Here is a 286,237-nt window from a genome sequence, read left to right as displayed (position 1 = left end):
CCTTTCAAAAGAGTGAAATAAGAGGTTTTAAGAGAAAAATTTATGGAAATAAAGTATTATTTTCCTAGTACGCTATGCCATTCACTAAGATTTCTTTATCTCATGTTTTATTTGTTTTAAATTCGTTCCCCTAGGTCCAGGCAGTTAGTAGCAGTCTACCTCGCTCAGTGTTTCTCACTTTGTCCTTTCCACAGCAGCGGAAATATCTATCTTTCTTTATCCATTCTTATCTTTCTAGACTTATTTATTATTTGTTCTACTTCTAAACTTTACAAATACTCTTAGAATACTTTGATCTAATTATTGGACTAAATAGAAACCATATTATATACATATTTAGTTATGGTTTGTGGTACGATAAGCTGTTGTGAACTTTAATTGTGGACTTTTATGCTGTTGTGGTTTTGTATATACATATTGAGTCATTATTTCTAATGCATGTTGTTTGTGGTCCACATTTTAAGTGGGTTTCATTGGATATTCTTTAGGGATTGTCTAGTGAGACTTCACTAGACGGGATCATCCTGGAGGTCGTAGGAGGGTTCATTTGTGAACACCAAATGTCTTAAATTAACTTGTTTAGTTATAAAATTAAGTAAATTGGATGCTGACCGGTCCAATTATACTCTTAAGACCTGATATTCAAAATTGGAACTTTTCACCCAAATGCTAATCTTTCAAAATTGAACCATCTAATGGGTCCTAATACTATATAATTTCACTAATCCAACTTTAATTTTGTCCAAACACAGTCCGAATTTATGCGATATTTAACTAATTGACCCAGAAATGGAAAAATTATCAAACAACCTCCCAAATTCACAAAATTTATGTCAATGAAAAGCCCAAGAGACAAGGAATGTAATACTATACTCACCTCCGTCGAAAAATGTCACCGGTGGTCAGAGAAGCTGTCGCAATTCTTGGCCAAATTCCACGTTGATGTATTTGTCAAATGATGAGGAATCTTGGCAAATGAACCACAAAAATGTGTTCAAAGGGTTCAAAAATGGGGGGGAGGGTGTATGTGTTGGCTTAAAATGCTTAAAAATGGCTAAACAGCTGGAATATACAAAACGACACTCGCTAACTTCAAACGGCCGATCCTGGCACGTCGACTGGTGGTTTGGCCTGAAATTTGGCCAGAGCGGTCGTCTCAAGGTGGGTAACAAGGGTGGCTGGTGTGTGCATCAAGGTGGTGGCCAGATTTGGACAAAAGGGTGTTGACCAAGTTGGGCGTAAAACGGGTTCAAAATGACCTAGTTCGGATCTATGGGTCTGAAGAGAAATTTCTTGGGTTTGGGGGACAAAATGGATATTTTGGAACTTGTTTCCTATTGGGCGCACTTTCCAACATTTATATAGAGCTTTGGATCACTAACAGACAAAAACTTGATATTGGTTTGGACATTGATATGAAATTAATATTTGAAACTTTACAGTCCCCTTGGTCAAACTTATTCAATAGGAGTATTTTTGTATGGATTGTTACAAAAATTATTTCAATGCATAATAAATTTAAATAAATATTTTCCTTCAAATTTGTAAAATCAATCCTTACCAAAATAATATTAGAACCTCATGAAATTCATATATTTTTAAAATCATGTAAACACATTTATTATGCATCATAATTTCAACATTTATTCAACAATAATTTAATGAAAATTAAATTAATAGTTTCTCAAAAATCAAAATATGATTTACATGCACATATATTTTATTTCACCCCAAAATATATATGATTGAACACCCAAAAATAAATTTGAAGGTGGATCACTCACCTCAAGCACGCGTATCAATCGAGACCCTCAACAGGATCAATTCCACAATTCACACATGCACCTAAAATATCAATATTACACAAAACCGATTGAAATAATATTTTAATCAGATATATTACACACGGCTACTTGGAGGAGCTAACACAAATATTAACCAAAATTTACGAATGATATACTGAAACAAAGCTTACGATGTGAGGATTACAAATCAGGTCTTATCTTCTGAAGATCAAATCTAAGGTGGCTGGAATCTCGCCAGAAAGGTTTCGGACTTTATGTCCACAAATCTCATTATCCATCATGAATTGAAGGAAAAAGACCTTAGATGTCAGAACCCATTCAAAATTCCTCATCGGAACCCTAGACAAGCCTTGATCCCAGAGAAACCCTACCGGACCCTCCAATGGAAAATCCGGCAGAACCTCCCCTAAGGGTTGGACTTACCACAAATTTCCTGCACTGAAAACACACTTCTATATTCATCCCCTTATTCCTCCCACATACTACAAATTGATTCTACAATTTTACAGCACTTCACAGGAATAATAGTAATCCAGTGCATAAATAATACATAAGTATCCAGAACAGTATACAGAGCTTCATGAAGTACTATTAAACAGAGAATACAACAAGGATGAAAGGAATATTACAATTGAAATAAACGAATAGAAAGGTACTTCTCGAACTATGATAGTGGTGGAGATTTGGTTCGTTCTGGAAGACCGTCTACCACCCCTTGCACCTAAAGGAACGGAATTTAAAAACGTGAGATGCTAATCATCTCAGTGAGTGACCCTATCTATTGAACACTTTTAATATTAATAATATAACAAATAAGGAAATTTAATTTAATACCGACAATTAAATAGGTAAATAAATAATAAACAATTGAAAGTAATAATTTCTCTCAAAACCCTCACTATTAACTCCGTTGGAAATGTTCCCTTTTTAAAACATTTTCACAAAACCCGATATTCGCATTTCCTGAAAACCAAGGGATCAAACAATTTAATAAACAATAAATAAATACCCCAAATATAATTAAAATGTAATAAAATATGATAAATAATTTTTGAACACTTTGGGGTTTGAAATTTCCATCCAAAAATTTATACTTAACGCACCACACTATATACCAGTGATGCCCTCCGATACCCAGCGTCTCGAGCACCGACTGGTGGGGGGTTAAAGAGAGAAACTTGCAAAAGGCACTTCGGCGTCCTAATAGTACCGCTGCTGAAGCCGTCATCCCGGCCAAGGAGGGGGGCAACTGTGGCCAATATCAAAGTTGCCTGCCCACGATCCAATGGCAACTCACGGGAGACATAATAACTTGCGCACTAACCACATATACACCAGAACACCAATACTGTATGAGTGTGTCTAAAATAATTATTAAATTAATTATAACCGTACCGATTTTCCAAAATCACCGTGAAAAATATACCAATTTTCAAGTTTACCATCCCCCATATTTTCCTTTAACATATCCAGTACGAAACCATCGATAACAATAAAAATTTAATTTTTCTCGTAACACGAGGTCCAACTATTAGTATTCCACGGGCATAATTATCACATTTGAAACCACCAATTTAAACAAATATTTTTTTAAAAATATTTAAACCAATTATGCCCAAAAAATAATATTAAAATCACATACGATTTATTACTGAAAATACCTTGCTCATGTGTAATAAATAAAATTAAGTCACAATAAAATAATAAGTTTCCACAATTATAATTAAATTGCACCACATGAGCATAATTTCAAATATAATTAAACACTAATTAAATATAATTAATTGCCCCAAAATATTTTTAAAGGTGGGTCACTCACCTTAAGCACGTATATCAGCTAAGATCCTCCGCAGGATCAACTCCACTACCCACACGTGCACCTAAAACATCCACAGTACACCAACCAAATATATTAATATTTTAATCGGATAACTCCCAAATGGGTACCCGGGGAGCAAACACAAACGACAACTAAAAATTACGAGTAATATACCGAATCGAAGCTTGAGTGACGAGGATCACGGATCCGGTCTTACTTCCCGGAGATCAGACCCGAGGTGGCCGGAATCTCGCCAAAAAGCTTTTGGGATTCAACTCTTCGATTCTCCCAAACCATCATGAATTGGAGGAAAAGGACACCGGATTTTGATTCAGGAGGTCGGAATTAGTGGAGAGGGACCGGCAGTGCGACTAGGTACCGCCGGAACAGTGATTTCCGGCGAGCCGCTGTGGTCACCGGCAACCGTCACCGGAGGCGACGCGTCCAGTGGCCGATGGCTGAAATTTTTGGGGTTTTGTAGATCGAGGGGAGAGGGTTCGAATGGGACCGGCGATGAGGAAAACGGAGGCCGGACGGCGAAGAGATCGGGGTTTGAAGGTTTTCAGCGCCTCGCCGGAAAATACTCCAATCCCGGCGCGTCGGATGTCCGGTGGCCATGAAATTTGGTGGGTAGGCCGAAATTCCCACAAGTGAGAGACTGTTTAGGCACGTGTGGCTTGGGGTGGCAGGAAACTGGACAAATCGGCAGTGGCCGGTGGTGGAGGGGAAAAATCGCCGTTGAGCTTCGCCGGCTCGATCTGGGTGCGTCCGGCGACCGGTGGTCGTGAAATTTTGAGGGTTGGCTGGGAATGGAGAGGCGCTCCCGTCTGGCCAGCGCTTGTAGCAAGAATCGGCTAGAAAATTTGACAATTTCGGTGGCCGGTCGTTTCTCTCTCTTCTTCTCTCTCTCCTCTCTCTTTTTCTCTCTCCTCCCCGTCGTTTTTACCAAATAAAAGCCAACGTGGGTGACACTGTTCACCCACGTGGACCAATCAGGTGTCGACATGTGGCGTTACTGTGCACTTAAGCCAGATATAATAAAATATTACGGTATCCGGCGAACTTGACATGTCTATAACTTTTTAACCAGATGTCCAATTTAAGCGTGCCGCTAGTCTATGAACTCGTATTGACGAGTACTTTACAAACATATAAAAGTCAAAACAAAATTATACAATCATAAAAAGTCAACTCCCGGTACCTTTTGGACAGTTTGCACCTCGACTTGGGCAAAACTTTCAAACCGTAGCTTTGTTTTTGACGTGCTACTAGTCTATGAACTCGAGGCATCATGCACTTCGCCATGGTACCATGGTCAATTAGAAATTTCAACTAGAACAAAAAGTCAACTTTTGACCCACTCGGTCAACGATCAACCTCGATCAACATGCACGAATTCCGATGTGGTTTGGATCGAAGTGTTACATTAGATTTAGACCCAAAGAGTCAAATTAGTGGGAAAAGGTGGAAGGTGTCGTCAAAAACTCTTCGGAACCAAGTTTTCAATGACCCACCGTGGTCACTTGAAACCGTCACTGTCGGCGGTGTGTCAGGTGGCCGTTGGCAGTTATTTTTGGTGGAAAGGTAGATCGGAAAATGAGTAACATAATGGGACTGGCAGTGTAAAAAATGGGTGGCTGGTTTAGGTGAAATCAACAAAAGGAAACGGCACCATCGACGGAAAATGCCTCGACCTAGGCACATCAATGATCGATTGGTCATGATTTTTGGGTGGCTGGCTAAAAATGAAGGGAGGGTCATGGTGGTCTAGCAAGTGCATACCAGTGGTGGTCCAAGCACGGCCAACTACATGGGGCCAGTTCCCTCTTTCTCTCTTTTCTCTCTCCCTCTCTTTCTCCTCCTTCTCCCCCGTCTTGCCCAATGAAAAATTCCCATGGATGCCATTGTGCACTCACAGGTTGGCCCAAAATGTGACACATGGGTCAATGTCATTGGGCACTGTGTGTTGAAGTGTGGCAATTTTGCCACTTGATGGTGCATGTCATCGGCTAGCATGCACACCTTGGTTGCAAATGGAGTTTTGGGCTGAAATTTTGAGGGATGTCTACAGACATATATAGAAGACTATGGTTCAAATTTCAGGTCAAAATGACATGGGAAAGTCCATTTTCTATTCCAAACAGATTGCTGTATCTGATGGGCCCAGTATGCAGAGTATGGGCCAGTTTTGGAGCTGTTTGGCCCATGATCCGGTTCCAGAACTTTCCTAGCTCTTGGAACAATATTTATTGATGACCAAGGATGTTTCAAACCAAGTTTCATAGGCAGATACAAAGGGAAACTAAGTAGGTGAAGCTAGTTTGGTTGTTTACCCAAACTAGTTAAACAATAGGAACTTAGTTCAAACCATGTGCCACTTTTTACTATATTTGAAATAGACATGTTGCAGCTGGTTTTTGACTTTTTTGTGTATGAAAAGTTAGGTGTTGACCATTTTACTTTTTAAATTTCAAATACTTTACTTATTTTGTAAGCTCACATGCTTGGCATGTGTGAACTAGTTGTAATTTCAAGCTTATATTGTAAAATGAATGAAATGGCTACACATCCAAGCCTTATTTTCAAAAGCCAACTTGTTCCTCTTCTTCTCATCTCTTCTTCAACACCTTAGAACACTCTAGGAACCCTAAAAACCAGAAAACACCATAACCAAAACCTAAAAACACAACTCACACACAACCATTCCCAAGAGCATCACCAAAAGCTTGCTTGTTGCTAACACTTCAAGCTAGCTTGCTCTTGGTCATAACCTTCTCACCCCAACAAAGTGGTATCAGAGAAAGGCACATTTTTGTGAGATTTGTGAGGTTTTTGGGCTGGTTCGTTCCTTGAGAGTGAAGAGATACTTGAAAGCACAAATATATTTTCATATTCCTTCATACTAGAAAGCAACATTCACATGGCTTCTTCAAGTTTTTCAACTCCTTCTCCTCCTATCTTCAATGGGGAGAACTACAACATTTGGAGTATCAAGATGCAAGCCTACTTGAAGGCTTATGGTCTTTGGGAGGTCACCATAAATCCCCAAGAACCCGAGCCTTTGAGACAAGGGGCAACGGTCAACCAAATCAAGCACCATGAGGAGGAATCGGCTAAAGGTTTCAAGGCTCTCACCGCCATTCATTCTTGTATTAGTGATACCATTTTCACAAGGATAATGGCATGTGAGAGTGCCAAAGAAGCTTGGGACAAACTTCAAGATGAGTTCCAAGGGAGTGCAAGGACAAGGCAAATGCAAATCCTTAACCTAAGGAAGGAGTTTGAGACTATCAAGATGAAAGACAAAGAAACGGTTAAGGAGTTCACCACAAGGCTTCTTAATGTGGTGAATCAAATTAGAGTGCTAGGTGAAAGATTAAGTAACCAAAGGATTGTGGAGAAGGTGTTGGTCTCCTTGCCCGAGAGGTTTGAAGCTAAGATATCTTCATTGGAGGAGTCAAGGAACCTAAATGAAATTTCCTTGACCGAGTTGGTGAATGCCTTGCAAGCTACGGAGCAAAGGAGGAGGATTAGACATGAAGAATCAATGGAGGCTGCATTTGTGTCTAAACAACATCAAAAGACACAAAATCCAAAGAAGAACAAGCTTAAGGTCATAAAGGAGAAAAGTGAAACTAGCAAACCCGAGAGGAAGTCCTATGAACCTTGTCACCATTGCAAGAAGAAAGGTCATCATCCAAGAAGGTGTTGGTGGAGGCCGGATGCATTTTGCCATAAATGCCAACAAAAGGGTCATGTGGAGAGAGTATGCAAGGCAAACAAGAAAGATAAGCAACAAGCAAATGTTGCTAAAGATAATGCAAGTGATAGTGAATCCGAAGAGTTGTTTGTTGCTACTTGTTTTAGTAGCATCAAGAATGATGAAGGATGGATCATTGATAGTGGAGCAACACACCATATGTCTCATAAGCATGAGTGGTTCAAAAACTTGGATAGGAGCAGCCACAACAAAGTCAAAATTGGAAATGGAGCCTTGATGGAAGTGAAAGGCAAAGGAGATGTGGTGATACACACCACCAAAGGTATCAAAACTATCCTTGATGTTCTCTATGTACCTTCTTTATGTGAGAACTTACTTAGTGTAGGTCAAATGCTTGAGAACAAATATGCATTACACTTCTCAAACATGACATGCACTAATAGTTGATCCACATGGAAATGAATTAATGTGTGTTGGAATGAAGAACAAGAATTTTAGGTTGAATATGGATGAAAATGGTGCATCGGTTGCATTGAACACCAAAGTTGAGAACACCTCTCAACTTTGGCATAAAAGACTAGGCCATGCTAGCTTTAAGTCATTGGTAGGCACACATGAACTTGTTAGAGACATGCCATTGGTGGAGAAGCAAGAACATGTGTGTGAAGTGTGTCAAAAAGGAAAGCATACTAGGCTAGCATTTCAATCTTGTTCTTGGAGATCAAAGGAGAAGCTAGGACTTATACATTCGGATATTTGTGGTCCTATGAGTGTTCCATCCTTAAATGGCAGCAAGTATTTCATAACTTTCATTGATGATTACTCAAGAATGTGTTGGGTGTATTTCCTTGAAAGAAAATCACAAGCTTTGGAGAAGTTTGTAGAATTTATGAAGTTGGTGCAAAATCAATCCGGTTGCACTATAAAGGTGTTAAGGACGGACAATGGTGGGGAATACACAAGTGAGGCTTTCAAACAACTTTGTAAGGATCATGGTATAGTTTATCAATTCACTACACCATACACACCACAACAAAATGGTGTATGTGAAAGGAAAAACCGTACCATCATGGAGATGGCTAGATGTTTGTTGTTTGAAAGTGGCTTGCCAAAGAAGTTTTGGGCCGAAGGAGTTAACACATCCATCTACATCCAAAATAGGCTTTACTCCAAGTCTTTGAGGAGTAAAACCCCATTTGAGCTTTGGTTTGGATATAAGCCTTCTCTTGATCATCTAAGGGTATTTGGAAGCATTTGTTACATCCTAGTACCACAAGAGAAGAGAGGAAAGCTTGATGAAAGGTCACAAGTTGGTGTTTTGGTTGCTATAGTGATGTGACCAAGGGATATAGAGTGTATAACTTGGAAACCAAGAAACTTGTGATAAGTAGAGATGTGAAAGTTGATGAGGAAGCTAAATGGGTTTGTGGTAAGGAGGAGTTGGCTAGTATGGATGAAGACAATCGGCTTGAAGCTCATGATAACGACGAGGAACAAGGAAATGATGAAGGTGCTACCCATGATGATGAATATAATGAGAATGAGCTAGAAATCTCCATAGGGGCTGATTTGGAGATTGGTGATGGTGTGAGAGGCACAAGACCTCTTAATGAGATTTATGAAAGGTGTAATGTGGCATTGAGTGATCCAATCAATGTCCATGAGGCTATGGCAAGAAAAGAGTGGAGACAAGCCATGCAAGATGAAATCGATGTGATAAACAAGAATGACACTTGAAGCTTGGTAACAAAACCGAAGGGAAAGAATGCTATTGGGGTGAAGTGGATCTTTAGGACCAAGTACAATCCGGATGGGTCCATAAATAAGCACAAGGCAAGACTTGTTGTCAAAGGATATGCACAACAAGCCGGTGTGGATTATGGAGAGACTTTTGCACCGGTTGCAAGGATGGAAACCATAAGACTTCTTCTTGCAATTTCGGCACAAAAGTCTTGGAAACTATATCACCTTGATGTGAAGTCAGCGTTCTTGAATGGAATATTGAAGGAGGAGGTCTATGTGAAGAGAAGGTATACAAGCTACACAAGGCCTTGTATGCCTTAAACAAACTCCTAGGGCATGGTATGCCAAGATAGATGGTTTTTTGACAAAGCATGGATTTAGGAGGAGTCCTAATGAGCCTACATTGTCTATTAGGACTCATGGTTGCATGGTGTTGGTTTCTCTTTATGTTGATGACCTCCTAGTGACCGGTGGTAATGAGAAAGAAGTGAGCAATTTCAAAAGTGAGCTAGAATTGAACTTTGAGATGTCTAGCCTTGGAGAGATGAAATACTTTCTTGGAATTGAAGTTGTCCAATCATCCAAGGGCATCTTCATATCTCAAGAAAGCTATGTGAAGGAGCTGCTCAAGAAGTTTGACATGGAAGATTGTAATAGCGTTGCCACACCTATGAATGAAGGCACCAAGTTGGTGAAGGATGATGATTCTCCAAAGGTAAATCCTTCCATCTATAGAAGTTTAATTGGTAGCCTTTTATATGTATGCTCTACTAGACCGGATATCATGTTTAGTGTGGCTGTTTTGTCAAGATTTATGCATAGTCCATCACAAAATCATCTTAGTTGTGCAAAAAGAATCCTAAGGTATTTGAAAGGTACTAGTGATTTTGGTATATGGTACAAGGATGGCATGAATGAAGCTTTGCTTGGTTATAGTGATAGTGATTGGGCTGGTTCTTTGGATGATAGCAAGAGCACATCGGGCTACATTTACACTCTTGGAAATGGTCATTTCTCATGAAATTCCAAGAAGCAACAAACCGTTGCACAAAGCACCGCGGAAGCCGAGTATATTGCTTGCTCAAGTTGTGCTAATCAAGGTGTTTGGCTTAGGAAATTATTGGAGGACTTGAGCTTGAAGCAAGAGGAAGCCACGGTAATATTGTGTGATAATACTTCAGCAATAGCAATTGCACAAAATCCAGTCCAACATGGGAGGACCAAGCATATACCGGTCAAGTATCATTCCTTAAGGGAATTTGAAGCAAGTGGTGAAGTGAAGTTGGAGTATGTGACTTCCGAGGAGAACTTGGTGGATATCTTCACCAAGCCATTGGGAAAGAAGAGATTTGAGATATTGAGAGGACTTCTCAATGTCTCATACAAAATTGCCAAGGAGGAGTGTTGAAGTGTGGCAATTTTGCCACTTGATGGTGCATGTCATCGGCTAGCATGCACACCTTGGTTGCAAATGGAGTTTTGGGCTGAAATTTTGAGGGATGTCTACAGACATATATAGAAGACTATGTTTCAAATTTCAGGTCAAAATGACATGGGAAAGTCTATTTTCTATTCCAAACAGATTGCTGTATCTGATGGGCCCAGTATGCAGAGTATGGGCCAGTTTTGGAGCTGTTTGGCCCATGATCCGGTTCCAGAACTTTCCTAGCTCTTGGAACAATATTTATTGATGACCAAGGATGTTTCAAACCAAGTTTCATAGGCAGATACAAAGGGAAACTAAGTAGGTGAAGCTAGTTTGTTTGTTTACCCAAACTAGTTAAACAATAGGAACTTAGTTCAAACCATGTGCCACTTTTTACTATATTTGAAATAGACATGTTGCAGCTGGTTTTTGACTCTTTTGTGTATGAAAAGTTAGGTGTTGACCATTTTACTTTTTAAATTTCAAATACTTTACTTATTTTGTAAGCTCACATGCTTGGCATGTGTGAACTAGTTGTAATTTCAAGCTTATATTGTAAAATGAATGAAATGGCTACACATCCAAGCCTTATTTTCAAAAGCCAACGTGTTCCTCTTCTTCTCATCTCTTCTTCAACACTTTAGAACACTCTAGGAACCCTAAAAACCAGAAAACACCATAACCAAAACCTAAAAACACAACTCACACACAACCATTCCCAAGAGCATCACCAAAAGCTTGCTTGTTGCTAACACTTCAAGCTAGCTTGCTCTTGGTCATAACCTTCTCACCCCAACACTGTGCACATACACAAAGATCAATGCTTTACAAATGCTGTCTCGAAAAAACGTTTTGCAGGTCTATAACTTTCTAACCAAATGTCCAAATTATATGTGCTGCTCGTTTATAAACTCCTATCGACGAGTACTTTACAATCATCCATGAGTCAAAGCTAAATTTTACAAAAATGAAAAGTCTAATCTGACACCCTCAGACAATTCAAACCGCATTTTGTTTTACTCATAACTTTCAAATTGCAGCTCCATTTTCGATTTGCTATTAGTCTATGAACTTGGGTCAATGCGTACTCTGCAATGGTGCCTCAGTCACCATAGAATTCCATCTTGATTAGTAAGTCAAAATGGGACCAACTTGGTCAACAGCGGTCAAACCCGATTAGCGGAAAAAAATTTTCGATGTACTAAAGGATGGGGTGTTACAACCTTGGCCTTACCTAATTAATCTGGACCTCACTTTGATTTGATCATAACTTTTTGATTTGAACTTTAATTTTTACATACTACTTGTCTATAAACTCATAATGATGTGTATTTTGCAATGATGCCCTGGTTAAAACGAAACTTTATCAATGCCAAAAAGTCAATGATGGAATCTATTTAATCAACTTGGGTCAAACTTGATCAAAAATTTTAATTCGTAATGTTTTTCTCAAATCCGTATGTTACCCAAACTTTGTCAAAGTTTTAAAATGTTGGGCATTCACTAGAATAGGGAATTGCACAATCAATAAATTACGTCGTGAAAATCTAAATTTTAAATATGTCTAACAATCTTTATCAGTAGTTGATATTTGTCACTAAAAGAAAAATTTTTCTATTTGACCACAAAACTTTTGAAGATTCGCAGTTCAATTCTCCAATTTTTATACTTTTTATTTTTGGAAATAAAACCAACTTATTAATCTGTCCCAAATGAATCATATGTTTCACATGGCAGTAATCTATAAAGTTGATATTGAATTATGATATCAGTGCATATGCATTTCCAGGGTGGGGTAGATCAAAATAATTCTAAAAGTACGATAAGACAATTTGTCTGAAGCAGTGCCTAGAATTCAAGTTGAAAACCTATTTTACTTTGTTTCTTTTAACTCGTTTATGGCTAACCTACTTCCTTCTACGAGACACATGGAGTTGGGCGATTGGTTTCCAATTCAAGTCTTCCAGTACAAACATATAAAGTCTACTTGCAGCCGAAACAAAAGAGGAAAAGAAAAAGAAAATGATTATAGTCTTCTTCAATTCATACGCCCGGTTTGGAGTCTTTGACATGCTTTGCATAGTTTATGAAAAAATGATGTTTTTGATTTTAAGCCTAAATAAACCAAATTTTTTTAAGGTACTTAGATAGCTTTCTATTATGAAGTATTGGATGTTCAAAGAGGTTTCAACTAACCAAAGTGAATTGGCTGTCTTGGGATCTTAAAGGTTTAAAAATAGTTTTTGATAGTGGTTGGATGGTTTTCTCTCAAGTTTGACCCATACAAAATGATAAACTGTTTTATTAGTTTTCATTTAAGAAGGAGTTTAATTTTGGTTTTTAGGTTAAATGGTTTAGTCATTGGAGGAAGCAAATCTGAAGTTAGTAATTATTTTTTTCAATGAGATGTAACTCTTTAAGTGTTTAACTTTACTAAGGGTCTCTTCACCATGAAAGAAATAAACTTCTAGGATGATTTTTCTAATGAGGCTCTAATTGGAATTCATTGTCCAAAAAAATATATATATATATATTAATCTTTGCTACTAATTCATCTTTACAATGACGAATTTATTGAATAAACATGTATATATACAATTTAACGGAGCCTATAAAAGGCAAAAGGATAAAGAATAATAATCTGAATATTCTGTATACGAATAATGAAACTATATGAATAAGTAGGATATGTTTTAATAAGTACAATTGTAAGGATGACTAAAACAGTAGTAGTGCTAGATTGTGCATCAAGATAAGGTAGTTGCGAAAACCATACCTTAAATTAATTCTAGTGGTTAAGTAAAGTCTAGAAATTGAATGGTGATAAGAAGAACCTAGTAAGGACAGATAGAAATAGGAGATTAGCCAATTAATTGGAGAAAAAAGCGTGGTCTGTGGCGTATAAAAGACACAAAGGTGAATAAATGATAATTGGAAAAACAAAATGTTAACAACTAGCACATACAAATATTTACTTCTTAAAAAGCTCTTATCTAAAAACAAAAAGCAAAAGCAGAATGACCTCTAACATATTTATCATCATTAATCATCCTATCCAGCCATTAAAAGATAAAAAGAAAAAAAAAGAAAAAAGAAAAAAATGTCTCAACTCCACATATAAATTGAAGGGTTGCTCTCCATATTATAATATATATATATATGTAACACCCCGTCTCGAAGTACACCGAAAATTTCTCAAATTTGATCGAGGTTGATCGGGTTTGACCATTGTTGACCGAGAAGGGGTCAAATGTTGACTTTTTGCTCCTGGTGGAATTTCATGTTGCCCGAAGTAGTGCTGTGAAGTACGCATTGTCACGAGTTCATAGACTAGTAGCGCGTCGAAAGCAAAACTACGGTTTGAAAGTTATGATCAAAACAAGTTGAGGTCCAAATTGTCCAAGGATGTCAGAGTGGACTTTTCATTTTTGAGGATATAAGCTTTGACTCATGTACAGATGTGAAGTACTCGTCGATATGAGTCCATACACTAGTGGCACGCCTGGTTTGGACATTTCGTTAAAAAGTTATGGACCAATAAAGTTTTTCAAATAAAGTATTATTTTAATATTATTTTTAAAAATGTGAATAATTATGCCACGTGTCACCAAGTGGGATGCACCATGTGTAATATTTTAGAAGTGACACGTGTCAGCAATAAGAAAATACTATATTATATTATTTTGTCTTTATTTTATATATTATTCTTTTATTCTTTTAATATTTATTTATTTATTCTTTTTCTTTTTGTCTTTTTGTCTTTTTCCTTCCCTTCCTTCCCTTTTCCCACATGGGAAACACACTTTTCTTTTCTTTTCTTTTTCTTTCTTTCCCTTCTCCTTCTTCTTCCCCGAGCCCGACAAACACCAGCGAAACACACACAGTGACTTCTCTCTCTCTCTCTCTCTCTCTCTCCCTTGACTCTCTCCCCTTCTCTCTTTGACTGGTCATTTTGGCCGGGTTTCAATGGCTGGAAGGCAACATGCACTGGTGGGCTTGAGAGCCCATGGTCAACCGACATCAGCGGCCAATTTTGAGGCCATTTGACTGGTGGACGCGCCGGGATCGGCTGTCCAAAATCGGTGACTGACAGTCCTCCGGCTGACCCCGTTTTCTTCTATTTTCGACCGTGAGATCGGTCCTTTCCCCTAGATTTCAACCCCCCGATTCCGAGCCGTTTATGGGATAGAAGAAGGGGAAATTCGGCCAAAACCTTCCGTCCACTTTCCAGCCACCTCCGATCGAGGTGAGCCCAGCGGAGGTCAGTAATGTGATCCTCGTCCCCTTAGCTTTTCGTTGATACCTTATTTGTGAATTTAGGATACCATTTGTGTTAGCCCCTCCGGGTAACGGGTATTATTTACTCCGAATAAAATATTAATTTATTTGACCCTGTGTAATATTGTTGCTTTAGGAGCATGTGTGAGCCGTATAATTGATCCTATGGAGGATCTTGGTTGGATTGTGTGCTCGAGGTGAGTGATCCACCCTCAAAATTATTTTCGGGTGTTAAATTAATTATATTTTGGAATATTCTAATATTTGAATAATTTGAACTATATGATTTTTTTGACAAATTATGAAAACTTAGATTTTATGGAAATTTGATATTTAAGGAAATTATGATTTTAATATTTTTGATTTATTGTTGTTAATTTCATTGATGGATTTATTATGTGTTTGAAAATGTATATTTATGAGAATTTTGATTATTGTGGATTTTATGAGGTTTAAATGACATATTTGATTCAAATTGGTCTTTGAATATTTGAGAAAGAAATATTGATTTAATTTATTATGTGTCAAAAATATTTATGCCATTGGAAAATTTGGATATTTAAATTGATGAAACTGAGAGTTGATGGATTTGAAATTGATGTAATTTATTATGACGACGATCTATAAAGGAATTGTGGAAAATTTATGGGTTTAATTGGATGGAATAAACCCTGTAGTATTTATAAGATTTTCAGATTTGAAAATAAATATATTGATTTCATGATTTTTCGATGCACCATACATGTACTGGTGTTCTTTATACATGGATATGATTAGCGCATAGGTGGATGTGGTGGATGCGCAGGTGGGTGTAAGTAGCGCAAAGGTGACTATGGGGTTGTCCTATGGTTGCCATCGGATGAGGGTAGGCTGCCCTTCCATAGCCAGGACGCCTGTTTGCAGCGATGCGGTGGGACGCCACATGACCATATACCGGTTTCTCTTTTTAACCTCCTGTCTGGCAGTGCTTAGGATGCTGGACACTGTTGGCGCCACTGGTATATAGTAGGTGCATCAAATTATTTTGATGACATGATTTTAAATTAAATGTATTTAATAATATTTTTATTATTTATTTAAATTTAAAGCTTTACACAAATAGAAACAGGAGATTTGCCAATTAATTGGAGAAAAAAGCATGGTCTGTGGGATACAAAAGACACAAAGGTGAATTAATGATATTTGAAAAAAATAATGTTAACAACTGGCACATACATGTATTTACTTCTTGAAAAGCTCTTATCTGAAAGCAAAAAGCAAAAGCAGAATGACCTCAAACATATTTATCATCATTAATTATCCTATCCAGCCATTAAAAGATAAAAATAAAAAACAACAAAAAAGTCTCAACTCCACGTACAAACTGACGGGTTGCGGCAAATTATTATATATATCCGTCAACACAATTTACATAAATAAAAAAACCAACAAAAAAAAAAAGAAAAAACCAAACAAAAGAAAAACGAACATCATAGATATAATAGTGGACTTTTCCGACAAAATCATTCACCACCTTGCAAGCAAGAACCTCCATATCCGCCTCAAACATATCTCAGCTGATTCAGATATCATATGTTTAACATTGTGATCATGATCATCTGTTAAAAAAAAAGAGAAAATTGACATTGAAATATTACATAACATGCATTATTTAGGTGTGGCAGATGATATTAATTGTAAATTAATGTATTTTAATATACATGCACTCTGAAAACCTTGTTGGTGGCCCTACTCTACTTTATTTTATTCAATTCATTTTGTTTTCTCGTCGTCCTACTTTTCTCCATGGGAAACATGGAATATGGCCAATGGCCATTCAAGTCTTCCCTAAGTGGTCCGAGATAAATAAAATAAAATAAAAATTTACTAACAACATACAAATTCTTCTTCAAGTCTTAGGCCCTGCTAGGAGTCTTATGCATGTTCTGACATAGTTATAGATAACTATGACTTTTTGAAGAGATAAATATAAATTTATCAAATATTCACATTGAGATTTAGTATATATCTAAATACATTATTGTAATCTAGTTATGCATAAATAAATTTTTATAATTCTTTAAGGGTTTAATTTTACTACGTGCTTAGTTATGCATAAGGGTCTTTTCTCCACGAAAGAAATAAGCATCTAGGATGATTTCTCAAATGAGGTTCCAATTGGATTTCGTTGTCCAAAAAAATAAATAAATAAATAAAATTTGCTCCTAATTAGTCCTTGCAATGACCAATTTATTGAATAAACATGTATATATACAATTTAATGAAGCCTATACACGGCAAAAGGATAAAGAATAACAATTAGAATATTCTGTAAATGAATAATGAAACTACATGAATAAGTAGGACATGTTTTAATAAGTACAATTGTAAGGATGACTAGAACAGTAATAGTGCAAGATTGTGCATCAAGATTAGGAAGTTGGGAAAACCACACCTTACCTTAATTGTGGGGTTTAAGTAAAGCTAGAAATTAAATGGTGAAAAGAAGAACCTAGTAAGGACAGATAGAAATAGGAGATTAGCCAATTAATTGGAGAAAAAAGCATGGTCTGTGGGGTATGAAAGATACAAAGGTGAATTAATGATACTTGAAAAAAATAATGTTAACAATTGGCACATACATATATTTACTTCTTGAAAAGCTCCTATCTGAAAACAAAAAGCAAAAGCAGAAAGACCTCAAACATATTTATCATCCTTAATTATCCTATCCAGCCGTTAAAAGATAAAAAATAAAAAACAAAAAAAAAGTCTCACCTCCACATATAAACTGACTGGTTGCTGCAAATTATTACATATATCCGTCAACACAATTTACATAAATTAAAAAACCAAAAAAAAAAAAAAACAAAACCAAAAACCAAACAAAAGAAAAACAAACATCATACATATAATAGTGGACTTTTCGGAGAGAATCATTCACCACCTTGCAAGTAAGAACCTCTATATCCGTCTCAAACATATCTCAGCTGATTCAGATATCATATGTTTAACATTGTGATCATGATTATCTGTTCCAAAAGAAAAAGAAAATTAATATTGAAATATTACACAGCATGCATTATTTAGGTGGGGCAGATGATATCAATTGTAAATTAATGTATTTTAATATACATGCACGCTGAAAACATTGTTGTGGCCTTACGCTACTTTATTTTAGTCAATTCATTTTGTTTTCTAGTCGTCCTACTTTTCTCCATGGGACACATGGAATATGGCCAATGGCCATTCAATTCTTCCCTAAGTGGTCCGATATAAATAAAATAAAATAAAAATTTAATAACAACATACAAATTCTTCTTCAAGTCTTGGGCCCTGCTAGGAGTCTTATGCATGTTCTGACATAGTTATGGATAAATATACCTTTTTGAAGAGATAAATATAAATTTATCAATTATTCACACAGAGATTTAGTATATATCTAAATACATTATTGTAGTCTAGTTATGGATAAATAAATTTTTACAATTCTTTAAGGGTTTAATTTTACTACGTGCTTAACTATGCATAAGGGTCTCTTCTCCACGAAAGAAATAAACATGTAGGATGATTTCTCGAATGAGGTTCCAATTGGAATTCGTTGTCCCAAAAAACAAAATAAATAAAGAAAATTTGCTCCTAATCAGTCTTTGTAATGACCAGTTTATTGAATAAACATGTATATAAACAATTTAACGAAGCCTATACATGGCAAAAGGATAAAGAATAACAATTAGAATATTCTGTAAATGAATAATGAAACAACATGAATAAGTAGGACATGTTTTAATAAGTACAATTGTAAGGATGACCAGAACAGTAATAGTGCAAGATTGTGCTTCAAGATTAGGTAGTTGGGAAAACGACACCTTACATTAATTGTGGGGTTTAAGTAAAGCTAGAAATTAAATGGTGAAAAGAAGAATCTGGTAAGGACAGATAGAAACAGGAGATTAGCCAATTAATTGGAGAAAAAAGCTTGGTCTGTGGGGTACAAAAGATACAAAGGTGAATTAATGATACTTGAAAAAAATAATGTTAACAACTGGCACATACATATATTTTCTTCTTGAAAAGCTCTTATCTGAAAAGAAAAAGAAAAAGGAGAATGACATCAAACATATTTATCATCATTAATTATCCTATCCAGCCATTAAAAGATAAAAAATAAAAAACAAAAAAAAGGTCTCAACTCCACATATAAACTGACGGTTGTCTGCAAATTATTACGTATATGCGTCAACACCATTTACATAAATAAAAAAACCAAAAAAAAAAAAAAAAAACAAAATCAAAAACCAAACAAAAGAAAAACAAACATCATACATATAATAATGGACTTTTCCGACAGAATCATTCACCACCTTGCAAGTAAGAACCTCCATATCCGTCTCAAACATATCTCAGCTGATTCAGATATCATATGTTTAACATTGTGATCATGATCATCTGTTCTAAAAAAAAGAGAAATTGGTATTGAAATATCACATTGCATCCATTATTTAGGTGGGGCAGATGACATTAATCGAAAATTAATGTATTTTAATATACATGCACACCGAAAACCTTGTTAGGGCCCTACTTTACTTTATTTTATTCAATTCATTTTGTTTTCTAGTCAACCTGCTTTTCTTCATCGGACAAATGGAATATGGCCAATGGCCATTCAAGTCTTCTCGAAGTGGTCTGATGTAAATAAAATAAAATAAAAATTTAACAACAACATACAAATTCTTCTTCAAGTCTTGGGCCCTGCGAGGAGTCTTATGCATGTTCTGACAGAGTTATGGATAACTATGACTTTTTGAAGAGATAAATCTAAATTTATCAAATATTCACACTGAGATTTAGTATATATCTAAATACATTATTGTAATCTAGTTATGGATAAATTAATTTTTATAATTCCTTATGGGTTTAATTTTACGATGTGCTTAGTTATGCATAAGGGTCTTTTCTCCATGAAAGAAATAAACATCTAGGATGATTTCTCAAATGAGGTTCCAATTGGAATTCGATGTCCCAAAAAAAAATTTTAAAAAAAAATTGTTACTAATTAGTCTTTGCAATGGCCAATTTATTGAATAAACATGTATATATACAATTTAACGAAGCCTATACACGGCAAAAGGATAAAGAATAATAATTAGAATATTCTGTAAATGAATAATGAAACTACATGAATAAGTAGGACATGTTTTAATAAGTACAATTGTAAGGATGACTAGAACAATAATTGTGATAGATTGTGCATCAAGATTAGGTTGTTGGGAAATCCACACCTTACATTAATTGTGGGGTTTACGTAAAGCTGGAAATTAAATGGTGAAAAGAAGAACCTAGTAAGGACAGATAGAAAAAGGAGATTAGCCAATTAATTGGAGAAAAAAGCACGGTATATGGGGTATAAAAGATACAAAGGTGAATTAATGATACTTGAAAAAACATAATGTTAACAACTGGCACATACATATATTTACTTCTTGACAAGCACTTATTTGAAATAAAAAGCAAAAGCAAAATGACCTCAAACATATTTATCATCATTAATTATCCTATCCAGCCATTAAATGATAAAATATAAAAAACAAAAAAAAAGTCTCACCTCCACATATAAACTGATGGGTTGCTGCAAATTATTATATATATCCGTCAAAACTATTTACATAAATAAAAAACCAAAAAAAAATAAAAAATAAAAATAAAAATCCGAACAAAAGAAAAATAAACATCATACGTATAATAGTGGACTTTTCCGACAGAATCATTCACCACCTTGCAGGTAAGAACGCCCATATCCGTCTCAAACATATCTCAGCTGATTCAGATATGATATGTTTAACATTGTGATCATGATCATCTGTTCCAAAAAAAAGGAAAATTGGTATTGAAATATCAAATTGCATCCATTATTTAGGTGGGGCCGATGACATTAATCGAAAATTAATGTATTTTAATATACATGCATGCCGAAAACCTTGTTGGGGCCTTACTCCACTTTATTTTATTCAATTCATTTTGTTTTCTTGTCGTCGTACTTTTGTCCATGGGACAATTGGAATATGGCCAATGGCCATTCAAGTCTTCCCTAAGTGGTCTGATGTAAATAAAATGAAATAAAATTTTAACAACAACATACAAATTCTTCTTCAAGTCTTGGGCCCTGCTAGGAGTCTTATGCGTGTTCTGACATAGTTATGGATAACTATGACCTTTCGAAGATATAAATATAAATTTATCAAATATTCACACTGTGATTTAGTATATATCTAAATACATTATTGTAATCGAGTTATGGATAAATAATTTTTTATAATTCTTTAAGGGCTTAATTTTACTACGTGCTTAGTTATGCATAAGGGTCTTTTCTCCATGAAAGAAATAAAAATCTAGGATGATTTCTCAAATGAGGTTCCAATTGGATTTCGTTGTCCAAAAAAAAACAATAAATAAATAAAATTTGCTACTAATTAGGCTTTGCAATGACCAATTTATTGAATAAACATGTATATATACAATTTAACGGAGCCTATACACAGGAAAAGGATAAAGAATAATAATTAGAATATTCTATAAATGCATAATGAAACTACATGAATAAGTAGGACATGTTTTAATAAATACAATTGTAAGGATGACTAGAACAGTAATAGTGCTAGATTGTGCATCAAGATTAGGTAGTTGGGAAAACCACACCTTACATTAATTGTGGGGTTTAAGTAAAGCTAGAAATTAAATGGTGAAAAGAAGAACCTTGAAAGGACAGATAGAAACAGGAGATTAGCCAATTAATTGGAGAAAAAAGCATGGTCTGTGTGGTATGAAGGATACAAACGTGAATTAATGATACTTGAAAAAAATAATGTTAACAACTAGCACATACATATATTTAATTCTAGAAAAGCTCTTATCTGAAAACAAAAACCAGAAGCAGAATGACCTCAAACATATTTATCATCATTAATTACCCTATCCAGCAGTTAAAAGATAAAAAATAAAAAGCAAAATAAAAAGTCTCAACTCCACATATATACTGTCGGGTTGCTGCAAATTATTACATATATCTGTCAGCACAATTTACATAAATAAAAAAACCAAAAAAAAAAAAAACAAAAAAAAAATCAAACAAAAGAAAAACAAACGTCATACATATAATAGTGGACTTTTCCGACAGAATCATTCACCACCTGGTAGATAAGAACCCCCATATCCGTCTCAAACATATCTCAGCTGATTCAGATATCATATGTTTAACATTGTGATCATGATCATCTGTTCCAAAAAAAAGGAAAATTCGTACTGAAATATTACATTGCATGCATTATTTAGGTGGGGCAGATGACATTAATCGGAAATTAATGTATTTTAATATACATGCACGCTGAAAACCTTGTTGGGGCCCTACTCTACTTTATTTTATTCAATTCATTTTGTTTTCTAGTCGTCCTACTTTTCTCCATGGGACACATGGAATATGGCCAACGGCCATTCAAGTCTTCCCTAAGTGGTCCGATATAAATAAAACAAAATAAAAATTTAATAACAACATACAAATTCTTCTTCAAGTCTTGGGCCCTACTAGGAGTCTTATGCATGTTCTAACATAGTTATGGATAACTATGACCTTTCGAAGATATAAATCTAAATTTATCAAATATTCACACTGTGATTTAGTATATATCTAAATACATTATTGTAATCGAGTTATGGATAAATAAATTTTTATAATTCTTTAAGGGCTTAATTTTACTATGTGCTTAGTTATGCATAAGGGTCTTTTCTCCATGAAAGAAATAAATATCTAGGATGATTTCTCAAATGAGGTTCCAATTGGATTTCGTTGTCCCAAAAAAAATAAATAAATAAAATTTGCTACTAATTAGGCTTTGCAATGACCAATTTATTGAATAAACATGTATATATACAATTAAACGAAGCCTATACACAGGAAAATGATAAAGAATAATAATTAGAATATTCTATAAATGCATAATGAAACTACATGAATAAGTAGGACATGTTTTAATAAATACAATTGTAAGGATGACTAGAACAGTAATAGTGCTAGTTTGTGCATCAAGATTAGGTAGTTGGGAAAACCACACCTTACATTAATTGTGGGGTTTAAGTAAAGCTAGAAATTAAATGGTGAAAAGAAGAACCTAGTAAGGACAGATAGAAACAGGAGATTAGCCAATTAATTGGAGAAAAAAGCATGGTGTGTGGGGTATAAAGGATACAAAGGTGAATTAATGATACTTGAAAAAAATAATGTGAACAACTGGCACATACATATATTTAATTCTAGAAAAGCTCTTATCTGAAAACAAAAACCAAAAGCAGAATTACCTCAAACATATTTATCATCATTAATTATCCTATCCAGCAGTTAAAAGATAAAAAATAAAAAACAAAATAAAATGTCTCAACTATACATATATACTATCAGGTTGCTGCAAATTATTACATATATCCGTCAAAACAATTTACATAAATAAAAAAAACCAAAAAAAAAAAACAAAATCAAAAACCAAACAAAAGAAAAACAAACATCATACATATAATAGTGGAATTTTCCGAAGAATCATTCACCACCTTGCAGGTAACGACCCCCATATCCGTCTCAAACATAGCTCAGCTGATTAAGACATCATATGTTTAACATTGTGATCATGATCATCTGTTCCAAAAAAAAGGAAAATTCGTACTGAAATATTACACTGCATGCGTTATTTAGGTGGGGCAGATGACATTAATCGGAAATTAATGTATTTTAATATACATGCACGCTGAAAAACCTTGTTGGGGCCCTACTCTACTTTATTTTATTCAATTCATTTTGTTTTCTAGTCGTCCTACTTTTCTCCATGGGACACATGGAATATGGCCAACGGCCATTCAAGTCTTCCCTTAGTGGTCCGATATAAATAAAATAAAATAAAAATTTAATAACAACATACAAATTCTTCTTCAAGTCTTGGGCCCTGCTAGAAGTCTTATGCATTTTCTGACATAGTTATGGATAACTTTGACTTTTTGAAGAGATAAATATAAATTTCTCAAATATTCACACTGTGATTTAGTATATATCTAAATACATTATTGTAATCGAGTTATGGATAAATAAATTTTTATAATTCTTTAAGGGCTTAATTTTACTACGTGCTTAGTTATGCATAAGGGTCTTTTCTCCATGAAAGAAATAAATATCTAGGATGATTTCTCAAATGAGGTTCCAATTGGATTTGGTTGTCCCAAAAAAAAATAAATAAATAAAATTTGCTATTAATTAGGCTTTGCAATGACCAATTTATTGAATAAACATGTATATATACAATTAAACGAAGCCTACACACAGGAAAAGGATAAAGAATAATAATTAGAATATTCTATAAATGCATAATGAAACTACATGAATAAGTAGGACATGTTTTAATAAATACAATTGTAAGGATGACTAGAATAGTAATAGTGCTAGATTGTGCATCAAGATTAGGTAGTTGGGAAAAACACACCTTACATTAATTGTGGGGTTTAAGTAAAGCTAGAAATTAAATGGTGAAAAGAAGAACCTAGCAAGGACAGACAGCAATAGGAGATTAGCCAATTAATTGGAGAAAAAAGCATGGTGTGTGGGGTATAAAGGATACAAAGGTGAATTAATGATACTTGAAAAAAATAATGTGAACAACTGGCACATACATATATTTAATTCTAGAAAAGCTCTTATCTGAAAACAAAAACCAAAAGCAGAATTACCTCAAACATATTTATCATCATTAATTATCCTATCCAGCAGTTAAAAGATAAAAAATAAAAAACAAAATAAAATGTCTCAACTATACATATATACTATCAGGTTGCTGCAAATTATTACATATATCCGTCAAAACAATTTACATAAATAAAAAAAACCAAAAAAAAAAAAAACAAAATCAAAAACCAAACAAAAGAAAAACAAACATCATACATATAATAGTGGAATTTTCCGACAGAATCATTCACCACCTTGCAGGTAACGACCCCCATATCCGTCTCAAACATAGCTCAGCTGATTAAGACATCATATGTTTAACATTGTGATCATGATCATCTGTTCCAAAAAAAAGGAAAATTCGTACTGAAATATTACACTGCATGCGTTATTTAGGTGGGGCAGATGACATTAATCGGAAATTAATGTATTTTAATATACATGCACGCTGAAAAACCTTGTTGGGGCCCTACTCTACTTTATTTTATTCAATTCATTTTGTTTTCTAGTCGTCCTACTTTTCTCCATGGGACACATGGAATATGGCTAACGGCCATTCAAGTCTTCCCTTAGTGGTCCGATATAAATAAAATAAAATAAAAATTTAATAACAACATACAAATTCTTCTTCAAGTCTTGGGCCCTGCTAGAAGTCTTATGCATTTTCTGACATAGTTATGGATAACTTTGACTTTTTGAAGAGATAAATATAAATTTCTCAAATATTCACACTGTGATTTAGTATATATCTAAATACATTATTGTAATCGAGTTATGGATAAATAAATTTTTATAATTCTTTAAGGGCTTAATTTTACTACGTGCTTAGTTATGCATAAGGGTCTTTTCTCCATGAAAGAAATAAATATCTAGGATGATTTCTCAAATGAGGTTCCAATTGGATTTGGTTGTCCCAAAAAAAAAATAAATAAATAAAATTTGCTATTAATTAGGCTTTGCAATGACCAATTTATTGAATAAACATGTATATATACAATTAAACGAAGCCTACACACAGGAAAAGGATAAAGAATAATAATTAGAATATTCTATAAATGCATAATGAAACTACATGAATAAGTAGGACATGTTTTAATAAATACAATTGTAAGGATGACTAGAATAGTAATAGTGCTAGATTGTGCATCAAGATTAGGTAGTTGGGAAAAACACACCTTACATTAATTGTGGGGTTTAAGTAAAGCTAGAAATTAAATGGTGAAAAGAAGAACCTAGCAAGGACAGACAGCAATAGGAGATTAGCCAATTAATTGGAGAAAAAAGCATGGTGTGTGGGGTATAAAGGATACAAAGGTGAATTAATGATACTTGAAAAAAATAATGTGAACAACTGGCACATACATATATTTAATTCTAGAAAAGCTCTTATCTGAAAACAAAAACCAAAAGCAGAATTACCTCAAACATATCTATCATCATTAATTATCCTATCCAGCAGTTAAAAGATAAAAAATAAAAACAAAATAAAATGTCTCAACTATACATATATACTGTCGGGTTGCTGCAAATTATTACATATATCCGTCAAAACAATTTACATAAATAAAAAAACCAAAAAAAAAACAAAAACCAAAATCAAAAACCAAACAAAAGAAAAACAAACATCATACATATAATATTGGAATTTTCCGACAGAATCATTCACCACCTTGCAGGTAACGACCCCCATATCCGTCTCAAACATAGCTCAGGTGATTAAGACATCATATGTTTAACATTGTGATCATGATCATCTGTTCCAAAAAAAAGGAAAATTCATACTGAAATATTACATTACATGCATTATTTAGGTGGGGCAGATGACATTAATCGGAAATTAATGTATTTTAATATACATGCACGCTGAAAACCTTGTTGGGGCCCTACTCTACTTTATTTTATTCAATTCATTTTGTTTTCTAGTCGTCCTACTTTTCTCCAAGGGACATTTGGAATATGGCCAATGGCCATTCAAGTCTTCCCTAAGTGGTTTGATGTAAATAAAATGAAATAAAATTTTAACAACAAAATACAAATTCTTCTTCAAGTCTTGGGCCCTGCTAGGAGTCTTATGCGTGCTCTGACATAGTTATGGATAACTATGACTTTTTGAAGAGATAAATATAAATTTATCAAATATTCACATTGAGATTTAGTATATATCGAAATACATTATTGTAATCATGTTATGGATAAATAAATTTTTATAATTCTTTAAGGGCTTAATTTTACTACGTGCTTAGTTATGCGTAAGGGTCATTTCTCAATGAAAGAAATAAATATCTAGGATGATTTCTTAAATGAGGTTCCAATTGGATTTCGTTGTCCAAAAAAATAAATAAATAAATAAAATTTGCTACTAATTAGGCTTTGCAATGACCAATTTATTGAATAAACATGTATATATACAATTTAACGGAGCCTATACACAGGAAAAGGATAAAGAATAATAATTAGAATATTCTATAAATGCATAATGAAACTACATGAATAAGTAGGACATGTTTTAATAAATACAATTGTAAGGATGACTAGAGCGATAATAGTGCTAGATTGTGCGTCAAGATTAGGTAGTTGGGAAAACCACACCTTACATTAATTGTGGGGTTGAAGTAAAGCTAGAAATTAGATGGTGAAAAGAAGAACCTTCAAAAGACAGATAGAATCAGGAGATTAGCCAATTAATTGGAGAAAAAAGCATGGTTTGTGGGGTATGAAAGATACAAACGTGAATTAATGATACTTGAAAAAAATAATGTTAACAACTGGCACATAGATATATTTAATTCTAGAAAAGCTCTTATCTGAAAACAAAAACCAGAAGCAGAATGACCTCAAACATATTTATCATCATTAATTACCCTATCCAGCAGTTAAAAGATAAAAAATAAAAAACAAAATAAAAAGTCTCAACTCTACATATCAACTGATGGGTTGCTTCAAATTATTACATATATACGTCAACCTAATTTACATAAATAAAAAAACCAAAAAAAAAAAAAAACAAAATAAAAAACCGAGCAAAAGAAAAAAAAAACATCATACATATAATAGTGGACTTTTCCGACAGAATCATTCGCGACCTTGCAAGTAAGAACGTCCATATCCATCTCAAACATATCTCAGTTGATCCAGATATCATATGTTTAACATTGTGATCGTGATAATCTGTTCAAAAGAAGAAAGAAAATTGATATTGAAATATTCCGTAACATGCATTATTTAGGTGGGGCAGATGATATTAATTGTAAATTAATTTATTTTAATATACATGCACGCTGAAAATCTTGTTGAGGCCCAACTCCACTTTATTTTATTCAATTCATTTTGTTTTCTAGTCGTCGTACTTTTCTCCAAGGGACATTTGGAATATGGCCAATGGCCATTCAAGTCTTCCCTAAGTGGTTTGATGTAAATAAAATGAAATAAAATTTTAACAACAAAATACAAATTCTTCTTCAAGTCTTGGGCCCTGCTAGGAGTCTTATGCGTGCTCTGACATAGTTATGGATAACTATGACTTTTTGAAGAGATAAATATAAATTTATCAAATATTCACATTGAGATTTAGTATATATCTAAATACATTATTGTAATCTAGTTATGGATAAATAAATTTTTATAATTCTTTAAGGGCTTAATTTTACAACGTGCTTAGTTATGCATAAGGGTCTTTTCTCCATGAACGAAATAAATATCTAGGATGATTTCTCAAATGAGGTTCCAATTGGATTTCGTTGTCCCAAAAAAAATAATAAATAAATAAAATTTGCTACTAATTAGGCTTTGCAATGACCAATTTATTGAATAAACATGTATATATACAATTAAACGAAGCCTATACACAGGAAAAGGATAAAGAATAATAATTAGAATATTCTATAAATGCATAATGAAACTAAATGAATAAGTAGGACATGTTTTAATAAATACAATTGTAAGGATGACAAGAACAGTAATAGTGCTAGATTGTGCGTCAAGATTAGATAGTTGGGAAAACCACACCTTACATTAATTGTGGGGTTTAAGTAAAGCTAGAAATTAAATGGTGAAAAGAAGAACCTTGAAAGGACAGATAGAAACAGGAGATTAGCCAATTAATTGGAGAAAAAAGCATGGTCTGTGGGGTATAAAGGATACATAGGTGAATTAATTATTCTTGAAAAAAATAATGTTAACAACTGGCACATACATATATTTAATTCTAGAAAAGCTCTTATCTGAAAACAAAAACCAAAAGCAGAATGACCTCAAATATATTTATCATCATTAATTACCCTATCCAACCATTAAAAGATAAAATATAAAAAACAAAAAAAAAGTCTTACCTCCACATATAAACTGATGGGTTGCTGCAAATTATTACCTATATCCGTCAAAACTATTTACAAAAATAAAAAAACCAAAAAAAACAAAAAAAACAAAATAAAATTCCGAACAAAAGAAAAACAAACATCATACGTATAATAGTGGACTTTTCCGACAGAATCATTCACCACCTTGCAGGTAAGAACCCCCATATCCGTCTCAAACATATCGCAGCTGATTCAGATATCATATGTTTAACATTGTGATCATGATCATCTGTTCCCAAAAAAAGGAAAATTGGTATTGAAATATCAAATTGCATCCATTATTTAGGTGGCGCCGATGACATTAATCAAAAATTAATGTATTTTAATATACATGCACGCCGAAAACCTTGTTGGGGCCCTACTCTACTTTATTGTATTCAATTCATTTTGTTTTCTAGTCGTCCTGCTTTTCTTCATGGGACAAATGGAATATGGCCAATGGCCATTCAAGTCTTCCCGAAGTGGTATGATGCAAATAAAATAAAATAAAATTTTAACAACAACATACAAATTCTTCTTCAAGTCTTGGGCCCTGCGAGGAGTCTTATGCATGTTCTGACATAGTTATGGATAACAATGACTTTTTGAAGAGATAAATCTAAATTTATCAAATATTCACACTGAGATTTAGTATATATCTAAATACATTATTGTAATCTAGTTATGGATAAATAAATTTTTATAATTCCTTATGGGTTTAATTTTAGGATGTGCTTAGTTATGCATAGGGGTCTTTTCTCCATGAAAGAAATAAACATCTAGGATGATTTCTCAAATGAGGTTCCGATTGGAATTCGATGTCCCAAAAAAAAAAATAAAAAAAAAATTTGTTACTAATTAGTCTTTGCAATGGCCAATTTATTGAATAAACATGTATATATACAATTAAACGAAGCCTATACACGGCAAAAGGATAAAGAATAATAATTAGAATATTCTGTAAATGAATAATGAAACTACATGAATAAGTAGGACATGTTTTAATAAGTTCAATTGTAAGGATGACTAGAACAATAATTGTGATAGATTGTGCATCAAGATTAGGTAGTTGGGAAATCCACACCTTACATTAATTGTGGGGTTTACGTAAAGCTACAAATTAAATGGTGAAAAGAAGAACCTAGTAAGGACAGATAGAAAAAGGAGATTAGCCAATTAATTGGAGAAAAAAGCACGGTATATGCGGTATAAAAGATACAAAGGTGAATTAATGATACTTGAAAAAACATAATGTGAACAACTGGCACATACATATATTTACTTCTTGACAAGCACTTATTTGAAAACAAAAAGCAAAAGCAAAATGACCTCAAACATTTATCATCATTAATTATCCTATCCAGCCATTAAAAGATAAAATATAAAAAACAAAAAAAAAGTCTCACCTCCACATATAAACTGATGGGTTGCTGCAAATTATTATATATATCCGTCAAAACTATTTACATAAATAAAAAAACCAAAAAAAACAAAAAAACAAAATAAAAATCCGAACAAAAAGAAAAACAAACATCATACGTATAATAGTGGACTTTTCCGATAGAATCATTCACCACCTTGCAGGTAAGAACCCCCATATCCGTCTCAAACATATCTCAGCTGATTCAGATATGATATGTTTAACATTGTGATCATGATCATCTGTTCCAAAAAAAAGGAAAATTGGTATTGAAATATCAAATTGCTTCCATTATTTAGGTGGGGCCGATGAAATTAATCGAAAATTAATGTATTTTAATATACATGCACGCCGAAAACCTTGTTGGGGCCCTACTCCACTTTATTTTATTCAATTCATTTTGTTTTCTAGTCGTCGTACTTTTCTCCATGGGACATTTGGAATATGGCCAACGGCCATTCAAGTCTTCCCTAAGTGGTCTGATGTAAATAAAATGAAATAAAATTGTAACAACAACATACAAATTCTTCTTCAAGTCTTGGGCCCTGCTAGGAGTCTTATGCGTGTTCTGACATAGTTATGGATAACTATGACTTTTTGAAGAGATAAATATAAATTTATCAAATATTCACATTGAGATTTAGTATATATCTAAATACATTATTGTAATCGAGTTATGGATAAATAAATTTTTATAATTCCCTATGGCTTTAATTTTACGACGTGCTTAGTTATGCACAAGGGTCTTTTCTCCATGAAAGAAATAAACATCTAGGATGATTTCTCAAATGAGGTTCCAATTGGATTTCGTTGTCCCAAAAAAAAAATTAAAGAAATAAAATTTGCTACTAATTAGTCTTTGCAATGACCAATTTATTGAATAAACATGTTTATATACAAGTTAACGAAGCCTATACACAGGAAAAGGAAAAAGAATAATAATTAGAATATTCTGTAGATGCATAATGAAACTACATGAATAAGTAGGACAAGTTTTAATAAATACAACTGTAAGGATGAGTAGAACAGTAATAGTGCTAGATTGTGCGTCAAGATTAGGTAGTTGGGAAAACCACACCTTACATTAATTGTGGGGTTTAAGTAAAGCTAGAAATTAAATGGTGAAAAGAAGAACCTAGTATGGACAGATAGAAACAGGAGATTAGCCAATTAATTGGAGAAAAAAGCAAGGTCTGTGGGGTATAAGGGATACAAAGGTGAATTAATGATACTTGAACAAAATAATGTTAACAATTGGCACATACATATATTTAATTCTAGAAAAGCTCTTATCTGAAAACAAAAACCAAAAGCAGAATGACCTCAAACATATTTATCATCATTAATTACCCTATCCAGCAGTTAAAAGATAAAAAATAAAAAACAAAATAAAAAGTCTCAACTCCACATATAAACTGACGGTTGTCTGCAAATTATTACGTATATGCGTCAACACCATTTACATAAATAAAAAAACCAAAAAAAAAAAAAAAACAAAATCAAAAACCAAACAAAAGAAAAACAAACATCATACATATAATAGTGGACTTTTCCGACAGAATCATTCACGACCTTGCAAGTAAGAACCTCCATATCCGTCTCAAACATATCTCAGCTGATTCAGATATCATATATTTAACATTGTGATCATGATCATCTGTTCTAAAAAAAAGAGAAATTGGTATTGAAATATCACATTGCATCCATTATTTAGGCGGGGCAGATGACATTAATCGAAAATTAATGTATTTTAATATACATGCACGCCGAAAACCTTGTTGGGGCCCTACTTTACTTTATTTTATTCAATTCATTTTGTTTTCTAGTCAACCTGCTTTTCTTCATTGGACAAATGGAATATGGCCAACGGCCATTCAAGTCTTCCCGAAGTGGTAGGATGTAAATAAAATAAAATAAAATTTTAACAACAACATACAAATTCTTCTTCAAGTCTTGGGCCCTGCAAGGAGTCTTATGCATGTTCTGACATAGTTATGGATAACTATGACTTTTTGAACAGATAAATCTAAATTTATCACATATTCACACTTAGATTTAGTATATATCTAAATACATTATTGTAATCTAGTTATGGATAAATTAATTTTTATAATTCCTTATGGGTTTAATTTTACGATGTGCTTAGTTATGCATAAGGGTCTTTTCTCCATGAAAGAAATAAACATCTAGGATGATTTCTCAAATGAGGTTCCAATTGGAATTCGATGTCCCAAAAAAAAAAATTAAAAAAAAAATTTGTTACTAATTCGTCTTTGCAACGGCCAATTTATTGAATAAACATGTATATATACAATTTAACGAAGCCTATACACGGCAAAAGGATAAAGAATAATAATTAGAATATTCTGTAAATGAATAATGAAACTACATGAATAAGTAGGACATGTTTTAATAAGTACAATTGTAAGGATGACTAGAACAATAATTGTGATAGATTGTGCATAAAGATTAGGTAGTTGGGAAATCCACACCTTACATTAATTGTGGGGTTTACGTAAAGCTAGAAATTAAATGGTGAAAAGAAGAACCTAGTAAGGACAGATAGAAAAAGGAGATTAGCCAATTAATTGGAGAAAAAAGCACGGTATATGGGGTATAAAAGATACAAAGGTGAATTAATGATACTTGAAAAAACATAATGTTAACAACTGGCATATACATATATTTACTTCTTGAAAAGCACTTATTTGAAAACAAAAAGCAAAAGCAAAATGACCTCAAACATATTTATCATCATTCATTACCCTATCCAGCCATTAAAAGATAAAATATAAAAAAAAAAAAAATGTCTCACGTCCACAAATAAACTGACGGGTTGCTGCAAATTATTACATATATCCGTCAAAACTATTTACATATATAAAAAAACCAAAAAAACAAAAAAACAAAATAAAAATGCGAACAAAAGAAAAACAAACATCATACGTATAATAGTGGACTTTTCCGACAGAATCATTCACCACCTTGTAGGTAAGAACCACCATATCCGTCTCAAACATATCTCAGCTCATTCAGATATCATATGTTTAACATTGTGATCATGATCATCTGTTCCAAAGAAAAGTAAAATTGGTATTGAAATATTACATTGCATGCATTACTTAGGTGGGGCAGATGACATTAATCGGAAATTAATGTATTTTAATATACATGGACGCTCAAAACCTTGTTTGGGCCGTACTCTACTTTATTTTATTCAATTCATTTCGTTTTGTAGTCGTCCTACTTTTCTCCATGGGACACATGGAATATGGCGAACGGTCATTCAAGTCCTCTGTAAGTGGTCCTATATAAATAAAGTAAAATAAAAATTTAATAACAACATACAAATTCTTCTTCAACTCTTGGGCCCTGCTAGGAGTCTTATGCATGTTCTGACATAGTTATGGATAACTATGACCTTTCGAAGATATAAATATAAATTTATCAAATATTCACACTGTGATTTAGTATATATCTAAATACATTATTGTAATCGAGTTATGGATAAATAAATTTTTATAATTCTTTAATTGCTTAATTATACTACGTGCTTAGTTATGCATAAGGGTCTTTTCTCCATGAAAGAAATAAAAATCTAGGATGATTTTCTCAAATGAGGTTCCAATTGGATTTCGTTGTCCCAAAAAATAAATAAATAAATAAAATTTGCTACTAATTAGGCTTTGCAATGACCAATTTATTGAATAAACATGTATATATACAATTTCACGAAGCCTATACACAGGAAAAGGATAAAGAATAATAATTAGAATATTCTATAAATGCATAATGAAACTACATGAATAAGTAGGACATGCTTTAATAAATACAATTGTAAGGATGACTAGAACAGTAATAGTGCTAGATTGTGCGCCAAGATTAGATAGTTGGGAAAACCACACCTTACATTAATTGTGGGGTTTAAGTAAAGCTAGAAATTAAATGGTGAAAAGAAGAACCTTGAAAGGACAGATAGAAACAGGAGATTAGCCAATTAATTGGAGAAAAAAGCATGGTCTGTGGGGTATAAAGGATACAAAGGTGAATTAATGATACTTGAAAAAAATAATGTGAACAACTGGCACATACATATATTTAATTCTAGAAAAGCTCTTATCTGAAAACAAAAACCAGAAGCAGAATGACCTCAAACATATTTATCATCATTAATTACACTATCCACCAGTTAAAAGATAAAAAATCAAAATCAAAATAAAAAGTCTCAACTCCACATATATACTGTCAGGTTGCTGCAAATTATTACATATATCCGTCAACACAATTTACATAAATAAAAAAACCAAAAAAAAAAAAAACAAAATCAAAAACCAAACAAAAGAAAAACAAACATCATACATATAATAGTGGACTTTTCCGACAGAATCATTCACCACCTTGCAGGTAAGAACCCCCATATCCGTCTCAAACATATGTCAGCGGATTCAGATATCATATGTTTAACATTGTGATCATGATCATCTGTTCCAAAAGAAAAGGAAAATTGGTACCGTAATATTACATTGCATGCATTATTTAGGTGGGGCAGATGACATTAATCGGAAATTAATGTATTTTAATATATATGTACGCTGAAAACCATGTTGGGGCCCTACTCTACTTTATTTTATTCAATTCATTTTGTTTTGTAGTCGTCCTACTTTTCTCCATGGGACACATGGAATATGGCCAACGGCCATTCAAGTCCTCCGTAAGTGGTCCGATATAAATAAAGTAAAATAAAAATTTAATGACAACATACAAATTCTTCGTCAAGTCTTGGCCCTGCTAGGAGTCTTCGGCATGTTCTGACATAGTTATGGATGACTATGACCATTCGAAGATATAAATATAAATTTATCAAATATTCACACTGTGATTTAGTATATATCTAAATACATTATTGTAATCGAGTTATGGATAAATAAATTTTTATAATTCTTTAAGGGCTTAATTTTACTACGTGCTTAGTTATGCATAAGGGTCTTTTGTCCATGAAAGAAATAAATATCTAGGATGATTTCTCAAATGAGGTTCCAATTGGATTTCGTTGTCCCAAAAAAAATAATAAATAAATAAAATTTGCTACTAATTAGGCTTTGCAGTGACCAATTTATTGAATAAACTTGTATATATACAATTAAACGAAGCCTATACACAGGAAAAGGATAAAGAATAATAATTAGAATATTCTATAAATGCATAATGAAACTAAATGAATAAGTAGGACATGTTTTCATAAATACAATTGTAAGGACGACTAGAACAGTAATCGTGCTAGATTGTGCGTCAAGATTAGATAGTTGGGAAAACCACACCTTACATTAATTGTGGGGTTTAAGTAAAGCTAGAAATTAAATGGTGAAAAGAAGAACCTTGAAAGGACAGATAGAAATAGGAGATTAGCCAATTAATTGGAGAAAAAAGCATGGTCTGTGGGGTATAAAGGATACATAGGTGAATTAATGATACTTGAAAAAAATAATGTTAACAACTGGCACATACATACATTTAATTCTAGAAAAGCTCTTATCTGAAAACAAAAACTAAAAGCAGAATGACCTCAAACATATTTATCATCATTAATTACCCTATCCAGCAGTTAAAAGATAAAAAATAAAAAACAAAATAAAAAGTCTCAACTCCACATATATACTGTCGGGTTGCTGCAAATTATTACATATATCCGTCAACACAATTTACATAAATAAAAAAACCAAATAACAAAAAAACAAGATGAAAAACCAAACAAAAGAAATAGAAACATCATACATATAATAGTGGACTTTTCCGATAGAATCATTCACCACCTTGCAGGTAACAACCCCCATATCCGTCTCAAATATATCTCAGCTGATTCAGATATCATATGTTTAACATTGTGATCATGATCATCTGTTCCAAAAAAAAGGAAAACTGGTATTGAAATATTACATTGCATGCATTACTTAGGTGGGGCAGATGACATTAATCGGAAATTAATGTATTTTAATATACATGGACGCTGAAAACCTTGTTTGGGCCGTACTCTACTTTATTTTATTCAATTCATTTTGTTTTGTAGCCGTCCTACTTTTCTCCATGGGACACATGGAATATGGCCAATGGCCATTCAAGTCTTCCGTAAGTGGTCCGATATAAATAAAGTAAAATAAAAATTTAATAACAACAAACAAATTCTTCTTCAAGTCTTGGGCCCTGCTAGGAGTCTTATGCATGTTCTGACATAGTTATGGATAACGATGAGCTTTTGAAGATATAAATATAAATTTATCAAATATTCACACTGTGATTTAGTATATATCTAAATACATTATTGTGATCGATTTATGGATAAATAACTTTTTATAATTCTTTAAGGGCTTAATTATACTACGCGCTTAGTTATGCATAAGGGTCTTTTCTCCATGAAAGAAATAAATATCTAGGATGATTTCTCAAGTGAGGTTCCAATTGGATTTGGTTGTCCCAAAAAAAATAATAAATAAATAAAATTTGCTACTAATTAGGCTTTGCAATGACCAATTTATTGAATAAACATGTATATATACAATTAAACGAAGCCTATACATAGGAAAAGGATAAAGAATAATAATTAGAATATTCTATAAATGTATAATGAAACTAAATGAATAAGTAGGACATGTTTTAATAAATACAATTGTAAGGATGACTAGAACAGTAATAGTGCTAGATTGTGCGTCAAGATTAGATAGTTGGGAAAACCACACCTTACATTAATTGTGGGGTTTAAGTAAAGCTAGAAATTAAATGGTGAAAAGAAGAACCTTGAAAGGACAGATAGAAACAGGAGATTAGCCAATTAATTGGAGAAAAAAGCATGGTCTGTGGGGTATAAAGGATACAAAGGTGAATTAATGATACTTGAAAAAAATAATGTGAACAACTGGCACATACATATATTTAATTCTAGAAAAGCTCTTATTTGAAAACAAAAACCAGAAGCAGAATGACCTCAAACATATTTATCATCATTAATTACACTATCCAGCAGTTAAAAGATAAAAAATCAAAATCAAAATAAAAAGTCTCAACTCCACATATATACTGTCGAATTGCTGCAAATTATTACATATATCCGTCAACACAATTTACATAAATAAAAAAACCAAAAAACAAAAAAACAAAATCAAAAACCAAACAAAAGAAAAAGAAACATCATACATATACTAGTGGACTTTTCTGACAGAATCATTCACCACCTTGCAGGTAACAACCCCCATATCCGTCTCAAACATATCTCAGCTGGTTCAGATATCATATGTTTAGCATTGTAATCATGATCATCTGTTCCAAAAAAAAGTTAAATTGATATTGAAATCTTACATTGCATGCATTACTTAGGTGGGGCAGATGACATTAATCGGAAATTAATGTATTTTAATATACATGGACGCTGAAAACCTTGTTTGGGCCGTAGTCTGTTTTATTTTATTCAATTCATTTTGTTTTGTAGTCATCCTACTTTTCTCCATTGGACACATGGAATATGGCCAACGGCCATTCAAGTATTCCGTAAGTGGTCCGATATAAATAAAGTAAAATAAAAATTTAATAACAACATACAAATTCTTCTTCAAGTCTTGGGCCCTGCTAGGAGTCTTATGCATGTTCTGACATAGTTATGAATAACTATGACCTTTTGAAGATATAAATATAAATTTATCAAATATTCACACTGTGATTTAGTATATATCTAAATACATTATTGTAATCGAGTTATGGATAAATAAATTTTTATAATTCTTTAAGGGCTTAATTTTACTACGTGCTTAGTCATGCATAATGGTCTTTTCTCCATGAAAGAAATAAAAATCTAGGATGATTTTCTCAAATGATGTTCCAATTGGATTTCGTTGTCCTAAAAAATAAATAAATAAATAAAATTTGCTGCTAATTAGGCTTTGTAATGACCAATTTATTGAATAAACATGTATATATACAATTTAACGAAGCCTATACACAGGAAAAGGATAAAGAATAATAATTAGAATATTCTATAAATGCATAATGAAACTACATGAACAAGTAGGACATGTTTTAATAAATACAATTGTAAGGATGAGTAGAACAGTAATAGTGCTAGATTGTGCGTCAAGATTAGGTAGTTCGGAAAACCACACCTTACATTAATTGTGGGGTTTAAGTAAAGCTAGAAATTAAATGGTGAAAAGAAGAACCTTGAACGGACAGATAGAAACAGGAGATTAGCCAATTAATTGGAGAAAAAAGCATGGTCTGTGGGGTATAAAGGATACAAAGGTGAATTAATGATACTTGAAAAAAATAATGTGAACAACTGGCACATACATATATTTAATTCTAGAAAAGCTCTTATCTGAAAACAAAAACCAGAAGCAGAATGACCTCAAACATATTTATCATCATTAATTACACTATCCAGCAGTTAAATGATAAAAAATCAAAATCAAAATAAAAAGTCTCAACTCCACATATATACTGTTGGGTTGCTGCAAATTATTACATATATCCGTCAACACAATTTACATAAATAAAAAAACCAAAAAAAAAAACAAAATAAAAAACCAAAGAAAAGAAAAACAAACATCATACATATAATAGTGGACTTTTCCGGCAGAATCATTCACCACCTTGCAGGTAAGAACCCCCATATCTGTCTCAAACATATCTCATCTAATTTAGATATCATATGTTTAACATTGTGATCATGATCATCTGTTCCAAAAAAAGGAAAATTGGTACTGAAATATTACATTGCATGCATTATTTAGGTGGGGCAGATGACATTAATCGGAAATTAATGTATTTTAATATACATCCACGCTGAAAACCTTGTTGGGGCCCTACTCTACTTTATTTTATTGAATTCATTTTGTTTTCTAGTCGTCCTAATTTTCTCCATGGGACACATGGAATATGGCTAACGGCCATTCAAGTCTTCCCTAAGTGGTCCCATATAAATAAAATAAAATAAAACTTTAATAACAACATACAAATTCTTCTTCAACTCTTGGGCCCTGCTAGGAGTCTTATGCATGTTCTGACATAGTTATGGATAACTATGACCTTTCGAAGATATAAATGTAAAATTTATCAAATATTCACACTATGATTTAGTATATATCTAAATACATTACTGTAATCGAGTTATGGATAAATAAATTTTTATAATTCTTTAAGGGCTTAATTTTACTATGTGCTTAGTTATGCATAAGGGTCTTTTCTCCATGAAAGAAATAAATATCTAGGATGATTTGCCAAATGAGGTTCCAATTGGATTTAGTTGTCCCAAAAAAAATAATAAATAAATAAACTTTGCTACTAATTAGGCTTTGCAATGACCAATTTATTGAATAAACATGTATATATACAATTTAACGAAGCCTATACACAAGAAAAGGATAAAGAATAATAATTAGAATATTCTATAAATGCATAATGAAACTACATGAATAAGTAGGACATGTTTTAATAAATACAATTGTAAGGATGACTAGAACAGTAGTAGTGCTAGATTGTGCGTCAAGATTAGGTAGTTGGGAAAACCACACCTTACATTAATTGTGGGGTTTAAGTAAAGCTAGAAATTAAATGGTGAAAAGAAGAACCTTGAAAGGGCAGATAGAAACAGGAGATTAGCCAATTAATTGGAGAAAAAAGCATGGTCTGTGGGGTATAAAGGATACATAGGTGAATTAATGATACTTGAAAAAAATAATGTTAACAACTGGCACATACATATATTTAATTCTAGAAAAGCTCTTATCTGAAAACAAAAACGAAAAGAAGAATGACCTCAAAGATATTTATCATCATTAATTACCCTATCCAGCAGTTAAAAGACAAAAAATAAAAAACAAAATAAAAAGTCTTAACTCCACATATATACTGTCGGGTTGTTGCAAATTATTACATATATCCGTCAACACAATTTACATAAATAAAAAAACCAAAAAACAAAAAAACAAAATCAAAAACCAAACAAAAGAAAAAGAAACATCATACATATAATAGTGGACTTTTCCGACAGAATCATTCACCACCTTGCAGGTAAGAACCCCCATATCCGCCTCAAACATATCTCAGCTGATTCAGATATCATATGTTTAACATTGTGATCATGATCATCTGTTCCAAAAAAAAAGGAGAATTGGTATTGAAATATTACATTGCGTGCTTTACTTAGGTGGGGCAGATGAGATTAATCGGAAATTAATGTATTTTAATATACATGCACGCTGAAAACCTTGTTGGGGCCCTACTCTACTTTATTTTATTCAATTCATTTTGTTTTATAGTCGTCCTACTTCTCTCCATGGGACACATGGAATATGGCCAATGGCCATTCAAGTCTTCCCTAAGTGGTCCAATATAAATAAAATAAAATAAAATTTTAATAACAACATACAAATTCTTCTTCAAGTCTTGGCCCTGCTAGGAGTGTTATGCCTGTTCTGGCATAGTTATGGATAACTATGACCTTTCGAAGCTATAAATATAAATTTATCAAATATTCACACTGTGATTTAGTATATATCTAAATACATTATTGTAATCGAGTTATGGATAAATAAATTTTTATAATTCTTTAAGGGCTTAATTTTACTATGTGCTTAGTTATGCATAAGGGTCTTTTCTCCATGAAAGATATAAAAATCTTGGATGATTTTCTCAAATGAGGTTCCAATTGGATTTCGTTGTCCCAAAAAATAAATAAATAAATAAAATTTACTACTAATTAGGCTTTGCAATGACTAATTTATTGAATAAACATGTATATATACAATTTAACGAAGCCTATACACAGGAAAAGGATAAAGAATAATAATTAGAATATTCTATAAATGCATAATGAAACTACATGAATAAGTAGGACATGTTTTAATAAATACAACTGTAAGGATGAGTAGAACAGTAATAGTGCTAGATTGTGCGTCAAGATTAGGTAGTTGGGAAAACCACACCTTACATTAATTGTGGGGTTTAAGTAAAGCTAGAAGTTAAATGGTGAAAAGAAGAACCTTGAAAGGACAGATAGAAACAGGAGATTAGCCTATTAATTGGAGAAAAAAGCATGGTCTGTTGGGAATGAAGGATACAAAGGTGAATTAATGATACTTGAGAAAAATAATGTGTCATAACTAGAGATAAATTGAAAGTTTAGGTCTCTATATAATGCCCATCAACACAATTTTCAGCAACCATAAAAAAACACTTTAAATCCAGTGGGTTCTTTTTCTGGCAGCATCATTCCTTTCTACCACCTCGTAGGCAAGAACTTCCATATCATTTTCCTTCATTCACTACTTTTTGTTTCCATTTTTGGGGTTATTTATTTATTTATTTTATGTTTTTCTGTGAAACTTAATTATTTGTCTTCATTAAACGTTTATAATTACTTTTATATATTGACCTGTCAGATCTATGAGTAACAACATGGGTGTCATCCCAATTCCAAGTAGTGGAATTGTTCCTGAAGGTCTTATGAACAAATTAGAGAACTATGAGCAATGGAGCATTCGGCTTCGAACCTACTTGAAGGCACAAGATGTTTGGGATGTTATAGAGTCCACACCGAGTGGAGCCGTGGACTATCAGGATTGGAATAAAAAGAACGCCACAGCTCTCCTTGCAATCCACATTTCCTGCGGTCCTCGTGCTTTTGAGGATATCAAAGACATCCACAACGCCAAACAAGCTTGGGATACATTGGCATCAAAGGCTAAATTTCCTATCGCGCAAGGTCAATATATATAATACTCTCTCTCAATTTACCAAAAATTAAAAATTAAAAATTAAAAAAACGAGAAACAAAAAAATAATTATATTTTAAAACCTATATATATATATATATATATTTATGTTTTACTTTAAGCTACCTCTTAAATTGTTCATTTATATTTAAGTTATACGCTAAAATATAACTAATAGACAAAACTTATATAGATAAATAATATATGTTTAAATAGAAACAAATGAAAAATACATATATATATATATATATTATTTTTTCATAATTTTTTTTCTTTGTAGTATAACATTTAGGTTTTCTGTTATTTAATATATATCTAACGTAAGGTTAGCTATTTAAGTGTTAGTGGACCAATTTTAGCAAACTTTAATTTTTATATCGGAGGTAGACCAATTTAAAATCATGTTATAAATAGTACGTCAGTGAAATTGCTTAACAAAAGGGAAAAAAGAAGGGGGGGGGGGGGGGGGGGGGGGGGAATGAGGAACCAATTAAGTTAATTACATGGTGATTATAAAATCCAAACAAAAGAATTGAATCATATTTCCTTTCCTTTCTTTCTTATTTGAATAAAAAGCTAGATTGGCTAAAACTATGTTTGGATTGAAGGGAGAAAAAGAAAATAAACGATGAGTTTAACGAGTAAAGGAAAGTAAATGAAAGTTGTTATTAATAATTGTTGTTTAAATGACGAGTGAATAAAATAAAAGAAAATGATATAAAAAGTAATAAATATTTTCATATAATAATAAGGGTAATTTTGGGAAATTAAAAAAATTCTTTTCCATCTGTTTCTATCAATTTTGATAAATAAATAAAAAATGATTATTAAAAAAAAAAAAAAAACTAATTCCTTTCGGTTTCCTTCCTTGTCCTTTCCTTTCTATATCATTTTAACTATTTAATTAACAAATGGTTTTAAATCTTTTCCTTCTCATTCCCTCCTATTTGATCAATCCAAACATAGGGAAATGAAAGAAAATGATTTAATTCCTTTATTTGGATTGTGAAAATGAGAGAAAAAGAAAAGATGAAGAAGGAAATGGAAGAAAAAAAAAGGAAAGGAATAGATTATGCCTGTTTTAACTAATCCAGCATTTCACTCAAATTTGATAGGAAACAAAAGGAAAAGAAAAAAGTTAAATGAAACTTTTAAATATTCCAATACTATCCTTATTAACCAAAAGTCATTAATATATTTTATATTTAAGATATTTTATAAAAATATAAAAATAAATTATTTATTTTTTACATTCCTTTCCTTTCCATTAGTAATTATTCAAATAAACAATTATTATAAATATTTTATTTTCCTCTCTTTTTCTTTTCCTTTCCTCATTACCTTATCATTTTTTTCCTTTTTCACTCTCCAATCCAAACATATTGTAAGTCTTAATGAGCAAGGAAAGGAAAATAATAATGATAATAAGTAATTACTAGTAGATTGGGCATGTTCTTAGGCGCATATTTTCTTTATAATAGCCATATAAAAACTAATAGCTTTATGAAAAGTTTTGGCTTTAAAGTATTTTTGTTTTATAAGATTGTGACAAAAAATGGTGGTTTTATATACACTACAAAGATTATCAGACACCTATATTTTTAATGATTTTTTTTATATTTCAAAAATATCTATTGGAAAAAAGTCAAAAATATCTGTAAATAGTTGAACAAATAACATGTAGGTAGCTTATATATACATGTCAAGTGATGTTAGCTCAGTTAATAAACCATTCACATTTACAATTGGAAGATTGTGAGTTCAAAACATCAGAATAACAGGAGGACATTATTGTAATGATAAAAAAAATTGAAACATCAGGATAATGGGGGGACATTATTGTAATGATAAAAAAAAAATTAATTTTGTTGTAGTGTTACATCATCCAGTTTACATATATTGCAATCATAAAAATAAAATTGATATATTTTATTAGTGTAGAAGCAAAAATAAAATTTAATACTGGTGTGTGTAAACTCTAGCATGTCTAACAAGTTTTATAGCTTAAATAAAACAGCCCAAAAACATTAAAGGTAGTTGATTTAAGGACAAATTTAGGAGTAATTACATTTCACTTTTTTGAACCATAATACATCTAACACATTTCTTTCCGGATATAAAATGTCTTACATTGCCCTTGAATTATTATTATTATTATTATCATTTACCAGTTTATAGTTTATTATGCATTTAAATAGACGAATTTGACGAAGTCAATTGCTACGTACACAATTTAGAAACCATTTTATTTATTTTATTTCTATATAATGTATAGATATAGATAGCTTTTTAAAATTTATAATAGAAAGTTTGTACGATTGAACAACTAAATTAACAAGAATATAATAGTTTAGCTCGGGGAGGCAATGTATGTGAGGGTTTTTTATTCTAGGTATTAAGGCAAAATGTAGATATTATTAATTAAAATGTAGGCATTTGGCCTTCCATTAGAAAGCATCAAAGCAATGATAGCTTGTGGTAAAAACTAATTATTATTATTATTATTATTTTGTAGAGATTTCAAATGATCGATTCAATCGAACCGAGTCCTTCTACAATGCTGTAAGGAATGGTGATAAGGATGCAACAAATGAGTTCATTGCCAAAAACCCAGGTGCGGTTAATGAAAAAATTACATATTCAGGGATGACAGCTCTTCACGTTGCAGCCATTAATGGGCGTATAGGAATAGTGGAGACATTGCTGGATAAAATGTCAAATGACAGCTTGAAAATGAGAGACGCACAGCACTTTACAGCTCTTGAAATATCTATTGTATATAACGCAAGCATTGAAATAGCTGAATGCATGGTTAAAAAGGATAACGAAATACTTGGCATTGCTCGTAATGGCATGGTTCCTGCTGCACTGGCTTTCCGTTATAGTAATGTGAAAATGGGGCGGTATCTTTATACTGTTACGCCGCTTGATAAGCTTAAAAATAGCCAAGAAGGCGCTACACTCGTTAGCATTGCTATATCTATGGAAATTTTCGGTGAGAGTTTATATCAATTTACATTTTACTAAATTTTGGATACCATCTACTAGAATGTCTGTGTGACGCTGTTTTATCGACATGACTAATCCAAAATTCGATTAGCAGATTTGATCTGTACGTAGCTACTTTACTTGTTCATTGCTCTCATTGTTGATAACTTAAGTGTGTAATATATATATTTATAAATAGAGGTTGCCTTGGATCTGCTCAACCATTGTCCAGAGTTGGCTATTATTCAAAACTGCAGTGGGAACCTCCCCATCTTTACATTGGCAAAACTACCTTCTACAGTTCTCAGTAGGCGCAGGTTCAGGTTTTGGGAACAATGGATATATGACTGTTAGTATCTTACACCTTCTTTTAGAAATTGCATGAAACCAATACTCCTTTGTTATTATTATTTTTTTGGTTTTCTCTAACATTGTCTAGGATGGTTGAAGTCTAGTATATTACAATCTTAGTTATAATAAATATACTGTAATGTTAAATATTGAGTTTCTTTTTCCTTCTTCATAGATATTCATATAAAACCCGACAAGACACGCCAGCTCACCAATAACATGAGTAATATCAGATCTCCAGGTATGTTTACACTTTAGGCTGCACTATTTCGGATTATGTTTAGAGATATTCAAACTATAGAACTTCAAAGTTAAAATCATAAATGAAAGAACAGTGATTTTGCCACTAGGAGTTGTTCCTTAAGGGACAGTTAATTTGCAATTAAGTTGCTTTACTACAACATTATTTATTTAAGTTTAGGGGCTAAAATATGAAGCGATTTACTTAGATGAAAACTCATGTACAGTTGTAAGGTGCTAATATCTTTATTATTTCTAATGACGAAAGAAACATATATAAGTCTGGTAATAGTACTATATAAAATAACCCATTTTCCTTATGATATATAACAGCCTTTTTTTTTTTAATAATAGAAGCATTTGAAGAATTGCTTTATATTACTCCTGCTTATAATTAGCATCTCCTACACTTACTACTCTCTTTACAGTGTATTAAGTTGTACATAGAGAAAATAAACATAAGATATAAACAAAATTATTTCTATTTAATTCTGTAGCCATATCCCTACAAATTTTGACTAATATGTTCCCCTCTCTGTGTCATATATACTGGAGATTTTAGACATATTTATATTTAATTTTGTAGCTACATCCCTTAAAATTTTGTTTAGTATGTTCCCCCTCTCTATATCATACATATTGGAGATTTCAAACATATTATTGAAATGTGATATTTTAATCTAAGTTAATCAGTTAGTTCTAACAATACATCTATTTAAAATTTTTTACTTATTAAACAGAGAAGGATTTGCATCACAAATTTTGGTCATTGCAAGGCTTGGCACTGAAATCTGTTAACATGTTAGGTATGTTATATTCAAATTTGTGTAATACCTATTTTCCTACTGATATGTTATTCTCTTTTAGAAACCAATAGCTGAAGTTGTTTTGCTGCCAACACAGGGCTTAAGGATATATATAAAAAGAAATTGGCCCATGTTCAAATCTTAGAACTTCTAGACCAAATGTGTGCAATGACAAGAATTTTGAATGAAAGCCAAATGGAAGATCTATATTATGCACTCTGTCGAGCTATTGATCACGGAAATGTTGAATTTATAACACGTTTGTTAGAAAAAAAACCAGAGCTGGTGGAGAAAAGTGATGCTTCAGGGAGGAACATATTTATGCTTGCAATCCTACATCGTCAAGCAAACATTTTTGAGCTTATACGTGGATTTAACTCGTTATCAGCAGCTGCAACTGCCGTAGACAGGGATGGAAACACCGCGTTGCATATGGCAGGAATATTGTCGTCACCTTGTCCACAACTTGATCGAATTTCTGGAGCAGCTTTGAAAATGCAGAGAGAATTACAATGGTTTGAGGTAATCTCTGATCAATTATTATTCTTCTTATTAGTTTACTTTAGTAATGCAATACCATCTAGAAAAAGATAGATACAAAAGTTACGTTCATTAAGTGACTATCAAAAATTATATACAGTTATAGGTTTGGCACATCTTAGGCATTTTAAGTAGTTACTTAGAACTTGAAATTCATAATGCGCAAAGTCGATCCTTAGGCTTCTTTTTTCTTGCATGTTTTTTGTGTAAAGAGCTTTTTTCAAGTTTTTTATTGCTCCAATTGGTCTTCTACATCTTTCTGTGCGTACTTTAGAAAAAAATAAATAAGGTCATGCGTGGACATTTTTTTTACGAAAAAATTGCCTTGATCAAGAATTGTGAGAAAACACATTAACTATGACCAGTCGGCTACGAATTAGAAGGTCCTGCGAGTCTTCATTAATGAACTTTCCAAATAGTTAAATCTCCTAATTGTCCAGACAATTAATTTCTTAATTTTTTCTTTTCTTTTTTGGGTAGAGAGACACTTCTTTCAATATGTGTCAAGTTTTTTAATAAACCTTGAAAAGGACCATATTCTGACATGAATATATATATATATATATACACACAACTCATAAAAAGCTAGTTAATCTTTTTGCCTATTAACATGTAACATCGCCCCTGACCCTTCATAGAAACAAAAACGAAGTTTTTAAGTTTAATCTTGTGATCATCACATTAATTTATTTCTCTTTTTTTCTTTTTTCTCTTTTTTTCTTTTTTGTTAGGAGGTGAAAAAAACTGTGCCTGTGTGGGCTACAGGGAAAAGAAACTCAGATTCAATGACACCAGACCAAATGTTTAGTAAATACCACGAGAAATTGATGACTGAGGGAGAAAAATGGATGAAAGATACGGCAACTTCATGTACAGTAGTAGGTGCTCTAATTATTACTATCATGTTTGCTGCAGCTTTTACAGTTCCTGGAGGAAACAATGAAGATACTGGCCTACCCATATTTTTGAATAAAAAGCTGTTCATGGTTTTCATAATCTCAGATGCAATTTCACTCTTTCTCTCCACAACTTCAGTTTTGATGTTCCTAGGCATCCTTACCTCAAGATATGAAAAGAAGGATTTCTTAAAATCTTTACCTGACAAGATGATGATAGGTCTTTCCACCCTCTTTGTCTCCATTGCAGCCATGATGGTAGCCTTTTGTGCTACACTTCTCATTGTGCTTAGAGAATATTCATGGATTTTCATCCCTGTCGTTTCTCTTGCTATTTTTCCAATCGTTTTGTTTGCATTGATGCAATTTCCTCTTCTGTTTAAGATTTTCGATTCCACATATGGAGGCTGGAAAAGGCATCTTTCACATGAATGAATTGATTAGGAATTAGGAATGTGTGTATGTTATTATTAATGTTTGTATCAAAGATTTCCTATTTTGTAATTGTTGGGCTGTGAGAAAAAAATATTAATAAAATAAAAGTTTACCTTTCATAAAAAAGTTGGCATCAAAATCAAACATCTAAGAGATTTTAGGTTCAAAAGTCAACAACTTCATCTAAAATAATATATACTAGCATCATACTCGTGCAATGCATGATATCTATAACCATAATAGATAATATTTAATATAATTTATAATAATTAATTATATTTAAAATTTTATTTAAATTTTTTATTGCTAATAAGTATATTTGGATTTTTTTTTAAAATATAAAAATTTATTAAAAACTATAAATTTGACTTCTATATATAATATTATTAAATTATGAAATTCAAATTCAAAAATTATCTGTATATTTTTTTCATCTATGAAATTTTCATATTTAATTTTACATCTATAGAATTTAAATTCAAATTCAAATGGATTTATATAATATAATTTAAATTCAAATGTATTTAAATAATATTTTATACCTATGGAATTCAAATTCCAATTCAAATGTTTTTTTTTTTTTGGTTTATTGCAAATAATTAATTCTCATAATGTAATTTAATTATTTATTATTATTATTATTTATCCTATAGATATATTTTTACCTTATGAGGTAAATTATTTATGAAATTCAATTCAAAAATGTTTATCTATTTAATTTTTTTCATCTACAAAATTCAAATCTAGATGTATTTATATGATTTAATTCAAATTCAAATGTATTTATATAATATTTTTCATCTATGAAATTAACATTAAAATTCAAATATATTTTTGATTCTTTGTAAATAATTAATTTTTGTATGTCAAATCCTTATAGATAAAAGATTATATTTAAATGAAATAATAGTATCCTCTATATCTCTTCCATCATCTACTATGGCAATGATTTTAAGATTATAGAATTTTTAAAATAATTTTATTTTTGAATTTTAAATTTTGTTTTTTAATGATTTAGAAGGAAACAAAATGAACATGAGAATGACACATGGTAAAAACTTTTTACTGATTCTTTTAATTTTATATATTATATAGATATAGATATATATATATATATATAAATGAAAGGACTAAAACCGAATCCAAAAAAGGTGGGTTTATGTGTGAGGGGAAATGTAAGAGGTGGATCTACATATGAGGGAAAGTGTAAACTTACATGTGAAGAATAATGTTAGAGAAAAATATAAATGAAATCAAAATCCACATTTCATCAACTTAAACTTTTAAAATCAGTGGTAATTCAATTTTGACATATGTATCACATATAAGTGTAACCATATGTACATAAATAATAAACCCATAAAAAATAACTAAAAAATACTCTAACATATGCATCGCATGTGTAGCCATATGTACATAAATAATTAAGCCCTAAAAAAATAACTAATAAAAACACTCCGTAAGGGAGATGTGATTTATTTATTTTGTGAGACATGTGAAATAATAATTTAGTAATGAAAGTTACTTTGACAATTGAGACTCATTAATGGACTTCGTTAAGCAGCATAAAACGAATCTTCAGACACCATAAAAAAGATTTCATTTTCAATGCCAAAGATTTTCTAGTACAATATTTAAATTGTTATCAATTGAAAAATGGTCAATCATCTACCTCGCTCCTTACATAAAATTTATTTGGTGGCTTCTAAAAGGCTCCACATTCCAAACCCGAAACTTTACTCTTTTATTTATTTATTTATTTATTTTGAAAAAAAAAAAACACACTTTCAATAATAATGAAGATGTTTAACCGATAATAATAATAATAATAATAATAATAATCGAGATGTAACTTTTATTTTTTATTTTTATTTTTATGTTAGACATGTGAAATAATTTTAGCAAATTAAAATTACTTTGACAATTAAGACTCACAAATGCATGTTGTTAATGTAACACCCCGTCCCGAAGTACGCCAGAATTATCTCATGTTGACCAAGGCTGACCGGGTTTGATCGTCGTTGACCGAGAATGATCAAACTTTGACTTTTTGACTTGGCAAAAATTCTAGGTTGATCGAGACACCATTATAAAGTACACATCGACACGAGTCCGTAGACTAGTACCACATTGAAAACGGAGCTACGATTTGAAAGTTATGAGCAAAACAAGTTGATGTCCGAACTGTTCGAGGGTGTCCGAGTTGACTTTTTATTTTTGTGAAATTGAGCTTTGACTCATACATGGTTGCAAAGTTCTCATCGATACAAGTTTGTAGACTAGTGGCACATTCGATTCGGACATATGATTTTAAAGTTATGGACTTGTAAAATTTTTCAAATATCGTATTATTTTAATATTATTTTTTTAACGTGTGAACAGTATATACTATATGTAACTTAGTACATGGTTGTGTCACGATGAGAAAATGCCAATGTCAGACACAAGTAAATGATATATTATATTATTTTTGTTCTTATTTTATATATTAAACTATTATAATATTATTTTAATATTTTAATATTATTTATTTATTTATTTATTTATATTTTTTAATTTTCTTTTTCTTTTTCTTTAGTTTTCGTTCTTTCCCCACGTGGGGCCTCGTTTCTTCGTCTTCTTCCTTCTTCCTTCTTCCTCTCCATGAGTGAACAGTGTCACCCACGGGTAGCTTTTATTTTGGCCAAAACACGTGAGCCGGGGAAGGAGAGAGAAAGAGGGGACGGGAGAGAGAGAGAGAGAAAGAGAGAGCTAGAGAGAGAAACCCAATCGGCCAACCGCCGTTCACCCGTTTCTGGCTACTAGAATAGTACACACGCCACCCTAGATTGAAGCCCACATGAAAACCAGCCGGTTAGCCAAAAATCACAGCCAACTGACCGTCAACACGCCCGGATCGAGACTTTTTCCGGCGGCGGTGCCGATTACTTTAAACACAGATTTCTCTCCATTCCGACCTCCGTTTGCCTCACCGCTGGTCCCGTTGAGTCACCCATTCCCCAATCTATCACGGCTGCTCATCGGGAAATCGACTTTCTAGCGAGTTTCCAGTTGCACCGCCCATCCTTTCCCACTAATTCCAATCCTCTGAACCCAAATCCGGTGTCCACTTTCCTCAATTCTTAACGGATTGTGAGAATCAAAGGCCTAAAATCCGAAAGCTTTCCGGCGAGATTCCGGCCACCATGGGTCCGATCTCCGGGAAGTAAGACCAGATTCGTAATCCTCGTTTCACAAGCTTCGATTCGGTATATTACTCACAAATTTTGGTTAACGTTTGTGTTAAACCCCCCGGATACCAGGTATTATTTACCCGAATAAAATATTAATTTATTTGAGTTGTGTAATATTCTTGTTGTAGGAGCACATGTGCGTCATGGAATTGATCCCATGGAGGATCTTGGATTAATTGCGTGCTCAAGGTGAGTGACCCACCTTTAAAACTATTTTGGGGTGATTAATTATATTTATTTTGTGTTAATTTAATATTTAGAAATATGCTCATGTGGTGGAATTTAAATATAATTGTGGTAAAAATTTTATTTTATATATATATATATATATGTTTATTGATGCTAAATGAAAGTTTGGTTTATTAAGGAATTCTTCATTATTATTATTGTGATTTAATTATATTTATTACGCATGAGCAATGTGTTTTCATTTAATTAATTGTATTTGGATTTTAATATTATTTTTGGGCATGATTTGATTTTAAATATTTCAAGAAAAATGTTGGTTTGAGTTTTATGGTTTCAAATTATATAATTATGCCCTTGAAATATTATTTGATTGATTTTATGATTTGGGGAAAAATTATTTGTATATTATTATTGGTGGATTTATGCTAGAGATATTAAAGAAAAATGTGGGAATGTGAGTTTGAAAAATGGTGTAACTCCCACGGTGAGTTTTGAAAAAAATTTGCATATTTTAATAATAAATTTGGTTATTTGTTTTAGACGCATTCATACAGTACTGGTGTTCTGTACTGTATATGTGGATGAACGCGCAAGTTATAATGTCTCTCGTGAGTTGCTATTGGACCGAGAGCAGGCAAGTTCTATATAGTGCACACAAGTCGTCCCCCTTCATGGCCAAGTTGACAATTTAAGCAGCGACGTTGTCGGGACACGGAAGCGACCGTATGCAAGTTTCTCTCTTTAACTTCCCACCGGACAGGACTCGGGATGCTAGGTATTGTTGGACATCACTAGTATATAGTATGGTGTGTCAAGTATTATTTTTCAAATGTAAATTTCAAATCCTAAAGTTTTAAAGCAGCATTTAAATTAAATGTATTTAATTTGTTTTATCATCTATTTCCAATTAGTATTTTCTAAAATGTATTTATTCATATTTTATGTCATTTATCTTAAATTAATGTTCTTAAAATACATCTTGCCATAAAAATATTATATAGATTGGTTGATATTTCAAAATGAATATTATAATATTTTTCTATCACTTATTTTACATGATTGTTTATAATTATTTAAATTATATTTTTGATACTGTTTATTTTGATTTATTAAATCAAATTTTATAAATTATATATTGAATTTTTCCTTTATGTTATATTTCTTTCATGCAAGTATTCTAAATTTATTTTATTATATTTCATTACATTTTATTAGTATTTGGATTATTTAATTATTTATTAGATTAATTATTCCTTGATTTTTGGGGCATAAAAGATTGGGTTTTGCGAAAATGTTTTAAAAGGGGAACCTTTCCAACGGAGTGAATGGTGAGGGTTTTGAGAGAAAATATTATTTTCAATTAATTATTATTTATTCACTTATTTATTCTTAATTAATCAAATGTGCTATAATTATCGTTACTATTATAATTGTACAGTAGATAGGGTCACTCACTGAGATGATTAGCATCTCACATTTTAAATTCTGTTCCCCTAGGTACAATGATTGGTAGACGTTCTTCCAGAGCGAGCTTAATCTTCGTCGCTGTCGTATTTCGAGAAGTTCTCTTTATTTTCATTTATTTCTATTGTAATATTTCTTTCATCCTTGTTGTATAATTTCTATACTTAATGGTACTTTATAAAGCTCTGTATACTGTCTTGGATATTTATTTATTAATTATGCATTGATTTCCTATTATTTATTTGAAGTGCTGCAAATTTGTGGAATTAAATTATAGTAATGTGGGAGGAATAAGGTGGTGTATATAGAAGTGTGTTTTCAGTGCAGGAAAATTGTGGTAAGTCCAACCCTTAGGGGAGGTTCTGTCGGATTTTCCATTGGAGGATCCAGTAGGGTTTTCCTGGGATCAGGGCTTATCTAGGGTTCCGGTGAAGAATTTTAGACGGGTCCTGACATATACGATATACCTCAAAAGTATGAAAATGTATCGAACGCTTACTAAGTACTATTGGTGGTTTGGCACGATAGAGGAAGTTGCAGAATTCGAATCAAGGTACTTAAGTTGCCGACAAGTGAAACTAGGAAGTAGAAACGTTCAAGACAGCTTCAACCCCTTGCCTACTCCCATGTTGAAGTGGGAAGATCTCAACATGGATTTAGTGTTCAAACTACTGCCCACAATGAGAAGGTACAACGACATTTGGATAATCATCAACCAAGTTAGAGTACTTCTTATCTATGCGAGAGTGGTTCTCATTGGGACAAGTTGGCCGAGCTGCTCGTAAAGCATATTATCAGTCTACACGAAGTGTTGATCACCATTACGTCTAATTGAGATTTACACTTTTACTTCACAACTGTGGCGGAAGTTAGCAGGTGCACTTGGAGCGAGGCTCTATACGAAAGGCAGTGTCGGACCCCACTATGTTGGAGTGAAGTGGGTAAAGAGAAGCACCATACAGCGACCAATGCGATTGCATCCGAATGCTTACGGATGGCTATAAATAAGGTGAGGGTCATTCGAGAAAGTTTAAAGGCTGCTCAGGATCAACAATAGGGTTACGTCGATGTGTGTAGAAATAATCTTGCATCCGAAAATGGAGATTAGATTTTCTTAAACTTGTCTTCATGGATGAGAGTAGTATGCTTTGGCCGATGAGAGAAGCTAAGTTCTCGTTGTATTGGTCACTACAAGGTTACCGAGAAAATTGGTTTTATGGTGTACAAGTTAGCATTTTCGGTAGAGTTAACATGGGTATGTAACGTATTTCACACATCGCCACAACAAAAAGACATTGGAGATCTATTGCACGTGTTCAAGACTCCCGACATTGGATTAAGAGAATATCCATTATACGTGGAGCAACCAATACAGATCTTAGATAACGAGGAATGTGTATTGGTTGATAAGATTATTTATCAAGTCAAAGGCTTATGACGGATCCACCTACTTAACGAAGCAACGTGGGAGCCCGAGGCGTAGATCCGTGACCAATATTCCTATACGTTTCAGTGACGTAGGAAATTTTGAGAACGAAATTTTTATAAGGGGGAAAGGTTGTAACACCCCGTCTCAAAGTACGTCAGAATTTTCTCATGATGATCAAGGTTGACCGGGTTTAACCGTCATTGATCGAAAAGGGTCAAACTTTGATTTTTTGACTCGGTAAGAATTCTAGGTTGATCAAGACACCATTATGAAGTACGCATCGACACGAATTCGCAGACTAGTAGCATGTTGAAAACAGAGCTACGGTTTGAAAGTTATGAGCAAAACAAGTTGATGTCCGAATTGTCCGAAGGTGCCGGAGTTGATTTTTTATTTTTGTGAAATTGAGTTTTGATTCATACATGATTGTAAAGTACTCGTCGATACAAGTTTGTAGACCAATGGCACATCCGATTCAGACATGTGGTTTCAAAGTTATGGACCTGCAAAGTTTTTCTAATAACGTATTATTTTAATATTATTTTTTTAACGTGTAAACAGTGTATGCCACGTGTAACTTAGTACATGGTTGTGTCATGATGAGAAAATGGCACATGCTGGACACAAGTAAATGATATATTATATTATTTTTGTTATTATTTTATATATTATACTATTATAATATTATTTTAATATTTTAATATTATTTATTTATTTATTTATATATATTTTTTAATTTTCTTTTTCTTTTTCTTTATTTTTCTATATTTTTTAATTTTCTTTTTCTTTTTCTTTATTTTTCTTTCTTTCCCCACGTGGGGCCTCGTTTCTTCGTCTTCTTCCTTCTTCCTCTCCTTTCCTTCTTCCTTTCTCTGCTCCTCTCGGCTCCCTCCTGATTTTGTGGGTTCCAGCCGCCAGAAGTCCACATGCACTGGACAGGTGGAAAGCCAGTGGAAAACCCAGCTAGTAGCCGGAAGAACAAGGCCGACCATTGCCGAACGCGCCCAGATCTGGCCTCCGTCGTTAGTGACGCAAATTTAGTTTTCCAACGATCCGGTCATCACAGGGCAAAATTGATACTCATTTACAATTTTTTAGGGCCCTTTGAGCTCAATTTTAAGGTCCATTCGGCTCAATTCCTTGTTGTTTGAGAGATATGAGATGTTGAACTTTGGCCAAAATTTTCCATCCATTTTTTCGGTCATCGCTGGTCGAATTGAGCCCAACAGAAGTCGGTAATGTATTCCTGGTTTCTTTAGCTTCTTATAGGTACCTTATTTGTAAATTATGATAGAGTATTTTGAAAGATGCCATTTTTGCATAAAATATTATTATTTTAATGTGGTAGTCTGAAAAATGTATATGTGTAGCATTTAAATAATGATTTATATTGGAGATGCCAGATGCATGTTGAATTGAATAAGTATGGCTTTGAAAATAATATTTTGGAAAGTTTAGGAAGTTGTAGTTTTAAGCTACTATTAAATTATTATTATTAAATTATTGTTAATTTTACTGTGACGTTATAGTATTTATTAGAATATATTTTTGTATACTTATTTATATGTGAAATTGTGAAATTATATGTGGATTAAATGATATATGTTGTGAATTGATCTGAAGGTTGAGGAATTAATTGTGTTAAATTACCGTGATAACAAAAATATATTATGTGTTTGATTATTTACTTATTCATGGAATTGAATTATTGTGGAAAAGATTAATTGGATGAAATTATGATTTAAATTTTATTAAGTTTATTGTTGAAATTTTGGTGCATAAGTAATGCATTTATGTGATTTTAATTATGCAAGAATTTTTATATTGTTTGGTGAAAATTGATTTTATGGATTTGAAGAAAAATATTTATTTGAATTTAGTATTTCAAAAAATATATATATTTATGTATTAATTAATTAATTAATTTATTTATTTATTCATAAACTTGATTTTATTTTATTTTATCGAAACTTATTATTTTAATAATACTATAAAAATTTATAGTTTTTAGATGCACCATATATGTACCGGTGTTATGTAGTTATGGATGTGATTAGCGCACGGGTGGAGGTGATGAGCGCGCAAGTTGTAATGTCTCCGTTGAGTTGCTATGGACTTGAGGGCAGTCAAGTGTATATAATGCACACAAGCTGCCCCCCTCCATGGCCTGAATGACGGTTTAAGCAACGGTGCTGTTGGGATGCCCAAGTGACCGTATGTAAGTTTCTCTCTTTAACCTCTCGTTAAACGGTGCTTGGGACGCTGGATATCATAGGGCACCACTGGTATATAGTATTTGCATCAAGTATTTTATATATATATATAGATATATATATATATATATATGTGTGTGTGTGTGTGTGTTATATTATAATATATTATGTTGTATATACCATACCGTATGGGGACGACAATCCAATGTGGTCCATATAGAGCTAACCTCATAACTATGTTGCGTACTAGCCCAAGGAATTAGACGGCCAATTTAGGCAACCATCCAGGACTATATTGGTAGCAAAGTACCGGTGACAGCTAGAATCATAGATCACGCAGCATATGAGAGAATATCGTTCGTATCTCTAATGCGTGTGTATATTTTATAATATGATTTTAGTTTTAAAATATTATTTTACCTTATATTATCTTATTTATTCATAATATGGTTTTTTAATATTATTATTATTGCTATTATTATTATGGATACGGTAATTGCTATTATTATTTATTATAATTATTTTAGTAGCAATTTCATTATTTATTATAATTATCATTGCCATTAATTATCATGATCGCCACCATTATATTATTGGTATTTTGTGATTATTATTGTTATTAATGTTGTTACTATGATTATTATTATTATTATTATTATTATCCTTATTATTATTATTATATTCTTATAACTTTTATTGGTATTATTATGATTTATTGTTATCTTTGTTATTATTATTATTATTATTGGCATTATACGGATGCCTTCAGGCATATGTATAAGCCTTTGGGCAAGTGGGTAAGCTTATAAGCAAGGGTGGAAGCCTACGAGCAAGTTATGGTATTATTGTTATTAATATTACTATTATTAATATTGTGAAATCCCACATCGGTCGGAAAGGGGAACGAAGGACTCCTTATAAGTGAGTGTGGATACCTTTCCCTTGAGCGGCCTTCCCTAAAGGAGCCCAGAGAGGCCTTCCCATGAGAGAACGTAAAACCGTGAAGGGTAGAATTGGGCTCACCACCTAGTTTCCAAAGTGGACAATATCTCGGTTAGGCCTGGGAGGCCCAGGCCAATGGGACTGGCAGGTGAAAGGATGGGACCCCTAACTACTGAGAGGCCGTTTAAAACCTTGAGGGCTGGGTTGTAAGAGGATTTCCCAGGCCCAAGAAGGACAATATCTCATGCGGGTGATCTGGGCTGTCACAGATGGTATCAGAGCCGGACCCGGATCGATGTGCCAGCGAGGACGCTGGACCCCAAGGGGGGTGGATTGTGAAGTCCCACATTGTTTGAAAAGGGAAACGAAGCACTTCTTATAAGTGGGTGTGGATACCTTTCCCTTGAGAGGTCTTCCCCAAAGGAGCCCAGAGAAGCTTTCCCATGAGGGAACGTAAAACCGTGAGGGGTAAAATTGGATTCACCACCTAGCTTCTAAAGCAGACAATATCTCGGTTGGGCCTGGGAGGCCCAGGCCAGTGGGACTGGCAAGTGAAAGGGTGGGACCCCTAACCATTGAGAGGCCTTTTAAAACCTTAAGCGCTGGGTTGTAAGAGGATTCCCTAGGCCCAAAGAGGACAATATCTCATGCAGGTAGTCTGGACTGTCACAGATGGTATCAAAGCCAGACCGGGATCGGTGTGCTAGCGAGGACGCTGGGCCTTAAGGGGGGTGGATTGTGAAGTCCCACATCGGTTGTAAAGGGGAACGAAGCACTCTTTATAAGTGGGTGTGGATACCTTTCCTTTGAGAGGTCTTCCCCAAAAGAGCCCAGAGAGGCCTTCCTATGGGGGAACGTAAAACCGTGAGAGGTAGGATTGGGCTCACCACCTAGCTTCCAAAGCGGGACAATATCTCAGTTGGGCCAAGGAGGCCCGGGCCAGTGGGACTGGCAGGTGAAGGGGTGGGACCCCTAACCACTGAAAGGCCTTTTAAAACCTTGATGGCTAGGTTGTAAGAGGATTCCCCAGTCCCAAAGAGGACAATATCTCATGCGGGTGGTCTTGGCTGTCACAAATATTATCCTACTTTCTCCTGCTTACGTTGTGAATTGGAACTTTGTAAAACAGTATTAACATGTAGTACGCTACTAAGTGGGTGGTGTGGATCGACGTGAATGTTTAAAGGTATATTTTGGTTGTTTATTTAGTAAATTGTTCCTATTGCGTATACATGTGTTATATGAATTGTTATCAAGGTGCCGCCATTGTGTAAATTGTTGTATGTTATATGAATTGTTATCAAGGTGCCGTCATTGTGTAAATTGTTATAGTAAAGTGGGAGGGATAAAGTGGTACCATATAGGAGTGCGTTTTCGTGCAGGTAAATTTTGGGCATGTTCTACCGTTAGGGTAGATGCTGCCGGATTTTCCATAGGACGGTTCGGTAGGATCTTCCTAGGATCAGAATTTGTCCAGAATTTCAGGAAAAGATTTTGGATGGGTCCTGATAGTTGAGCTGCGTGAAACGGAAAAAATTTTCAAATACTCTAAGGAATATCCAGTGCTCAGTACTCTTGCAAATCACTTTTAGCCATGACCATATTTTCCAAGTCAGATAATACAGTACAGTCAAAAGTTAATTATATATTTTATTTGCATTGCCAAAGATTTTCCAGTAAAATTTCAGCCCAAAAAAAAATGGATTTTCAAGTATAAAATTTACTTGTCATCGGTCATCACTGAAAAATGTCCGATAATGTGTATCAGTCTGTACATTAAATATATTTGGTGGCAAAGGGTTCCACGTCCCATTACCATTTTTTATTTTTTTTTCATTCATCCAAAAAAAAAAAAAAAAAAAACAACTTTATTCCCTTTTCTTTCTGGTTATTGTTATTATTGGTCATCATACTTTGCGTTTTTACCGACCAAACCCAATCAGAAAAAAATGCAATTCTGCCAAGCAACATTTCAAACAAACCTCTTTCACAAATGTAAGAAGTTCCTCTTACTTTCTCTCACTACTTTTTTATTTCCATTTTTTTTAACAAAATTACTTCATCTTTTTTTTCCTTTTTTTGGTAGTAACTGAAAATTTTACTTCTATACATATACTTAGCTTGAGCATCATCATCATCGTTGTCATGGTCATCATTATTATTATTATTATTATTAATTATTTTGGACGAGGAATCTTTGATAAGAAAGCCAGGATTGGGAAATAGAGTATATGTATATTCTATATGGTTTTTGGTTTAATTTTCCTGCAATAAAATTCGTACCTGGATTTCTTTTTTTTTTTTTTTTTTTTTTTGGGGGGCTGAAAATGGGCGTTTTATAAACCAAAAAGACAGATATATAGAAAGGCATATATGCCTGAGATTCAGGGTAAGGGTGACTCTCCACATTCCTGAATCATTTTTCCTACAAAACAATTAGAAATCAAAAAAGGAGACACAATCTCAGACCAACCCTTAGAAAGGCCCTAGCGTGCAGCCATGTGAGCCAATTTGTTGTTGAGCATTGGGGTCCAAGTAAACTTAATGGATTGAAAACGCGGACAAAAACTTAAAATTTTCCTAAACCAATGACAACCATCATTCTTGGGATCATTAAGGCATTGAATGACAACCATAATTCCTGGATGTTTTGCGTAATGTTTCCTACCTCGTATATATGCAACTTTTTTCTTTCGGATGATGGAGATGAAGGGCATATTTGAGAGTTCATGTAGAATGTCTTATATATAAAGAAAATAAAGTTGTTTTTATTGACTGATATAATTTATAGTGCTTTTTATTTGTTTTCTTTTAAGGCAATGATTCTGAAAAAAGAAACACTTGGTGTGCCATTTATTCGTCAAAAACATGAAAAAAAAAAAAAAAACTAAAAACAACAAGTTGCAATTGTTGTGGATTTTCCTTATAGTTTACTATTGGTCCACAATATAGGCCCATTAGACTCCTCATTGGCTAGTTGCATGGCATGGGTCACTTTGTTCTGTTATTACACCATCAAGGCAAAATAAATAAATAAATAAATAAAAGAATTTTTTTTAAAAAAAAAAAAAAAAAAAGGTCGACCCAACTTTGGAAGAACCAATTTTTACTTAAAAAAATAATGCAATAATAAAAATCATATCTTGAAAAGTCATTTTGTAGTTTTTTTTTTTTTAAATGCTAGATAAAATCAAATTGTTAATGCGAAAAAAGAAAAGTAAAATCAATTTGATTTGAGATTATCAACAAGCTAGTCTTAGTAATCGAAAAAACACTTTCATTCAATAATAATGAAGATGTTTGACAAAAAATAATAATAATAATATTTTGTTAGACATATGAAATAATAATTTAGTAAAGAAAGTTCTTTTGACAATTGAGACTCATACTTGCATCTTATTAAACCGCGTGAAAACGGAGAAAATTTTCAAATACTCCAGGAGTATCCACGACTCAATACTCTTGCATATCATTTTTCAAGCCAAGTCGTCTATTCCCTTTTTTCCATTTCAGATAATACACCATCAATATAATTTTATATTTTATTTTTATTGCCAAAGATTTTCCAATACAAAATTTAAATTGTCGTCTCATCACTGAAAAATATCCACTAATGTGTCTCAGTCCGAACAGTAAATTTGTTTGGTGGCAAAGGGTTCCACATCCAACCAACCTCTCTATATTATTATTATTATTATTATTATTCATCGTTATTTCTTTCTGTTTATTATTATTATTTATTATTATTATTATTATTATTAGTCATCACACCTTGCTCTTTACCGACCAAACACAATCAGACAAAATGCATTTCTGCCAAGCCACATTTCAAACAAAACCATTTTCCAACTGTTGGATAAGAGGAGATTGCAAAAATTCTATTTGGTAAATAGAAAAAGAGAGGCCGAGGCTACTTAAAATTGAAAGGAAGAGAAGGACAAAAGAAAATAAAATGCACTTTAATTAAAGCTCTTTTTTTTTTAATCATCACAAACTGGTTGGGGTACAAGCCTATATTTATAAGGCTAAAAGAGGCGTTTCAAACTAAGAACCGCCATATGCTTTGCTCATTTTCTTTTCAATACATATAAAAATATAGCTCATTTGAAGACACATGTCAACCTATTAACTATCTACTCGATATATTTAAAGCTAGCTTACGTGTGGCAACATGCTATAGTTTTAGTAAACAATTTGACTTCCTTTTATTAATTGCAAGACACATGTCAAATTTCTACTCTCTTGATCATGGAGTATCCAAATCAAACTTTTCCTCATGCTGCTGACTTTGATACAAAATTACAAATTATTTATTATTTACTTTTTAACACTCCTCTTAATTTGTAATTTTGGCAAAGCTTTTGAAGTCTTCTTGTAACATCCCATCCCGAAATACATTGGAAATTTCTCAAATTGATCGGGTTTGACCGTCGTTAATCGAAAAGGATCAAACTTTGACTTTTTGACTTGGCAAGAATTCTAGATTGACTGAGGCACCATTGCAAAGTATGCATTGATCCGAATTAGTAGACTAGTAACACAATGAAAATGGACTACGGTTTGAAAGTTATGAGCAAAACAAGTTTAAGTTCGAACTGTCCAAGGGTATCAGAGTTGACTTTTTATTTTTGTAAACTTGAGCTTTGACTCATGCATGTTTGTGAAGTACTTGTCGATACGAGTTCATAGACTGGTGGTACGTCTAATTTGAACATTTCGTTAAAAGTTATGGAACTATAAAGTTTTCCGAACACCGTAATATTTTAATATTATTTTTGAATATGTGAACAGTGTGTGCCATATGTCAAAATCTAGCCAACCTGTGAGTGCACAATGACACCCACAGGAAGTATTTTGATTGGGCAAATGGTTGTGTGGGGCGTGTGAGGAGTGAGGTGGAGAAGAGAGAAAGAGGAGGGAGAAAGAGATGAGAGAGCATCACCACCGGCCACCATAGATCCATCTTTTTCCGACCAGACACGCACAGCCAACCGACCACTAATGCGTCCGGATTGAGGTGATTTTTGGCCAAGGCGTCAATTCCTTCTCCGGTCGATTTCTCCCAAATCATACCTCCGTTTGCCTCACTGCTGGTCCCGTTGAGTCACCTGTCCCCTGATCTATCTTCCCACAAAAAATCACGGCCAGTGGCCACCGAATGTGCAGCCGACAATGACGGTTTCCGTTGACTGCGGTAGCTCATCGGAAAACTTGATTCCGACGAGTTCCCAATCACACCGCCCACCTTTTCCCACTAATCCAAACCTCTTAAACCCAAATCCAAGGTCAGTTTCTCCAATTCATGGCGGTTTGTGAGATCTGAGGACCTAAATACCGAAACATTTCCGGCGAGATTCTGGCCACCTCGGGTCCGATCTCCAGAAGGTAAGGGTCAATCCTTAATCCTCGTGTTGTAAGCTTCATTTTGATATATTATTTGCAAATTTTGGTTAACGTTTGTGTTAAATTCTTTGGGTAACCGTGTATAATTTATCCGATTAAAATATTAATTTAATCGGTTTGTGTATTGTCAATGTTCTAGGAACACGTGTGAATTGTAGAATCGATCCTATAGAGGATCTTGGTTGAATTGCATGGTCGAGGTGAGTGATCCGTCTTCAAACTTAATTTTGGGTGTTTAATTATATGTATTTTGTGATAATCGATTACTTGAAAATGTGATATTTCATATGTTAACTGTTTAGTAAATTATAATTGAAATTTTATGCCAAAATTGAAGGAAATAAAATTATTTGTGTTTTATAAATATTTTGGGTTTTAAGAATTTTCTTGAATTCGAGGTTTAATTTAATAATTATCAAATTTTGTTGTTGGAATATTTTATAATTAGATATTTGAAGAATATGTTTTATGTAATTAATATTAAGAGAATTTTCTTCTAAATTATGTTGCCAATTTATGTTATTTTAATAAATGTTTGGGTGCCAATAATATATTCGGAAATTAAAAGACATTGTGATTTCAATTTCCTTTAATAATTGTTATGTTTATTATGTGATTTAATTATATTTTGAATTTTGAGAAATTGAAGGAATGTTTATTTTAAACTATTGTTAATTTCATTGATGGATTTGAAATTGATGGAATTTATATCGATGGATTTATGATAAGGATTTAAGAAAATGTGGGTTGAAAAATAGTATAATTCCCACGGTGAATTTTGGAAAAACTTGGTATTTTAATAATAAATTAATAATTGATTTTAGACGCATTCATACAATACTGGTGTTCTATACTGTATATGTAAATGAGCATGCAGGTTGTAATGTCTCCCGTGAGTTGCCATCGGACCGAGGGCAGGTAAGTTTGATATTGGCCATAGCCGCCCCTCTCCATGGTCGGGATGACGGTTTAAGTAGCGGCGTTGTCGAGATGCCGAAGCAACCGTATGCAAATTTCTCTCTTTAACCTCCCGCCAAACGATGCTATATAATATGATGCGTCAAGTATTTTTCAGATATAAATTTCAAATTCTAAAATTTTAAAGTCGTATTTAAATTAAGTGTATTTAATTTGTTTTATAACCTATTTCAAATTAGATTTTTCTAAAATGTGTTTATTCATATTTTATGTCAATTATTTTAAATTAATGTTTCTAAAATGCATTTTACCTTGATTTTTACTATTTAAATGGATTTGGCGTTTTAAAATAAATTCTTTTATATTTTTACCATTTACTTCAAATAGATTATTAAATTGATTTAAGTATTTCCTTTATTAATTAACTGATCTATTCTACTTATTTTAGATTGATTGTTTAAATGTATTTTACTACTTTTTTATTATTTGTTTTAATTCAAGATTTTAACATGCATTTTATTTATATTTCATAATCTATCTCAAGTTGAAGTTAAAATTAATTAAAAGTCTTCTTTGATTATTCCATGGATTTAGCTAATAAATTTTGTAATTTATATTTTGAGTTTATTTTTGTTTTATGCCAAATTCCTTCAATCCAAGTTTATTTATGATTTTATTTATTTTATCTAATGATATCTTGTTCTAAATTTAATAATTGGATTTTTTTTAAAATGTTTTCAATGTATACATTGAATTCTAAATTAATATTTGTATTTTATGTGCATTCTAAACTATTGCATTCCATTTAATTTAATATTTCCTTGATTATTTTAATGTAAATTCATTATGATTTTGCTTATTTTATTTATAACATTTCGTGTACAATTTAATAATTGTTATTAAAATTATTCTTGTTTCTTATTATACATTCTAGATCTTTAATTTAATGTATTTTATTTATAATTTATTTAATTAATTATTTCTTTATTTTTGGGGTACAATTATTGAGTTTTGTGAAAATGTTTTAAAAATGAAAACTTTTCCAACTGAGTGAACTGTGAGGGTTTTGAGAGAAAACAATATTTCAACTACTTATTATTTATTTGATTATTTATTATTAATTAATAAAGTCCATCTTATCGTTATATTATTATTATCATTATTATAATTGTGTCGTAGTTAGGGTCACTCACTGAGATGATTAGCATCTCATGTTTTTAAATTCCTTTCCCCAAAGCCCAGGTTAGTAGACATTGATCGTCCGGAGGCGAGCTCGACATCTTTGTTCGCTGCTGAAAGTCTAAAAAGCTTTCCCTTCTTTTGCTCCCTACCTTGTATTATTCCTTTTATCTTTTGTTGTATTAAATTTCATATTTAATTGTATCTTGATAAAGCTCTGTATACTGTTTTGGACGTTTATATATTTAATTATGCACTGATTTCTTGTTATTCATTTGAAATGCTATAAATTTATGGAATTAAATTATATAAGGTGGGAGGAATAAGGTGGTGCATATAGAAGTGTGTTTTCAGCACAGAGAATTTGTGGTAAGTCCAACCCTTAGGGGAGATTCTGCCGGATTTTCCATTGGAGGATCCGGTAGGGTTTCCCTAGGATTAGGGCTTGTTTAGGGTTCCGGTGAGGGATCTTGGACGGGTTCTGACACTTTTAGCTTTTCTATTATTGTCGGTTTTGTAAAAATGTCTGCCAATTGCTCAGATGTGTTGACAAATTTAAGTTTAATTTCTTCTTCTTCGACTAAATATCAATGAAGTGATGTCAAATTTCTGTATGTTTTGTCCTGCTGTGGAACATTGGTTTTTTTGTCATTGCTATTGCTGACATATTATCACACTTGATGATTGTTGGAGCAGTTTCTCTATGTTGCATATCTAATAAAATTCTTCTGAGACATACTGCTTCACTTGCTGCATCTGTAGCCGATATATATTCTGCTTCTGCTGAAGATAATGTCATGGTCTTTTGTGTGAAGTCCCACATCGATTGGAAAGGGGAACGAAGCATGGCTTATAAGCATGTGGATACCTTTCCCTTGTAGACGCATTTTAAACCCGTGAGGGTTGGGTTGTAAGAGGATTTCCCAGACCCAAAGCAGACAATATCTACATGCGGGTGGTTTGGGCTGTTACAGATGGTATCAGAGCCAGTACCCGGATCGGTGTGCCAGCGAGGACGCTGGGCCCCAAAAGGGAAGGATTGTGAAGTCCCACATCGATTGGAAAGGGGAAGGAAGCATGGCTTATAAGCATGTGGATACCTTTCCTTTGTAAACGCGTTTTAAACCCGTAAGGGCTGGGTTGTAAGAGGATTCTCCAGACCCAAAGTGGACAATATCTATATGCGGATGGTCTGGACTGTTACACTTTGCTTCTTTGATGACCAAGAAATTTGTTTTGTACCAAAGCAAAATAAATATCCTGAGGTGCTTTTGTAATCATCTACAGAACCTTCCCAGTCACTATCTGTATATCCAATGAGCTTGTTATCTGCTTCTTTGGCATACTTTATTCCAAGTTTTTTGGTACCTTGTAGATAACGAAGGATTTTCTTTGCTGCAGTGTAGTGATTTTTACTAGGCTCATGCATGATTTTGGAAACATAACTAATAGCAAAAATAATATCTACCCTGGTATTTGTTAGATAAATGAGGTGTTGCATCAACTTTCTCTGCGCCATCATCCTTATGCAACTTCTCATTTAACACCATTGGTGTAGATACCGGTTTACAATTATCCAATGAAACCGTTTGAGAAGATCATTTAAATATTTTTCTTGAGGAATAAATATTTCTCCTTTTGCTTGTTGAACTTGGATGCCAAGAAAATATTTCATCAAGCCAAGATCTGTCATCTCATATTCTTTCATCATTGCACTTTTGAATTCTTCTACCATTTTTGGATTAGTACCAGTATAAAGTAAATCATCAACATATAAGCAGACAAAAAATATCTTGCGTACCTTCTTTTTTAACATATAAGGAAAGCTCACTTGGACTCTATTGAAATCCATTTTTTCCAGAATATAAATCAATTTTGCTATTCCACACTCGTGGTGCTTGCTTTAGTCCATATAGTGTCTTCTTTAATCATAAAACTTTGTTTTCTTTTTCTATGATGGTGTAGCCCAAAGGTTGTTCCACATATACTTCCTCCTTGAGTTCTTCATTAAGGAAGGTGGATTTGACATCCAATTAATAAATGGGTACCTCTATTTGAGCAGCTAATCTGAGAATTGCTCTAATAGTTTCCATTCGAGCAACTGGTGCAAATGTCTCGTTGAAGTCGATTCCTAGCTATTGCGAATAGCCTTTGGCGACTAACCATGCTTTGCGCTTCTGAATTGTTCCATATTCTTTGTACTTGGTTTTTTAGACCCATTTGAGTCCAATAACATCTTTGCCTTCAGGTAGATCCACCAATTCCCACATATCATTTTTTTCAATTGTTGCAATTTCTTCATTCATTACTTTAATCCAAATATCTTATTTTACTGCTTCTTCAAAATTTTGAGAGCTCACATGCAAAAAATGCCATATTAGTAGATTCATAGATATCTATGAGTGAGCGTACCTTTCTTGGCGGTGATTCATCATCTGAAGATATATCCATTCTTTAGATTGGGCTTGCAATTTCTTGACTTGTGCTTGGACCAGGGTCTTAACTTGGTTGAGAATCTGACTTATCCTAAACAGGAATTTCTTCAAATATTTTTGCTCCTGTTTTGGGAGTGCTTTCCCAATTCCATGCTGCAGATTCGTCGAAGATAACATTTCTAGTAATTATCATCTTAGTTGTTTTTGGATTGTATAGCCAATAATTTTTTGACTCACTGCTACATCCGAGGAATATATATTTCTCTCCTTTTTCATCAAATTTTTCTCTATATTGTGAGGGGACATGTTCGTAAGCTATGCATCCAAATACTTTTAAAAGTTATAGCTGGGGTTTTTGTTTGTGCCACACTACATATGGAGTCTTGCCCTAGACAGCTTTTGTTGGAGATCTATTCAAAATGTAGACGGCAGTGTTGATGGCTTCTGCCCAGTAGTCATTTAGAAGGCCTTTCTCCTTTAGCATGCTTCTAGCCATTTCTGCAATTATTCTATTTTTTCTCTCCGCTACTCCATTTTGCTGCAGGGTGTGCCGAACAGTGAATTGTCTTTGAACTCTATTTTTCTTGCAGTACTCCATAAATGGTTTAGAAATGAATTCTCCACCACGATCTATTCGGAGTATCTTTAGTGGCTTTCCGACTTGCTTTTCTACAAGTGTCTTGAATTCTTGAAAGACTGAAAAAGCTTCTAACTTTTCTTTCAAAAAATATATCCACATCATTCGGGTATAATCATTAACAAATAGAAGGAAGTACCTTCTTCCATTTAGAGATGGAGTTCGAGTTGGTCCAAAAATATCAGAATGTATCAACTCTAATGGTGCTTTTGCTCTCCAGGTATTTTTAGGAAATGACAATCTATGCATTTTTCCATACATGCATCCCTCACAGATTTTATTTATGTGGGTAATAGGAGGTAGGCCTAAAACCATATTTTTGTCTTTTAATAATTTTAGGCCATTATAATTTAAATGCCCATATTGTAGGTGCCATAAGTATGACTCATCCAATTTTTGACTTTGAAAAGCTAGTTTTTCATCATGTGGCATAATAAGAGGAAAAACATTATTTTGATTCATTTTTATTTTTGCCACCATGATCTTTTTATTTTTATCGATTATTGTGCTTTCATCTCCATAAAAAATTACAGAATAATCTTTTGAAGTAACTGGCCAACACTTAAGAGATTTGATATTAAGTTGGGAACATAAAGCACATCATGGATGAGTTTAGAGTTACCTCCTTTGGAGTTTATTGCTATAACTCCTTTTCCTTTAACTTCATGAGACTTTCCATCTCCAAGCTTTACTTTAGATAAAAAAAATTTATCCATCTTCACAAAGAATTGTGGATCACCTGTCATATGACTACTGCATCCACTATCCATATACCATGTATGTTTTGCTTCTTGTTTAACAGACATGAATGAATAAAATACTTGATTTTCTTCACCTTTTCAAAATAATTAACTTCATTCCTTTCTCGCATGTCTTTATACCAACAATCTCTTTGTGAATGATTAGAAATTTTGCATTTTGTGCATTTAAAACGACAATCTTTTGACTCATGCCCAGATTTTTTGCAAATAATGCAATAAGGTTTAGAATTATTCGGGAAGTTTCTTTGCTCATATTTGTTTCTTCCTCCTCTACCTCGGCCCTGATTACCACGTTCTCTTCTGAAGGAATCTCCTCTTCTTGTTGAGTTGCTTATAGAGGTTTTCGAATTCCTTTCTATGATGTTGCAATTTGATTTGAATGCTTGCTTCACAGGTTGGTTGGAAAACTTGCTCATTCTTTTTTCATGTGCCTCAAGAAAGCCAAATAGTTGATCCAAAGAATATGTTTTCAAATCTTTGGATTCTTTTATAATTGCAACAATATGCTCGAATTTTGCTGGCAAACATCTTAATATTTTTTCTACAAGTTTTTGATCAGCAATAGTATCTCCATAACTTCTAATTTGATTAATAATTCCAAAAACTCTAGAAGAAAACTCTCGGACAGTTTCGTTATCTTTCATTGCTAAATTATCAAATTCTCTCCAAAGAGTTTCAAGTTTAATGGAGATTACCTTTTCATGGCCTCCAAATTGTTGTTTCAGAATTTCCCATGCAGCTTTAGCTTTTGTTGTATTTGATATTCTAGGGAAGATGCTTTTGCTTACCCTTTGTTGAATGAAAAGTAATGCTCGTGCATCTCTTTGGATGTTTTGCTTGTACTCCTTCTTTGCTGCTTTCGTCCATGACTGCAATTGCTTTGGACTTTCAAGCTCATTATAACCTTCTTCAATTATATCCCATAAATCTTGTGAGATAAATAGAGTTTTCATTTGGATACACCAAAAATCATAATTCTCACCGGTAAAGATGGGAATTAGATTTTGGACATAACTAAAGGTTGGTTGATTATTGGCTTTCATGGATTGTATATGAAAGGGTTGAAATGAGGCTCTGATACCAAATTTGTTGGATAACAGGAGATTGCAAAACTTCTATTTGGTAAAGAGAAAAAGAGAGGCCGAGGCTACTTAAAATCGAAAGGAAGAGAAGGACAAAAGAAAATAAAATGCACGTTTATTAAAGCTCTTTTTTTTAATCATCACAAACTGGTTGGGGTACAATCCTATATATACAAGGCTAAAAGAGGCGGTTCAAACTAACAACTGCCATATGCTTTGCTCATTTTCTTTTCATTACATGTAAAAATACAGCTCATTTGAATACACATGTCAACCTATTAACTATCTACTCCATACATTTAAAGCTAGCTTACGTGTGGCAACATGCTATGGTTTTAGTAAACAATTTGACTTCCTTTTATTAATTGCAAGACACATGTCAAATTTCTACTCTCTTGACCATGGAGTATCTAAATCAAACTTTTCCTCATGCTGCCGACTTTGATACAAAATTACAAATTATTTATTATTTACTTTTTAATACCAACTTTCTATGCTGTTTCCATTTTTCACTTCAAACACTTCTCTATCTTCCTCTATATCCATTTGAGATTTGATTTGTTTTCAACCATTCCAGCTCGAATATTTCTTGGGGTACAAAACATAAGAACTTCCACAATTCTGTTTGTCTAAAAGTGTTTTTCTTTTTTTCTTTTTTTGGGGTATATGTTTTGGTTAAGCAAAAATTGAAGTATTTTGAGGCAGATCCCATGAATAGCAGCAAAAAGGAGGAATTGTTCTAGAAGTTCTTGACAAAGAGAACTATGTGGATTGGAGTGTTACGGTTTATACCTATTTGTTGGCTAAAGATCTTTGGGATATTGTGGAGTCCAATGATGAACCTCCAAAACCAGAAGATCATGAAAATGGTGATGAAAATAGTGACAGAGTTGAAGCTGAATATAGAGCTTGGAGGAAGAAGAATGTTGCTGCTCTCCATGCTGTCCAGATTTTTTGTGGGCCAGATGTTTTTTCAGTGATTGGAGATATCACTTCTGCCAAAATTGCTTGGGAGACTTTGGCTTCCAAGTTCAAGCCACAGCTTCTCAGAGCCAAAATTATGGTGAGCTCTGAATCGCCAAGAAGTGAAGGTTAGCAGCATACCATATTCTCTCACTCTTTCTCTCTCTCTCTCTCTCTCTCTCTCTCTGTGCGAAGAAGGATGGTGAAAAATAATAGTAGATAAATAAATAATTACTAGTAAATTGGGCTTGGTCTTAGGCCCATATTGTGTAAACTAGCCCAATGAAAGATTATTAGCGTTGTGATAAATTTTTGTTCTTATACTCAGAATAGACTAGCATAGTAATGTTCTTATTTAGTCAACAACTTTACTTTCTACTTCAAAAGATTGTGACAAAACATTTAGGAGTAATTATAGTATTAAATTCACTTTTCTGAACCATAACAAGTCTGACATTTTTTCCTCCGAAACTATAGAAACGCTTACATTGCCTCTGAATTATTATTTTGTTATCGGCTTAGTTCAATCGTGCAATTCAAACATGAAATTGACAAAATTATTTGCCATATGTGCTAGTATCATATACACAGCGAAAGCCTGATCGAGATTGAATAAAGTGTGCAATAAATTATGTCATTATCCATAAGTTTACTAACCTTTAGCGTAGAACCTTCCAAACTATTCTCTAAGCGACAGATCTGCATGTGAGTACACCTGATCATAAAAGAAACAAGAAGATTAATCTTAAAAAACCTCTGAAACTCACAGTTTCTATTTTTCTCTCAAGGTGTTTTATTTTGTACTGAGATTCTAAATCTCTAGAAAATAATACGTTAAACTTATTAACTGGAGTCTAGTAAACAGTATATTTAAAGACTGGTAACCCTAATCCTCCTAGGATTTAATAACACCTTGGGACCAATTAATGGGCTCCTTCTTGTATCTTAATAATCAATTAAATGGGCTCTGTCAATTAATGAACTAGTTTAGGGATCCTACGGCTCATTATTAATCAAGGCTCCTAATCATGGATTAGCTTGCTCCAAGAGCTTTAATCCAACAATCTCCCACTTGCTCTGAGCAAGCCTAGGACCGTGATCTTATCTGGTGCTATTCCACTAAAAGCCCAGATGTGAACTGCAAGATTAATAATATTTATATTAAATGTATTTTTCCTTTGTAAAATATTAATAATTAATTGATAATAATTTCTGTCAATCAATTAATAATTTATTCTCTTAAACTTATCAGTTTCTCTAACGGATCCAATGCACTGGCCCGTGACTTTCAACATCCGAGTACCGAAACATGTCAAGAGGATATTTCATACAAATTCTTTTTTATATATTTCATAAATACTTAGCAATCAAAGGACCATAATTCCCAAATCATCAAGATATTGGCCGTTCAAAAATAGACCTCACCTATTGATAATTCAAAGAACCATAGTCACTTAATTACCTATTTATAATATACTCAGGATTAAGAAAAATAACATATATAATATCGTCTGAGAATTAATACATTTCACAGAAATTTATACTTAATTAAATCTCTTCTGAACTTCTCAGAATGACCATAATTTATTCTAATATTTTATAATAACCAAGACATATTATTTCATAAAATATTGCAGTCTAAATAAAGTGCCCAACTTTATTTAACAACTGTGAGATAATTCATTAATTATGAGAACCTATGATCATGTCTTCTATGGACATATCCATATGATCATATACTACATAATTAATCTGGACCTTATACGCAAAATAAAACGTGCATAAGAATTGAAAATCCATACATTAAATCAGAAAATAAAATTACAATTAGTCTTGCTCCTAGAGCATAAATGTAACCAACTCCCACTTACTCTAAAGTAAGTCTGGAATCCTCTTAAGACCCATACAATTTACATGCTTCTCAAACACACGTTCATGAAGAATCTTAGTAAAAGGGTCTGCTAGGTTCTCCTCAGATGCTATCTTAGTAACCACTGTATCTCCTCTATCAATGAAGTCACGGATCAAGTGGTACTTTCTTAATATGTGTTTCTGCTTTTTATGAGACCTGGGCTCTTTGGACTGTGCTACGGCCCCACTGTTATCACAGTAAAGGGTAATAGGCCGATCTGTACCTGGTATCACATGGAGATCCAAAAGAAATTTCTTAAGCCATACAGCTTCCTTTGCAGCTTCAGATGCAGCTACATATTCAGCTTCAGTTATGGAGTCAGCAACACAAGTCTGTTTAACACTCCTCCAACAAATGGCTTCTCCATTTAAGGTAAACACATATCCTGATGTTGATTTGCTAGATTCAATATCCCCTTGAAAATCAGAGTCCATATAACCAAGGGTTTCAAAACTCCCACTGGAATACACCAACATATAATCGCTCGTTCTCGTTAAATACGTGAGTATATGTTTCATGGCAGTCTAGTGTTTTACTCTGGGGTCTGATTGGTACCGGCTTACTACTCCCACTGCATGGCAGATATCTGGCCTGGTACATAGCATGGTATACATGAGACTACCAACAGTCGAAGCATAAGGTTTCTTAATCATGAGTTCTTTCTCTTCAGGAGTTTTTGGTGATTGCTCCTTAGAAAGATGAATTACATGTCTGAAGGGTAGAAGTCCTTTTTTTGGAATTTCCATGCCGAACTTGGTCTCTATTTTTTCAATGTAGGAAGCTTGGGATAGAGCTAACATCTTCTTCTTCCGATTTCGTAAAAGTTTGATTCCTAGAATATAGTTAGCTTCACCCACGTCATTCATATCAAACTGCTCTTTCAGGTAACCCTTTACGTCTGACAACACTTTCACACTGTTTCCAATTAACAGAATGTCATCTACATAAAGAACCAGAAAAACAATCACTATTCCTTGAATCTTTTTATACACACATGGTTCATCAGGGCTTTTCTCAAAACCATATAATTTGATAACTTGATCAAACCTGATGTTCCATGATCTGGATGCTTGCTTAAGTCCATAAATAGACATATGCAACTTGCAAACCATGTGCTCTTGACCTTTTGTTATAAACCCTTCCGGTTGCTGCATATAAATGTCCTCTTCCAGTTTCCCATTTAGAAAAGCTGTTTTGACATCCATTTGCCAGATCTCATAATCGAGAGCTGCTGCTATAGCTAAGAGAATCCGGACAGATTTAAGCATGGCTACTGGCGAAAAGGTTTCATCATAATCGATGCCCTCTTTCTGGGTGTAACCTTTTGCCACCAATCTAGCTTTGAAGGTTTCAACCTTCCCATCTGGTCCTCTCTTTCTCTTGTAGATCCACTTACACCCAATTGGTTTTACACTTTTAGGTGCTTCTACAAGAGACCAGACTGAGTTAGAATACATAGATTCCATCTCACAGTCCATGGCCTTTCTCCATTCTTGCACATTAACATCCTCCAATGCCTCTTTGTATGTGGTAGGGTCGTCATCAGGAGTATCCAAAATGACTTGATAAGTCTCTTCTAACAAGGCATACCTTGCAGGTTTACGTATCATTCTCCCACTATGAGTTTGCTGCACTGGTTGTTGTACATGTACAGGAGGATCCAAGTTTTGTGGTTCAAGTGGATTATCAATCTCTTCATTATATCCTTGTTCTTGAGTTTCTTGAATTTGGTCCTAAGCTATTTCCTGTGTTTGTTCACCTTCGGGTACATTCTGTACATTTTCCCCTCTTTGAACATCAACAAGAAATAGGGGTGGAAAAATAGGAGTTTTTGGTTGATCTCGAACTGAGTCAAGCTCTTCAAGAACCACTTTACTCTTAGGTTTAAAATTGTTCATATAATCCTCTTCTAAGAAAGTGGCATTAGTACTTACTATCACCTTCTTTTCCTTTGGATTATAAAATATTCCATCTCTCGTTCCCTTAGGGTAGCCAATAAATATACACATTTCTGTACGAGATTCTAATTTATGAGATTTCTGTGTTAAGACATGTGCTGGGGCACCTCAAATCCGAATATGGTTTAAGCTGGGCTTGTGCCATTTCCATAATTCTGTGGGTGTCCTTGAAACAGATTTAGATGGAACCTAGTTTAGTATGTATACAGCTGTTTTTAAGGCATATCCCCAAAATGATTCAGGTAATGATGAATAACTAAGCATCGACCTCACCATATCTAAAAGGGTTCTATTTCTCCTTTCAGAGACTCCATTTTGCTAGGGCGTTTCAGGAGATGATAATTGAGAAATGATCCCCTTTTTAGCCAAGTAAGACTTGAATTCTCCAGACAAGTATTCACCGCCTCGATCAAATCGAAGCTGTTTGATATGGACACCTAATTGCTTTTCTGCCTCAGCTTTATACTCTCGAAATTTATCAAAAGCTTCAGACTTATGGTGCATTAAGTAAACATAACCATATTTTAAGTAGTCATTAGTAAATGTGATGAAATACTCATACCCGCCTCTTGCTTGAACGTTCATTGGTCCACATACATCAATATGTACCAATTCCAATTGTATGGTGGCACAATTTCCTTTGGCCTTGAAAGGCCTCTTTGTCATTTACCTTCTAAACATGATTCACATACTGGTATAGGTTCAAAGATCAAGAAATTTAAAATTCCATTTTTAACCAAACCATAAATCTTGCTAGAATTAATATGACCCAATCGCAAATGCCATAGATAGGTTTCATTTGAAACCTTCCTTTTCTTAGATAAGGGAAGTTGCTCATCATCATTAATTTCAATGGCATTAATACTATAAGACAAAGGAGTTAAAAAAATATAGACCATTCATCAATAATCCGGAACAAATAAAAGTATTATTACTCTTTATTGAAACTGAGGAATTAAACTGTACTGTTAAACCATGTTCAACTAAACAACTAACAAAAACCAAATTCCTCTTAAAATCCGGAACAAATAAACAGTCTAATAAACTTAAAATTTTACTATCAAAATATAACTCTACTAGTCCTACTGCCATTACAGAGACATATTCTCCGTTTCCCAACTTCAAGCTTCTTTGTCCTTTATTGAGTGGGCTGCTTTGTTTGAACCACTGCAAAGAGTAATAAACATGGTTAGTGGCTCCTGAACCAATGATCCATTTGTCATTGTAATTCTCCACTAAACAAGCCTTAACAACATTTAGACTACCCATACCTGATTTAGGACAGTCCTTCTTCCAGTGACCTTTCTGTCCACATTTGAAGCACTTGCCTTTCGGCTTCTTCATTGCAGCCAGTTTTACAGCTGGACCTGTTCCCTTCTGCTTCTTGTTCTTCTTTCCACCCTTAGGCTTCCCTTTAGGCTTTGAAGAACTTTCAGCATGATAAGCACTTTTTTGCTTCCCGAGAGACCTTTCAGCACTCTCAAGCTCGTGCATCAATTCAACAGGAGTAAGCTTTAGTTTGTTCATATTATAGTTAATTTTGAATTGACTAAAGCTATTCGGTAGAGATACCAAGATCATGTCTATCTTCATCTCTTGTTCTAGCTTAGCCCCCATCACTTCCGCAGTACTGATGTGCGCCATCATCTTTAAACAGTGGTCCCGCACACTTCCTCCAGTCATGCGAGTGTTCATTAATGCCCCTATAGCTGCTTGTCTAGCAATACTGCTACTTTTAGCAAACATCCCATCTAGAGTCTGAATCATTTCTGACACACACTCCAGACTATCAATTTGCTTCTGCAAAAGTTCTACAACACTGGCAAGATTATAACATCGAGCTGTTATATTTGCCCATTGCCAATCTGTAAATTGCTTCTTAGTTTCCTCTGAAGCATTAGCAGCGGGCTCCTGGGGTTTCAAAGTTGTTGTAATGAATTTAATTCTCTCAAAATCAAGGACGATATAAAGATTGGTTTTTCATAGGTCGTAGTTATTTCCATCCAATGGTTTTTGATTCAAAATTGTAGCTAGAGGATTAAAGGATGCCATTTTCTGAAAATTAAAATGCACACATATTAACACGTAATCAACACAACAAACATACAAATATGTAGATCCCTTAAACTACTTATTATTAATGTTTATTTCAACAATAATTTAATTTCCATTACAAATACTTACGTTGGGTAAAACATTTGTAATAAATTAAATTTTGAACATGATATATTTTAATGTCCTACTAAGTTAGCTCCCAGGAAAGGTGAGGTGGGTTCATACTCCTTAAAAACCTACCTCCTTAGACAGAGCCTTCTTAGATAACCCTAAAATACACCACTCAAAATTGATTAAAAAATTAAAACTTTTTGAACCCGATATGTATAGTATCCTACCAAGTCAGCTCCCATGAAAGGTGAGGTGGGTCTAAGACTCCTTAAAACTCTACCTTCTTAGACAGAGCCTTCTCAGATAACATAAACACACATCATTCAAAATTAATTTTAAAATCAACCATTGTTTCAATAATCTTTGGGCTTTTAATAACACTAACAGAGCCTCGTTGGGAAGATTATTAATGTCATTAAAATTGAATGTAATAACCATTAATTTTAATTTCAAAATTATCTTTAATATCTAAGTATTGTCGACGTTGGGCCCTACAACCTTATTAAAAATTTGAAATTATTTTAGATCCAATCCAATAAAATCTGGTCATGTTTATCCGTTGGGGCATCACATAACCATTTTATTATAGGATCCTTAATGGAGCCCGCAGGTTTCAAATTAATTAAATTAATTCTTTAAAACCTTCACCCATTCAATATTTTACATTAATTAATTAGGGTTTTCCATAATAATATTATCTAGATAAAACAAATATTATTATGCACATGTATATATCAAATGATGCAATTATATGGCAACACCTATTCTAAATGACACGTTAAGCACATATCACATGTTATATCCAAATAATTTAAACAATTATAAACCTAAAATAATTAATAGGCCATAATCCAATAGGCCCAAAAAGCCCAACTTAATATTTGGCCCGTACTTCTTCTTTTCTTCAGATCTTGCAAGTCAATGGGGTGTGGGCCAAGTTAAAATTGGTTTCTAGGGTTTTTAGCCCCAAAAAAACACAAAACCCTAACAAGTCCCCTATTGATCCTGATCACCAAAACCGCCGCCAGTCGCCACAAAAAACTCATATCACCATGAAGTTCTACAGGAAGGTAGATACCCAAATAAGGAATCTACCCACAAAAAATCATCAAAATCCGATCATGCACCCGCCTCCACGCTCCTGATGAATTCTAGCGCGTGAATCCCACTCTCAGCCGCTTTGAGTGGCGCGTGTGGGCACGTGCAGGTGTTTCCGGCGACCTTTCTCCTCCCACCGATCCTCCTTCATGTCCTTTAACTTCTTATGATGTGGATCTATCAAGCCGCAGCTTCAATACACACGAAAAACCATGAACAGCAACAAGTATATAGTTTTTTTCGGGTACTTTTATATATTTTTCCAATAAATCCGAATTTACATAAAAAAATTCAAATAAAATTGTAGGAAAAATAAATAAATAAATCAATCAAGGAGGAAACCCTAATCTTATGATTAGCCTCCTTGTTACATCCCCAAAAAAAATATACAAGCAAAAATCTACCATGGATTAAGGCCAAAACCAAATCATTCATTCATAATAAAAAAAATATAAATAACATGAATAATAGAATCCTACGTGCCATATATCTAATATACATCATATATACATGAAAAATAAAAAATGGATTCGTTTTATCACACACTGATTCAATCACGGCTCTGATACCAATTGCTAGTATCATATACACAGCGAAAGCCTGATCGAGATTGAATAAAGTGTGCAATAAATTATATCATTGTTCATAAGTTTACTAACCTTTAGCGTAGAACCTTCCAAACTATTCTCTAAGTGAAAGATCTGAGTGTGAGCGCACCTGATCACAAAAGAAACAAGAAGATTAATCTGAAAAAAACCTCTGAAACTCACAGTTTCTGTTTTTCTCTCAAGGTGTTTTATTTTGTACTGAGATTCTAAATCTCTAAAAAATAATACGTTAAACTTATTAACTGGAGGCTAGTAAACAGTATATTTATAGACTGCCAACCCTCATCCTCCTAGGGTTTAATAACACCTTGGGCCCAATTAATGGGCTCCTTCTTGTATCTTAATAATCAATTAAATGGGCTCTATCAGTTAATGAGCTAGTTTGGGGATCCTACGGCTCATTATTAATCAAGGCTCCTAATCATGGATTAGCTTGCTCCAAGAGCATTAATCGAACAATATGCACAATTCCTGGAACTATATTTTCAAACTATTATGTTTTTGTACAACCTAGTTTTGTAAAATTTATTATACAAGGTTATATGATCAGACTAAATGAACAAGATAGCAACAGTTTAGCTTAGGAAGGCAATGTAAGTAAAGTGTTTCTTAGTTTGGGAGGACAAGTGTAGAAAGTAGATGCGGCGCTTGGCCTCCCATTAAAGAATAAAATAAAATAAAATAAAATAAAAAGGATAGTTTTTGTCATAACTAATTCATATTATTATTATTATTATTATTATTTTGCAGTGACTATTTCAAGTGATGATGTCAATCTAAACGAGCCCTTCTACAATGCTGCACGGAGTGGTGATTGGCATGCAACAAATGAGTTCATTGCCAGAAATCCTGATGTAGTTAGAGCAAGGATTACATATTCAGGGAGGACAGCTCTTCATGTTGCGGCCATTAATGGGCATACGAGCATAGTGGAGACATTGTTGGATAAAATGTCTGAAGAAGACTTGGAAATAAAAGACATAAATGGTTTCACAGCTCCTGCAATAGCGGCTACGTATAAATATGCAAGCATTAAAATAGCTGAATGCATGGTTAGAAAGAACACCAAAATCCTTACAATTCATGTCATAGACATGCTTCTTGCTGCACTGGCTTTTCGTTACGGTCATATGAAAATGGGTCGATTATCTTTATACTGTTACATCGCTTGATAATCTGGTATTGCCACAGAATGGCATAGATGGTGCTACACTCATTTGCAATGCTATATATATATGCAAAGTTTCGGTGAGAGTTTATGCAAAGGATTCGCATCACAAATTTTGGTCATTGCGAGGATTGACCCTAAAATTTCTTAAAATGTTAGGTATATCATATTCAATTTTTTATTTATTTATTTTTTACCTACTTTCTCGTACTTATTGTCTATTCTTTTAGAAACCAATAGCTGAAGTTTGTTTCGCTACTAACTCAGGGATTAAGTATATATATGACATGAAATTGGTCTATGTTCAAACCTTGCAACTTCTTGATCGAATGTGTGCAATGACAAGAAGATTGGATGAAATCCAAATGCAAGATCATTTTGTACATGACGCAATCTTTCAAGCTGCTGATGGAGGAAAAGTTGAATTTATAATAAGTATATTAAAAGCAAATCCAGAGCTGGTGGAGACAAGTGATGGCTCAGAGAGGAACATATTTACGTGTGCAATCCTACATCATCAAGCAAAAGTTTTTAACCTTGTACATAGATTGGACTCGAAATTAGCAGCTGCAATCGCCAAAGATAATCATGGAAACAACATGTTGCATATATATGGCAGGAATGTTGACAACTTATCCAACACTTAATCGAATTTCTGGAGCAACTTTAAAAATGCAGAGAGAATTACAATGGTTTAAGGTCATCTCTAATCTCTTCTTATTCTTCTTATTAATTTACTTTAGTACATCCAATGCTAACTACACAAAGGTAGTTACAAAAATTCTTCTTATTTAATTTACTTTAGTATATCCAATACTAACTAGACAAAGATAGATGCAAAAGTTATGCTCATTAATCTCTATAACACATTATATAGTTATAGGTTTGGCACATCTCAGGCATTCCATGTACTTACTTAGAACTTGAAATTCATAATACACAAAGTCTTTAGGCTTCTTTGTTCTTGCATGTTTTTTGTAAGAGTTTCTTTTTCAAGCTTTTTCTTTCTCCAATTGGTCTTTTACACTTTGATCTGTGCGTATTTTAGAAAACATCTATAAGGTCATAAAAATTATTTACGAAAAAATTGCCTTGATCAAGAAGTTGGCTATGAATTAGAAGATCCTACAAGTACTCTTCATTATTGAACTTCCCACATAGTTAAATCTCCTAATTCTACAAGAAAATTAATTTCTTCTTTTTTTTTTCTTTTTTTTTTTTTTTGGTAGAAGAGACACTTCTTTCAATTTGTGTCAAGTTTTTAAATAAACCTTGAAAAGACCATCTTCTCTCTTGAAAATAAAAGAAACTCATAGAAAGCTCATATTTTTGCCTATTAACATGTAACAACACCCTTGTGCCTTCATATAAAAACAAAAACAAAGTTTTTCAATTGATAAACTGGTGATCATCAAATTTGTTTCTCTCCCTTCTTCTTCTTCTTCTTCTTTTTCTTTTTTGGGTGAACAAAAACTAAAGGAAATGGAGTAAAATGTGCTCCTTGGACTCTAGTGGACACAAACTCAAGTTTTATGAGACCAGCCCAAATATTTACTAGAGACCACAAGAAGTTGATGACTGAGGGAGAAAAATGGATGAAAGATACAGCAATTTCATGTACAGTAGTAGGTGCTCTCATTGTTACTATCATGTTTGCTGCAGCTCTTACAGTTCCTAGAGGAAACAATGGAGATATTGGCCTAACCATATTTTTTAATAAAAAACCGTTCACAGTTTTATAATATCATATGCTATTTCACTTTTTTCCTCCACAACCTCAATGCTAATGTTTTTAGGCATCCTTACCTCAAGATATGCACAAGAGGATTTCTTAAAATCTTTGCCTAAGAAGATGACGATTGGTCTTTCCACCCTCTTTTTCTCTATTGCAACCCTGATGATAGTCTTTTGTGCTACATTTCTCTTTGTGCTTAGAGACAAATATTCATGGATTTTCTTTCCTATCATTTCTCTTGCTAGCATTCCAGTCACGTTGTTTATAATGATGCAATTTCCTCTTCTAGTTGAGATTTTCTTTTCCACATACGGAGCAGGCATCCTTGACAGGAATGTTCAGATATGGAACGTTTTTATCACAAATTTCCTAATTGTAACTGAGTTATCAGTGTGTGTAACATTTTTTTTTCTATTTTGTAGAGCATAAATATACAATGTAAATATAATTTGAGGGTTACTTGGTATTTTAGGTTAACAGGTATTTCGAATTTAAGTGCTAAAAGACAAAGTGGGAGATAATTAGCAGGAATAGGAAGGCTCTTGGTAGAAATAGTTGATTAGCTAATACTTAATTGAATAGCTTCATTACATATGGTAGCTAAGCTAATTCCTATTTATAGCTGCCTAAACCGACTCTAAAAGGCCATTCTCCTACAATACAATCTCAGCAAAAGACGTAGGAAGGAGCTCAGAACTAATCATCCCAATTACTGACATACATAATCTCCAATTACATAACGGATGAGCCAAAACGATTGGCAGTTCTAGGAATCTACACAAAAGAAATAGATGTATACTTTGTACAGAGATCCAAAGTTCTAAGTCACAATGCACACTCAATGGAAGTCCAACCCTCCTTGGCAGCCAATAAAACAGCTTGAAAAACACTTATGAATTTATTATGTTTTATAAAAGCTATGATTTATAAGCATCCTCATAGAATCCTCAAGGACAAACTCCTTTTTCCCATGCATGACCTCATTACATACCCTCCATAAATGAAACAGCCCAATCTACCAACATGAGATATTGTCCGCTTTGGCACTGAGGAATCCTCTTACAACCCAACCTTCATGGGTTTAAAACGTATCTCAAGGGAAAGGTATCCACAGCTCTTTATAAGGCATGCTTCGTTCCCCTTTCCAACCGATGTGGGACTTCACAACCCACATCCCTTGGGGTCCAGCGTCCTCACTGGCACACCGATCCGGGTCTGGCCCTGATACCAACTGTAACAGCCTAGTCCACCCGCATGAGATATTGCTCGTTTTAGCATTGTGGAATCCTCTTACAACCCAGCCCTCACGGGTTTAAAATGTGTCTCAAGGGAAAGGTATCCACAGCCCCTTATAAGACATGTTGCATTCCCATTTCCAATCGACGTGGGACTTCACAATAAAAATATCCAAAATGCAAACAACGAAGATCAAGTCATCTTCATGATCACACTAGTGAACCGTAAATGGGTATAGTGTACGTACAGGTTCAGTTAAGAAATTTAGCAAATTTGATCCGCTAAAATTTATCCCCAACCAACTTCCTAAGATGTAGTAAACCACATGACCTTAGCCACGTGGCACTAGAAAAAGATATGAACTTCATGGGGATAGATTGTCCACCACAATATAGGCCTCCCCCTCAAGGCGAAGCCGAAAGCAGTTGAGCATCAAGGCAAGTAAGGGAGAAACACAAATTGAGTGAAAAGCGTAATATTATTATTATGAACAGCAATACATATATACATAGTGTATGCAATTGAACTAGAAAAGATAAGGACAAACTAAGTGACAGATATACACATACAAAAGCATAAAAGAGATAGACACAAGATAGCAACATTATCCTTTCATGCCCCTGCAAGATGAAGGTTGATCAAGGACATGAATCTTGGACCTGAAAAACTGAAAGAGTTGACGACCAAGAGATATAGCCAAGACATTTGCAAGCTGATCTTTAGTGGAAACATGAGAAACTCGAATGGAACCATCAGACAGCTTCTCCCCAAACAAAATGGAAGTCAACTTGGACATGTTTCATCTTGGAGTGAAGCTTTAGATTAGCACACACATATGTGGCACTAAGGTTGTCATAGTAGATGATCGGTGGAGTGTTAACAAGAACATGTAGTTCTCAAAGAAGTGACAGCAACTAGCAGACTTCAAAAGTGGCATGAGCGACAGCTCAATATTCTGCTTTGGTAGAAGAGCTGGAAACAAACTTCTGTTTGCGAGAGGACCAGGAAATTGGATTGAAACCCAAAAAAAATAACGTAACCAGTGGAGGATGTGTAGTCTTCCTTATTACTTGCCCAATCGGCATCAGAAAAGGCATGTAAAATGGAGGGAGAGTGTCCAGCGAGGGATAAGCTATATGATAGAGTCCCTTTGATATAGCATAAAAGATGTTTGTCAGCAACCGAATGAATGTCAGTAGGACGATAAATTAACTTGGATAATTTGTTTACAACAAAAGCAATGTCTAGCCGAGTGAAAGTCAAATACTAACTACTTCATACAACTTGACAATATAATGTATCCGAAGATAGAGGTGCATCATCAAAGTGAAGAGAAGATAGTGAGGGGGACATTGGAGTGACTGCAACATTGGAGTGATCCATGTGAGTGTGTCTTAGAAGGTTTGTGAGATATTGGCATTGATTAAGGAAGAATTCCGTTGATGTAGAAAACACTTCAATGCTAAGAAAATGTTTCAGCTGTCCAAGGTCTTTCATTGAAAATGGGTTGGATAGAGAGTGGACAAAATGATTTAAGAGCTGTGTGTCATTCCCTATAGATCATCTACATAGACTAGTAAATAAAGCAGAGTGGACCCTTTAGCAAAGACAAAAAGAGAAGAATCTGATCGAGAGTGAGTGAAACCATAGTTTTCCAGAAAAGTACAAAGTTCAATAAACTAAGCTCAGGGGGCCTATTTGAGCCCATAAGTAGCCTTTTCTCAGTTTACATACATAAAAAGGATGTGCCGCAACCATAAACCCCAGAAGTTGAGCCATGAAAACCTACTCAAAGAGTAGAGTGTACCATGTTGAAAGGTGTTATTGACATCCATTTATCGGATTGACCAATTTCTTATGAGAGCAAGACTTAAAATCATTCGAATTGTTGCAAGCTTAACAACGGGACTAAAAGTATCATAGTAGTCGATATCTGATCATTAATGAAAGCCTTTGGCAATAAAATGAGTCTTGTAGCGCTCAATAGTGCCATCATGACATCTTTTGATGCCAAACACCCATTTACAACCCACAATATTTTGGTCAATGAAGGAGGAACAAGGTCCCAAACGTGATTAGCAAGAAAAACATCATCATTTAGCATAGCTTGTCACCATTCAGGAGAGTGAAGGGCTTAATTCATAGCTTGAGGTTCTATAGGCAAGACAGAGTATGAGGCTGGGGAGAAATCAGACAAAATTTTTGGTTTGAAAATATTGTTTAATGCACGGGTCCTCATAGTATGAGTATGACGAGAAGATGATGGAGTTGGAAGTGAAGGTTGCGGTGATTGACTAGAAGGTAGAGGAGCCCGAATAGATGATGTGCAGTCCATAGGAACCTGGTCAATAGCTGGACGTGAATGGCCGTGTGGTATAGATGACGTAGTCTAGGAGGAGAAAGAGGGAGATGCATTGGAAGAATTACCAAAAGAATGGGATGACCATGAATCACATGAAAGGTGGGAAAGATGATTATGGGAATAATGTGAAAGAGAGTTGGTAACTTTGGATTAAGGTGATGGAGACACATGGAAAGATGGTTAGGTGAATCACATGAAAGAGAGTTGGTAGCTTTGGATAAAGGTGATGGAGACACATCATTGAAAGGGAAAGTGAAACTGAAAGGGATATAGGAGTGGGTAGAGTTCACATTGACTTGGGACATTTTATATTTATCAATAGGACCCGTACGGAAAGAAAGAGATAAAGTTTGAAAAGTAAATAAATTTTCCATAAAGACCACATGCTAAGACTTGTAAAAGGTGTGAGAGTGGGATCATAACAAAGAAAGTCATTTTGAGATCTTAGTGGGCCAAGATAGACACAAGGCCTTGGTTGGGCATCCAATTTGATAAAAGTGGAAGGTTTAAGCAACAGGTAGCAGAGACAGTCAAAAATTTTGAGAAGTAGTATAATTTGGAGTTTTATGAAATAGAACTTCATGGGGAGACCGATTATGAAGAGTTGGTGTGATCAGATGATTAATTAAATAGGTAGCAGTAAAAAAAGCATAAGACCAGAACTGGGATGGAAGACTAGCATGAGACATTAAAGAAAGACCTATCTCATGGATATGTCTGTGCCGTCATTTAGCAAAACCATTTTGTTGTGGAGTGTATGGCATAGAAAGAAAGTGTGTTATCCCATGGTGCTCAAAAAATGATTTTAAGGCAATAAATTCACCACCATTATCAGAATAAAAAGAGATAATTGGAAGTTGAAAGTATTTTTCAATAGGGTTTTTAAATTTAATAAAAGTGACAAAAGTATTTGATTTATGTTTAATAGGATAGAACTATGTAAATTTGGAAAAGTGATCGACAAAGATAACATAAAAATTATATCTGTCATGAGACGGTACAGACGTAGGACCCTAAACATCAAAATATATTATTTGTAAAGGTTGAGAAGTAGAGAAGGAAGATTTTCCAAAAGGAATTTTGTGAGATTTATTACAATGATAGGATTACAATTAAATTGTGTTTTATTAGAGACTAGAAGAGAAAATCTAGAAATAAGTTGATGAAGAAACTTATTGGAAGGATGACCAAGTCTGTGATGCCAATCAAGAAGACTTGTTTAGACGCTAAAATAAACGGTAGGTGATAGAGAGGGACTAGGAGCAGAAATCGACCATTCATATGTCCTGCCATTAAGAGATCCTTGGAGAAGCACTACACCTGTCCGTAGATCCTTAACAAGAAAACAAGTAGGTAAGAACTCAATAGAAGCATTATTATGTTGACAGAATTTTGAGATAGACAAAAGATTTCTTTTCATGTTTGGAACACGTAAGACTTCGTGTAAATTAAAGGAGTGAGACAGTGTAGATAATATAGTTTTGTTATAGGAAGGGTATTATCGTTGCCCACTGCAATCTCATCTGGGCCATTGTAATCAGTATGAAGAGATAAATTATTAAGGTTAGATGCCACATGATGAGAAGCTCCAAAGTCAACAAGCTAGGGAGAATGGACATTTTGAGTTGAGGGAGGAGGCCTAAGAATTGAAGTGGTTTGATAGGCCTAAGGTAGAGAAATCTGTGGGAAGGACACCTGCTGTTGTGGTGTATATGTCCACTGTTGACGTAGAAGAGGGCAGAAACAGGCTGAATGTCCCTGAGCCAAACAAAGTTGACAACAGTCCTTGTAGTTGCCAAATGACTTGTTTGACCTTCGTGCAGCAGAACTGAGAGAAGGAAAGGAAGACCTACGACTGGTAGTGTTTTTTGAGAAGTGCAATCCTGTAGAGAAATTTTTGAGAGAATTTGACCGACCATAAAAACTAGATAAGTGATTGGCAGCCAGAGCATTAAATGATGAGTTATCAATTCGAGTTTTAGTCATTTTCTTGTAACTAGCATGCTCCACAAGCTTTTCATATAGTTTTTCATAGGAAATTGGGAAATCATGATGTAACACCCCATACCAAAAATACATATGATTAAACAAGTTTGACCAAGTGAACAATATGTGGGTCCAAGTTGACTTTTTCAATAGCCAATATCTTTGGTTTGACTAAAGTACCATTGTGTAGATCTCGTCGATACAAGTTCATAGACTGGTGGCATGTCAAATTCCCAGTTACTGTTAGTGACCCAAGACTCTATATAAGCCTAGGTAAGCATTCCAAACAGGAAGTAAAGTCCAAAATACCCATTTCATCTCCAAAACTCGAAATATTCTCCCACAGACCCGTGGGTTTGAACTGGGTCATTTTGACCCGTTTACCGTTGAACCGGATCACCTCTGTTTTGCCCATTTTCGGCCAATCACCACTTACACGCGCCAGCCAAGTAGAAAGGTCACTTGAAGGTGAGCTCAGTCGTGAAATTTCACGACGATCGACGGTTGGACGACCCCAAATCAGGACGGCAAAGTCCACAGCGGTTGGCAAGATGGGTTGCCGGATATTCTCTATTTTTGGTCATTTAAGGCTAACCCATACACCTTTTCCATTATTTTCAACCCCTCTGAACTCATTCCCATGGTTATTTTTCTCATATTCCTCACCGTTTGGGAGATACGATGACTTAAAGTTCGACCAAAGATTCAACCGAGTCTTCCGACCACCGGAGGAAAATTTGGACCAAGGTGAGCATACTGGTGGGTTCCTTGTCTCTTGGGCTTTCCATCAATATAAAGTTTGTGAATTTTGGATGTCGTTTGGTAATTTTTCCATTTTTGGGTCAATTAGTTAACTTTCGGATAAGTTGGGACTGTATGTGTGCAAAATTGGTCAAATTGGTTAAAATTAGAGATTGATTAGTGAAATTGGATATTATTAGGACCCATGAGGTGGTTCAATTTTGAAAGATTAGGCTTCGGATGAAAATCTCCAATTTTGTATACCGAGTCCTAAGGGTACGTGGTATAATTGGACTGTTCGGTGTCCAATTTATGTAATTTTATAGTACCAGAAATTATTTTAAGACATTTAGGTCATACAAATGTCTTGGTTTAGTTATTTGGAACCTGATGAATATTTTATTATATTATAGGCACTCAAGTTTAGCCCGGAGGTGATCCTACAGAGGAGTAGGAGTGAGTATCTACAGTACTATGAGTGGTTATTATTTTTAAAATTTTTTGGGTATATATATAATTGTAATAGCCCAGTCCACCCGCATGTAAATATTGTCCGCTTTGGCACTGAGGAATCCTCTTACAACCCAGCCCTCACGGGTTTAAAATGCATCCACAAGAGAAAGGTATCCACAGCCTTATAAGGCATGCTTTGTTCCTCTTTCCAATTGATGTGGGACTTCACAATCCATCCCCCTTGGGGCCCAGCGTCCTCGCTGGCATGCCGATCTGGGTCTGGCTCTGATACCAACTGTAACAGCCTAGTCCACCCGTATGTAAATATTGTCTGGTTTGGCACTGAGGAATTCTCTTACAACCTAGCCCTCGTGGGTTTAAAACACGTCCACAATGGAAAGGTATCCATAGCCTTATAAGGCATGCTTTGTTCTCCTTTCCAACCAATGTAGGACTTCACATAATAATATATATATATGTGGTTTAGATATTTTATTTATATACCAGTTGATTAAAATGTTTGTTTTATACATATTTAATTATATGTTTTCATCGATATATGTTATCATTTTATGTGGATTTTAATAAAAATTTTAATGATTTCTAACTTTGATGAGTTCATAGTGAACTTGTGAATTATGTTAAATTAAATATTCTGATATTTGAATTGATATTTTAAATCATTTCGGAAATTGTTTGATTTGAGAAAGCAGATTGTAAACCTTAAGATTTTAAGCATGTTCAAGTATTTCAGAATTTTATATGCTTAAAGTTGGTTTATGGTGAATATATTTCATTGTGGTATTTTTGGTTTTCATATGAAATGATGATTTGAAAATTTTGAAGTATTTAAATAAGAGATAAATTTGGAAATCAAATAAGGACTCATGATATAGTATTGTTTGGAAAAGTATTTGAGATATTATAAGATTATTTTAAGGATATTGTATCTGTTGTTTTTAATTGGTGTACCATGTAGTACCAGAGTTTTGATTCAGTATTATATTACAGCGCACTAGGTTTACCACGGTGGCATGAGGTTAGTCTCATCTAATGGTTTATCATTGCCACGGACCGTGAGGTCGAATTTATCTGATGGTTTATTATTATTACCACGGTGCCGTGAGGTTAGTCACATCCAACAGTTTATTATTGCCATGGACCGTGAGGTCAGGTTTATCCGATAGTTTATTACTATTACCACGGTGCCATGAGGTTGATTTCACCAAATGGTTTATTATTGCCACGGACCGTGAGGTTGGGCACGTCACGATGGTTATTTATTATTTCCACAACACCGTTCGTATATTGAGGGTCGTGAGGTAGGTGTATCCCACGGTTTACAGATTGGTACATCGCATAGTACATTGTATACATTTGAATATGTTGTTGATTTACAAATATTTTGGTGACTTCTGCATTTTCATATTTATTTCGTTGAACTATGGTTATAAAATTTTATGCTCATAAATTACATCATATTCATGGTATTTTGTAATATTGTATTGATCTTTCATTTTGTTCTTTTGAGCATCGAATTTTTATGAAATTAAATTGGGATACAACTTTGGGTTTTGTGAAATAATTTTTAAACGGGGAACTTTTCAAAAGAACGGAACGAGAGGTATTGAGAGAAAGATTTTTACGGAAATAAATTATTATTTTCATATTATACTATGCCACTCATTGAAGTTTCCTTATCTCATGTTTTATTGTTTTAAATTCGTTCCCCTAGGCCTAGGCAGCTAGTAGCAGCCTACCTCGCGCACAGCTTATCACTTTGTTCCTTCTACGATAGCAGCCGTATTTATCATTTCTTTATCTATTGTTATCTGCTGGACTTATTTATTACTTATTTGTACTTCTAGACTTCATTAACACTCTTAGAATGCTCTGATTTTAATTATGGGATTCAGTAGAGACCATGGTACTTATGTGTGTATAGCTATGGCCTGTAGTACAGTAGGCCGGTTGTGGACTTTATATTATTGTGGATTTATTTTTATATTTATATTTTGAGGTATTATTGTTAATGCTGGTATTCAGTTGTCCACATTTTAAGATAAGGTTTCATTGGATATTCTCTATAGATTTTCCAGTAGGACTTCACGAGGCGGGACCACCTGGAAGATCCTGGGAGGGTTCCAGGGTGGGTATTGTCACATGAGACCAAAAGACAGCAGATATGGTCTTAAATTCAGGGGATAGACCACTAATGATATATAATGCAATATCATTATCAGAGATGGGATGATTAATTAGTGCCAGTTCATCATATGCACTTTTTACATCATTCAGATATTCAATGAGAGATCTAGATCCTTGAGGCCAAATGAGACATTCACGAAGTTGCATCAACCTTTGGCGAGAGGGCTTAGCAAACGTGAGAGCCAATTTTCGCCAGGCTTCACGAGAAGTTTCAGTAGATGAGACAAATCGGTACACATCTTTTAATAAAGATGCCAGAATTGCACTTAGAAGGAGGGAGTCTTGTCTCACCCAAAACGTGTAGGCAGGAATGGGTGAGGTTTCTTGATTAGAAAATATAGGTGGGGGACAAGGTAAGGTACCATCTGTGAAACCGTACAAATCATAGCCAATTAATAAGGCATCAAATTGTCTTTTCCAAAGGAAGTAGGTGGTTTCGATAAGTATGAGGGGAGCCTGAGTGGCTACATTTATCACAGTGAGAGTTCTGTTGGCAAATGAGGCATTATTGGTAATAGGAAGTTTGGTCGAAGATGAAGGAAGAGAGGAGAGAGTCCTCTGGAAGAGGAGGAAAAAAAAAAATCGTTTTGAGTGTCAGAGGCTCTGATACCATGTAAGGGAGAAACACGAATTGGGTGAAAAGCTTAATATTATTATTACGAACAGCAATACATATATAAACAGTGTACAGCAACTGAACCAGAAAAGATAAGGACACACTAACTGACAAATATACACATACAAGAGCATAAAAGAGATAGACATGGGATAACAACATTATCCTTTCAAGATTGTCTAGACGGATGAAAATTTTTGGAGTAAGCAATGTATCTCAACTTTAGTCCTCATGACTTGGTGGCATCGCTAGGAGTAAAACATTATCGTGAACCCCAAATTTTGGAATACTAATTTTTTTTAAAAAGACAAATTCATGTTTCAAAAATCAATTTGTTTTTTTTTTTTTTTGGGGATAATAAAATCTATTTGTTTTATTATTTTTTTTTTTTGGTAATATGAAAATCAATTTATTTTTAGATTATAAAAAAACTAGGGCTGTAGATAGGCTTGAGCAGCTCATGATTAGCTCGAGCTCTACTTGATTTTAGCTTGCTCAAACTGGACTCATAAAGAAAATGAATTGAGCTTAAACAAGAAATGAACTCTCGAACCAATCTTGAGCAAAAAATGAAATTCGTGAGTAGCTCATGGATACTTCAAATTTATTATTTATATATATTTATATAAAATCTATATTATGAATTTAAACCCATTAAATATTTATAATACATATTTTTTTTTATATATTTTAAGTTGATAAGCTTTTTAAAATTAAATTAATTTTATAATAAAATTAATATAATAGCTGGAATTTATTAATTATTAATGTTAGAATTTATGTTTTAAAAAAATAAATATCCAAGTTCTTAAATTTTTATAATATAACAAGTCAAGTTAAACTCAAGCTTTTTATGAACAACCCAAACCAAGTTTGAGCAAGAAATTTTAAAATTTTGTAAACTTGAGTCAAATTTAAGCACTCCTCAAATCATGCGAGTTAAGTTTGATAATGCCAACACTTGGCTTGGCTTAGCTGATTTATACCTCTACAAAAAGCTGTAGTTTCAATAATCAATGAACAAAGCTAGGGCCACAGAGTTTCGGAAAAAAAAAAAATGGTGCAGCGTCGTTATTTGGCAACGCCAAGTTTTATCACATAAATTTAGAAAGGGTGTATTAAATATGGATTTCGTAAATGTAAATTATGTAGCTGTTCAATGGAACCAATTTAATCACTTATTTCTAATAAAGGTTCTTAGTTTAACACTCTCTCATTTCCAAGATATATATATATATATGATTAATCAGTTATATTTTTATTTCAATCGGACTTTTTTACGTTGTATTTTGGCTTGATAATTATTTTATATGTACGTAGACAATAAATTTCGTCTCTAAAATCTAAAATAACTAAAAGCAATTTTTTTTCGTTCGACCCCAAAACTTTTGAGGAATCACATTGCAATTCTTTAACTTTTATTTTTATTTTGTTAAAAATAAAAATAACTTATTAATCCATCTCGAACAAATCAAATGTTTCACATGGTAATATGCAAAATCGATACTAAAATATGATAATACTGGATATGCATTTTTTGGGTGCTTGGACCAAAATAAAACCAGAATAGGTGACTTAAAAAATCCTCATGTTGCACCCCTTTTTGTTTTTTTGTACGATCCAAAAAAAAAATCCTTGGTGGGAAATCAAGTTAATGGTAAATGTACGACAATACTACTTTGTATTCATGCTGAAAATCTATTTTACTTTATTTCTTTTTAATTTGTTTTATTTTCTGGTCATCCTAACTCTTCTCTATGAGACACGTCGAATTAGGCGAGTGGCAAATCAAGTCCTCCCCAAGTCTTCCTGTACAAACATAGAAGGTCTTCTTCAACTCTTAGGCCCTGTTTGGAGTCTTGGACATGCTTTACGTAGCTTATGAAATAATTTTGTTTTTTTACTTTAAGGCTAAAAAATTCTAAATTTTTTAAGGGTATTTAGACAGCTTTCTATTAAAAGTTTTAGATATTCAAAGACAATCTAATTAACTAAAGTGAATCGGCTATGTTGGGTTGTTAAAGATTCAAAAACAGTTTTTCGTAGTGTTTGGATAGTTTTCTAAAAATGTTTCTAATCAAGGTTCATAATGTATAGCTTCTTTAGGAGGCACATTTATGAAAAAACTGAAGCTTCAATGATTTTCCTTGGATAACAATCTCAAGTGACCCCATAAAAAAGACAATACAAACTATTTTATTGGTTTTCATTTAATAAGGATCTTGTTTTTGGTTTTTCGGTTAAACGATTCAGTTATTAAATCAGCTAATCTAAAGGTGGGTGATTATTTTAATTGAATGAGATGTAACTATTTTAAGTGTTTAATTTTACTAAGTGCTTGGTTATAGACAAGGCACCATCAAAGAAATAAATTACTAAGATGATTTGTGAAATGAGATTCCAATTACAAATTGTTATAAAAAAAATATATAGCTTTAATTTATTGAATAAACATATATATGTACAATTCTATAGAGCTTATATACGGCAAAGAATTAAGAATAACAATCTCAATATTCTGTATATGAATAATGAAACTATAAGACAATTAAGTAGGAATATCTATCCTGGTAGGTATAAGGGTAAGGATGACTAAAAAATGTAGTGGTGCTAGATTGTGCATCAATATATATAAAGTAGTTGAAGAAAACTATAGCTTAAATTAAATGAGGTAGTAGAGCAAAGTCAAGAAATTAAATGGAGATAAGAAAAACCTGGCCAGGAACAGTGAAAGAAACAGGAGATTGGGCAATTAATTGGGGTATCAAAGACGAAAGGATGAAAAAGCAATGCAAAAGCAAAAACAACCCCCAAACATATATATTATCAATTATCCAATCCAACCTTACTAAAAAATAAAACCTTAAAAAAATAAAAAAAAGTTCTCAAATGAAAAAATAAAAATAAGTTCTCAACTCTAAATATAAACTGGAAGTTGTAGAAAAAAATTTAAATCAATTAGACTAGTTTTTCGGCAGAATCATTCAGCACCTTGTTAAGTAAGAAGTTCCAAATCCGTAAACAAAGCTCAGCTGATCATTCAGATATCATATGTTTCACATGGTGATCATGATCATCTGTAAAAAAATAAAAAAATAAAAAATAATAATAATAATAAAATAATAAAATAAAATAAACAAATTGATGCTGAAATATTACACTGCATGCTATATAACACTATTATCTGTCAATTTGGGCGGCGCAGATGAAATTGATTGTAAATGTACAATATATATATATATATATATATATGACAAATACACTGCCTAATATTCATACATGCTGAATTATTTGGTGGCCCTAATCTACACTGTATTGCTGTCATTTGATTAATTCGTTCTGTTTTCTAGTCGTCCTACTTTTCTCCATCATGGGACACATGGAATTTGGCCAGCGGCCATTCAAGTCTTCCCTAAGTCGTCAGAAAAAAAATGATAATGATAAAAATAAAAATAAAAGTAAAAATTTAATAAAAAAATACAAAGTCTTCTTCAAGTCTTAGACCCTCTTTGGAGAGTCTTAAGGCATGATTGGAATAGTGCTTTTCGAATTATATATATATATATCCCATCAACATATACAATTTTCTGCATCAATAAATAACACACTAAATCCAGTGGGTACAATTTATATCATTCCATTTCCATACCAACCTTGTATGTAAGAACTTCTGTATTATTTTTTTCTCTTTCACTATATGTATTTTTTTTGTTTAGATTATTTTGGGTTAATTTTTTTCCTGTGAAAACTGCATTTATTATTTTGTCTCATTGAAACATTTTATAATTACCTTTATGTTATATTGACTGATCATCAGAGATCAATGAGTACCAAAAACGGTGCCGTCCTAAGTACTGAAATTGTCCCTGAAGTACTTATTAAGAAAAAGAACTATAAGGAGTGGAGCTTTCGGCTTCGAACCTACTTGAAGGCACAAGATGTTTGGGATGCTATAGAGTCGACGTTCAATGAAGCTGTGGACGATAAGATTTGGCAGAAAAAGAATGCCACAGCTCTCCATGCAATCCACATTTCCTGCGGTCCTGATGCTTTCTCGCTTCTCGGAGGCATCCCCGAAGCCAAAGGTGCTTGGGATAAATTGGCTGAACCTGAACCTGTACCTGAAACTGAAGGTCGATATATACTCTCTCTGTCTCTGAGTGAAAAGTAAAAAATAAAAAAATTAAATTAAATTAATGAAAAGAAAAAAGTAAAATTATTATTATTATTATTATTATTTTACATCTTAAGTTATTAATTTACTTTTAAGTTATTTCGTAAACTGTAATATAATTAAATAGACAAAATTTATATATACAATATATATTTATATATTCAGACAGATTCTTATCTAGGATTTTTGAATTTTATTAACATTATAGATTATAATATTGACCTTTAGATCTTACTAAAGGTCAAGATCACTTTAAAATATCAAGTGAGTTTCTTTTCCCCCCTTCTTCTCACTCTACCTTAATTCTTTCCATCTTTTTGTTTTCCTCTTCTTGAGCCCGCGTGAAATATTAGGTGTGTAACACCCCATCTCGAAGTATACAGGAAATTTCTCAAATTTGATCCAGGTTGACCAAGGTTGACCATCATTGACCGAGAAGGGGTCAAATGTTGACTTTTTGCTTCCGGTGGAATTTCACATTGACCGAGGTCCCGTTACAAAGTACACATTGGCACGAGTTCATAGACTAGTAGTACGTAAAAAACGGAGCTACGGTTTGAAAGTTATGAGTAAAATAAGTTGAGATACAAATTGTCCAAGGGTATCGGGTTGACTTTTTATTTTTGGGGATATGAGCTTTGACTCATGTACGAAGGTGAATTACTCATCGATACAAGTCCGTAGACTAGCGGTACACCTAATTTGGATATTTTGTTGAAAAATTATGGACCTGTAAAGTTTTTCAAATATAATATTATTTTTTTATTATTTTTAAATATGTGAACAGTATACCACATGTGACTTAATAAAGGGTGCCATGTATCACAATGAGGAGATACCACATGTCAACCATATTAAATATTATATTATTTTAATATTATTTATTTATTTTATTATTTTATTATTATTATTTTATTCTTATTATTATTATTAAAAAAAAAAATTCTTTTTTCCTCACGTGGGGAAACACCCACGAAAATGGCTTTCTTTTCTTCTTCTTCCTTCTTTCTTCTTCCTTCCTTCTCCCTCTCGGCTTCACCCCATTTCTCTTTTTTTCAATCATATGAAGCCACAGCCGGAAAATGGCGGCCAATCGTCACCGGATGCGGCCGGATTGAGCTTCGTTGCTGGCGACGGCAAGGTTGGCTTCGTCGGCAATCCAGCCACCATCCGGCCAAATTAATACTCCTTTCCACCTATTTTGGACCTCCTGAGCTCGATTTTGAGGTCCATTTAGCTCAATTCCTTGTCGTTTGAGAGATACGACAAGTTGAAGTTCGGTCAAAACTTGCCGTCCATTTTGCCAGTCCCTACCGATCAAATTGGGTCCAATGAAGGTCGGTAATGTAATCCTCGCCTCCTTAGTTTTCCATAGGCACCTTATTTGTGAATTTTGGTTAACGTTTGTGTTAAACCCCCTGGTACCTGGTATTATTTATCCGAATAAAATATTAATTTATTTAAGTTATGTAATATTGTTGTTCTATGAGCACGTGTGCGTCATGGAATTGATCCAATGGAGGATCTTGGATTAATTGCATGCTCGAGATGAGTGACCCACCTTTGAAATTAATTTTGAGAGTCAAATTAATTATATTATGATATTTTAATATTTGAATATTTTTATTTTATGTTAATTGTTAGATAAATTGTGAATAAAATTTTGATGCCCATATTTGAATAAATTGAAATATATGATTTTTGATAAATTATGGAAATCTAGATTTTATGACAATTTGATATTTAAAGGAATTGTAAAAGTAATATTATTTGATTTATTACGGAATTTATCTGTGAATTTATTTTGATTAATAAAAAATGCATTTATATAAATTTATGCATTGTGGAAATTATTTTATGGTATTGAGGATTTGTGGAATTAAATTATATATAAAATTCATGTGGTTTTAATATTATTTTTTGTATGATTTGATTTTAAAGATTTCAAGAAAAATATTGATTTAAGTTATGGTGCTCTCAAAATATATATTTATCCACTTGAAATATTATCTAGTTGATTTTATGATATGAGAAAAATTATATATTATTGATGTATTTATGCTGTTGTTATTAAAGAAAAATGTGGGATGGTAAATTTGAAAAATGGTATAATTCCCACAGTGAGTTTTGAAAAAAAAAAAATTTAAAATAATATGGTTATTTGTTTAGACGCACTCATACAGTACTGGTGTTCTGTACTGTGTATATGGATGAGCGCGCAAGTTATAATGTCTCCTGTGAGTTCCCATTGGACCAAAGGTAGGCAAGTTTGATATTGGCCATAAGCCACCCCCTTCCATGACCGGGTTGACGGTTTAAGTAGCGGCACTGTGGGGACGCCGAAGCGACCGTATGCAAGTTTCTCTCTTTAATCTCCCGTCAGATGGTGCTCGGGACGCTGGGTATCATAAGGCATCACTAGTATATAGTGTAGTGCGTCAAGTATTATTTTTCAGATATAAATTTGAAATCTTAAAGTTTTAAAGTCGTATTTGAATTAAATGTATTTAACTTGTTTTATCACCTATTTACAATTAGTATTTTTCTAAAATGTATTTATTCATGTTTTTATCAATTATTTTAAATTGGTATTTTAGAATTTTATTTTACCATGTTGATGTTATTTATTTAGATTTTTGAGATTTTAACATGAACTTTATTGTATTCTTTTATCTATTTTAAATTGAGGTTTAAAATGTATTAAAAATGTTTTCTTGATTATTTCATTGATTCAAACAATAACTTTTATAATTTATATACTGAGTTTATTTTTGTTTTATGCCCAATTTCTTTAATACAAGTTTATTTACAATTTTATTTATTTTATCTAGTGATGTTTATTCAAAATTTAATTATTGGATTTTAAAATGTTTTCAATGTATATATTGAGTTCTAAATTAATATTTGTATTTATATGCATTCTAAATTATTGCATTCCGTTTAATTTGATATTTCCTTGATTATTTTTTTATGTAAATTTTATTGTGATTTTGGCTTATTTTATTTATGACATTTTGTGTACAATTTAATAATTGTTATTAAAATTATTCTTGTTTCTTATTATACATTCTAGATCTTTAATTTAATGTATTTTATTTATAATTTATTTAATTAATTATTCCTTGATTTTTGGGGTACAAATATTGGGTTTTGTGAAAATGTTTTAAAAGGGGAACTTTTCCAACTGAGTGAACTGTAAGGGCTTTTAAGAGAAAACATTATTTCAAATATTTATTATAATTATTTATTTAATTGTTTGGCATTGATTAATTAAGTTTCTTTTATTTTTATATTATTAATATTATAATTGTATAGTAGATTAGGTCACTCACTGAGATTATTAGCATCTCATGTTTTTAAATTCCGTTCCCCTAAGTCTAGGTTGGGAGACGTTGATCGTCCGAAATGAGCCCGACTTCTCAGTTCATTGCTGAAAGTCCAAGAAGCATTTCCTCCCTTTTTCCTCTCCATCTTGTATTGCTTCTTTATCCGTCATTGCATTAAAGTCATATTTATTTGTATAATGCTCTGTATAAGGATTGGACAGATATTTGTTTAATTGCTAACTGATTCACTGTTATTATTTTGGAGTGCTGTAAATTTGTGAAAACAAATCGTAGTAAGGTGGGAGGAATAAGGTGGTGTTTATTGGAGTGTGTTTTATATGCACAGAATTTTGTGGTAAGTCCTATCCTTGGGGAGATGCTGCCGGATTTTCCGTTGGAAAGTTTAGTGGTGTTTTCCTGGGATTAGGGCTTGTCCAGGGTTCCAGTGAGGGATCTTGGATGGGTCCTGATAAGGTGGCTTCCTCCCTCCCATCTTTTCTTTTTCCTCCTCTCGTGTCGGCATGAAAATATCATATGGCTTCCTACTTTAGTTGAAAATCCAGAGATTTGGGTTGTAGACGGAATCAAAAGCTCCACAGATTTGGGTTGTAGACAAAATCTAAAACGAATTCTATGTCTTCCCTATATTGCACAAACATAAATTACTTTATCTTCCCATAGCTGTTTGGAGTATGTATTTTATTTGATTTTTGATTTTTTTTTTTTAATAGTTTGTTAAGAGTGTTCTGAAATTTTTACATGGACATGGGAAGAGGAAAACAAAAAGATGGAAAGGGTCAAGGTGAAGTGAAAGGTAGGAAAAAAAACTCATGTGATATTTTAAAACCCAATTAGATATTGGTTGTTAGTAAAATCAATATTATAATCCTATATGTTAGTAAAATCCGGAAATCCTAAATAAGAGCTTCCCTATGTATAGATATATATACCTATCTATATGTTTAAATAGGAAAAAAAAATTAAAAAAGGAGCAAAAATGTAAATAATAATAATGAAAAAAAAAAAGAAAAATTATTAATGAATAATTATAGTTTGAAATTGAAAAATAAATTTACCCATCTCGATATCCTATTTTGTTTAAAAAAAAAAAAGAAAAGAAAAGAAAAAGAAAAAATGCACTTGTAATGAGGTCTGGACTTTAGTCATATACTTACAAATTCCAAAATTTGGTTAGAAGCTAATTAATTGTGTCAGGACCCATCAAAAATTCCTCACCGGAACTCTAGACAAGCTTTGATTCCAAGAAAATCCTACTGAACCTTGCAATGGAAAATCTGGCAGAACCTTTCCTAAGGGTTGGACTTACCACAATTTTCATGTACTGAAAATACATTTCTATATACACTACCTTATTCCTCCCACCTTGCTACAATTTATTACCACAAATTTTCAGAATTTCAAATAAATAACAGGGAACCAGTGCATAATTAATTAAATAAACGTCCAAATAGTATACAGAGCGTTATCAGTACAATTGAATATGAAATTTAATACAATATAAGATAAAAAGAAATAATACAAGATATAAATGAAAGGAAAAGCCTTTTGGACTTTCGGCAACGAACCAAGACGTCGAGCTCGCCTCCGGACGATCAACATCAACTAACGTGGGCCTAAGGAAATGGAATTTAAAAATATAAGATGCTAATCATCTCAGTGAGTAACCCAATCTACTATACAATAATAATAAAAAAAAAAAAGGTAAATAACTTAGTTAATTGATTAATAGGAAATAAGTAAATAAATGATAGGTAGTTAAAAATAATATTTTCTCTCAAAACCCTCACAATTCACTTAGTTGGAAAAGATCCTTTCTTAAAACATTTTCGTAAAATCCAACATTTTATACCCCAAAAATCAAGAAATAATTAGTCAAATAAATTTCAAATAAAATACAAGAATTTAAAGATCCAAAATTATAATGGAAATATAGAATAAGACATCACTAAATAAAATAAATAAAATCATAAATAAACTTGTATTAAAGAAATATAACATAAAAGTGAAATTCAATATATAATTCATAAAATTTGATTTAATAAATCAAAATAAACAGTGTAAAAATATAATTTAAATAATTACAAACAATCATGTAAAATAAGTGGTAAAAATATTATAATATTCATTTTGAAATATTCAACCAATCTATATAATATTTTTATGGCAAGATGCATTTAAAAAAAAATATTAATTTAAAATAAATGACAAAAAATATGAATAAATACATTTTAGAAAATACTAATTGGAAATAAGTAGATAAACAAATTAAATACATTTAATTTAAATATGGCTTTAAAACTTTAGAATTTGAAATTTATATCTAAAAAATAATACTTGACGCACCACACTATATACCAGTAATGCCCTATGATACCCAGCATCCCAAACACCGTCCGACGGGAGGTTAAAGAGAGAAACTTGCATACAGTCGCTTCGGCGTCCCGACAGTGCCGCTGCTTAAACCGTCATCCCGGCCATGGAGGGGGGCGACTTATGGCCAATATCAAACTTGCCTACCCTCGGTCCAATGGCAACTCACGGGAGACATTATAACTTACGCACTCATGCACATACACAATACATAATACCAGTACTGTATGAGTGCGTTTAAAATAAATAACTATATTATTTAAAAATAACAATTTTTTCAAAACTCACCGTGGGAATCATACCATTTTTCAAATTCAAAATCCCACATTTTTTTCTTTAATCCTCATCATAAATTCATCACTTTAAAATCCATCAGTTTCACCATAAATAAATCAATTCCATAATATTTAAATGCATAAAAATATTTTTGAAGCATAATACTTTTAAAACAAATATTTTTCTTCAAATCCTTAAAATCAAGTTGTACCAAAAATGATATTAAAAACTATATCAAATCCGAATGCAATTAAATTCATATAAATCACCATCATAATGCAAACATTAAACTTAACAATAATTTAAATCAAATTTTAAACCATAAATCTTTAAGTCCCAAAATATATTTTTGCACCAAGACACATTAAAAAAATTATCATAAATTGGCAATATAATTCTATATAGAAATTCTCTTAATATCAAATACATAAAACCTATTTCTCAAATATTTAATTATGAAATACTCCAACAATGAAATTTAATAATAATTAACAAAATCCTAAATTCATATAATCCTTAAAACCAAATATTTTATAATGCACAAATATTCAATTCCAGTCAATTTTGGCATCAAAATTCCAAATATAAATTTGCTAAATATTTAACATATGAAATATAATTTCCAAATATATAATCAACACAAAATATATAAAATTTACCAACCTAAACTAATTTTGAAGGTGGGTCACTCACCTCAAGCACGCAATCCAACCAAGATCCTCCATAGGATCAATTCTACGGCTCACATGTGTTCCTAGAACAACAATATTACACAATATTAAATAAATTAATATTTTATTCGGATAAATAATATCCGGTATCCGAAGGAGCGAACACAAACGACAACCAATATTCGCAAATAATATATCAAAATGAAGCTTACAACACGAGGATTAAGGATTGACCCTTACCTTCCGGAGATCGGATCCGAGGTGGCTGGAATCTCACCGGGAAGGTTTCGGTCTTTAGGTTCTCGGCTCTCACAAACCGCCGTGAATTGGAGGAAACCAACCTCAAATCTGGGTTCAGGGGGTCGGAATTAGTGGGAAAAGGTGGGCGGTGCAACTGAAAACTTGTCGGAAAATCAATTTTATGACGAGCCACAATGGTCACCGGAACCCATCACTGTCGACGGCGCGTCTAGTAGCCACTGGTCATGATTTTTGGTAGGAAGGTAGATCAGGGAATGGGTGACTCAATGGTACCGGCATTGAGTGTCAGGACCCGTCCAGAATTCCTTCCCCGGAACCCTAGACAGCCCTGATCCCAGGGAAACCCTACCGAACTCTCCAACGGAAAATCCAGCAGAGCCTCCCCTAAGGGATTTAATTACCACAAACTACCTGTACTGAAAACACACTTCGAAAAACATCCCCTTATTCCTTCCACAAACTACAAGCTGATTCCACAAATTTCAGCACTTCTCAAAAGCAACAACAGTCCAGTGCATAAATAAAACAGAAGTATCCCAATAGTATACAGAGCTTTAAGAAGTGCTAAACAACAGATATACAACAAGGCTGAAAGAAATAATACACTGAAATGAAAGAGTACAGAAGTACTTCTCGAAACACAACAGCAGCGGAAAACTTGGTTCGCTCCGGAAGAACGTCTACCACCACTTGCACCTAAGGGAACGGAATTTAAGAGTGTGAGATGCTAATCATCTCCGTGAGTAACCCGAACTACTGAACACCTTTTGTGATAATAAAAATAATAGTAATAGCAATTAAGGAATAGAACACATACCAACAATTAATAAATAAATAATAATAACTGTTGGAAAATAATAATTTCCCTCAAAACTCTCACCAATCGCTCCGTTTGAAATGTTCCCTTTTTAAAACCTTTTCGCAAAACCCAATGTACATACCTCCCAAAAACCAAGGGATTAAACCATTTGATAAACAATAATTAAATAAATACATACCCCAAATATATTTAAAAATATAATAAATTATAGTAAATCACTTTGAACACCTTTGGGGTTTAAAACATTATTTGCAATTTACACCGACGCACCAAACCATATACCTGTGATGCCCTCCGATACCCAGCGTCCTGAGCACCGACTGGCGGGGGGTTAAAGAGAGAAACCTGCAACGGTCACTTCGGCGTCCCGACAGTACCGACTGCTAAAAACCATCACCCGGCCAAGGAGGGGGGCGGCTGTGCGCAACAATAACCTTGCCTGCCCATGGTCCAATGGCAACTCACGGGTGAAGTAATAACTGTGCGCTAAACCACATAATAACCGCGCACTACCACGTGTCCATACACCATACACCAGAACACCAATACTGTATGAGTGCGTCTAAAAATATACATTAATAACCAACCAAACCGTTTTTCCAAAAACCACCGTGGGAAGTATACCAAATTTTCACAAAACATCATCCCACATATTTTTATTCAACAACCCGATACGAAACAGCGATAACCAACAAATCACAATTTTCTCGAAGTACGAGATGCAACCATAAAAATACAGCGGGCATAATTTATAAAATATAACCAAATATTTTCGTAAAATAATTAACCCAATTATGCCCGGAAAATCAATTTTAAAAACCACGTACAAATACTACCAAAATACACCTTGCTCATGCATAATAAATTAATTAAACCACAATAAAACCATAAATAAACCACACCACATGAGCATAATTTAAATATCAATTTAAATACCAATTAAATATAATTAATTGCCCAAAATAATTTTTGAAGGTGGGTCACTCACCTGGAACACGCAAATCAACTAAGATCCTCCTCGGGATCAACTCCACTACTCGCGCGTGCACCTAAAGGTTACGAGTTATATACCGAATTGAAGCTCGCATGATGAGGATCACGGATTCGGTCTTACTTTTCGGTGATCGGACACGACGGGGTCGGAATCTCGCCGGAAAGCTTTTCGAGTTTCGGCTCCGCAATTCTCCCAAACCGTCATGAATTGGCGGAAACGGAAGCTGGATTCGGGTTCAGGAGATCGAACACAGTAGACTGGAGCTGGCCGGAAATTCGGGTACTCGCCGAAACTGTACTTTCCGGCGAGCCGCCGCGGTCACCGGCAACCGTCGCCGGCGGCAGCGCGTGCGGTGGCCGTTGGTCGTGAAATTTTGCAGACTTGTAGATCGTGAGGAGAGCAACCCAACGGGACCGGCGGTGAGCAAAACGGAGGTCGGACGGCGGAGAAATCACCGTTTGAAGATTTTCGGGCCCTCGCCGGAAAACGATCCGATCCCGGCACGTCGGTGGTCCGATGGCCGTGATTTTTGGTGGGTCGGCCGGACTTGAGGAGAGGATCAAGGGTGTACGGCCCGTGTGACCGGAAAATGGCCAGAAATGGGTCGATTTGCGGTGGCCGGCAATGGAGGGGAAAAACTCGCCGTGAAAATTGGAGGTTTTGCCGGAAATGAGGAGGGCAAGCTTTCTGGCCGGCGTGTGTACAGTAACTCGGCCGGAACAGTGGAAAACTCCGGTGGCCGGCGGTCTCTTTCTCTCTCTTTCTCTCTCCTCTCTCTCTTTCTCTCTCTTCCCCGAGAATTTTATCAAATAAAAACCCCTGTGTGACACTGTTCATGCCACGTGGACCAATCAGAAGCTGACACATGGCGTTTCACTGTTCACCGATCCAAAAACATTAAAATATTACGGTATCCGGTAAACTTCAAACGTCCATAACTTTTTAACCGGATGTCCGTTTTGAGCGTGCCGCTAGTCTGTGAACTCGTATCGACGAGCACTTCACAACCATGCACCAGTCAAAGCTCATTTCCCCATAAACAAAAAGTCAACTCCGGCACCCCTTGGATAGTTTGGAACGCAACTTATTTCGTCCATAACTTTCAAACCGTAGCTCCGTTTTCGACGTGCTACCAGTCTACGAACTCGGGGCATCGTGCACTTCGCCACGGTACCCTGGTCAACTCGAAATTCCCACCGAGTCAAAAAGTCAACTTTTGACCCACTCGGTCAACGTGCACGGATTCCGGTGCGATTTGGGACGGGGTGTTACATTGAGGCAAACAGAGGCTGGAATAGGGAGAAATATGGGTTTGAAACGATCGGTGCCATCGTCGGAAAAGTCTCAATCCGGGGGCGTCGCTAGTCGGTTGGCCGTGATTTTTGGCTAGCCAACCGGTTTTCAAGTGGGTGTCAAGGTGGGGTGGCGTGTGTACTGTTCTGGTGGCCGGAAATGGGTGAATGACGGTTGGCCAGTGGAACACCCCATCTCGAAGTACACCTGAAATTTTTCAAATTTGGTCGAGGTTGACCAGGTTTGACCATCATTGACCGAGGAGGGGTCAAATATTGACCTTTTGCTTATGGTGGAATTTCACATTGACCGATGTCCCGTTACGAAGTACACGTTAGCACGAGTTCATAGACTAGTAGCACGTCGAAAACGAAGCTACGGTTTGAAAGTTATGAGCAAAACAAGTTGAGGTCCAAATTGTCCAAGGGTGCCGGGTTGACTTTTTATTTTTGGGGATATGAGCTTTGACTCATGTATGAATGTGAATTACTCCTCAATACGAGTCCGTAGACTAGCGGTACACCTGATTTGGACATTTTGTTGAAAAGCTATGGATCTATAAAGTTTTTCAAATATAGTATTATTTTAATATATTTTGACTTAAGTGAACAGTGTGTGCCACGTGTCGTATTTTCAGTCAATCCCGTGAGTGAATAGTATCACCCACGGGTGGCTTTTATTTTGGCCAAAACACGTGAGCCGGGGGGAAGAGAGAGAAAGAGGGGAGGGGGGAGAGAGAGAGACAGAGAGAGAGAGAGGGGGAGAGAAGCCACCACCACCGTTGATCGCCGTCCGATCACTTTTAAGCCAAAGGCGCCACCCTAGCTTGAAGCCCACCTGAAAATCGGCCGGCCATATAGATTTTTAACTTTTATTTGACATTTAACTATTAAAATTAAGATATAAAAATCTAAATGAATACTCACGGTAATTTTCCACAAAAAATGTAGGATTTAAAAGTAATTATGGCAAAATAAAAAAAAAATCTAAATAAAAATTTGTCTTTTTTAAAATAGTGCCATTTAGATATTTGATTTACAAGTTGTTGCAATTTTGTCCAAATAATTTCCTTTTTCTGGTTGTTCAATATATATATATATATATATATGTTTAAGTTTCTAGGCTTAGCATATTGTAAATCAATAGTAAAGTACAATCACCCGGGATTAAATGGTACTAAAAATGCAATTATCTCTCTCTCTCTTTTTTCTTTTGTTATTATTATTATTTTTTGTCTATTCTTCTGGAATTATTAAGAGAAGTTGTTTACCATTAACACAGGAATCAAGGATATACATGACATGAAATTGGTTCATATTCAGATCTCCGAACTTCTACGCCACATGTCCTACAAGATAAAGTCTATGGATCTAAACGACTCGGAGAAAGAGTATGTAAAAGATGCACTGTTTGTAGCCGTTGATAGAGGGAATGAAGAATTTGTGACAAGTATGGTAAAAGCAAATCCAGAGCTGGTGGACGCACTGGACGAATCAAAGAGGAACATATTTATGCATAAAATTTCGTCAACCAAAAATTTTTAGCCTTATATATGATAAGAATTCGAAATTATCAGCAGCAACTGCTTTAGATAAGGAAGGAAATAGCGTGCTACATTTGGCAGCAAATTTGGATCCTAACCCACAACTGAATGGTATTCCAGGAGCTGCTTGACAAATACAAAGAGAATTACAATTGTTTCAGGTCATATTCTCTCCCAAGCTTCATACATCTTTTTCTTACTTTATTTTAGTATAATATGGAATTGTATATACATATATATATATATATAGCTCTTTTGGATTTTTTTTTTTTTTAATAAAATGGAATCTTATACTAAAAGTAAGGCTAAGGTTAGCAGGATACTCTGCTACCTTGTTGTATTCTCTGTAGAGATGTTTTATGTTGATTATTTAATTACTTTATGCCAATAAGCTCTTTGCATCCCATTATATAATACGAAGACAAGGATCAGTCACATTTCTGGATTATAATAATACCAAAGCAGTTTTAACTGATAATATTGCCTCTTTATATATATATATATATATGTTTGTTTTGTAGGAGGTGAAGTCAATCGTGCCTCCCTGGGATCTAGACCACAGAAACAAAGAAGGGTTACACACCAGGTGAAATATTTACTAGAGATCACAAAGAATTGGTGAATGAGGGAGAAAAATTCATGAAAGAGACAGCAACTTCATGCACAGTAGTAGGTGCTCTTATCATTACCATGATGTTTGCTGCAGCTTTTACAGTTCCTGGAGGAAACAATGATGATTCTGGATTTCCCATTTCCTTGAATGAAAAATTGTTCATGATTTTCCTCATATCAGATTCCCTATCACTTTTTTCCTCCACAACTTCAGTTTTGATGTTTTTGGGAATCCTTACCTCTAGATATGCAGAACAAGATTTCCTTCAATCTTTGCCTAGGAAGATGATGATTGGGCTTTTCACTCTTTTCTTCTCCATTGCCTCCATGATGGTTGCCTTTTGTGCTACACTTTTTATTGTGCTTAGAGAGAGATATTCATGGATTTTCATTCCTGTCATTTGCCTTGCTAGCATTCCTGTCACCTTGTATTTATTCTTGCAGTTTCCTCTTCTGGTTGATATTTTCCGTTATACTTATGGAGGAGGAATCTTTGATAAGAAGGCTAAGATTTTTCGTGTTAAACATGATAGGAAATCACTAAGATTTGGACATAGGAGGTAGGTGTGTAGTATGCGGTTTTTTCTCTTTTTTAATGTATCTGGATGTTTGTATTATATATGTTTCCTAAAGCATTTCTCATGCATATGTAACTTAATTTTTTCTTTTGTCTGAATGGATTTGGTCGGTAAAACTATTTCACTTATAATTTATTGTGCTTTTTATTTGATATTTGTTTTTAGTAAATGATTCTGAAAAAGGAAACACTTGATACGCCATTTCTTCTTCGTAAACATGAAAAACTAAAAACGTGTTGCGGTTGTTATGGATTTTACTTACCATTTTTTCCCCTTATCATTTGGTTCACAGTATAGGCCTGTTTGACTCCTCGTCGGCAAGATGCATGGCATGGGTCACTTTGTTATGGTATTACACCATCAAGGGAAAAAAAAAAAAAAAAAAAAAAAAAAAAAAAAGAATATATATATATAAAATAAAAATCATAACTTGAAAAACCAATTTGTATTTTTAAAATGCTAAAAAAAATCAATTTGTTATTACCAAAAAAACAAAAGCAAAATCAATTTGTTTTTAGATTATCAAGAAGCTACAGTTTTAATGAGAAAACAACACATTCAATAATAATCGATATGTTTGACCAGAAAACTTTAATAATATTTGTATTAAATGAAAGTTACTTTGACAATTGAGACCCATACATGCACTCTGTTAAACCGCATGAAACGGAGAACATTTTCAAATACTCCTGGAATATCCAGTAATCAGTTCTCTTGCAAATCATTTTTAGCCATGTGGCATAAATCTTGCCATGTCAGATAATGCAGTCAAAAGTTAGGACCATTTATATAATTTTACATTTCATTTCCATCTCCAAAGATTCTCCAGTAAAATTTCACCCAAAATAAAATAAAATTTAAAAGAAAAAAGATTTTTCAACAAAAAAAAAATTTAAATTGTCATCTCATCAGTCATCACTGAAAAATGTCCGATAATGTGTCTCAGCCCTTACATTAAACTTATTTGGTGACAAAGGGTTCCACATCTTTAATCTTTTTTTTTTTATTAATTCATCCGAAAAAAATCTATAACTCATTTTTTTCTGCAAAATTAATTGTATATGGTAATATATACTTGCATGAGTTATTATTAATTTTTTTCCTTTTTGAACAAAAAAAAAATTTTGCTGCAAAATATTTTTCAATACTTATAACAAAATATTTTGTGTTTGTCTAAAGGTGTTTTTTTTTTTTTTCCTTTTTTAATTATGTTTTGGGTATGCAAAAACTGAAGTATTTTGAGGCACATCCCGTGGATGGCACCAAAAGAGGAGGAATTGTTACAGAAGTTCTTGACAAAAAAGAACTATGATTAGAGTGTTAGGGTTCAGACCTATTTGTTGGCTGAACATCTTTGTGACATTATTGTGGAACCCAGTAGTGATGAACCTCCAAAATCAGAAGATCATGAAAATGGTGACAGAGGAGGAGCTGAATACAGAGCATGAAGGAAGAAGAATGCTGCTGCTCTCTATGTCATCCAGATTTTTTGTGGGCCAGATGCTTTTTCTTTGATCAGAGATATCACTTCTGCCAAAATTGCATGGGAGGCTTTGGCTTCCAAGTTCAAGCCACAGCTTCTCAGAGCCAAAACTGTGGGTTGCATTGAATCGCCAAAAAGTGAAGATTAGAGCTTACCATAATCTCTCTGTTAAGTCTTAACAAAAGAAGGAAAGTAAAATAATAGTAATAATAAATAAATAAATAATTACAGGTAAATTGGGCTTGATCTTAGGCTCATGTAGTGTAAACTAGCCCAATGAAAGACTAACTTTGCGAAAAATTTTAGTTTTTAGGCTCAGAAAAAGTCTAGCGTGGTGTTCTTATTTGGTCAACAATTTTACTTTCTACATCTGAAAGAGTGTGCAAAACATTGTAGGAGTAATTACAGTGTTACACATCAGTTTTTCTGAACCATAACAGGTCAGTCATTTTTCCTTCAAAACTAAATGCTTCCAGTGCCTCTGAATTATTATTATTTTTCTTGTGGAAAAACAGAAAGAACAAGAAATAAAACCAGTAAAATGCAAACACGATTTAACGAGGTTTGGCCAAAAACAATTGCCTACGTCCTCGTGCTTAGGTTCTGAGCTTCTACTATTATTGATAAATGAGAAAAAACAAGAGCTTAACAGGTTCTATAATGGTGAATCACTCAAAAAAACACCCAACCCAACCCGTAAGCCCACATACACCCTCACTCATTCAGTCCTGACCAATTTCACAAAGAAATTGTTCCTACACCTATAGATTACTTTGATGAGTTTGTACAAACAAGAAGGCCTTAACTTTCTCTCACAATCATTGAAACACAAACTCAACCTTAGCTCTGTAATTCTGCAAAATCCAGAAGTGAGAATGAAGACGACGATGACCGTTATATATATCCACTGTTGCTGTTGCTGATGTGGCAATTTAAATGACGTGGACCAATCACACTTAGCCCTTCACATAACCACCATAACTAATTCACATGGCTTGCACGTGATTCTGTTAACCAGATAAAACCACCGTAATGCCAATACGACACCGTCCCACTTAAATCATTAAAACCAAGTAAAAAACGTTGTCGTTCTTCTCAATGCTGTGTAAATGTATTATATCAAAACGACATCGTTTCTTACTTCCTTTATGCACAAGCCTGAATAGCAGATGCACATCAATTCTCAACTCCTCAGCTCTTGAGGATTACTTCTTTATATTTTTCCACCTAATCCTCAAGAGTGTAATTATACCATAAACTCTTTGCAATCTTCCTTTAAATCAACATTAGCCTACCCCAATATTGAGGAAGGTTTTACATGAATTAAACCTGCTTAGGGGTAAAACTTTAGTACCCATATCAATAGGATTAAGTTCTGTAGGTATCTTTTCTAACTTGACTCCCTTCCTTTCCACCATATCTCGTATGAAATGATATTTAATCTGAATATATTTTAACCTCTCATGAAACACAGGATTTTTAGAAAGATGTATTGCACTTTGACTATCTAAATAGAGTATGACAGCCTTATGCAACATATTAAGTTTTGATAGTAAACCTTTAACCCATATTGCTTCCTTAGCAGCATCTGTTATTGCCATATATTCTGCTTCTGTAGTAGACAAAGCTACTATGGCTTGCAAATGTGACTTCCACCTTACACAATTCCCATAAACAGTGAATGCATATACTGAAATTGACTTTCTCTTATCTCGATCCCCAGCATAATCTGCATCTGTGTAACCAAGCAATTCAATTCCATCTTTGCTGCCTTTAAACACCAATCCTTCACTTGCAGTGAGTTTTAAGTACCTTAAAAGCCACTTTACTGCATCCTAATGACTCCTTCCAGGATTTGACATAAACCTGCTGAGTACACTTACTACATAAGCCAAATCTGGCCTTGTACTGATCATAAGATACATAACTGAACCAATTGCACTTGAATATGGTACAGTAATCATATCTTCTCTTTCTTGTTCATTACTGGGGCATTGTTCCATTGATAACTTGTAATGTCCACCTAAGGACACAGAAATAGACTTAGCTCCACTCATGTTGAACTTGGAGAGTATCTTTTGAACATATGAACTCTGTTGAAGTTTCATCTTCCTATTTATTCTGTCCCTCTCAATTGTCATGCCCAAAATCCTTTTTGCCTGACCAAGCTCCTTCATATCAAACTTTGAACTTAGTAACTTCTTAACTGAATCAATAACTTTTGCATTTGGTCCTGATAACAGCATATCATCTACATACAAAAGCATAAATACAGTATTTGAGCTTGCTGTCTCCTTGAAGTACAAGCAACTATCAAAGTTGCTTCTTACAAAACCAGCCTTCACCACAAAGGTATCAAACCTTTTATACCACTGCCTTGGTGACTGTTTTAGACCATAGAGAGACTTCTTTAGCAGGCATACTAACTCTCTACCCTTTCTAGTCACTTCATATCCCTCTGGTTGCTTCATGTAAATAGTTTCTTCCAAATCCCCATGAAGAAAAGTAGTCTTTATATCCAATTCCCAATCAAAATGTATAACCAAAGAGAGAATGATTCGAATAGTAGTATACTTGACCACAGGTGAGAAGATTTCATTATAATCCACACCTTCAACCTGGGTAAACCCCTTTGCTACCAACCTTGCTTTGAATCTCACTGGATCTGACTTGGTAAACCCCTCCTTGACTTTATAAATCCATTTACAATCAACAACTCTTTGTTTTGCAGGAGCCAACACCATATCCCATATGACTATCATGAAGTGACTGCATTTCCTCTACATTGCTTGCTTCCATTTTGCTGATTCTGAAGACTTCATAGCTTCTTTATAATTCTGAGGTTCATTATCAAAGAACTCTTGAAATCCAACTAAAGCATATGCAATAAAATCTGCATAGCTGTATTTCTTATTTGGAATAATCCTCCTTCTGGCTCTATCTCGAGTCAACAGGTATCCTGGTGATGCAATGGTTCTTGAAGGTGAAGAAAGCTGTTGTCTTTGCCTTTCTACATCTGATTCTGATTCTGAATGCTCAGGAGTTCCATGGACTTCAGCTTCTGATGATGATTCCTTCGATGCACTTTCCTCATTGTCTTGAAAATCAATCTCAAGCATTACTAAGTCCATTTGCCTTGACATTTGTTGTTGTTGTTCACTTTCAGTATCTGCATTGTTAGTATTCTTGCAAGGCATAATATTTTCATTGAAAATGACATCTCTACTAACAATGACCTTAAAACCACTTCTGTCCTTAATCCACAGCCTATAGACCTTGACACCTTGATGATATCCTAGAAAGACACATTTGATGCCTCTAGGTTCAAGCTTACCTTCTGACTGATGTGCATATGCTGCACATCCAAACACTCTCAAATTATCATAATTTTGCAACTTTCCAGACCAGACATACTCAGGTGTTTCAAATTTCAAAGCAGTTGATGGTGACAAATTAACAAGATACATGGCAGTCATAACTGCTTCATCCCAAAACAACTTTGGCAAGCCTGATGACACTAACATACACCTTACCTTATCAAGTAGGGTCCTATTCATCCTCTTAGCAACACCATTTTGCTGAGGGGTATGCTTGACAGTTCTGTGTCTCACAATTCCTTGAGTCTTACAGAAATTATCAAACTCCCTATTACAGAACTCAAGTCCATTAACTGTTCTTAAAGCCTTTATTGTCCTATTTGCTTGTTTTTCAACAAGTAGTTTCCACTTCTTAAACCTATTGAAGGCCTTATCTTTGGACTTCAATAAAATGACCCACACTTTCCTAGAATGGTCATCTATAATAGACATAAAGTATCTGTTTCCAATTTGAGTAGAAACTTTAGTAGGACCCCAAAGATCAGCATGAACATAATCAAGCACAGCTTTAGCTCTATTTGAACTCAAGTTAAAACTAAGTCTATGTTACTTACCTAAAATGCAATTTTCACAAAAGTCTAATTTGCTTATCTGATCCTTACCAAAAACATGTTGCTTATTCAGATAATACATGCCTTTTTCACTTATATGGCCTAATTTATTATGCCATAGCAGAGTTTTATCCACAGAAGTATGAATTGAAGAATTACAAGAATCAGAAACAGCCTCACCAAGCAAAATATACAAACCATTTTTCTTAATTCCTTTAAAAGCAACAAAAGAGCCTTTTGAAATCCTCATATTTCCATTTTCAGTTTTAGTGGTATAACCAACATCATCAAGCATTCCAAGAGAAATTAAATTTCTCCTTAAACCAGGCACATATCTAACTGAGTTTAGAGTCTTAACAGTACCATCGTCAAGTTTAAATTGAACATTACCTATACCAACAACTTTACAGGAATGATCATCACCAAGGAAAACTTGTCCTCCTTCATATTCCTTATAAGACTAAAAAACATCAAGTATAGGACTCATATGAAATGAACATCCTGAGTCTAAAACCCATTCAATCTTATTTTGTTCAATATCAGTACAAGAACCTCACTAGAATCTTCACTTGAGGTGACAGCAGCAAGATCACTACTCACCTGAATCTTACTTTTGTCATCTCTCTTCTTCTTGTAGCAAAATTTCATTATATGACCTTTCCTCTTACAGTAATAACACTTTCGACCTCTAGTTCTAGACTTGGATCTAGAGTGGTCTCTACTCTTGGCTCTAAATTCAGAATTACCAAAATTTCTTGTTTGACTTCTTCCTCGAACATTAAGTCCTTCACCCTTAGACTCAGATTTCATTTCGATGTCCCTAGATTTTAAAGAACTTATCACCATATCTAAGGACAAGAAATCACGGCCATACTTTATGGCATTCTTGACCTCTCGATAAGACTCAGGTAAAGAATTTTACAATTTGCAAGATCAAGTATTAATCGATTAAACATGTCAAGATTAGAGTCTAAATCTTTATTGGTGTCCATCTTAAAGCCAAAGAACTGCTCAAGCAAAAGAATACGATCAGGTAAAGACCTTACCAGATACAGCTGTTCTAGTTTATGCCACATTTCAGAAGTGGTGGTTACATCATCTACCTTTCTTAGCACATTGTCTGACAAGTGAAGAATGATCGTACTTAGAGCAATCTCATCCATCTCCAATTTCTTGTCTTCTGAGAGATCTACAGAGAATGTTCCATCTATGGCTTTTGCTACTTTCATCTGGACAAGGACAGCCTTCATTTTCTTCCTCCAAAGCAAAAAGTCCCTTTTGCCATTAAAGATCTCCACCTCAATCTTCGAGGCCATTTTTGATCATATGAAATTACACAATTCTTGATAAAGAATCTCCACCAACTTTCCCAAAAAGACTAAGATCTAGGCTTTGATACCACTTGTTGTGGAAAAACAGAAAGAACAAGAAATAAAACCAGTAAAATGCAAAGACGATTTAACGAGGTTCGGCCAAAAACAATTGCCTACGTCCTCGTGCTTAGGTTCTGAGCTTCTGTTAATATTGATAAATGAGGAAAAACAAGAGCTTAACAGGTTCTATAGTGGTGAATCACTCAAAAAAACACCCAACCCAACCCGTAAGCCCACATACACCCTCACTCATTCAGTCCTGACCAATTTCACAAAGAAATTGTTCCTACACCTACAGATTACTTCAATGAGTTTGTACAAACAAAAAGGCCTTAACTTTCTCTCACAATCACTGAAACACAAACTCAACCTTAGCTCTATAATTCTGCAAAATCCAGAAGTGAGAATGAAGAAGAGGATGACTGTTATATATATCCACCGTTGCTGTTGCTGATGTGGCAATTTAAATGACGTGGCCCAATCACACTTAGCCCTTCACATAACCACCATAACTAATTCACATGGCTTGCACATGATTCTGTTAACCAGATAAAACCACCGTTATGCCAATACGACACCATCCCACTTAAATCATTAAAACCAAGTAAAAAACGCTGGCGTTCTTCTCAATGCTGTGTAAATGTATTATATCAAAATGGCGTCGTTTCTTACTTCCTTTATGCACAAGCCTGAATAACAGATGCACATCAATTCTCAACTCCTCAGCTCTTGAGGATTACTTCCTTACAATTTTGTTATCGGTTTAGTTCAAACATGCATTTCAAAACATGAATTTGACAAATATAATTGCCATATACACAATTCCTGTATCTATATTCACAAACCATTTTGTTTTTGTACAATGTATATAGTAAAATTTATAATAGAAAGTTTTATAATCGGACAAAATTAACATGATAGCAATAGTTTAGCTCAGGGAGGGAATGTAAGTAAGGTGTTCTTTCAATCTGGGAGGAAAAAATGTAGAAGGTAAATGTGGCATTTGGCCTCCCATGAGAAAAAGAAAGGATAGCATTTGGTCATAGCTAAATATTATTATGATTATTATTATTATTAGTTTGCAGTGACTATTTCAATTGATGACTTCAATCTAAAATGGGGCCCTTTTATAATGCTGTATGGAAAGGTGATTGACATGCAACAAATGAGTTCACTGCCAGAAACCGAGATGTAGTTAGAGCAAGGATTGCATACTGAGTGTGACCCTCCATATAAAATACATTGGCAAATCTACATTCTGCATTTCTCAGGGGTTGCAGGCTCAGGTTCTGGCAAAAATGGATATATGACTGTTAGTATCTATACCTCCTTTTAGATATTGAAATCATATATGCCCTTGTTTTAGCAGGTTTTTTTTTTTCTTTTTTTCTTTTTTGCTTTTTTTGGTTTTCTTCAACACTGTCAAATCATGGTTGAAGTCTAGTATATTATGATCTTAATTATGAAAGATAGCTTATAATGTAGAATATTGAGTTTTCTTTTTCTTCTTCATAGGTATTGATATTGATCCAGCTCGTTCCATTAGTGACATCCATATAGAACTCAACAATCTGCATCGGTTAACCAATAACATGAGCATCATCAGATCTCCAAGTATGTTTACACTTTAGCCTGCACTATTGCGGATTATGTTTGGAGATATTCAAACTAATTTCAAAGTCAAAATCATCTATACAAAGAAAGAGTGATTTTGCCGCTAGGGATTGTTCCTTAAGTTGCAAATGGAGCCAAGTTGCTCTGTTTACAAGTTGCTTTACTAGGTATAACATCTATTTAAGGGCTACAAGATGAAGGGATTTACTGGATGAAAACTCATTTAAAGTTCATAGGAATTAGGTGCTAATATCTTTATTATTTCTAATGAATTCTAACAGTACCGTATGAAATAACTCATTTTGCTTCTAATAACAGCATTTGTTTTTAATAATAAAAGCATTTGAAAAAATACTACATATTACTTCTGCTTATAATTGGCATTCCCTGCAATTACCACCCTCTTTTAGAGTGCATGCAAGGTATGAATACGATTATGTACGTTTAATTTTGTAGCCATTCCCTGAAGATGTTGTACTCCTCTCTGCATCATAAATGTTAGCGATTTCGGACATACTACTATAATGTGATTAGTTAATCTGCTAGTTCTCACAGTATATCTAATTAAATTCTATACATGTTTAATAGAGAAGGATTAACATGTTTAATAGAGAAGGATTAACATCACAAATTTTGGTCATTGCGATGAGCATTAAATAGGTATGTCATATTTATATTTTTTTTCCTTTTACCTACTTTCTCCTACTTATTTATCTCTTCTTTTAGAAACCCATGGCGGAAGTTGTTTTGCTACCAACTCAGGGATTAAGTATTTAGATGACATGAAATTGGTCCATATTCAAACGTTACAGCTTCTACACCAAATGTGTGCAATGACAGGAAGTTTGGATGAAATCTAAACGGAATGTTGTTTTGTATACCGTGCTCTGTATCTAGCTGTTGTTTGAGGGAATGTAGAGTTTATATAAGTTTGTTAAAAGCATATCCAAAGCTGGCGGAGACCTATGATGAGTTATGGAGGAACATATTTATGCATGCAATCCTACATCGTCAAGCGAACTTTTTTAACCTTATACATAGACTGGATTCGAAACTAGCAGCGGCAACCACTGTAGATAGGTATGGAAACAACATGTTGCATATGGCAGGAATGTTGGCACCTTTCCACAACTTAATCAAATTTCTGGAGTAGCTTTACAAATGCAGAGAGAATTACAATGGTTTAAGATCATCTCTCATAATCATATCTCATCACTTTGTATTTTTCATGTTGATTATTACTTTGTTTTTGTATATTAATCTTATCTTAGACAAAAGTAATATTCACTCATGTCATAGGTTTGGCACATCTAAGGAATTTTAAGTACTTTGAACTTGAAATTCATAGTGCACAAAGTCTTTTGTCTGGCTTCTCCAAATTAGTCTTCTTGCGTGTTTTCTATAAGAGTTTTTCAAGCTTCTTCTTGCTCCAATTGGTTTTCAACATCTTTTCTGATGCATTTTAGAATACCATATGAAGTCATTAAAATTATGTATGAGAAATTTTCCTTGATCATGAATTGTTAGAAAATATATGAATGACTATCAGTAGGATATGAAGAAGGTCCTGCCAAACTTCCAATGAAGTTTTTATGTTAAATCTCCTGGTGTACTAGACAATTAATATCTTGGTTGTTCATCTTTTATTTGGTAGATGGATACTTAATTTCCTCCCAATATGTGTCAAGGTTAATAAAAATAATTGTGACATGAATAACACTAAAGAAGGTCACTCTTAGCTTACTTAGACAATCCCTGCCCTTGAAAAACTAAACTAGTGGAAGAAAAAAAAGAGAAATAAATTATTGATCCCCACACAACATAATTCTTGTAACTTAGCCAAGATAATTCTTTATTATATATGTAAATCAAATGATTCGCGCACACTAAAATATGGGAGGAGAAGTCAATTGTGCCTCTTTGGACTCTAGATCACACAAACTCAAGTATTATGACACCAACCAAAATGTTTACTAAAGACCACCAGAAATTGGCGACTGAGGGACAAAAATGGATGAAAGAAACAGCAACTTCTTGTACTGTTTTGGGTGCTCTCATTGTTACCATCATGTTTGCTGCGGCTTGTACACTTCCTGGAGGAAGCAATCAAGATACTTGTGTGCCCATATTTTCGAATAAAGAGCTGTTCATGGTTTTCATGATTTCAGATGCTATTTCACAATTTTCCTCAACGTCAATTTTAATGTTTTTTGCCATCCTGACTTCATCAGAGGAGGATTTCTTAAAATCTTTGCCTAAGAAGATGATGATTGGTCTTTCCACCCCTTTTTTCTCTATTGCAACCATGATGGTGCCTTTTGTGCTACACTTCTCATTGTGCTTGGATACAAATATTCATGGATTTTCGTTGTTGTCATCTCTCTTGCTAGCATTCCAGTCACCTTGTTTGTACTGATGCAATTTCCTCTGCTAGTCGAGATTTTCTTTCCCACATATGGAGCCCGCTTCTTTGACAGGAATGTTGAGATTCGGAATCAGGAATGTGTTTTCGTTTGACAGATTTCCTAATTGTAACAAAGATTTCCTGATTGTAACAAAGTGATTGGTAGACGGACATGGACATTTTTTTCGTTTTGTTTTGTTTTGTTTTTTAGAGGATATTATATACAACGTTGCATGCATAATTTATAATTTTCTTTTGACCAGAGATTCCATTGCAATCCAAAACCCTATAGCTAGAGAGATCAAAAGGATGTTTAACCATATACATATCATATAGAAATTATCTAGTAGTCTCCATCGGACAGCTTATATTTAATGTGCAAATGGCTTATTGCCAATGATAGAACGTTAAGCATTCAATATAAGGAACCAGTAGATGCTTCTGATATATCCTCTATGGTATGCATAACCATTTGTATCCAAAATAATTTGTGAAGTTAATGTTGAAGTTCTCAATAAACAGCATGCTAGCCATTTTATGAAGGATGAATCATGTCCCAGAAGAAAGACAGCTCTGGATTCTTGCATACACTATAATTCTTTGCCCCGCTTTGTTCAGCACATCCCACATCCATATTCATTGCTTACTCCAACACAACACGGCTTCAATGGAGATTTCCTGGAACAAAACAACGATGATCCATAATGATGATGCAATAAAAATTTATTAACTGTAGCATCGAGCTAGCAAATTTCTTACCGTTTGTTCGTTCGACTTTCACTCTAAAACACCACATCTCAGTACAGTATAGATATCTCATCGCTAGTCATGATGACAAATAGTATTATTTTTGTATACAAATTAATTTAGCTGTGATGTTCTTTTGCTTGGAAAACGTGGACTAAAAAGCAGTGCAGAGGTCCAAAACAACAATTGCGTTCTTCTTCTGATCAGTTCGAAGAAAGATCACAAGAAATTGTTGGGTGAGGGAGAAAAATGGATGAAAGAGACAGCAACTTCATGCTTAGTACCTACTTAGGTGCTCTCATTGTTACTATGATGTTTGCTGCAGCTTTTATAGTTAGGTGCTCTCATTGTTACTATGAAATCGGTCCATGTTCAAACATCAAAACTTATAGACCAAATGTGTGCAATGACAAGAAGTTTGGATCAAACCCAGATGGAGACTGTTTTGTAAATGGTGCACTCTTTTGAGCTGTCGATCGAAGAAATGTTGAATTTATAATAAGTTTGTTAAGAGCAAAACCAGAGCTGGTGGAAACAAGTGATGACTTAGGGAGGAACATATTTATGTTTGCATACATCGTCAAGCAAACTTTTTGAACCTTATACATAGATTGAACTCGCAATTAGTAGCTGCCATCGCCATAGATATGAATGGAAACAACATGTTGCACATGGCAGGACAATTGTGGTCACTTATCCACAACTTGATCAAATTTCTGGAGTAGCTTTACAAATGCAGAGAAAATTACAATGGTTTAAGGTCATCTCTAATCGCTTATTTTTCTTTTTATTAGTTTACCTTAGTAAATGCAATACTGTCTAGAAAAAGATAGATACAAAAGTTATGTTCATTAAGTGTCTATAAAGTTTTGACACATCTTAGGCATTTTAAGTAGGTACTTAGAACTTGAAGTTAATAATGCACAAAGTCTTTAGGCTTCTTTTTTCTTGCTTCTTTTTTTTTTTTTTTTTTGTGTAATATCATGCATGAATATTATTTACAAAAAAATTGCCTTGATCAAGAATTGTTAACACATGAATGGTTATGATCAGTTGACTCTGAATTAGAAGGTCCTGCGAGTTTTCATTAATGAATTTTCCAAGTAGTTAAATCTCCTAATTCTACTAGCTACGTAATATTTAATTTCTTAGTTTATTATTATTGTTATTTTTTCGGTAGAGAGACACTTTTTGTATTTTTTTTCTTTTTTTTTTGGGGTAAGATTGGTAGAGAGACACTTCTGTCAATATGTGTCACGTCCGTAATAAACCTTGAAAGGGACCACATTCTGAAAAGAATACATATATATAACACTCATAGAAAGCTAGTTAGTCTTTTTGCCTATTAATATGTAACATCACCCCTGCACCTTCATAAAATCAAAAACAAAGTCTTTCAATTGATTAAATTTGTTCATAACATTAGTTTTCCTCTCCCTGCATGCTCATGACCAATGTTATTATTGGGCAACAAAAGAGGGATTCGATTTGCACCGTTAAAAGCTGGTGCTTTGGGGTTCAACAAGGTTTCTTTGTCAATATTTGGTTGCACATAAGTGTCATCGAGATTCTCAATGCTATGGTAAAGCTTACCAACCATGGCATTGCTTGACAGCTGATTTATTACCGTACCAACTGGCCAAGACTACCCTTATAGAAAATGTAACAGACCAATACTGGCATATCGATCTGGATACCGGCTCTTATATCAAAAGCGACAGCCCACCCATATGAGATATTATCCATTTTGGATCCAGTCCATACAGTTTTGTCAAAACGCATCTCAATAGAAAAGCATATAATATTATATAAAATAACTCATTTTGCCTATAATAACAGCATTTGTTTTTAATAGTAAAAGCATCCGAAGAAATGGTATGTATTACTCCTGCTTATAATTGGCGTCCCCTGCAATTACCACTCTCTTTTAGAGTGCATGCAAGTTATATTTAGAGAATACAAATATAAGTTATGAATACAATTATGTACGTTTAATTTTATAGCCATTCCCTGAAGATTTTGTACTCCTCTCTGCATCATATATGTTAGGGATTTCAGACATACTACTGTAATGTGATAAGTTAATCTGTTAGTTCTCACAGTATATCTAATTAAATTCTGTACATGTTTAATAGAGAAGGATTAACATCACAAATTTTGGTCATTGCGATGAGCATTAAATAGGTATGTCATATTTATATTTTTTTTCTTTTACCTACTTTCTCCTACTTATTTGTCTCTTCTTTTAGAAACCCATGGCGGAAGTTGTTTTGCTACCAACTCAGGGATTAAGTATTTATATGACATGAGATTGGTTCATGTTCAGACATTACAACTTCTACGCCAAATGTGTGCAATGACAGGAAGTTTGGATGAAATCTAAATGGAACCTTGTTTTGTATACCGTGCTCTGTGTCAAGCTGTTGTTTGAGGGAATGTAGAGTTTATATAAGTTTGTCAAAAGCATATCCAGATGTGGCGGAGACCTGTGATGAGTTACGGAGGAACATATTTATGCGTGCAATCCTACACTGTCAAGCGAACTTTTTTAACCTCATACATAGATTGGACTCGAAATTAGCAGCGGCAACCGCTGTAGATAGGTATGGAAACAACATGTTGCATATGGCAGGAATGTTGGCACCTTACCATAATCAAATTTCCGGAGCAGCTTCACAAATGCAGAGAGAATTACAATGGTTTAAGATCATCTGTCATCATCATATCTCATCACTTTGTATTTTTCATGTTAATTATTAATTTGTTTTTGTATATTAATCTTCTCTTAGACAAAAATAAGATTCATTCATGTCAAGGGTTTGGCACATCTAAGGAATTCTTTTTACTTTAGCACTTGAAATTCATAATGTACGAAGTCTTTAGGCTGGCTTCTCCAAATTGGTTTTCTTGCACGTTTTCCGTAGAGTTTTTTCAAGCTTGATGATTGGTCTTTCCACCCTTTATTTCTCTATTGCAACCATGATGATAGCCTTTTGCGCTACACTTCGCATTGTGCTTAGATACAAATATTCATGGATTTTCGTTTCCAGCCACCTTGTTTGTACTGATGCAATTTCCTCTGCTAGTTGAGATTTTTTTTCCACATATGGAGCAGGCATCCTTGACAGGAATGTTAAGATTTGGAATTAGGAATGTGTTTTCGTTTGACAGATTTCCTAATTGTAACAAAGTGAATGGTATATAAACATGGACATTTTTTTCGTTTTGTTTTGTTTTGTGGAGGATATTATATACAACGTTACATGCATAATTTATAATTTTCTTTTGACTAGAGATTCCATTGCAATCCAAAACCATATAGCTAGAGAGATCAAAAGGATGTTTAACCATATACGTATCATATAGAAATTATCTAGTAGTCTCCATCGGACAGCTTATATTTAATGTGCAAATGGCTTATTACCAATGATAGAATGTTAAGCATTCAATATAAGGAGCCACTAGATTCTTCTGGTATGTCCTCTATGGCATGCATAACCATTTGTATCTAAAATAATTTGTGAAGATAATATTAAAGTTCTCAATAAACAGCATGCCAGCCATTTTCTGAAGGATGAATCATGTCCCAGAAGAAAGACGACTCTGGATTCTTGCATACACTATAATTCTTTGCCCGCTTTGATCAACACATCCTACAACCGTATTCATTGCTTATACCAGCACAACACTGCTTCAATGGATTTCCTGGAACAAAACAACCATAATCCATAATAATGATGCAGTAAAAATTTATTAACCGTAAGATCGATCTAGCAAATTTCTTGGCATTTGTTCGTTCAACTTTCACTCTAAAACACCACATGTAGCCATGATGACAAGTAGTATTATTTTTGTATACAAATTAATTTACCTGTGATGTACTTTTGCTTTGCAAACGTGGACTAAAAGGCAGTGTAGAGGTCCAAAATCACAATTACATTCTTATTCTGATCAGTTCGAAGAAAGATCACAAGAAATTGTTGGGTGAGGGAGAAAAATGGAAGAAATAGACAGCAGCTTCATGCTCAGTACCTACTTAGGTGCTTTCATTGTTACAATGATGTTTGCTGTATCTTTTACAGTTCCTGGAGGATACCATGGTCATTTTGGGTTTCCATTTTTTATTTTTTTTAAAAACCAAGAAACTGTTCATGATTTTCATAATTTCAGATTCCATGTCACTCTTTTCCTCAACAACTTTTTTGATGCTTTTGGCAATCTTTACCTCTAGATATGCAGAAGAAGATTTCCTTCAATCTTCACCTAGGAAGTTGATGTTTGGCCTTTTCACTCTTTTCTTCTCTACTGCCTCCATGATTGTAACCTTTTGTGCTACACTTCTTATTGTGCTTAGATAAAGATATTCATGGATTTTCGTTCCTATCATTTGCCTTGCTAGCATTGTATTAATTAAGAAAACTCAATCTCAGTGATTCCAGGCATCAAAAGTATATAATCCATTGTATCATTATAGTATTCACAGTCAATAATTTCCTTACTCGTCTATTAATACCGCCTATTGCTTTAGCTTCCTTTCCTTGCAATGTCTTGCAAGTGTGTAAATGTAAACGTTGTAGTAAAATACGCCTCGATCATTTTCAAAATTCTTTATTGTATCTACTTATTATTTATTTAATATTTAAAAAAATTATATTAAATACTTATTGAATTTTCCACATAAAATCATAAAAAAACTTTTTTAGATTTTTAACTTCTTGAAAATAATTTTAAAAAATTATTTTTTGATAAATAAAGATTTGTTAACTCTTGTAAAAAATCATTTTAAAATATTGCTTCTGCTAAAACAAATTCTAAACCTTTTATGTAAATCTTATTCGTAAATCCGAATTTTCTATCCTCTTTTTGGTGTCTTATTTTTTATTACTATTCATACGATAACATTTCATTTAGGAAACAAACTAAAATAAAATAAATATTTTTAAAATAATGCAGCATTGGAGACTAAATTTGGAAGGAATGGGGAGTGTCATATGGACCCTGGCAGTTCCTATCTCTATCATCATTTGGGCCAGTTTATAAGCCTTTTGGACTTCTCATCGGCTAGACTTGATTTCCTCCCTTATTAAAGTAAAAAGTTTTGGTAGACCCGAACTTCGGAAGAATAAATTTTTAATTAAAAAAAATATCTGTTTTGTAAAATAATAAAAAATATCTGTTTTGTAAAATAATAAAAGTTAAAAAAATTTTCTAAAAAATCAATTTCATTTTTATATTATCAATAAGCCGGAGTTTGAATAATTATAAAAAAATAAAAATAAAAAAATTCAACAATTTAGTAAAAAAAAATAAATAAAGAAACAATTTAATAATGGAAATGTGATTTATTCATTTGTGAGGCTTGTGAAATAATAATTTTGTAAATGAAAATTAGTTTGACAATATTTAAGAGACTTTGTTAAACCGTGTAAAACGGATCTTAGACTCTCTGTAAAAGATTGATTTGATTTTCATTGCCAAAGATTTTCTAGTACAATATTTAAATTGTTATCACTAAAAAATGGTCAATTATCCTCCTCAATCCCACACCCCAAACTTTTACTCTTTTTTTTTTTTTCATTTAAAAAAGGAAACAAAAAACTTTACACTTTTATCCTTTCTTTTTTTCCTTTTTGTTTCATTATTATTTTTGGTCATCACATTTTGCTTTTTACCGACAAACCGAAGCGGAAAAAACTGCTACCAAGCCCCCATTTCAAAAATAATAATAATAGTAGTAATAATAAAATTTATAAAAAAGAAAAGTTTTTTCCGACTCTCTTTGTATTTTTCCATATTACACTTCAAACAATTCCCTCCTCAATCATCCAAACTCAAATATTTTTTAGAATATCCACATTCCACTTTTAAAAAAATGTAAGAACTTCCGCTTTTTTTTTTTTTTTTTTTTCTCTTTTTTGGTTGTAACTTAAAATTTTACTTCTATATATATGTACTAGCTTGAGCATCATCAATTACAGTCACTTTGTTTGTATTTATGCAATTTCCTCTTCCGGTTGACATTTTCTTTTTTTGCTTATGAACGAGGAATCCTTGATAAGAAAGCTAGGATTTGGAAATACGGTATATGTATATTATAAGTTATATATATATATATATATATTTGTTTTAATTTTCCTGTAATAAAATTCGTACCTGGATGTTTTGTGTTATGTTTCCTACCTCGTGTATATGTAACTTTTTTATTTTCAAATAATGGAGATGAAGGGCCTATTTGAGAGTTCATGTGCAATGTCTTAAATTATTTCAAAGAAAATAAAATTGTTTTTAAAACTGTTTGACTGATGTATTTTATGGTGCTTTTTATTTGTTTTGTTTTAAGGAAATGATTCTGAAAATAGAAACACTTTGATGTGCCAGAGTTTATAATAAAAAACCTATCTTGAAAAATCATTTTGTAGTTTTTTTTTTTTAAATGCTAAATAAAATCAATTTGTTAATACGAAAAAAAAAAAAAAGTAAAATCAATTTGTTTTCAGATTATCAAGAAGCCAGAGTTTTAATGATCAAAACAACACTTTCACTCCATAATAATGAAGATGTTTGACAAAAAAAATAATAATAATATTTTGTTAGACTTGTGAAATAATATTTTGACAATTGAGACTTATACGTGCACTTTATTAAACCGCGTGAAACTGATAAAATTTTCAAATACTTCTGCCAAGCCACATTTCAAAAGAAAAAAAAACCATTTTCCAACTTTCTATACAGTTTCCGTTTTTCACCTCAAACACTTCTCTATCTTCCAGCTCGAATATTTCTTGGGGTACAAAATGTAAGAACTTCCACTTACTTTCTCTCACTACTTTCATTTCCAATTTTTATCTGCAAAATTACTTCTATATAGTAATATATAATTGCTTGAGTTATTCTTTATTTATTTATTTATTTTTTGGAAAAAACTTTTGCTGCAGCATATGTTTCACTACTTCTAACAAAAAAACTTCTGTTCGTCTAAAAGTTTTTTTTTTTTTTTTTTTTTTGGTATTATGTTTTGGTTATGCAAAAATTGAAGTATTTTGAGGCAGATCCCATGAGTAGTAGTAAAGAAGAAAGAATTGTTCCAGAAGTTCTTGACAAAGAGAACTATGTGGATTGGAGTGTTAGGGTTCATACCTATTTGTTGGCTAAAGATCTTTGGGATATTGTGGAGTCCAATGATGAACCTCCAAAACCAGCAGATCATGGAAATGTTGATGAAAATAGTGACAGAGTAGGAGCTGAATACAGAGCTTGGAGGAAGAAGAATGCTGCTGCTCTCCATGCCATCCAGATTTGTTGTGGGCCAGATGCTTTTTCAGTGATTAGAGATATCACTTCTGCCAAAATTGCTTGGGAGACTTTGGCTTCCAAGTTCAAGCCACAGCTTCTCAGAGCCAAAACAATGGTGAGCTCTGAATCGCCAAGAAGTGAAGGTTAGCAGCAGACCATTTCTCTCTCTCTCTCTCTTTTTATTTTATTTTATTTTATTTTTTGATAATCCATAATCTCTCTCCTGAGTCTTAGCGAAGAAGGATAGAGAAAAATAATAATAAATAATTTATTAATTGCTGGTAGATTGGGCTTGATCATAGGCCCATATAGTGTTAACTAGCCCAATGAAAGACGAATAGCTTTGTGATAAATTTTAGTTCTTAGGCTCGGAAAAGACTAGCATATTAATGTTCTTGTTTAGTCAGCAAAGAATCAGATTCTTCAGATTCTTCTTCTAACAAGATAGCAATAGTTTAGCTTAAGGAGGCAATGTAAGTAAGGTGTTTCTTAGTTTGGGAGGACATATGTAGAAAGTAAATGCGGCATTTGGCCTCCCATAAAAAAAATAAATAAATAAAATAAAATAAAACAAACAAGGATAGCTTGTGGTCATAACTAATTATTATTATTATTTTGATTATTTTGCAGTGACTATTTCAAGTGACGACTTCAATCTAAACGAGCCCTTCTACAATGCCGTATGGAGTGGTGATTGGCAGGCAACAAATGAGTTCATTGCCAGAAATCCTGATGTAGTTAGAGCAAGGATTACATATTCAGGGAGGACAGCTCTTCATGTTGCGGCCATTAATGGGCATATGAGCATAGTGGAGACATTGGTGGATAAAATGTCTGAAGAAGACTTGGAAATAAAAGACATAAATGGTTTCACAGCTCTTGCAATAGCAGCTACGTATAATGCAAGCATTAAAATAGCTGAATGCATGGTTAGAAAGAATACCAAAATCCTTACCATTCATGTCACAGACATGCTTCCTGCTGCACTGGCTTTTCGTTATGGTCATATGAAAATGGGTCGGTATCTGTATACTGTCACACCGCTTGATAATCTGGTATTGCCACAGAATGGCATAGATGGCGCTACGCTCATTTGCAATGCTATATATATGCAAAGTTTCGGTGAGAGTTTGTGTCAATTTACATTTTACTATTGTTGTGTGACACTGTTTTTATTGACATGGATCCAGAATTTGATAAGCTGATTTGATATCTCTAGTTTTACCTGTTTAGTGCTATCACTGTTGATAATTTGATTATGTAATGTAGATGTTGCTTGGGAACTGCTCAAGCATTGCCCACGGTTGGCTGTTACTCCAGACCGCTTTGGGCGACCCCCCATCTATGCATTGGCAAATCTACCTTCTGCATTTCTCAGTGGGAGCAGGCTCAGATTTTGGCAAAAATGGATCTATGACTGTTGGTGCCTTATACCTTCTTTTAGATACTGAAATCATATATGCCTTTATTTGGGTTCTATCTCTCTCTCTCTCTCTCTCTCTCTCTCTCTCTCTCTCTCTCTCTCTCTCTTTAACACTGTCAACCATGGTTGAATAATATTCTTAATTATGAGAAATAGCTTATAATGTTAAATATTGAGTTCCTTTCTTCTTCATAGGTATTTATATTGATCCAGCTTGTGCCATCAATGATATCTGTATAGAACTGAACAATATACGTCTGCTCACCTATAACATGAGTATCATCAGATCTCCAGGTATGTTTACAATTTGGACTGCACTTTTTCGGACATACTAATGTAATGTATAATCAGTTAGTTCACACAGTATATCAACGTAAATTCTGTACATATTTAACAGAGAAGGATTCACATCACAAATTTTGGTCATTCCGAGGATTGGCATTGAAATTTCTTAAAATGTTAGGTATGAAATTTAATCTTCTTTTTTTTTTAATTACTTTCTTCTACTAATTTGTCTGTTCTTTTAGAAACATTCAATAGCTGAAGTTGTTTTGCTACCAACTCAGGGATTAAGTTTTTATATGATATGAAATTGGTCCATGTTCAAACCTTTCAACTTCTACACCAAATGTGTGCAATGACAAGAAGTTTGGATGAAATCCAAATGGAAGCTTGTTTTGTATATGGTGCTCTGTTTCGAGCTGTTGATCGAGGGAATGTCGAGTTTATAATAAGTTTGCTAAAAGCAAATCAAGAGCTGGTGGAGACCTGTGATGAGTTGTGGAGGAACATATTTATGCGTGCAATCCTGTATCGCCAAGCAAACGTTTTTAACCTTATACATAGATTGGACTCGAAACTAGCAGCTGCAACCGCTGTAGATAGGCATGGAAACAACATGTTGCATATGGCTGGAATGTTGGCACCTTATCCACAACTTAATCAAATTTCTGGAGCAGCTTTACAAATGCAGAGAGAATTACAATGGTTTAAGGTCGCTTCTCTTCACTTCGTATTTTTCTTATTAGTTATTAGTTTATTTTAGTATATTTAATCTTATCTTGGGCAAAATAATATCCATTCACGTCATAGGTTTGGCACATCTAAGGCATTTTTAAGTACTTCAGACGTTGAAATTCATAATGCACAAAGTTTTTTAGGCTGACTTCTCTAAATCGGTCTTCTTGCATGTTTTCTGCAAGAGTTTTTTTCAAGCTTCTTCTTGCTCCAACTGGTTTTTGACATCTTTTCTGATGTATTTTAGGAAAATGTATACAGTCATGAAAATTACATACGAAAAACTTGCCTTGATCATGAATTGTGAGAAAACATATGAATGATTATCGGTAGTATATTAATAGCACATATAAGTAATTATATAATGTACTGTGTATATTGCTTGTGTATTAAGTTTAGTGCTCAAGTGTTTAGGGTTTATTATGTGTGTGTTAGTGTAACGTGCTGGTCAAGCCCACTTGTAGTCTTGTATTAAGTTTGATATTTTTATGACAGAATCAGAGCATTTAATATTTCTAAAAGCTCTCATATGAAGAAGGTCCTGCCAGTCTTCAAATGAACTTTTCAAGTTAAATCTCCTAAATATATTTCTTTTTGGTATGGAGATACTTGACTTCCAATATGTGTCTAGTTTTTCTTAAAGGTTTCGTGAACCTTGAGAAGGACCAAACTCAAAAAAAGTTACTCTTAGCCCACTAACCTCACCCCTGCCCTAGAAAAACTAAACCACTGGGAGAAAACAAGAAGAATAAATGATTGATCTCCACACAACATAATTCTTATAATTAGTAGCCGAGATAATTATTTATTATACATGTAAATCAAATGATTGTCACACACAAATTCATGTTGTGTTTCGTTTAAAAAAATAATATTTAATTGATAAAGTTGTGATGACATTTGGTTTTCTCTCCTTTTTATTTATTTATTTATTTATTTTATGAACAAAAATATAGGAGGTGGAGTCAATTGTGCCTCCTTGGACTATAGAGCACACAAACTCAAGTATTTTGACACCAGCCCAAGTGTTTACTAGAGACCACAAGAATTTGAGGACTGAGGGAGAAAAATGGATGAAAGGGACAGCAACTTCTTGTACAGTTGTGGGTGCTCTCATTGTTACCATCATGTTTGCTGCAGCTTTTACAGTTCCTGGAGGAAACAATCAAGATACTGGTGTGCCCATATTTTTGAATAAAGAGCTGTTTATGGTTTTCATAATATCAGATACTATTTCACTTTTTTCCTCCACAACCTCAGTGTTAATGTTTTTAGGCATCCTTACCTCAAGATATGCAGAAGAGGATTTCTTAAAATCTTTGCCTAAGAAGATGATGATTGGTCTTTCCACCCTCTTTTTCTCTATTGCAACCATGATGATAGCCTTTTGTGCTACACTTCTCATTGTGCTTAGAGACAAATATTCATGGATTTTCTTTCCTGTCATTTCTCTTGCTAGCATTCCAGTCACCTTGTTTGCAATGATGCAATTTCCTCTTCTAGTTGAGATTTTCTTTTCCACGTACGGAGCAGGCATCTTTGACAGGAATGTTCAGATTTGGAATTAGGAATGTGTATATATTATGTATTTTCGTTTGACAGATTTCTTAATTGTAACAAAGTGATTGGTATATGTATTTTTTTCTTTTGTTTTGTAGATGATATTATATACGATGTACACGCATAATTTATAATTTGCTTTTTATCAAACTTGAGATTCCATTGAATCCAAAACCTAATAACCTAATAGCCAGAGAGATTCGATACAAGTTCTCTGATGGATCTAGTAAATGCTTCTGATATATCTTATATGCTATAAATAACCATTTGTATCTAAAATAATTTGTAAAGAGAAGGTTGAAGTTCTGAATAAACAGCATGCCAGCCTTTCTGTGAAGGATGAATCATGTCCCAGAAGAAAGACAGCTCCCAATTCTTGCGTACACCATACTTCTTTGCCCCACTTTGATCAACACTCCTACATCCATATCCATTACTTATACCAACACAACAAGGCTTCAATGGATTTCCTGCAACAAAGAAATCATGATACATATTACTGATGCATTAAAAATTATTAATTATAAAATCAAGCTATCAAATTTCTTGCCATTTGTTCGTTCCACTTTTCACGCTAAAACCACTACATGTCATCACGTTATCAATATCTCACTGTTAGTGATGACAAATAGTATTATTTTTGTATACAAATTAATTTACCTGTTATGATCTTTTGCTTTGCAAATGCGGACAGAAACGCAGTAGAGGTCTAAAACAACAATTACATTCTTCTTCTGACCAGTTTGAAAAGTAGTGTTCAGACTTTGCATTCGTTGCCAAAGTTGTTGGTTGTGAAAATTTGAAAGCAAGTTCCAATCTTGATTGCAGGAGTTCCAAGATGAGTATACAGTTATCTGAGGCAAACATCTCAATGGATGTATTGTAGTAACTGATGTTTTTCTCACCCCCAAACTCAGTATTGGCTTTATATTATCAGCAAGTTGGTTAACTACTAATTTGCTGAGGTCTGACAAATCCTATATAATAATCATGTTTACAAGACAAAAGCATAAATATAATTAATAATCAGTTGACCAAAAATTAAATATTTGGTTTATTGTATCAGCAATTAAAGCAGAAGATGATCTACCATTTATAAGATCTAGACCTTGGAATATTAGAATATTTAATAATAATAACAATAATAATAATAATAATATAGCTAGTTTAACCACTCACCTTTGGGTTGTTGCCATGGTTAACAACAGAAGTGCCATAGTCATTGCCAGCAAGGGATAGAAGAGCAATGGACGGGTTAAGTTCTTGTTTGGTATACCATTTTTGTTGACGTAGCTGTTGAAAAAAGCTGATTTGGGTAGACATATTTGGAGGTTTCTCCAATGTGTTGAAAACACCTTTCCCATCATATGCGAAGTTCATTCCATTTTCTACTTCCCATTTCTCCACATCTCCTCTCCCTGTGTATGGAACCGGAGATCTTATGCCCAAAGACCAAGCTGTATCCAAAAAACATTTTAAATTAAAAATACAAAAGTATATATATATATATATATCTATTTCCCATATGGTATTCAATTCATTAAAGAAAACAAATATAATGAGAAAATAATAATATAATAATATAAGTACTTGATAAAATGGAATATGCAACATTAATGCTTAATAACCAGAATTTTCCTTAAAGTTCAATTCAGAAATTTGAATCTCCTTTCCATTGATCAACAGGTAATGAAGCATAGAAATAGCTCTACATGTGTACGTAAGTAATCAGTAAGAACATGGCCATCGGAGAAAAAAATCCCAAGATTAAGGAAGCAATCACTCAGAAATTTGGTGATTATTTGAGGAGGGCAGAGGAGATTAGAGACATTCTTGATAGTGGGGGTGGCAGTGGGCCTGCATCGAATGGTAATGCTGCAGCCCCTGCATCGCCAAAGTCAAAGGGTTGAGAACGGAAAGAAGGGGGGGATCCAGAACAGGAAAAGCTCAGGGCTGGCCTTGATTCTGTTATAATTACGGAGAAATCCAATGTGAAGTGGAATGATGTGGCTGGCCTTGAGAGCGCGAAGCAGGCATTGCAAGAGGCTGTCATATTGCGGGTTAAGTTTCCACAATTTTTCACTGGTTAGTACTTTTGATAGTGATGTTTGCATCTTGGTTCTTTTTGGCTTTTGGTTTTCTGGTCCATCCTGTATGCTTCTAATTTGCTGATAGATTTATTGTTTCATCGTGAGAATGATAGAGAGAAAACATTAATAGGTCATACCACAGCTTACATGAATTTAATAGGGAAATCAATTAGAACAAATTCTGTCCTAAGTTTACAACTTAAATGTAAATGGTAACTGGCATAATTCATGGTAATTTTGTAGTATAATTCCTTGCTGACGGAGTTACTGATCTCGACGACATCTTTGTCAAACTATTATCCTATGGACATAATGTTTTATTTCTCAGATATTGTTACATGGATGGACTTATTTGGTGCTTTGACAAGCATTCTTGGTGTCAATATGCAGTGTTTCTTCATCAGACCTTGTTTTAAAATGGATGGGGGAAATTGAAAAACTGGTTTCAAATCTTTTCCAAATGGCTCGTGATAGTTACTTATTAGGGATTATTGAATAGTTCATAGGAGTTGGGTGCTAATATCTTTATTATTTCTATTGACGAAAGAAACATAAGTCTAGCAAATATTATATAAAATAACTCATTTTGCTTATAATAACAGCATTTGTTTTTAATAGTAAAAGCATTCGAAGAAATGCTATATATTACTCCTGCTTATAATTGGCGTCCCCTGCAATGACCACTCTCTTTTAGAGTGCATGCAAGTTATATTTAGAGAATACAAACATAAGGTATGAATACAATTATGTACGTTTAATTTTATAGCCATTCCCTGAAGATTTTGTACTCCTCTCTGCATCATATATGTTAGCGATTTCAGACATACTACTGTAATGTGATAAGTTAATCTGTTAGTTCTCACAGTATATCTAATTAAATTCTGTACATGTTTAATAGAGAAGGATTAACATCACAAATTTTGGTCATTGCGATGAGCATTAAATAGGTATGTCATATTTATATATTTATTTTCTTTTACCTACTTTCTCCTACTTATTTGTCTCTTCTTTTAGAAACCCATGGCGGAAGTTGTTTTGCTACCAACTCAGGGATTAAGTATTTATATGACATGAGATTGGTTCATGTTCAGACATTACAAATTCTACACCAAATGTGTGCAATGACAGGAGGTTTGGATGAAATCTAAATGGAACCTTGTTTTGTATACCGTGCTCTGTGTCAAGCTGTTGTTTGAGGGAATGTAGAGTTTATATAAGTTTGTCAAAAGCATATCCAGATGTGGCGGAGACCTGTGATGAGTTACGGGGGAACATATTTATGCGTGCAATCCTACACTGTCAAGCGAACTTTTTTAACCTCATACATAGATTGGACTCGAAATTAGCAGCGGCAACCGCTGTAGATAGGTATGGAAACAACATGTTGCATATGGCAGGAATGTTGGCACCTTACCATAATCAAATTTCCGGAGCAGCTTCACAAATGCAGAGAGAATTACAATGGTTTAAGATCATCTGTCATCATCATATCTCATCACTTTGTATTTTTCATGTTAATTATTAATTTGTTTTTGTATATTAATCTTCTCTTAGACAAAAATAAGATTCATTCATGTCAAGGGTTTGGCACATCTAAGGAATTCTTTTTACTTTAGCACTTGAAATTCATAATGTACGAAGTCTTTAGGCTGGCTTCTCCAAATTGGTTTTCTTGCACGTTTTCCGTAGAGTTTTTTCAAGCTTGATGATTGGTCTTTCCACCCTTTATTTCTCTATTGCAACCATGATGATAGCCTTTTGCGCTACACTTCGCATTGTGCTTAGATACAAATATTCATGGATTTTCGTTTCCAGCCACCTTGTTTGTACTGATGCAATTTCCTCTGCTAGTTGAGATTTTTTTTCCACATATGGAGCAGGCATCCTTGACAGGAATGTTAAGATTTGGAATTAGGAATGTGTTTTCGTTTGACAGATTTCCTAATTGTAACAAAGTGATTGGTATATAAACATGGACATTTTTTTCGTTTTGTTTTGTTTTGTGGAGGATATTATATACCACGTTCCATGCATAATTTATAATTTTCTTTTGACTAGAGATTCCATTGCAATCCAAAACCATATAGCTAGAGAGATCAAAAGGATGTTTAACCATATAAATATCATATAGAAATTATCTAGTAGTCTCCATCGGACAGCTTATATTTAATGTGCAAATGGCTTATTACCAATGATAGAATGTTAAGCATTCAATATAAGGAGCCAGTAGATGCTTCTGATATATCCTGTATGGTATGCATAACCATTTGTATCTAAAATAATTTGTGAAGATAATGTTGAAGTTCTCAATAAACAGCATGCCAGCCATTTTCTGAAGGATGAATCATGTCCCAGAAGAAAGACAGCTCTGGATTTTTGTATACATTATAATTCTTTGCCCGCTTTGATCAACACATCCTGCAATCATATTCATTGCTTATACCAGCACAACACAACTTCAATGGATTTCCTGGAACAAAACAACCATGATCCATAATAATGATGCAATAAAAATTTATTAACCGTCAGATCGATCTAGCAAATTTCTTGGCATTTTTTCGTTCAACTTTCACTCTAAAACACCACATGTAGTCATGATGACAAGTTGTATTATTTTTGTATACAAATTAATTTACCTGTGATGTACTTTTGCTTTGCAAACGTGGACTAAAAGGCAGTGTAGAGGTCCAAAATCACAATTACGTTCTTATTCTGATCAGTTCGAAGAAAGATCGCAAGAAATTGTTGGGTGAGGGAGAAAAATGGATGAAATAGACAGCAGCTTCATGCTCAGTACCTACTTAGGTGCTTTCATTGTTACTATGATGTTTGCTGTAGCTTTTACAGTTCCTGGAGGATACCATGATCATTTTGGGTTTCCATTTTTTTTTTTTTTTTTTTTAACCAAGAAGCTGTTCATGATTTTTATAATTTCAGATTCCATGTCACTCTTTTCCTCAACAACTTTTTTGATGCTTTTGGCAATCTTTACCTCTAGATATGCAGAAGAAGATTTCCTTCAATCTTCACCTAGGAAGTTGATGTTTGGCCTTTTCACTCTTTTCTTCTCTACTGCCTCCATGATTGTAACCTTTTGTGCTACACTTCTTATTGTGCTTAGATAAAGATATTCATGGATTTTCGTTCCTATCATTTGCCTTGCTAGCATTGTATTAACTAAGAAAACTCAATCTCAGTGATTCCAGGCATCAAAAGTATATAATCCATTGTATCGATTATAGTATTCACAATCAAAAATTTCCTTACTCGTCTATTAATACCGGCTAATGCTTTAGCTTCCTTTCCTTGCAATGTCTTGCAAGTGTGTAAATGTAAACATTGTAGTAAAATACGCCTCCATCATTTTCAAAATTCTTTGTTGTATCTACTTGTTGTTTATTTAGTAAAATTGATGAAAGTATAGTTTTGTCCATAAATTTTATTTTTTTATATAAAAAAACTTTAAAAAAATTATATCAAATACTTATTGAATTTTCCACGTAAAATCGTAAAAGAACATTTTTAGATTTTTAATTTCTTGAAAACAATTTTAAAAAATTATTTTTTGATAAATAAAGGTTTGTTAACTCTTGTAAAAAATCATTTTAAAATATTGCTTCTGCTAAAACAAATTCTAAACCTTTTATGTAAATCCGAATTTTCTATCCTCTTTTTCGTGTCTTATTTTTTATTACTATTTATACGATAACATTTCATTTAGAAAACAAACTAAAATAAAATAAATATTTTTAAAATAATGCGGCATTGGAGACTAAATTTGGAAGGAATGGGGAGTGTCATATGGACCCTGGCAGTTCCTATCTCTATCATCATTTGGGCCAGTTTATAAGCCTTTTGGACTTCTCATCGGCCAGACTTGATTTCCTCCCTTATTAAAGTAAAAAGTTTTGGTAGACCCGAACTTGGAAGAATAAATTTTTAATTAAAAAAAATATCTGTTTTGTAAAATAATAAAAGTTAAAAAAATTTCCTAAAAAATCAATTTCATTTTTATATTATCAATAAGCCGGAGTTTGAATAATTATAAAAAAATAAAAATAAAAAAATTCAACAGTTTAGTAAAAAAAATAAAAATAAAGAAACACTTTAATAATGGAGATGTGATTTATTTAATCTGTGAGACTTGTGAAATAATAATTTTGTAAATGAAAGTTAGTTTGACAATATTAAAGGACTTTGTTAAACCGCGTAAAACCGATCTTAGACTCTCTCTAAAAGATTGATTTGATTTTCATTGCCAAAGATTTTCTAGTACAATATTTAAATTGTTATCTCTGAAAAATGGTCAATGATCCTCCTCAATCCCACACCCCAAACTTTGACTCCTTTTTTTTCTCATTTAAAAAAGAAAAAAAAACTTTACACTTTAATCCTTTTTTTTTTCCTTTTTGTTTTATTATTATTTTTGGTCTTCACATTTTGCTTTTTACCGACAAACCGAAGCGGAAAAAAACTTCTACCAAGCCTCCATTTCAATAATAATAATAATAATAGTAGTAATAATAAATTTATAAAAAAGAAAAGTTTTTTCCGATTCTCTTTGTATTTTTCCATATTACACTTCAAACAATTCCCTCCTCAATCATTCAAACTCAAATATTTTTTAGAGTATCCCCATTCCACTTTTGGTCTAAAATTATCATAACTTGTTGGTCTAAAATTATTTTATTTAATTTTTAGTCAACTAAAAATATTTTTACTAGAGGAATTAAAATTCCAATTTTATTTTTATTTGTATCTTTATCTAATTTCTATTTTCATAATTTTGGCCTAATTTTTTTCTGGTTTAAGTTTAAAAAGATATTATTAATTTTTGGTCTGATAAAATTATTTTCACTTACTTTTGTTGTAATAAAAAAATTTTATTAGATCAAAAAATTCAATTTTATTTTTATTTTTTTTCCAATTTTTGAGGTAAAAAAGATCTAATTTCTTTGGAATTTTAATTTAAATAAAATAGAAATGGATAGAATTTTTTAAATAAATAACCACAAATATAAAATCAAAAATAAGTAATTTACTTTTTCAATTTTTTTAAAATTTTTTTGGCTAAAAAATTAATTATGAAGTTAGCATGCTAGCATCATCCAACGGCAAAATTAACAATGTTAGTTATTTAGATTGATTTGCAACAAATTTGAAACTGTAATGTTCAATTTAGGTAATTTCAAATTTTAAAATTTAACTAGTATAATTCTGAAACTTCAAGTCCTAATCAACAACCAATAATTTTTCTTTTTTCTTTCTCACATTCTCACTAGCGTTATTGTTGCAGATCTTTCTCCAAACTTACACTCCATTCCCTAAACCAAAGCACTCCTTTCCTTTTCATTTTCTCTTTGTAGGAACTTATTCTCCCTCCACTTGCATTTTACTTTTTCAATAAAATAGAAAGAATTAAAGGAAAATAATAATGATTTCATTCATTTTCATTGAACTGAAAGTAGAGAGAATGAATTCAAATTTCCAAAGAATTTGAAACTTTAGGATAAAAGTAAGGTTGTTCTCTAATCTTTGGGAGTATTGCAGATAAAACATGGCGAAAAGGGAAGTGCATGGTTGCCAAAGTTAATGCATTTGGCCCCATGCTTCTCTTTTTTTTTAAGAAAGGAATTCACAGCCTATTCTTAGTAGGTGGCTGTGACGCAATGAAAAAAAATTCATAGCATACAATACTAAAATTGATACATGCCAAAACAAATGCATTTTACAACATACACTAGTTTTTCACTCCAAAGTTGATAGTATTCATGAGGGGATTTGGAAGCATAATAAAAAAAACTGACAAACTCCAAAGAAATAAAATATTTTTGACCTAAAATTAGAGCTTACTTTCTCTTATCTCTATTCAATATTTTTCACTATTTCTATTTTATATTCAAAATCTCTATATTTAAAACATATTTATAAAAATATAAACAAAATAAATTCAAAAATGAATAGTTTTAATGGTTTGCATCGTTGAAACACAAATAGAAATTTAAAATAAAATTGGAACTTCAATTTATTAAAAATATTTTTATTAGACCAAAAATTAATAACAATTTTTTATGCCCAAACCAGAAAAATTAATCCAAGATAAAAAATAAAAATTAGACAAAAAATAAAATGAAATTTAATTTTTATGTTTTTTTATTTTGATCTAAGAAAAAAAAGACGGTAGATCTATCTCTATTCACTTGCAAATCAGTAGATTATATAAAGAATGAATAAGTATAGAAATATTAGAAATAGAATGAACCACCTTTACTTAAAACGATAAGGATCCAAAAATAATAAAAATGAATTATTAGGCCAAATAAAAATAAATCAAATCAATAATAATAAATTTATTTTTATTTTTTATATTACACCAAAATAAACAAAGCATAAAAATTAAAATTTATTTTTATTTTTATTTTTTGTCTGATTTTTATTTTTTTAAAATTGTTTTATTTAATTTTTGGCCTACTAAAAATATTTTTACTAGAGCAGAATTCCAATTGCAGTTTTATTTTTATTTTTGTAATTTTGGTCTAATCTTTTTATGGTTTGGGTGTATACTATTAGTTTTTGGTCTAATTAAATTATTTTCTTTAAGCTTTGGTCTAGCAATTTTTTTTTATTCTATTAAAATTTTAAATTTTATTTTTATTTTTATTTTTTGATCTTAATTTGAGGTCCAAAAATATTTAATTTTTTAAAAATTTTAATTTAAATAAAGTAAGAATGGATAGAATTTTTTAAATAATAACCACAAATATAAAATGAAAAATAAAAAATTTATTTTTTTCAATTTTTTAAACTTTTTTATGGAAAATAAATTATAATACTAGTATATTGATTTCATCCAATAGTAAAATTAATACTATTAGTTGATTGGACTAATTTGCATTAAATTTAAATTTTCAAAATTCAATTTAAGCAGTTTTAAATTTTAAGATTGAATTCACATAACCCTCAAACTTTAGATACTAATAGTAATTAACCATTTTTCTTTTTTCTCTCCCATGTTCTCACTAATGTTATTGTTGCAGATCGTTCTTCGAACTTACACTTCATTCCCTGAAACCAAACCACTCATTTCCTTTCATTTTCTCTTTGTACGAACTTATTCTCCCTTTGCTTGCCATTTACCTTTTTAATAAGATCCCGTTTAGGAAATGTCAAAGTTGAAAGAAATTGATTTTCGAAATTTAGTTTTCTAAGCATTAATTTTTCTCTTGATATGTTTAGTGAGTTATACGAAAGTTGAAAATTATAAGTAATTAAATTTAATTTTGTATAATAAATTAAGGACAAATATGTATTTTAAAACTATTTTCTCTGAAATTCTTAAAATGATACATTTATAGGTGAAAATAACTTTCCTACATACTTTCCTATGTTGTTAGCAATTTAATTTTTTGGACCATATTTTTCCATTTCACAATAAATATCCAAATAAAAAAAATCATTATTTTTTCAAAGAAATTACTTTCTTACTAACTTTACTGTTATCCAAACATATCTAAATAGGAAAAAAAAAAAAAAAGAATTTCATTCATTTTCACTTAACGGAAAGCAAAAAGAATCTAAGCAATTTAAAGCTTTAGGATCAAAGTAGGATTATTCTTTAATCTTGGAGAGTATTGCAGATAAAACATGACCAAAAGGGAAGGGCATGGTTGCCAAGTTCAGTGCATTTGGCCCATCCTTCTCTTTTTTTAGTTTTTTGTTTTTATTTATACATTAACTTACCATTACATTTACGAAAACTAAAAACCCGTTTCCCAATTACCAACAACGACCAAAAAAAATATACAAGAAATAAAAAAAAATAAAACCATAGGCAGAGAGTCGTGGGGTGCCGGCAACGGTAGTGGACATTTAAGGAGGCACTGATAAATCATGCGTGTTGTTTTACCAATAAATTAATCGTGAGAACGAGAGTCAAAATGCAATTAAAAAAATCATGACAGATTAGGAATTATAGAAATAAGGGATTTGGGATTTAAGAATTAAAATTAAGGGGATGCTTTGCTTAATTAGCGGATTTCATCTTCTCAATCTTCAATCTCCTAAAAATTGGAGCTACCAGAGTCAAATTCCAAGAATGGCCCCTTTCTTTTGCTGCAGCAACCCTTCAATAGGTTCAAACCCAGTACGTTCACTGCATTTCATAGAGAATCATTCCCCCTTCTTCTTCTCTTTAAGCTTCAACCCAAACCAATACCAGACACAAACCTAGATCAAGACCCAGTACCACAAGCTCATCATAATGAAATCTTGATAAACACCAAATCTCTTCCCACAAATTTCCCGGATCTCTAATCTTTGTAATGCCAAATCTATAGTTTTACGGTTTGAACTCAAAATGTAAGAACTTCCGCTTTTCTTCTTTTTTTTTTTTTTTTTTTTTTGGGTAGTAACTTAAAATTTTACTTCTGTATATATGTACTAGCTTGAGCATCATCATCATCATCATTATCATTTTGGAAAATATGCAATAGCATTACAGTCACTTTGTTTGTATTTATGCAATTTCCTCTTCCGGTTGACATTTTCTTTTTTTGCTTATGAACGAGGAATCCTTGATAAGAAAGCTAGGATTTGGAAATACGGTATATGTATATTATATGTATATATATATATATTTGTTTTAATTTTCCTGTAATAAAATTCGTACCTGGATGTTTTGTGTTATGTTTCCTACCTCGTGTATATGTAACTTTTTTATTTTCAAATAATGGAGATGAAGGGCCTATTTGAGAGTTCATGTGCAATGTCTTAAATTATTTCAAAGAAAATAAAATTGTTTTTAAAACTGTTTGACTGATGTATTTTATGGTGCTTTTTATTTGTTTTGTTCTAAGGAAATGATTCTGAAAATAGAAACACTTTGATGTGCCATTTCTTCTTCTTCTTCTTCTTCAAAAAAAAAAAAAAAAAAAAAAAAAAAAAGCAAAAACAAAAAACAGCATGTTGCAATTGTTGTGGATTTTCCTTACAATTTGCTTTTGGTCCACAATGTAGGCCCGTTAGACTCCTTTTGTCGTGTTATTACACCATCAAGGAGAGAAAAAAAAAAAAAAAAAGAATTTAACTTAAAAAATAATATAACAACGAAAAACCTATCTTGAAAAATCATTTTGTAGTTTTTTTTTTAAATGCTAAATAAAATCAATTTGTTAATACGAAAAAAAAAAAAGTAAAATCAATTTGTTTTCAGATTATCAAGAAGCCAGAGTTTTGACGATCAAAACAACACTTTCACTCCATAATAATGAAGATGTTTGACAAAAAAAAAATAATAATATTTTGTTAGACTTGTGAAATAATATTTTGACAATTGAGACTTATACGTGCATTTTATTAACCCGCGTGAAACTGATAAAATTTTCAAATACTCCAGCGAGCACCCACACATTTTTTTTTTTTTCCATGTCAGATAATAAACCATCAATATAATTTTATATTTTATTTTCATTGCCAAAGATTTTCCAATACAAAATTTAAATTGTCATCTCATCACGGAAAAACGTCCACTAATGTGTCTCAGTCCGAACAGTAAATTTGCTTGGTGGCAAAGGCTTCCACATTCCGGTAACCTCTTTTTTTTTTGCTTGGTGGCAAAGGCTTCCACATTCCGGTAACCTCTTTTTTTGCTTCCACATTCCGGTAACCTCTTTTTTTTTTGCTTGGTGGCAAAGGCTTCCACATTCCGTTATCTCTTTCTGTTTATTATTATTTTGTATTATTGTTATTATTATTAGTCATCACACCTTGCTTTTTACCGACCAAACACAATCAGACAAAATGCAATTCTGCCAAGCCACATTTCAAAAGAAAAAAAACCATTTTCCAACTTTCTATACAGTCTCCATCTTTCACCTCACACTTCTCTATCTTCCTATATATCCATCTGAGATTTGATTGTTTTCCACCATTCCAGCTCGAATATTTCTTGGGGTACAAAATGTAAGAACTTCCATTTACTTTCTCTCACTACTTTCATTTCCAATTTTTATCTGCAAAATTACTTCTATATAGTAATATATAATTGCTTGAGTTATTCTTTATTTATTTTTTGGAAAAAACTTTTGCTGCAGCATATGTTTCACTACTTCTAACAAAAAAATTTCTGTTCGTCTAAAAGTTTTTGTTTTTTTTTGTTTTTTTTTTTTTTGGTATTATGTTTTGGTTATGCAAAAATTGAAGTATTTTGAGGCAGATCCCATGAGTAGTAGTGAAAAAGAAAGAATTGTTCCAGAAGTTCTTGACAAAGAGAACTATGCGGATTGGAGTGTTAGGGTTCATACCTATTTGTTGGCGAAAGATCTTTGGGATATTGTGGAGTCCAATGATGAACCTCCAAAACCAGCAGATCATGGAAATGTTGATGAAAATAGTGACAGAGTAGGAGCTGAATACAGAGCTTGAAGGAAGAAGAATGCTGCTGCTCTCCATGCCATCCAGATTTGTTGTGGGCCAGATGCTTTTTCAGTGATTAGAAATATAACTTCTGCCAAAATTGCTTGGAAGACTTTGGCTTCCAAGTTCAAGCCACAGCTTCTCAGAGCCAAAACAATGAAGAGCTCTGAATCGCCAAGAAGTGAAGGTTAGCAGCAGACCATTTCTCTCTCTCTCTCTCTCTCTCTCTCTCTTTTTATTTTATTTTATTTTATTTTTTGATAATCCATAATCTCTCTCCTGAGTCTTAGCGAAGAAGGATAGAGAAAAATAATAATAATTAATTAATTAATTGCTGGTAGATTGGGCTTGATCATAGGCCCATATAGTGTTAACTAGCCCAATGAAAGACGAATAGCTTTGTGATAAATTTTAGTTCTTAGGCTCGGAAAAGACTAGCATAGTAATGTTCTTGTTTAGTCAGCAAAGAATCAGATTCTTCAGATTCTTCTTCTAACAAGATAGCAATAGTTTAGCTTAAGGAGGCAATGTAAGTAAGGTGTTTCTTAGTTTGGGAGGACAAATGTAGAAAGTAAATGCGGCATTTGGCCTCCCATAAAAAAATAAATAAATAAACTAAAATAAAACAAACAAGGATAGCTTTTGGTCATAACTAATTATTATTATTATTTTGATTATTTTGCAGTGACTATTTCAAGTGAGGACTTCAATCTAATCGAGCCCTTCTACAATGCCGTATGGAGTGGTGATTGGCAGGCAACAAATGAGTTCATTACCAGAAATCCTGATGTAGTTAGAGCAAGGATTACATATTCAGGGAGGACAGCTCTTCATGTTGCGGCCGTTAATGGGCATATGAGCATGGTGGAGACATTGGTGGATAAAATGTATGAAGAAGACTTGGAAATAAAAGACGTAGATGGTTTCACAGCTCTTGCAATAGCAGCTACGTATAATGCAAGCATTGAAATAGCTGAATGCATGGTTAGAAAGAATACCAAAATCCTTACCATTCATGTCAATGACATGCTTCCTGCTGCACTGGCTTTTCGTTATGGTTATACGAAAATGGGTCGGTATCTTTATACTGTTACACCGCTTGATAATCTGGTATTGCCACAGAATGGCATAGATGGCGCTACGCTCATTTGCAATGCTATATATATGCGAAGTTTCGGTGAGAGTTTGTGTCAATTTACATTTTACTATTGTTGTGTGACACTGTTTTTACTGACATGGATCCAGAATTTGATAAGCTGATTTGATATCTCTAGTTTTACCTGTTTAGTGCTATCACTGTTGATAATTTGATTATGTAATGTAGATGTTGCTTGGGAACTGCTCAAGCATTGCCCACGGTTGGCTGTTACTGTAGACCGCTTTGGGAAACCCCCCATCTATGCATTGGCAAATCTAGCTTCTGCATTTCTCAGTGGGTGCAGGCTCAGATTTTGGCAAAAATGGATATATGACTGTTGGTGCCTAATACCTTCTTTTAGATACTGAAATCATATATGCCTTTATTTGGGTTCTCTCTCTCTCTCTCTTTAACACTGTCAACCATGGTTGAATAATATTCTTAATTATGAGAAATAGCTTATAATGTTAAATATTGAGTTCCTTTCTTCTTCATAGGTATTTATATTGATCCAGCTCGTGCCATCACTGATAGCTGTAGAGAACTCAACAATATACGTCTGCTCACCGATAACATGAGTATCATCGGATCTCCAGGTATGTTTACAATTTGGACTGCACTTTTTCGGACATACTAATGTAATGTATAATCAGTTAGTTCACACAGTATATCAACGTAAATTCTGTACATATTTAACAGAGAAGGATTCACATCACAAATTTTGGTCATTCCGAGGATTGGCATTGAAATTTCTTAAAATGTTAGGTATGAAATTTAATCTTCTTTTTTTTTCATCTACTTTCTTCTACTAATTTGTCTGTTCTTTTGGAAACATTCAATAGCTGAAGTTGTTTTGTTACCAACTCAGGGATTAAGTTTTTATATGATATGAAATTGGTCCATGTTCAAACCTTTCAACTTGTACACCAAATGTGTGCAACGACAACAAGTTTGGATGAAATCCAATTGGAAGCTTGTTTTGTATATGATGCTCTGTTTCGAGCTGTTGATCGAGGGAATGTCGAGTTTGTAATAAGTATGCTAAAAGCAAATCAAGAGCTGGTGGAGATCTGTGATGAGTTGTGGAGGAACATATTTATGCGTGCAATCCTGAATCGCCAAGCAAACGTTTTTAACCTTATACATAGATTGGACTCAAAACTAGCAGCTGCAACCGCTATAGATAGGCATGGAAACAACATGTTGCATTTGGCTGGAATGTTGGCACCTGATCCACAACTTAATCAAATTTCTGGACCTAATAAAATTTCTGGAGCAGCTTTACAAATGCAGAGAGAATTACAATGGTTTAAGGTCGCTTCTCTTCACTTAGTATTTTTCTTATTAGTTATTAGTTTATTTTAGTATATTTAATCTTATCTTGGGCAAAATAATATCCATTCACGTCATAGGTTTGGCACATCTAAGGCATTTTTAAGTACTTCAGACGTTGAAATTCATAATGCACAAAGTTTTTTAGGCTGACTTCTCTAAATCGGTCTTCTTGCATGTTTTCTGCAAGAGTTTTTTTCAAGCTGCTTCTTGCTCCAACTGGTTTTTGACATCTTTTCTGATGTATTTTAGGAAAATGTATACAGTCATGAAAATTACATACGAAAAACTTGCCTTGATCATGAATTGTGAGAAAACATATGAATGATTATCGGTAGGATATTAATAGCACATATAAGTAATTATATAATGTACTGTGTATATTGCTTCTGTATTAAGTTTAGTGCTCAAGTGTTTAGGGTTTATTATGTGTGTGTTAGTGTAACGTGCTGGTCAAGCCCACTTGTAGTCTTGTATTAAGTTTGATATTTTTTTGACAGAATCAGAGCATTTAATATTTCTAAAAGCTCTCATATGAAGAAGGTCCTGCCAGTCTTCAAATGAACTTTTCAAGTTAAATCTCCTAATTATATTTCTTTTTGGTATGGAGATACTTGACTTCCAATATGTGTCTAGTTTTTCTTAAAGGTTTCGTGAACCTTGAGAAGGACCAAACTCAAAAAAAGTTACTCTTAGCCCACTAACCTCACCCCTGCCCTAGAAAAACTAAACCACTGGGAGAAAACAAGAAGAATAAATGATTGATCTCCACACAACATAATTCTTATAATTAGTAGCCAAGATAATTATTTATTATACATGTAAATCAAATGATTGTCACACACAAAAATTCATGTTGTGTTTCGTTTAAAAAAATAATATTTAATTGATAAAGTTGTGATGACATTTGGTTTTCTCTCCTTTTTATTTATTTATTTATTTATTTTATGAACAAAAATATAGGAGGTGGAGTCAATTGTGACTCCTTGGACTATAGAGCACAAAAGCTCAAGTTTGACACCAGCCCAAATGTTTACTAGAGACCACAAGGATTTGAGGACTGAGGGAGAAAAATGGATGAAAGAGACAGCAACTTCTTGTACAGTTGTGGGTGCTCTCATTGTTACCATCATGTTTGCTGCAGCTTTTACAGTTCCCGGAGGAAACAATCAAGATACTGGTGTGCCCATATTTTTGAATAAAGAGCTGTTTATGGTTTTCATAATATCAGATGCTATTTCACTTTTTTCCTCCACAACCTCAGTGTTAATGTTTTTAGGCATCCTTACGTCAAGATATGCAGAAGAAGATTTCTTAAACTCTTTGCCTAAGAAGATGATGATTGGTCTTTCCACCCTCTTTTTCTCTATTGCAACCATGATGATAGCCTTTGGTGCTACACTTCTCATTGTGCTTAGAGACAAATATTCATGGATTTTCTTTCCTGTCATTTCTCTTGCTAGCATTCCAGTCACCTTGTTTGTAATGATGCAATTTCCTCTTCTAGTTGAGATTTTCGCTTCCACATACGGAGCGGGCATCTTTGACAGGAATGTTCAGATCTGGAATTAGGAATGTGTGTATTATGTATTTTCCTTTGACAGATTTCTTAATTGTAACAACATGAATGGTACATGTATTTATTTTTTTCTTTTGTTTTGTAGATGATATTATATAAAATGTACACGCATAATTGATAATTTCCTTTTGATTAAACTTGAGATTCCATTGCAATCCAAAACGTTATAGCCAGAAAGATAAAAGGATGTTTGACCATATACATATTATGCAGTAATGATGTACCTGCCTCCGTCGGACGGTTTATGTTTATCATGCAAATGGCTTGTTACTGGTGATAAGGGTGCTAAGCATTCAATACAAGTCTGATGGAGCTAGTAAATGCTCCTGCTATATCTTACATTTGTAGCTAAAATAATTTGTAAAGAGAAGGTTGAAGTTCTGAATAAACAGCATGCCAGCCTTTCTGTGAAGGATGAATCATGTCCCAGAAGAAAGACAGCTCCCGATTCTTGCATACGCTGTACTTCTTTGCCCCACTTTGATCAACACTCCCACATCCATATCCATTACTTATACCAACACAACAAGGCTTCAGTGGATTTCCTGCAACAAAACAACCATGATCCATATTAATGATGCATTAAAATTTATTAATTATAAAATCAAGCTTTCAAATTTCTTGCCTTTTGTCGCTAACATGATCGATATCTCATCTTTAGTGATGAGTATTATTTTTGTATACAAATTGATTTACCTGTGATGTTCTTTTGCTTTGCAAACGCGGACTGAAAAGCAGTATAGAGGTCCAAAACAACAATTACATTCTTCTTCTGATCAGTTTGAAGAGTATTGTTCAGACTTTGCATTCGTTGCCAAAGTTGTTGGTTGTGAAAATTTGAAAGCAAGTTCCAATCGTGATTGCAGGAGTTCCAAGATGAATATATAGTTATCTGAGGCAAACATCCCAATGGATGTATTGTAGTAACTGCTATTTTTCTCACCCCCAAGCTCAGTATTTGCTTTATATTGTCAGCAAGTTGGTTAACTACTAATTTGCTGAAGTCTGACATATCCTATATAATAATCATGTTTACAAGACACAAGTATAAATATAATTAATAATTAGTTGACCAAAAAATAAATATTTGGTTTATTGTATCAGCAATTAGAAGCAGAAGATGATCTACCATATGTAAGATCTAGACCTTGGAATGTTAGAATATTTAATAATAATAATAATAATAATAATAATCATATAGCTAGTTTAACCATTCACCTTTGGGTTGTTGCCATGGTTAACAACAAAAGTGCCATAGTCATTGCCAGCAAGGGATAGAAGAGCAATGGAGGAGTTAAGGTCTTGTTTGGTATACCATTTTTGTTGAAGTAGCTGTTGAAAAAAGCTGATTTGGGTAGACATATTTGGAGCTTTCTCCAATGTGTTGAAAACACCTGTCCCTCCATATGCAAAGTTCATTCCATTTTGTACTTCCCATTTCTCCACATCTCCTCTTCTTGTGTATGGAACCAGAGATCTTATGCCCAAAGACCAAGCTGTATCCAAAAAACATTTTAAATTAAAAAAATTAAAATACAAAGTTTATATATCTATTTCGCATATGGGTATTCAATTCATTAAAGAAACAAATATAATGAAAAAAAAATAATAATATAAGTACTTGATAAAATGGAATATGCAACATTAATGCTTAATAACCAGAATTTTGGTTAGGGTTTAATTCAGAAATTTGAGTCTCCTTTCCATTGATCAACAGGTAATAAAACATAGAAATAGCTCTACATGTGTACCTAAGTAATCAGTAAGCACACGGCCATCGGAGAAGCGGCCGGCTGGTTTTCTGGGGAAAGTAATTCCGTAAGGTTGTTTCCATGAGACAGCATAAGATTTATTACTATTGCCTGTATCCGCATAGGAGTCTCCAAATACAAACAGCTTTACAGAGCCACTGTGACCTTCAAGTTTTGTCCTTCTTGCACCACCTTCTGCTTATGCAACCAAAAATAAAAACATATTTATATTAAGGAAACAAATGTAATGTATATATATATATATATATATATAGATATTACTTATAAGAACAAGAAAAATGTAAAGTATAATACCTGTAAATAGAAAGCAAATAATACCTGCAAATAGAAAGCAACAGAAAGAGATGAATATGATTGTTTGTTTATCCATCGTCAATAGGACAGAACAGTATAAGCAAATTTGGAAGAAGAACAAGGAACCAGGTGAATTGTGAATGAGATTCGGGGCACAAAAGGTCCAAAATGGCATCAACTACCTTCTATATATATATATATATATAGATGGATATAATAATTGATTGTGTCCACATAAGACTAAATATATACATATATAAAGTTATAAAACATATCCATCATTGTGGATAGAGGTAGTAAAATATATAATAAATGCTGATGATTAATTAATTATGTTTCAGCTAACACTAAATATTTTTATTAACAAAAATAATACTAAATATTATTGAAAAGAAAAATAACACTAAACATACAAAACAAAGCAAGTATATATAGAGTACTTATGTTGGGAAGTAAATTCTGGCAACCCTTTTTAAAATTAAAAAAAAAAAGAAAAAAAAGAATATAAATTCTGGCAACTTGAGTCCATTATTATATTCGCAAAGTGAATTGTGAAGGTTCCTGTACCCTCTAACAATAATTCTGAATTTCCCCAGATAATTACAAAATAAAAAATAAAAATAAAAATAAAAAATCAGAAAGACAACAAAAAACTATCAATGTTTATTGTGTTGAAGAAGGAAACTAACAACGTTAACTACAAGACAAAAATTTATTTATTTATTTTTTTTTTGGGGGAAATAGACATGGCAAATTTATTGGTCATATAGACAAAGGACACCAATATAAGACAGAAAATTTTTAGGATTTTTTTTTTAATTTTTATCTTATCAAATATATTTGCGTGTGATATTGTTTTATGAGATTTATTTATCTAGCTACAAGTATAATTTATATAATTTATTAAATTAACATTTTAAATCTACTTTCACGTTTTGATAATTATAGCATTCTATATTAAATATCAATATAACCAAAATAAAAAGGCACCAATTATATGGCCATAATTTCGTATTATTTTATTAATTAAAAAATTAATCCAACAAAATTAATAAAAACTAAATAGAGATAAAAATAAATCCTTATAATTCAATAAAATAATATTATGTTGGTAAATAGTAAATACAGTGGTGGTAAAAAAGCCGGTAACTTCATATTATTCAAACGGTAACCGGAAGTAGCTTAATTAACAAATAATTAGAAGCTAGAATTAAAAATAAAATATATATATATATAAAAAATTAAAAAAAAAAAAGGGAAACACAGAAAAACTTGGGGCGGCTATTTTCCTTCGTATTGTGTATTTTCTTCGCCAATTAGGCTCTGTTTGTCATGCTTCGAAAGCGACCCAACATCCATTACATCCAATAGTTGGTTTCCTCTAGAGATAATAATCTCACTGTCATAAAAAGCACAGCGCCGAAGGAAGTAAAAGCTTCTTCTTTTCCCCTTTCCCATCTCAGTTGTTCCAGGCTCACAAATCCGAGGTTTGTTTGTTTTACAAATTAATTATTCCTTGATCCTTGAAATCCAACTTTGATTTTGGAAAACTTTGTTGAAGGTGTATGGATTTGGAACTTTTCTATGTTTTTGGGTATTGGGTTGTGAACTTTTCAGCGAATTCTAAGCATGATACGTACTTTTGTTTTTTAATTCTTAAAAAAGTTGACTACTATTGAAATTTTATGATTAGTTTTGTTATAAATTTGAATTTTTTTAATTTTTTTTTGGTGGGTTTTACAGATTTTATTGTACTTGAAGCCTCAGTGATCTCAAGCTATAGTATAAGTGAGGGTTTTATACTATTGGGTTTATTGTACTTTGGGTTAAATATGAAATTTTGAGGGATTTGAGTGCATGTACAACTTTACATATATACAAGATATTTTTGAACTCACAAGCTTGGTATTGGTTTGCTGAAAGACTATAGAGGAAAAGTGTTTTTGGGTTAGATTTTATATGTATTTTTTATCATAAAATGTATAGCAATTTTAAGGAGCATGCAATTGAGTATGTGAAGAAGGCAGTTGAGGAGGATGATGCTGGAAATTACAGCAAGGCATTTCCCCTCTATATGAATGCATTAGAGTACTTCAAAACCCACTTGAAGTATGAAAAAAATCCCAAGATTAAGGAAGCAATCACTCAGAAATTTTGTGAATATTTGAGGAGGGCAGAGGAGATTAGAGCCATTCTTGATAGTGGGGGCGGCAGTGGGCCTGCATCGAATGGTAATGCTGCAGCCACTGCATCGCCGAAGTCAAAGGGTGGAGAACGGAAAGAAGGGGGGGATCCAGAACTGGAAAAGCTCAGGGCTGGCCTTGATTCTGTTATAATTAGGGAGAAACCCAATGTGAAGTGGAATGATGTGGCTGGCCTTGAGAGCGCAAAGCAGGCATTGCAAGAGGCTGTCATATTGCCGGTTAAGTTTCCACAATTTTTCACTGGTTAGTACTTCTGATGGTGATGTTTGCATCTTGGTTCTTTTTGGCTTTTGGTTTTCTGGTCCATCCTGTTATGCTTCTAATTTGCTGATAGATTTATTGTTCATGACGAGAATGATAGAGAGAAAACATTAGTAGGTCATACCACAGGTAACATGAATTCAACATGGAAATCAATTAGAACAAATTCTGTCCCAAGTTTGCATCGTCCAGCCCTATCATATGATTACAGCTTAAATGTAAACGATGACAGGCATAATTCATGGTAATTTTGTAGTTTAATTTCTTTCTGACAGAGTTACTGATCTCAATGATATCTTCGTCAAACTATTCTCCTGTACTTGTCTTTCTAAATTCTGTCTGTTCTTAGAGATTGCATTAATTACTTAGGTAGGGCTATTGGTATTTGGTTTGATTTAATTTCCTTCCTCTGATTTTTCTCTCTGCTTGTCATCCCAGTCATCTGAGTCATATCCCTTCGTCTAGTTCTCATCTCTTTGATCTATTTCTCATCCTTCTCTCTTTCTCTTTTCTCTTTCCTGGTTGTGCATCACTTTGACGAATTCAATTAGTCCTAGAAGCAGTCAGAGTACTTTCCTGCTCATTGGCAGAAACAATTTGTCTTAATGAAATATAGAATGCCTGAATAGATGTTTTATATTTCAATAGAAGAAATTTTTCTACCATTTCCATCAACAATATAAATGTATGCTTCAAGAATAGGCAGAAGATGAATACAGCATTTGAATAATTATCTAAATTAGGATGCAACCTATCATTACATATTTCCATTCATTTTGAAACCTGGGATCTTAAAGTTTTCTATATTTCCTTTGGCAAATTATATGTAACGTACATGTTTTAGGCAGGAGGCGACCATGGAGGGCTTTTCTATTGTATGGTCCACCTGGAACAGGGAAGTCCTATTTGGCAAAGGCTGTTGCAACAGAAGCAGATTCAACTTTCTTCAGGTAGCATATCCATCAACACATATCAAGCAACTAGACTATGATATCAGAGGAGAAGCTAGTTTACTTGTGGAAAAATCCTGTTTCTATTTGCTGTTAATTTGCTATTGTTCTTAGGCCTGTTTGGATGCCTTTTGACAAGGTTCTTTGCCTTGTAAGGCTTAAAAGTTGTTTTTAGGTGTTTTTAGGTTATTTGAATCTTTAGAAGAGTTATTGGCAAAGTCAATGATATCTGATATCTCAAAGAAGTTCTTAAAAGAAAACACTTTTTAACTTAATTGAAACTTTTATTTGGATTTCACATTTTATTAGAACTACATACCATTTTTTATCCTATTGAAAACTTTTTATATAAAGCTTCTGAAAGCTGACTATATATATATTTATATATATATTTGGTCATAAAAAAGATATGGGTTTTGTTTCTTTGTTATGCTGTATATTTCTTCTAACCAAATTGTTTGTGGGTGCATGACTTACTTTGAAATGTTCAAAGTGCAGATTGCCTATGGACATAATGTTTTATTTCTCAAAAATTGTTACATGGATGGACTTATTTGGTGCTTTGACAAGCATTCTTGGTGTCAATATGCAGCGTTTCTTCATCAGACCTTGTTTCAAAATGGATGGGGGAAAGTGAAAAACTGGTTTCAAATCTTTTCCAAATGGCTCGTGATAGTGCTCCATCCATAATATTCATTGATGAAATTGATTCACTATGTGGCCAAAGGGGTGAAGGCAATGAAAGTGAAGCATCTCGACGCATCAAAACTGAGCTTCTAGTACAGATGCAGGTACTTTGTGTTTTTAGAATTAGAAAAGGAACTTCTGTAAGGTTCATTGTAAAGTAAATCTCGTATGCATATGCATGTGACGGTGAATTTTTTTAAGTTATCATCTAAGCCAAAGGCTGATAGGAAGTGGATACTATAAGTATATTTTAATGGCCTCTGGTATTTATTCCTTTTACCCCCAGTCTACTTCCTTCCTCTCTCCCTCACTTGCTCTTCCCTCTCTCGTCCCTGTAATATCATAATTGTTCCTTGCCATGTATCTTCTTGGAATCTTGAACTGAAAATTTTCTGTTATACATTTCAGGGTGTAGGGAATGATGATCAGAAGATTCTTATTCTTGCAGCAACCAATACTCCTTATGCTCTGGATCAGGTAAGGAAGTTGCTTCAAACCTTATAAACAACAACTCTTTGTTTATGGCTGAGGCTAATGAAAAGTGGGTGCAGGCCATCCGGCGACGCTTTGATAAGCGTATATACATCCCTCTTCCAGATGTGAAGGCAAGGCAACACATGTTTAAGGTACTGTCTTAAAAAATCAGAGTAACTCATCAGTCATGGCTAATTCTATATATCATGTCCTTGATTCTATTTTAACTTATGAGAAGTTTAATATCCTTATTGGAATCTTAATCTCTGGAGGTGCATCTAGGAGATACTCCTAACAACTTAACTGAAAGTGATTTTGAGTATTTGGCCCGCAAAACAGAAGGATTCTCTGGTTCTGATATCTCTGTCTGTGTAAGTTTTCGTTTTCACTTTCATAAGGAAATGGATGTCTTAGTTTCACTGATATGGATAGAAATTGTTACATTTAAACCTTTCTCTTTCATTTAAGGTTAAGGATGTGCTATTTGAACCTGTACGTAAAACCCGGGATGCTAAATTCTTCAGAGAGACCTCTAAGGGCATGTGGGTCCCTTGTGAATCTACTAAACGAGGAGCTATTGAGATTACTATGCAGGAACTTGATGCAAAAGGCCTTGCTTCAAAGGTATGAATTGTAAGAAATTTAAGGACTGCTTGTGTTTCATGGAACAGTAATCAATAAAAAACAAAATAATTGGATAATAGGATGAATGTTAAATGCAGAGGAAATGTTGGGGCTCCTGCATATGCATAGATGTTGCTTGTTTGTGAAAGGAAAATTTACTTTTATGAATTGATAACCAACTGAATAATTACTCATTGGGGATTATTGAATGCAGATCCAGCCACCACCTATTACAAGAGCAGATTTTGACAAGGTACTTCAAAGACAAAAACCAACTGTTAGTAAAGCTGATCTTGAGGTGCATGAGAGATTCACAAATGAGTTCGGGGAGGAAGGTTGATTGCTTTTTCTGATTTGGACTTCAAGAATCACTAGCAGTGCGCAATGTTGTATATTTTATATATTTTACAATTCATGGATACATACATACATATATATATATATATATATATATATTCATATATATTATAATGTCATCCTCATAGCCTTTGCAAGATCCTATATGCACATGCTGAGAAACTCTTGGATGTTGTACAGTGTTCATGATGATGATATTATACTGATGTTACCCAAATCATTTTCTTTATGGCCAATGGCCAATGTTTTCCATAAAAGTTTATTTTGCAGACAAGCAAACGGCGGCAGCCATGCAAATGGCAAAATCTCCAATACAAGGGTAGGGAAATAGCGATTGCAATAAGATAGTTATGTCTTAAAATGGAATTACATTTATGTAGTTTTTAATTCTTTTATATATATATATATATATATGTAAACGAAAATATAAGAGATTTCAAATTTTGGCGCTGCTAAATATTAATATTTTTCAAATGAAAGATGGTTGTTTCCTCGATATATGATTAAAAACAAAAAATTTACGTTGTAAAATAACAATCAATAAGAACAACAAAACATAAAATAAAATAAAAATAATAATAATAAAAGGAAAAAAAAAAAAAACGGAGTGACAATCAATACTGTTATGTTATTTGATAATAATAATATAATAAAATCCTAATATCTGGGATTTTTAGCATTTTTTTTTTCTATATATATGGATAGAAAACAATTATTTTCCACAATCAATAATTTAGGCGAAGGTTTAGCACAAACTTTGCCTAAACTACACATGAAAATCATACTAAACCACCAAAGCAAATTAGGGTAGGATCTTTACTAAAAATGAGCCCTAGTAAAGGTAAGAAAGATTTACAATACTCCACACGCTTATTCTTAAATGGTTAGGGTGAAATGCCAATATAGCATAATATTGTTCTATTCTATTGATTTCATTCATGGAAGATATTCTACCAACTAAACTACATTTATTGAATTGAAATAAGGCAGTGATTAAAATCTTGATCCTTGAAAAACCAAAAATAAATGTGCAAATTTCTCTATGCTCTTCACAGGACAAATCTGGTTAGGAAGAGGCTGCTCAAAGTTCAGTATGTCAAAATCTATCTTCCTCTTTCCATATCTCTTGTTGGACTACCTTCATCTCTCCTTCGGCCCCGACTGTATCTTGGAGGGCTACTCTTTGCTACATCAACAACTATCATCCAGCCATTAATGATCTGCAGGCACCATCAAGAAAAAATTGACTTAAGGTTTACTCTTGATGAAGCATTGGGTTTGTTTATCCATTCTAAATACAATAGAGCTGAACCATAATGAAGGAGAGGGACTTGTGCTCAAATTTCAGCAGAGTAAGAAAACAAAAATACTGTCTTTCAAACTTGCCTTGCCATTCATCTCTTTGAGCGCTGCGCCAGCAGCCTCCTTCGTGGTGTATTCAATGAAGGCGTAACCTTTCGACCTTTTAGAAATCTTATCCATAATTATTTTAACTGTTGTGAAAAGCTTTCCATCAGCTTGAGCTTAGCCATTGCACAATGAACACAAAAGCAGTGAAAAAGAAAAGGAAAACATAAGTATACCTTCAACAAGCTCACCAAAACTCTCAAATGCTGCACGCAAGCTTTTCTCAGATGTATAAAACGACAAGCCTGTTTCAAAATAAATGGTTGTGAATTGATTTTGGAAGCAGGAAAAAAATTAGTCACTGAGACTGAAGAAAGTCCGGATATTTTGAACTAATGTTCTATCGAGGAGAAACCATACACATATTACAAGAACATACAAAAACAAATTTCAACAATGTAAACTTCAACCAAGTGTAGATCTGTTCTTCCCCAAATGGGAATGGACTTAATGAGATGAGGCACAAACAGATTCACAGAACTTGATTGGTTTCCATAGAGAATTACTTTATTTAAACCAACCCGAGAAACAAAACAACAATGTCAACCATGAGAATACATATCATGGAATAAATAAACATGAATCTTAAAAAGGAAAACCGAGCCTGCAATTTACCAGTCACAAAGAGTTTCTTTGTTTCCACAGGGGATATTTGACTTGCTTCTGCAGAATATGACACATCTGTAGGAGTTTGAATGCTACTACCTGTAAAAGTAAAGGAAAATTGATTATCAATGGAAAATACTGGCCAATGATAAGCAATAAATATAATCTGAAAAAAACACTAAAATAAAACCACAGCTGATTTTCCGTTCTCAAAAAATATAAAGAGAAAAGACAGTCAAAATAGAAAAATATACGAAACACGTGTAAGAACAATAGATTAATATGAGAAAGACTTAGTTTGAAAGAGGAACAAACCTCCATAATCTTTATTCTCTGATTCGAAATATTTATCTGGCTGAACAGATAAAACACCAGGGACACCTACACATAATAGAGGTTTCTTGTTAGGTCGCAAAGGATATTATTACACCAGTGTGGCATAGAAATTTAAATCAAATGCTAACCAGCTAGTTCCCGGGCACATTCCTCATCAAGTTCACAACAGAAACCAAAGTTGGATTGCCAGGAAATGTGATATATACACATTTGCGCATCCTTCTCACTGCAGAAGTTAATATTCCACTTTCAGGGTAAGAGAAACAAAGTGCTGAAAGAAGCAAACGACATCAGTAATAAAAAAAGTTGCACTTACTTCCCTAAGACCTTGGCTAGTATTTGAGCATAATAATCAGCCATTTGTGCCTTTGTAACAACCCCAACTCCTGGCTTTTCCATTCTAACAAGCCAATGTTTAGTGTTCCCCAGGGGAAACAAAAGAGTATTCCCAATGTGTGGGTTATATAGATGTCCTAACTGAACATTTGAAGAATTATAATCCTTCTTCAAAGAATTTATATCTGGATCGGGCCTCACAGATAAGACCCCAGGTAAACCTACAAGATAATTACAAAAACCAAAAAACAAAACCAAAAACAAAAGAATTAATCATAATAAACAACAATGACAAAAATAGATAAAACTTCATTCCTAGTAGACAATCTAAAGGACCTTTCCCACAACACAACAACAAACAAACAAACAAACAAACAAACCAAAAAAAAAAAAAAAAAAGCTGTATATATGGACACATATATATACTGCAAAAAGTATGGTTTTGCAATGGAAATGAAGTACAATGAACAGAAAATAGAAACATACTAGCGAGCTTGAGAGAAGTCTCTGCATCAATGTCACAGCAAAAGCCAAAGTGGGTATCCCAAGAAGCATCATATATACACATTTGAGCATCCATCTCACTGTATAAACCATTATCAAAGCAGAATTTCAAAGCCAAAACCAAGAAATAATCATTCAGTCATAATGTTACAAATTTGGAACATACCCACCTGCCTAAAACTCTTTCCAAGGTCTCAACATAGTAATCTATAACCTCTGGTTTGGAATCGACCCCTTGTGGAGGAGCCTTCATGAGGACCATCCAATGGCGGTTGTCAGTGTGTGAAGAAGATAAAGAAACACCAGCAGTGGAAGCTGTCGCTGTTGTTGGTGTTGAAGTTGCAGATGTTCTGGTAGAGACCCTAGTAATGCAAGAATTCAAAGAAGAAGAAGAAGAAGAAAGATCGAAAGGGTAATTTTTGTTTGGTGAATTGGGGAACTTCTTGAAGTTGGCAGAGAGCGTTTGCTGTTTATGGGTTTTTTGAGGCTTGAAAGATAAAGGTTTTGAAATGATAACTCCAGCTGAGTTGGAGAGAACTTCCATGGTTTCCTTTGTATTCTACTTCTATGGTTTTCATGAGAGACCGATAGCTCTGCTCTGCTCAACAGTCTGCTTCTAAATGATATCTATAGCTTAATCTCTCTGCGTGTTTGATATTTTGGTCCTTGGCCTACTTGTCATCTCAAAAATAAAATAAAATAAAGTGTTTTTTTTTTTTTTTGATATTTTACAAATTAAACAAAATACAATTGAAATGCTTAAACAATTAAAATTAAAAATATATATTATTCTTTTCATATTATACTATATTTAAAAGTTGTTAAATTGTTGCTACTTTTTTTTTTCCAGAGGAAATTATTGCTACTTATAAAAATATGAAATAATAAAAGTTAACAATCACTTTTAAATTGATCGAACATTTTTAAATTGTTCGGTTTTAAAACTAAAATATTTTTTTTATTATTTCGTGTAATAAAGACCGAATAAATCTATGAAAAGAAGAAAAAAAAAAAATCATTGTGCCAAAAGAAAAAATAAAAAATAAAAAAAATACTCAACAATAATGGGCTTCACGGAGAAGCCCAACGCAGCATAGTCACAAGAGCAGCCCAGTTAAATAGAAATGCACTTATAAGAAGCCCAACTATTGGTACATCCTTCTCTTCAGCTTGGTTATCAAAATTTTTCACTTTTTTCTCTTTTTTTTTTTTTTTTTTTTTTTTTTTTTGAAGTAGATTTATGTTTTTCAGTAAACCCAAAGTTTCAAAAGGTTGCAGGTGTTTTCAGGCAACACGTTAAAAATAACAAAATTTTCCTGAGCAAAAAATTGAATGATTATAAAGTTTATTACAAATTACATCCTTACAAAACTTGAGGAATGCAGAATATTTACACAGCATCCCTCTTGCATTGGCAACACTACTTAAAAACTATACTGAGGACATACATATACATATTTAATCCTCATTCAGAAGCGGTGCTTCGATTTCATTTTCTGAATCTTTGATCAAGCAATTGTCAGATTTGATCATGCAAGCGAAATAAAAAGATATTACCTGAGAAGATTTAACATATTTGTCATTAAGAGAGAAAAAAAGATTTCATCCTCCATATTATAATAACAGGCATGTTGACATGAACACCTTAGTATGTTGTCACATTACACTACATGATTAAAAACAAAAAAAAACCTATAGCATTAGACCAATTAAGAGAGAGAAAGAGGGGTTACCATGCATAAGGATGCACATATTATGGAAAAACCTTTGCAGTTGAAAGGGGCATCGCTAGACAGGAACAGTGCTGATCCAACACAATATTCAACCAGTTAAGTCAATAAATGAAGGAAATGATTCAAAATTCACTTGAAAAAGAAACTAAACCACCCCAACTTACAAGTCAATGGACTCATTACAAGTGGTGATAGTAGACTTCCTATCGATTGCACCCCAGCTATGAATCCTTGTGCTTTACCCTGTGTCAAAGCAAACAACGAAATAGGAACAAAAGTGTAACAAATAATTGGAAGTGGAAGATCTTCAATATAAATGGTTCTGGATTTTATACAGCAAAATTTGATGTTTATGATGCATTTTGTTTTTCCATTCAACAACAAGATTAGAAAATCCAAAAAAACTTTTCAACTTTTGCAAAGTTGAAAAGATCAAGGAAAATTGACCATAGTTATGATGTAATTTTATTTATTTATTTATTTTTATTTGCATACCTGATTAGTTGAGCTTGATGCTTTTGAAATGATTGCAAAAGTCTGCAAATCAAGAATGTAAAGGAAAAGGTTATTGCATAACCAAAGATGAATGCCCTTATTGTTAATAGGTAGAAGGGAGACTTGACAAATATATTACTTACCGAAGGTTTCACAAGAACATAAATGACACCAAACGAGGCACTCAAGTATGGCACCTACATTATGTCAAAATTACTCTCATTATAATTGCAATATCTATACGCATGTAACACAATTGAAACCATTTAAGAAACCTTTTGAAAGAAACAAATACTTGTTATTGGTTTAACTTTACAAATCATGTATATAAGAGTGCATACCCAAGCTGCCCAAGCCAAACCGTAGAACAATGCCTGTCAGAATTAAGTGTTAATTAGTTTTTTCTTATTCCTCTTTAGAGAAAGGCAGGGGAAGCAGGGATTTTAGAACAAATTGAAATGAGACACTCACATAAGCTACTGATGCAAGTAAGGATATGCACAATATTACTTTCTCTCCAACCAAAGGATTAAGTAGTGGAAGCACCAGCATCTGGAAGCAAATCACAAAGCCAAAATATATTACATTCAGTGAAATAGATGAGATACCAAAGATCTTCCATTCAACCTGAACATAATTTCTTCACAATGGAATCAAAGGAAACTTCTAAATGGTTTAAAAAGCTTTAGAAGAGAACATACCTGAGAAATAATAGAACCTATTCCAACCAACATCAGTATTTCGGAGAATTGATTTTTATCAAAGCCAAATGCAGCTTTTAGATAGTACTGCACAGGTAGGTATATAATTTTTAAACTCGCTGAATCCAGCAGGAAACAAGTTATGTTTCATGAAACATCAGAACCAATTACAAAGATAGAATTGCTATATCATGTGATAAAAACATTACGATTTTAAAGCTGAACAAAACATCCTTTTAAAGCAACGTGTATAGTGAAACTAATCAGTTCTCCCATGTTTGATGGGGCCCAGAGAATTTGCTAATCATTTTATCAGCAGTATATATCATAACAGTAACAATTGTATCCAAATTGTTCTGTGCACCAAAGAATGATGTAAACTGTAATTATTATTTCGCATAAAGCAAGAGCCAAATTTTGCCATGGAAAATAGCTCAAAGCATTTGCTGTTAAGACAATTAAACTTGTCAAACGAATCATATTGGATAACATGATATAGATAGCCGCAGTGTTCTCTTTATTGAAGTAATGGGAAATATACCAGTAAAACACCGCTGATGCCGGACATTCCCATCTCATAGAAGAAGGAAACCAGAGCTATACTCCTAAGAGTTGGACTGCATGTCAAAAAGAGAGCTCTTAGGTCTCAATCTAAATGCTATTTTTAAACAAAATTTCCAAGCAGACAAAGAAACATGAAGTTAATAGCTAAGAGAAAAACTACCTGCTAATAACTAATGTTGCAGCATCTCTCATTGATTCGTACCGTTTATGTACGACATTAAGTGTCTTGGTCAGACAAGATGGGTCTTTGTTGCTAATAGGAAATTGTTCAACTGTCTCACTTAGGAACAGTTGCATGTAAATTGGACAAAGGCTCAAGAGAGCAATAGCAATCTGAAATAAAAAGGCCTATTTAGTAGGACGATTAATGGGGAAAAGGATAAAAATATTAAAAACGAATGCAGACTATGGCTGTGTACCATGAAAATATATTTCTCCGGAAGGAAACGAGCAAGCACGTTTCCTAAAACATGTGATGCAGAAAAGAGACCTGTGATCCAACTAAATAGTGCAGCCCTCTTGCTTTCACTGACAACATCTGCCTATAGGTGATAGGAAAATGTTAATACCAATATTTGTATCCATGTTCATATTGATTCAAAGAGATACTTACTGTATAAGCAACAGCAATGCAGAAAATACTCCCTCGAGTTAAAATATTTGTAATCGTTCGAAGCACATAGTAAGCGTACACGAGTTCCTTAGAGGGATTCCAGGCAAGCAATGCTGCAACCGAGCACATGAACACAGAAATAGAATAAACTAGTAGAAAAGACATTGCCTAGGCATGGCGTTATATATTTAATCCAAAGGCACAGATATATAAAATAAAACACAGGTATATCTTAATTTTGTAAGGCATAGGATCTTATAAACTAATGAAACAGAAAGTAAAATTTAGAGTTTATGTCTATGTTGTTACCTTGATATGTGAAGCAGACAAATAGCTAACATATCAGGTATACCTATTCTAATTTGTAAGCGAATAAGTGTGATTGCAGCTTCCATAAACTACATTTAATGTTACCTTTTAAATAAAAAGAACCAATGACAGCATTAGCAAACAATTATTTTATGGTATTCATATCCACATTAAGCAATATAGAAGGAAATTATTCACAGCATTATGTATATATGTCCAGAAGAATTTGGAATATACGAACATACCAAAAGGGAATATGCATACGGTCATGGTGAAAAGGAGCAGCGGTTTACGCCCATGCTCATCAGCAAGCTGACCAAGAAGTGGAAGGGCCACCATCTTGAAAACTCCAACAATCTACCAACAAAAATAAATGCCCAAAACTTAATCTTTTATTGTAAAGAAACGTAACCAAGCTAAAGAAACATCTCAGTTTATTATCTTTCCTAATCATCAATCGTAATCATGATCCTATTTACATATTTTTATAGTCATTGAAATGGGCATTTATTATTATTATTACTATTATTATTATTATCATCATTTTCAATTACGTTTCTTTCTTTTGCTTTTGGTAGAAGTTAGATATCTACCCTATTTAATATATATATAAATATATATATATACAAGTGTGTGTACGTGTGTGCAAGCCAGAGTAAGCACGCGCTTGTGAGTGTCATTTTGGCCAACATCATGTTATCCTATCATGCAAATTTGCCAGTCGTTGATTCTGATTCTCTGCTTATGGGATTCATAAAGAATTCAGAACAAATAACAGAAAGCTTCCTGTAAGTATATCTTGAATCTCATGAAAGATGCTAGCAGGATCAAATATTCCACATAGATTCTCAGAGAAATTAATTTATCTAAGAGGAACAGGTTATAGGAGCAGTAGTTTACCACGCAATTCAAAGATGAATTGTTTATACACTTCTTGCATCTCATAATACATAAATCTATCAACAGTAAATATCAGAAAATTTTTCACCTAATGAAGTTGACTTCGATGTTCGAAAAAAGACAAATAGGAAAAATCAAAACTATTTGTATATCCAAATTAGCTGTCATAACAAAAGTTTCAAAACATTTACACATAATATGTCCTTTTCAGTTTTCACTATGTCAGCTCTCTATTGGTTTGAAGACAATAAGTGCCACAATTTTGCTTTTATACTTTAAAAACAAAACTATTCATGGTGACAACTTTTGACCCAAAAATATAAAAATAGTATTTAGTTTGCATATCAAATTGCATGATCCACTTTGACTAAAAACAAAAATTTTGCACCATCCCCAATATGAGATATCTTTAAATATTACCTACTATCAGATCAGTATACCACGAAATATTTTCCAGACAAACTTCAAAATAATTCATGATGGGCAGAGCATGCAAATTTTGTTTGTTTTCTAGGAAAATTCAGGAAAAATCTCATGGATTTTCAATTTATGAGCAGGATTAAAATCTAAAACTTTCCCAAATATAAAAGCAATAAAGTTAACAACTAGAAAAATGCAAGATCCATATCTATTGAAGAATCACTTGAGACCTCATTAAGTTTTATAATGAAATTGAGAACCAAGGAAAGAATTGATGATTATTTTTGTTTTTTAACAATGGCACCAAAAGGATCAGCACTTGTCTCAAGAATTACACATCATGCAACACTCTTTTCATTCTTTTCTTTTTTCATAAACACAGCATATGTTCTCACTTAAAAAACAGACTAACATTTTCCAGAAAACCAAAAACCAAAATTGTTTGGTACCCTAGAAAATTAACCAAAAATAAAGACGAACCCATTTTCAGAATCGATCCTTCAACTCTTAACCAAAGTACCAAAGCCTAGTCAAATTAGCCTTAGTTGAACATAATGAAGAATTCATTCCAAATACAGATATCAAAACTTCAACCAAACCACAAAATATGATCAGTCTCCAATCTTATTTCAATTCCAAACCAAATGGGTCCTTAGAAAACATTAAAAACTAACAATACCCTTGACCTTTCCATCCCTCCATTTTCCCACCTACCAAATGATAAAAAAATGAAAAAAATAAAAAAAGGGAAGAGTTCTGCATTAATTACCGTTTGTTGAATGCCATTAATATAAATAACTTGGGAACAAGTAGAGTTGCCAGGGCAAAGAGCGCGGGTAGTAACATCAACAAGGACAGAGACGGTCATTTCCTCAGCAATCCAATGTATGCAGAGTGGAAATAGCAAATGAAGCAGAGGCCTTAGCTCTCTGAAACCATTCTTCCAAGCCATGTGATCAAACAAACTGCAAGTCTACAACAACCTTAACTCACTTTGTCTTTTTCCTAATAAATACCCAGAAAACAAATGTAATTATATATATACATGTATATAGATTAAGAAAAAAAGAAAAGTAAAATGAAGAAGAAGAAGAAGAAAGAAGGGAAGGTATGGAGGTGGCAATAAAATTGAAAGGTAGCTTTTGGTTTTATAAAAGAGAAAAAGCGGGAGGTCCTGTGGAGTTCGAGCTGTGGTAGTGGCAATGCGCGTGTTGGCGCTTGATCGTCGTGTGGCATGTCATGGCCTTGCTCGTGCTCTTTTCTACTATTTGTAAATTTTGTATAATTCCACCACACGTCGACACCTTCCTCAAATTTCACCCTTCTTCCTTAATATTTCACATAATTTAGTATCACTTCAAAAATTTCACATCTTCTCTACTTTTATATCTAGTGCTTTTGCCAATATTATGATTAACATGTATATATTCAACATAATTAATAATTTTGCTACATATACAAGTACCCCAAATTAAAATTAAAATATCCAATCAATCACATATTATTCACTAGTTGTATTTAATAAATTACATGTGATCGGATTGTGTAATCCATTATAAACATTATGGTAGACTTATAACAGCACAAGTGGCAATAAATAAATATCACAATTTCATTGATAATGTGAAGTAAAAAATTAATTATTTATCGGTAACACTCTACTGTACGCATATATGATTATTTTATTTTTTTTAATTTTTTTTATTTTTTGCTACATTTTGGATTGTTTGGACAAGAGATGTTTCTACTTTAGGGAGGGAGTGAAGTGGATTTGAGTTGGCATATATGTGTCATATTTATATATACAACTTAACAATCGTAAATTAACTATAGATCTAATAAAATGTCACACGATATGAATTTTTACAATAATTTATGAATTTAGATAGATAATATTGTTTTGAATCTTTATCAATATCATTTAATAAAATCTAATAAATTATAAATTTTAACTAGTGAAACACTATAAACTTATTAAACCTATTAAGAAATGATATTTTTGTAATATACAAATTTTATAATATTAAAATTATTTAATTTATTATTAAACGAGTATTTATTTGTTATTTTTTAGTTTAATTTTTTTTAAAATTCAAAAACAAACAAAGTTTATTTGTAAGATTTTCTTTTAAAAAAATATTATTTTAGTATTTAAAATCTAAATTAAATTTGAATTTTTAAATTTTTAAATATTTTTAATGGATTAATAAATTTAATAATAGATTACAAAATAATTTAACGAATCATTTTGAATTTCATATTTGAGTTAGTTATATTTCATATGAATATAGTAAAATACAATACAAAAATATAATTCAACACCATACATTGTTAAATATAATTAACTATGGTGGTGCAGTAGACAAAAATGGTTGCGAATATGCGACAACTTTTGGAGATAAAAGGTGGCTAATAACTTCAATATTTTACATGGATAAATTAATTCCATCGTTCAATGGAAATCATGAAGTAGAACCCAAATGGGCATTCACAATATCCAATTGCATTTCAAATGCATTGATAAGAAATTTTTTTAATACAATCGAAGTTCATATTCCCTACCATTAATACATAAATGAAATCTCATGTAGATCCCACTCATATATTAATGGTGGAAGTATGAATTCCGGAAGCATTAAAATTTTTTTCACATCAATGATTCTTTCAACCTTCCTCATATAATCCATGTAATAGCATATGGGCCCCACGTTGCCACATGGCTGCCAAGTGTGAAAGTTCATATTCTCGGATGTGTAACAATTTTTTATTATTATTATTATTTTTTATTTTGGTACTTTGCATCCAAATTAAGATAACTTTTATATGCCTCTTCAATTTTTTTTGTTTTTTTTTGTTTCCTATTAAGATAAAGTCCATGATTATATAATCTTAACAACTAGATTTTTATAAAATCAGTTATTACATGATGTGTATACTGTATAGGGCGAATTTGAACTGATTTATATGTTGAAATGGATGGTTAAGGTATATATATATATATATATATATATAATCGGTCAAGAAGTAAATGTATAAATGTTTTTAAGTGTAAAAAATAAAATACAAAATGTCCTTATAATTCAAGAGGGGAAAAAAATGTTATTTTACCTTAAATATCATGCATGATTGCTTGTTTAGGTAAGCAAACATATACTGATAGCGTGAGATTCTTTGTCCAAATAAGATAAAATTCAAATGATTGCGCAATTTTAATAAGGCGCAAGTTGATCGAATAAAGCACCATTCCAACATTAAATTTGCTTTCCTTGTTTATAACGTAATTTGATAAAAACTAATTAATTATAACGACATTAACTTTCAGCAATGTCCTCAATCCTTATGGATAATCCCGATGGTAAAATAATTATTTTCTCGGTAATGAATAATGATTTGTCTTTGGGTTTCACCCAGTACTTTATCCCCAAGAATAAAATAAAATAAAATAAAATAAAATTTTCACTATTTAAAGACAATATAAAAGGCTTCGTTCTCTGCCATGTTTTGGTAACGTAGCTTAGAAAAAAAAAAAACATAAAATTTTTAGAGAAACAATATATAACTTTACCAATAGTCAAATACCTTCTGAAGAATCCTTTCTCTCCTCATTTATTTATTTATTTATTTTTAACTTTAGAAATTCCAAGCTTCAACCATAACATAACTTAATGGAGTAACAAAAATTTTAAAGAAAATTCCTTCAACATGGAAATGTTTTTCTTTGACAACACGAAACCAAATATATGTGTGTGTGCAAATATATATATTTTTCTTTTTTTTTTAAAAAAAAAAAAAAAAAAACACTAAGGTCGTGCTTGTCAAAATTACAAGTAATGATGAATGTAACTTTTATAATATAAGTGGGGTAAAAGGAAACATTAAAGCAATAAGAAAAAGGAGTGGTTCACATTGTACTGGGTAAGAGGGATGGTCCATGGCATAGAAAGGCACTCAGAGATGCGAAGTTTCAATATGGAGATTATTACCACCCACAACCACCAAAAAAAAAAAAGGAAAAAAAGTTTCAATTTGGATACTGATTCAACTTGACTCCATAAATTCTCTATTAAAGAGTTCAGATCAGATTGTCTCTTTTTGACTGTTCCGTTTCCTTCTTATGACACATCATTTAAGCATGTTAGTTTAAATTTTTTTGTATAACATTGTTAAACCACTAATTAAAAAGACGCAAAAGGAGACATAGATAAGAATACAGATGTATCTGATTTCTAATGCTGTAACTTGTCGGTGGAGGCTTATAGTCCTGATTGTGCCACCAATACGTTATCTAATAGTGTGTTAACAAATTCATTAACCTTTGTATGAACCCCAGGGCACAGTTCATGTGGTGAAAATAATCCTACCCCAAAAGAGTAAAGGCAAATCCTCCTATTCCTCCGTCTCTCTTAACAAAAACATTGCATAACAAAAATCTAGGTCTTTCTAAGGAACATATATATATATATATATATATAATAGTTCTCCTTGGTATAACAAACGACTACACATGAAATATGTTTTATTTGCAAAATGCCACTTCAATATGTCACAAAACTACCATATAATTACTGTATATAATAGAATAATATTAGAATACAGAAGTAGCATACTACCACAAAATCAATTAGTGGAAAATCTTATGTTGGAAATAAAAGGGCATATTCACTGCGAAGGGACAGTTTCAATAATCATTCCAGCACCAACAGAGATACGTTATCAGAAAAACCTTTGCAATCGGGAGAAAGTGGGGAAAAAACAACAGTTGAATGGAATTTCAAAATCTGAGTTGCCAATTTCTAGTTAAATAGGTAAATTTAGTGAAAACGGTGAACCCACAGTCATTCTTGTGTATACAACTTTGCATGTAGTTTAACTGGTTAACAATAAAAAAAATTAGCTATAACAATTTAAATTAACACACAAATAAGATGGGATAACTTTATTTGCTTCTGTACAAAGGAAGAGGATTCCAACCCCAACTATCTCATATTCATGTTTGCAAAGGCAGCATGAATTCACCTACTCCATTTGGCCAGTTAGTGCGGCCTCTTCTTCTTCAGCATCTAACTCTTCCTCTACGCTTTTAACCTGCAAAACCATTGATTTACATCAGCCACAAAAACCAAATCAACCAAAAGCAGAAGGGAAGCCAAAGTCAATCACTTGCAAGTTCAAGCAAAAATTGAGCAGCCCGTGGCCATAATATAATTTTTCAAGAATTTACATGGTAAAATAGAATGCTAAATTTCAAAATTTCCCCTTCTTGCATGAGACTATCTAAAATAGTTACTTGATTAGCAGACAGCCAGTCGCAGAAATAGCAACAAGGATAGCTGGTGTAAGAAAAAGAATCTACCAAGTAAAAGACTAGCACATCAACCAGCAAGCAGATACAGAGACAAGAAACAGAGAAGAGTGGGCTAATCCTGAACACCTGGTTCAACTATTCGATAACTTTATAATCCATAGCAGGTAGTAGAAACAACATCAACCAGAATGCGCACACACATGCATGAGAGAGAGAGATCTACACATTCTAATTCTTTTATTCGGGTTGCTAACTCAACAGTAGAGTACTCGGGGGGGGGGGGGGGGGGGGGGGAGAGAGAGAGAGAGAGAGAGAGAGAGAGAGAGATGACCAATCCTCAACACCTGGTTCAAAGCTCCCATAACCATCCTTTAGCACCACAAAACCTTACTACATTTCTTTGACCATTATAAATCTATAATCCCTCAGCTATATGCACTCTTGGTATACCGTAAAGTTAATACATAAGATGCATCCTACCCAGCATTTCTTTACTCAGGAACAGTTACATAGATACGTTTTTAAATAACAGGACATAAAGTGGGCCTTATACATTCATAACAATAAATCATCAGAAAAAGGGGATTGATAGGATTTGAACAGAAGTATGTAAAGCCAAGTAGGATTGGGAACCATGTTAAGATACCATAAATACCAAAAGCTTAAATTGATGGTAACTTAAAAAGTGAAACTACTATACCAATATAACATTTGATCAAGGTTCACAAGATTGAAGGGCATCACAATATGTCTGCTAAAGGGGCTCTCTCCTTTATATAAAGGGAAGTCTATTTTACAGTGGTTAATTTCACCAGGCCAGGTTCTCTTCTCATTCTATTCATTACCGGAAAGCCATTCTTTTCCCTCCCTCCCTCCCTATATTAAATAATCTTTTTAAGTCTAGGCTTGTAAGAACGAAGGGTATCAGCATATATCTGGTGAAGGAGCTTTCTCTTTTTTATATAAATGAATGCCTGGTTTTTCTGGGATTACATCACCAGACAAGGTCCTCTTCTTCTTCCATTCATTAACAGCGAGCCATCGCTCTGATATACAATACTGAGGACACTTTCTTATCTATGCTAGAGGTAAAATAATAAATGTTCAGTCCCAGATACAATAAACTCAAATTAAACATACACAAATTGTCATAATACATGAATTTTCATGTGTAAATTCCAAGAAAATATTTATCATATAAACAATAGAAAGTGTAATGATACCTAGACAAATAAAAATCCAAGAAACGCTTGTAACTTGTTACCTCAGGTACATAATGCATAAGCATATTTTCAATGCCAGATTTCAGAGTGACAGCAGAGCTTGGGCAGCCACTACATGCTCCTTGCATTCTCAATTTAACTGTGCCAGTTTCTCTACAAGGCATAAAGACAACATATTCCAAATCATATCAAAAAGGTCAAAAGCTAAAATTTAAATAAAACGGACAAGGAAAAAAATGGCATATGTCCTCATTTATTAAATAAAACATAATTAAATGCAAAACATACGGATCAAATCCCCGGTACTCAATGTCCCCACCATCATCTTGCACTGCTGGTCGAATACGAGTTTCCAACAATTCTTTAATCATGGCAACAATTTCAGAATCATCCTGCAATGCAACCATTAAGAAATAATATAATTGAAAGTGATTGACACAGCATGAAGGGATTGATACAGCTTTCTTTGGAAATTCCAGATTAGAAACTTGGGTTTTTCACATTTCAATCCCATTGGGATCTAATGAATAGAATAAGGTCTTGATGATCAAGTGACTTGGGTTTTTCTATGTGCAAGGTAAACCTAAGTTTCAACTGATCATGCTCAAAACTACGTGAGGAACATATTTTGATCCTGTCACTACAACAAGTTAAGGTCCATAAAATCATAAGAAGACAAACAGAGCCATACTTCATGAATAGCAGTGTCCTTGGCTGCTGCAGTTTCTGAGTCAAGAAAGAGTGGCTGGCCAGAAGAATAATAGTCCATGATTGCCGCAAAGATTTCAGGCTTTAGGAGATCCCAAGAAACATCTTCTGTTTTTGTTACAGTAACAAAATCTGATCCGAAAAACACTCGTGTTACACCTGCATCAAAAAGGAGTTTGACTATAAATTTACTTCTCCAAAAAATATTAAGAACAATAATAACATTCTTTTTCTTGAAAAGGGTACATCAAAGGTGCATCATAGCAAGATTCTTGCACTTGGCCTGAAGTTACAGACTATAGCGCCCTCAAATAAAAAAAACCTAGTGATGTGTAATCAATTCAAATACTTACGATTCACGGCATATCAGAAATGTTGAGAAATTAGTTGTGTGATTATCATGTGACCATTTATTATCTACTGTCCACCAAACAAAGTTCTTTTAAAAAAAAAAAGAAAGAAAAATTGAAACTTTAATACCATAACAACTAGAGAAATTAAAGAAATTTAAAAAATAAAATAAAATAAAATACTAAGATTTTTAGCAGCAATAGAATGGAGAAAATTCTGCCTCTTTCTTATATTATTTAACGACTCATTTAGAATTAGTGATGCAAGTAAATGGAAAGCCAAATTCTTAATCTCAACTAAAAGCTAAAACACTTTCTTTCCCCTTCAAAGTTTATACCAAGACTATTGGAATTAAAAGCCATACTAAAGTTTAGTTAGTAAGGTTGTCAAAAGCTTTTTCACCGACCTAAAATAAACAAAAAGATAAGCAAATTTAGAACAGAAATGAATACTTTGGTACAACATAGATATACTAGTGAGATAAACAATCTTACCATCGATTCCAAAAATGGCCTTCGCAAGTGGTGAATTCATCGCACTACGAGAATTTGGAAAATCTGCACTGCCCACTTCCATAACAGGCTTCCCAGGATAGAACATCAGAGATAACGGATTGGGAGTGGATTGGGTTTGTATAAACATGCTTCTCTTTTGCCCTGTAGAAAGTGTAATCCCAAACATCAAATCCAAAACCTTTGTTCAGCTAAATCCAAACCCAATCTCATCAAGCAGAAAAAAAGGCAAAAAAAAAAAAAAAAAAAAAGACCCAAAAATATTCATTTTCTTTTCTATTATTATCCGCAAATTTTCCCAGAAGCCAAACAAAGCAGAGATGCTGAAGAAAATCAAACCAAATTGGAAATTGTAAGAAAGAAGCGGACTAACCTCCAGGTCCCCATTTCCCATAAGGCAAAGGCGAAACTGCAGAATTTCTCAACGAGACAAAACCGTAGGGAATTAATTGGTCAGAGAAGTACGACGTCGTTGCAGCAGAGGAAGAAGCAGAAGATATATACCCTTGGCGAGAAATGGAAAAGGGGAAGAAGATGGTATTATTTTGCGTCGAAGAAGTTTGGAATATTCTTCTTCTTTGGGACGAAAAAGCTCGCCCTACCAATCTTCCTAAAACCCTCATGCCGCCCTCCTTTTTTCTCTCACCTCTGCAACTCTCTCTCTCTCTCTCTCTCTCTCTCTCACAGAGCAATGGGTGGTTTCTCTGTTTCAAGCTCGTAACTCGGAAGCAATTTTCTCTCTCTGTTTTCTGTTTTCGTTTATTTTTATTTTATTTTGTGAAAGAATTTTCTTTCTTCTTTCTTTTCCCACCCACATCTTATTTTATTTTATTTTGTTTTGTTTTTCTCTGGAATATTATTTTCTAGTAATTAATAATTCATACAATTATATTAAACAAGGTAGATAAGATTTTTTTTCTCTCAAATTATACATTTTTTTATTCTATTTTGATTTTATATTGTATGATTTTGTTTTTATAAAATATACTTTAATTAATTTTAATAAGTAGAAACTAATATGATAAGAAAAAAATGAACTCAAAGCAAAAATGTGAGAATATATTTTCACACCTTTTATAATTGTATGACAAGTCTAATAAGTGAGCAAATAAAGGTCTACGAAGATACAAAATATATATTATATATTTTTTGCTTTTTCCATTAAAAAAAAAAAACCACTTTTACTTTTAAAATTTTTAATAGAAAAGAACTAATAAATAAAAATTATCAACAAAATATTTTAGGGGGAAAATTTTTTTTTCTGGAGCATCAGACGGCAGAGAGAATGGCATAAAAAGGAGATAAAAAAGAAAAAGCCAATAAATAGTAGTAGCACGTGCGAAAGAATATCGCACGCTTACCATCTCCAACACTCTCTCTCTCTCCCCTACCTCGCGAAGGAACTTCATCGTCAAACCCTCTCTCTCTCTCTCTCTCTCTCTCTCTCTCTCTTCCCTCTTCCTCTCTCTCTCTCTACCCTAAATTTCGCAAACCCTAATCCTCCATTTTTCACATGAAATTCAAACCTCAGAATCATCCTAGCGTTTCAGAGGACACAGACTTTTTTTCATGATTCGTCAGCTACCTTTCAAGCCCTAGCAGCAATTTTTTTTTTTTCTAATTTTTTACTTTTCTCTCACCCACACCATCTGTGTTACGTGCGAATAGCGACGACCATGGAGGGCTCTGTGCAGGAGGATCTCGGAGCCCCTGAGTCATGGGAGGTCGCCGATTTGGACGAGTCCATGAGCCGCTTGATGCTCTCCTCCTCCAGGAAGGACTCCAAGACCCATCTTGAGTTCGCTGATGTTTCATCAGCTTCCGCTTCTTCTTCTGCTTCTTCTTCATCTTCTGTCTCGGATTCTTCGTCTTCTGCTGCAGTTGGTGGTGGTGGGGCTGGTGGTGACATGGTTCCTGATGACCTCATCAATCAGGTCGATCAGTTCCTTCGCGAAGCCTTACAAAACCCTCGCGAGCGCCTTTCGAGTGAGCTTTTTTTTTTTTTTTGGGTGTTTTTTTAATGTATTTTTATTTATTTATTTTTACTTTTTTGTGTTTTGATGTATCATTTATAGCGGATAGTTCTTGTTGATTTGTAATTTGGATTGCACTTTAGGCGCTTTGAATGGATTATACCCGCTATTTCTATTGGTTTGCGATTTTTAGATTCCTTATCCTAGAAGCTAAGCGAGTTTATTCTGGCTTGTAGAAGTGAAAGTCTCCGTCCGTTGCTGTGAATTTGGGAGTTTGTGGTTTTATCTGTATTTCTTCAGTCTCGTTTTGACATCCTTATTTTTTTTGGCAAACAAATGAATACGCTGTGTCTGAATCATATTTTAGTTTTTTTATAGGTTTTGATTTTGCTACCTCACGTAGTTCATGTGATAGAATCCCAACTGTTAGTTGATTCATATATGTGTCTTTTTTTGGTGTTTGTAATTAGATCAATGTGATTTTGTCTTTGGATTTTTTTTTTTTTAATTTTTTTTATCTGGTGTTGCGTGAATTTTTATAGAGAATTATCTGTTTCTAAGGAATGCAATGATTGAACATTAGAGTAGACTAAGACAACTCTTGAAAATGTTTTGTATCTGAAGCGGAAAGTTCAGAATTTAATTAATGAGGACTGCGATATTAAGTTCCTAGGTTGTAGAATTATGAGGCATGTTTTTTTATAGGTGTTATCTTTTGTAACATTTCTATTCCTTAGCATCAAACCTTGGATTAGGATTATATCACGATGTTGCAATAACATATTAGAGGAAAATATTATTTATTCTGTTTGTCAAATTAAAAGATATCCTATTTCTACTTGGGCTTTGCGCTCCTTAGTCAGGAACGGCTAAAGCTAAATTAAAACCAATTAATATATATATATATATATATATCTTTACACAGAGATGAACATGTAGAAGAAGTCGTACAGTAACATTATGTAGATTTTAAGACAAACCAAATGTACAAATTTTGCTGAAGGTCTGTTTTATTTCACAAAATTTAAGGGTCATGTAATTATTTCTTTTATACATGGGAGCAATGGAGGGTCTTACAGTACATTATGCTGTCTGTTTAGACAATTTTTAAGGGATCATCATCATCGTTAGCAAAATTTGGTGAAGGGCCTTAGAGTTACATTATAAGTACATTATATAGATATTTAAGGCAAGTAAAAATTTGTCTATTTTGACAAAATTTAAGGGGTCATATAATTATTTCTTTAATATATGAACTACTGTTCGTAGAAAGAAGTCCAGGAATTAGGCCAAAAGGAAAGATGAGGGGGTGGGGTGGAGCTTAGGAAACTTAAGTTGCACATAAAAAAAATTTATTTATGGCACATGAAACAATTATGTTAAACCTACTCAATGTATCACCTGGTTTTATAGAGAACTGTTCCAAATGGCTTTCCTAAGGCACATTTAGATTTAGTTTCTTAAACAGCTTCTCATATCAACATATAGCTGAATGAATTCTCTTTGTAAGTTTTTCCAACTGTCTCTTTTATGTAAAAATTCCTTTTGTCAGGGTCACCACTTTCCCTCTTTGCTAAGAAAAATTCTAATTAACTTTGAATCTCATGTATTTTAAATTTTTTAATATAGTTTTTAACCATTTAATTTAATGATTGGGAATTGAACAAGAGTATTTTGTTGTTTAGACTGCCATCTAGGGTATATTCACTATTGCTTTATGATTTGGCGAAGCTGTTGTAAGTTATTATTATGTTTGCAATAATACATGTTCTATTGTCATCATTTTCTTGATAGGTTTGTCATTAGAAATTTATCATCATCCATTCATAAATATTCTGATATCCATTTCGATTATCAACGTATTGATTTCCCATCAATAACAGGTTTTTTAAAAAACAAAAAAAAAATAAATAAATAATAAAAATAATTGTGAGTATCAATGCTGTACATCAATGTTACTGATTGGTTCAGCTGATGATCTTTATTTATTCTGTACAGTTTTGAGGATGGAGCAAGATGTTGAGAAGTTTATTCATGACCCTACTCAACAGCAACTAGAGTTTCAGCAGTTGCCTACTTCTTACTTGCGCTTGGCAGCACACCGGGTGGCTCAACATTACTCACTTCAATCAATGGTTTTATTAGATAGCAACTCATCTGATGGTTCTGGTTCCAGAATAATTGTTCGTAAAACTAATGAGTGTCGACTGCCTTTGATTCGCCTTGCAGACATCCCAGTAAATTTACCATCAGAAGAAAATAGTGCTCTAAAAGTTGCAATTAAACAAAGGCCACAAAAAAGGTCGCAGAATGTGAACAGTGCAAATTCAAATTCGATAAAGTCTAGCAATTCCAAGAGTGTTGAGGAAAGGAAAGAGGAGTATAACAAGGCTCGTGCTCGAATATTTAACTCTAGTAGTAATATAAACATTGGTGCAAGTGGGAAACAGGAAAGTGAACTAAGGCTGCAGGATGGTTCTCAGCATGGTTCCTTGGGGATCTCAAAGATGGAAGATAAATCTGTATCGGTCATTCCTGAAATAAATTCTGGTAGAGGTTTCATTGATTCATCAACAAGTAGTGTAAGGGCAGCTAGAAGTAGGATAGAGAAGGAACCAGTTGTTAGGTACAGACCAAATAATAGGGTAGCTATATTTCGGGACCGTGAGGTGGACCGCAAGGATCCTGATTATGACAGGAGCTATGACAGGTTGGCTTTTCATCTTGTCTTTTGTTTTTTCCATGCCCATGTGGGTGGTTTTGGTGAATGTGGGGGGACATCTTGGCGGTCAAAAGATAGTTGATTATTTTGTTTCTCTGATAAGAATAGATTCTGTTTTCTCTTAGAAATATTTGAAGGATAAAATCTTGTCTTGTAACTGTCGTCTTGTTAGATATGAGTGTGTCTATTTTCCTTTTCAATAAATAACTTCTATCTATTTTCATTATTAATAATTTTCTGGTAATGTGTATATATATATATATATATATATATATTTATCTATCCTTCCTGCAGTAGCTTTTTGTTAATAGGTTTTGCAATCAAGCGTTTACATTGTTCTTTTTTTGCCAAATCTAAGATGCCTTTTCAAATTATTAAACAATGCTCTTTGTGTTTTTTTTTTTTTTTTTTTTGGGTCCTTTTGCATTCCTCTACCACCCTTCAAATATTCTTTTGTTGGGCATATTTCTGCAAGATGATCGGTCAGCAATTAAAGTTACCTTATTTTCTATATGGCTGATTCATTGGTGACTAGTCACATTGGAAGCATGAATTTCCAGGAAGAAGTTCAGTGTACACCCAGCCCCATGTTTTTCTATCCTTAAAACATAGTATCTCTTTTTCTTATCTACCCTATGTTCTGTTAATCTCAGGCTACTTTATTTGTATCCTCCTATGAATGATTGCAATCCAACAATATACGAACTGACTTCTGGCCTATGTGATATAATAGCTTGTGTAAGCTGCAGATTGTGATGGGAAGTATTGGATTACTAATATTATGTTTAGAAATTAATAGGATTAGATCGGCATGTTTTGACTTTTTTAGTGTGTCCTAGTTTCCATCTACCCTTTGGAAAATTTATATGATTATATTTTGAGATTAGCTCCATCGATGGTGATCTTTTAATTTGAAGTTACTCTAAATGTTGGTAAAATATTTTTCAGGTATATGCAAAGATTTGATCCTGGTTTTGGGTTTAATGGAGGACCATACACCATCCAGCCTATGTATACCCCTGCTTTAAACTATAACACTGAATTTCCACAACTTGGTTCTACTCATAGGCCGCAGATTTCTGCTGAACCTCAACCCCGTCCGCTACCTCAACATTTACCTGGGCCATGGGCCGCACCATCAGCCCCCGCAGGACTTGGGTATGGTCATCCTGAGACCATTATGACACCATTTAATCCAAGTCATGTTGGTGCACGCTCCGCATCTGGCATGTATATGCATTCCTCTCAGTATCCTTGTCAGCGCCCTGGAATGCCTTTCATTCATCCTCACGAACATGTTCACCAACAATTTTCACAGGTATGGTTTTACTCCTGATCTCATTAAGTAGCACTTTAGTACTTTGTCAAGCAGTTTAATTGTGCTAGAATAGTAATACTGGTCTGAGAAATTGACCACCTCTGCCCTTCTTCTTTTCCTCAAAACCACAGTTGCACATGTGCATGTGTCTGCATGTAGACATTGTGTGCAACAAAATGAATGATATTGGCTTGTCTTGACCCACCTGTTTAGTCTTTCATGAAATTCCTGCATATAATATGCTTAACTGGTTAAACCTTACATGATGCATGGTTTCTTTTTTACATTCCAATTTTATGTATTAATTTAAGGTAGGTACTGAACTTCAAGCAACAAAATAGAGTCACTTTTTATTGCATTATAACACTTGCTGCATAGGTGAATTATTTATAAAAGAAATGCGTTTCTTTTGAAATATTTGTGTTCATCTAGCCTGTGTAAGTTGTGATAAAATTTGAATGTAGTGTTATGCTATTGTTAGACTTAGCAAGATCACAGTGAAGATTGTTCAGTAATGAGCCACCTCATGAGGTTTCGCCTCCTATCTCCTGTCATATTCATTTTTAGCCATCTGAGTTTCGTTTTGTCATACCTCATATGAAGAGGTAGTTATAAAAATCTTAAAACAAATTGCATAGCGTTTTCATGCTTTCTGTATCTGGAATTAGCGAAGATGTGAACAAAGCAGAAGATTTAGGATGCCAGACCATTGTGATTTATCTGAATAGTGATCCGTATCTGGAATTAGCGAGTTTTTTTATTCATACTCTCTTCTTCCCCCAACGAACTGTTCCCCCTTTCAGCCTCATCTAGGTTAAAGTGGAAAATCCAATGTCACTGAAAAGCAAAATCACCAATATTCATATGCAAACACTTTTGATATTCAAATTTAAAAATGAAGTTATGGTATTATTTTAGTGTCTATGAGTTATTCTTATTTAACTTCTAATTTATCTTATAGATATGTTGTGTTATTAACTGGTTTCTCATTCTGTAATCTGTCCTAAGAACTTTAATATTTTTGTGTGTATGTGTTTGTATAGTCTCATCAACAACAACCTGATGCAAGTTTTGGATTAGCCCGGCCCCGATGAGGGGCTGGGGCCATGCCTGCACCCTGCCAGTTGAGAAGTTAAGCTTGAAGCACGATGGGCTGCAGAGCCATATATCTCTTAGCTGGTAGGAGTGCAGGCAGAGTGAACTGAGGTGGATTAGGGTGGATGTTTCAATTTTGAGGAAACCTTCATCAGTCCATTCTGCCATCTCGGTTTCAAATGAAGCTTCTCACATCTGTGATGAATGATGAAGAAGAAGCTCATTAAAATTGGCAAAATTTGTTGGGATGACCTCTCTGAAAGAGCTCATTGTTTTGCCATTGATGATGAAGCATGGAATAGAAGAAACTTACCCGACACTGGGAAAGTATGTGCTCAGCTTTGATGAAGGTATGCTCGCTGAACCCCCTATCAAGCCTCGTTTTGGTTTTTTGATTGGTCTCTTTTTTCATCCCCCTTTATCAGTTTGAGGACTTCAAAACCTAAATTTTCCCTTTTGATATTCTACAGCACCAGAAAGAGCCACAGGAGAGTATTATGTGTTACACAAGATTCTATATGAAGATATATTATACAGATTCAGCTACCAGTAAACTTGGTGTGTTCATCGGGTTTCGGCAGAAGATCAGACAGTTGCAATTGCAATTCTTTTACAGTTTTTAACACCTGATTCGAGAAATAAGCAAATCACGTTCTGTACCATATGATATTGTTTTCTTGTGTAATTTTACCTTTCGTCATCTTCAGCAAGTTGTTTGCACAAATTGATACTTGCTTAATGCTTTATTCTTTTCATTTTTTTATTTTTTTGTCTAAATCTCTTACCAACCTTATTGCATGGTTGCGCACCCTCCCACTAAAAAAAAAAAAAAAAAAACCAAATAAAATAAAATAAAATAATTGCTCAGCCCCCCACCAAAAAAAAAAAAAAAGAAAAAGAAAAAAAAAAGGGGAGAATCATGCCAGTTTAAGCAATTCTAAGATATTTTCTGCTCTTAAAATTGAGACTATAATTCTACGATACCACCAAGCTGCCTAAGACTTTGCCCTTTAGCTCTTTAACCCCCGTCTGTGGTTTCATAAGAAGTATGAAAAAAGAAAATAAAATAGTATTTCACTCATTGTTTAAGTGATATTTTCAGAAATAATACTCTTATTCGGTTAATTGATATTGAACGAGAACCATATACTATTATAAATTCTCAATTTTTGGTTAATTTACTTCTAGTAACATAACAATCTGTGTTGATTAAGGTAAACAAGTAAATTTACCATGGAGTAAATTCACTATTAAGGCAGCCAAAAGAAAAAGGATGTAAATATTTTATAAAATAGGGATAATCTTGACTTTTTAATTCTCCGAAATCAAAATAAGAAAACCCAATTACGCTCAGGCATCTATTCTTATGGATTGATGACCCTTTCTTTTGGTTTCTAATAGAATCCCAGTTTGAGTGACAAAAAAAAAACGAATGGTTTACATTACAAATATCTTACCCTTACTGTTAGCTTTCCAGGAAAAGTTATGACAAATCTAGAGGTTTGGTATCATTCCCTACATTAAAAGACAGCAAGACAAAAAATAAATAAATAAATAAATAAAATAATAATAATTATTAAAAATAAAAATAAAAATGGTAGTTTGGGATCTAATTATTCTTTCAGCCTTAAGAAAGAAAACATCTTTTCCTGATAAAGCTGGTAGGGATAAAATTTCATGCCCTACAAATTATGCAGACGGATTTGATGCATACATCTGCCTTCAGAAAAGGAGAGCATTTAAAAGGGACAGATTGGTTCATGGTTCTATAATTTTTGGGATTATGTTGATCTAGGTTTTATGATCATATTAGATAATCAATTAATTTGTTTTACTTAAATATAATCCTCAGCAGTATAAATACTGAGTGATGACTTTTTAAACGGAACAATCAAACAAAGATAGTTGTTATCTTCATTTAATGTCTTAAGTTCGAATAAGCTCAAAAAGTGAAAAAACGCTTATTTTCTCTTTGCTAAATATTCAACTTTGAGCAACTCAAGATGTTCACTAATACTCTGGTGAATTTGTAAAGTGTCTCATACATTATTTTAGATCTGAGAAAAACAAAATAATATGCTAAAGAATTTGAATAGATGGCTTTTAAGAAAGCAAATCTGGTATCGATAAGCCTAGAAACATTGTGTGAAACATGTTAAAATGAATTTCAAGAAGCAACCCATCAAGGAACTCCTCGGTCACATGAAGTTCTTGTAGCAAAAAATGGTCACATGAAGTTCAAGCTTACTTTTTTTGAGCTCCAAAATTTGAAATAAATGTCTGTGTAATAATAATATTCTTGTTCTAACTTGTGGTCTAAGCAACTCTTTTGAATTTGCTTTTAGTAGCACAAACACTCACTCTTACGTGCAATGCCATCACCACTTTTACGTGCACCACCACCACAGCTCCATTAAAGCTTATTTCTTTTCTTTAATTGCTAATAATGTGACGGTTAAAGTTCTTGCATAAACATGATGTTAATACAGGAAAAAAGGCAGACAAGAAGGCTTTTTTGCAGTAAATCGTGTGGTTTTGGGATTCTTTTGCTTCCTATATATTCAACCATACTCTTCATACTTCACAACCATTGCCTCTTTCATTCTTCACTTGACAAGACCAATACAAGGTTTGTTTTTTTACATACCCTAATTTCTTCATTTTTCTCCCCTTCTGTATATACAAACATTCATGCATATACATACATATATTTATAATATATATTTTTATTTTTCCTAATTGTGAGAGCGTGAGTGTGTCAGTCACTCTTCCCTGTCACCCTTGTTGCCAAATATTAGACAACTTGGAAAATTTCTAATTTCATATCTTCATTTTTGGCTCCCCTTAGTTTATATACATACGTGCAAATGTGCATACTATATATATATAGCCAAAGGCTCTTATTCGGGAACTCCCAAACAATTTTTGTTTGGGACAGTATCAGGCAACATATTGCCTAATGAAAACCCCAGGCAACATGTTGCCCAACGCTATCCTGGACAAAAACTGCGACATGTTGCCTAACGCTGTCCTAGACGAAAACCGTCCAAGATTTCTGTCCAAGATTCCCACATAAGAGCCTTATGGTGAATACATATACATATATTATTATTATTATTTTCCCTATTTATGGGTCTACTACTTTCTGATGGAGAGAGGGAGAATCACTTTTCTCTTCCACCTAGTTTCCAAATTTTAAATATGCTGAATTAAAAAGATATTATCTTGTTATGCCTGCAATGACTTCTACTTTATCATTGCTTCTCAACAACCTAAAAAGAACGTGCATTTGAGGATCTTTTTCTAATTTCAGGGGCAATAGGAGCAGTCCAGCATGGAGAAACTGAACTCGGAGCTATATTTGCAGAACTGTTACATAATCCAACAGAATGAAATGTTAAGGAAGAAAGCTCAAAAGCTCAACAAGGAGAATCAAGCTTTGTTGTATGAGCTGAAGCAAAAGCGCTCATGTGCAAACTCCAATCAGAACCCTGATACTGAACTTGAGATTAGATCCACTTCCTCCTCAGGTTCTATCAATTTGAGCAAACCTTGATCATACGGAGGCATTTTTGCCACAGAAGCTTTCCCTTTTCTTATGTGTGGGTCATTTAGAAACGAAGTATTGATTGTATATTGGCTTCCAACTAGAGTTCTAGTTACCTAAAAATAGTTTCCAACCCAGAAAACAACAGAAAATGTTTTAATTATAGTGATAAAACATAATGCTTTTAACAAAAAAATTGGGTGTTAGTACAAGCTCCCTCTCTCACGTTCATTTGTTTGAACTAAAGTTCTAGTTACCTAGACAAAAATGTAGCCCAAAAGAATGTTCACGTGCGGAGGAAAAAATAATGCGATACGGCCATCCCTTCAGTGAGGTTATAGAAAGGACATATAAAAATCCTACAAAGGGTGACTGTAACTTACAAATCCACTTTCAGCTTCCCATCAATACTCGAGAAAGTTTGGTAGAATGCCTTGAAATGCTTGTAAGCAAAGTCAATATCATCCTTCCCACATATCTCTCGCACACTGCAGTTAATATAGAAAAAACATAACCCAACTGTTAAATCTCAATAAACCAGAACCAAAGAGAAGACAATATCTTTTGTGCGAGTAAAGGGCAAAATAGTCTTTTATTTCATTCCTCAGAGGTTTTGTCAAGAAATTCCTGTGTCACAAACAGACTTGAGTTTTGTTTTACCAAAGATAAATTTGCTCAAATTTCCCTATATAAAGTAGATAAATAAATGGAGTACAAAGAAACGAATAACAATGCCCATGCCTTGAAAATATTGAGATAACCAAATCCTAAAGATAACTGATAATGCTCAGACAACAGGAAATACTATATGAAGAGTGGTACTTTTTTTATCCAACAGTAACGGGCTACCAAGACGTATCCCAACAAATAAGAGGTTATTCTAAACTCTTCCCATATATCTCCCTCTGTTTAGGTTTATGAAGACTTTAACATGTCATTGAGTTCAAAGAGCAATATCATTAATCAAAGAAAAAGAAACCATTTTGATACCTGTGCATGGAAAGTTGAGCAATGCCACAATCAACAGTGCGGATGCCAACTCCAGAAGCAAGTATTGGACCTATCGTGGATCCACATCCCATATCATTTCTCACCACAAATTCCTACAAAAATAGAAAGGAACAAGCAAAATGTCATCCCATTATCATGGGTAAAGATTATAAGAAGAAAAGCAAGGATCATTGGTGATATATCTAATCATATGTAAATGGTTCAAACTAAATAACAAAACAAAAACAAAAACAAAGAGTTTTAGGATAATTTAATATACAATAAGAATTAATGGGTTTGTGTGTGATGACAATCAACAATTTCCTGCAAATTGATCAGTTATAGTGGCCCAACTTGAGTTGGGTAAAAATTGTACAACCAAATTAATCTAAAGACTTGAGCTTCAGATTCTAGAAATGAACCTCACAGATAATAAGGCATCATTATAGTTTTATATATGCAAAAGTTAAAGGAATCTGTATCATTTCTGTCAATATCAGTGATGACCTTAGAAGTCCTATTATCAATTTATTAAAGTTTGTCATATAGTTTACAAAACATAAATAATCTCATGAATAGGATATACATTTTCCTTTGGTCCTGAATGGTTAAAGGCCTAATTGTTGAATTTGTTTAACTAAAAATATTAGAATAAAATTACAATAGCAGAATCACTTTTCAGATACATAAGGTAAATTTCCAGTGATTTTGACACCAATACAATAATTCTGTTAAAGTAGAGGATAGTTAATGTTTGAGAAAATCAGTTTGGCCTAATCTAAGATGTTACCTGAGTCGGTAAGTTATGCATTTTGCCAACTTCTTTAAAAAGAAAAGCTGTGACTCCACTAGTAGCATACCGCTGGTTTGCATTATGCTTGATAACAAGTCCCTTTTGCATCACTGGTCGGTGGTGTTCTTCATGCTTATCAGCGAAATTTGGGTGGACTCCATGAGCCATGTCTGCAGACACTAATAAAAGCACCCCAAAAATACGTTTGTAATTTATTTACTTCATTTACTCAGATAGAAACTTAATACATTATATGTGCCCAACTTTCTTCTGGTTTCATGTGTCAAACTCAACCTTTCTTGGGAGTAAGACTAGTTATTTTATCAATACTTATATTATTTAAAGGGTATGCGATTGACAAACCTTCAACTTGAGAACTCAATCCTATTTGAGAACTTTTCAGACATGATTTATCATATTTCTTTTTGAAACATTCATACACTACAAGTTTACTATTTATGCATTATTTGATCATTACTATTGTTGTAATTGATGCATTATTATTTTAGTTTACAATTCTATATGAAATTATATGATTTTAATAAGATTTCCATTGTTTTTGTAATTCTTTGGAATTTTTATCGACATTGACATTTTGTTGACACTTTTTGTAAATCCAAACCTGGCATTTTTTACTATACCAACATTTGATATATATAATTAGGTCCACTACCATTTATGCATTATTTGTTCATTACTATTGTTGTAATTGATGCATTATTATTTTAGTTTACAATTCTATATGAAATTATATGATTTTAATAAGATTTCCAATGTTTCTGTAATTCTATGGAATTTTTATCAACATTGACATTTTGTTGACACTTTTTGTAAAATCAAACTTGGCATTTTTTACCATACTGACATTTGATATACATAATTAGGTCCATTACCTGTTCAAACAGAGAATTTCACAACGTACATGCCTAGTTCTGTACATTTTAAGGATTTTTCTAGTTTGAATATTATGTAAATGTATCTACACCCTATGTCTATGACTTCTAAATGCAAGTTTTCACTTGTTTTGATTCAAAAATTCAAAACAGTCTATGATGATGCCTAGAGTTACTGTATATTAGGGCTATTCTTAACTTGAAATGGAACTTCAGTCACTATTGATTATTAAAGCCAAGAATGCCAGTTGAGGATTAGCTTTGTAAAAATACCAAGAAATGATTGGCGAATTGCACGTTCAAAAGCACCTTCACCAACATATTTCTCAGCCAAGCAACTAACTATTCGTCTCATAGCCTGAAACATGGTCGGTGCACCAGCCCCCTGAATTGAGCCTGAACCCACCTAAACAATAAGAGAGAAATAAAATTTTGTGAACTGTCTAAAATAGCATCTGTACAGATAAAGATTGCCTAACAACTCCAACCTCAAATAGTGGCATGCACACTGGTATGGTAGAACTTTTAACTAACATAACAATAAATGTATTACATTTATAATGTGAACCATTACATAGAAATGGCATATTGTTTATATGAAAGTTCCGTTTTAGTCATTGTTGTCCTTAATAGTAAAAAAAAATAAAATTAGCTGATGCAGAAATGTAGCTTGGAAGAGTTGTTTTCACAGTATGGTTTCAATATATACAAACTACAAAATAAGGAAAAGAAAACTTCATTGAATGTAAAATTAAATAGAGAAGTTACCTCTTCATTATCAAATAAAGCAACCATCCGGATGGCATGTTCACTTGATAGGTCACTTGGTGATTTAGATGAATCAATAAGAGCCCTTAACGCACAATAACTTGAAGCAAGATTATCTAATCTTCCAGAAAAAATAAATTCATTGTTTCCACCTCCAAGACAGCTGGGTTGGGTATCGCAAACATTCAACTCAACTCCCACTATGTCATCAATGTCACAACTCAGCTCCTCTGACAACACCTAAGCAACAAAATTGAGGTACAATGTCATCAAAGATGTTTTTGGCACCTATAAATAGCCAAAAGTAAACCCACGAATTAATATGTTTTCATAGAACTGACTTTCCAATGAATTAATATGTTTTCATAGAACTGACTTTCCAATGAATTAATATGTTTTCACAGAAGTGACTTTCTTAAATTTTAAGAAACATATGTTTTCTAATAAATTATTTTTGACATTACAAGCCTTTCCCACCTTTTTAGCTGCATTTGAAGGTAACCAGTAAAGGCTCTATACACCAATTTTCAAACGTATTTTTATGCATTTAGCAACTTGGCAACTCTGACATTTTAAACTTATCTAAGATTCGTAACCAATAAATCGTAGAAAACCAAAGGATATACCTCCATAAGAAGTGGATGATGAGTGGACTTTGAGGATGCTGCAGGACTCTTTTCTTTTGAATCAAGAGATGTTTCCTCTAGTTTTGATGCAAGTAACGGAATAAGATGAGTCTCTAGATTTGGTTTAAATCCATCCTTGTTCACTGTGCTAAACAACCAAAACGAAATGAAAGCCAGTGGTAATAGAGTGAGAGGAGCAATCATGTGGGCTACATATGAACATAGCACTTAAAATGATATGTAAGATATTCCCTTTTTAAACTTAATCTGATCTTATATAACATCTTGGGTTATATACTTTAGGATCCTTACATTTTGCTTCAATGGTACGTGATTTTAGAAATGTAATATTAAACTTTGGGTGACCACATTGAATTTATTTAAGCTTGCCATAGACATGTATATTTTAGGATCCTTACATTTTTCTTCAATGATATGTGATTTTAGAAATGCAACATTGAACTTTGGGTGATAACATTGAATTTACTAAAGAATTAGGTCATATGACAAATTATAAAATCATACAGATGAACAGAATGAGTTATGTCCTACAGAGCCAGAATATGTAACTTGCTAAAAACATAAATTAGAGTGAAAATTCCCTACCTTTACATCAAAACAATTAGCAGTAACAGATTATATGATTTGTTCAGGAAGGCTCAGGTAATCCTTAATCAGAAATTTATATACCCAAGATATAGTTTGTGTAAGCTGGCGATAAACTTTGACAAGATCAAAATTGGACCTTTTGCAAGTTTCGTTGCATATATAGTTGAAAAAGAATCCAGTAATCTTACATTATCATAATAAGTTGGAAATTATTAACAATATGAAAAACACGGCTGAGGAGGATAATCAAAGTAATATATCAACATATAACAAAAAGCAATAAGTTTTAAGGAACGAGTGGCAAACCGGTCAAGATGAATAGCAAGTGTTGGTATCCGTAACAAAGGCTTCTTCACTTTGACAAGTTTGTGCAAAAACGAACCATTGCTGCTTCTCAATATCACTCTTCCAGCAACAGTTAAGTCTCTGTCAAACCAAGTATGCCACAAACCACCTCCATAAGTTTGCACATTGACCATTAGATAACCAGACTTGGAAGATGCAGATTTTGGTTTTAATTTTAGGCATGGGCTGTCTGTGTGTGCAGCAATAGCATGAAAACCATTCCCAACAGCATACCTGCAAAACTAAAAGCAGCCACTGATTGATCATCACTAATCATGATAAAGACAAATATACAAAGAAAACAAACTACAAATAAAGTTATTAACATTAACAAGCTAGAAAGAATGAAACATGGTGTTAAGATAAATATTATATGAACATATTAAACTTTAGAGGGAAAATAATAAGAACTAAATGACAAACATGTCAGAAGAAAACCAATGCCCTACCAAGATGCAGACTAGCAATGGTGGTGAAGATGACAATAAGGACAACTACCATAAACTGACGACTCAAAGAGAAGACTCATACTCTAAGAAGCTAAATCAATGCAACATTCAAATTGCTAATAGCTAATTGGTTCATGCCCCTGTTGCTTTCTTTTCGAATCTAATAAAAATTTTAAAGCTTTCACTGGGTAGAAGACTTTTTTTTTTTTTTCCCACTCACTTCTCTCCAACAGCAAATGCAACCAAACAAGACATATTCCTTGTAAAGAAATAGCGTCCTCCGGGTTTCAGCTCCCACTCATCATTCTCATTTAGTAAATGAAAACCAGCAGCAATTAGCTGACGCTTTGCTTCAGCTGCAGAGAGAACACATAAACATAAAAAGCCAGGCCAAGCAAGACAAAAAAAATAAAAGAAAACAAAATAAAAAAGTAAACTTTTTTAGTACAATAAAAAACCCAACACAGAAAAAATTAGGCAGAGCAAAATTTAATAGCGACAATATGTGTGGGAGAGTGAAAGCAATATGTGGATTACCCGTAGCATGGAATTGAGTCCAAGACTCGTTGAGGTAGTCCAGCAAATCCCCAACAATGGACGCACTTGTTCCACCCCCCGAGCTCTGAAATGTCACAGAAAATTTCAAACAAAAACAAAAACATCAAATTTTCAATCAAAAAGGCAGCTAAATTTCAAAAAAAAAAAAAAAAAAAAATTCCAAACAAAACAACTTCATATATATAAACAAAGAGAGAGAGAGAGAGAGAACCTGAGGGTTGTGACGAGAAGCGGAGCAGAGGAGAGGAGTGGAGGAGAAATAGCGAGAGCATGGTGGGGCAGAGACAGAGAGAGAGGGCTTCCAACGAGGGAACAGTACGGACGTCGTCGGCCTGAGGCTTCCACAAGGAAGGTGAAGGTGATGCAGCACCTGCACCTGCATTTGCACCCGGCTTATCATCACTGTCATCTCTCACACTGCTTTCATTTTCTTCCTTCCTCCTCCTTTTTTTATTTTTATTTATTTTTTATTTTTTAAGTGTGTGTGTGAAAATTACATTTTAAAAATAATTTACAAAACTCATCATATTTTAATTGTTTTTTTATTTATTTTCTATTTCAAAACCCTTCTTCCCTTTTCTTTTTCAACTTTTCAATGCAATTCTCATAAGATATTTATTATTATATTTCATTTTTTTAAAAAATAAATAAATAAATAAGTTTCTAATACAAACTTTATTTTTTATTTTTTTATAAATTTTGGTACGAGGATATAATAACTTTTAACTGCTTCTATTTAATACATTTATTTGCTTACTTCCAAATCAAAAACTTAAATAATTAAAAGTTGATTGTTAAAATGGAATAAAAATATTACTTATTATCACATGTAATTATGATTTTGAGCAATCCCTCTTCTTTTTTTTTTTTTTTTTTTTTTTTTTTTTTTTAATTCTTTTTACTCATCAATTTTATATCTCTACCAAACTAGTTTTCCTTTAACAAATTAGATTCATTTCTCCAACGTTTAGCCTTTTCCAGACCATGTCCTAATAATGATTTTTTTTTTTTAATTTTTAAATTAGATTCATTTCTCTAACGTTTAGCCCTTTTCCAAACCATGTCCTAATAATGATTTTTTTCTTTTTTTGTTTTAGTTTTTCTTAAATATACTAGTTAAGGAAAAATATAATCCACTTTTGATTCATCGAGTCCTCGATTGCAAGGGCTTGCATCCACTAGCAAACACAAAATTAGCAAAGAACAGAATTTTCCTCAGGAGATCAGAAACAAAGGAATAATTGAGAAAATCATTAAACTGCAAGTTGAACCATTTGACATAAATTACAGAACATGTGAGCCTAAAATCTTAATAGACATGTGTGAAAAAAGAAATCCAGGGTTTGGTTACCAACCGACCAAACTGATAATTTTACATTCATAGCATAAAACTCAATTGTCAAAAACTAAATCCCAGAAGAGCTGGTGTGTGAAAAATGCCTCTGTAGATTCAGAGATCTGCTAGATGCGTGGTTAGCACCACAGTTTACCTTTCTCGTCCATCATCCTTTCCACTATTACACCAAGCACTTGAAATGTAGACACAACTGTCAAATACTTGACGAATCGTTATCAGCTTCATTTAAAGAGGCGGCCAAGTATTCCGCAAGGCTTGGTTGATTATTCGACCTACCTGGAACTTCATAAGTTTTTGCTCTCTTTGTACCAGAAATTGAGGATCTTGAAGATTCTGGAGTTCGTAAACTATTCAAAGGATCATCTACCCCCTTCCAAATTACGGGTTCCAAAAACTCCCATGGATCTTCAACCATGGCGTTATCATAATATTTTTCTGGCCCCAGTGGTCTGTCCACTGCAGAGGGTCGAGCATGAGAACCCAGCCTTCGTCCACCTCTCCGGCCCGAACCAGGGCTAAAATTCCCCCATCCACCTCTTTGTCCTGAAGCAGGACTCCTGCCACTCCGCCAGTGATCTCCACCTCTTCCTGAACTCGGACTAGAACTGGCTCCAAGTCCAAAACCAGGGCTTGGACTCTGGTTGGGCCAGTTGGCCCTGCCCTGCCCAGTGTTGAAACAAGGACTACCTGTTGGTCCAAAACGGGGACTGGGAAAGTTACACTCTCTTGACGGATTAGGTGAAAAATTATATCCAGCTGCACCTCCAGACCCATTCCAGGCATCTGGATTTCCTTGATGCATGGTAGGTCTATGTATTCCCATCGGGCTTCTAGGGAAGCTAGAGTTGAGACCGAAACCTCGTGCTTGGTACATCTGGTTAGGTGTGTAATTGCTCTGAAACTGATAAGCTCCAGGGGAAGTCATTCCAGGATTCCTTGGTCCTGCTAAATCATAACATTTACCCATAAGAAAAAGAAAGCAAGGTAGAAAGTAGAAACAGGTGTCAACATACTTTGCATGATAACATCTGATCATTTCTAGCGTTAAGCTACCATCAATACCAAAACTTTAAGCTGTTAAGAAATAGACTGAAAAATATACATCAAACTAACATAACATACACTTAACACTCCCCTTCACATGTTAGACTTAGGGTTCATTTGGTATAGCTGATGAAAATAGAGCTTTAGTCTGTAGAGAATTGTATAATAGATCTTTTTAAAAAAGAACTTTTATTATAAAGTTAATAAATGTTTGACTGTAAATAAAAAAGCTGTATTAATTGCCCAATAAGTTTCCATATAAGCTAAAAAAGCGGTGTTAAATGCTCATTGAGTTTCCATATAAGCTAAAATAATGAACTTTTCTAAAAAAAGCTTAAATTTTGGTCTTTTCTTAAACAGCTTAAAAAAACTATTTTTCAGTTAAGTGCTTGTTGACTTTTGTTAAACGTTTTTATTTTTTTAACAAAAAAGCTTTTAGTCAGCTTTTGATCTCAAAAAAAGCTCTGCCAAACAGGCACTTATCCAATAACGAAACACAATGCATCACAGACAACATAGCTTGTGCAAAACAATAAATTTTCAAAATTGACTCACTGAGATTTGAAAGCGAGCACAAACATATAACCTGATTCCATGTTATTTGACCCTCAGTCCAAAAGCTTAATCTCTTGAAAGTGGACCCAACTTTAAATATCAAATTAACACAATATACATTCATAACTAAAATAATAGATGGTAATGTAATCAAAATCAACACAATATACCCTTAACAACTAGTATAAGTGATAATGCAATTAAATTAGAGGCTTTTCTATTGCAAAGCATCTAAGGAAAAATACTTGCAGAATGATGTGAAGAATTAACAGGTTATCCAAAGTTTACTGTGAAGCCAGGTTTTCAAACATTTTTAGGTGGTAGGTCCTATAGCTGGCCACAAATAGCAGTGCTGTTGATTTATTTCTCCCTTGCACAGCAGTCATATAAGTAATTTCTAACATACAATTTGAACAATTTGATGCACCAAAAAATCCATCATACCCACCTTCTCAATCAGTAATTAGTGTTAACTGGTTAAACCAGTTTCACTCACATAACTAAGACATAAATACAACATAGCTATAGCTACATCACCAGATAAAATTCAAGAAAGTAAACAAAAACAGATCCAGAGAAATAAACTATTCTTAATACAATAAGCTACCTGGAAGTGGAGAAGAAAACCCCATCTTGGAAGAACCACCAGCAATTGGAGAAGTGGAATAATCTGCGGAAATTTGATTATTACCAGCATTGTTTCTTTTCTTGTCGGCTGAGAATGCTGCCATAGGGTCCGTATAAAAGCCAAACCTAGAAGTAGCACAATATCCATCATGCATAGCTTTAGAGGTATCAGCCAATGGGTTGGAGAGGGAAGGCATAGGGGATGCTAAATCATTAGAGTTTTCAGAACAAGCAGCTTCCATGCGCATTGCTTTGAGCCTCTCCCTTCTTTTCTCTGATTCCTCCATCTAACCACAAAATCTAACACCAGTCGCAACCCAAGTCTTCAGGCCTCAGAATGAAATAAGGACTCCAAAAACATGAAACAATTCTGTAGCATTGCAGCTACTATTTCAGCAACTCAAAAATCTTCCAAGATTGATGTTTAGTACCTAACCTGTCAAGGATAAAATGATTTCCAAAGCATTAATAGAGCTGATCAACAAATAACGAAGCTTGTTAACTAGCAAGCCTAAAAGCAGGTCAAGTGTATGCCGAAAAGATAATCTTGTCAGCCCAACCATTTTCGAATTGGTTATTTTCTCTACAATTTTGAAGCTAACTATTTTACAATAGTGATAACTATCATCATTATTTAAAGTTTACCATGTTCACAACTTCACAACTTAAAATTCCCATCAGAAGAGGGAAAAGTACATCATGAAGCATTCAAAACTACAGAAACCCAAATACATTGCAAACAATGAACAAGCAATCCTGGTGCTTCTCAGCTATTTAAAGTTTCACTAACAATGACTAGGGTGTTAACCCACCATTGAATCTATCCTTATTTTTATAAAGCCTGAAAAACTAAAATGAATGCACATATAAACTTTGTAAGGCCACATCTTGACCATCAAACAACCCACAAACTTGCCAACAAGTACTAATACCGGTGTTCCCTGACTACAGGATAGTGTGTGTCATCTAATAAGATTTTTATCACAACTGTGAATTAGTACCCATTAGAATGTCAGGATTAGACACATAACGAATCTTTATTTCTTACATACTACGAGTATGTTGAAAAACCAGTCCCCTCCCAATATCCAACCCCCTCTGTAGTCCCACTATATCCCTCCATCAATTGTGAGCAGACGATCCACCTACACAACCTCTATCAGTTTACCTCCCTTTTCATTTCCTTCATTCAAACCCATAAAAATTCTAATTAAATCTTCCAATGATCAATACATACAGATAAAGTGGGTGGAGGAAACATAAACTACTCTCTTGCAAGCTTACGTTAAGTTTACAGTTTGCAATTAGAATCAGCATTTACAATCAAATCTTCCAAATACAGAATTTCAGGCTATCACATCTACTGCCCATCCGTAAAATCCAAAGAAAAAGCTTTAATAGGAAAACAAAATTTAGGTTTCTCATTGGAATTTAATCAAACAGACTAAGGGCATTTTTCTATGGGCTTTTTTTGCTTTTACCAATAAAATCATTATTCAAAGTTATAATAAAATAGAAGTTATAGAAATGGTCCTAGTCGTATTTGATAAAGCTGAGTTCTTCAGCAGAAACCAAGTAATTTTCAACAGTAAAGAAGAGAGAGAAGAGAAAAAAAGCAGGGAGCGAGGACAAAAGGGTAAATACCTGAAAGCAGTGTCCAGAGCCTCCTGGGAAGCGTTTGCAGATCAAGATTGCTGCTTTCTGGATTTTTGGGGTCCAACCGGAGAAGAAGAGAAAGACGTAGAAAAGCTTATGAAGAAGAAGAAGAAAGAAAAGAAAGAAATAAACTTCACGATTTTGATTTTGGCTTCATAATTTACTCTCTATTTTATTTTTTTAAGAAAGAAAATAATAATAATAATAATTATTATTTCTTTTACATTATTTTATGACTTTAAACAATAAACTAAAATATATTGAATGATAATAATTTATTAAATATTATAAATATTTTTTTATAATTTACAAGAATTATAAATATTTTTTTATAATTTACAAGAATTATAAATATTTTTTTATAATTTACAACAATTATAAATAGTTAAAAAGCAATAAATTTATTTAAAATTTTTATCAAACAAATTTTATTTAAAATTAAAGAATCTATATACCGAAGAGAATTGTTAGCCGCTGATAAAAAATAAATAAATAAAAATTGAAGAATTGTGATTCTGACTGTCCCATCAGCATTTGGTAGGGGTATTATTAATTGATTTCATTTCAATTTTTTAAATTTTTTTAGAATTTTAGAAAAAAAAAATTAAAACATGTAGTCTGTGTCAACTTCAACTAATATTATATTTGGATTGGAGGAATATGAGAAGGAAAAAAAAAAAGAAGAAGAAAAGATTTAATTTATTTCAGCTTTCCATTAATAATAATTCAAATAAATTTATTTTAGCTTTCAACTAAATTAGACAGAAAAGAAAAAATATTATAAAATTTTTAAATATTTTAATATTATTATTATTAATTAAAAATTAATTGATTGAGTTATTTTATATTTAGGATATTTGTGTAAAAATAATATAAACCACATTAATCATTTTTTAGTTTTTTTTTTCCATCAATAAAAATTCAAATAAATAATTATTATAAATATTTTTCTAATTAAATTGTATTATTTTTTTTCCTTTTTAGTCTCCAATTAAATTATTTAAAAAAATTTCAAATGACCACGTGAAATGAATATTTAATATCCTAAAATTGAATTTCAGTAATTTTATAAAGCTTAAAAATATAAAATTCAAAGAAAACTAAAAAAAACATTTTTAGCCAAAAAAAACTAAAAAACATTTGTTATTGTGGTCTTTTTATTAGTTATATATATATATATATACATACATACATATATGCTTATTTCTCTAAAAATATAATATATTATTTTTATTTTTGACTTTTTGGAAAACTAGAAACTAGAAACATCTCTTTGATAATATTATTTATTTATTTATTTATTTATTATTATTATTATTATTATTATTTATTTTTTCTAATTTTTCATTTTTTTCTTCTTCAGCCTGAGTAGTCCAATACCTAGCCTCTTCGTCATAATAGTTAGCGTTCAAAGACACGCTTTAAATTCAAGCCCAAACACGGTACCGAACATTTTTGTTCTTCAAAAGTCTTTTTCGTTCCTCTCTCTAACTGTTCTTTCTTGGCAGCTGACAGAGTTAGTCAATCGCTGGCACTAAGGTTTACCAGCTATACCGCAGAGACTCTCTCTCTCGCTCTTCATTTGGTTGGAACCAAAGTATTCTCACTTTTCACTTTTTTTTTGTTTTTGCTTTTAATCTTTATGGTTTCCTTGAAATTTGATGGTTTTTCTTTTCTGGGTTTGATTTGAGAATGATTATTTATGTGCCTGAAATCTGTTCTTTGATGATTATTTATGTGCCTGAAATCTGTTCTTTGATGGTTCTTTCTTCTGTTTCTGTATATGGATTTGTCTTAATTTGTCCTGCATTCTTCATAATATGCTTCTGTTTTGATGGGTAGCTCATGATTTGGGTTTGGAGATTAGGGAAGTGAGCTGGTTGGAGGTGGAGGTAGCGATAATGGTGGAGGAGAAGAGCTTGAGGGAGTCGAAGAAGTGAAGACTGTGAGTGGTGCTTTTGGGTTTGGGTCCAAGAAGGAGATAAGGAAGAAAGGATGATGTTTTATGTTGCTTTCTATGTGAATCTTAGGAACTGAAGTGTGAATGAGAATAATTTTATCAAGCTGACAGATAGGGATGAAGTCGTGAATGAATTTCTTGTGCTTCTTTCTCAAATCTCTAGTTTATATTATTATAATAAACAGCCTTTATAAATCATAGAAGTGCAAGTAACTTGAGACTAAATTGAATTGATGTTATACAAGAAAGTTGGGGATTCGAAAGAGCCAATATTTGAATCTATGGATGAGCATAACATCCAATTACTAATGTTAGGCGTAGTCATGGAGCCATAGGAAGGTATGTCCTAAGTTTAGAGCAACATTGGTGGGTGCTGTTTTAACTAAGAAGTCTGTATTTTGGGAAACAAATCTTGTGAAAGCCAGCAATTTTATATTTGAAAGACTTGATTGCAACTTTTGATTTTAATTGCAACTTCTGATATTGGCAGAGAGGATATTGTTCTTGTGTTTGTTGACCTCTGTGCATGCTATTATTAATTTAAATTAATCAGTGAGGAAGTTTAAAAATGGGTGACTACATTGTTAGGAAATGGTCTTTCAACATATTTAACATATATAAGGAATGAAGTATTCAATATGTGTTTATTCCTGACATTTTAATGTGACTTTATTAACAATTGTGAAGGTTTTCAATTACTTTTACTTCCATGATTTATATGGGCTGTTTATTAGAATACCATGAACTGGTAGCTACAATGCTGCAACATTACTTCATGTTTTAGGTTGCATGTAGACTTGGCTTGTGACTAGTGTTAGGTTTTGTGGTTAAATGAATAAATCAGAGAAAGGAAGGGAGCGGCTCAAAGCAATACGCATGGAAGCTGCTCACGCTGAAAACTCTAATAATGTTGTATTTGCTTCTATGCCTTGTAACCTCGCCAACCCATTGGTTGACACCTCTACAGCTATGTCTCTGAATGAAGGATCTTGTGCTACTTCTAGGTTTGACTTTTACACGGACCCTATGGCAGCATTCTCGGCTGACAAGAAAAGGAACAATGCTGGTAACCAAATTTCCCCATATTATTTCACTTCTTCAATTGATAATGTTTCTTCCAAGTCAAGGTTTTGATCTCCTTTTCAAGTTAGCTTATTATGAAGAATAATTTATTTCTCCACTTCTGTTTATCATTACTTTTTGAATTTTATCCTGTGATGTAACAGTAAATATGTTGTATTTTTGCCTTAGTTATAAGTATGAAACTGGTTTAACCAATGAACAATAAACTTTGCATGTCTTAACACATGTCTTTCATGATTCAGGTGTTTCAAATTGCTATGTGTTCAAGAGCCGTTTACAGGAGTATGCGCAAAAAGTATCACTACCTACGCCTGTATATGAGACTATCAAAGAAGGTCCTTCCCATGAGCCTTCCTTTAGGTCAACAGTGATTGTAAACGATGTCAGATATAATTCTTTGCCTGGATTTTTCAATCGAAAGGCAGCAGAGCAATCAGCTGCTGAAGTTGCACTCATGGAATTAGCTAAATCTGTGGATATTGATGCATGCATCTCTCAACCAGTTGTAAGTAATTTGACCCTTAACTAATTTGAAGTAAAACTGCATCTTTTGATAGTTGTGGCTTTTTCTGTTGTTCCTTTGATCACATTATTTGTTTCACTTTTTGATTCCGTATTAAAGATTTGACATTTTCTCTCTATTCAAGAGATTTTGTAGATTGTCAATTTGAAGAATTTTTAGTTGTTAATAATGATTTTATTTATTATAATAGTTGGTATGAGCAAAATGTTCTGATAATATGTCGATTTTCTGTTGGGTAGAAAAAAGGCATATGTTATATCCTACTTCCAAATTATGTTGCAAGATTTCCTTTATGTTAACAAGTGAGTTTGAATGATTATTTTCATTCGTGACCAAACCCCACATATGGAAGGTTATGCCTTATGGTTTTGTTTGTAACCTGCATTATATTCCTCCATTGCAAAAGATATATATTAAAAAGTTGGATCAGTTTCAATTTTTTATTATTTAATGACTATGGTTGATTTGTTCAATATCTTTACAGATTTATCATTATTCCATTCATTGGTTCCAATTATCTTCTTTCCAGACATGATGCTGATATATGAATATGGATTTTATTTTGTGACATGGATATATGGGATACACACGCAGGATTCCACTAAAATATGGAATTGATGTAGAATTGTTGTTTGTTTAAAATGTGTGGAAATATATTTTATTTTGACCAACTTTCATGGCTGACCTTGTTTGGGACACTTGTTCCAGCATGAAACTGGATTATGCAAAAACCTGCTTCAGGAATATGCACAGAAGATGAACTATGCCATCCCACTATATCAATGCCAAAAGATTGAAGCTCCTGGTCGAGTACCTCATTTTTCATGTACTGTTGAGATTGGAGGGATTCGTTATATTGGAGCTGCAGCAAGAACCAAAAAGGAGGCCGAGATAAAAGCTGCTAGAACTGCTCTTTTAGCTATTCAATCGAGCACATCTGAGTCCTTTGAGAAGTCAATTGGCAACAGACAGTTGACTGTGATTCCCTGCAAAAAACGTGCAGCAGAATCGTGTATTGTTCCCCAGGAGAATGCGAATGTTCCAAAGACTAAGAAAGCACGACATAAGAAGATGAAGTTGAAAAAGAAACTCTCTGATGATAAGGTATTCCAAACTCAATTTCAAAATGCAAAAAAGTTGGCTTCGAAGACGAATAAGGGAAAAGAGTCAAACTGTGAACCTAATGCATCCGTATTGGGTTGTAAACAATTGGCTACAGAACCTATGACAAACCCCCATGATGTAAAGGGCCAAAGCGAGAAAGTAAAGTCTGTTGTTGAAGGTACTTTGGTTCCCAACATGGATGGTAATTCCGCAAATGAGCAGCCGACAGTTTTGGATTTCAATGTAAGCAGTGACGGGATCGTAACAATGTATTGTGGAGACACAACTCTGTGTTCAAACAAGGCCAATGAGGTGTCTGGATTTGGAGAAGTGGTTTTGCCCGTAAACAATTCTTCTGTGGATCAGCCAAAGGCTTCAAGTATGGTTGGTTTAGACCAGGTAGAGTAGAAGAAGATTCAAGCTGTCCATGTTAGGACCTAGAACAAAGAGGGATTTAACTTCTTTGTAATCTGTCTTTTATGGACCAAATAAGAGAATGTCTTTTATGGACCAAATAAGAGAAATTTGGAGTCTCTTTTGCAGTATTAAAGTAGGAAGTTTAGGTTTTGATAGGTTAAAAAGATAGTATAAAAGGGATATATTTGCAATCCTCTGACATTTGCTTGCATATCATAGAAGATTTTGGATTAATTTACAGAAAATCAATGTTACAATTCAGAATTACCACATTTGGTATTTTAGAGTAGTCAAATCTCTTTCGTGTACCTGCTTGAGTACTTGTTTATTGTAGTAGTGTCATTTTCATTTCATGTTTTTCTGTTTTATTTGTTTTTGTTGTATTTAATTTTTTTTTTAAATTTTTTGAGAAAATACTAGTTTGATAAGAGTATATTGTTCCAAAAAAGTTGAAAATGTTAAAATAATTATGAGGTAGTATATGTTATATATTTCAGCTTAAAAAATCTAATTAGTTATTTTGGACAAATTCCAAATTTGTGATTATATATCGCCAGCATGGTATGGTGTCGCTATTGCTTAACTTTCTATACTATGAAAAATAATATTTTACTTCCATCTAAGTATATAAAAAAAAATGTTTACCTTATAAACGAAGTTCACATGCTTATAAATATATTTGGATCTTAAAAAAAGTATAAAAATAAAATAAAAATTAATACAAGTAAAAAATAAAAAACAGATAAAATTTTATGGGTAATGGAAACAAGCCATTTTGAGCAATAATCTTCTCTTCGCTAGAATCCCAGCATCCAAACTCCCAAACTCGCGGAAAATCTCTCCGACAACGTCCAAACTCAGAATTTCACGCTTCTCGATCTAAAAATCTCTCTTACAATCCCCAAAATCCCAACTCTAAACCCTACTCTCTCTCTCTCTCTCTCTCTCTCTCTAAAAGTCTTCAATGTCGAAACAATTCAATGTCCCACCGGTTGTCTTCCGCTCCGGTGGCAACCACCCAAATCCCACAGCCCCATTCCAGCCAAAAACCTCGAACCCAATCCCTTTCATGTCCTTCGACGTGGGTTCTTCGGCTCCCCCATCTACTACCACCACCACCTCCTTCAACACCCCAATTGTCAGCTCCAGTTTCGATGAAGAACCACCCCTCCTCGAGGAATTAGGCATCAATACCAAGCAAATCTGGACCAAAACCATCTCCATTCTCAACCCATTTCGGATAAACCCGGATCTCCACGAGGACGCCGATTTATCGGGTCCGTTCTTGTTCCTTTTGGCTTTTGGGCTCTTCCAATTGCTTGCCGGGAAGATCCATTTCGGTATAATCTTGGGTTGGGTTACTGTTTCTGCGATTTTTCTATACGTTGTTTTTAATATGCTGGCGGGTCGGAATGGGACTTTGGATCTGTACAGGTGTGTGAGTTTGATTGGGTACTGTATGCTTCCCATGGTGATGTTATCGGCTCTCTCGCTGTTTGTTCCTCGAGGTGGGTTTGTGGTTCCGGCAATGGCGGCGGTCTTCGTGGTGTGGTCTGCTCGGGTGTGTACAAGGCTTTTGGTGGAGGTGGCCAGGTGGGATGAGCACCGTGGGTTGGTTGCCTATGCTTGTTTCTTGATCTACATGCTGTTTTCTTTATTGGTAATATTTTGAATTGGATAAAGATTTCTTTCTTCATGGGTTTGGTTTTCTGATGATATAGAAGGATATTTCCATTGTATACTGCTGACTGTGTAGACAATGTTAAAGGAAGAATAGCAATTGTTAGCAATTCCCAAATTAAAATGCTTGTTATCTGGTAGTTCTGGAATTTAATTGCCTTCTAATTATCTTTAATTATTGCATACACATTCTTATTATTCACATTCCCAAGTTGCTGCTTATTATGATTGTAAAACTGAAATTTCCATATCTTGATGTTTGTCCAAGTTGTTTATTCTTTTATGGCTTGTGGCTTATGGACCAATTCCACAAAATGGTGGCAGATTGGTTTTTTTCAGGATCTAAGTTTGAAATTGTTTCCCAAGATTTTGTCCTGTGGACAGATTGAATTATATTTTGAACTAACATTGTCTATGTAATTTTAGTTGCAAGTTGGTAAATCATCTTATGTTGGATTTCTGCCTTGCTTGGGGTTTGGATTGGGATTCCATAGCTGGGTTTTTATTTTAGGTTCTTTTTCAGTTTGCTTACAATGCAATTAGCATTTTCTGATATTGGGTGTTCGTAGGTGGGTTTTCTTCATTCTTTAGCTAAACTCTCAAAAGTTCAATATGAGGAAATAAAAAATTAATTAAAATAAAAATAAAAATAAAAATAAAAAAAAAAGAAAACGAAAAAGAAAAAGGAAGTACATGACAGTAGTTAATGCAGAGTCTTTTCATCCAGTATTGAAGTTCTGTTCACAAAGTAGAGTAGGTTTTGCGGTGTTATCATTGATGATTTTATGGGTCCTCTAGCAGGAATTATTATATGGCATATTCAAATTTATGCAATAGTTTTCTGCTGTTAATTGCCATTACATTTGCTTCAAGAAGGTTTCCAGAAGTTATGGAATATGGAAAGATATTTTAGGATGCATCGAACATGCTAATGGATGTCAAGATAATATATCATGATATGCAATGTAAGAATTGATGGAACTGAGTTACATTGGTCTAACATTCTTAGCTGGGTGTGTATCCCAAATTTCTTAAATAGCATACTGATGTAAAGATGTTAGAATGACCCTTGAAGCTCTTTCAAAAGAGAGAACAATCAGATTTTAAAGCTTAAACTTCGTTATGATCTAGATGATCTTGGTTTTATTGGGATATTATATAATTGAAGTATGAATGATATTTGGAATATTTTGGACCTAGATATTTGTTGCTACAACAATAAGAGTCCTTAAATGGTTTTAAATACTACCCCAAGATTCTATGTTCATGCATTAGATGCTTAATTTGCTGGTATGTTTGTGGATTCGGTAACTTTTGGTTTATATAACTTATTGTTCACGAATCTCTTTAATCCTTTTGTAAAGTCATTCTTAAATAGAATATGAATGGAAAAGAAGGATCAGATTTTGTGTGATGCAACCAAAACCTAGATATGGGATACCTTAGGTCTGTAGCTCATTCCTAGAGTAGAAACTCTATTAATGTGATGCAGGTAGTTTATCTTTAATTTTAATTTATTATTTATTTTTAGTTTTCCTTTAATTCCTACAGCACATATAGATTCGCTTCTTATTATTATTATTTTTATTATATATTTTTTTCCGTCCTATGGATTCTGGAAGAAATTTGTTCCCCAATGTATTGTGGAAGAAATTTGCTCCCCAATTTATTGCTCCAGTTGGATGATTTTCAAACTCCTTAAAATTTTGATACGGAAATAATAACTATGGATGGTCTTCAACCCCCTGCTTTTGCAAGCTAGATCTTTTTCATTTTGAAGAATACCAGTCCGCCGAATCTAATGCTTATTACTTGTTGATAGTCGATGGGTACGGATTACAAATGCAAAATCGTAGAAACTAAAACCCCTTTCATACATACAATAATGTGCATATAAATGAGAACATAGAATTTGTATAATTATAAAGAAATTATATAAAGCTCATAAAATATGCATTGTGGCCTGTGACCAAAAGAAAAGGCACAAAGAAGTTTAGTTTAGTTTAGTTTCATCATGCATAGCAAAGAAAACCAATCTTAAATTACCACAATTTCAAAAAAACTCAAAACTTTGTTCTATCAAATATCATCATCATCATCAAATTGCCTTTGTTTCGGCAGCATTATAAATTTCCAACAAATTTGGAACATCACCAACATACTTGAGAACAAAGTTGTCCAAGAATCTTGTCTCAGTTTGTTGAAACACCCAAACAGGTTTGATGTCATGTTTAATCAGCCCCTTAGAAACCAAAACCTTCAGAACTCGGTACCTTGGACGAACTCTTGTCTCAATGGAATAGTTAAACAACTTTGGAAAAGAAACTATCTTCTTTAACTCCAACTTCATAGTATTCACATAGAAATCCATGGTTGTCCGAATCTTCTCCTCCGAACAAGCTAAAAACCTCGGAGAACGTACAAAAGCATAAGCAATATCTTGTTCAGACCAACCCAAATCCTTGAAAACTTGCACCTTCTTGTTCCATGTTGAATCGCTCATTGAGGACTTTACTCGAACAGCTTCTGTGAACATTGAATAACCAGGTTGGAAACCAAATTCCTTCACGGTTTTGATGCAGACAGCCATTCTGTCAACGTTTTGCACGAAAGTTCTGGGCTGAGAAAGCAGAAGGTGGGTCACCCGCTCATCAGGAACTCCTTCTCTTACGAAAAGCTCCATAATTGGTACCAATTTAGCTTCAGCATCCATGGTTAAAAGCCATGAAGCTCGCTTCACTGAAACAACAACACTCTCCTCGGTTTTTAAGAATTTCTTGAGCAATTTGTAGGTTGGTTTTATGTGGGAACCCAAGCTCCGAGACAGAATTTCGGTATTCGACAAGATCAGCTTCGGAAGAAGCTCGCCGCCGAAGCCATTTTCGATCAAGAACTGAAATTTGGGCTCGAGATTGTTATGTATCCTGGATTGGAGGGTGGAGGGACGCTTTGAGATCAATTTGGCTATCTGGGTATCGTTGAATTTGTAAGATTTTAAGAAACTGAGCAGGGATTGGGGTTTCTGGGCATTGTTGCGATCGAGTTGGATGGTTTTGGAGGCAGAGAGTGCGACTTCCAATGGAAGCCCACATGAGTTTACCAAGAAATGAACTGTGAATGATGATGATGATGGGTTTGGTTGTGAAGTAGCAGAAGTGGTAGAAAGTGTTGCCGATGTTGCCAAAAAACGTTTTTGCAATAAAGAAAGCAGATTTTTCAAATGCATTGCTAACTATCGCAAACTTCGATTCCACAAAAATAATGAAAGATATATATCAACTCCGATTATCATCAAGAAAATTATAAGGGTAATATTGGTATCCAATACCACACCATATTACACAAAAAACTATTATTTCCAATTCAAACTCAGCCGAAATCTAACGAAGAAATCAGTACTTCCTGCCTTCACACAAGATAATGTAGTAGCCATGCCCAATGATAAAAATATCCATATCGATGGAAATATCGAGGATATAATTTGATGGAAATATCGATAGAAATGTTGATATCGATGGAAATATCAATAAAATTATAAAAATTATAAATATTTAATTTAAAATATAAATTTTTACAAATAAGATAATTAATATTGTAAAATAATATAAAAATATAATAATTAGAATACAAAAATAATAATATAGTCTATAAATACTAATAATTATCCTAAAAAAATATAATTTTTGTTAGCATTGAAATATAAAAAATTTTAATAAATAATATTAAAATACATAAAATTTTCAAATACAATTCATAATTCATTATCAATAAAAAAAAAATTCTTTAATATTTCAAATTGATTATACAATATTGCAGACTTCAATGCTCCTTCATTAATTGTAGCAAAGCCATAGGGGTGAAAACTTAAAAATTTTTACAAATCATGAACTTTCTCAATTTTTCAGTTTAATAAAATAGAATTTATTAATTATTATTATTATCTTTTTAAAAAATAAAACAGAATATTAGTTCTACAATTTATTCGGAACTATCCAACTTCGCTAATTTAAAAAAAAAAAAAATAGCAAGAATACAAACAGTATGGACACCACTTGTCATGCAATAAGACTTCACACATTCGGACCATTTGGTCCTCTTCCAAAACCTTTCACACTTTTTTTTTTTCTTTTTCTCCTACTCTTTTCTGTACTTCCCTTTTTTTCTTATTTTCCTTGCATCCTTCTTCACCGACCAGGACAAAACCAAAACAAAACTCCCTAAAAAAAAAAAATAAAATAAAAAATATAAAAACAGAAAGATAGAAATTCGAAAAGGGGAAAATTGATTAGGGGCAATCAACGATTGGTGTGGAGGATGAGAAGTACTAATTGCATCTCAAACATCAGAGATCACGAAGAAACCGAATTGCATCTCAGGTTGCCCGATGGAAATGGAACCAACAAGATTACTAGAGATCACGAAGCAGTGGCTTTGACCAAAACCATTTACTGGTAAAGTTCCTGGAAATCTCTTTTTGACTTGGGAAAGAGCTATGCTGGCTTTGATTGCTAGAGAACACAAATCTTGCTGAAAAAATGATGCCTGTGACTGAGAAACTGGAAAAAGAAAGTAAATCTAACCCAGTTGCAGATCTTCACTGAAAGAAATGAGAAAGAGAGGGTCGAGATGTCCATCAAATTTCAACCGATAACCGATATTTTCGTCGTGTTTCTACAATTATCCACCGGCAACCTGTGATTTCCATCGATTTTAGATGATGCCCATGATATTTTGCGATAACATCGAGATTTCTCCGGCACCACTGACAGATATTTCTTACCCCCCTCTATCGGGGTCGTCGATGGTCAAAACCCGATAATATCGCCGAAATATCGATTGTTTCGCCGACTTTTTCTTCCCTGGCCATGCCTGCATAATTAAAAAGACAAAGAATGTTTAGTTTAAAAAAAAAAAAAAAATTCATACCACAAACATGAACACCATACGTTGATTTTTCCACATCATTTTTAAAAAAATAAAAAATTAATTATATAATAATTTTGAGTTAATAATAAAATAATCCTAAACTTCATCCATATTTCAATTTTTACCTCCTTAATTTAAAAAAAAAAATAAATAAACAAAATAAAATAAATTTCCCACCTAGACCACGTTTAATATACTTTCATCAACCTGACCATTGTCATAAATATGTACTTAATTTAAAAACTATTCGATTCTTATGACATTAAACTGAAATCCAAGAGCTTTTCCACTTCGTGGACAATCATCCTCGTGCTAACAGATAGATTCATAAAAAGCTTGGAGTTTGATCAAAAGAACGAAAGTTCAGGTTTCACCATTGCTCGTACTAGAGATTTCTTCATATACTGTGAAATTACAAATACAGATGTTTGAAAATTGCTTAATCAATGCGAATGAGTCAGCATTACATGGACATGCCAATCTCTACCCTCAAATATTTATTTATTTACAAAAAAATTAAAAAAAAATTAAAAAGAAAATTGGGGTATAATGTAGAACAAAATCGAGAAAAGTGACGCCAAAACATTTCTTTTTTTTATTGATACAAGTGGTCACAAATCACGATGGCCTTCTACCAATTTTTGATAGAATAATAACTCATATTGAATATAAAAAATGAATTTGAGTTTCAGAAACAATAAAATTCATTTTTAATATTAAATATTATATAATTTAATTTAATATTAAACAAACTTTTAAACTGTTGATATTTTAATTATTAATTTTTATTGCTTCTGTATATTGATAAAGAGAATTCAGATAAAAAAAAGAGAAAAAAATAAATATAATAATAAATATTTATAGAAAAAAATAAAAAACACAATATTTAGAGAATTGCTTAAACCTTTTAAAGTTCTACTCTTTAAAAATATTTTTTATCACAGAGAAAATTCTTTCTAATTTAAAGTGTCCTTTTGGAGATATTCTAATAATAAAGCTCTGCATCAGCCAGGCTCAACTCATTTCTCTCTAATAATGCGGGACGTGCATTCAGGTAAGTATGTACGTGCTTTTGGAGAAGTGTTTTTAAAGTTTATCCTCCTAAATATGCAACATGCACTGTGTATTTTTCTCTTTTGGGTGAAACTTACTATTGTGTGCATTCATGTAGGAATGTGTACCAATTAATAATATTTGGCATTCATGTTAGCCTCCACATACTCTCCGTATTATTTACATACACAAATGGAAAAATATCTATGGTTATGAATTTGGATAGATATTTTCTTTTTCCCCCTTTTTTTTGTTTTTTTATATTTTGGTTCTTTGCTTTCATTTGGATATTTGATTGGTTACTTAAAGAAAAGAGGTAATGTAGATTCTACAGCAAAGTTGCCTAAGAAACGAGCACAAGCTAGATCTTTTCAATTTGAAGACTACCCAGTCCACCAAATGTATGTGGCAAACAATTCAAAATCTCCACACTTTGTTCCATCAAATATCATCGTCATCAAATTGTCTTTCGTTTGGCAGCATTATACATTTCCAACAATTTTGTAACTTCACCAGCATACTTGAAAACAAAGTTGTCCAAGAATGTCGTCTCAGATTGGTAAAACACCCGAAGTCATGTTTAATCAGCCCCTTGGTAACCAAAACCTTCAAAACTTGGTACCTTGGACGAATTCTTCTCTCAAGGGAATAGTTAATCAACTTCGGAGAAGAAATTATGTCTTCCAACTCCATCTTCGCAGTCTTCATATAGAAATCCACCATTCTACGAATTTTCTTCTCCGAACAAGCTAAACATGAAGAATAACGTATAAAATCATAAACAATATCTTCTTCGGACCAACCCAAATCCTTGAAAAACTCGCACTTTTTTGTTCCATGTTGAATCGCACAATTGAGGCCTTTACTCGAACAGCTTCTGTGTACATTGAATGACCAGGTTGGAGACCAAATTGCTTCACAGTTTCGATGCAGAGAGCCATTCGTCCCTCCTTCATTTACATTCTGGGTTGAGAAAGTAGAAACTGGGCCGCGACCTTATTGATTAAATTTAATGTAATTTTAAGCTCCTTCACACAATTTTTAAGACATAAGGTTTTATGTTATCCAAAATTCCATAATTGTTTTTTTAAACAAAATTAAATCATTTTAGCTTATCTGAGTGATGTACGAGGAGGAGAGAGGGATTTTACAATTTTTTTGTAATTTACAGAATCAACCAAATTTGTTCTAAATTTTTATAATTAATTTGGAGTTTTAGACACTTCTCTCAAAGACTTAGTTTTTAGTAGCACTAGAACTATTATACAAAAGTTTCTTCTCACTTCTTAGCGCACAAACTGAATATTTAATTTGAAATCCAAACTAGCATATCAACGTTCTGCACAAATAATAATAATAAAGATAGAATCTGCTTAATTTTTTCTATGTTTGGTACGTTTGGTAATTTTTTTTTTTTTTTTTTAAATGATGTGGCTTCGGTAACTAGAAGTGTTTGGGTACCTAAGGAATTAGGTACTCTTAAAATAAATGTTGATGGAGCTGTTGGGGATGTTGAGGAGTGGTGTGGTGTTGTGTTGCAATTCGAAATTCTGATGGACAGTTCATGGCCATGCACCCTTACAAAGCCTGTGTTCCAAAATGTAATTCTTTAACTATTGGCTTTTGGCAATCAAAGAGGCAATTGGATTTGGTGTACAAAATGGATGCATGGTGGGAGGGATTGTTTCTGACTCTCAAGTTGCAGTTAATTAGATACTAAAGATGCTGTATCTTTTTTACATGCTGATTGTCATTTCGTGGAGGAGATTAAAGCCTTACTGTCTATTCATTCTAAGTTGATTTGTGTATAATCTAGTAGAGATGCAAATTATAGAGTATTAGTTTAAACTCTCATGAAATTGAATGAGGCAGGAATCTTCTTGGCTCCTCCAATCTATCCAAATCAAAATGATGTTCCTTCTTTGAGTTCTTAGTAACATAGCAAACATATGTTATAGTACCATTCCGATCGAACCTTGAGTTTTTGTTATTCCAGAGACGTTATCTTAGCTTTCATAATATTAATTATTATCACCATGCTTCGCATGCATGTAAAAACTATTTATAAAATATTATCACTTGTTTTCAAATGCATGTGGAAAGGCACCATACAAAATTATTGATTTTATTAATCAACGTAGCAATTAGTGCTATCCATAATTTGATTGTATTTATCAATTGGATATGTGTATGTATATATCTATTGAATAACATGAACACATGCAAAACGTCTTAGAAAGTTGGAATAGATATATACAAGTCATTTGAAATTGTACCAGGGGCAGAATTCTGACTCGTGGCTACGCTGTAATTTTATTTTATTTTTATTCTAATTTTGATAATACGTGCTTACCATGCTCTTAAATAATTTTTTAGCATAATATACACCCGTCATATTTGTCAAAAAATCTCTCTCTCTCTCTCTATATATATATATATATACACACACACACACACATATATATATATATATCCCCTTTTGTTAAGCTGTTTTCTATTTACAAAATGCCTTTCCATATATTTTCAGAAATCATATAAACACTCTTTGATATATATATATATATATATATGCATGAAAATATATGTAAAAAAATAAAAAAATAAAAGCTTATAGGTTATCAAGCTTTGATGTTGAATTACAACCACTCAAAAAACTATAGCCCGGTAAAAAGTGGAGATATTTTATAGAATATACACTATATTATCAAAATACGTGTATTACATGTAACAATATAAAACGTGGAGGCATGCAAGAGCATGTGGGTGATTAATCTTACGAGGAGATAAGATAAAGGCGTTTGAAAATTTGCTTGAGAAAATGTGTGCTAGGCTTCGTTTTTTGACAACATGCGCTGCTTAATTGTCTCTAGTGAATTAATTAATGTGTAATCATATGAATTATTAGCTTAATTAAACTATTAAACTATTGTGTGCATGCATTGTGCTTAATTTAATTAATTTCAACACGATTGGTGCATGGCTATAGTTATACCCTAGAAAAGGCAACAAAGGCATGCACACACACTTCTATAAGTCTCTAATCCCATCACAAATTAAGCGCACTCTTTTAACCTTTCAAATTGTTTCAAGTTTCAATAAGATCAAAATGGCCGAGGACCGCAAAGCAAGGGCGCAAGACGCTCTGAATACCATAGACAAGGATTATAAGAAGTCCTTCACCATCGAATATCTGAAGCAAGAGGCGGTGAAGATCGATCACTCCAGCGTCACGCTTTGCATGGTTTACAATGCTACTGGAGACACCATCAGGTTTCTTTACCCTCATGATTGGCGTGGCACTGCTTACGGCGAAACTGCCCCAAAACCTCAAATGGAAATTCCAAATGGCGCATGGCATTCTTTTGTGCATGAAAGTGGCACAGGAGGATCAACTGGGGCTGTTGTGTATCGCATCCAATATGAGCCTCAGAAATATTGCGATGTCATGCAGGCTTGGGACACTCCAGCGGATCTTAAAGACCCAAACAAGGTACGATTTTTTTTTTTTTTTTATCCAGAACCATCCTATCATGTATAAGAAATGATTTTTCATATATCTATATATATATATATATATATATGTATGGTTTCTTATTTAATGGATGTGATAGTTGTAATTTATTTAATATTTGCGACATTAATTTAACAACCATTCATCATTTGTGATATTGTATACATGTGTATAATTGCAGGTGTATACTGAAATCCAAGAGCTTTTCCACTTTATGGATGAGAAAGGGAATTGGCGTACAATTTTGAACACAATGGAGAAAAGTGACTTCAAAACTTTCTCTGCCACTGGTTATGGATACAAGTCAGTTGTCACGGGTCACTATGGCCCTACTCCAATCTTTGAGGGAATAATAACTCTGGATGGTCTTCAAGTTCCTACTTCTGCATCATGATGACCAAAACAGTATAATTATGTGTGTATGTGAAATAATAATAAGGCTCTCACAGCCAGCCTCAAATGCTATGTATATAATTATGCATGTGTGTGCATTTTCAAATGCTAGCTTTCATGAATGTAATAAGGCTTGCTTCCAAGCCAGACAGTCATTTCTCTCAGAGTTTACATATACTTGGACATGAAGGAATGATTTTAAAGTTTATCCTACTAATGCAATATGTACTATATTGTATTAGAGAGAAGTTAGAGGTCTAAAATTATTGTCAGGACCCATCTAAAATTTCTCATTGGAACCTTAGACAAGCCCTGATTCCAGGAAAATCCTACCGGATTCTTCAATGGAAAATCCAACAAAACCTCCCCTAAGGGTTGGACTTACCAAAATTTTCCTGTATTGAAAACACACTTTTATATACACCACCTTATTCCACTCACATTACTATAATTTGTTTCTACAAATTTACAGCACTCTAAAATAATAACAGGGAATTAATACAGTATTTAATAAAATGTGTCCAATACAGTATACAGAGTATTATACAAATAAATATAAAATTAATACAATGTCAGATAAAAAAGCAATACAAGATGAAGAGGAAAAAATGAGGAAATGCTTCTTGGACTTTCGATAATGAACTGAGACATCGGGCTCGTCCCGGACGATCAACGTCTCCCAATCCTTGTACCTAGGAGAACGGAATTTAGAAATATGAGATGCTAATCATCTCAGTGAGTGACCCTATCTACTGTACAATTATAATAGTAACGATAATTATAATACATTTGATTAATTAAGAATAAATAAGTAAATAAATAATTAATTGAAAATAATATTTTTCCTCAAAACTTTCACCATTCACTCCGTTGGAAAGGTTCTCCTTTTAAAATATTTTCGCAAAACCCAATCTTTTATGCCTTAAAAATCAAGGAATAATTAATCTAATAAATAATTAAATAATTCAAATACGACTTAAATGTAATGAAATATAATAAAATAAATTTCGAATACTTGCATTAAAGGAATATAACATAAAAGAGAAATTCAATATCTAATTCGTAAAATTTGATTTAATAAATCAAAATAAACAGTATCAAAAATATAATTTAAATAATTACAAACAATCATGTAAAATAAGTGATTGAAAAATATTATAATATTCATTTTGAAATATTCAACCAATCTATATAATATTTTTATGACAAGATGCATTTTAAAAATATTAATTTATAATAAGTAACATAAAATATGAATAAATATATTTTAGAAAATACTAATTGTAAATAGGTGATAAAACAAGTTAAATACATTTAATTCAAATACGATTTTAAAACTTTAGGATTTGAAATTTATATCAGAAAAATAATACTTGACGCACCACACTATATACCAGTGATGCCCTACGATACCCAGCGTCCTGAGCACCATTCTACGGGAGGCTAAAGAGAAAAATTTGCATACGGTCGCTTTGGCGTCCTGACAGCATCGTTGCCTAAACCGTCAACCAGGCCATGGAGGGGGGCAGCTTATGGCCAATATCAAACTTGCCTATCCTCGGCCCGATGGCAACTCAAAGGAAACATTATAACTTACGCGCTCATCCACATACACAGTACAGACCACTAGTAATGTATGAGTGCGTCTAAAACAAATAATCATATTATTTTTAAAAATAACCATTTTTCCAAAACTCACCATGGGAATCATACTATTTTTCAAATTCACCGTCCCACATTTTTTCTTTAGTCCTCATCATAAATCCATCACTTTAAAATCCATCAATTTCACTATAAATAAATCAATTCCATAATATTTAAATACATAAAAATATTTTTGAAGCATAATACTTTTAAAACAAATATTTTTCTTCAATCCTTAAAATCAAGCTGTACCAAAAATGATATTAAAAACTATATCAAATCCGAATGCAATTAAATTCATATAAATCACTATCATAACGCCAACATTAAACTTAACAATAATTTAAATCAAACTTTAAACCATAAATCTTAAGTCCCAAAATATATTTTTCCACCAAAACACATTAAAAAAAAATTATCATAAATTGGCAATATAATTCTATATAGAAATTCTCTTAATATCAAATACATAAAACATATTTATCAAATATTTAATTATGAAATATTCCATCAATGAAATTTGATAATAATTACCAAAATCTTAAATTCCTTAAAACCAAAATATTTTAGAATGCACAAATATTTAATTCCATTCAATTTTGGTATCAAAATTCAAAATATAAATTTACTAAATATTCAACACATCAAACATATTTTTCAAATAACCAATTAACACAAAATATATATATTTTAACATGCCAAAATAATTTTGAAGGTGGGTCACTCACCTCGAGCACGCAATTAACCCAAGATCCTCCATGAGATCAATTCCACGATGCACACGTGTTCCTAGAACAACAATATTGCACAACTCAAATAAATTAATATTTTATTCGGATAAATAATATCGGTACCCGGGGGGTTTAACACAAAAGTTAACCAAAATTCATGAGTAATATACCGAAATAAAACTTATGGAACGAGGATCACGGATTGAGGCTTACCTCCCGGAGATCAGACCCTTGTCTATACTATGTTATTTCATATCAATCCCTTAGTTTCCAGTATCCTGTGCAAGTATCTCTCTCTCCATTTTCCAATCAATTTCTTCACTTTGATCTCACTCTCACTCAATTTACACCTCAAAGCAAAAAAGCATGGCTGATGCAATGGTTTCTGGACTTCTTGATCAGTTGGCTTCAATTATTCGCGAAAAGGTTGAAGAAAAGATGAGACTGGTAATGGGAGTTGAGACTGAAGTTGAAAACCTCCAAAACAATCTCCAAGCCATTAGAGATGTGCTAGTCGATGCAGAAAAGAGACAACTGAAAGAGGAAAATGTAAAACGCTGGTTAGATGATCTCAAAGGCGTAACTTACAACATCGATGATGTATTGGATGAGTGGAGCATCCTCATTCTTCAACCAAATATCAATGAGAAAGATGAAAATGGAGTTCAAACTGTTGTAGTTACTAAAAAGAAGGAATGTTTATCCTTCCTCTTCCCCTGTTTTCCTTCTAAACAAGTTAATCAGACGGGTCTCCGTCTTGAAATTGCCACTAAGATAAAAGACTTGAATGGAAAACTCGATAACATAGCCACAACAAGGGATAGGTACAAATTTGACATTATGAGAGCAACTGATGAACCTAGCCGACCAATCACTACCGCCATGATTAATCTATTTGAGGTAACAGGACGCAATGAAGATAAGGAAAATCTCATAAACAAGTTGCTTTACGAGAGCAGCCGAGAAAGGAGAGACCACCTCATCGTTTCCATTGTAGGTATGGGAGGAATTGGGAAGACCACTCTTGCCCAATTAGCTTTCAATGAGATCAAGAGTAAATTTGATAATGGAATATGGGTGTGTGTTTCAGATCCTTTTGATGAGACCAAGATCGCTAAAGCAATAATTGAGCAACTCATGGGTGAAGAAACCAGATTAGTTGAGCTGGAAGCATTGATGCAGAAACTTCTCGAGTCAATTAAGGGTAAGAAGTTTCTTCTCGTACTGGATGATGTATGGACTTATGACCATCGAAAATGGGAACCGCTAAAAGCAACTCTACGACATGGTGCATTTGGCAGTCGAATTTTGGTGACCACACAAAAGAAAGATGTTGCTTTGAGGATTGGAGAAGGTGCTCATATGATTCAGTTGAAAAGACTGACCGAAGAGGACTGCTGGAGGTTATTTAATCGAGTAGCATTTTTGGGCAAGGAAAAGACAGATGAAGAAAATTTTAAAGAAATTGGTAGGAAAATTGCAGCCAAGTGTGATGGACTACCACTTGCTGCAAAGACTTTAGGAAGTCACATGTACTTCAAAACTACCAAAAAAGAGTGGGAGGATGTATTGGAGAGTGAGCTATGGGACTTGGAAGATACTAACATGAAGCTTTTCTCACCATTGCTGTTGAGTTATTACGACTTGCCTTCTGTGGTGAAACGCTGTTTCTCATATTGTGCTGTCTTTCCTAAAGATGCTTTGATTGATAGAGATGATTTGATCCAACAATGGATGTCGCAAGGCTATTTTAATTCAAAGAAAAACATGGAGAAGGAAGCAGCCGGACTAGGGTGCTTCAACAGCTTGGTAATGCGGTCCTTTTTCCAAGATTTTGAAGAAGACATGGAAAGGAATATTTTACAATGTAAGATGCATGATGTAGTGCATAATTTTGCTCAGTTTCTTACTAAGAATGAGTATTATTCCATAAGAGAGATGGAAAATGTCAACCAGATACATGGAGGAGACATTCGCCACTTGACAATGGCAACTTCCAGCACTACTAGTGCCGAGGTTCCTATTTCAATTTTGAAAGAGAGATCTTTGCACACCCTTGTGGTTTCAGGAATAGACGCAATAGGCCATGATCAGTTTCTACATATGAAATATCTCAGAACTTTAAATTTGACTGGCTGCAACACAGAACTTCCTGAGATTATAGGTGAATTAGTACATTTGCGATATCTCAATTTATCAAATAACAGAAGATTGAAGGAGTTACCTACTTCTGTGGGGAAGTTGTGGAACCTGCAAACCTTGAGACTTGTTCATTGTCTTAATATCGAAAAATTACCTGGGACAGTTGGACAACTGATCAACTTGAGACATCTTTATGCTTCCTACAGTTATAATCTAATGCAGTGGCCTAAAGAGATTGGAAGGTTAAGTTGTCTTCAAACTTTGAATGGATTCCAATGTTTTGGAGATGATGATGCCAAAAATGATCACGAAACAAATTTAGGAGCCTTAAGAAACTTGAACAATCTTCATCAACTTTACATACGCGGATTAGGTGATGCAGCAAATCATGCGGATGAAGCTAAACAAGCACAGCTCCATAGCAAGAAAGGCCTCCTCCACCTAGCACTATACTTTTCTAACAGAACAAGTACAATGGAAATCCATGAGAAAGTGCTTCAAGAGTTAAACCCACATCCCAACATACAAAATCTAACGATCAAGCAATATGAGGGACTTGTTTTCCCCAGCTGGATGATCTCACTAAACAATTTGAGAAGGTTGTCCCTGGCATTTTGTAGCTGTGAGGTTTTGCCCCCTTTGGGAAAATTACCGTGTCTTGAATCACTAAAAATGATAGATATGAGCAATGTAGTGAAGGTGGGACCTGAATTCTTGGGAATAGAAGCAGTTGATCATGACAACTATTTGGAATCATCAAATGTGGTTTCGTTTCCAAACTTAAAAGAACTCGAGTTTCATTTCTTTGATGAATGGAAGGAATGGGTTGGCACAAATCCTGAAAGGTGGAAATTTCAGAATCCGACTGTAATAATAATGCCACGGCTCCAGATCTTAAACATTAGCTACTGTGATAACTTAGAAACATTGCCAAACTTCCTGGCAAGAGTACCATTGCAGAATTTGAGCGTCAGAATATGTCCAAAACTCAAAATGCGCCGCAGAAAGGAATGGGCCAAGGTTTGTCATATTCCAAATATTGCAGTAGATGACCTAAGAATAGTTGTGGATAGAATTCGAGAAGGATCAACTAGCTAATTTCTTCCAGCTTTCTGGTAAATCAAATTTCCTATTCTTTTTGTTTTTTTCTTACCATTTTTTTTTATTATTATTTAGAGGTTCCAACCTACTTTTTTTTTTTAATTATTTTTTTTTCAGGTTTCCTTATATATAATATAAGTTTATATAACAAATATTAAGACCTGAATAACAAGTCTTGTGTAATGGAAGCAGGAACCGCATCGGCCAATAATACCGCTAATCCCAAAAGCCATAAACTTAAGCTTATGGTGGAAGATGGACTAGATGGACTTTCATTTGATTATATTTTTCTCTAACACTCCTCTCAAATATAGATCCACTTTTTTTGGGTTTTTTTTTCTGGATCCTTATATGTGTCATATTTATTATTTATTTTAGATGGAGTTGTTGAGTTTTGAATTCAAGACCTTTTGAATCTCTGACTTTGATGCCATGTTAAATTACCACAAATCCTAAAAGCTTGAACTTATAGAAAGTGAGTTTTCATTTTATTATATTTTTCTCTAACACTCCATGCATTCAAGTATAGTATATCATATGAACTTATTAAAAAAAAAAAAAAAGTACGTTGTACGAAGAAAGGACATAAGACAAACCTCCACATATCATTTGAAGCAGACAAACCTCGTGTTTTGTGTGCCCAACAGATGATGTGTTCACTCCATGCAAAGCATTTGTCCAGTAAGAGCATCTCAACTTGTCTCACGGGTTACTCATTGTCATGGCATTTGTAAAACCTTAGATTCAAAACTCTGCTTTTTGAGAAATGTAATTAGATGCTTGCCTTCAATAAAAGTAGAAGAAAAGAGGTAAAACATAATCTACCCAAAAGTAATGCGGTATTTTCTCCAAGATTTTGAAGAAGACATGTAAAGGAGTGTAAAGGAAGAAGACATCTCAGTTTATCTAATAACAGAAGATTGAAAGAGTAGCCCACATCTGCGAGTAAGTGGAACCTCCAAACCTTAGACTTACTGAAGAATTGCCCGGGACAGTTGGACAAGGGATCAACTTGAGACATCTTTATGCTTCCAACAGTTATAATCTAACGCAGTGACCCAAAGAGATTGGTAAGTTGTCTTTGAACGTTAGACGGATTCCAATGTTTTGGTGATGCTGATGTCAAAAATGATCATTAAATAAATTTAGGAGCCTGAGAAACTTGAACAATCTCCATCAAACATTCGCAGATTAGGAGATGCAGAAAATCATGTGGATGAAGCTCAAAAAGCACAGCTTCATAGCAAGAAAGACCTCCTCCACCTAGAACTATACTTTTCCAACAGAACAAGTACAATGGAAATCCACGAAAAAGTGCTTGAAGCCTTAAACCCACATCCCAACGTACAAAATCAACGATCAAGCAATACGATGGAACTGTATTCCCCAGCTAGATGATCTCGCTAAACAATTTGAAAAGGTTGTCCCCAGCATTTTGTAGCCGTGATGTTTTGCCCCCTTTGGGAAAATTACCATGTCTTGTATCACTAAAAATGATAGATATAAGAAATGTGGTGAAGGTGAGATTAGGTTGGCACAGACCCTGCAGGGTGGAAATTTGAGAATCCAACATTAATAATAATGCCAGGCTCCAGTTCTTAAACATTAGCTACTGTCATAACTTAGAGGAACTGCCAAACTACCTGGTAAGAGTACCATTGCAGACTTTGAGCATCAAAGCATGTCCAAAACTCAAAATGCATCGCAGAAAGGAATAGGCCAAGATTTGTCATTTTCCAAATGTGGCAGTAGATGAGCTAAGTATAGTTGTGGATCAACGAGCTAATTTCATCCAGGTTTCTGGTGATTCAAATTTCCTATTCTTTTTGTTTTTTTCTCATCATTTTTGTTGATTATTATTTAGAGGTTCCAAAACCTACTTCTTTTTTTTTTTTTTTTTCATTTTTTTTTTTAATATCATATAAGATTTTGTAACAATTATTCAGACCTTAACAACAAGTCTTGTGTAACGAAATAGGAATTTGCCAATGAGGAGGACTGCATGCATTCAAGTATGTTGTATGAAGAGCATGTTGTGTGAAGAAAGGACTTAGGACAAACATACATTTGTCGTTTGAAGTAGACAAACCTCTTGTGTACGGTGTGCCCAACAGATGATGCGTTCCGTCCACACAGAGCATTTGTGCAGTAAGCGTGTCTAACTTGTCTCACAGGTTACTCGTTGTCATGGCATTTGTAAAACCGTGAGATTCAAAATTCTATTTTTTGACTATTTTAATTAGATGCCGGCCATCAATAAAACTTAGGTAAAACAGAATCTACCCAAAAGTTGCATAATTCATAAAGGAATATACAAAAGCTAAATCTTTTCATTTTTAAGAGTATAAGTCCACCAAATGTTATATTCAGGGAGCATTTGTTGGAGACAAGAAAAGAGCATAACCATAGAAAATTTCTTTTCCTAAACAACAGTATGCGTACCAATGGTATGATAGAATCTGCAAATTCACAGAGAAATTCTATATAACTATTAATATATGGATGGTTCCCATGAGAAAATCAGACAATATATTTAGACCGAACTTTAATTACCACAGTTTTAAAGATTTCCACATACTCTGTTCCATCAAATATCATAATCAAATTGCCTTTGTTTTGGCAGCATTGTACACTTCCAACAAATTCGGAACTTCACCCGCATACTTGAAAACATAGTTGTCCAAGAATGCTGTCTCAGATTGTCTAAACACCCAACCTGGTTTGTTGTCATGTTTAATCAGCTCCTTAGAAACCAAAACCTTCAGAACATGGTACCTCGGACGTATTCTTCTGTCAATGGAAAAGCAAAGCAACATGGGAATAGAAATGATATCTTCCAACTCCAACTTCATAGTCTTCACATAAAAATCCATGGCTTTCCGAATTTTCACCTCTGAAAAAGCCAAACATACAGGACAACGTGTAAATGCATAAATAATATCATCTTCAGACCAACCCAAATCCTTGAAAGTTTCCATTTTTTTCTTCCATGTTGAATCGGTCATTGAGACAATTATTCGAACAGCTTCTGTGAACGTTGCACAACTCGGTTGGAAACCCAATTCCTTCGCAGTTTGAATGCAGACAATCATTCTTTCTACCTTGTGCATAAACGTTCTGGGGTGAGAAAGTAGAAGGTGAATCACGCGCTTTTCAGGAACTCCTTCTCTTATCAAAAGTTCCATATTTGGCACCAACGGTGTGGTATCGGAGGTTAACATCCATGAGGCTCGCATCACCGAAGCCACAACTCTCTCTTCGGTTTCCAAGAATTTCTTGAGCAATTCGTACATGGGTTTGATTTTGGAATCCAAGCTTCGATACAGAATTCTGGAATTTGACACGATCAGCTTTGGAAGAAGCTCGCCAGAGAAGCCATTTTCGACCAAGAACTGAAATTTGGGGCTGAGATTGGTTAGTATCTTCGATTGAAGGAGGGAGGGACGCTGTGAGATCAATTTGGCTATCTGGGTATCATCGAATTTGTAAGATTTCAAGAAACTGAGCACGGATTGGGGATTCTGGGCATTGCTCTTGTCGACTTGGAGGGTTTTGGGAGCAGAGAGAGCTGTGAACGATGATGATGGGATTGAAGAAGTAGCAGAAAGTATTGTCGATGTTTTGAAAAAGCGTTTCTGCAGCAAAGAAAGTAGATTTTTCAGCTGCATTGCTACCAATCGCCACTTTGAGTTTGCGATCGGAGGGACCAGGTCGGGCTGTTGTTGCTGATGCTTTTTTTTTTTTTTTTTTTTTTTAATAATTTTTAAATTTCATATTTTTTATTATCTTGTTGAACTAATTAATTAAGCTTATAATTTGTAATAACAATAATACTGATAGTACTTCTATTTTGTACAGTGTGAGCTTCCTCAGATAGTATTCAAAATAACTTTTAATATTGTCTAGCTTTTTTAAATTTTTTTCATACTAGCTTTGAGAAGCTACACATTTTTTCATTTTATTTTATTCGAGAGAAACTATACTCTTATTATTATTATTATTATTGTTATCAGCAGTTTTTTTTTTTTTTTTTTTTTCCCATAATGAGAAGCTATACTTTTTCTTTTTTGGGTTGCAAATAGAGAAGCTATACTTAAAGTGATTTGATTTTAACCTCCACTAGAGGTCTAAACTACACTATTCCATAAAATTAATCAAACATTTTAAAAATTGCTTTTAAACCTCAAAAGTTAAAACAAAATCAAATATTTCAAAAATAAATATATATATATATATATATATATTTTTTTTTTTTGGTGTGTTTTTGGGCTCTATGGAACATGTACAATGGAAATCCATGAGAAAGTACTTCAAACCTTAAATCCACATTTCAACATACAAATTCTAACAGTCGAGCGGTACGATAGACCTGTGTTTCCCCAGAAGGACAATCTCACTAAATAATTACATGAGTTTTATTAACCAAAAAAAAAAAAAGATTCAAACGCTTAGGATTTCTCTCTAATGAGGCCCATTAAGAAGGGGAAAAAAAAAAAAAAAGATTTCTCTCTAATGTTTAAAAGATTATCTAATTAAGGATGGAATATTTTGTATCTAATCATAACATAATATGTGTAGTATTCACAAATTAGCATGGGTAGTATTCGCAAAGGACAAACAAAACTAAAGAATTTTTAGGCAATATTAATATTAATAGAACGAATTACCAAGTGAGTGGTATGAAACTGGTTGTTGTAGCATAAATTTGCCATTCTATCGGAGTTTATCATCATATTTTCTTCAATGCAATTTCTCCCTCACTTACCCCAAGAAATCATTCATGAACAAGAAGGAAATTAACCTTTAGTTGAAGATTTCTTGAGGAAGTGAAGGAGGCACGGCATTGAAGATCATCTTCAATTTTCGAGTGGACCCACACAACACTTCCTAGGATATATTAATTTGCCTTCATTCAAATATATATATATATATATATATATATACACTCTTCTAACTAGTATTATTCACTAAAAAAGTATTATCCTAGTGGGATTCTTCATTTTTTAAATTTTTTTACAATGGAATTCTTAAAGGATATAACTCTAATCACGTCCCCATTACTATTACCACAAGCATTATTTATTTATTTCCAAGAATACGGATGGCAGTGAAAAACTTTTGGTAGTGATAGGAACTTATTTGCACCAATGCACCTTAAGTCCTTAACAAACATACAAAGGGTAATATATAAGAAGGGGGGTAATATTGGCAAAATGAAGCAGATTGAAGTGAAATATTATGCACAATGATCAAATAATACATGTCATTACCACATACATATTTTTCATCTTAAAAAAACAAAAAAAAAAAAAAAAAAAAAACTATCTACTACATATAAAAAGGTTTCGCCTCCTTTAGGAAAATTGCCATCTCTTAAATCCCTAAATATGATGGATACGAGTGATGTGGTGAAAGTTGGACCTGAATCCTTGGGAATAGAAGCAGTTGATGATGACTGCATGTTCAAATATTGGTTGTTCCCAAACTTAACAGAACTTAAGTTTCATTTTTTCGATCAATGACGGAAATGGGTAGGCATGAACCCTGTAGGGTGGAAATTGGAGAATCCAACAATAGTAATAATGCCACAACCAAAGTTCTTTAACATAAGCTACGGTGACAACTTAGATGCATTGCTGACTTCCTGGTGAAAGTACCATTGCAGAATTTGAGCATCAAAACATGTCCAAAACTCAAAATGCACTGCAGAAGGGAAGGGAATGGGCCAAGGTTTATCATATTTCAAAAACTGCAGTAAATAAAACTAAGAGTAGTTGTGCATAGAACTTGAGAAGGATCAACGAGCTAATTTCATCCATGTTTCTGGTAATTCAAATGTACTTGTTCTTTTATTTATTTATTTTTTGTCATTTTTTTTTTCCCAATTATCTACGTCTTTTTCAGGTTTGTTAAATCATAAGTTTATATCACAAATATTGAAACCTGAAAAACAAGTCTTGTGTAATGAAAGTGGGAATCACACCTAGCAATGAGGAAGACTGCATGCATTCAAGCGTGAAGAAAAATTCAAGACAAATCTCCATTTATCATTTGAAGTAGACAAGCCTCTTGCGCCCAACAGATGATGTGTTTCACCCCACACAACTCATTCGTCTGGCGTCTCGCCTGTCACACAAGTCAACGACTTTCAGGGCATTTCTAACACCATAGAATAGGCTTTTTTATTTTTATTTTTATTTTTTTTTTTTGGGGGGGGGGGGGGGGGGGGGGGGGGGGGGGGGGGGCGGGGGCGATATTTGTTTGGTTTCTTTTTCAAATTTTTTTCAACAAAGATTCAAAGTTCTTCTTTCAGACGATTTTAATTAGATGCTTTTTTTTTTTTTTAATAATTTTAATTAGATTCTTGCTATTGACAAAGCTAGAAGAAAAAAAGGTAAAACAGATTCTATACAGAAGTTGCTATCTTTTCATTTTCAAGAGTACGAATCCACCAAATGTGATAGTAAATATTAGTTCAGGAAATATTCAGAGCACAAAATCATAGAATATTTAGGACCCTCTTTGTAACTAAATAACAGCTTGTGTACCAATAAGATCATAGAGGATGTGTACTCATAAGAGAGATTCTATATAACTCCAAAAATATGCATATGGTTGCCATGAGAAAATCAGATGAGAAATTTGATAAAACTTAGAATTACAACAACTTGAAAAATCTACACATACTCTGTTTCATCAAATATCATCATCAAATTGCCTTTGTTTCGGCAGCATTTTACATTTCCAACAAATGTGGTACTCATCCACATACTTGAAAACATAGTTGTCCAAGAATGCTGTCTCAGATTGGTAAAACATCCAAAAGGGTTTGTTGTCATGTTCAATCAGCCCCATAGAAAACAAAACCATCAGAACTAGGTACCTTGGGAGAATTCTTCCCTCAATGGAAAAGTTAATCAACCTTGGTGTAGAAATATATCTTCCAACTCCAACTTCATATGTCTTCAGATAGAAATCCATGGCTCTCCGAACTTTCACCTCGGAATAAGCTAAGCATATGGGACACGCATAAATGCAAAAATAATATCATTTTAAGACCACCCCAATTCCTTGAAAGCATCCATTTTTTTCTTCCATGTAGAATCGGTCATTGAGACCACTATTCGAAAAGCTTCCGTGAACATTGCACTACTCGGTTGGAAACCCAATTCCAAAAGTTGGGTTTCTAAAGAGGTAAAACATAATCTACCCAAAAGGTTGCATAATCAATAAAGGAATATAAAAGAGTAAAATCTTTTCATTTTAACGAGTAAGAATCCACCAAATGCTAAATTCAGGGGGCATTTGTTGGAGACAAGAAAGAGTGCAAAATCATAGAAAATTTAGGATCTTTTTTCCTAAATAAGGGTGTGTTTATTTATAATATCATAGAATCTGTATATGCATTGAGAAATTATATATAACTCCTAAAATATGCACGTTTGCCATGAAAAAATCAGACAATAAATTTAGATCAAACTTGAATTACCACAATTTGAAAAATGTCCACGTACTCTGTTTCATTAAATATCATCATCAAATTGCCTTTGTTTTGACAGCATTATACATTTCCAACAAATTCGGAACTTCACCTGCATACTTGAAAACAAAGTTGTTCAAGAATGCTGTCTCGGATCGTTGAAACACCCAAGCTGGTTTGTTATCATGTTTAATCAGCCCCTTAGAAACCAAAACCTTCAGAACATGGTACCTTGGAAAAGGAAAGCAACATGGGAGAGGAAATGATATCTTCCAACTCCAACTTCATAGTCTTCAAATAGAAATCCATGGCTCTCCGAATTTTCTCCTCCGAATAAGCTAAACATAAAGGACAACGTATAAATGCATGAATAATATCATATTCAGACCACCCCAATTCCTTGAAAGTTTCCATTTTCTTGTTCCATGTTGACTCGGTCATTGAGACCATTATTCGAACAGCTTCTGTGAACGTTGCGCTACTCGGTTGTAAACCCAATTCCTTCACGGTTTTGATGCAGACAACCAGTCTTTCCACCTTGTGCATTAACGTTCTGGGTTGAGAAGATAGAAGGTGAGCCACGCGCTCATCAGGAACTCCTTCTCTGATTAAAAGCTCCATGTTTGGTACCAATTTAGCAGGATCCGAGGTCAAAAGCCACGAAGCTCGCTTTACAGAAGACACAACTCTCTCCTCGGTTTTCAAGAACTTCTTAAGGAATTCGTACGTGGGTTTAATGTGGGAACCCAAGCTTCGACGCAGAATGAAGGTATTCTGCATGATCAGCTTCGGAAGACGCTCGCCATCGAAGCCATTTTCGACCAAAAACTGAAATTTTGGCCTGAGATTGGTACTTATCCTGGATCGGAGGATGGAGGGACTCTTTGAGATCAAATTGGCTATCTGGGTATCGTCGAATTTGTGAGACTTTAAGAATCTGAGCACGGATTCGGGATTGTGGGTATTGTTCTGGTCGAGTTTGAGGGTTTTGGAGGCAGAAATAGCGACTTCCAATGGAAGCCCACAGGAATTTACCAAAAAGTGAACTGTGAAGGATGGGTTTGGCGAAGCGTTTGTAGTAGTAGCAATAGTAGACAATGTTGCCGATGTTGCCAGGAAACGTTTTCGCAGCACAGAAAGCAGATTTTTGAACTCCATGGCTGGCGCCACTTGATTGAAGAAGCAGTAGAAAAAGCAGATGAGCACGATTAATTTCACGGTCTACCATAACCGCTCTTTCTCAACTTTTAGAATTTTGACGTATATCTCTTTTTTTTGGCTGAAAATTTTGACGTATGTCTCAAAAACAGGTTTTTTTTTTTTTTTTTTTTTTTTAAATAATAATACTAATAATCTGTGGTAGAGCTCGAATCATAAAAATGAAAAAGAAAAGGTTTTGACTCGCTTGTAAATTAGATGGATTATTAAAAATATATATATATATATATATATATATATATATAATATAATATAAAATAATATGTAATTATATATATATATATATATTTCAATTTATTTTATTTTATTTTATTATTATTTTTTTTTAATAATGGTTTCTTTATCATGTTTTTCAATAAAGCTTCAAAAATTCTTCTTTTCGTTCAATTAGATGCTTGCCATTATCAATAAAACTAAACAAAAGAGGTAAAAAAAAAAAAAAACGGATTTATATAAAAGTTGCGTGATAAAGGAATTTACAGAAGGCAAAACCTGATAAATCTTTTCATTTTCAAGAATGAGTAACCACTAAATGTGATAGTTATTATTGTTCACGCAATATTCAAGAATTTTGTTATTAGTCATTTTATATAATAAATTTTAATTAAATTTTATTATTTTTATTTTATATTTTTAAAAATAATTATTTTAATAATAATTATTTAAATTGTTAACAAATGACCCACCAAGGACAAATAATACTTTTCTATTCGAAAATAATGATAAGAACTAAAGTGCAAAATCATTGAAAATAACACTAGGCCTCCCAATAAGATCATATAATCTGTACCTATATTCATAGAGAAAGTATACTCTTAAAAAATATGCACTATATTCATAGAGAAAGTATTTCATGCCATGAGAAAATCAGAGAGTAAATTTCGACCAAACTATTTTTTTTGGACATTAATTCGGACGAAACTTAATTACCATAAATTATCATCATCATCTTCAAGCAAAAAAAAAATTATCATCATCATCACATTGCCTTTGCTTTGGCAGCATTATACATTTCCAACAAATTTGGAATTTCACCGATATACTTGAAAATGAAGTTGCCCAAGAATCTAGTCTCAGATTGTTCAAACACAAAGCGGGGTTTGTTGTCATGTTTAATCAGCCCCTTAGACACTAAAACCGTCAAAACTTGGTATCTTGGACGAATTCTTGCCTCAATTGAAAAGCTAAGCAACTTGGGAGAAGAAATTATTTCTTCCAACTCCAACTTCATAGTCTTCATATAGAAATCCATGGCTCTCCGAATTTTCTCCTCCGAATAAGCTAAAGAATTTGGACAACGTACAAAAGCATGAAAAATATCTTCTTCAGACCAACCCAAGTCCTTGAAAACTTGCACTTTTTTGTTCCATGTTGAATCGCTCATTGAGGACTTTACTCGAACAGCTTCTGTGAACATTGGAGAACCCGGTTGGAGACCCAACCCCTTCACAGCTTCGATGCAGAGAACCATTCTCTCCACCTTCTGCATCAACGCTCTGGGATGAGAAAGTAGAAGCTGGGTCACCGTTTTCTCGGGAACTCCTTCTCTCATCAAAATCTCCATATTTGGTAGCAATTTGGATTTGGGTTCCGAAGTTAGAAGCCATGAAGTTCGATTCACCGAAGCCACAACTCTCTCCTCGGTTTTCAAGAATTTTTTGAGGAATTCATATGTCGGTTTTATGTGGGAAACCAAGCTTCGACCTAGAATTTCGGGATTCGACATGATCAGCTTGGGAAGTAGGTTGCCGGCGAAGCCATTTTCGACCAAGAACTGAAGTTTGGGACTGAGATTGCTATGTATCCTGGATTGGAGAATGGAGGGACGCTTTGAGATCAAATTGGCTATCTGGGTATCGTCGAATTGATGAGATTTTAATAAACTGAGCACGGATTGGGGTTTCTGGGAATTGTTATGGTCGAGTTTGAGGGATTTGGAGGCAGCTAAAGCCAATTCCAAAGGAAGCCCACATGAGTTCACCAAGAATTGAACTGCGAATGTTGGGTTTGGTTGTGAAGCAGTAGTAGCAGCAGCAAGTGTTGCCGATGTTGCCAGAAAACGTTTTTGCAACAAAGAAAGCAGATTTTTCGACTGCATTGCTTGCTTACCAACCTATCTATCGCCCACTTTGACTCGACAAGTAAGATGAGCTGAGGCTGAGCATGAGCCTGAGCATGAGCATGAGCATGAGCAAAACCAAATTTACAATTATTCAGTGAAATTACCAAAATATCCCCAACTTCTTGATATTATATTATTATTATTATTGTTGTTGTAGGCGAAATTTCCAAGCGCCTGCCTTTTACCTTTACCGTTTGAGTTGGTACAGTTACTCTCTAATGGCGGGAACAATCCAAAGCCTCATTCTTGCTCCGGCACCGGCCAAAACGCTGGCGTATCATATCCCAAACCCTCGTTTTCCTGCCATAAACTCCTTCTTCCGTTGCGGCTCCTTCACTTCTCGCAGGAGCCGATCAATTTCGAGACCCATTAGAGCCTGCGAGCCCTCCAATCAGGTCCTGTCGCCTCCCTTTCTGTATTTCATTTCGATTACTCGCCTTCATGCCCTCCGGTTTGGTTCCTTGGAAAGTGCAGGAAAATCGAAAAATCGTTTAATTAAAATTTCAAAATTTAAGCCCTTTTAGTATGATGTTTCTCGGATGTGAATTGAGTATAACTTGAATCAATCAGGTTCTATTTTTTTTTTTTTAAATTATTATTTTGTGCTTTTTTGGGTTCTTTCTTTTGCTTTACGAGAAATGCAATGCTGCTTCAGAAAGATGGCAATGGAAATAAAGCTGGTCAAGTTTGGGGTTTGGCAGAGCAGTTAACCTGGGCTAAATCATTGTTAAATTTTGCATCAGATAATTTTCTTCCTTTAGGTAATAATTCTGTTATATTCCCTTTCTCATTTTAAATCATTCATCGCCGATGTTATAGTAATTGTTTGTTGATTTTATGGTTTATTTTTGTTTTCTTTGTTATATTATGTGCAGCTCTTGTGGGTGGAGTAGCATTAGGACTTGCAAATCCTAGTCTAGGTTGTCTTGCTGATAGATATTCTCTATCAAAATTTAGCACTTTTGGGATATTTATTATTTCAGGTAAGAATTCACAGTAACCCAACTTTGATTTGGCTATAGATATGCATTTTTTAAGTAAAAAAAAAGTTGCACATATAAAAAATTTTGATAGTTCAAAATTAGCATTCGACCTTTTCTTTTTTTTTTTTTTCTCCTTTTCTTTATGTTGTCTTTACTTCTGCTGACAATATAGGATTGACATTGCGGAGTGGAGATATTACTGCAGCTGCAGAAGCATGGCCTGTGGGAATTTTTGGGCTAGTATGATCTTGAATTATCATGTGGCATTATATATTTTATAAGTTCATTCTGCATGATTATTTAATTTTTTTTTTCACTGAATTTGAGATAATGTTTAACCAAGGAGTGTCTAGGGAATCAGATTATGATTGGATAAAATTCGCTGATGTTAATTTTATTCATAGAGTGTTTAGTTTTGGACAAAGCATCATGTTAAAGAGATTCACTAAGTTCATCATCATTTTAGAATCCATTTAATAATTGTATCATAGTCTTCAAATCTTAAGAAACAATGGAAAAGTTTTTCCTCACGCCCTTGTGAAAGTATTTGCAGATTAGTTAGTCTATTATTGTGATTCACAATCATTTGATGATATGTCAGCTACATAAACTATGATTCTAATAAGGTTAGCACTAAAGAAATGTGGCCATTGCATCCAATATAACGCTCTCTTTTGTTATTCATTATATATTCCTTTGGTTTTGATGCTACACCTCAAAATGCTTATGGCAATATGAGTGGACAAAGTATTCCATTGGTGTGAATGCCTTTGTTTTAAATTTTTTGCAATAAATTTGTTCTGATCGGAAGATGGGGGCAGGTTAAATTGTATAACAGAGAGCTCCTTCGCTTATTTTATTTTAATTTGGTTTTTGAAAAAATATATAGCTTCTTTCAATAGCATATGTGTCAATTTATTATTAGAATTATTATGTTATATAATTCAATCAATAATATTCTTAATTATGCAGATTTCCATTCTACTTTTGACTCCGTACTTCTCAAGTATAATAATGCAGCTTCAGATCCAGCCTCAAGAATTTGTTACAGGTTTCAACTATTGAACTTGTTTTTGCTGGAAATGAAAGATTGTTATTTTTATTATTGTAAAACATGCAGTCATTTTATATCAACCCACCTGCATTCTTCACTTCTTCGGTAGCCTTTGGCCCATAAAGATCCTTAAGAAAATTCCCTGCTTACTTACTCCTGATTATTCTAATTTCTTGTAAAAAATGGACTCACTGTAAACAATTTGAGCTAATGCAATTACAAATTTCATCAATGAACTTCATGCCCCTATTAGTTGTAGTTCTTTTACATGAAATACTGATTAACTTTTGAAAGTTATTTTGAGCTTTCACGTTTTCTTTATGGAACTGTCGATTATCTGAAGCTTCAAGTTATCTATTATCTTCTTTGTTTCTTACAGGACTAGCTATATTTTGTTGTATGCCAACTACATTATCCAGTGGAGTAGCACTTACTCAGGTATGCTTGTTCTCTTGTTCTTTTATTTATTTTAACTTATCCTCTTGACCTTGCTATGATATGTATTGGCTTTTGGGTTCAACAAGAAATTCTCATTGCTTAAATGCAGCTTGCTGGAGGGAATTCTGCACTAGCCCTTGCAATGACGGTGTTCTCTAATCTTTTAGGGATTTTGGTTGTAAGTTTGACAGACTTTGTTCAACTTTATCTTTTCTTTTACATATTACCTCTAGTCTTTAAAGAATTTTAAAAGGTGCTATAATTCTTGAGGCATTATTTTTTATATTTATTGTATGGTTCATACATATCTTGAAAGAGTAATTTGTTAAGTTTTCATGCACTTTTAACTGTGAGACCTGTAATTCGTTATCATCTCACCTTTTTTTTTTGAAAAGTTTGTGCTGGTTCACACATGAAAAAACTTCTTTTCAAACTGTGGAATTTACATATGATGTATTTATGAAACTGCTGTTTGCTCATCCAATTATTTTCCTGAAACTGGCATAAAGACACATGTTTTTCGATTTACTTCCACAAATTTTATTAGGGTTGCTAGCAATACTTTCAAATTAAAATTAATTTTCTCGAATTATTTTTCAATTAGCTTTTCACATGCGATGTCAAAGAAGTTATGTTCCTTGTACACAAATTCTTTATGTATTATTTCTGACGATTGATATATGATATACCGTATATCCATAGCTTCCCTCTCTGTAGAAGATTCCAGTTTCCTTTACTGAGAGGGTGGTTTAGTTGTCTGTTTTTCTTTTCTTTCAGAACATTACCGCAAAAATGTAGGCATTTTGATTGGTTTCTCTCATACCTTAGTCATGGAATATTTGTTCAAAACTCCAAATAATTGAATATTCAGGAAATCTAGACTGGAGTGACTGAGTGTTTAATGTCTACATTGAGACTGCCATTTGTCCTTTCGAATTCACATGTATTCTGAAATGTTCCTTATTTGATTGTTTAAAGTTGTTGCAGCTATATGTGAACGAAGGTTATTGTGTCAACATTACATGCAGTTTATGAGGATAGTGTAACCACAGGTTACTAAACAGTTAATAGATTTTCAGAAAGCTCAAAATAAAGTTTTTCAGAAACCTCTTTCTGTTCATAGTTCAGAAAAGAATAACCTATTTGGAAACTACATATAGCTTCTACTATTTTCTGGAAATTGTTTTTAATTTCAAAACTTTCTGAATGAAGTTTAATGTTCCATAGGTTTCTTGACGAATTTATTCTGTGTATTTAACTAGATTATAAATAAAATATATGTACTTTTCTAGTTGATTGCTTCAAACATATTCTAATATATAGTACTTTCTAGGTCCCATTTTCTATTTCAAAGTTCGTAGCCAATGGAGTTGGTGCATCTGTTCCAGCTAAGCAACTGTTTAAAAGTCTTGTTGTCAAATTATTGATTCCACTAGTCTTGGGAAAGGTAATTGATTATTTTCTTTATGATATCTGATTAATTTCTTTCTTATGTCGGCATTTTAGCCTTTAATTTTATTATTATCTTGTTTGGACATCTTTAGATTTGTAATTGTAGCTTATAATAAAAGTGGAATATGCACTTTATAATGTGTCATCTTCTGTAATTATCCATATTTCAGCAATGGCGCATACTTAAATAACCAATGGAATGGATTAGAGCATGTAGGCTTAATTTCTTATGATTATCAATATAGCTTTTAATTTACCCATCTTTGTTTTTAATAGAATAGATTATATTAAAAAGATAGCAGCTATAACAAAGGCTTTGAGGTAAAAAAAAAAAAGGTTTAAGAAACAAAAGAAAAGAAAATAACAATCTGCTATGAAACAGCCTTTGGGTGTAGAACCTGCTTAAATGTAGTTGGGTGAAGAAGATTTAGATACTGTCTTAACCTTTAGTATATATTATTGTGAAATTATCTCTCTTAGCATATAATTTCCAGCAATTCTTTGCTGTAATTCTGGTTTTTGTTCAAGTAGTATCACAATATTCTATTACACCATGTTGTCCAGGAATGATTCATTCTTTTTCTTAACAACAGGTTTTACGAGAAACCTTCAAAGGTGAGTGTCTCATTGACTTTCCTATTTGAAAGTTTGCTGGCTGTCTTGTTGGATAATTTTAGCATATGAACCATGTTACTATATAAGCAACTTCTACCAGAGGCACAAAATGCTAGCTCCATCTTAGCCACAGTACTCCCACCGGGAATTCCTGTCTACCTTGAAAGTCTTATTAAGAACTTAATTATGCAATACAAATGAACATTGTCTGGGTAGAAGGTTCTATAATTGGGGAGGGGATAAGATACAAGAAAACCATATCGAATCATGCAATACAGTTGGGTGAACAAGCATGGTGAATTTAGAAACTAAGTCGTCAACAAACATTAAATAAGGTAAAGTGTAAATGCCTAAGCACATGGTATATATTGTTAATCACTTAATCTGACTAAATGTGCATTGCAGGTCTTACAGACTTTGTCGATCAAAACCGTAAGCTTTTTTCTAAGCTTAGTGCAGTCTTCCTTAGTTTAGTAAGACATTTACCTTGCTTAACTTATCCCTTTTGTTTAAGAATGTTATTCTTATTATTTTTCCATGATGAGTTTTACTGAAATAGCCTGTATGACCGATATAACATATTTTAGTTTACATCTATGTATATTATGTCAACAGTTTAGGGGCTTTGTTTGGATATTTGATGCTTTATTCTAATGTTGTAGTTGGGAGTTCTCCCTATTCCTTGACACTTATTTTTGGGTTCTTATGAAACCTGCGAATTTTTATGCATTTAATATTTTTCTCCTTCCTAGCCCTATCAAATATTTATCTACTTAAGATTAAACATAGTTGTACTAAGATTGAAACTAGATATTACCTATTGGTACTTTGGGATAATTATTTATCTTCAAGTCGAGAAATTTTGTTTTAATACTACTATGGTTTTTCAGGTTCCTTGGATACAAGTTAGCAGGTCAAGGTCACTACTGTTGATGGTTAACCCTACAAATTTTCTCGTAGCTGTTGGAATGGCAGTGTAAATTCTTCACTCTTATTTCCTTTGTACTATCAGTCTGTCGCTTGTTTAATGCTTTGTTCTAATATAGAAACTCTAAATGCATATTCCATCTTTCCAAAATTATATTTTTGATATTAAGTAACGGGAAAAACTTTGATACTATTCTAATACTACAAGTTGACTTATACACCATCTAGATTATTATTATTATTTCCTTTTTTAGACATTTGAATCCAGCTAAGAAAGTAGGAATGTTAAAGTGAGCACAAATAAAATTTAAGTTGGATCAGTGAACATATTTATATGCAGTAACTTTATTAGCAGTAATATTCATGAGCTCAACTGGAGTGGCTTCTGCAGACAAATGAACTACTTTTTTCTATTGCAGGCTTTTACATATAATCTTAGTGGCCTTTAATGCTTTAGCAATGAAAGGCCTCTCATTTCTCTCTGGTGGTGACCAATCAGTTTTTGGCAAGAAAGAAAATTCTAGTGCTCTTGTACTCGTTGCAAGTCAGGTGAGTTACAGTTATGATTTTGAGCCATCCATCTTGTAAACATGCGTCTTGTAGGTTTTTTGAAATCTAAGGAAATTATTTTTACAAATTAAATGTGGACAATGGGGATGGAGGGTTTTTGTTCAATTTGAGTCCAATTGCCCTCTGGGCTCATATAATGCCTCTCCTATTGCTGAAATCTTCAGTCCCTTGTGAAGGCATTAATTTGGAGTTTTGTTATTATCACTTACTTTAATAAAGATCTTTATTATAATGCTTCTTCTTTTTACTTTTTTTATCTTTTTAGTAATTTGCAAGCTTGAAACTATCATGCCTTTTGTAGAAAACTCTGCCTGTAATGGTGGCGGTTGTTGAGCAGCTTGGCGGTGCACTTGGTGAATCCGGTTTGCTGGTTCTGCCTTGTGTTGCAGCTCATTTAAACCAGGTTATCAGTATTCCTATCCTTTGCCTTTCTTATTATCTTAGCTATATCTGACAAGAATGTTTTTCGGCTCTAGATTATATTGGACTCAATTCTCGTTAACTTTTGGTTCCGGAACAATGCCTCCTCTAACAATGCCAAGGTCGCCTGATGACAATGTAGTTTATTATCAAAAGCAGCTAGGTGATATTCTTTGCAATATTGGAGTTGCTTGCACTTTTTTATGGTTGCAAGCTGATTATCAGTTTACATTCTCAAAGGAATCTAGATACATATCTGCTATACGAAGTGAATCTTATTGTAAACATAATGCTGCATATTTTGTAATTGAAAAATCTTATTATTTTAGATCTCATTCTAGATCGGTCGATCTTCTCTCTTGTATTCTTTTTACAGGCTAAAAATTCAATTACCAGGTTGATCAAAATAAGATTGAGTAATATTTGATTGGAAGTGTATTTCAATGTCTTCTAACAAATATTGAATTAATATTTTTTCTTACAAGTATAATGTTTCTGACCATGATCAAAAGCATCCACTAGCATCAATTATTTTTCCTTATCCAATTTATTTTTAAAAAAACCATATTATTTGGATTGAAGAAAAGTAAATAAGTCCCATGCTCTCTATAATTTAATGCCCAAATTCATCATCCTGAAATGATCAAAATAAATAAATAAAATTTGTAGTGATCTTTCAATACTTTTTTATTTCAAAAGCCTCGTAATCACTTGCATAGAGATGGACCTCACATGGCAATCCTACATGTTTTTAATGGGGTAAAGTATTCAAATTTGTTGGTTGATTGGCCGGTTTTTGTCTTAACATAAATTATTGAGAATAAATAAATAAAAATTAAAAAGATGGAAGCAAACTCCAACTACCACCACCATTGCCCTGTGTCATTTCCAGCCTAAAAATGCTCAAATACTCAATAGACACGTTGATCCATTTGCATTTATAAAACATATGCTTTACCACGAGCTAAGGGCCCTTTAGGAGTTGCATGTAAAAGTTCTCAATTACAACTTTCTGTCAAATTTAAAATAAATAGATAAATAAATAAAAAAGGTAATGGGTTTGAAATTCAACTTCTTTTTTGAGTGATAAAGGGAGACCAGGGTCCCAAACAAAAGAAAAATCTCCCAAATTCATAATTAAAGTGTTCCAATAAAATAATAATAATTAAAAAAATTTGTCCATGTACAAACTTGAAGTAACATGATGCTCTGCATTAAGTACTGCCACCTAGACATTTTATGTTTTAAGATTTTTGAGAAGATACATATTCAGGTACATATATATAAATTTGCGTAGTTATGTTATTTGGACTAATGATTTTTGAAGTTTTTCTTTTAGTGAGTTGCACGCAGGGTAAATTTTATTATTTTTCCAATAAATAATGTGTTGCAAAAGGTTGAGTGGATGGTAGGTGGCTTGGACTGGAGTGGAGTGGTGGGTGCTGTGACAAAGTGCAGAAAATTAGGTCCATTTTTGGCAAAGGGCACTTTCAACGTTAAGTGAGAGCATATAATTTTAGCTTTAATTCTCTTTTAAAATGGACGTTGTTTCTTTTATTGACCCAAACAAAGGGTATTGATCCAAAAAACAAAACAACTCTGAATAGTGAGGCAGGGAAAGCCGAAATACCGGATCCAAGTTTAGACGAAAGATGAAAAGAAGTACCAATGCATGGAAAAAAGCCAAGAGAAACCCCAACAAGGTAGGTGCTTAAGGACTACTAGTTAATAGATTTAGTATAAAAGGAAAATGAGGCAACAAAAGCACGTATTCCATACGTTTCTAAATGTCATTTCGACATTGTCGTTTTAAAAAATTAAAATTTAATATGTTATAAATTTTTCAATTATAAATGCCAATGATAATGCAAAATTTTAACATTGGTTTTTAAATGCTACCATCCGAAAATATAGCCATGGCTAAATTATAAATATTGTTAGATGATTATTAGACCCATTTATGATTTACTTTTTTACATATTAAAAAACAACATAAATATTAATTAATTCAACAAATACTATAGGATCCACTAACTTTTATAACAGTGGTTTCCAATGTCAAACTTTGTCAATTGCAAAATTAGTGTCAAATCTATCATCAAATTTGCCATTAGCAAACTTTGCGATGCTCCATTGGACGACCCAAATGAAAGGCTGGAGCTATATTATTGGCAATGTGATGGCTCAAATGCAATGACAATGACACTGGAGATGCTCCACTGCTTTATTGGATTCTCTGCTGGGATACGCTTGTCCTTGTTTGATGCCTAAGTCACATCTTCTTATTATTATTTTTGTTTTTAAGTGACTACAACAGTACAACTGATCTGAAAACTTTACTGGCAATTACTTTTACTTTTTCGTGCCAACTGCCCCTACGAATCATGCAAGCTAGAATATCTCACAGCTGCATAATGTAATTTGTTTATGGATGTGTTTACCAACATTTCTTGAATTGGGAGTGGTTTTGAATATCTTACCAACCACGAATTAATAAAATGTTTTTTTGACCGTTATTATTAGTTTATAAATATGCAAAAAAGGAGCTGAAAATAAGACTAATAACTACTTAAGCAAGAGAGCTCCTTTAAATCTTTATGTGCTTAGTTCTCTCTCCCACTTTTTTCTGCAAGTTTTTCCATACACATTTGAGTTGCTGGTAATACATTTTTTTTCCTTCTAATTATAGAAACCCTTTTTATCCTGCTTATCATGCTTCCAAGTTTTCCATGTTCTATCTCCATCCATGCATTGCATAGAAAAACAACTCTGATACATAAACTGCATTGCATATATTTAATATACTATAGCAATAAGTCAGGCCAGGCTTTAGGAGGTAGAAAATAAGTAATAACAAAGGCACTAAGACTAACTAAGCCACATTAAATGGCAGAGGAAAAAAATTTCAGTTTCAGTTTTTTTGGTATTCATTTTAGTAAAGCTATCAAGTTTGATTGTTTTAGGATCAAAGATGTGGAATAGAAGAATTGTGTTAGTCTTGTTCATCATGTTGCTGGCATGGGCATATCAGAACACCTGCCCTCCTCCTCCTAAAATCTGTGGCTCCCCTGGCGGTCCACCTATCACAGCTCCCAGAATAAAGCTGAGGGATGGAAGGCATTTGGCCTACAAGGAACATGGTGTGCCAAAACAAGTTGCCAAATACAAGATTATCTATTTTCATGGCTTCAGTTCTTGCAGACATAATGAAATTATCGTAACAAAAGTCTCCCCGGTACTTGAATTCCTAATCAATCTCCATATTCAGAAAAAAGATGATGTATCAAAGTCTTACTAATTCCTTGGTTGGTATATATATTCTTGTCAGGAACTTGTCCAAGAACTTGGTGTTTATGTTGTGACTTTTGACAGACCAGGGTATGGAGAAAGCGACCCGGATCCTAACAGAACAGTGAAGAGTTTGGCATTGGATATAGAAGAGCTTGCTGATCAATTGGGACTAGGTTCAAGATTCTATGTGATTGGACTTTCGATGGGTGGTCAAGTCGTCTGGAGTTGTCTCAAATATATTCCACGCAGGTAAAACAAACAGCCAAATTTGTGAAGTCCAGCCGCACCACCACTGCACCGACAGTGTGAAGACTGCACAGCCATTACTTTTGACACCACTGCACCGACAGCCACCATTTTTGACAATGGCCATTGCTGCACCGAAAATGGATTGTTCAACAATTGTGGGCTCTGCAGAGGCTGTTGAAGATTGTGGCCATGCAACCGACCTTGTAAGCCTATAAATAGGCTCCATCCCGTTGTATGCAAGCCAAGCCAAGAGAGCAAGCTCAATATTATCCCAAGTGAGGAATATTGAGAGAAAACTCCGAGAGAGAGAGTGTTTAAGTTCCAGAGAGAGCTTGAGAGAAGAGTGAGCAATTCCAGAGAGAATTTAAGAGTGTAGAGAGAGGTTCCACGTGAGAATCCAAGAGAGAAGTTTTTGTATTTTTGTATTCTATTTCCAAGAGAGTAATAGAATTCTTTTTATTTTTCTTCTCATATTTCTTCTCTAAAGTGGCCAGAGAACCACAACAAGTGGTATCAGAGCTCCAGGTCGAGAGCTTGGGTTCAAAATTTGAAGAAACAGAGCCACTGTTCTTCAGGTTGGTGTTTCGAAAAGTTGCTCAAATAATTAATTTGACAATACCAGGTGAAAGTAGTCGACGAGACGAGAACACACAAGTTTTCCGGAGAGAAAGACACTGTCTCACGCGCCCGCACGCGCCACCTGAAATTTTCTGCAACAAGTCACGTGCCTCACGCGCCGCACGCGCCGTCTGAAGGTTGAAGACGACCACGTCAGCAGACACGTCAGCGCACCCTGCCACGTCATCTACCACGCCATACGACACGTCGTCAGCCACGCCAGCCGACACGTCATCTGCCACGTGTTGACACGTCAGCACAAGCTGCACGTCATCAGAAGTTTCTGAAATTACGGAACAGCCCCTAAATTATTGGAAATTACAGATTGACCCCTGTAGTTTCTGTATTTGCAGGTTAACCCAGAAATTTTATGAAATTACATTTTTACCTCAAAATTTCTGGTAATTATATTTTGACCCCGGAAGAGTCAAGTCCACCATTTTCGGCCATTCCGGACGCAACGGTTAACTCCGTTTTGCCAAATTCAGCTCCATTTTTGGTCAAGCCATAATGTCAATGGAAGAATCATCTTCGGGAGCTATGGTTAAGCTCACTGCCATAAATTATACACTTTGGAGACCTCAGATGGAAGATCTCCTCAATTGTAAGGATCTGTTTGATCCTATAGAAGCTAAAGGAGAAAACCCCGATCCCAGCAAAGAAGCAGAATGGAAGAAATTAAACAAGAAAACGATCGGTCAGATCAGGCAATGGATCGACCACAGTGTCTTCCATCATGTAGCAAAGGAAATGGATGCATATGCCCTCTGGACAAAATTGGAGGACATGTACCAGGCGAAGACTGCTCGGAATAAAGCCATGTTGCTTAAGCGATTGGTAAATTTAAAATTACAGAGTGGAACTTCTGTAGCCGAGCATACCAGTGAGTTCCAGAGCTTGGTAAATCAACTATCTGCTGTGGATTATCAACTAGGGGATGAGGATCAGGCCCTCCTACTTCTAAGCTCTCTTCCAGACAGTTGGGAGACATTGGTAGTCTCTCTCAGCAATTCGGCCCCGAATGGCAAACTTACTATGTCTATGGTTAAGGATGCCCTATTTAATGAAGAGGCCAGGAGAAACGACATTGGCATGGATCAGTCACATGCCCTCGTCACAGAAAGAGGAAGACAGCAAAGAGGTGGTCGAGATAGGGGGAGAGGCAGGAGCAAGAGCAGAGGCAGATCTACAGACGACAGAAAATCATCATATAAGTGCTATCATTGTGGCCTGGAGGGTCACATGAAGAAGAACTGCAGAAAGTTGTTGAGAGAGCAGAGACTCCAAGGTAATCAGCCGAAGAAGGATGGAGAGACACTAGTCACTGTTACAGGCGAAGTGGCGCTCTGCTCCACCGAAGTAGAGACATGCCTTCATATATCAACCCAAGATGTTGAGTGGGTAGTCGATACTGCAGCATCCTACCATGTCACTCCACACAGAGATTTCTTCAAAACGTACAAAGCAGGAGACTTTGGTACGGTAAAGATGGGAAATTCCAGTTTTGCAAAGATTATGGGAACTGGTGATATTCAGGTAAAAACGAATGTTGGTTGTACAATCACTTTGAAGGATGTCCGTCATGTTCCAGATCTTCGGCTTAATCTACTTTCGGGAGCAGCCTTAGACAAGCAAGGCTATGACAACTACTTCAGCAAAGGCACATGGAAAATGACGAAAGGTGCCATAGTTGTCGCCCGAGGACATATTTGTGGAACGCTGTACAAAACTCATGTGAAGATATGTGCAGAAAGCCTCAATATTGCAGAAGGAGAGGCGTCTCAAAATCTGTGGCACCAGAGACTCGGTCATATGAGTGAAAAAGGATTGTCCACTTTGGCAAGGAAAAAGCTTATCACTGTTTGCAAGGATGCTGTGCTAGATCCTTGTAATCACTGCTTGTTTGGTAAGCAACATAGAGTCTCCTTCAGTTCCTCTGCATCGAGAAGATCAGAGTTGCTTAGTCTGGTGCACTCTGATATTTGTGGTCCCATGGAGGTGGAATCATTAGGTGGCAACAAGTATTTCCTGACCTTCATTGATGATGCTTCTCGGAAGGTGTGGGTATATTTCTTGAAGACAAAGGACCAGGTATTGGATTACTTCAAACTGTTTCATACCATGGTAGAGCGTGAAACAGGAAAGAAGCTGAAATGTCTCCGCTCAGATAATGGAGGCGAGTATACTTCCAAGGAGTTCGATGCCTACTGCAGAAGACACGGCATTCGACATGAGAAGACGGTCCCTCGCACCCCACAACATAATGGAATAGCCGAAAGAATGAACCGAACCATTATGGAAAAGGTCAGAAGTATGATCAGTATGGCTAAGCTGCCAAAGCCATTCTGGGGAGAAGCTGTTCGTGCCGCCTGCTATTTAATCAACAGATCACCGTCAATACCGTTGAATTTTGAAATTCCGGAGAAAATGTGGTCGGGTAAGATTCCCTCCTACTCTCATTTAAGAGTGTTTGGTTGTTTAGCTTATGTACATGTATCCAAGGAGCTCAGACAGAAGCTCGATGCAAGATCTACTCCATGCATCTTTATAGGATATAGAGATGAAGAATTCGGATACAGGTTATGGGACCCGAAAACAAATAAGGTTATTAGAAGCAGGGATGTAGTATTCCATGAAAACCAGAAAATGGAAGACATTGAAAAGCCCAGAATGTCTCCTAATTGTAGTTCTAGTGCCGAGAATTTTTGTCCTAATCCAGCACCAGCACAAATAGCCACAGAGGATAATGAGGTGCATGAAGATATACCAGAAGCAGACCAGGAGGAAGAAGGGGATATTGAGCAGGGGGAGACTCAATCCTCTCAAGCAGCTGCAGGGCCATCACAGCGGTCAGATGATGGTACACCTCCTGAAACCAGTGGTTTACAAGTTCGGAGATCTGAGCGAGGCCGAATTCCATCAAAGAGATTTCCAGAATCTGAGTATATTCTGCTTACTGAAGAGGGGGAGCCAGAGAGTTTCCAGGAAGCTGTTTCTCATCAAGAGAAGGAAAAGTGGCTGCAAGCAATGCAAGATGAGATGGAATCCTTGCAGAAAAATCATACGTATGAGTTGGTTGAGCTTCCAACAGGAAAAAAGGCACTAAAGAATAAATGAGTGTTCAAGCTCAAGAAAGATGGCAGCGAAAAGGTGGTGAAACACAAAGCCCGATTGGTGGTCAAAGGATTTCTTCAGAAGAAAGGAATTGACTTTGATGAGATTTTTTCACCAGTGGTAAAAATGACTTTAATTCGAGTCATTTTTGGTTTAGTAGCAAGTCTAAACCTAGAGCTTGAACAGATGGATGTAAAGACAGCATTTCTTCACGGTGATTTACATGAAGAAATCTACATGGAGCAGCCAGAAGGATTTGAGGTTTCAGGGAAAGAAAACCTCGTATGCAAGCTAAAGAAGAGCTTGTATGGCCTCAAGCAAGCACCAAGACAATGGTATAAGAAGTTTGACTCGTTTATGGTGAGTCAAGGTTATAAAAGGACTGCAGCAGACCAGTGTGTTTATATTCAAAAATTTTCAGGTGGAAACTTCATTGCACTTTTGCTATATGTGGACGACATGTTGATCGTTGGACAAGATGCAATGAAGATTAGTCAGCTGAAGAAAGAATTATCTAAGTCCTTTGATATGAAAGACTTAGGACCAGCTCAACAAATTTTGGGAATGCAAATAATCCGAGACAGGAAGAATAGAAGGTTATGGCTATCTCAAGAGAAGTATGTTGAACGGGTGATAAAGAGATTCAACATGGATAAAGCCAAACCGGTCAGTATTCCACTTGCAAATCATTTCAAGTTGAGTAAGAGATTGTGCCCCTCATCCAAAGAAGAGATAGAGGATATGGCTTCAGTACCATATTCTTCAGCGGTAGGAAGTCTGATGTATGCAATGGTGTGTACCAGACCACACATTGCTCATGCAGTAGGTGTTGTGAGCAGATTTCTTTCAAATCCTGAATGAAAACACTGGGAAGCAGTCAAATGGATTCTCAGGTATCTTAAAGGTACATCGAAGCTGTGCTTGTGCTACGGGGGAGGTGACCCAATCTTAGAAGGCTATACAGATGCAGATATGGCCGGAGACCCTGATAATAGAAAGTCTACATCAGGTTATCTCTACACTTTTGCAGGGGGAGCTGTGTCATGGCAGTCAAGATTGCAGAAGTGTGTTGCTTTATCCACTACTGAAGCAGAGTACATTGCCGCAGCGGAAGCGGGTAAGGAAATGTTGTGGTTAAAGCGTTTTCTCACAAAATTGGGCATCAAGCAAGAAGACTACAAGATACATTGTGATAACCAAAGTGCCATGGATTTGAGCAAAAACTCAATGTATCATTCCCGTACAAAGCACATTGACATCCGCTATCATTGGATACGCGAAGTAATAGATCAACAGTTGCTGAAAGTGATGAAGATCCACACAAAAGAGAATCCAGCAGATATGCTAACAAAAGTTGTAGCTCAAGAGAAGCTGAAGCTATGCAGAGACATAGCTGGAATAGATGGCAAATGACCATCAGTTTAAATGCGGCTGGAGGGGGAGAATTGTGAAATCCAGCCGCACCACCACTGCACCGACAGTGTGAAGACTGCACAGCCATCACTTTTGACACCACTGCACCGACAGCCACCATTTTTGACAATGGCCATTGCTGCACCGAAAATGGATTGTTCAACAATTGTGGGCTCTGCAGAGGCTGTTGAAGATTGTGGCCATGCAACCGACCTTGTAAGCCTATAAATAGGATCCATCCCGTTGTATGCAAGCCAAGCCAAGAGAGCAAGCTCAATATTATCCCAAGTGAGGAATATTGAGAGAAAACTCCGAGAGAGAGAGTGTTTAAGTTCCAGAGAGAGCTTGAGAGAAAAGTGAGCAATTCCAGAGAGAATTTGAGAGTGTAGAGAGAGGTTCCACGTGAGAATCCAAGAGAGAAGTTTTTGTATTTTTGTATTCTATTTCCAAGAGAGTAATAGAATTCTTTTTATTTTTCTTCTCTAAAGTGGTCAGAGAACCACAACAAAATTACCTATTTACCTCTACCTATCCATTTTGAGAGAATTGCACAATTTATAGGATTTTTGCCATTTCCATACCATTTCACATTGAAATTTGGTTCAAGATTCACATGTCTATAATCAATATATGTATATATTTATATTTATATGTATATTTGGACATAATCTTGGAGATGAAATTTGGTTCAAGTCGGGTGTTTTTGGATGCTGGAATGCAGGTTAGCAGGAGCAGCACTAATAGCTCCTGTTGTGAACTACTGGTGGCCAGGCTTTCCTGCAAATTTGTCTGCAGCAGCCTACTACAAGCAACCATTAGCCGATCAATGGGCGGTCCGGGTGGCTCACCACATACCATGGCTGACCTATTGGTGGAATACTCAGAAATTTTTTCCAGCTTCCAGTGCTATAACACGTAACCCTGAAATTTTCTCTCCCCAAGATGAAGAAATTTTGAAGAAGATTTCTGATACTGTGAGAAACAAAGATAAGGTACTCATGTTATCATGTTACAGTCAATGTCAAAAGCTTAAACTGATTGGAAGCTGAGTCATAATTATGTATATCAAACTAATACAGTATTTTCTAAATTTTTATTTAACTAAAAATACTCACAAAAGAAAAAAAAAAAAAAACAGACATCGATGAACTTAGATTGGTTGGTCTTTTACTTTTGCTGTTTTGCATATCTCCTTATTTACTTGTTATTAGTAGTATATTTTGCATATAGCTAGGTGACTATACATATATATATATATATATATATATTAATTTTTAAAATAACATTTTCATATTTGTTCTTATTCTAGTGGAACCCTCTTTTTGGTGAACTTTGAAACTGGCTATGATAGCCAAAAACATATAAAAACCATGCGAATTCATTTTCTTCCCTCTAAATTATCTTCTTAATCACCATATGAATTTGGCATATTAAAACTACTAGATCTTCTAAATGATACATAAAGGAAATTGGTGCTGCATTTTGGACAAGAGAGATATCATTATCAACATGTTTGATTATATTTTTCCTAGTGCTTTTTTTTGGCAGCCTCATGAGGTGAAGCAGCAAGGAGAATTCGAGTCATTCCATCGAGACTTGATAGTTGGATTTGGGAGTTGGGAATTTGATCCAATGGATCTTGAGAACCCTTTTCAGAACAATGAAGGTTCTGTTCATTTATGGCATGGTGATGATGATAGGCTTGTTCCGGTTACACTGCAACGCTATATTGCCAGTAAACTTCCATGGATTCACTACCATGAGATCCCAGGTAGTGGACACTTTTTTATAAACCTCGATGGAATGAGTGAAACTATCTTAAATGCTCTTCTTGTTGGGGAGAAGAAGTAGCCAACTTTTGGTATATGGAGCATCATACATGCTAGAAAATTTCTCAATGACAGAGATCCAATTCAAGGTTGTTTACTTAGAAAAAATAAATAAACAAATAAATATTGGGTAGTCCAATTGTGAAGCCTCATGATTAATTTGTCTGACCAAATCCATTCACTTTCATACGCTATTAATTGCATCTTTGTGCATATTTGGGTGCATAGAAGCACTTCCTATGGTGTTTGATAAAAATATATTAGTGTTTTTATGGTAATTATGGAAGAAACACTCATCGTTTTTCAAAAACTATTCTTGAAACAGAAGCGCTTGCCACAAAAGCATTCTCAAGTAGAAACAAATAAGCTAATCTTATATTAATTGATTTTTAGGCCACAATTAATTACTAGGTTGATCATGATATAATTAGACTGATATTAATGGAAGAACTATTTAGTGTCTCCTAACAAATAGTGTGTACATTTTCGTAGGGAACTAAAATCTACATTAACAATCTAAATTTGAAGTAGTTACAAAGATTACAATAGGTCAATTATCTGCTTAAATATTATGTCAACATTGTATCTATGAAAAATCAAGTAAAAATTAAAACTTTTGAATTACTTTTTGGTCATTTGGTCTTATCAGGTGTTAAGCCAGTAACTCATAATTTAAGTCCTTAATCAAATATAACCCTATTTTTAAAGATTAAGATATTTAACCTTTTGTCATTGTAAATATACCAATATACACCTTTTATATAGATAAGTATTAAAACACGTATCCATTCCCTATTTTCCCAAATTTTCCACACCCTGCCTTCCTCTCGTTTCTTATATTTTTAGATGAAAATTTTCATATATCCATTGTCAATTTTGCAAAGATTTTCATTAGCACAGTATATTTTCATCTATACCTTTTCATAGTTCAAGATTTATAAAATATAAATTCATATTGTTTTCACTTTTCATTGAAATAAAATATATATTTTTTAAGATCTGATTGTTACTTAATGATTTTTGGGTAGGATATGCTTATATGATTGTTGAATATCAATATTAGTTGTCATTTTATATTTTAATAATTTTCAAACGAAGTTTTTGGTTTTGGAGTTTTAAAAGAGTTTAATAATTATATTTAAAGGAATTGAAGGTATTATAAACTACTATTAGAATAAAAAAGAAATACATATATATATATATAATATAATGTATGTATATATATATATATAGAGCAATATTACGGTGCAATCCGTCCATATGTGGATCCATACCAAAAACAGACATAGCAAAAATGACGTTTTCTTTTAAAAATGTCGTTTTTTATACAGATCTATATACGAACAGACCGTATTATAAACATCCTTTGTATATGTATATGTATATAATGTTTGGACATTAAAAATGGAATTTTTAGATTGTTATTTCAAAAATCTAATAAACATTTTATCATAGTTTAAAAATAGTGATACACTACCTTAATAGAGTAATTCTACTATAACATAGTACTCTCTACAATGGTAGTGTAAACCCTTCTAGAGCATTATTCTACTAGTAGAGTTAGTACAGTATTCCTATGCTCCAATAATGTTATGTACTCTACTTAGTGATATTTGTAATTTTTCAAGTATTAAATGTTTGTTATGTATTTAATATACTTATTTCAAAGATCTAATAAACATGTATCATAGTGTTAGTATAGTGATATACTACCTTAATAGAATAATTCTATTATAAAATAGTATTAATCTACTATGGTAGTGTATCCGCATATAGAGTATTTTTCTACTAACAGTAGAGTATTGCTTTGCTATAATAGTGTTATACTATACTATATTGATGTTTGTAAATTTTCAAGTATTAAATGTTTGTTATGTATTTAATATATTTATTTCAAAAAAATTGTGTTTAATAGATAAATTATCTATTGTAAGTATAACTAAAGTCTGTATTATGGTTTGGTACAATGGAGAATTGATTAGCTTTGAAAACAATCTTTTTTTTTTTTAATGGAGTTAAAATAAGGGCTTTATTTCTTTCTCCTTTAATTATAATGAACAAATTGCTCGCTGCTTTATCATCTTCTTGCATTTAAATATGATGTGTGAAATGTGAAATAGAAATTGTTGTACAATTATCACATATCGACCCCTACAGTATAAATAATATTGATCAATGAAGATGTGAATTTCTTTTATTTCACAAAATAATATAGAAGCTCTCTCAAAACAAAATGCATAGTGATTATTGAGATAATATTCCTATGCAAATTGTTAATTATTTATATTTTGCTATGTTTTGCTGCCATTGATGCGAAATCCTAAAAATTGTTTCATAACATTGGAAATATAATTCATTAAAAAAAAAAGGATAAAATTTACGGTATTCGACAAACTATTTTTCTCTTTCTTTTTTTTTTTTTTTTTTTTTCAAAACCCATTTCTTATTTAAGGTGGTATAATAACTTGTGCACAAAACCAACAAGACAGAGATTTACCCACTTACTGTTGTTTTCATCAAATAGTCGACAATTGGTTGGTTAGCATCTTTGTTAGTTTTTATAGATACAAGAAAATATTTCTGGGTTTACCTTCATTAATAGCTTCTTGTTCATATACACACACAAATATATAATGACACTATTTGCGAAAATCTCATAATACTAGTACCAAACTATAATCGATTAACAAAAAATAAAAAGAAAAAGAAAAAGAAAAAGAAAACTATAATCGATTAATGAGATTCAAAATTTTGACATTTTTACTTTGTTGGCAAGAAACAGAGTTTAAAACTAATTGGAATGTAGTACACATATTTTCAGGCTGTATATACAAAAGCTATGCGGGTTTGATTGCAAGAAACATTATTCTTTGTGTTTTTTTTTTTTTTTAATATTTATTTTTCGGTAAATGGGAAAGAAACTAGTTGATGGGGAAGCAACCGAATAAAAGAAAAAGATAATTATAGAGTGGAAATGTAGAAAATTTGGAGAAACAGGAAATTAGTATGTCTTTTTTTTTATTATTTTATTATTTTTATTTTTATTTTTTTTTGTTTTGTCGCATCCACAAAACAAAAGAAAATACAATCTTATCTTCTTTGTTTTTATAATGCTTCTAATTATTTTACCCAAAATTTATCAACAAATTAATAATTCACTCAATCACTCATTTAGGATTCTTTAAATTTAAACAAAGTAATCATGTGGCCCACACATACCCGTGCTCTTTGTTCTTTCCCCAGAAATATGACAATTTTCAAGACCGTCATGGAAGGCTATATGTCTGGTTGTTTTTGGACCATTTATCTCTTTTCAAAAGAGGTTGTTCCATTTTCTGATTTTTGGGTCCCAAAAGGTCTATATATTTGTATTTTATTTTTCAAGAAAAAGCTTATAATAATTAATAAATGTTTTTTTGGTTAGAAAGCAAGTCGTATCAAATATAGGTTAACTGTGTTTTAGTATTTTTAATTTGTAGTTGTTTTACAATTTAAACATTTAACTATTAAAAATAGATATTTAAATTTTTAATTTTTTAATTTATTGTGGATTGCTCTAATTCCAATTTGGCCAAATAAATTAGAAAGGATTGTAATTGGGAATCTGTAGTAAAGTATGTGTGAAAAAAAATTAGGTTGTTCATCAAAAAGAAGAAAGCAATAGCATGAATCAAAGTTTTATCAATTGGTTTGGACAAATTAGGGGTTGAACCAATCTCCAATAAAATAAATAATTGAGGATCTAAATCATCATTTTTTAAAATTAAGAATTTAAACCGTAAAATTTTGAAAGGCAAAAATATTAAAGTGTTTTATAAAAGTTAAATTACATAAATGCCCTTTTTTGAAATTTTTAAAAATTATAAAAGCTTCCATCTAGATTTAACTTTTGCAATTACTCTTTATATGCAACTTTTTCCAATTTTTTTGAAATTTCATTAATGGTTGTTTGATTGATTATATTTATATAAAAATGTCAATTTTACATTTTTTTTTATAACAAAATTGTGTTAATAATAAAGAGATGATATTAAAGTTTATGTGATTTTACATGTATGCAGATGCAGTATTCACAAAACAAAAACCAAAAAAAAAAAAAAAGAAAGGGTGTACATGCAATTTACCCTTTCATAAAGGGTGTACAGAAAACTAATATGGCTAAAGTTTTATCTTGGTGGGTTATTTGATTTTCTTTGTTTGTTTGCTTTATCCTGCCAGAAGGAAAATGAATTGTTCCCTACTGCAACCAGATTGGCTCTTTCCATTATTCTGCCCATAATTTCATGCATTATTGCTTTACATGATGTCACACTTGTAACAATAATCAGATAATAAAATCAGGACAGGTGAATTGTATATCCCAACTCTTCACCATAAACCGCTAGGAATATATGTACAAAACTTCTATTTACATTACAAATGACTAATTTTAGTTTGCTTTTAATTTTGGGGATCATTATATCCATGTCAAAAGGGTAAAGAAAGACTTTTCCATAAGTTTCATAATAAAGATTTGCCTTTATTAGGTTTTTGTTTTTGTCAAACCTTGTCTTGTCAGAAGTTTTCTTCTAATGACTATTTCTCACAAAGCCCATTATACAGTAAAACAAAGTTTTGAGTATCATAGCTGCAAGAAGAAGATTATATAAAATTTGTGGGAGTCAAGAAGAAGATAAATGCAGAAGAGCTCCTTTTGAATCTGTATGTGACTCTCTCTCTCTCCCTCCACACCCCCCCTCCTCCCTCTTTTCCTCTGCAAATTTTCTTGCACTTTTGATTTTCTGGTAAAATTACTGGGTTTTTTTTTTTTTTTCTTTTTTCCTTTCTTATTAAAATAAATAAATAAATATTCCCTTTGTCCTGCTTATCAAGCTTGTGAGTTTTCCTTTGTTATGTATGTCTGATTCTGAGGTTGATGATGATGCTTGTTTTATGTATGAATGTTTGCTTAGATTAAGGTTCTGACAAAATTTTTATTTTCCATAGCTTTAATACTGTATTGATAAGTAAGCACGCATCAAGTTAACAAATGGATTTTGGAGTAGAATATTGAGCAAAGAATATTTGGAGGCTATCAAACGGCATGGGAAAAATGTTATTGGTGCAGTTCTTTCTCATAGATTGAAGTCATACATTTATTTTACATGACAACAATTGATATATTTCATCTTACATTGCTCTTCCATTTTTTGGGGAATCATATTGTTCTTTCACTTCTTAAGGAGTTTGTTATTACAATTATTTTCAATAATTAAAATAGTTACTGTTTGATGGGAAAAAGGGTGGTATAATTTCAATAGGATTTTATACTTAATTCTCCATCACCTATGTCTTAAGGAGTTCAATGGATATCTGTCTAAAAGTCAGACTACTAAACAAATGCAATTCTAATTTTCATAATTTCCTTTTGTCCTGTTGTTGAAGAGTTTGTTAAGCTATCCTCTGTACCAAAAGCTTAAGCTGTTTAAAAGTTAACCGATATATGAATACCAAGCTACCACATATCAAGGGGAATCATAACTAAATAAGCCCCCATTAAGCAGTTGAAGAGAAATTCTGTTCTGTTTTGAAGTAAAAGTTTTTATTTTCATTGTTTAGTATCAATGGTGTTCAAGAGAATTGTGTTAGTCTTGTTCGTTGGATTGCTGGCGTGGACATATGAGAAAATCCAACCTCCACCTCCTAAAATTTGTGGGTCCCCTGGAGGCCCCCCAATCACAGGTCCCAGAATAAAGCTAAGGGATGGAAGGCATTTGGCCTACAAGGAACATGGTGTGTCAAAAGAAGCTGCTAAACATAAGATTATCTCTGTGCATCCTTACTGTTCTTGCAGACACAATGAATTTCTTGCATCAAGAACCTCTCCGGTACTTCATAATTTCTATGTTGCTTACTCCATAGAATTCCAAAATATTTGTATGTTTCAATGATTGGTATGTTGGTGAATATTCTTCTCAGGAACTTGTCCAAGAACTGGGTGTTTATGTTGTGTCTTTTGACAGACCAGGCTATGGTGAAAGTGACCCGGATCCTAACCGAACATTGAAGAGTATGGCTTTAGATATAGAAGAACTTGCTGATCAGCTGGGACTTGGGTCCAAATTTTATGTTGTTGGATATTCTATGGGTGGCCAAGTTATCTGGACTTGTCTCAAATATATTCCTAGCAGGTAAGGAATCATTTTGAAAATTACAAAGTCACCAAGGCATAAGCATACACTTTAACATCTATATACAATTTTGTGAATACAAGAATAGGGAGTAATAGTGGAAAAAATTTGAGTCACTATATCATATTTGGTAACATTTTTTTTTTTAATGATCGAAATTTGGTTTCACATTGGGTGTTCTGGATAATAATCAATGCAGGCTAGCAGGAGCAGCACTTATTGCTCCTGTTGTGAACTACTGGTGGCCAGGCTTTCCTGCAAATTTGTCCACAGAGTACTACAAACAACCAGTTGCTGATCAATGGGCGCTTCGGGTTGCTCATCACATACCATGGCTAACCTACTGGTGGAACACTCAGAAATTCTTTCCATCATCTAGTGTTGCTGATCTAAAACCGGAAATTTTCTCTCCTCAAGATTTAGAAATTTTCTTGAATCTTTCTCGTTTTGAGAAAGAGGACTACCTGGTACTTATATTACAATCTGAAACATATTCAATTATGAAGTAGAGTTCACAGAAAACAATGAACTTAGGCAACCCATGAGATAGGATGCTTTTCAGTAGAGTGGTTGTTTTTCAAAATGTTAGGGGGGGGGGGGGGGGGGGGGGGGGGGAAAGAACAACAAGAACCATCATATACAATACTAGGACACAGAGCATGAGTGATGTGGAACTTTAAATGGAATGCTAAAAACCATCTTTTTTAGCTTGTTATTACTGTCAGCAAGGTGATTTTCTGTTTTCTTTGTACTTTTAAACAGCCTCAAGTCAGACAGCAAGGAGAATTCGAGTCAATACATCGAGACTTGATGATTGGATTTGGGAAATGGGAATTTGACCCCATGGATCTGAAGAACCCACTTAGCAATAATGAAGAGTCTGTTCATATATGGATGGGTGATGAAGATAGGCTCGTGCCAGTTATGCTGCAAAGGTATATTGTCAATAAACTTCCGTGGATTCACTACCATGAGATACCTGGTAGTGGACATTTTATTCCATATATCAATGGGGCGAGTGAAGATATCTTAAAGGCTCTTCTAGTTCAGCACAAATAACCAACTTTTGAAATGAAGGTGACCTTTTTCATTTCCTTACTATTGCTATCAATTTTCTGTATCTTGTATATGTTGGATAACATAAATGTATGGAGGGCTAATATATAATGGAAAGTGAATGTGGCAATTTTTGTTTTTTTTGTTTTTTTTTTTTTTTTGGGCCCAGTTTTCTAAGTTCTTATTAGCCTTCAAGTTTGAAAGACCATAAAGATTGTGTTATGTTCTGAGATGGGATACTGCATGGAGGAGCAGAGTAGCCCAAAACGATAATTAGTTGGGACTGTAGCTTTTTTTGGCAATCCCATTCTCTCATAATATTAAGAAACAATTTGATTAAAATATTGATTGAAAAGCAAATTTTCTTTTCTTTTCTTTTCTTTTCTTTTTTTAATCCATTGTTATTGGAGATAGAGAATTCGAACTCTGGAACTTTGCAAGGAAGTTGTAGCCTAAACGCCATTAATGTTGCTTTTTCTTTGTATTGTATGTCATTCAAAAACTATATTGCTTTGCTCTTTTGTCATCTCGGAAGCATGCTTATACCAATGCTAGCATTATTAGCTTCTTAGCAAGAGCTGAGCCGGAAACTAAAAATAATAATAAAATACATAAAAACAAAAATGCTTATAAATTTTTAGCTTCAAAATCTGCAAATCTGATTGGACTTGAAAATGGAATAACATTTGGTGTTGGAAGCAGGACATTATTTGATCCAAGTCTCTTTATCGGTTGTGGGAGAAGAGAGCAGATGATATGTAAGTTAGCATGCACAAACTGCATATTCAAATCCCTTAGATAAACAGTATGCTAGTCTCTGCAAATATCAATTGGATACACAATTTCATAAATAAAAAATAAAAATAATAAAAAAAATAAAAAGAAATGGTGACTTTTAGTGTTAACTGTTTGTTTTCTTAAAAAGTTGCAAACAAAATATATACTTGGTATACAAGAGTTTGTAAAAAAATAAAAAAATAAAAATAATAATAATAATTATGAAAAAATAATTAAAAAACAAATGATAGACTAGTTTGTCAATTAATTTTAAAAAGAACTTTCATTTCTATAATTGAACTTTTATTTTTATAATTTAAAATATAGACTTGGTGGTTCCTTCAATTGTCCTTATTTCCCTGACAACAGAGTTTGTCCGGTTAATTTTATAAACAACTAATTTCATTTATTTATATAATTTAAAAGATAGAGTTGGCAAGGTCAACCATGTAGTGCTATCTTAAAATAAACATGCGCATTATGGCATCATATGGAAAACTTTGTATTTGTTTTTTCCTCTACTTGTTTCTTTACAAGTTACATATATTAATATAAATAATACTAATTTGGAAGGGAAACAATATTATTGCCATTTAATTTCAATGTGAAAAAAAAAACATTATATCTATATTGCATTAACAGTATTTAAATGGATATATATATATATATATATAAGTGTTTGGTTCCAGATCGTGACAACAGTTTTTTCAAATACTTTATGAACAACTTTCATTTCTATAATTTAAAAGACAGATCACTTGGAAAGGTCAAATATGTGGTGTAATATATGATTTTTTTTTGGTCCTCATCCAAATTATTACTTTTGCAATAATGGCTGATAAATACTAATGGATTTTTCTTTTAAAAAAAATAAATTTAAATTCTGTATTTTTTTGCCTGCATTTAATATTGTGCTACATCAGTATCATATATTATCAGGTAAAGCCACATAGTCAGCTAGATTTTAAAAACCTCAAAAATATAGGATTTTTCATTGAATAAAGAAAGTTTTCTCTCTGCGTGCAATTTTGTTTGAGGAAAGTAATTATGTGTTTCTGCATTTATTTTCTTTCAAGAAGGGCGTTGATGCATGGGGTTTTGTATTAAAAGAGGCGTTTTGATTTTGGGCTAATATTGGTATTAATTGAAGTATTGACTGATATTTTAGAATGAAAATTTTTCAAAAGGCAGTGTTAAGAGAAAAGCAATGGGAAAAGAAACTATGGTCGTGTAAAAAGAACAACCCCTACATTTTATCCTATATTGCACCATTTCAAATACTAATTAAAGTGCAGAAAACATGGTGAAAATTCCATTTTATAAAAAGACTTTCGTTAATATAATTTAAAAGAAAATTTAAGGAGGATGCTTTAATTATTGCTTTCTTCCTGAGATCACAACACAGTTTATTCAATTAATTTTATGAGCAACTTTCATTTTTCTCATTTTAAGAGATAGACTTGAGGAGGTCAATAATCATGTTAGTTATTTTAAAATAAACATGAGGCGGTCCCTTTGGAAAACTTGTATTTGTTTTTTTCCACTACTTTTAATTTTTTCTCAACAACTTGCGTATAATTAATACTATAAGTTTGGAAGGTCAAATTTATTAGTATTAATTTATTTCAAGTGTGAAAATAACACCATATGTTGAAAAAAAATAAAAAATAAAAAAATCCCCTTGTATTGTTAATACCCCACTTCTTTGTCTTTGTGAGAGGCAGAGAGTTGTGCTCCGGAAGCGCATTGAATTTTTTCATGGTTTTTCTTATCATTATAGCTTGTATAGAAAGGACAGTTCCTCTTTCAACCTCAAGCTAGCTTGAATATTCGGCATTTCTGGACCTTGTAAGCTCCCCGAGGTTTTTTTTTTTTTTTTTTTTTTCCAGTGAGAATTGGACCAACTTGGACCCAGAATTTGCTTCTGGTCCTATTGTTTTAGTAGTTCTGTTTCTTTTCTTTGACTTCCTAAGTCATGCTGAGTAAGAAGGAGATAGTTCATCCGAGCCACAGCCATCCCTTGTCTGTTGGTACCGATAAGCGATTTATCAACCTTGAACATTGCAATGTTTGCCGTGGATACATGAAAGACTTCAAAGATTATTACTACTGTCCAAAAGAGGAATGTAAGTACTACCTACATATCAAATGCTTTAAATTCAAAGAAACTACCCAAGAATATCACCCACTTCACCCACACCACCCTTTAACTCTGTCCTTCACAAATCCTAATAATAATGGTGAAATCAAGTATGAATGTAGTTTCTGTAGGGAAACCAAATCCGGTTATTTCTACCATTGTGGCCACCATCAATGTGATTTCCGCATCGATCTTATTTGCTCTACTGATTTTGAATGGATGAGCTCTGCATTACTTAGGAGATTTGAGTTTCAACATTTCTTTCATGATCATAAACTCTCTCCTCTTAAGTCAGAATATATACGATCTTGTAATGGATGTGGGTTGAGAACTTTCGATGTTCCCATTTTGGGTTGTCAAAGATGCCATTTCTATCTCCATCCACTGTGTTCCCAAGTCCCAAAAGAGATGGTTCATCCTTTCCATCCACAGCACACTCTAACCCTTTTGCAGAAACCGCCTGCTGATGAGTTGCGTTGCATAGCATGTCGTAAGAGGATCAAAGATGCATTTGTCCTCCATTGTACTCAGTGTCCCTTCAACCTTGACATTGGTTGTGCTTTCTTAAAGCCTAGTGTCAAACATGACCGCCATAAGCACCTTCTTGCACATTTTGAGAAAATAGACCTGGATGATGTTCTATGCATTGCCTGCAATAAGGTTGTGATGCTGATTTGTTTCGTTGCTTCGCCTGCGATTTTAATATCCACTCCGGATCATGCATGTCTTTGCCAAGTACCGTCGATTACTATGACCATATCCATCCCCTTACTCTTATCAGTTCTTATAGAGAAGATGATTCAAACCAGTATTACTGTCACGTTTGCGAAGAAATAAGAGATCCAGATTATGGTGCTTATCACTGTGAAGAATGCAAGATTGCAACTCATATCGAATGTGTTCTTCCTAAGGTATAACAAATTAATTCAAATGCCCCATAAATTCTTTTCTTTTCTTTGTTTCCTTTTTTTTTTTTTTTCTAAATTTAATTATGGTATTATATATTTAGGAGACGAGTAGTATATCAGAGGAAATAGTGGAATCTTCTTCAACTGAAAAGCAAGAAGAGATTGAGGAGCAAGGAGATAATACCACAGAAGAAGATATTGAGGCAGTAGCTAGTTATGAAATGGTGTCCGCAGAACATACCATTCTTCTTCAGCTAGATGTGGAGATGGCAAAGATTCGAGAAGAAGTGAAAGGATTGAAGAAACAACTAGGAGAAAAACTCAAGGAACTTGAGGAGAGGGAAGGAAGAGCTGAAAGTGTGCTAAGAGAACTTAAAGAGAAGTTTAATTACATGAACTAATTATAATTAGTATCATGCTATTAATTGTGCAAAGTAAGCTTGTAACAACGTTTAGTAAATCATGTTTATCCAAAATAAGCTTGTAACGAAGTTTAGCAAATTATGTTTTCTGCATAGTAAAATATCGTAAATGGTTTTTGTAATTTGTATTGTTTGTACCCACTTTTGGTGGGAATGTTTGCTGCTTGATTTTATCTCTTTTCAAATAATATTTTAACTAAGGATGTGTCTTTGCTCATTATTATGCTCACCTAAAAAACAATCGATTAATGTTGCATCTTAAAAAAGTAACTAAAAGACACTTCTTTTTTTTTTTTTTGGGTCAATTTAATGCTAAAGAAATTGAGATTTTGTCCTTTTTTTTTCTTTTTTTTTTTTTTCAATACCTTTCAATAATTTGGCGTGCATGTTTTAACTTTTGATAAACAAACACATTACTATATGGAAGACAAGCATTTAATCTACAGGCATTTCATATATAAAACTTCTCAATCAATCGTGAAAATTGTTCGTTAACAATATGGGAAAATTGGTGAAAATCCAGGGTAACAAGGGGGGAAAAAAGAAAAAAAAAAGAAAAAGAAATAAATAAAACAATAAAATAAAACACACGCATATATATAAGTATTTGGTTCAAGAAAACAGGTTTTTGAATTAATTTTATAAACATCTTTCATTTTTAGATTTTAAAAGATATGGTGGTTTCTTTAATTGTAATTAATCAATTTCCTAACAAAACTAGTTTTTCAATTACTTTTATAAACAAACTTTCTATAATCTAAAAGACTGACTTCGCGAGGTCAAAGTCAAACTTGGAGTGCTATTTTTAAAAAAAGAAACATGCACATTAGCCATCATATGGAAAACCTTGAATTGTTTTTATCCATTTTGATCGAAATCCTCCTCCTTTACCATTTTCAAGTGTTATTCAAATGAAGGCTCTGTTTTTGTTCATTATGGTCACCTAAAAAGCAACTGAGAGTCTTAATACAACTTATCTTAAGCTAATAGACATTTAAAGGAAAAAAATGCTTGATTTTATACCCTTTTTTTTATGTTTTGATTGAATTAGCTAAGTTTATGACTTAACTCTTAATTAAAATGTCCCTGCCCAATACTTCAATATCCAAGTATCCTTCACACTTCTTCTTGAGACTCTGCAGATGGAGGAGGATTCTATCACTTTCCAACTACCAAATAAACATAATATTATCCTTTAAAGGGGTCTGCAGCTTCCAGCACGAGATACTACACTTCCACTTTTGTGCCTTAGAGACTTTAAAGATAATAATTTGAAAGTGAAAGTCCTTTTTATCTCTTTGATACAAAAGGAAACTAAAATATAGAGAACAAGCATTTCAAATGGAATTTCATAACTTCTCTAGCATTCATGCAAACTGTTTGTTGACATTTTGAGAAAACTGAATTTCCCAATGTGAAATCAGTGCTCGGAATGCTTTCAGTTGTTAATAGAATCTTTTTGGGGATACTCTGTCCCAGTACATCTCTAGAACTACCATACTGTACAACAACATCTACATTATGTGGTCTCCTATCTCAAAATCAATATATATCAAGTAGAAAATCAAACAAAGTAGAGTAAGAAGACCAAAAAGAACATCTATCTCCATGCCAAAAGTAGGCTACTTCTCACCAAATACAAGAGCCTTTAAGATGGCTTCACTCATGCCATCGAGATATGGAAACATGTGTCCGCCCCCTGGTATCTCATGGTAATGAATCCATGGAAGTTTGTTGACAATATACCTTTGCAGCGTAACTGGCACAAGCCTATCATCATCGCCCTGCCATATATGCACAGACCCTTCGTGGTTACTGAAAGGGTTCTCGATATCCATGGGATCGAAATCCCATTTACCAAATCCAACCATCATATCTCGATGGAGGGATTCAAATTCTCCTTGCTGCTTCACCTGAGGCTGCAAATAACACCACAAAACAGAGAAAAAGGAAAAATCATCTTGTTAACAACAATAACAAATTAGAAAATTGTGACTTTAGTACTCCTTTTGACAATGAGCATCTTCAATATCCAAACAGAGGATTTCAATCATGCAACATGGTATCACTCATTTAAAGGAACAGGTGGTTGTAATATCTGCAAGACTCACATGCTCTGAATAAAATCTAGAGGAAAGAAACACATGGTTTATGTTATGCCTTTCCTAGCTAACTCCTAGTTCAACAAAATGTGCGCTACGCTAGAAGCACAACGAAGATGTAATTCACTTTTTTGTATTTTCCTTTCAAACTGATCATATAAACGCTAGTAGGCTTATATTCATTTACTATGAATACACGTTCCATTATATCAGTTACATACTCATTTTGCTTCCAATACAAACTTATTGTTGACAGCTGATATAGAACATACTAAGGATAATGCACCATGTAGCGATTGAGTACTGTGAATCATTGCTCATAACTAAAATGCTTCATGTGGTAATATAAGTACCTTGTATTTCTCTCTCTGAGGACCAGAAATCTTCACAAAAATTTGTAAATCTTGAGGTGAGAAAATTTCAGGGTTTTCAGCTATTACACCGGAAGCTGGAAAATATTTCTGAGTGTTCCACCAATATGTTAGCCATGGAAAATGGTGAGCAACCCTGAGTATCCATTGATCCCCTACTGGTTGTTTGTAGGAGGCCTCTGTGGACAAATTTGCAGGAAGACTTGGCCACCAGTAGTTCACAACAGGAGCAATTAGTGTTGCTCCTGCTAGCCTACAGTCAGCATTCAAAACATTCAATTGGAAGCATATTTCAAATTGAAGATTATGTATGAGATAATTCACACAAAAATAATCACGAATATATGATGAAAAAACAAATTTATTCCATTATTGTATTCATGAATTGTGTATGTATATGTTAAGCTTGATATACACAGTTCGACTACGACAAACTTTCTAACAGTTCAAGCTTTTGAGAACTATATATACTTGTCTAACCACATAATATAGGAATAGTCCTAATTGAACTTTGCAATTTCCAAATGGATAACTAGAGGTAATTTAGTATTTATTACCTATTAGGAATATATTTGAGGCAACCCCAGACCGCTTGGCCACCCATAGAAAATCCAATCACATAAAATCTGGATCCAAGTCCCAACTGATCAGCAAGCTCTTCTATATCTAAAGCCATACTCTTCACTGTTCGGTTAGGATCGGGATCACTTTCTCCATAGCCAGGTCTGTCGATAGACACAACATAAACACCTAGCTCTTGGACAACTTCCTGAGAAGAATACAAACAATGAAATCGGTCTCTATAACAAATATTTTTAAGAAATCCATAGAGGTTAGGAATTAAGTACCGGAGATGTGTTTGATACTATCAGCTCATTATGTCTGCAAGAACCGAAGCCATGAACATAGATAATCTTATATTTGGCAACTTCTCTTGGCACACCATGCTCCTTGTAGGCCAAATGCCTTCCATCCCTCAGCTTTACTCTAGGAGCTGTGATGGGTGGACCGCCGGGCGACCCACAGATTTTAGGAGGTGCAGGGCGGGTGTTCTGATATGCCCATGCCAGCAACCCAATAAGCAAGACTAACACAATTCTCTTCAACATCTTAGATCCTAAAACAATCAAAATTGAGAACTTTACTAAGATGCAGACCAAGAAATTGAAAGAGAGTTTCCCCTCTGCAACTCAACGTAGCTTTTAGATTGTCCTAATACCCTTATTAACAATGATTAGTTTTCTTGCGAAAATTTCTTGTGAAAAAAGTTGTTAGAATATACAATCAATAGGTCAATATAAAAAAAAATAATAATAATAATAATAATTAAGAAAAAAAGGAAAATAGAAAGAGAAAGTGGAACCAGAGTTGCAAGCTAAGAACACACAAGACAAGAAAGCAAAAAAAATGGAAATTAATTAGATGAGAATTTCTTTTGTTTGTTAGTCTGGGTTTTGGACCAAAGTCCGTTTCACTATTTAGACACACATAGAGGAGGGTTTTGAGTCTAATATGGTATTTATTGAAATTAAACCCTCTTTTTTTGTTTTTTTGTAGCAAATCCAGCAATTGTTTGTTGAATTAAGAATACCAACACAAGAATAAAGTAAGAAAAACATTTAAAAAAAAAAAAAAAAGGGTATAATTTCAATATATAGTATATTAGACTCAAACCCCTCACCTATGTGTGCCTAAATGGTGAAATGGACATTGGTCCCAGAAAACTTAAATCTGTGAAAAAGAACTGCATTAATAATATTTTCCCCCATTGCCTTCTAAAATCCTCCAATATATTGTATCCTCGATTATACACCCAAAATCCAAGTAAATGATGCTAAATAACAAGCATGACATGAAAGTTTTCTATGATAATAGAGAGAGCAAATGTATTACCAGAAACTCAAAATGTGTAAGAAACCCACAGAAAACAGCGCGCGCGCGCGCGAGAGAGAGAGAGAGAGAGAGAGAGAGAGAGAAGCTTACATAAAGATCCAACGGAGCTTTTCTGTTTGTAAGTAGCTGTTGTTGTTTTGTTGCTGAGTACTCCCACCACTGACCACTCCTACATTATCAGCTCTTCTTTGCATACTGCATTCTAACCCTCCAACAACAGCAATTAAAACTCAAATTCTTCTTCTCTGCAAAAAATAAATAAGTAAATAAATAAAATAAACAGTCAAAATGAAAGATTGGTAAGAATATAAATATATTTATTTTATATAATTCTGGTTGGTGATCACCTTCACCATGGTGTTTTATTTCATATAAATTATCTTTATTTTTATTTATTTATTTTATATTTTTCTTTGTATCTAAAAATCACAATTTGTAGCTCAAATATTTTTCGATTTTCTTTTGGATTAATTGAATTTAAAAAGTTCCAATTTAGGCTTTTGGATTTCAATTTATGTCATTTTAGTCTAATTTAACTTTTAGCAAATAGCCGTTAAAAGTTTGTGAGCCAAAAGGTAATTTTTTAAAATAAAAAATCTATATAAATTGCAACAAATTAAAACTAGAAGGTCAAAATTGTAATAAATTATATTTTAATATTTATTATTTAATTTTTTTATGATTACAACCATCTGCAAGTTTTTAATTTGCAAATACACCCAAGCAATATTTTATTTTTAAAAATGTGTAAGACAATATGTGTACCTAATGTGTAATTATAAGTTAAAAACTTTCAAATATCTACATTATAGAAAAACTAATATATAACATCGCCCACTGATAACGTATAACCATAGATTAGATAATTATCTATCGTTCACAATAGCTTTTATATATATATATGTATATATATATATATGCGTGTGTATAATTTTAATCTACCATTCAATCTTGCCATCTAATTTTGTAAACAAGCAATTAGTTCAAAAGTATATTAATAATTTTTACATAGATTATATATTATCTGGTCCTGATCAAACAACATAAATTATGAGATAATGAAATATTCTTATATGTGTGTATAAATATATATACAGTTTTGTTATAGAGGAAATCAAGTTTGTTCCATAAAATAAGAACCTAATGTTAAACATAATTTTGAAAGGGTTAGTTTTGCGCCGAGACAGATCCACTCTATAAGCATATTTTGTAAAAGACTATCATTGTCAGCGTAAAACTGACTCTATTAAAATAATGTTTAATATTATATTATCGTCAAAAGAACATGATCATCTTTATAGCAAAACCATATATATATATATATATATATAATTTTTCTTATTTTTAGGTTAGAATTCAATCTTAAATCAATACTTATTCTTTACAATGAATTATTTCATCAAACATATGTGCAACATAAATAAAAACTAGAAACAACTATTAATGGACAAAGCGATGCTTTACCGGCATGAGAGTGAATGTCATAGTAATAGTGCAACATTTTGCAGTGGGCTGTTACCAAGACAAACATTTTGCAGTGGGCAGTGGTAACAATGCTACGTATATTATGAGTTTTGTTTCATTTAATTTCTTCTCAAAGCCTAAATAACAAAAACCACTAATGAAATATAAAGAGATATATTAGCATTGATATACCCATTTATTCTATTTCTATGATCTGATAGCTGTGACTTCTGGAATATAATGTTTAAAAACATTAGAAAAGTTATATAGATTTTATTACTAATTATATGGCTAAGGTCAATCATCACTAATAATAATTACAATTAGATTTTATTACTCTTGGTGGGAATCTTTGCTGCTTGATTTCATCTCTTTTCAAATAATATTTTAACTAATGATGTTTCTTCGTTCATTATTGTGCTCACCTAAAAAACAATCGATTAATGTTTCATCTTAAAAAAGTAGCCAATTTTGTGTGTGTGTGTGTGTTTTTTTTTTTTTTTTGGTCAATTTAATGCTTAAGAAATTTGAGATTTTGTATTTTTTTTTTTTTTTAATACCTATCAATAATTTGGTGTGCATGTCTAACTTTTGATAAACAAACACATTACTATATGGAAAACAAGCATTTGATCTAACGGCGTTTCATATATAAAACTTAATAAATCGTGAAAATTGTCGTTGACAATATGGGGGGTGGAGGAACCGCAAGAAACCTTTAAAAACGTATATATATATATATATATATATATATAAGTATTTGATTCAAGAAAACAGGTTATTGAGTTAATTTTATAAACATCTTTCATTTTTATATTTCAAAAGATATGGCGGTTTCTTTAATTGTAATTAATCAATTTCCTATCAAAACTAGTTTTTCAATTACTTTTACAAACAAACTTTTATTTCTATAATCTAAAAGATTGACTTGGCGAGGTCAAACTTGGAGTACTATCTTTAAAGAAAATGAAACATGCACATTTGCCATCATATGGAAAACTTTGTATTTGTTTTTTTCCTTTTAACCACACCCACACACTCCCCCCCCCCCCCCCCCCCCCCCCCCAAAAAAAAAAAAAAAACAACTTGCATATATAAAAGTACTATAAGTAAGAAGGAAAACTTTATTATATTGGTAATTAATTTCAATGTGAAAAGAACATTATATATGTTGGAAGAAAAATAAAATAAAAAAGACTAAGCCCATGGATCATTGTCTTGTTAATTTCAATGCACATCTATATGCATAAAACAATTTAAACTATCAATTTGCATCTTCATCTCCAACGATGGAGACAAAATTCATCTCTTATTTGCTTCAGCTTTTTACATCAGAAAGTGATAAGCAAAAGAGTGACTAAGATGGAGATCATGAACCAGCAAGTTGAGGAAATAGTGCATCCAAGCAATGGCCATACCTTGTTGTTTGCTATCGATAAGCAATTTAACCATGGTGAACATTGCAGTGGTTGCTGTGAGGTCCTGCTAAGCTTCAAAGATCATTACTACTGCCCAAAAGGGAAACGTAAGTATTACCTGCACATTGAATGCGCCGAATTGAAAGAAATTCACAGGCATATCACCCACTTCACAAACACCACCCTCTAACTCTGTCCTACACAATTGCTAATGGAAAAAACCAGTATGAATGCAGCTTCTGCAGGGAAACCAAATTCAGGTTTCTCTACCACTACGATTATGATGGTCAGTATGATTTCTACCTTGGTCTTGGTTGTGTCATTAAATTTAACTAAAAAGTTATGAATTAATTAGGAAGTATGAGTTTCAGCGTATCTTCCATGAATATCATAGACTGTCCCCTGATTTAGACCCAGCGATTATTAAATACACGGCAAAAACTATAAGTGCAATGGATGTGGAGGGGTGATGAATGTTCCTTCTGTTGTGGTTCTCTGACCACGTTAGAGAAGAAATATGAGAAGAAAAATAAAAAGAATTCTATTAATCTCTTAGAAATAGAATACAAAAATACAAAAACTTCTCTCTTGGATTCTCACGTGGAATCTCTCCCTACACTCTCTAATTCTCTCTGGAATTGCTCACTCTTCTCTCAAGCTCTCTCTGGAACTTATACACTCTCTCTCTCGGAGTTTTCTCTCAATATTCCTCACTTGGGATAATATTGAGCTTGCTCTCTTGGCTTGGTTTGCATGCAATGGGAAGGAGCCTATTTATAGGCTTACAAGGTCGGTTGCATGGCCACAATCTTCAACAGCTTAGCCCACAATTGTTGATCAATCCATTTTCGGTGCAGCAATGGCCATTGTCAAGAATGGTGGCTGTCGGTGTGTCAAGAATGGTGGCTGTCGGTGTGTCAAAAATGGTGGCTGTGGGTGGTGCGGCTGGACTTCACAATTCTCCCCCTCCAGCCGCATTTAAAACTGATGGTCATCTGCCATCTATTCCAGCTATGTCTCTGCATAGCTTCAGCTTCTCTTGAGCAACAACTTTTGTTAGCATATCTGCTGGATTCTCTTTTGTGTGGATCTTCATCAGTTTCAGCAACTGTTGATCTATTACTTCGCATATCCAATGATAGCGGATGTCAATGTGCTTTGTACGGGAATGATACATTGAGTTTTTGCTCAAATCCATGGCACTTTGGTTATCACAATGTATCTTGTAGTCTTCTTGCTTGATGCCCAATTCTGTGAGAAAACGCTTTAACCACAACATTTCCTTACCCGCTTCCGCTGCGGCAATGTACTCTGCTTCAGTAGTGGATAAAGCAACACACTTCTGCAATCTTGACTGCCATGACACAGCTCCCCCTGCAAAAGTGTAGAGATAACCTGATGTAGACTTTCTATTATTAGGGTCTCCGGCCATATCTGCATCTGTATAGCCTTCTAAGATTGGATCACCTCCCCCGTAGCACAAGCACAGCTTCGATGTACCTTTAAGATACCTGAGAATCCATTTGACTGCTTCCCAGTGTTTCTTTCCAGGATTTGAAAGAAATCTGCTCACACCTACTGCATGAGCAATGTCTGGTCTGGTACACACCATTACATACATCAGACTTCCTACCGCTGAAGAATATGGTACTGAAGCCATCTCCTCTATCTCTTCTTGGATGAGGGGCACAATCTCTTACTCAACTTGAAATGATTTGCAAGTGGAATGCTGACCGGTTTGGCTTTATCCATGTTGAATCTCTTTATCACCCGTTCAACATACTTCTCTTGAGATAGCCATAACCTTCTATTCTTCCTGTCTCGGATTATTTGCATTCCCAAAATTTGTTGAGCTGGTCCTAAGTCTTTCATATCAAAGGACTTAGACAATTCTTTCTTCAGCTGACTAATCTTCATTGCATCTTGTCCAACGATCAACATGTCGTCCACATATAGCAAAAGTACAATGAAGTTTCCACCTGTAAATTTTTGAATATAAACACACTGGTCTGCTGCAGTCCTTTTATAACCTTGACTCACCATAAACGAGTCAAACTTCTTATACCATTGTCTTGGTGCTTGCTTGAGGCCATACAAGCTCTTCTTTAGCTTGCATACGAGGTTTTCTTTCCCTGAAACCTCAAATCCTTCTGGCTGGTCCATGTAGATTTCTTCATGTAAATCACCGTGAAGAAATGCTGTCTTCACATCCATCTGTTCAAGCTCTAGGTTTAGACTTGAAGTCATTTTTACCACTGGTGAAAAAATCTCATCAAAGTCAATTCCTTTCTTCTGAAGAAATCCTTTGACCACCAATCGGGCTTTGTGTTTCACCACCTTTCCGCTGCCATCTTTCTTGAGCTTGAACACCCATTTATTCTTTAGTGCCTTTTTTCCTGTTGGAAGCTCAACCAACTCATAAGTATGATTTTTCTGCAAGGATTCCATCTCATCTTGCATTGCTTGCAGCCACTTTTCCTTCTCTTGATGAGAAACAGCTTCCTGGAAACTCTCTGGCTCCCCCTCTTCAGTAAGCAGAATATACTCAGATTCTGGAAATCTCTTTGATGGAATTCGGCCTCGCTCCGAACTTGTAAACCACTGGTTTCTAGAGGTGTACCATCATCTGACCGCTGTGATGGCCCTGCAGCTGCTTGAGAGGATTGAGTCTCCCCCTGCTCAATATCCCCTTCTTCCTCCTGGTCTGCTTCTGGTATATCTTCATGCACCTCATTATCTTCTGTGGCTATTTGTACTGGTGCTGGATTAGGACAAAAATTCTCGGCACTAGAACTACAATTAGGAGACATTCTGGGCTTTTCAATGTCTTTCATTTTCTGGTTTTCATGGAATACTACATCCCTGCTTCTAATAACCTTCTTTGTTTTCGGGTCCCATAACCTGTATCCGAATTCTTCATCTCCATATCCTATAAAGATGCATGGAGTAGATCTTGCATCGAGCTTCTGTCTGAGCTCCTTGGATACATGTACATAAGCTAAACAACCAAACACTCTTAAATGAGAGTAGGAGGGAATCTTACCCGACCACACTTTCTCCAGAATTTCAAAATTCAACAGTACTGATGGTGATCTGTTGATTAAATAGCAGGCGGCACGGACAGCTTCTCCCCAGAATGGCTTTGGCAGCTTAGCTATACTGATCATACTTCTGACCTTTTCCATAATGGTTCGGTTCATTCTTTCGGCTATTCCATTATGTTGTGGGGTGCGAGGGACCGTCTTCTTATGTCGAATGCCGTGTCTTCTGCAGTAGGCATCGAACTCCTTGGAAGTATACTCGCCTCCATTATCTGAGCGGAGACATTTCAGCTTCTTTCCTGTTTCACGCTCTACCATGGTATGAAACAGTTTGAAGTAATCCAATACCTAGTCCTTAGTCTTCAAGAAATATACCCACACCTTCCGAGAAGCATCATCAATGAAGGTCAGGAAATACTTGTTGCCACCTAATGATTCCACCTCCATGGGACCACAAACATCAGAGTGCACCAGACTAAGCAACTCTGATCTTTTCGATGCAGAGGAACTGAAGGAGACTCTATGTTGCTTACCAAATAAGCAGTGACTACAAGGATCTAGTGCAGCATCCTTGCAAACAGTGATAAGCTTCTTCCTTGTCAAAGTGGACAATCCTTTTTCACTCATGTGACCGAGTCTCTGGTGCCACAGATTTTGAGACGCCTGTCCTTCTGCAATATTGAGGCTATCTGCACATATCTTCACATGAGTCTTGTACAGCGTTCCACAGATATGTCCTCGGGTGACAACTATGGCACCTTTCGTCATTTTTCATGTGCCTTTACTGAAGTAGTTGTCATAGCCTTGCTTGTCTAAGGCGGCTCCCGAAAGTAGATTAAGCCGAAGATCTGGAACATGACGGACATCCTTCAAAGTGATTGTACAACCAACATTCGTTTTTACCTGAATATCACCAGTTCCCATAATCTTTGCAAAACTGGAATTTCCCATCTTTACCGTACCAAAGTCTCCTGCTTTGTACGTTTTGAAGAAATCTCTGTGTGGAGTGACATGGTAGGATGCTGCAGTATCTACTACCCACTCAACATCTTGGGTTGATATATGAAGGCATGTCTCTTCTTCGGTGGAGCAGAGCGCCACTTCGCCTGTAACAGTGACTAGTGTCTCTCCATCCTTCTTCGGCTGATTACCTTGGAGTCTCTGCTCTCTCAACAACTTTCTGCAGTTCTTCTTCATGTGACCCTCCAGGCCACAATGATAGCACTTATACGATGATTTTCTGCCGTCTGTAGATCTTCCTCTGCTCTTGCTCCTGCCTCTCCCCCTATCTCGACCACCTTTTTGCTGTCTTCCTCTCTCTGTGACGAGGGCATGTGACTGATCCATGCCAATGTCTTTTCTCCTAGCCTCTTTATTAAATATGGCATCCTTAACCATAGACATAGTAAGTTTGCCATTCGGGGCCGAATTACTAAGAGAGACTACCAATGTCTCCCAACTGTCTGGAAGAGAGCTTAGAAGTAGGAGGGCCTGATCCTCATCCCCTAGTTGGTAATCCACAGCAGATAGTTGATTTACCAAGCTCTGGAACTCACTGGTATGCTCGGCTACAGAAGTTCCACTCTGTAATTTTAGATTTACCAATCGCTTAAGAACCAGGGCTTTATTCCGAGCAGTCTTGGCCTGGTACATGTCCTCCAATTTTGTCCAGAGGGCATATGCATCCGTTTCCTTTGCTACATGATGGAAGACACTGTGGTCGATCCATTGCCTGATCTGACCGATCGTTTTCTTGTTTAATTTCTTCCATTCTGCTTCTTTGCTGGGATCGGAGTTTTCTCCTTTAGCTTCTATAGGATCAAACAGATCCTTACAATTGAGGAGATCTTCCATCCGAGGTCTCCAAAGTGTATAATTTGTGGCAGTGAGCTTAACCATAGCTCCCGAAGATGATTCTTCCATTGACATTATGGCTTGACAAAAAATGGAGCTGAATTTGGCAAAACGGAGTTAACCGTTGTGTCCGGAACGGCCGAAAATGGTGGACTTGACTCTTCCGGGGTCAAAATATAATTATCAGAAATTTTGAAGCAAATCTGTAATTTCACAAAATTTTTGGGTCAACCTGCAAATACAGAAACTATAGGGGTCAATCTGTAATTTCCAATAATTCAGGGGCTGTTCCGTAATTTCAAAAAATATTGATGACGTGGCAGATTGTGCTGACGTGGCAACACGTGGCAGATGACGTGTCGGCTGGCGTGGCAGATGACGTGGCAGCTTGGGATGACGTGTCAACACGTGGCAGCGGACGTGTCGGCTGGCGTGGCTGACGACGTGTCAAGTTGAGTAAGAGATTGTGCCCCTCATCCAAAGAAGAGATAGAGGAGATGGCTTCAGTACCATATTCTTCAGCGGTAGGAAGTCTGATGTATGCAATGGTGTGTACCAGACCAGACATTGCTCATGCAGTAGGTGTTGTGAGCAGATTTCTTTCAAATCCTAGAAAGAAACACTGGGAAGCAGTCAAATGGATTCTCAGGTATCTTAAAGGTACATCGAAGCTGTGCTTGTGCTACGGAGGAGGTGATCCAATCTTAGAAGGCTATACAGATGCAGATATGGCCGGAGACCCTGATAATAGAAAGTCTACATCAGGTTATCTCTACACTTTTGCAGGGGGAGCTGTGTCATGGCAGTCAAGATTGCAGAAGTGTGTTGCTTTATCCACTACTGAAGCAGAGTACATTGCCGCAGCGGAAGCGGGTAAGGAAATGTTGTGGTTAAAGCGTTTTCTCACAGAATTGGGCATCAAGCAAGAAGACTACAAGATACATTGTGATAACCAAAGTGCCATGGATTTGAGCAAAAACTCAATGTATCATTCCCGTACAAAGCACATTGACATCCGCTATCATTGGATACGCGAAGTAATAGATCAACAGTTGCTGAAACTGATGAAGATCCACACAAAAGAGAATCCAGCAGATATGCTAACAAAAGTTGTTGCTCAAGAGAAGCTGAAGCTATGCAGAGACATAGCTGGAATAGATGGCAGATGACCATCAGTTTTAAATGCGGCTGGAGGGGGAGAATTGTGAAGTCCAGCCGCACCACCCACAGCCACCATTTTTGACACACCGACAGCCACCATTCTTGACACACCGACAGCCACCATTCTTGACAATGGCCATTGCTGCACCGAAAATGGATTGATCAACAATTGTGGGCTAAGCTGTTGAAGATTGTGGCCATGCAACCGACCTTGTAAGCCTATAAATAGGCTCCTTCCCATTGCATGCAAACCAAGCCAAGAGAGCAAGCTCAATATTATCCCAAGTGAGGAATATTGAGAGAAAACTCCGAGAGAGAGAGTGTATAAGTTCCAGAGAGAGCTTGAGAGAAGAGTAAGCAATTCCAGAGAGAATTGGAGAGTGTAGGGAGAGATTCTGGAAATCTCTTTGATGGAATTCGGCCTCGCTCAGATCTCCGAACTTGTAAACCACTGGTTTCTGGAGGTGTACCATCATCTGACCGCTGTGATGGCCCTGCAGCTGCTTGAGAGGATTGAGTCTCCCCCTGCTCAATATCCCCTTCTTCCTCCTGGTCTGCTTCTGGTATATCTTCATGCACCTCATTATCTTCTGTGGCTATTTGTACTGGTGCTGGATTAGGACAAAAATTCTCGGCACTAGAACTACAATTAGGAGACATTCTGGGCTTTTCAATGTCTTCCATTTTCTGGTTTTCATGGAATACTACATCCCTGCTTCTAATAACCTTCTTTGTTTTCGGGTCCCATAACCTGTATCCGAATTCTGCATCTCCATATCCTATAAAGATGCATGGAGTAGATCTTGCATCGAGCTTCTGTCTGAGCTCCTTGGATACATGTACATAAGCTAAACAACCAAACACATTACTATATGGAAAACAAGCATTTGATCTAACGGTGTTTCATATATAAAACTTAATAAATCGTGAAAATTGTCGTTGACAATATGGGGGGTGGAGGAACCGCAAGAAACCTTTTAAAAACGTGTATATATATATATATATATATAAGTATTTGATTCAAGAAAACAGGTTATTGAGTTAATTTTATAAACATCTTTCATTTTTATATTTCAAAAGATATGGCGGTTTCTTTAATTGTAATTAATCAATTTCCTATCAAAACTAGTTTTTCAATTACTTTTACAAACAAACTTTTGTTTCTATAATCTAAAAGATTGACTTGGCGAGGTCAAACTTGGAGTACTATCTTTAAAGAAAATGAAACATGCACATTTGCCATCATATGGAAAACTTTGTATTTGTTTTTTTCCTTTTAACCACACCCACACACCCCCCACCCCCCCCCCCCCCCCCCCCCCCCCCCCCACAAAAAACAACTTGCATATATAAAAGTACTATAAGTAAGAAGGAAAACTTTATTATATTGGTAATTAATTTCAATGTGAAAAGAACATTATATATGTTGGAAGAAAAATAAAATAAAAAAGACTAAGCCCATGGATCATTGTCTTGTTAATTTCAATGCACATCTATATGCATAAAACAATTTAAACTATCAATTTGCATCTTCATCTCCAACGATGGAGACAAAATTCGTCTCTTATTTGACGCGCTATCTCAGAGTAGAAAGTGATAAGCAAAAGAGTGACTAAGATGGAGATCATGAACCAGCAAGTTGAGGAAATAGTGCATCCAAGCAATGGCCATACCTTGTTGTTTGCTATCGATAAGCAATTTAACCATGGTGGACATTGCAGTGGTTGCTGTGAGGTCTGCTAAGCTTCAAAGATCATTACTACTGCCCAAAAGGGAAACGTAAGTATTACCTGCACATTGAATGCGCCGAATTGAAAGAAATTCACAGGCATATCACCCACTTCACAAACACCACCCTCTAACTCTGTCCTACACAATTGCTAATGGAAAAAACCAGTATGAATGCAGCTTCTGCAGGGAAACCAAATTCAGGTTTCTCTACCACTACGATTATGATGGTCAGTATGATTTCTACCTTGGTCTTGGTTGTGTCATTAAATTTAACTAAAAAGTTATGAATTAATTAGGAAGTATGAGTTTCAGCGTATCTTCCATGAATATCATAGACTGTCCCCTGATTTAGACCCAGCGATTATTAAATACACGGCAAAAACTATAAGTGCAATGGATGTGGAGGGGTGGTGAATGTTCCTTCTATCTCCGTGTACTATGTTTCCATGTACCAAAGAAGATGGTTCATCCTTTTCCATCCCTCCACACAGTCTAGCTCTTCTGCAGAAAACCACCTACTGAGACCAGAGAAGAGCTGTGGTGCATTGCATGTTGAGATCAAGGATGCGTTTGTCCTTCACCATATTCAATGTCCCTTCAATCTAGACCTTCGATGTGCTTACCTAAAGCCTAGTGCAAAACACGACCATCACAAGCATCTTCTTGCTTATTTTAAGAAACTATACCTGGGTGATGTTCCAAGCACTGCATGCAATAAGATTTGTGATAGAGATTTACTTTGTTGTTTCACTGGAGATTTCAATATCCACTCTCGATGCATGTCGTTGCCAAGTATAGTTGACTATTAAGACCATATCCGTCCACTTACTCTTATTAGCTCTTATAGAGAACATGATTCAAAGCAATACACTCCGTTTTGTTTGCGACGAAAAAGACATCAGATTATGGTGCTTATTACTGTGAAGAATGCAAGTTTGTAACTCATATGGAATGTGCTCTTCCTAAGGTAACTTCTCTATCCAGCATCACATATTTCTTTATGTATTATATCTAGCTCCGGATTTTTACTTTTATTTTGTTTTCAAGGTTTATTTTCTTGACTTTGTATTCCAATTATTTCTGGTTATTTAGGAGAGTACTTCAGAGGAAATAGTATCTTCACCTAAAAAAATGGGAGATAACCCAAAGATGGCAGGAGAAGATATCACGAAAGCAACTAGTAATGAAATAATCTCTGCAGAACACACCATTCTTCTTCATCTGGATAAGGAGGTTATGAATTTCCCAGAAAAGGTAAAATCTTTGAAGAAGAAACTTGAGGAAATTGAGAAGAGGGAGGAAAATGCTGAAAGTGTGCTAAGAGAACTTAAAGATAAGTTTAACAGGAAGTAAGCAAGCAGCATTTAAGCAAAATAAGCTGCAATAAGTTTAGCAAACTATGTTTTCTACATGGTACAGTGTTACCATTTTTGTAATTTTTATTGTTTTTATCCACTTTTATCGAAATCCTCCTCCTTTATCATTTTCAAGTATTATTCAAATGAAGGCTCTGTTTTCGTTCATTATGGTCACATAAAAAGCAACTGATTCTTTTTTGAGGGTCTTAATAAAACTTATCTTAAGCCAATAGACATGTAAAGAAAAAAAAAATGCTTGATTTTATACCTTTTTTATGTTTTAATTGAATTAGCTAAGTTTATAACTCTTAATTAAAATATCCCTGCCCAATACATCAATATCCAAGTATCCCTCACCCTTCCTCTAGGGACTCTGCACGTGGAGGAGAATTCTATCACTTTCCAACCCGCCAGATACTATAATTTCACTTTTGTGCTTTAATGACTTTAAAGATAATAATTTGAAAGTGAAAGTCCTTTTATCTCTCGGTTGGTTAATCTTTCTTAAGGAAGATTTCAACTTTTCCAAGTATTATTGAGCTTACCTATCAATACCAGTATTGATGTGTATGTTTCAGTTTTGATACACAAGGAAACTAACATATAGAAAACAAGCATTTCAAATGGAATTTCATAACTTCTCTAGCATTCATGCAAACTGTTTGACATTTTGAGAAAACTGCATTTCCCAACGTGCAATCAGTGGTGGGAATGCTTTCAGTTGTTAATAGAATCTTTTTGGGGCTACTCTGTCCCAGTACATCTCTAGAACTACCAAACTGTACAACAATACCTGCAATCTGCAGTCTCTTCTCTCAAAATCAAATATATATCAAATAGAAAATCAAACAAAGTAGAGTAAGAAAACCAAAAAGAACATCTCACTCCAACCAAAAGTAGACTACTTCTCGCCAAATACAAGAGCCTTTAAGATGGCTTCACTCATGCCATCGAGATATGGAAACATGTGTCCACTACGTGGTATCTCATGGTAGTGAATCCATGGAAGTTTGTTGACAATGTACCTTTGCAGTGTAACTGGCACAAGCCTATCATCATCACCCTGCCATATATGCACAGAACCTTCGTGGTTACTGAAAGGATTCTCGAGATCCATGGGATCAAAATCCCATTTACCAAATCCAACCATCATATCTCGATGGAGGGATTCAAATTCTCCTTGCTGCTTCACTTGAGACTGCAAATAACACCACAAAACAGAGAAAAAAGAAAAATCATCTTATTAACAGCAATAACAAATTAGAAAATTGTGACTTTAGTACTTTTTTTGATAATGAACATCTTCTATATCCAAACGAACGATGCAACATAATATCTCTCATTTAAAGGAACTGGTGGTTGTGATATCAGCAAGACTCACATTCTCAGAATAAAATCTAGAGGAAAGAAACACATGGTTTACGTTATGCCTTTCCTACTTAACTCCAAGTTCAACAAAATGCGTGCTACACTAGAAACACATCGAAGATGAAACTCACTTTTTTGTATTTTCCTTTCAAACCTGATCATATGAACTCTAGTAGGCTTATCTGCATTTACTATTAATACCAAGTTCCATTATATCGGTTACATATTCATTTTGCTTCCAATACAACCTTCTTGGTGACGGCTGATATAGAACATACCAAGGATAATGCACCACGTAGTGATCACGTACTGTGAATCATAGCTCATAACTAAACTGCTTCAGGTTGTAATATAAGTACCTTGTAATTCTCTCTCTGAGGACCAGAAATCTTCACAAGAATTTCTAAATCTTGAGGTGAGAAAATTTCAAGGTTTTGAGCTATAACACTGGAAGCTGGAAAATATTTCTGAGTGTTCCACCAATAGATTAGCCATGGTATATGGTGAGCAACCCGGAGTGTCCATTGATCCCCAGCTGGTTGTTTGTAGTAGGCCTCTGTGGACAAATTTGCAGGAAAACTTGGCCACCAGTAGTTCACAACAGGAGCAACTAGTGTTGCTCCTGCTAGCCTGCAGTCAGCATTCAAAACGTTCAATTGGAAGCATATTTCAAATTGAAGATTATTCGTGAGATATTTCACACAAAAATAATCATGAAAAAATTTATATTCCATTATTTTATTCATGAAATTGTGTATGTATATGTTAAGCTTGATATACACAATTGGACTTAGACAAACTTTCTAACAGTACAAGCTTTTGAGAACAATATATACTTGTCTAACCACATAGTATAGGAATAGGCCTAATTGAACTTTGCAATTTCCAAATGGATAAATAGAGGTAATTTGGTATTTATTACCTATTAGGGATATATTTGAGGCAACCCCAGACAGCTTGGCCACCCATAGAAAATCCAATCACATAAAATCTGGATCCAAGTCCCAACTGATCAGCAAGCTCTTCTATATCTAAAGCCAAACTCTTCAGTGTTCGGTTAGGATCGGGATCACTTTCTCCATAGCCGGGTCTGTCGATAGACACAACATAAACACCTAGCTCTTGGACAACTTCCTGAGAAGAATACAAACAATGAAATCAGTCTCTAAAACAAATATTTTGTCTAGAAATCCATAGAAGTTAGGAATTAAGTACCGGAGACATGTTTGATACTATCAGCTCATTATGTCTGCAAGAACCGAAGCCATGAACGTAGATAATCTTATATTTGGCAACTTCTCTTGGCACACCATGCTCCTTGTAGGCCAAATGCCTTCCATCCCTCAGCTTCACTCTAGGAGCTGTGATGGGTGGACCACCTGGGGAGCCACAAATTTTAGGAGGCGGAGGTCGGATGTTCTGATATGCCCATGCCAGCAACCCAATGAGCAAGACTAACACAATTCTCTTCAACATATTCGATCCTAAAACAATCAAAACTGAGAACTTTACTAAAATGCAGATCAAGAAATAGAAAGAGAATTTCTCCTCTGCAACTCAATGTGGCTTTTAGATAGTCCTAATACCCTTATTACCAATGATCAATTTTCTTGCGAAAATTTCTTGTGACAAGAGATGTTGGAATATACAATCAATAGGTCAACATAAAAAAACTAATAAAGGAAAAAAAAAAAAAAAAAAAAAAAAAAAAAAAAGAGAGAGAGAGAGGAATCAGAGGTTCTGGCTAAGAACAAACAAGATAAGATAGAAGAAAAAAAGGAAATTAATTACAAAAGAATTTCTTTTGTTTGTTAGTCTGGGTTTTGGAGCAAAGTCCTTTTCACTATTTAGACACACATAGAGGAGGATTTGAGTCTAATAAAATATATATTGAAATGAAACCCTTCTCTTTTTGTTCTTTGTAGCAAATCCAGCAATAGTTTGTTGAAGTAAGAATACCAACAAAAGAATAATGTAAAACAAACATTTAGGAGGGGGGGGGGGGGGGGGGGGGGGGGGGGGGGGGTGTGGTTGTGGTGGGGAGTGGTGAGAAAAAAAAAAAAAAAGGGGGTTTAATTTCAGTATATAGCATATTAGACTCGAACCCTCCTCCATGTCTGCCTAAATAGTGAAATGGACATTGGTCCAAAAAAACTTAAATTTGTTAAAAAGAACTGCATTAATAATATTTTCCCCCGTTGCCTTCTGAAATCCTCCAATATAGTGTATCCTCGATTATACACCCAAAATCCAAGTATATGATGATAAATAATAAGCATGACATGAAAGGTTTTTATGATAATAGAGAGAGCAAATGTATTACCAGAAACTCAAAATGCGTAAGAAACCCACAGAACACAGAGAAAGAGAGAGAAGCTTACATAAAGATCCAATGGAGCTCTTCTGCTGTAAGTAGCTGTTGTTGTTTTCTTACTGAGTAGTCCCACCAATGACCACTCATACACGATCAGCTCTTCTTTGCATATTGCATTCTAACCCTCCACCAACAACAATTAATACTCAAATTCTTCTTCTCTGCAAAAAATAAATAAATAAAATTGACAGTCAAAATGAAGGTTTGGTAAATATATATATTTATATTAAATAATTCTGGTTGGTGATCATATGTACAGTCAGCTTTAAAAAGAAGTAAAAAATGAAGGGTTGGTAAACAATCCCACAACCAAAATCATATCAGATCTTAAAACCTCACTGAAAATTATCAGCCAAGCTAATAATCATGGGGTTTAGTCAAATTTTAAGAGCGTTGTAATCAAAATTTGAGTGCAAAACTTGGATGTCTGAATAAAATGTAAATTGATAACTTAAGAAGAAAAAATTATGATACAACACAATTGGAAGCAAACTTATTTTTTATTAATATTTTCTTCCTGGCAAGGTAGCAAATTGAAATTAAATTTAGTAAATCTTTTCAGTTTTTGGTAAAATAATTAATTTATATATTTATTGATATTTGGTGGTTGCAGACTTGCAGTTGGGACCGCTTAATTTTTCATCTACTTTTCAAAAACCCATTTGACAAACATCAATATCATCTGGTACTGTTAGTCATAAAGTAGACAACCGCCAAAAGGTTGGACCTGGGAACAAGAAACCATATTTCTGTCTTTTCAAACATTTTTTCTTTTATTTTGGTGAGCCAAAGTCTTTTTAAACATGCTTTTGGCATCTTTATTGGGAGAAATAAAGCAAAGATCACTCTTATGGGACAACATGATTTTTTTTTTATTTTTCCTTTTGTCTCTTTTGAATCTGAAATGTGCAAGTCTGAATGTTAATAATTTATTTGGTTAATTAAGCTGTAAAATATTACAAACCTTAATGAGTGTTTAATTGATTGTATTTACATAAAAATTTGATGATTTATGTAAGTGAGAATTTCAAAAAATATGTTGTAAAATTGTAATGAATATGAAATGTGAAAGGATGTTATGTAATTTCCTATTATACTAAGGTACATATTCATGTAAAATGAAATGAAAGAGGTGTTATTGTTACTTTGCGAACACTAATATATGTGTGTGTGTGTATATATATATATATATATATATAGACAACAACAACCAGAAGAATTCACATGTGATTTACTAAAAAAGAAGCATTCAAATGTGAGCCTCATTATTCAATTTATTAATAGTTGAGGATTATGGTACCGTATTTTTGAATATTGAAATTTTCCTCTAAAGCCTACTGAATTTCTTTCTTTCTTTTTTTATTTTTTTATTTTAATCTTAATTTGCCATTTAAGGCTGATTAATTTGGGCATCAAATTCAAAAGTATAAAAAAGCATGGAGCTCAGCTATTTTTTTCTCAATGGATGTGCCATGTGGAGCATATGTATTTAAGGATTGAGTAGGGTAGGAAAAATATAATGGAGGCTAGTAGAGTAGGTGCTTTCTTGATTCTCTTGAAGCAACATCAGAACTATCGTACTTATTATTAATTAAAAATTTCTACTTCTTCTTGGGATTGTAATTCCACAAGCAAATTTTTAACCACTAAATAATACTTTAAATAAACTTCAAATCAATTTTTTTTCTTTTATTTTTTTGGATCACCTTAGTAATTGATTGGCCAATGGAAACATTTCAAGAGTAGTTGAGCTACTTAAAAAATATATATAAGAAAGGTTTGATGGTGAATTAATTATTTTTATCAGATAAAGATTTCAACAGAGGATTCTCAACTTCCATATACAAAACAAAATAAAATAATTGAAATAATGATAGAAAAGAAATTGGTATGAGAATAACTTATGATCAACACCCTCACTCCATTTTATTTTGTAGAAAATTAATTTTCTCTTCTTAGGGTTCAAGAAAACCACTAAAGGCGTGTTTAAACGTTATGGATGCCTCAAATCTATCTCACTTGATAAGAAATACAAGAGATTTGACATTTTATTTATTTTATTTCATTGCAAAAATTGATTGATAGGTGGTAACCAGCAGAGAGTCTCCTTAAATGCCAAAAACATTAAATGCCAACAATTAAGAAAAAAGCCTATAAAAAATGAATATACCTATCTATGCAATCAAAAAAAAAAAAAAAAAAAGCCTATAGAAAATGAATCTAACTGTATTGTATATCAGACCAACAAACATTTTTTGTTTTCAATAACAAAGAAGATTTTTTTTTTTTCTCTCCCTACATGCAACTCTATGAAATGTAGTAACATAAATTTTATTATTATTATTATTATTTTTTTTGTTCATTCAAATACAATAAAATATAATTTTCAGATGCTCTAAACAATTCTTTGATTTCAATCTAAGTCTGATTGAGCAGCAAACAAATTCCCAGTGGAAGTTTCTTCTAGGGAAATTGTAAAGTTAGAGAAATTAAGGCAAAAGCTTCATAAATGTCAACCATCTTTAACATCAAACTTTCTAGAATCTTTGTAGGGAAAAAAAAAAAATTATATATATATATATCAAGAATCTGACATATGTGTTGACGTCTGACTCAAATCTAAAAGTCAAAGCCTAAGAGGGACAGGATAACTAGCCATTAAAACAAAAAATGAGGAAGACATTATAATAAAATAAAACGTGGTTCAGTGCACATGGTGTACAACCAATGTGGTATACATTGGCCAATTAAAATTTGCCATGTCAAAATTATTTCTCACATTATCTTTGCTAATTAAATAAGCCCTAAAACTCTTCGACGCGGTTATCTTATTTTGCTTTCTTAATTTCTTTATAGCTTTCTCATGTGTTCTGCAGAGGTTTTTGGACTGAGAGGAGTTGGTGTTGTTCCAGCATTGAGACACCACCTAGTCACTCAGGCCATTAGTTTCTAATGAACTATAAATTCCACCAGCACAGGGCCCAAAAATACCCGGATATCAAAAATAAAATTTATATGTTTAGTTTCTAAGGATGATCAAGATTCTAAGATTGTACAATCTATTAAAAACAAAGATTGGTTGTTCAAATTTGAGCTCAGCCCAATTGTAACGCCATTAACATATATATACACACTATCCGGCTCCACTGGCTTCCTCTAACGGGTCATTGTCTTGTCCCTTTTGTTTGGGTGCTTTTTTTGGAGTCTCTCTTCTGTTTTTAGTCGTGTGTGGGCCTTCATTCGGCTTCCTCTAACGGGTCAGTGTCTTTCAGTCCTGTGTGGGTCCTATTTGCCCCTTTTTTGGTCCCTTTTTATTGGTCTCTTCTGTTTTAAGTCTTCTGTGTGGGCCTTCTTTTGTCTGGCTGTCTTCTTCTGTTTAAGTCCTGATGCTTCTTCAGTAATGGGTCATCGTCTTGTAGTCCTGTGTGGCTCCTATTTGTCACCAAAAAGTTTGGGCTTTCTCTTGACTACAGGAGTAGTCCAATTTGATTTTTCGTTGGACCTCGAAAAATCAAAACAATCTATTCAATTTGGTTATCAAGTGCACACTCAAAAATTAATATAAAGTGTTATTCAACTTTTTTCCTGGCCGACGTGGGATTTGAGTTCACTCTATAAATATTCTAAATAAATAAATATAAAAGATAAAATTATATAATTAAAGTTCTTTTAAAATATTTGTTATTTTAAAATAGAGTAAAAAAATAAAAATAAAAAGGTACTCAACCTTTTCATGGAAAGATTTAGGAAGGAAAAAATTTGGAAAAGTAATATTTGAAGAGAATGTTTGAAAATTTTGCAAATGAATGAAGTAAGTAGGCTCAGAACATCAATTATTTCCATCAAAATTGCATTAAAACATTTCAAAGAAATAAAGTAGCTTGTATAAAATATTATTAAATATAATGAAATATTACGAATAATAATAAAGCAAAATAGTTGCTAAGTTAATATTCAAAAAAATATATTTATTATTTATTTTTTTTAAGAATTCTAAATGTTAAAAAAATGATGATAGATAAAATTTTACATTATAATGATGATTATATTTATTTTATATATATATATTATTAATTTAACAGTTATAAATTGTTTTATAAAGGTTTTAATTGTATAGTGATACATTATCAACTGTTTTAGCATTTTTAAAATTATTTATCAGGTATAAATTTTAATAAAATATTTATAATTTTTATAATTTCATTAATTTTTTTTTTCAATATTTCTATAAAATTAAACCTTGACATTTGAAGATGTTTTCATCACTACTCTCACCTGTATTTGGCTGATGGCTTAACTTTTCAACCATAGTAGGATATTGTTTTATGCCAATGAAAGAAAAAGCAGAGATAGTGTAAAACAACACCACAGGAGTTGCTAGTTCTTCTCCGGCTGTTATAGTGATTGACAGCATGGTGCCGTCCGAAACAATGTTTGTCACCGGGGGATGCTGAAAGCTTCCTTATCATTGAGTCTTTTTTAGGAGGCCACGAAATGGAGTCAACATGTCCTCTTTGACTGTTTCACAAAGAGCAAACACATTTTGGGTGGCATAAGTACATTGTTCCGAATCGGAAGTCAGGCAAGCCGTGGAGGAAGTCAGGACATACAGATTTAAGAAAGCGTTTGTGGATGTTCTCGGTGTTCACAAAAGTGATGTGAATACCTCTGGAATGAAGAATTTTTCTGTCATTTAAGTGTGTGTGTGTGTGTGTTTTTTTTTTTTTTTTTTTTTTTGTGTATTATAATATATTATACAATATTATATAAACAATAATACAATGATACAATAACAAACAATAATGCAAAACTCAAAACTCTTTTTCACAATAATTATTTTAGACCAAGCAAATTTAGTTTTCTACTGCACTAATAATAGCTCATCAAAACTATACATGGCCACGTTAATCGTAATAGAATCTTAAAAAACAAGAAGCTGCAGAAGACGCCAATCCCACAGTATAGCAGCAAGGAAAAAAGCAATGTGCAGATGCAATTTTTGCTAGTCTTCCTTTCAAATCTTGATACCCATTTTCTTATCCTCAAAATCACCGGCACCATGGTGTTTCATTTCATATAAATTATATTTATTTTCAATTTTTTGTTTTATAATCTAGCATAAATTTTAAAATAGCCCCTCTGTTTCTTATATATATTTTTTTATTTTTAAAAATCACAATTTGTACCTCAAATATTTTTTTTTATTTTTTTTGGGTTAATTGAATTTAAGACATTCTAATTTAGGTTTTTGGATTTAAATTTATGTCATTTTAATCTAATTTGATTTTTAGTAAACAGATGTTAAAAGTTTGGGAGCATTAAAAGGTAATTTTTTATTAAACAAAGAGTCTATATAAATTGCAAAAAAATATATTTTAATATTTATTATTTAATTTTTCTACTATGTAGACATCTGCAAGTTTTTAATTTGTAAATACACCCAGATAATATATTATTTTTAAAAATTTATTAGACTATATGTGTATCTAATGTGTAATTGTAAATTAAAAACTTTCAAAAATCTGCATCATCGAAAAATTAATATGGACAACATCGTCCATCGATTACATCATAGACAGACTAATATCTACATCATAGAAAGATTGATATGGACAACATCACCCACCGATTACATATAATCATATATCAGAATTCAAACTTATAATTTTTCTGCATCATAGAAAAACTAATTATATATATATGTATGTATAATTTTTCTTATCTTTAGGTTAGAATTCAAAGTTAGAATCAATACTTATTGTTTACATTGAATTATTTTACCAAACATATACACAACATAAATAAAAACTAAAAACAACTACTAATGGCCAAAGCAATACTTTACCGGCATGAGATTGAATGTCATAGTAATAGTGCAACATTTTGCAGTGGGGTGTTACCTAAACAAACATTTTGCAATGGGCAGTGGTAATAACGCTACTATATTGCGACTTGTGTTTCGTTTAATTTCTTTTCAAAGCTTAAATAACAAAAACCACTAATGAAATACAAAGAGACATATTAGCATTGATATACCCATTTATTCTATTTTTATGTTCTCATAGATGTGACTTATGAAATGTAATGTTTAAAAGCATTAGGAAAGTTATATAGATGGCTAACGTCAATCATCACTAATAATAATTACAACTAGATTTTACCAACTATTCTTTCACTATTTAGATTTTGCTTTATAAATACACATATATACTTAAATGATATCTTTTTTTGTTGAAAAATATATTTAAATGATATCATCGTTTGCATAATATAGGTTACCATATTGGAAATCTTCTTTCCTATTAGAAAGATAACAAAAATAAAATTTAAATGCATGGTTTCTAAGGATGACCAAGATTCTAAAATTGTATAACCAAGTTTTCATGCTTTAAGATCATGAGTTATAAAATAATAATGATGATGATGATGATGATGATGATGATGATGATGATGATGTTATTGAATTAAAGTTTTAAAACAAATTAGTAGCTAAAATAATGATGATGATGTTATTGAATTAAAAATTTAAAACAAATTCATAGCAATAAAGAAATAAAAAACAGAAGATTTTTTTTTTTTCTGAATATTACAAATTATCCAAACCCCTATATCTTCTTACTCAAAACCCATAAAAAGGGATGCTCAACCATTGAAACTATCCATTTTATCATTGGAAAAAAAAAAAAAAAACACTTAAGTTTAGGAATGTCAACGGAACAACGCAGGATCGGTTTTTCAAATCCCGTCCCCGTCCCGACAGGAAATTTTTCATCCCATCCCCACAGTTTTCCAGTTTATTTAGATGCGGAACGAGGAAGGGGATTTCCCAATTGGGGACGGGACGAGGCAGTTTTTCCGTTTTTGAATTTCATGGAGTTTATAAGATTTGTTTGCCTTTATTTTTGTTTTGTTTCATTTGTTTTTTCTTCCCCCATACCCTTTTGTTTGGTATTATTTCCTTGAAAGAATGACATTAATTTTTTTCTTTTTTTGGACTTATATTTACCAACTCTTAGCGCTTTTTCTTTGGCAATTTGAACCTAATAAAAAATATAACGACATCATTTACTGAGTATGTTTGGAATAATGAATTGATCTTAATGAATTGGTCCAAAAAATTGGGAAAAAAAAAAAGAGAGGAAGCAAATACAAAGTAAACAATGAATTCGAAGAATCCAAGCATCATCAGCACACCAAAGTTCCAAACCCTTCCAAACCGATTGACAATACATAAAAATTACTATAAATCCAACCATAATATAAGCAACTCCATATCATATACATTAAAACATATTTTCCACCAAACAAACACAAAATCAAACAAAAAAAATCCAATCCCCATAAATCAAGCTAACTCATAGTGGGAAAAAAAAAAAAAAAACGAATTCAGAAGCTTAGTGAGGTTACAGTTTTGGGATGATCGGCAGCTTGGTGGTGGCAACGACAGCTTAGTGGTGGTGAAGCTTGGTGGGCCAACAACTTGATGGCACTGGAGGCAGCTTGGTGAATGTATGGTGCGATAGCAGCTGTGAGGTGAAAAGGTGAAGGTGAAGGTGATGATGGCAAGAAGAAAATGAGTTGGTGTGAATGGTCTGGTGCGACAGCAGTTATGAGGTGAAGGTGAGGGTGAAATGACCGCAAGAAGAAGAAAATGAGTTCTTAGAGTTAGGGTTTACTTTACATCATTTTTAACATAAATTAAATTATATTAAAAAAAATAAATATATATAGCGAGTCAAGTTCGGGTTGGGTTTTTTATTCTCCGGACCCGACCTGGTCCCAATGAGGCAGTTTTTTAATGAAAAATTGACATTGCAGGGCTGATTCGAGGTAAAATTGTAAAGCCCGAATCAAGATCGGATCGGGATCGAGGAATAACATCTCTAGTCCGATATATATATTTATTTATTTTTTTAATAATTTCATTTATTTTTTTAATAACTTTTTTTTTCTTTTCTTTACTTTTTTTTTTATGTTCTCTTAAGTTTTTTAGTTAGTCAGTTGTATGTGGATGGACTTTCATAAAAGAAATTTTTATATATAAATTTCTCAAAAAATTTATATCAATTATTTAAAAAAAATAGAATGGTGGTGTCGGAAATGAGTTGTCTTGTCCTAGATTGAGAAATTTCCATCTCCACCTCTAAAAAAAAAAAGAAAGAAAAACTGTAGAAATAGAGTGAAAAATTCTCTAAAAAAATAAAAATAGAATTTTAAAAATCGATTTTGCCCCATCTGGCTCACATTGCTACACTTAATCAAAAAACAAAAGATTGGTTGTTCAAATTTGAACTCAGCCCAGCCATTAACACTTGAGCTGTTGTTCAAATTTGAGCTCAACCCAGCCACATTTACACCTACGCAACATTGCCAGCCAGTATTTATCATTTTTTTTTTCTGTTTATGGGTCGTTGCCTTTGAGTCCTGTTTGTGGGTCTCGTCTATGTTTTCAGTTACAGTATTGTATGGGCTTCGTTCTGTTTGTTGATCTCCTCTGTGTTTTTAGGGAGAGTCTCTGTGCCCGCTTCTTCTGTCCAGGTCCGGTCCGATTTTCACGTTTTACGGGTCATGTGTCCTTTAGTCCTTTTTTGGTGGATTTTTCCCATAAATAGCCACCTTACAACTCCATTTTAGAAAAATAGCAAAATTTTTTTTTTAAAAAAAACTAGCCACCTTGGGACAAAAATATCCTTGATAAAATTGAAAATTACGCAAAAGGTTTTTTTTACACCCTTTCCTTTCTTCCTCTACACAGCCGTTCATGGGGGTGGGGTTTCTACACAGCCGTTCGTGGGGTTTCTCTAAACTCTTTGCATCTCATCGCCTCTCACTCTCATTTTTTTGTATTTTCTCATATCTCAAACTAAAATCAGGTAAAAATTTTATCTTTTTTCTTATTAGATGAAAGTAAGGAAATATGTGTTTTTTTTGTTTTTTCTCTTTCTTTTTTTTCTTGTAAGTTTTATTAGTTTAGGGTTTTTTAAGCTTTTTATTTGATATGGGTATGTAAGAAATTAATTTATGAGATGTTATATGTGATTTTAAAGATACTTAGGTGGCATATGGTTTGAAAATGGGAGAAATTTTGTGTAAAACTGAAAAATCGCGAAAAACAGTAAAAACGGAGGAAATTTGGCGAAAAAGATGAATTTCCGCTAATTTCCTCCATTTTGGCAGTTTTCGCAAAATTTCCGTCAATTTTCGGCCAGTTTTCGGCCAATTTTCCGCTAGTTTTCCGCCAGTTTTCCGCCAATTTTCCGCCAGTTTTCCGCCATTTTTCCGCCATTTTTCTGTCAGTTTTCCGCCAATTTTCCGCCAGTAGGAAAAAGCTATATTTGGCCCGAAAAAAAAAACAGAATCAACTTTTTTAATACAGTTAATATGTTTGTTTAATATTATTCAAAATTTTATATATTTATTGATTTAGTTTAATGTTATTCATTTAATTTTGTAGTAAAATGGAAGATGATGACATTGTAATTGCGGTTTTATACAATGGAACATTGGTACAAAATGATAATGGTGATTGGGAATATCGAAATGGTAAAAATATAATGGTTTCCGTCGGCAAGAGATGTACAAAATCAGAGTTAGAGGATGAGATTTTCAATTCTATTGAGATAGATCGAAATGAATATTTGCTAAAGCTAAAATGGATATATGGACAATGTGCAGAAAAGTTGAATCCTACAGAAATACGATGTGATAGGGATGTGAAATGCTTTCTTCAAGAAGTGAGGAATGGAGGGATGACAATGATGTGGCCTCCATTGTATGTTGAGGTGATTTCAAAAGTTGAACATGTATGTAGAAATGTTCATCAAACAGCATTTGCTTCGGATAGTGGGAGTAATCTTCATTCTTTTTCTTGTCCTCCAATTGGCGCTCGTCTACCACAAGCTTCCGGTACTGAACCTATTCAGGCTACATCTCAGGAAATTATGGTTCAAAAAACTCAGTTTAGAGATCAAGTTGATATTCATGGGGCCTGGACATCATTTAACATTCACGAAGGAGTTGATGTTGGAGGTGACTATGCTGAACGGTTTCCTAACGACGAGGAGTATGAGCAGTTGCATCATATTGATCATAATGAGAATTACAATGCAGCAGGGGATGATGTTGGTCATAATGATGTAGATTTTGATCATGAGTTGCCGGACAATGATAATGATAACCATCTAACTCACAACTTCACAAAAACATTGCTTTCTAATATATAGTGGGTGCTTCCTCGAAGTTCTCTTTGTTAGTGATAATTAGGCCAGAGGCGCCGCA

The 286,237-nt window shown here is 33.6% G+C and overlaps 28 protein-coding genes, 2 long non-coding RNA genes and 1 pseudogene across 58 annotated transcripts in view; 15 read left to right on the top strand and 16 right to left on the bottom strand.

The window, feature by feature from the left end:
* Window positions 1-15,444: 15,444 nt before the first annotated feature.
* Window positions 15,445-22,331, bottom strand: LOC125421221 (uncharacterized). Of its 6 annotated transcripts, XR_009640280.1 has the most exons (5): window positions 20,509-22,331; window positions 20,377-20,400; window positions 19,136-20,110; window positions 17,681-17,803; window positions 15,843-17,573 (listed from the first exon to the last, which is right to left on the bottom strand). It is a non-coding gene; the product is annotated as an uncharacterized LOC125421221 (long non-coding RNA). The 6 variants fall into 6 exon arrangements; XR_009640279.1 differs by having other exon boundaries at window positions 15,839-17,573; window positions 19,136-20,400; XR_009640282.1 differs by lacking the exons at window positions 19,136-20,110; window positions 20,377-20,400; window positions 20,509-22,331 and adding an exon at window positions 15,445-15,787 and having other exon boundaries at window positions 16,306-17,573; window positions 17,681-18,950.
* An 18,929-nt stretch (window positions 22,332-41,260) lies between these two features.
* LOC107413688 (ankyrin repeat-containing protein ITN1) lies at window positions 41,261-48,417 on the top strand. Of its 4 annotated transcripts, none has more exons than XM_060820099.1 (8): window positions 41,261-41,385; window positions 41,703-42,025; window positions 44,551-45,030; window positions 45,223-45,372; window positions 45,550-45,615; window positions 46,355-46,420; window positions 46,518-46,942; window positions 47,692-48,417. In XM_060820099.1, exons 2-8 carry the CDS (start codon window positions 41,707-41,709, stop codon window positions 48,289-48,291), a joined length of 2,106 nt encoding a protein of 701 aa, XP_060676082.1. In that variant the 5' UTR covers window positions 41,261-41,385; window positions 41,703-41,706; the 3' UTR covers window positions 48,292-48,417. The 4 variants fall into 4 exon arrangements, with proteins under 4 accessions (XP_060676082.1, XP_048325376.2, XP_060676081.1 ...); XM_048469419.2 differs by lacking the exon at window positions 41,261-41,385 and adding an exon at window positions 41,397-41,549; XM_060820098.1 differs by lacking the exon at window positions 41,261-41,385 and having other exon boundaries at window positions 41,658-42,025.
* A 29,355-nt stretch (window positions 48,418-77,772) lies between these two features.
* Window positions 77,773-82,286, top strand: LOC125421517 (uncharacterized; annotated as a pseudogene).
* A 25,473-nt stretch (window positions 82,287-107,759) lies between these two features.
* On the top strand, window positions 107,760-108,479 carry LOC107433564 (ankyrin repeat-containing protein ITN1-like). The gene has a single exon (XM_048470708.2). The coding sequence runs from the start codon at window positions 107,775-107,777 to the stop codon at window positions 108,309-108,311; it is 537 nt and encodes a 178-aa protein (XP_048326665.2). The 5' UTR covers window positions 107,760-107,774; the 3' UTR covers window positions 108,312-108,479.
* Window positions 108,480-126,517: 18,038 nt separating this feature from the next.
* On the top strand, window positions 126,518-131,312 carry LOC107413239 (uncharacterized). 2 transcript variants are annotated; one of them, XM_048466605.2, is made up of 8 exons: window positions 126,518-126,670; window positions 126,911-127,310; window positions 127,798-128,289; window positions 128,437-128,586; window positions 128,786-128,884; window positions 128,988-129,053; window positions 129,157-129,584; window positions 130,564-131,312. In XM_048466605.2, the coding sequence occupies exons 2-8, from the start codon at window positions 126,929-126,931 to the stop codon at window positions 131,173-131,175; spliced, it is 2,229 nt and encodes a 742-aa protein (XP_048322562.2). In that variant the 5' UTR covers window positions 126,518-126,670; window positions 126,911-126,928; the 3' UTR covers window positions 131,176-131,312. The 2 variants fall into 2 exon arrangements, with proteins under 2 accessions (XP_048322562.2, XP_048322563.2); XM_048466606.2 differs by having other exon boundaries at window positions 126,572-126,670; window positions 126,924-127,310.
* A 190-nt stretch (window positions 131,313-131,502) lies between these two features.
* Window positions 131,503-132,781, bottom strand: LOC112490877 (GDSL esterase/lipase At5g03610). Its single transcript, XM_048470473.2, has 3 exons — window positions 132,347-132,781; window positions 131,828-132,144; window positions 131,503-131,637 (listed from the first exon to the last, which is right to left on the bottom strand). The coding sequence occupies exons 1-3, from the start codon at window positions 132,779-132,781 to the stop codon at window positions 131,601-131,603; spliced, it is 789 nt and encodes a 262-aa protein (XP_048326430.2). The 3' UTR covers window positions 131,503-131,600.
* Window positions 132,782-142,997: 10,216 nt separating this feature from the next.
* Window positions 142,998-147,790, top strand: LOC107413233 (uncharacterized). 3 transcript variants are annotated; one of them, XM_048469413.2, is made up of 8 exons: window positions 143,001-143,217; window positions 143,471-143,857; window positions 144,356-144,847; window positions 144,995-145,144; window positions 145,306-145,404; window positions 145,508-145,573; window positions 145,677-146,122; window positions 147,104-147,790. In XM_048469413.2, exons 2-8 carry the CDS (start codon window positions 143,827-143,829, stop codon window positions 147,710-147,712), a joined length of 1,893 nt encoding a protein of 630 aa, XP_048325370.2. In that variant the 5' UTR covers window positions 143,001-143,217; window positions 143,471-143,826; the 3' UTR covers window positions 147,713-147,790. The 3 variants fall into 3 exon arrangements, with proteins under 3 accessions (XP_048325371.2, XP_048325370.2, XP_048325369.2); XM_048469412.2 differs by having other exon boundaries at window positions 143,458-143,857; XM_048469414.2 differs by lacking the exon at window positions 144,995-145,144 and having other exon boundaries at window positions 142,998-143,217; window positions 143,458-143,857.
* A 43-nt stretch (window positions 147,791-147,833) lies between these two features.
* On the bottom strand, window positions 147,834-149,968 carry LOC107413241 (GDSL esterase/lipase At5g03610-like). Of its 2 annotated transcripts, none has more exons than XM_060820006.1 (5): window positions 149,810-149,968; window positions 149,471-149,665; window positions 148,938-149,215; window positions 148,416-148,734; window positions 147,834-148,264 (listed from the first exon to the last, which is right to left on the bottom strand). In XM_060820006.1, the coding sequence occupies exons 1-5, from the start codon at window positions 149,958-149,960 to the stop codon at window positions 148,068-148,070; spliced, it is 1,140 nt and encodes a 379-aa protein (XP_060675989.1). In that variant the 5' UTR covers window positions 149,961-149,968; the 3' UTR covers window positions 147,834-148,067. The 2 variants fall into 2 exon arrangements, with proteins under 2 accessions (XP_060675989.1, XP_060675988.1); XM_060820005.1 differs by having other exon boundaries at window positions 149,786-149,967.
* Window positions 149,969-151,046: 1,078 nt separating this feature from the next.
* Window positions 151,047-155,461, top strand: LOC107413237 (protein SUPPRESSOR OF K(+) TRANSPORT GROWTH DEFECT 1). Its single transcript, XM_016021135.4, has 9 exons — window positions 151,047-151,272; window positions 151,529-152,232; window positions 153,095-153,200; window positions 153,793-153,991; window positions 154,296-154,364; window positions 154,439-154,513; window positions 154,634-154,732; window positions 154,830-154,985; window positions 155,200-155,461. Exons 2-9 carry the CDS (start codon window positions 151,764-151,766, stop codon window positions 155,323-155,325), a joined length of 1,299 nt encoding a protein of 432 aa, XP_015876621.1. The 5' UTR covers window positions 151,047-151,272; window positions 151,529-151,763; the 3' UTR covers window positions 155,326-155,461.
* A 784-nt stretch (window positions 155,462-156,245) lies between these two features.
* LOC107404068 (organelle RRM domain-containing protein 1, chloroplastic) lies at window positions 156,246-159,198 on the bottom strand. The gene is made up of 9 exons (XM_016011015.4): window positions 158,702-159,198; window positions 158,514-158,611; window positions 158,008-158,248; window positions 157,820-157,917; window positions 157,671-157,736; window positions 157,365-157,454; window positions 156,926-156,994; window positions 156,729-156,835; window positions 156,246-156,562 (listed from the first exon to the last, which is right to left on the bottom strand). Exons 1-9 carry the CDS (start codon window positions 159,073-159,075, stop codon window positions 156,446-156,448), a joined length of 1,260 nt encoding a protein of 419 aa, XP_015866501.3. The 5' UTR covers window positions 159,076-159,198; the 3' UTR covers window positions 156,246-156,445.
* A 636-nt stretch (window positions 159,199-159,834) lies between these two features.
* On the bottom strand, window positions 159,835-165,395 carry LOC107413035 (uncharacterized). The gene is made up of 14 exons (XM_016020886.4): window positions 165,036-165,395; window positions 163,192-163,303; window positions 162,638-162,750; window positions 162,444-162,566; window positions 162,185-162,357; window positions 162,002-162,077; window positions 161,461-161,547; window positions 161,231-161,311; window positions 161,101-161,133; window positions 160,903-160,956; window positions 160,760-160,801; window positions 160,429-160,507; window positions 160,265-160,335; window positions 159,835-160,088 (listed from the first exon to the last, which is right to left on the bottom strand). Exons 1-14 carry the CDS (start codon window positions 165,216-165,218, stop codon window positions 159,990-159,992), a joined length of 1,326 nt encoding a protein of 441 aa, XP_015876372.2. The 5' UTR covers window positions 165,219-165,395; the 3' UTR covers window positions 159,835-159,989.
* Window positions 165,396-169,032: 3,637 nt separating this feature from the next.
* LOC107413028 (nifU-like protein 4, mitochondrial) lies at window positions 169,033-173,149 on the bottom strand. Its single transcript, XM_016020878.4, has 6 exons — window positions 172,739-173,149; window positions 172,348-172,509; window positions 171,486-171,661; window positions 171,083-171,186; window positions 170,836-170,947; window positions 169,033-169,351 (listed from the first exon to the last, which is right to left on the bottom strand). The coding sequence occupies exons 1-6, from the start codon at window positions 172,986-172,988 to the stop codon at window positions 169,283-169,285; spliced, it is 873 nt and encodes a 290-aa protein (XP_015876364.1). The 5' UTR covers window positions 172,989-173,149; the 3' UTR covers window positions 169,033-169,282.
* A 491-nt stretch (window positions 173,150-173,640) lies between these two features.
* On the top strand, window positions 173,641-180,236 carry LOC107404075 (uncharacterized). Its single transcript, XM_016011021.4, has 5 exons — window positions 173,641-174,351; window positions 176,337-177,048; window positions 178,009-178,378; window positions 179,422-179,823; window positions 179,944-180,236. Exons 1-4 carry the CDS (start codon window positions 174,042-174,044, stop codon window positions 179,470-179,472), a joined length of 1,443 nt encoding a protein of 480 aa, XP_015866507.2. The 5' UTR covers window positions 173,641-174,041; the 3' UTR covers window positions 179,473-179,823; window positions 179,944-180,236.
* Window positions 180,237-180,623: 387 nt separating this feature from the next.
* On the bottom strand, window positions 180,624-189,530 carry LOC107413029 (probable aspartyl aminopeptidase). Of its 6 annotated transcripts, none has more exons than XM_048469498.2 (11): window positions 189,263-189,530; window positions 189,031-189,115; window positions 188,714-188,849; window positions 188,006-188,278; window positions 187,091-187,238; window positions 186,465-186,704; window positions 185,970-186,102; window positions 184,801-184,973; window positions 184,011-184,123; window positions 183,404-183,508; window positions 180,624-180,988 (listed from the first exon to the last, which is right to left on the bottom strand). In XM_048469498.2, exons 1-11 carry the CDS (start codon window positions 189,458-189,460, stop codon window positions 180,982-180,984), a joined length of 1,611 nt encoding a protein of 536 aa, XP_048325455.2. In that variant the 5' UTR covers window positions 189,461-189,530; the 3' UTR covers window positions 180,624-180,981. The 6 variants fall into 6 exon arrangements, 3 of the variants coding, with proteins under 3 accessions (XP_048325455.2, XP_048325454.2, XP_015876365.3); XM_048469497.2 differs by having other exon boundaries at window positions 184,801-184,982; window positions 189,263-189,527; XR_007239461.2 differs by lacking the exon at window positions 180,624-180,988 and adding an exon at window positions 182,809-183,136 and having other exon boundaries at window positions 183,278-183,508; window positions 184,801-184,982; window positions 189,263-189,527.
* Window positions 189,531-190,274: 744 nt separating this feature from the next.
* LOC107413022 (protein SICKLE) lies at window positions 190,275-194,444 on the bottom strand. Of its 3 annotated transcripts, none has more exons than XM_016020870.4 (3): window positions 194,279-194,444; window positions 192,615-193,070; window positions 190,275-191,353 (listed from the first exon to the last, which is right to left on the bottom strand). In XM_016020870.4, the coding sequence occupies exons 2-3, from the start codon at window positions 192,919-192,921 to the stop codon at window positions 190,602-190,604; spliced, it is 1,059 nt and encodes a 352-aa protein (XP_015876356.3). In that variant the 5' UTR covers window positions 192,922-193,070; window positions 194,279-194,444; the 3' UTR covers window positions 190,275-190,601. The 3 variants fall into 3 exon arrangements, with proteins under 3 accessions (XP_015876356.3, XP_015876357.3, XP_015876358.3); XM_016020871.4 differs by having other exon boundaries at window positions 192,615-193,065; XM_016020872.4 differs by having other exon boundaries at window positions 190,275-191,350; window positions 194,279-194,441.
* Window positions 194,445-195,654: 1,210 nt separating this feature from the next.
* On the top strand, window positions 195,655-199,745 carry LOC107413052 (double-stranded RNA-binding protein 1). Of its 5 annotated transcripts, none has more exons than XM_016020909.4 (5): window positions 195,669-195,732; window positions 195,799-195,887; window positions 197,095-197,316; window positions 197,576-197,838; window positions 198,565-199,745. In XM_016020909.4, exons 3-5 carry the CDS (start codon window positions 197,127-197,129, stop codon window positions 199,366-199,368), a joined length of 1,257 nt encoding a protein of 418 aa, XP_015876395.3. In that variant the 5' UTR covers window positions 195,669-195,732; window positions 195,799-195,887; window positions 197,095-197,126; the 3' UTR covers window positions 199,369-199,745. The 5 variants fall into 5 exon arrangements, with proteins under 5 accessions (XP_048326129.2, XP_015876397.3, XP_048326130.2 ...); XM_025071875.3 differs by having other exon boundaries at window positions 195,671-195,732; window positions 197,255-197,316; XM_048470172.2 differs by having other exon boundaries at window positions 195,655-195,887; window positions 197,069-197,316.
* Window positions 199,746-200,122: 377 nt separating this feature from the next.
* Window positions 200,123-201,255, top strand: LOC107404071 (uncharacterized). Its single transcript, XM_016011018.4, has one exon. It carries the CDS (start codon window positions 200,342-200,344, stop codon window positions 201,047-201,049), a length of 708 nt encoding a protein of 235 aa, XP_015866504.1. The 5' UTR covers window positions 200,123-200,341; the 3' UTR covers window positions 201,050-201,255.
* A 1,733-nt stretch (window positions 201,256-202,988) lies between these two features.
* LOC107413018 (transcription termination factor MTERF4, chloroplastic) lies at window positions 202,989-204,492 on the bottom strand. The gene has a single exon (XM_016020865.3). The coding sequence runs from the start codon at window positions 204,281-204,283 to the stop codon at window positions 203,156-203,158; it is 1,128 nt and encodes a 375-aa protein (XP_015876351.3). The 5' UTR covers window positions 204,284-204,492; the 3' UTR covers window positions 202,989-203,155.
* Window positions 204,493-205,020: 528 nt separating this feature from the next.
* On the bottom strand, window positions 205,021-206,512 carry LOC125421417 (uncharacterized). Its single transcript, XR_007239762.2, has 2 exons — window positions 206,161-206,512; window positions 205,021-205,926 (listed from the first exon to the last, which is right to left on the bottom strand). It is a non-coding gene; the product is annotated as an uncharacterized LOC125421417 (long non-coding RNA).
* A 3,630-nt stretch (window positions 206,513-210,142) lies between these two features.
* Window positions 210,143-210,941, top strand: LOC132805047 (23 kDa jasmonate-induced protein-like). Its single transcript, XM_060819800.1, has 2 exons — window positions 210,143-210,526; window positions 210,729-210,941. Exons 1-2 carry the CDS (start codon window positions 210,143-210,145, stop codon window positions 210,939-210,941), a joined length of 597 nt encoding a protein of 198 aa, XP_060675783.1.
* Window positions 210,942-213,545: 2,604 nt separating this feature from the next.
* Window positions 213,546-216,957, top strand: LOC107413042 (putative disease resistance protein RGA3). 2 transcript variants are annotated; one of them, XM_016020894.4, is made up of 2 exons: window positions 213,546-216,572; window positions 216,751-216,957. In XM_016020894.4, the coding sequence occupies exon 1, from the start codon at window positions 213,682-213,684 to the stop codon at window positions 216,553-216,555; it is 2,874 nt and encodes a 957-aa protein (XP_015876380.2). In that variant the 5' UTR covers window positions 213,546-213,681; the 3' UTR covers window positions 216,556-216,572; window positions 216,751-216,957. The 2 variants fall into 2 exon arrangements, with proteins under 2 accessions (XP_015876380.2, XP_024927597.2); XM_025071829.3 differs by having other exon boundaries at window positions 216,676-216,957.
* A 2,051-nt stretch (window positions 216,958-219,008) lies between these two features.
* LOC107413016 (uncharacterized) lies at window positions 219,009-220,331 on the bottom strand. Its single transcript, XM_060819763.1, has one exon. The coding sequence runs from the start codon at window positions 220,224-220,226 to the stop codon at window positions 219,159-219,161; it is 1,068 nt and encodes a 355-aa protein (XP_060675746.1). The 5' UTR covers window positions 220,227-220,331; the 3' UTR covers window positions 219,009-219,158.
* Window positions 220,332-221,480: 1,149 nt separating this feature from the next.
* LOC107413015 (uncharacterized) lies at window positions 221,481-225,358 on the bottom strand. Its single transcript, XM_060819799.1, has 3 exons — window positions 224,243-225,358; window positions 223,246-223,605; window positions 221,481-222,684 (listed from the first exon to the last, which is right to left on the bottom strand). Exons 1-2 carry the CDS (start codon window positions 225,194-225,196, stop codon window positions 223,255-223,257), a joined length of 1,305 nt encoding a protein of 434 aa, XP_060675782.1. The 5' UTR covers window positions 225,197-225,358; the 3' UTR covers window positions 221,481-222,684; window positions 223,246-223,254.
* A 673-nt stretch (window positions 225,359-226,031) lies between these two features.
* On the bottom strand, window positions 226,032-227,354 carry LOC107413026 (uncharacterized). The gene has a single exon (XM_016020875.4). It carries the CDS (start codon window positions 227,352-227,354, stop codon window positions 226,236-226,238), a length of 1,119 nt encoding a protein of 372 aa, XP_015876361.3. The 3' UTR covers window positions 226,032-226,235.
* Window positions 227,258-234,197, top strand: LOC107413025 (probable sodium/metabolite cotransporter BASS4, chloroplastic). The gene is made up of 15 exons (XM_016020874.4): window positions 227,258-227,397; window positions 227,536-227,773; window positions 228,034-228,139; window positions 228,254-228,361; window positions 228,534-228,601; window positions 229,334-229,412; window positions 229,795-229,853; window positions 229,963-230,031; window positions 231,187-231,300; window positions 231,899-231,920; window positions 232,326-232,393; window positions 232,811-232,896; window positions 233,267-233,396; window positions 233,719-233,820; window positions 233,894-234,197. The coding sequence occupies exons 2-15, from the start codon at window positions 227,597-227,599 to the stop codon at window positions 233,966-233,968; spliced, it is 1,263 nt and encodes a 420-aa protein (XP_015876360.2). The 5' UTR covers window positions 227,258-227,397; window positions 227,536-227,596; the 3' UTR covers window positions 233,969-234,197.
* A 2,167-nt stretch (window positions 234,198-236,364) lies between these two features.
* LOC107404073 (uncharacterized) lies at window positions 236,365-244,629 on the top strand. Its single transcript, XM_025068499.3, has 5 exons — window positions 236,365-236,496; window positions 236,801-237,072; window positions 237,166-237,377; window positions 243,244-243,514; window positions 244,071-244,629. Exons 2-5 carry the CDS (start codon window positions 236,809-236,811, stop codon window positions 244,371-244,373), a joined length of 1,050 nt encoding a protein of 349 aa, XP_024924267.2. The 5' UTR covers window positions 236,365-236,496; window positions 236,801-236,808; the 3' UTR covers window positions 244,374-244,629.
* Window positions 244,630-248,806: 4,177 nt separating this feature from the next.
* On the top strand, window positions 248,807-251,717 carry LOC107413033 (uncharacterized). Of its 3 annotated transcripts, none has more exons than XM_048470627.2 (5): window positions 248,807-249,135; window positions 249,950-250,218; window positions 250,310-250,521; window positions 250,721-250,988; window positions 251,284-251,717. In XM_048470627.2, exons 2-5 carry the CDS (start codon window positions 249,955-249,957, stop codon window positions 251,578-251,580), a joined length of 1,041 nt encoding a protein of 346 aa, XP_048326584.1. In that variant the 5' UTR covers window positions 248,807-249,135; window positions 249,950-249,954; the 3' UTR covers window positions 251,581-251,717. The 3 variants fall into 3 exon arrangements, with proteins under 3 accessions (XP_048326584.1, XP_015876370.2, XP_048326585.1); XM_016020884.4 differs by having other exon boundaries at window positions 248,811-249,052; XM_048470628.1 differs by lacking the exon at window positions 248,807-249,135 and adding an exon at window positions 249,338-249,452.
* A 141-nt stretch (window positions 251,718-251,858) lies between these two features.
* Window positions 251,859-256,018, top strand: LOC107404064 (uncharacterized). The gene is made up of 2 exons (XM_016011008.4): window positions 251,859-255,405; window positions 255,504-256,018. The coding sequence occupies exon 1, from the start codon at window positions 254,330-254,332 to the stop codon at window positions 255,329-255,331; it is 1,002 nt and encodes a 333-aa protein (XP_015866494.3). The 5' UTR covers window positions 251,859-254,329; the 3' UTR covers window positions 255,332-255,405; window positions 255,504-256,018.
* Window positions 256,019-257,159: 1,141 nt separating this feature from the next.
* Window positions 257,160-260,439, bottom strand: LOC107413051 (uncharacterized). Of its 2 annotated transcripts, none has more exons than XM_016020907.4 (5): window positions 260,281-260,439; window positions 259,146-259,414; window positions 258,855-259,066; window positions 258,280-258,550; window positions 257,160-257,743 (listed from the first exon to the last, which is right to left on the bottom strand). In XM_016020907.4, the coding sequence occupies exons 2-5, from the start codon at window positions 259,404-259,406 to the stop codon at window positions 257,447-257,449; spliced, it is 1,041 nt and encodes a 346-aa protein (XP_015876393.1). In that variant the 5' UTR covers window positions 259,407-259,414; window positions 260,281-260,439; the 3' UTR covers window positions 257,160-257,446. The 2 variants fall into 2 exon arrangements, with proteins under 2 accessions (XP_015876393.1, XP_015876394.1); XM_016020908.4 differs by having other exon boundaries at window positions 260,191-260,394.
* Window positions 260,440-272,821: 12,382 nt separating this feature from the next.
* On the bottom strand, window positions 272,822-276,459 carry LOC107413050 (uncharacterized). 2 transcript variants are annotated; one of them, XM_025071846.3, is made up of 5 exons: window positions 275,909-276,459; window positions 274,801-275,069; window positions 274,508-274,719; window positions 273,945-274,215; window positions 272,822-273,415 (listed from the first exon to the last, which is right to left on the bottom strand). In XM_025071846.3, exons 2-5 carry the CDS (start codon window positions 275,059-275,061, stop codon window positions 273,119-273,121), a joined length of 1,041 nt encoding a protein of 346 aa, XP_024927614.3. In that variant the 5' UTR covers window positions 275,062-275,069; window positions 275,909-276,459; the 3' UTR covers window positions 272,822-273,118. The 2 variants fall into 2 exon arrangements, with proteins under 2 accessions (XP_024927614.3, XP_015876392.3); XM_016020906.4 differs by having other exon boundaries at window positions 275,967-276,455.
* Window positions 276,460-286,162: 9,703 nt separating this feature from the next.
* The window catches only part of LOC107413040 (vacuolar protein sorting-associated protein 24 homolog 1), a 2,759-nt gene continuing 2,684 nt past the window's right edge, over window positions 286,163-286,237 (bottom strand). Inside the window, exon 6 of the mRNA XM_016020891.4 lies at window positions 286,163-286,237. This exon is cut by the window's right edge and continues 161 nt beyond it. The gene's annotated coding sequence lies outside the window, so the exon portion shown is untranslated.

Source organism: Ziziphus jujuba, chromosome 8 (genome assembly GCF_031755915.1).
Source record: "Ziziphus jujuba cultivar Dongzao chromosome 8, ASM3175591v1".
NCBI lineage: Eukaryota > Viridiplantae > Streptophyta > Magnoliopsida > Rosales > Rhamnaceae > Ziziphus > Ziziphus jujuba.
Note: the sequence above shows the minus strand (reverse complement) of the source record. Positions and strands in the feature narration are given on the sequence as shown.

Bases quoted from the DNA above. Each gene is read 5' to 3' on its own strand.
- LOC107404075 (XM_016011021.4), top strand. From the start codon at position 174,042: ATGGAGGGCTCTGTGCAGGAGGATCTCGGAGCCCCTGAGTCATGGGAG. The intron at 174,352-176,336 runs GTGAGCTTTTTT...TATTCTGTACAG, and splicing joins CCCTCGCGAGCGCCTTTCGA to TTTTGAGGATGGAGCAAGAT. The intron at 178,379-179,421 runs GTATGGTTTTAC...GTGTTTGTATAG, and splicing joins TTCACCAACAATTTTCACAG to TCTCATCAACAACAACCTGA.
- LOC107413688 (XM_060820099.1), top strand. From the start codon at position 41,707: ATGAGTAACAACATGGGTGTCATCCCAATTCCAAGTAGTGGAATTGTT. The intron at 45,373-45,549 runs GTTAGTATCTTA...CCTTCTTCATAG, and splicing joins GGAACAATGGATATATGACT to ATATTCATATAAAACCCGAC. The intron at 46,943-47,691 runs GTAATCTCTGAT...CTTTTTTGTTAG, and splicing joins GAGAATTACAATGGTTTGAG to GAGGTGAAAAAAACTGTGCC.
- LOC107433564 (XM_048470708.2), top strand. From the start codon at position 107,775: ATGAAAGAGACAGCAACTTCATGCACAGTAGTAGGTGCTCTTATCATT.
- LOC107404068 (XM_016011015.4), bottom strand. From the start codon at position 159,075: ATGGAAGTTCTCTCCAACTCAGCTGGAGTTATCATTTCAAAACCTTTA. The intron at 157,737-157,819 runs GTTAGCATTTGA...TATTATGTGTAG, and splicing joins ATGTGCCCGGGAACTAGCTG to GTGTCCCTGGTGTTTTATCT. The intron at 157,455-157,670 runs GTTTGTTCCTCT...TTACTTTTACAG, and splicing joins AGAGAATAAAGATTATGGAG to GTAGTAGCATTCAAACTCCT.
- LOC132805047 (XM_060819800.1), top strand. From the start codon at position 210,143: ATGGCCGAGGACCGCAAAGCAAGGGCGCAAGACGCTCTGAATACCATA. The intron at 210,527-210,728 runs GTACGATTTTTT...GTATAATTGCAG, and splicing joins ATCTTAAAGACCCAAACAAG to GTGTATACTGAAATCCAAGA.
- LOC107404064 (XM_016011008.4), top strand. From the start codon at position 254,330: ATGCTGAGTAAGAAGGAGATAGTTCATCCGAGCCACAGCCATCCCTTG.
- LOC107413028 (XM_016020878.4), bottom strand. From the start codon at position 172,988: ATGAGGGTTTTAGGAAGATTGGTAGGGCGAGCTTTTTCGTCCCAAAGA. The intron at 172,510-172,738 runs GTTAGTCCGCTT...CACTTTCTACAG, and splicing joins TGGGAAATGGGGACCTGGAG to GGCAAAAGAGAAGCATGTTT. The intron at 170,948-171,082 runs GTATGTTTTGCA...TATGCCTTGTAG, and splicing joins GAGTACCGGGGATTTGATCC to AGAAACTGGCACAGTTAAAT.
- LOC107413035 (XM_016020886.4), bottom strand. From the start codon at position 165,218: ATGGCTTGGAAGAATGGTTTCAGAGAGCTAAGGCCTCTGCTTCATTTG. The intron at 163,304-165,035 runs GTAATTAATGCA...TTTTGTTGGTAG, and splicing joins TTAATGGCATTCAACAAACG to ATTGTTGGAGTTTTCAAGAT. The intron at 162,751-163,191 runs GTATGTTCGTAT...GCTCGGTTGCAG, and splicing joins CGTATGCATATTCCCTTTTG to CATTGCTTGCCTGGAATCCC.
- LOC107413033 (XM_048470627.2), top strand. From the start codon at position 249,955: ATGGTGTTCAAGAGAATTGTGTTAGTCTTGTTCGTTGGATTGCTGGCG. The intron at 250,219-250,309 runs GTACTTCATAAT...TATTCTTCTCAG, and splicing joins TTGCATCAAGAACCTCTCCG to GAACTTGTCCAAGAACTGGG. The intron at 250,522-250,720 runs GTAAGGAATCAT...TAATCAATGCAG, and splicing joins CTCAAATATATTCCTAGCAG to GCTAGCAGGAGCAGCACTTA.
- LOC107404071 (XM_016011018.4), top strand. From the start codon at position 200,342: ATGTCGAAACAATTCAATGTCCCACCGGTTGTCTTCCGCTCCGGTGGC.
- LOC107413025 (XM_016020874.4), top strand. From the start codon at position 227,597: ATGGCGGGAACAATCCAAAGCCTCATTCTTGCTCCGGCACCGGCCAAA. The intron at 229,854-229,962 runs GTATGCTTGTTC...GCTTAAATGCAG, and splicing joins GTGGAGTAGCACTTACTCAG to CTTGCTGGAGGGAATTCTGC. The intron at 232,897-233,266 runs GTAAATTCTTCA...TTTCTATTGCAG, and splicing joins GTAGCTGTTGGAATGGCAGT to GCTTTTACATATAATCTTAG.
- LOC107413042 (XM_016020894.4), top strand. From the start codon at position 213,682: ATGGCTGATGCAATGGTTTCTGGACTTCTTGATCAGTTGGCTTCAATT.
- LOC107413237 (XM_016021135.4), top strand. From the start codon at position 151,764: ATGTATAGCAATTTTAAGGAGCATGCAATTGAGTATGTGAAGAAGGCA. The intron at 153,201-153,792 runs GTAGCATATCCA...GTCAATATGCAG, and splicing joins GCAGATTCAACTTTCTTCAG to CGTTTCTTCATCAGACCTTG. The intron at 154,986-155,199 runs GTATGAATTGTA...TATTGAATGCAG, and splicing joins CAAAAGGCCTTGCTTCAAAG to ATCCAGCCACCACCTATTAC.
- LOC107413050 (XM_025071846.3), bottom strand. From the start codon at position 275,061: ATGTTGAAGAGAATTGTGTTAGTCTTGCTCATTGGGTTGCTGGCATGG. The intron at 274,216-274,507 runs GTAATAAATACC...TGCTGACTGCAG, and splicing joins CTCAAATATATCCCTAATAG to GCTAGCAGGAGCAACACTAG. The intron at 273,416-273,944 runs GTACTTATATTA...TGTTATTTGCAG, and splicing joins CTCAGAGAGAGAATTACAAG to TCTCAAGTGAAGCAGCAAGG.
- LOC107404073 (XM_025068499.3), top strand. From the start codon at position 236,809: ATGTGGAATAGAAGAATTGTGTTAGTCTTGTTCATCATGTTGCTGGCA. The intron at 237,378-243,243 runs GTAAAACAAACA...GCTGGAATGCAG, and splicing joins CTCAAATATATTCCACGCAG to GTTAGCAGGAGCAGCACTAA. The intron at 243,515-244,070 runs GTACTCATGTTA...TTTTTTTGGCAG, and splicing joins CTGTGAGAAACAAAGATAAG to CCTCATGAGGTGAAGCAGCA.
- LOC107413026 (XM_016020875.4), bottom strand. From the start codon at position 227,354: ATGCAGTCGAAAAATCTGCTTTCTTTGTTGCAAAAACGTTTTCTGGCA.
- LOC107413239 (XM_048466605.2), top strand. From the start codon at position 126,929: ATGAGTAGTAGTAAAGAAGAAAGAATTGTTCCAGAAGTTCTTGACAAA. The intron at 129,054-129,156 runs GTATGAAATTTA...CTACCAACTCAG, and splicing joins GAAATTTCTTAAAATGTTAG to GGATTAAGTTTTTATATGAT. The intron at 129,585-130,563 runs GTCGCTTCTCTT...ACAAAAATATAG, and splicing joins GAGAATTACAATGGTTTAAG to GAGGTGGAGTCAATTGTGCC.
- LOC107413051 (XM_016020907.4), bottom strand. From the start codon at position 259,406: ATGTTGAAGAGAATTGTGTTAGTCTTGCTTATTGGGTTGCTGGCATGG. The intron at 259,067-259,145 runs GTACTTAATTCC...TATTCTTCTCAG, and splicing joins TAGTATCAAACACATCTCCG to GAAGTTGTCCAAGAGCTAGG. The intron at 258,551-258,854 runs GTAATAAATACT...TGCTGACTGTAG, and splicing joins CTCAAATATATTCCTAATAG to GCTAGCAGGAGCAACACTAA.
- LOC107413241 (XM_060820005.1), bottom strand. From the start codon at position 149,960: ATGCCATTTTGGACCTTTTGTGCCCCGAATCTCATTCACAATTCACCT. The intron at 148,735-148,937 runs GTGAATGGTTAA...ATTATTATATAG, and splicing joins ACCATGGCAACAACCCAAAG to GATATGTCAGACTTCAGCAA. The intron at 148,265-148,415 runs GTAAATCAATTT...GTTTTGTTGCAG, and splicing joins AAAGCAAAAGAACATCACAG to GAAATCCACTGAAGCCTTGT.
- LOC112490877 (XM_048470473.2), bottom strand. From the start codon at position 132,781: ATGTTGCATATTCCATTTTATCAAGTACTTATATTATTATATTATTAT. The intron at 132,145-132,346 runs GTGAGTGGTTAA...ATTATTATATAG, and splicing joins ACCATGGCAACAACCCAAAG to GATTTGTCAGACCTCAGCAA. The intron at 131,638-131,827 runs GTAAATTAATTT...TCTTTGTTGCAG, and splicing joins AAAGCAAAAGATCATAACAG to GAAATCCATTGAAGCCTTGT.
- LOC107413233 (XM_048469413.2), top strand. From the start codon at position 143,827: ATGAAGAGCTCTGAATCGCCAAGAAGTGAAG. The intron at 145,574-145,676 runs GTATGAAATTTA...TTACCAACTCAG, and splicing joins GAAATTTCTTAAAATGTTAG to GGATTAAGTTTTTATATGAT. The intron at 146,123-147,103 runs GTCGCTTCTCTT...ACAAAAATATAG, and splicing joins GAGAATTACAATGGTTTAAG to GAGGTGGAGTCAATTGTGAC.
- LOC107413018 (XM_016020865.3), bottom strand. From the start codon at position 204,283: ATGCATTTGAAAAATCTGCTTTCTTTATTGCAAAAACGTTTTTTGGCA.
- LOC107413022 (XM_016020870.4), bottom strand. From the start codon at position 192,921: ATGGAGGAATCAGAGAAAAGAAGGGAGAGGCTCAAAGCAATGCGCATG. The intron at 191,354-192,614 runs GTAGCTTATTGT...GTTATGATTTAG, and splicing joins GTTTTCTTCTCCACTTCCAG to CAGGACCAAGGAATCCTGGA.
- LOC107413016 (XM_060819763.1), bottom strand. From the start codon at position 220,226: ATGCAGCTGAAAAATCTACTTTCTTTGCTGCAGAAACGCTTTTTCAAA.
- LOC107413029 (XM_048469497.2), bottom strand. From the start codon at position 189,460: ATGACAGTGATGATAAGCCGGGTGCAAATGCAGGTGCAGGTGCTGCAT. The intron at 187,239-188,005 runs GTTTGCCACTCG...TTGGTTGTTTAG, and splicing joins CTTGCTATTCATCTTGACCG to CACAGTGAACAAGGATGGAT. The intron at 184,124-184,800 runs GTAACATCTTAG...CTATTTTTGTAG, and splicing joins TGCATAACTTACCGACTCAG to GAATTTGTGGTGAGAAATGA.
- LOC107413052 (XM_048470172.2), top strand. From the start codon at position 197,082: ATGAATAAATCAGAGAAAGGAAGGGAGCGGCTCAAAGCAATACGCATG. The intron at 197,317-197,575 runs GTAACCAAATTT...TTCATGATTCAG, and splicing joins CAAGAAAAGGAACAATGCTG to GTGTTTCAAATTGCTATGTG. The intron at 197,839-198,564 runs GTAAGTAATTTG...CACTTGTTCCAG, and splicing joins CATGCATCTCTCAACCAGTT to CATGAAACTGGATTATGCAA.
- LOC107413015 (XM_060819799.1), bottom strand. From the start codon at position 225,196: ATGGAGTTCAAAAATCTGCTTTCTGTGCTGCGAAAACGTTTCCTGGCA. The intron at 223,606-224,242 runs TAAGGGGCTGAT...GTCTTAAAATGA, and splicing joins GTTCTGAAGGTTTTGGTTTC to TATTATTTTTGCATTTATGC.